The sequence below is a fragment of the Stegostoma tigrinum genome, chromosome 10, assembly GCF_030684315.1.
Source record: "Stegostoma tigrinum isolate sSteTig4 chromosome 10, sSteTig4.hap1, whole genome shotgun sequence".
In the NCBI taxonomy this organism is placed as follows: Eukaryota; Metazoa; Chordata; class Chondrichthyes; order Orectolobiformes; family Stegostomatidae; genus Stegostoma; species Stegostoma tigrinum.
In genome coordinates, this window is record NC_081363.1 from 52239619 (window position 1) to 52527976 (window position 288358).

Sequence of the window (288358 nt, forward strand, 5' to 3'; positions counted from 1 at the left end):
AAAAATTTTCAAAAGCTTGCAGTCGTACATGTAATTAAAGTAGCTAAGAATTGCAGAACAATTTGCACTTGCACTTTGGAAAAAAGAACACAGGCATGGACTATTTTCTAAACAGTGAGAAAATTCATAAAGCCGAAATACAATTTGGATCTGGAAGTGCTAGTCCAGGATTCTCTAAAGGTTAACTTGCAGGTTGAGTCCATGATTAAGAAAGTGAATGTAATGCTGTCATTCATCTCAAGAGGGTTGGAATATCAAAGCAGCAATGTGCTTCTGAGACTTTATAAAGCTCTAATTAGGCCCCATTTAGAATACTGTGTCCAATTTTGAGCCCCACCCCTCAGGAAGGACATATTGGCACTGGAGCGTCTCCAGCAGAGATTCACACAGATGATCCTTGGAATGGTCGGCCTAACATACGACGAATGGCTGAAGATCCTGGGGTTGTATTCATTAGAGTTTAGAAGGTTGAGGGGAGATCTAATAGAAACTTACAAGATAATGCATGGCTTAGAAAGGTTGGATGCTGGGAAGTTGTTTCAATTAGGCGGGGAGACTAGGACCCGTGGGCACAAACTTAGAATTAGAGGGGGTAACTTTAGAACAGAAATGAGGAGACATTTCTTCAGCCAGAGAGTAGTGGGCCTGTGGAATTCATTGCCACGGAGCGCAGTGGAGGCCGGGACATTAAATGTCTTCAAGGCAGAGATTGATAAATTCTTGATCTCACAAGGAGTTAAGGACTACGGGGAGAGTGCGGGTATGTGGAGTTGAAATGCCCATCAGCCATGATTAAATGGCGGAATGGACTCAATGGGCTGAATGGCCTTACTTCCACTCCTATGTCTTATGGTCTTATGGTCTAACAAGATTCCACAAAGAATGACCAGATAATTTGGCTTTTGGATGTTATTACCTGAAGCAAAATGTTAACCATTATAAAAATATTGACATCACCCTCCGAGTATAATGTCAGTTAGAAAGAAAGCTTATTTCAACTAATTTGTTCTTTTTTAAGCATCTCAGTTATTACTAATGCCATTTTCACTCCCATCCTGACTTTAACAGAGGACAAAAAAAAGTTAGCATATCAATATTTTCTCCTTTTCATAGTAATACATGAATGGGAATAGGCAATTCAGTCATCAGTCTGTGTAGGCTTTCAATAACATCATGGCTTATTGAACACTTCATTACCCTTTTGCCCACATTATCCTTGTAACTCTTATCACATTAGTAATCATATAGTTATCAACATCTACTTTAAATGTACTCAAAACCTACATTTCCACAGTCCTCTGGGGAAAGAATTCCAAAGTTTCACAACCCTCTAAATAAACAAAATATCTTTTTATCTTAGCCCTAAGGTGCATTACTCTTATTTATAGATTGTGTTTCCTTGGTATTAGAATCCCTAAGCAGAGGAACATTTTACCCACTTCTTCCCCACCTGTCCTTTAAGTATTTTGTAGGTTTCAATGAACTCCTAGAGGATACAAACCCAGGTTGTCCAGTCCCTTTTCATAAAATAATCCTGCCAGCCAGAAAAGAAGTCTGGTGAGCTTCCATTGCACAATGGCAATAAAAACCAAAAGAACTGCAGGTGCTGTAAATCAGGAACAATAACAGGGTCCTGAAATGTTAACTCTGATTTTCTCTTCACAGACGTTGCCAGACCCGCTAAGCTTTCCCTGCAACTTCTGTTTTTGTGTCTATGGCAATAATATCTGTGCCACTGAGATAAGGAGACACAATCTGAGAAATGTACTCCACGTGCAGTCTAAATCTGCTCTAATACAATTGAAGCAAGTCTTCCCTATATATGTACTCAAACGCACTTGTGATAAAGACATACATTCCATTAGCCTTCCTAGTAGCTTACTGCACTTTCATTAGCATTCCTTGACATATTTACAATGACAGCCAAGTCATTTTCCACATCCACACTTTCCAAATTCTCATCATTTGAAAAGTAATCCGCACATCTGTTCTTCCTATCAAAGTGGTTAAGTTCACGTTTTTCCACATTATAGTCTATCTGCCATGTTCTAGCTTATTTGCTAAGCCGTTCCTCCTGAAAAAATTGACATATTCATCACAATATACATCCCTGCTTAGCTTCAAATTTGGAAATATTGCATTTGCTCACCATGTTCAGATTATTATATGTCATGAACAGTTGAGGCTCAAGTGCTGATCGTTGTAGTATCCCACTGTCACAGTCTGGCAGTTTGAGAATGACGCATTTACTCCAACACTGTTTTCTGTCTCTTAGTGAATCCTTAATATATATTCTTACATTCTTTGCTATGTGGTTTAATAACTTGTAGCCCCATTAACTTCTCCATGAAGTTGCTAATGCTAATTTCCTTCAACTCATTCTTCCTAGTCACTTCTATCTCCAGTTCTGGGAGATTTCTAATACTTTCCTTGGTGAAAACAGGCACAATGTAATAATTTAGTTTTTCTTTTCCCTATTCATCATTATAAGTTGTCCTAACTCTGCTTTTAATGGACCGCACTATTCTTAGCTAATCATTTCTTTTTTAGTGTACCTATTGAATATTTGCAGTTCATTTTTATGCTTTTTGATTGATGGATTCACATTCTATTCCTCGTTTTCTTATTAGTTCCTAGGTCTTCCTTCATAGCATTATAAAATCTTCCCAATTTTCAGATTTGTTATTTCTGGTCACATTATAAACATTTTTCATCTAATTTTATACACTCCTTAACTTCCTTTGTCAGCCATAGTTGATTTAATCTTTTTGGAGTTTTTGAACATGAAAGAATGTACAGTTACTATCAGATGTCTAACAATTCATTAAAGACTGTCCATTGCCTGTGAAAAATCATTCCTTTTTAGCATATTCTCTCAATCCAGCCAGACCAATTTATGCCTCATGCTTTCATAATTTCCCTTATTCAATTTTTTTTTAGATTCACTACAGTGTGGAAACAGGCCCTTCGGCCCAACAAGTCCACACTGCCCCTTGCAGCATCCCACTCAGACCCATCCCCCTATACCACATACACTCCTGAACACTACTGGCAGTTTAGCATGGCTGATCCACCTAGCCTGCACATCTTTGGACTGTGGGAGGAAAGCGGACCACCCGGAGGAAACCCACGCAGACACGGGGAGAATGTGCAAACTACACACAGACAGTCACCCGAGGCTGGAATCGAACCCGGGTCCCTGGCGCTGTGAGGCTGCAGTGCTAACCACTGAGCCACCGTGCCGTCCATTTAACGGCTTTGTTTCACATTGAACTACTTCACTTGCAAAGATATCATAAAAATCTATCATAATGTGATCACTCATCCTGAAAAATTCATCTACATGGTGGCACAACAGCACGGTGGCTCAGTGGTTAGTACAGGCGCCTCACAGCACCAGGGACCCAGGTTTAATTCCACGTTCAGATGACTGTCTGTGTGGAGTTTGCATATTCTCTCTGTGTCTGCATGGGTTTGCTCCACAGTTCGAAGGTGTGCAAGTTAGGTGGATTGACCATGTTAAATTGCCCAGGGATGTGCAGGCTAGGTGGAGTAGTCATTAGAAATGCAAGGTTACAGGGATAGGGTACGGATGTGGGTCTGGGTGGAAAAGTATGGACTCAATAGGCTGAATGGCCTGCTTCCACGTTGTAGGGGTTCTATAATTCTATGATGTATAAGTATGTTAAATAGCCTTTTTTCATTATGTAATACTAAATCCAAATAACCTTCTCTTTAGATAGTTCAGCAACATGCTGCTCTTAAGAAATATCTAAAGACATTCTAGAAATTCATCCTCCATAGCTTTAGTACTCAACTAGTTTACAACTAGTCTATATGCAGTTCGAAGTCACCCATGATTACCCTGTTACACATCTCTCATGTCTTGATTTATACCATGTCTCATTTTCCTACTGTTGGTAACCTGTAAATAACTCCAAGTGCCCCTTTCTTAGAAATAATAGGAACTACAGATGCTGGAGCCTGAAATGTCCGTTTTCCCGCTCCTATGATGCTGTTTGGCCTGCTGTGTTCATCCAGCTCTACACCTTGCCCTTTCTTAGTTCCAGATTCCACGTATTGTTCTTCTGATCTGAGATTCTCCCTAATTGATTACTGATCCTGTCTCCCAGTTTCAGAGCAAATTCACTTCCTTTACCTTCATGTCTGTCTTTCTTAAATGTTGGCAATTGTACCATAAGCGTTTACCTTTATTTTTGTCTTTAGGTCATCAATCTTGCTATGAAGCTGTATGCATTCAGGTTGAGTGCCCCTAACTTTGTCTTTTTGACATCATTCTGCATTTGAGGCACACTCAATGCTTAGTTTTACTTCTCTCGTCTCCTTGTCTCACTTGCAGCTTTCTTAGAATCATAGAGGCATGCAGCTCGGAAATAGGCCCTTCGGCCCAACTCATCCATTCCTAAGCCGAACCAGCCACATTTACCTGTGTTTGGCCCATATCCCTCGAAATCTTTCTTATCTATGCACCTGCCCCAACATCTTTTAAATATTGTAATTGTACTCGCCTCTATATTTCCTTTGGCAGCTCAGAATCTCACCCTGTGGGTAAAAAATTTACCCCTTGCATCTCTTTTAATCTTTCCCCTCTCACCTTAAACCTATGCCCTCTAGTTTTGGACTCCCACGCCCTGGGGAAGTGACCTTGGCTATTCTCCTTACCTATGCTTCTCACGATTTTATGAACCTCTATGAAGTCGCTCCTCAGCCTCCTATGCTCCAAAAAAAAGTCCTAGCCTATTCAACCTCTCCTTATAACTCAAACCCTTTAGTCTAAGTAAACATACTTGCAAATCTTTTCTGCATTCTTTCCAGTTTAATAACATTCTTCCTATGGCTAGATGACCAAAATTGCATGCAGCTCTCCAAAAGTAGCCGAATCAATGTTTTGTATAGCTATAGCATGATGTCCCAATTACTGTGCTCAGTGTTCTGACCAATGAAGACAAGCATGCCAAATGCCTTCTTCACTACCTTGTCTACCTGTGATGCCTCTTTCAAGGAAATATGTACCTGAACGCTAGGTCTCTATGCTTGACAATATTCTCCAGGGCCCTACTATTAACTGTTTCAATCTAGCCTTGGTTTGTCTAACCAAAACGCAACACCTCACATTTATCTGCATTACACTTCATCTGCCATTCCTCGACCCACTGGCCCAGGTGATCAAGATCCCATTGTACTCTTAGATAAGCTTCTTTACTGTCCACTATACCACCAATTTTGGTGTCATCTCCAAAATTACTAACCACGTCTCGTATATCCTTATCCAAATCGTTTATATAAATAATGAACAACAGTGGACTCAACACTGAACCTTGTCGCACACTGCTGATCACAGGCCCCCTGAACAACACCCCACTAACACCACCCTCAGTCTACCAGCATCCAGAAAATTTTGTATCCATATTTCCTGTTACCAGCTTAACTCCAATCCAATTTGGATTACCTCTCAGGTTCCTATTCTCCTGACAAACTAGGTAAATCACTCTGCAACAGCATGAGCAAATCTCCCAGCAAGGATATAAGTTCCACTTGTGATATGATATACAGGCAGGATAGGTAACAGATCCCAGCTACCCCAGAACTGGACCCGTCCTAAAAAAAACCTGGTGTCCTCCCCCCATACCAGTTCTCAGCTACAGGTTCAACGAATGACTCTCCTGTTCTCATTGTCACCAGCAATTGGCATGAGGAGTAATCTTTTGATGCTGCTCTTGAGGTTCTGCTTTATAATTTCATTCCTAACTCATAAATTCTACTTATGGGATGGCATTTTGTCATACCTCCTGTTGAAAGTTAGCATGGAGTTCCTGCTGGCTTTCAAACAGTGGGAGACCCTGCTTCATTGTAACTAAATTCCACAGAATGTCTGAGAGAACAGAAAATCTAATTTCTAAGCTTGGAAATTTTGATTTTTCATTATGAAGTTTGCTGTGCCTGAAAACTGCTCTCGAGTAGACTTTTCGTATCTGTTTGTCCTGTGTACGTTTCTTAATTTGCTAATAACTTGCTTCACTTTCCAAGCCAGTCAACACTTATATTCTAAGATAGTAAAAACTGTTTGGTGCTGGAATTAGCGATAACATAGTGTGGAGCTGGAGGAACACAACAGGCCAGGCAGCATCAGGGGGGCAGGAAACGTGACGTCTCGGGTCGAGACCCAAATTTCTGAAGAAGGGTGCAGACTCAAAACGTCAACTTTCCTGTTCCTCTGATGTTGCCTGGCCTGCTGTGTTCCTCCAGCTCCACACTGTGTTCACATTTATATTCTTCTGCATTTTCCCTCATTTTCCTTGAAATCCTGCCTCTAAACAATGTCATTTACCAGTGATAATGGGAACTGCTGATGCTGGAGAATCCGAGAGAACAAAGTGTGGAGCTGGATGAACACAGCAGGCCAAGCAGCATCTTAGGAGCACAGAAGCTGACGTTTTGGGTCTGGACCCTGCATCAGAAAAGGATCTAGGACTGAAACGTCACTTTTGTGCTCCTAAGATGCTGCTTGCCCTGTTGTGTTCACCCAGCTCCACACTTTGTTCTCTCATTTACCAGTCCATTACCACTTAAAATATGGCCTACTCAGACTGTGCTTTTTCCAAATAATGTTTAAAAGAAATTCTTTACACATTCTCCATGGTATATCCTCTTTTTCATCATCTCAATGCCAGATTTTTTATGTCTTGAAGTAGACTGTATGACTGATTACCCATAACAAATCTGTACGTGGGCGAAAGAGCACTGTAAGAGCTGATATTTGGGTTTCAAACCTGTGTAATTCAAAGAGTCACCTTCTGAGGAAGAGTCCCTGGACCTGAAACATTAACTCTGATTTTATTTCTTCACAGATGCTGCCAGACCTGCTGACCTTTTCCAGCAACTGCTGTTTTTGTTCGTAATTCAAAGGGGATTTTGAGAAGTGTGCAATTTATCACCAGTCCTCTTTAATGTCAATGCAGAAGAAATGATTAAAGATGTGCTTAAAAGCCAACATTTGAGTTACTAAAAATAAGTTCATTGCTATTTTTATCACACTAAAATAATTTTAATATTGTTTGGAGAAAGTTGAGTTAATAGAACATTAAGTATTATATAAGAGGCAAATTGTGATAATTCTAACAAAGAACCCCTATTATCCCTATCATAGATTCAGCCACAAAATTATAAATATTTAAAAAAAAAGAGTTGATTTGAGTGCAGCACGGTGTCAAAATACCTTAACCAAAAAACAAAAAGCCGTCCGTCCTGAAAGTTATTGACATGATATTATCTTTTAGATTGTGTCAATAATACTTTTGAAGTATAAATATTATCAAGCCGAAATAACACAGGAATACTATTCTCTAAAAGCTGTCATTAATTGAATGTAAAAAAAAATCCAAAAAAACTGAATAATTTGCAAAATATTTGGGCACCAGTGCTTGTTGAATGAGAAACAAAATATTGAAACTGATGGACATCTGAAATAAAAGCAGAAAATGCTGGAGAAATTCAACTGGTTTGGGAACATCTACAGAGAGTGAAACTGAATTAATGTTTTGAGTCCAACATGCCTCTTCTTTTGAATGTTGCTAACTTGACCTAACATCTTCACAGAATTGAAGCAACAAATTAAAGTAAGTTAAGAAAGTCACCTCATTTATTTCTTTATGATCATTTAGTGTCAGACAAGCTTTGAGTCGCTTGAAACAGCAATAAATTCGCGTAAAGCTGGAGAAAAGTAACTGATGCCCAGTTGCCTTGTAAGATTATGGGACGATTTCAATGTCTTTGTAAACACGTTTACAAGTCAATTGTGGGTGATCTGGAGAGAGTGTAGTTTAAAATCACCAATGTGCTTTCAAGTCTGGAAGCCAACTCCAATGTGTTTCATTGAGATTGATCAACATGTTCCGCATAACCCCCTCTGGAGTGGATCGTTACCAACCCACATTTCAATTTACATTCAGATCCTTTAATTTTATGTTCACAGGTTTCTCAGACTTCTCAAAACTTGCCAATGATTATTGTTATTTCAAAAGTATATGTTATTTGTAAAAATATCTTTGTCTCCACGCAGCCACTGAAGCAGTTCAGTTCAGTACAGCAGCATATGGAGAAACAAAGAAAGCCTGGAGTCTATCGAAACAATCAAACCAAAGGCATTTCTTAATTATACAAGATTATATCTACCAATATGTAAGTCACTGTGAGGTGGGTGGGGCCAGACGGGTGGTGTTCTGATAACTTGTAATTGTTTACAATTTACATAGATGATTTGGAGTTGGAGACTAAGTGTGCTGTGTCAAAATTTGCCGTTGACATAAAGGTGAGTGGTAAAGCAAAGTGTGCAGAAGACACTGAAAGTCTGCAGAAGGATATAGACAGTCTAAGTGAGTGGGCAAAGGTCTGGCAGATGGAGAACAATGTTGATAAGCGTGAGGTCATCCATTTTGGTAGGAATAACAGCAAAATGGACTATGTTTTAAATAGTAAAAAATTGCAGCACGCTGCTGTGCAGAGGGACCTGGGTGTCCTTGTGCAGGAATCGCTGAAGGTGGGATTGCAGGTGCAGCAGGCAATTAAAGAGGCAAATGGAATTTTGTCTGCCATTGCGAGAGGGATGGAGTTTAAAAACAGGGAGGCAATGCTCCAGCTGTATAGGGTCCTGGTGAGGCCACACCTGGAGTACTGTGTGCAGTTTTGGTCTCCTTACTTGAGAAGAGATAGATATACTAGCACTGGAGGCGGTGCAGAGGAGATTCACTCGGTTAATTCCAGAGTTGAGAGGGTTGGATTATGAGGAGAGACTGAGTAGGCTGGGATTATACTCATGGGAATTCAGAAGAATGACGGGAGATGTTATAGAAACATATAAGATTATGAAGGGAATAGATAAAGCGGAGGCAGAGAGGTTGCTTCCACTAGCAGGTGAAACTAGGACTAGAGGGCATTGCCTCAAAATAAAGGGAAGGAGATGTAGGACTGAGGTCAGGAGGAACTTCTTCACCCAAAGGGTTTTGAATCTGTGGAATTCCCTGCCCAGTGAAATGGTTGAAGCTACCTTGCTGAATGTTTTTAAGGCAAGGCTACATAAAATTTTCACCAGCAATGGAATTAACGGTTATGATGAGTGGACGGGTAAGTGGAGCTGAGTCTCAAAGATCAGCCATGATCTTATTAAATGGTGGGGTAGGCTCGAGGGACTGGATGGCCTACTCCTGCTCCTAGTTCTTATGTTCTAACTGAATGGACCCTCTTTTAACTTTGGCAGAACAACCTCAGACAGTGATTTTTCCCCATTGTGCCTTGCTGGCAGCTTCCCCAAGCTTTAGTGTGTCCCTTAGCAGGTAGTTCTGGGCCTTGGAATGTGCCAGTCTGCAACCACCAATGATACCATGGCAAAACACAATGGCAATTTTAAAGGTAGACAAACACAGCAAGAAATATTCAGTGCTCATACCTCCTTTCATATCTATCAGGGTGATACTGTTTGTTCAGAATATGTGTGGTGAGAGGTAAGCTTCTATACCATGAAGATTTGATAATCACTTCAAGATGAGGTGCTCCCTGGCTGCTTGACATTACATTCCAGAGGAAACAAGATAACAAAGTGTGGAGCTGGATGAACACAGCAGGCCAAGCACCATCTCAGGAGCACAAAAGCTGACGTTTCGGGCCTAGACCCTTCATCATCCTCTCTGATGAAGGGTCTAGGCCTGAAACGTCAGCTTTTGTGCTCCTGAGATGCTGCTTGGCCTGCCGTGTTCATCCAGCTCCACACTTTGTTATCTTGGATTCTCCAGCATCTGCAGTTCCCATGATCACATTCCAGAGGAAGATCAATTTATTATTAAGAGCAGCAACAGCCTGCTCCAGGGGGGGCGTGCTGATGGTGAATAGAGAGGGGCTACAGTCGATGGAGGGGGGTTGGGGGGATAGTAGAGACGGGCAGCAGGGAATGAATTGAATAAATGATTGAAGATAGAGTGAAGAGGATTTTGTCACCAAAATCTGATGCCGTGTGGAGTTACAAAAAAAAGGAAATGATTTAAGTAAGAGTTCTTCTTCTGTTCGAGGCCAGCTTCAGGCCATCTGCAAGGTGTCTGCAAGGTGTTCTGGTCCTGAAGAAGCCCTGTTCCAGGAACAGCAAACTTAACACCGATACCCCAGGAGACCCTGGTTCCTCTGCTGTTCAACACTGTCAAGGCACCATGTTCTGGATCTACCATCACCACGGGTGCTCACCCAGGAAGTGCCACTGCCAAGAGTCCAGGCTCCGAGCCTACCACCTTCAGGAGTCTCCGTTCTGGGCACTGCCAGCACCAAGAGCCCAGGCTCCAGGCTGACTGCTATCAAGAGCACAGGATCCAGATACCGCCACCCTAACCAGGACCCTCCACTCTGGGCACCACCAAAAGTCTGGGCAATGCCACCACCACCAGGAGTTCTGATCCATGCTACTGATCCTGCAGCCACTGCCCAAGTAGGTGAGTAGGAAAGGGACAACAGAGTTGAGAAGCAAAAAGGAGGGCAGAAAAAGGGAAGGTGGAAATGAGAGGACAGGAGTGAGAACAAAATGAGGGTGGGCACTAGGACGGAGGACAGAGAATGTCAAAGTGTTGGGCACAACAGCATCAATAGAACATTTTACTATCATCTAGATTATATGGCGCAGAGTAAGAGTCAGCATAATCTATACATAAAACCAGACACTAGTGAAGATACATTTCACACACTGAAGTGCATATATCCACAGAAGTAGCAAGTGATGAATTTGCTAACCAACAATATTACCAAGTACGTAGAGGTAGAGCTGGATGAACACAGCAAGCCAAGCAGCATCAGAGAAGCAAGAAGGCTGTTTTTTCAGGCCTAGAAACTTCTTCAGAAATGGGGGAGGGAAAGAGCATTCTGAAATAAATTTGGAGAGGGGGGAGGCAGATAGAAGATGGATAGAGGAGAAGATAGGTGGAGAGGAGACACACAGGCCAGATCAGCGGGAACGGAGCCAGTAAAGGTGAGTGTAATCTCCCCTCCCCCTACCACATCCCAAAACCAGCCCAGCTCGTCACTGCCTCCTTAACCTATCCTTCCTCCCATCTATTCCCTCCTTCCACCTCAAGCCCCACCCACATCTCCTACCTACTAACCTCATCCCTCCCCCTTGACTTGTCCGACCTCCCTGGTCTGACCTATCTCCTTCGTAACGCCCCACCTACACTCGCCTTTACTGGCTCCATCCTCACCTCTTTGACTTGTCTGTCTCCTCTCCACCTATCTTCTCCTCTATCTTTCTTCTATCCACCTCCACCTCTCTCCCTATTAATTTCAGACCCCCCTTCCCCTCCCCCATTTCTGATGAAGGGTCTAAGCCCGAAACGTCAGCTTTCCTGCTCCTCGGCCTGCTGTGTTCACCCAGCTCTACACCTTGTTATTGGGGAGACAGTAGGAGTTTGGTATTGAAATAAAGGATCGGGTATGATCATATTGAATGTTGGAACAGACTCAATGGGCTGAATGATCTACTCCTGCTCCTATATTATACATTTCTTTGAGAGCACTGCACTCAGGTCTGTAACAAAACTGTAGCTGGACCAGTCCAAAGGCTGTTTTTCCTTAGTTCAGACTCTGGGTGGCACTCTGGAGCATTGATATAGATATTCAATGAGACAAAAAGTAACATAATCTTGTGTATCTAAAGTGAACATCACACAATCCCACTTGATCTTAGTTGTAGAACGCTCTTGGGATCCTAAATCACAAAGCAGATCAAATTACACTTTCCAGTTTCAAGTTCAAAAAGATAAAACAAAGATCCCTTGCAAAATTATTAAGCCTGTGATAAGGGTGGAACTGTTGTAGTCTGGCGTACTGACCTCTACATTGCAGACGCTGAGTGCCAGCTCTCAGAATATCTCCTCCTGTCTTTCCCATGACCCCACCACAACACATCAGACCATTGTATCAATTATGGTAATTGATCTCCTTTCATCTGATGACCTCCCGCTGCACAGCCTTCAAGCTGATAGGCCCCCAGCCCTGCACAACTTGCTTCTATCTCCTACCAAAAGTCCACAAACAGGGCTGTCTGGGCAGACCCAATGATTCAGCGTGCTCCTCCCTCACAGAACTCATCTCTTCCTACCTTGACTTAGTCTTCTCCTTTGGTGCAATCCCTGCCCATGTACATCTGTGATTCCTCTGTGCTTTAAGGCGGTTTTTAAATTTCCAGTTTGCTGGTTCCAGCCACGTCCTCCTTACCATGGATGTGTAATCCCTTTATACATCCATTCCCCACCACACAGGTCAAAGGGCTCTCCGCTTCCGCCTGGAGCAAAGACCTGAACCATCCCCATCCACCACCACCTTCCTCTGCTTGGCTGGGCTAGTCCTCAGCCTCAACAACTTCTCTTTCAAATCGTCTCAAATTCTTCAGGTCGGAGGGGTGACCATGGGTACCCACATGCACTTCAGTTATGCCTGTCTCTTCATGGGGTACATGGAACATTCCTTCTTCTAGTCCTATTCTAGCCCCCACCCCCAACTGTTTCTTTGATATGTCGATGACATCATTGGTGCTGCTCCCCTCACTTGTCCAGAATTGAAAATGTTCATTGATCTTGCTTCCAATTTTCACCCTGCTCTCACTTTCGCCTGGTCTATCTCTGTCTCCTCCCTTCCTTTCCTTGACATCTGTTTCCATTTCTGGGGATAGACCGGCCACTAATATCCATTAGGAGCACACTGACTCCTGCAGCTACATGGACTATGCACCCTGCTTCCTGTAAAGACTCCATCCCATTCTCTCAGTTCCTCTGTCTCCGTCGCATATGCTCAGATGAAACCATCTTCGACAAGAGAGCCTCTGAAATGTCCAACTTCTTTGTCAACCGAGGATTCCTCAGCAATGTTGTCGACAGGGCCCTCAACCAGGTCCGACCCATCTCCTGCACTTCTGCCCTCACCTCCTCTCTTCCCTATCGCTGTTGCTTCCCTTGTCCTACCTACCATCCCACAAGCACCCACATCCAGAAAATCATTGCCATTTCCTCCACCTCCAGACACATATTCCCCTTCCCTCCCTTGTCCACCTTCCACAGGTGTTCTGTGGACCCCTGTAACCAGTAAAGGTGCAGCACCTGCCCATTTACTCCTCCCTCCCCAGCATCCAAGGACCCAAACATACCTTCCAGGTGAAGCAACACTTCATCTGCACTTCCCAGAATCTAGTCTACTACATTCGCTGCACACAGCGTAGTCTTCTTTATATCAGAGAAACGAAGCTTAGACTGGGTGACTGCTTTGTGGAATATCTATGTTCTGCTCTCAAAAAAGACCCTAAGCTTCCAGTTGCCTGCCACTTTAATACACCTCCCTGTTCCCCGGCCAACATTTCAGTCTCTGGCTTGCTGCAATGCTCCAGAGAAGCTCAACACAAGCTGGAAGAACACCTCATTTTCCACTTGGGAACCCAACAGCCCTTCATACTGAATATCGACTTCAATAATTTTAGGACTTAAACTCTCCCATGTCCCAGCCCCCTAACCTATGCACCAGGCCTAGTTATCATATAGCCTCCCATTACACACTAGTAGTCACTAACAGTCCCCATTAACAGCTATTCACCTACTAACCAATTCGTTATCACCTCCTTTGTCTACCCAACAGATCTTCTCTCTCTTTGGGCTTTATCCTATCGCTTACTCTCTACTCCATTCCCCTCCCTATTTTCTGCATATAAACCAACGTTATCCCAGTTACCATCAGTTCTGAGGAAGGGTCACTGGACCCGAGACATTAACTCTGATTTTTTTCTTCACAGACGCTGCCAGACCTGCTGAGCTTTTCCAGCATCTTTCACTTTTGTCCCTTACACAGCTCTTACAATGTTTCTTTTTTCACTGGATGATCCAGCTGTGCTGTGGTACAATTAATTTGAGTATTCAAAATTTATGTGATCACGGCAGGGTTGTATATTGCAGATTTAGGTGCAATCTGAAAGATATTGTCTGGCTTAGAAAGGGTAGATGCTGGGAAGTTGTTTCCGTTAGGCGGGGAGACTAGGACCCGTGGGCACAGCCTTAAAATTAGAGGGGGTAAATTTAAAACGGAAATGAGGAGACATTTCTTCAGCCAGAGAGTGGTTGGCCTGTGGAATTCATTGCCACGGAGCGCAGTGGAGGTCGGGGCGTAAAATGACTTCAAGGCAGAGATCGATAAATTCTTGATCTCACAAGGAATCAAGGGCTACGGGGATTGTGCAGGGAAGTGGAGTTGAAATGCCCATCAGCCATGGAGTGGACCCGATGGGCTGAATGGTCTTACTTCCACTCCTATGTCTTATGGTCTTATGGTCTATATTTTAAGTCGCTCACTGCAGACACATTTATATTTGGTATTGTGACAAGCAGCCTCCAAAAAAATTTGCAGAAAATGAAGAAAAGTGTAATTATTGAATGAAAGACATTCTTCCTGAGATAGTGGGGAAATGGTGAGTCAGTAAAACATTTAAACTTGGCAGCTTTATGGAAATCATTTTTGACATGTCAGTTTGGCACACTAATCATCAATCTTGTTCACAACTAATTCATTGAGAACATTTTAATTTCAAAAATTAGGGAAAGTCATCTCATGGAGGATAAGTCAGATTGGAAAAAAAGATCAAGTTCAGTCCAATCAAAATTGGCAGTGTTTTATTCAAAGAAGTTACATAGAGGTGCACACTCAACTCAGGGTTCAAAGTACAGCTTGCTGGGTCAGCTCCCATTCGAGAGAAATGGGCAAAGAATTGTTGAAGTTTCATTAACACCAGCTAAGTCACAGACAAATACATAATAAACTATGCCAAAATTCATTCACAGGATGAGGGCATTGCTGGCTAGGCAGCAATTATTGTCCATCCCTAATTGCCCAGACAGCAGTTAAGTGTTTACCATTATTGCTGTGAATCTGGAGTCACATGTAGGCCAGACCAGATAAGGATGGCAGTTTCCTTCCCTGAAGATCATTCATGAACTACATGGCTTCTTCCAACAATCAGCAATGGATTCATGGCCATCGTTAAACTTTAAATTCCAGTTTTGTTTTAAATATTAGATTTAAATTCCACCATCTGCCATGGCAGAATTTGAATCTGGGTCCTCAGGACATTGCCTAGGTCTTTAGATTAACAGCCCAGTGATAATGCATTTAGGCCATCACCTCCCCTTTGAGTGGGGGCCTCTACAATTAGCATTTTTTGCAACTGTCTCTCACCCTAGCAACAGACCCTCATTAAGCTAGGGCTAGTTCATTTATCCTGGTTTTGAGAACAATCAGAGTTCTGATACATTAATAAAAGCATGACTCTTGACAGGTTCGTGTTATGCATAGTTAACGGTAGAAGCCTTAAGCTGGTGGGGTGGGGTGGGGGTCAACTTTTTCGAGAGGCTTCAATGCAAACTTGAAAACCCCACTGGAGCACACCTTTATATGATCAATGCGTCAGATTATACATAATTGTATCCCTCCCTAATTACAGGATCTGTAGAAATATAATGAAGGCTGTCATACTCTTTTTGTTAACACAGCAATTGCACCAATTACCCAAAATATTAGATGGTTGCCATTTGTCATTTGTGTTAAAGTGTTACAAGAGCTGAAATGATATCATTGAACAAACTGACTCATCACCATAGATATTAAAGCTAGTCACTGCATGACACAAAGAGGCAAATTTTAAGTATGCCTTGATCTTTAAGTGGCAATGAAGCTCTCATTCTTGAGAAGTATGCAATTCCACTAACTACCAGCATTATTTCCTTTTATAAAGCTTGACATACACGTTCCATGAACAGAAAAAAGTCAATACCTTTTGTAATTCATGAAGGTATACCAGGGCACATCTTCTTGGCTAAGTTCAGCACCCATCACATTGCAGAAGATCGTTTCGGCAGTTCTGAGATGTTGAAAGATATTGAATGGTAACAAGATGTTCAGATGTTGAAGAGACTTTCAACTTACTTGACAAAGTGTTGTCAACTGAAGAGACAAAGGAGAGTGCAATCAGTCATTATCCATGTGGTCACTTAACTCACACAACACAATTGATCTTCAAAAAGGGCGAATACATAACCAGTGCTAAAGGAAGGTCACTAGACTTGGAACATTGACACTGCTTTCTCTCCAGAGTTGCTACCAGACCTGCTGAGATTCTCCAGCAATTTCTGTTTTTGTTTCAGATTTCCAGCATCCGCAGTTTGTTTTATATTAAGGACAAATATGCATTTGCTGGGATTGACTTTCTAGGAAATACACTGACAAGCAACTGATACAAAGCCTCCACATAACAACAAAGTCCTTCATTAGTTTCTGACTTCATTTAATAAGAAAGCATCGGCATTGTTCCTTGCTTTTACCGAATTATATAACAAATGTGTTCCTTAGTACATAGAAATTGCAAAGCCTTTTCAAAAATTAATGTGAAAAGCTGCACAATGCAAATGTAGACATTACTGGTGGGCCACCATTTGTTGCCCATCCCTAATTGCCTTCGAGGAGATGGTATTGAGCTGCCTTTTTGAACAGCTGTAGCCTATTGGTTGAAGTTAGGATGATGAGTAACTTGGAAGAGAATTTGTGGGAGGTGGTGTTTCAATGTATCGGCTGCTTTTGTTCTTCCTCAAGATAGTAATCATTGGTTTGGAAGGGACCGTCAAAGGAAATTTGGTTAGTTTCTGCAGGGCATCTTGTAGATGGTATATACTGCTGCTCTATAGGTGATGGAGGGAGTAGGTGTTTGTGGATGTGGTGTTAATCAAACGGGCTTGATTGAGTGTTGTTGTAGCCGCAATCATCCAGGCAAATGGGGAATGTTCCATCATACTCCTGACATTTTTATATTTGGTCATGGTATGTTGGCATTGTTGGCTGAACCAACATTTATTGCACATCTCTAATTACTCAGGCAGAAGAGAGTCAGCCACATTGTTGTGGGTCTGGAGTCAAGTACAAGCCAGACCAGGTAAGGACAGCAGATTTCCTTCTCTAAAGAACTTTAGAGAATCTTGTAGATTTTTATGACAATCAATATTGCTTATTGCGTCACCATTATGTCAGTTTTATAATTTCCCATTTTTATTGAATTAAAGTTTTAACCATCTACTATGTTGGGATTTGAACCCATGCCATCAGAGGATTTGCCTGGCTTTTTGGATCACTAGCCTACTGACAACATCAGTTGACCACAATCTCCATAACTTGTGCCTTGTAAATGGTAGACAGGATGACAGGAGTCAAGTGGTGAGTTGTTTGCTGCAGAAATCCTAGTGTCTGACCTGCAGTTGCAGCCATAGTATTTATACGGCCAGCCCAGTTCTTTTTTGATTAATTTTAAACCCAGGTTGTTCATTGTATGGGATTCAGTGATGGTTTTGCCACTGTGTGCTAAGTGATAATACTTAAGTTCTCTTCTGCTGGAGATGATTATTGCCAGGCATTCATGTAGCATGCATTTACTTGCCACTTGTCAGCTGCCCATATGTCTTTGGGACAGACAAATAAGTGGATTCTAACCACAGGTAAACATCTATGAAGTATTTGTATATACACTGCTAGTTAAAATTCTGAATTCCTTCTAAAGCTCTCCAATACCCACAGACATAGACAGACGCAAAAAAGATGGTGTTATAGGCAGAGGGAAAACAATAGTCAGGAAACAGTTCAGTGGCACGAGTCTTGAATATTCAATGGAGTATTCTTTTTGTTTCCCAAAACCTTCACTTCTGTAATCCTTTGCTCAGATTCTCTCACTTCAAGAGAGGCACAGGGTAACTGCTTCATAATTATAATGCCTCTGATTGATTGCTTTTAGGAGAAGCTAAAACTAGATTTCTTCGCGCTTAAGGTACTTTACAAGAAAGACAGAAAGGGAGAGACAGGCATGCCATCTGCAGGGGTCTGAAGGCAACTTCCAGTATTATTCACATCTACAAGCTGTTCAACTGTCCAGAAGCAGATGCTGCTCGGCCTGCTGTGTTCATCCAGCTCCACATTTTGTTATCTCGGATTCTCCAGCATCTGCAGTTCCCATTATCACAGAAACAAACCAGATACTTGTTAGGTCTATGGCACTCACAACTCTACAAACCAATCAATAACCTTTCCTAGTGCTGACCTGTTGACAAACTTCTTCCCTCACTTCTTGAACAAGTTTGCAATATAAATGTTACTTGCAATGAGTTTCAGCACTTTGCTTTTTAAAAGTACAGCAAATCCTTCTACAATCCTTGGTTTTAAAATTACATTTTTCTCCTTTCGTGTCCACAATTAAAAATACACAAAAAAACACATTCTTTACACAGAGCAAACCTGAATATTGACTTTTGTTTTATTCAGTGATGGGATGAGGGCACTACTGGCCAGGCAGCATTTATTGCCCATCATTAATTACCCAGAGGACAGTTCAGAGTCAACCACATTGCTGTGGGTCTGGAGTAACATGTAGGCCAGATCAGATAAGGATGGCAGCTTTCCTACCTAAAGGACACTAGTGAACCAGATGGGCTTTATCAACAATCAGCAATGGATTCATCGTCATTCTTAGATTCTTAATTCCTGATATTTTATTGAATCCAAATTCCACCCATTTGCAGTGGTGGGGTCATGTTGTATTTGGTCATGAAAGTGGCGGGATTCAAACTCGGGTCCCTAGAACATTATCTGGGTCTCTGGATTAATGGTCCAGCGATAATACTACTAGGCCATCACCTCTCCAGAATGAATATGAAATATTTGAAGGAATATGGGTCAAGCACAGGCAGGTGGGGCTAGTTTAGTTTGGGATTGTGGCCAGCATGGGCTGATTGCACCTAAGGATGTTTCTGTGCTGCATAAGCCCATGACTCTGTGTTGGACATTAGTCATCTCAGCTCCATGACCTCTGTGGGGGAGTACCTCAGGGTAGCATCCTCATTCTACCACCTTCATTTTTTACTTCACTAATTACCTACCCTTCATCATAAAGTCAGAATTAGAGATATGAGTTGATGATTATACAATGTTCTGCACCATTTGTGCCTCCTCAGATATTGAAGTCTTTCATGTCCAAATACAACATGATCCTGCCACTGCAGATGATGGAATTTGAATTCAATAAAATGTCTAAAATTAAGAATCCAATGATGACCGTGAATCCATTGTCGATCGTTTGGAAAAATCAGTCTGGTTCACTAACATCCTTTAAGGAAGGAAACTGCCATCCTTATCTGGTCTGGCCTACATGTGACTTCAGACCCACAGCAATGTGGTTGACTCTTAACTGCCCTCTGGGCAACAAATGCTGCCTAGCCGGTGATGCTCTCATCTTGTGAATAAATAAAGAAAAAGAAAATCATGTACTTATCTAAATACTTGTTAAACATTGCTGTAAAAAACACACCATCCTGGGTTAATTAAAAATATTTATACAACACTGGACCAAAATTAATGTTTTATAATTAAGTTATTGTTCATGTGGTCTGCTATATCTCAACTCTCTGAATGTGAAGAGATAAGTAAGGAATATATAATGTGAAGAGCCTTTACATTGAATAAAGAGTTATTAACAAGAATAGCAAGAAAATTCCTTTCCTTCAAGGCTAAACATTGTTCTTAATGAATCTGAAGAGTTATATAATGCAATAAACCAAATTAATTACACAATGAAAACTTGTAATAATTTAATGACTTGCATTTATTTTCAAAGTGTTGTGGTGCTTTGGGAAGGAGGGGTGTAGGGAAGGACTAATGGAAGCACTTATAATGGAAACAGAAACAGTCCAGAGTGCTTTCTTTCTCTCTATTCCCAGCAAAGGAGGAAGCATCTAAAATAAAGCCTCTGGGTGAATACCTAAAGCAAACAAGATGCAATGAAGCAGTGAGCAAAGTGAGAGAAACACAAGTGAAGTGATGGTATTAATTGAGGGAAAAAAAATTGCTTGAGTGCATCACGTGAACGTACAACACAACATTTGTTCAAATGTACATTAGTAGAGATCCTTTAAATCTATAATTTCTTTCACAACACTACAAACTTAATTATTCAGAAATGTTCACAAACAACACTTTCTTTTGAGCTAGTAAGAACTGTTGATGCAGGAGTCTGGATAACACAGTGTGGAACTGGAGGAACACAGTAGGCCAGGTAGCACCAGAGGAGCAGGAAAACTGATGTTGCAGGCCTGGACCCTTTTCAGAAGAATTGTCCCAACCCGAAACATCAGCTTTCTTGCTGAGTATATTCACATATACTCCCAGGCCCATTATCACGTTATATGGATTGCTTTCAGTACAGCTCACCTATTTTCTCGTACTCTTGGCTCTTCTCATCACTTATTCATCTTTTCTTCTGTCCTAACCTGCTATTCTTAATCTCCCTGTTTACATATCCTTTTCGTACCTCTGTCTCTCTCTCTGGGCTCCATCTCAGCTATTCACTCCCAACAACAACAAAACAAAGTTGCTGGAAAAGCTCAGCAGGTCTGGCAGCATCTGTGAAGGAGAAAACCGAGGTAACGTTTCTGGTCTGGTGACCCTTCCTCAGAAGACCGACCCACCCATCTCTCTTCCTCCTTTTCCCCACCCCGAGACCAAAGCGCGACACACACACACACACACACACACACACACACACACACACACACACACACACACACACACACACACACACACACACACACACACAAAATGTCTTTAGCATATATACCACTTTTTCCTGTCTGCCACCAGATTTTGAAGTGATAACTCTCAGTTTCACAAGCAATTTCTGTTATTGTAGCCAGTTAGCAACAGTGAGAATGGGAAGAGCCAACAGCATTGAATATGATGATAACAAAGTCGTTATTCTACCAGTCCTCATGTACTTGCACTTACATACACTTACAGAATCAAAAAAATACAACAGAAGCATCAGGAATTTGCAATTAGAGTTGTACTATTACAATAAAACAAAAGGTGAATTAAGTTCCTCACGTGTCACAACCAGGAGCAGACATGTTTACCTGTATGACTATTGCAGACAGCAGTAACAAGAGCAAACAACAATCAAAGCCATGGTGGAATCTTCCCAACCCCTGACAGTTGTAGGCTCTTGTGAGAAATTTGGAATAATCGGATGAAATGTCAAAGTGACTGTTCTACACTTAGAAACAAAAAGTTGCATTTTCCACAGAAATCGTGGATGTTGAAATGTGATTGTCAGTCGAGGCTGGCAAGAGGCACATTAGCATGGATTATTGCTTATTATCATGCACATTAATCTCACCTCATTAACATGCACTCTCCTATTCTCCCAGCCACCCGAAAGAACCTAGATGAGAATTCTGAACATGAAAGCTCTTCTGTGTATGATTTATGTAAGTACATTTCATATTGTTGCTCATTGATCTTGATTGGTTCAAGTTGGTGCTTACTCAGGGAAAAGTAAACACAATATAGAAATCATTAGAAACCAGAGGAGAAATATGGAGTGGACAATTTAAAGCACTGTCAACAGCAACTGCTACAATGGAAAATACGTGACAGTTACCACTTGTGAGCCAAATGTCAGTCCAACACATAATCTTCACACAATCTTCCCCGCTAATATCATGGGATAACAAGAACAGGTTTTTGTGAATGACCAGGCATTCTGGATGAAGGCAACAGGAGTGTCAATGATTGTCTGGAGAGGCATTGGGATTCCAACCAGAGGAAATGCTTGAATTAACCTTGTCTCCAATGAAAGCTAAAATACACCACTTAGCAGAAATTGTTTATTTAGTTCAAAATTTCAAAATATTTCAATTTCCCAGAAAACAAATGATTGCTGTGAGTAGAAACTGACATGTATTTTAGCAAAGATTTATTTGATCACTTAATCATTCATTCCTTGATTCTTAAATTTAATCCTTCTTTCTTTCCTTGAGAGCTGCTCTCTAAACCCTGCAACAGATGGTTAACTTACAAGAAGTGCAAATATTTGCAAACGCTCCTTTAAGGTGGAAAATAAGCATTTTGTATCAGTTTTTTAAAGCTTTCTTTGAAGATAAAAGTGCAGAACGGATTTAGTTAATAACCAACCATGTACTCATATTACGTGAACCTTATTGAAAATAATTGTACACAGCAAAAAATGATCAATCTTAAATATGTTGCCTCTTCTATCCATTTTCCTTGAAAAAAAAATCAGCAATCTAACTGTTAAATATGTCAAAAGAATTATAGTTACCATAATTTTATTTTTTTTAGATTATAACGTGATAATGGAGATTCAGATTCAAATTTCTGTTTGAGCTTTTTTTGAAGGGCCAGCTGCTGATGATGCACGGAACAGGACGTTGTTGAAAGCACTGAGGTATAGATTGAAGCCAGCATTCATTCATTACAGTGATACCTTTCCGCTCCTCGGAGCAACAGACTCTGATTTTTTGCCATTGATCTCTCGTTAATGTTTTGTGAGATTTGCACCTGTTGTATGTTGAAATGCAAAGCCACAGGATTGCCGTATCACGGGCAGGTTTGTATGCACATTGCACTCTGGCATTTATTTCATTTTAATTGAGTTTTTAAAAAAATCTTATACACTTATTAATGTTAACATGGTGTCATACAGGGTTGGAGAATAGATTGTTTTCCTTGTTATGTTTCTCTCCAAATGTCATCTTTGCCTGCCAGTGATTTTGTTTAAGATCTGGATCAGCTTATGAACGTAGACATCTATATTTAGATTTCAGTTACTCTTCTTAAATATTGAAAACAGCCAGAAAATATTTATAAATCTACCACCATTTTACGTTAATTATTTATTTTCAATCAGTGGATTAACAATCCTCATTAGACTGATTTCTGCTGCACTCAGTGATTTCAAGTAAACTTCAACATGTTAAATACAGAAATGACAGCTGCACTGTAATGATTATTTTTAATATTGTAACACTATAAGTAAAGTTCTTCTCATTGGAGAAAGAAATACATGCAAACTTACCCAGTTAGCGTATTTCTCTGCCCTTTTATCAGGTGATTCATTACGTCCAAGAACAAGAGGAAAATCAGTCCTACTATGTTAATAAAGTTGCAAGACTGGATTTTCATTTTGGGTTGGACTCTCAACAGTGAAAGCATTTTGGGATTCTGAAACTGCATTGCATGAACACTTGATGTCTGAAGTGACTTTTCAAAGTGCAGACAAATTAGTAGCCAGATGGTGCTTTTGCTTTTAATTAGGGCCAGAAATGTTGGAGAAGTTGAGTGGAATAGGCTGGTAACAATTCAATGGGGGCCCAGCAAACATTGTTTTGTTTCACAGTCTATTATACAATGGAGGGAAGAGATGATTAGCAGCCCAGCAACCAGACAATCACCCGAGCAAGGGAGAACCATTATTCTTTGATACATTCTTTGAGGTTCTTAGTCTAGTTATCCAGACAAAGAAAGCATGGCTCAGAAAATCGATAACTGCAAAGTTTTCAACAGGATGTGTGCGCAGGCTCGGAAGTGCTTCAATGACTTTTTTAAGGCAATACTGCACCCACATGCCAGGTCTTCAGGTCTATAGTTATAACCCTAACAAAGAGGTGAGCAGCCTGGGGTGCATATTCCTCCTGAACACTAAAAATATGACTACCCCAACAGCTTTACAGAGTCATAGGCAAAGCTTAAAACACCAGCGATAATAGAGGACGCAACTGCAGCATCTCAATTGAATGCCCCAGAATGCAATAAAAGAATGTATGGGTAATGCTAACTAGAGCAATTTGGCTTGCAGGAGAAAAGAGCACACATTGCCAGAGGAAAGCCTTGTGCAGATAATGGAATCCTCCACCCAGTGACCCCTTAGTCTTCTAAGCTCCAATGATTTGGTATACTCAAGCTTTCTCCAAAGGATGATACTTTCAAAACCAGGAAGCAGTATAGCAAACCTACCTCTAGGGCAGGTAATTACTTCCTTTAGACCATATACAAAGGGAACAAGAGTAGGCTGTTTCTTCTCCTTGTGTCTTCTCGTTATGCAATAGGATCATAGCTGATCCAGTATTCCTCACATCCACTTCCATACCCTTTCTCCATAGTCCTTAATTCATTCTACTGATCGAGGGTCAATCTCATCCTTAAAAATGGACAAAGACTCTGCTCCCACAGCTCTGTGTGACAAAGAGTTCCAAAGACTCATAAGCCTCTGAGAGAAGTAAGGAGACCAAAATCATACAAAACAACCGGACTAAGAACTTCAAGGAAGATATATTCAAGGATGGTAGTTCTCCCTTGCTCAGGTGATGCCTGGCTGTTGGGCTGCTAATCATCTCATTCAGATATGTTTTCAACAATATCATATATCAAAACCATCATGCTCCAATATCTTTATATCTAAGTCTGACATATTATCTGCTTTCCTAGATTCTTGCCATACCTATGTTTTTTGTGAGTTGTGCGCAAGTACATTCAGGCCTTTCCAAAAGCCAAAATTCCCCACTCCTTCGCCATCATCATTTTTTAAAATTGTTGTTCCTATCTAAGTGCATAACTTTACACATCTCCACATTATTACCCAATTGCTTAGTTCTTGCCCAATCATTTATCCTGTCTGAAATAATGCAGCTTTCTTGAATCTTTCTTTTATCAACTACCTTTGATGCTTTAAGCGCAGTGATATCATCTGAGTAATTAATATAGACTGCAAATGTCTGAAAGCACAAGATTTAAATCTGTAAATCCAACTGCTGGTAGTATCGTACTAGTCACAGCCTGTCAACCTGAAATGGCCTTTTCACATCTACCCTCTGTTTTCTGTCCATTAATCAATCCTCATTCTACGTTGATGCATTATTGTCTATGCATTAGGCCTATTTTTCTGCAATAACTTCTTGTGTGACCCTTTGTCAAATGATCTTTGTAAATTCAAATAATTAACGCCCTCTGGTTCCCAGAATCCACCATGCTAAGTACATTCTCAAAACCTCTTCACAGCTTTGTCAAACACGAGTTCCCTTCCATGAATCTGTGTCAACTCTTTCCAGTCCTGGTACTTTCTGAGACAACTTCCTTGACACTTTTTCCTCCTATGGATGTCGAGTTAACTCACCTAAATGCAATCCCACACGGACATGGGTTTGTCTGGGAAATTGAAATCAATCTGCATGTGAAACTCTTGAAAATAAAACTTTAACATCAGAAAATTCAGAGGGTTCAGCTTCCACTAACTTAACAGATACCCAGTAAATATTAAACAATTAGCAACCTAATATATTTCTGGGTAATTGCTAAGCTGACCCTTAAATTTACCATGCATACCTCATGTCTGCCACACTACACCTCACTCATACCCTTAAAACCTCAAGGCCTGACAACCACAGCAGATTCCTGACCAAAATCCTCCCAATGCAACACATTCCACTCCTCTCAATATCTTATACACTCCATTAGTCCCAACAATTCCTTGATCCAATAGCCGCCAGTAACCAGTGGCACCAATCTTTATGTAATAATACAAAGCCCAGAATATACCACAATTTCCCATTTTATTTCCCAGCCTCCTGCATCCTGAATCTGAACTTCTTGAGAACTTATCTTTATCACATTGCTTTAACAACTGAACTACCAGGATCTGTTATTTTAACTTCTTTCACAACTGTGAAGGAGGGCCTACATCTGGTAATTGTAATGAGTAACCGTAGCCAGGAAGTCTTAATGAATATGAAGCATTTAATGATTGCTCAGTCAGGTAAATTAATGGATTATCATTTAGAGATTATTTGAGGAACATTAAAGCCTTCTTGATTATTGCCCTTCATCTCAAAACCATTTTATTAAGCTTGTTTGAATATAGGTAGCATTAAAGTATGTCCCTCAACAGAACATGTTATTCCCACTTTTCTTTTAAAAAAATTCTCAAAGGACAGAATGGCGAAGGCAGATCTGAAGTCTCCAAACCTGGAACATAGCTCAATGAATACCAGATTCCCGAGGTGCAATTATACTGCTTTTGCTTTTCCGCACACAATCTCTTTACAAATTCAATGCTGCTACTGGAATTCCTAGAGCATTATCTCCTGCAGCATTGTATGATTACTGTTAGCATTAGAACAGTGGAAAAAAGAAACTCAGGATGTAAAAATGCAGCACTAAACATCAGCAATAAGGTCTGCAGCAAAGATACTACAGTCACACCTTAAAACAAGCAATCTATAAATTAATTCTCAGCAATTTACAGTGCCCTGAAGATTTACTTTCCCAAATGTCAGAACATAAAATTAAAGGAACTATTTCAAACAAACAAGCAGCACTGAAAGTGTGAATTAGCCAAATGTTTGCTGCTTATGGTTGACTCTCATGTCCTTAACTGAAATACAGTCGGAGGCTGTGCACAAACCTCCAGAAATATGTAGCTCACTCAAATACTTATCATACTAATCGGATGGTATGGTCTCAATCAACACAACATGCTGCTGGAATGCAAAATCAAGTTCTGAAGCAACCCACTACTCACTCACCTCTATTTATTTCATATGGAATTTATTTAGGTTCTATTTCTTTTATCCTCCCTCCTGGTGTGTTTGGGCAACAAACAGACTTATAAATTAAAAACAAAAGCGGTTGATGCTAGAAATCTGAAGCACAAAGGTGTTGGAGGAACTTAGAATGAAAGAATTATTTATTTATCATCACTCGCATTTTACAGTGGATAATACAGTGGAAAGCTTCAACAGTCACCACAATCCAACACTATTTTGAATAGTTTAACAATAAAAAAAAACTGGAAGAGGATTGCTTAAGAACAAAATGATAAAAGATAAACATAGTCTGAGACTGCAATAGTGTTAAGGGCATGGATGGAGAGGAATTTGTTAAGTATGTAGAAAGTTTGTTAAGTGTATTAAGAAAATTTTCTGATTCAGTATGTGAATGTATCTACTCGAGAAGGCACTAAATTTGGCCTACTCTTGGGAAATAAAGCAGGGCAGGTATCTGAGGTGTCAGTGGAAGAGAACTTTGGGGCCAGCAACCACAATCCTATTTAATTTAAAACAGTGATGGAAAAGGAAAGACCAGATCTAAAAGTTAAAGTTCTAAAATGGAGGAAGGCCAATTTTGATGGTATTAGGAAAGAAGTTCCAAAAGTTGATGTTTGCAGGTAAAGGGATGACTGGAAAATGGTAAGCCTTCAGAAATGAGATAACAAGATCCCAGAGACAGTACGTTCCTGTCAGGGTGAAGGGCAAGGCTGGTAGGTGGAGGGAACGCCGGATGACTAGACAAGTTGAGGCTTTGGTCAAGAAAAAGAAGAAAGCATATGCCAGCTATCGACAACAGGGATTGAGTGAATCCTTAGAAGAGTATAAAGGCTGCAGCTATATACTTGAGAAGGAAATCAGGAGGGCAAAAAGGGTCTTGAGATAGCTTTAAATAGCGTTCAGGAGAATCCAAGGGGATTCTATGAATACATTAAGGACAAACAGGTAATTAGGGAGAGAACAGGACTTCTTAACAATCAGCAACAGCCGGCTATATTTGAAACCACAGGAGGTGGGGGAGATACTAAACAAGTATTTTGCATCAGTGTTTACTGAGAGAAGGAGATGGAGGATATGGAACGTAGCAAAATAAATAGCAACATTATGAAAAATGTCCATATTACAGACAGGAGGTGCTGGATGTCTGAAGATGTCTCAAAGTGGGTAAAGCCCTGGGACCTGATCAGGTGTGCCCTAGAAATCTGTGGGAAGCTATGGAAATGATTGCTGGGCCTTATGCTGAGATATTTGTATCATCGATAGCCACAGGTGAGGTGCCAGAAATTTGGGGCCAGCGACTATAAACCTAATAGATTTAAAACAGTGATGGAAAAGGATAGACTGGATCTAAATGCAATGCCACTATTTTAAAGGTGGTAAGGAAAAAGCAAGGAACTATAGACCAGTGAGCCTGGCATTGGCTGTGGCCATTGGCCAAGTTGTTGGAGGGAATCCTGAGGGATAGGATTAACATGTGTTTGCGGAGACAAGGAATGATTACGGGTAATCAACATGGCTTTGCGTGCGGGAAATCATGTCTCACTAAGCTGATTGAGTTTTTTGAAGAAATAATAAAAAGGACTGATGAGGGCAGAGCAGATGACATGACCTATATGGACTTGGGTATGGTGTTTGACCAGATTCCTCATGCTAGACAGGTTGGACTGGCTCAAATGTAGAGGACAATAGTGGTGGAGGGTTGCTTTGACCAGTGGCCAGCAGTGTGCCACAAGGATCAGTGCTGGGTCCACTGCTTTTTGTCAGTTACATAAATGTTTTGGATGTGAACATAAGAGGTATGGTTAGTAATTTTTCAGATGGCACCAAAATTGGTGGTGTAGTGGAAAGTGAAGAAAATTATTTCAGAGTACAATGTGACCTTGATCAAATGGGTAGATAGGGTGAGGAGTGCCAGATGGTGTTTAATTTAGACAAACATGAGGTGCTGCATTTTGGAAAGGCAAATCTGGCACCATTTTTGCACTTAACGTAAGGTCTTGGGGAGTGTTGCTGAACAAAGCGACCTTGGAATGCAGCTTCATAGTTCCTTGAAAGTAGAGTTGTAGGTAGAAAGGATAGTGAAGATGGGGGTTGGTATGCTTTCCTTTATTGCATCAAGTAAAGGAATTGGAATGACATGTTGCAGCTGCACAGAACATTGTTTAGGCCACTTTGGGAATACTATTGCAAATCTAGTCTCCCTGCCGTAAGAAAGATGTTGTGAAACTTGAAAGCATTCAGAAAAAAAAAGGCTGCTGCCAAGGTTAGAGAGCTTGAGCTATACGGAGAAACTGAGTAGACTGGGGGCTATTTTCCTTGGAGTGTCAGAGGCTGAGGGGTGACCTTATAGAGCCCTTACAAAATGTCCTTATAAGATGATGAGGGGCATGGATAGGATGAATATACAATGTCTTTTCCCTGGGGTGAGTGAGTCCAAAACTAGAGAGCATAGGTTTAAGTTGTGAGGGGAAAGATTTAAAAGGGACCTAACGGGGCAATGTTTTCTCACAGAGGGTGTTAGCTGTATGGAATGAGCTGCCAGAGGAATTGGTGGAGGAGGCTGGTACAAATACAATATTTAAAAAGCATTTGAGTAAGTATAAGAATAGTAAGGGTTTGGAGGGATATGGGCCAAATGCTGACAAATGGGACTAGATTCATTCAGGAATATCTGATGAATGTGGAAGATTTGGACCAAAGGGTCTGTTTCTGTTCTGTACATCTCAATGAGTCTGTGACTGTCTATAATTGAAAGAAAGTTCTGAGCTGGTTCACTAATGATAGCTGCACGACCACGCCTCCTCCACTGCCTTGCTGCTGCTCACTCCAGACTCACCATCTGTTCGCCACTGGGCTTACCTTGCCAATGCCAGGTCCTATACTCAACCCACACTTACCCTGTAACCAGGATTTCCCCAGCTCCACTGCTGCTTCGATGACTTCAGGAGTCCCAGCTCCGGGCATACCACACTGCCAATGTTGCAGCATCCATCTCAGCAACGACGGAAGTTCCCGCTGTGGCCCTTTTGCGACCAGGAGTCCATTGTCAGACCAGGCCGCCATCACCTCACCAAGAGTCCTGCTTCACAGGCTTCGTCCAAGATGTCATTTTGCTGGTGCTGCCATCTTGAAAGGTAGGTTGTCACCACCACCTCTGGTCGCTGGAGGAGCATTGCCACCAGTACCAGCCCCAAAAGCCGAGAGGACATCCTGCTGCTGCTGCTGCTGCTGCTCCAGCCGCCATGAGGAGACTCATGTGCCACCAGGAAGATTGACAATTCCATGCAAGCTCACCCCACACTCCAATTTTGACAACTCACATGTAGCTAAAGGCTTTGAAGAAAAGAAGAAGAGCTTGAAGTGAAAAGAAAGAAAAAGTAGAAAGAAAATGTATGGGAGTGGATGAGCCCTGGCATGAGCCCATATGCAGCCCTGCAACTCCATGATTTTGGATTGGAAGGCACGTTTAGGCATCATCTGTACAGAGACATGCAGAGAGAACCACTTCTGTGAAAGCATCATTGGATGGGAGGTTTTATAAATTCATGGGCTATCAGGTTTGCAAAGTTACATACAGATGTATTATGGTTCATCTAAATGCTGTCAATACAACTCAGCAGGTGAGATTATGTTTATTCGTGCTTTGTGATTACTCGTCTTTTCATGCACATTATTGAATGTCTATTCAGTAAAATAGCTCTATGCAAACTTCCGTGTTCAATCATGGAGTGGTTTCACTAATAGTAACGCAACAGCATTTGTTTTATTAGCCCAGAATCATATGATTAATATAACTGCCTGACAGGTCACTGGTTTCATAAATAAATTGTCAACTAATGTACTCACATTCATATTTAAATTATGTTTATTATTTTACAGTTGGAGCAGAATATCGATCCTGATACTTTTTTCCTAGATAATTCCAGAATCAACTAATCTCAGTATAACAAAGGAACTTAGAATTTTTTTTGAAGTTTCTGTGAGATCACCTCTCAGTGCTATAGGAAGGTCAATGAACTTTTCCAGGGTAAATGCGAAATTCTTCTCTTTGCAAACTCACACTGACTCTATCTCAGCCACCGCACCTACCTCCCACCCAAAGCTCTTGCTCTGCCATAGGTTTATTTTCCACTACTTGCCTTTTTTTTCTTAACACAGTGTTGAGAGGCTATGAAACTCATTACCAGAGATTGCATTTAATCAGAGCCCATGTCAGTATTTAGGAATGAGTGAGAGTTGTTTTTGAAAGAAAGGGAGCTGAAATTACATGAGTAATCTAGAGCAAAGATTTCTGGGTAAGGAGCCAAATATTTATGATGGTGATATAGCAATTGTTGCAACATCTTCCCTCAATTGCTCCCACAATCCCTGCTCCATGCTTCATTTTGAAAGAATAACAGATTTTAGAATATACAAGAATTATGTAAACCACACTGGTTTGAAGATACAGGCGTTGCAGCAATCCTAACCTGTTTGTACATGATGTTCATCTTGCCAGAGGGATACAACTATGAAAGCTGTTTTCTCCATTTAACAAATAGAAAAAATAAATAGAAAGAACTGTATTAATATATGAAAAAGATTCATTAGGCCAACCTGTACGGTTACTTGGCTTACCTTAATTAGAGAATCAGGTATGAAACCTAGACAGAGAAGTTTCAGGAAAACACTTTTGCACACCCTTTCTCTGCAATGTTTAGGTGGTGGTGGAGCAGGATGAAGTTTTGAAATCAATCTGGTTTCAGTGCAGCTCTAGACACAGAGCAAGGAGACAGGAGATTCATGGGCTAGAGGTTAGCTAAAATAGTGCCACTATTTAAGAAAGGTGGGTAGGAAAAACCAGCAAACTATGGACTGGTTAGCCTGACATCACTGGTGGGCAAGTTGTTGGAGGGAATCCTGAGGGAAAGAATTTACATGTATTTGGAAAGGCAAGGAGTGATTAGGGATTGTCACCATGGCTTTGTACATGGGAAATCATGTCTCATTAACTTAATTGAGTTTTTTGAAGAAATGGCAATGAGGATTGATGAGGTCAGAGTGGTGGACTGATCTGGATGGACTTCAGTAAGATGTTTGACAAGGTTCCTCATGGTAAACTGGTTAGCAAGGTTAGATCAGATGGAAAACAGGGATTCAGGACTGGCTTGAACATAGAAAACAGAGGGTAATGATGGAGGAACAGGAGGAACTGCCGATGCTGGAGAATCTAAGATAACACAGTGTGAAGCTGGATGAACACTGCAGGCCAAGCAGCATCAGAGGAGCAGGAAAGTTTTGCTTTGACCAGTGACCAGCTGTGTGCCACAACGATCGATACTGAGACCACTGCTTTTTGTCATTTACATAAAGTATTTGAATGTCAATATAAAAGGTATAGTTAGTAAGTCGGTAGGTCACACCAAAATTGGTGATGTTGTGGACAACAAAAAAGGTTACCTCAGAGTACAAAGGGATGTTCCAATGGGCTGAGGATTGGCAGATGGAGATTAATTTAGATAAATGTGAGGTTTTTCATTTTGGAAATGCAAATCAGGCAAAATCCATACTTCCTTGAAAGTAGGGTCACAGGTAGATAAAATAGTGAAGAAGGCATTTGATATGCTTGCCTTTATTGGTCAATGCATTGAGTTTAGGAGTTGGGGGGTCATGTTGCCGCAAAACAGGATATTGGATAAGGCCACTTTTAGAGTATTGTGTGCAATTCTAGTCTCCCTGTTACAGGAAGGATGTTGTGAAACTTGAAAAGATTCAGAAAAAAATTACAAGAATGTTGCCAGGGTTGGAAAGTTTGAGCTTTAAGGAGAGGCTGTAAAGGCTGGGTTATTTTCCTTGGAGCATCAGAGGCTGAGCAGTGACCTTATAGGGGTTTACAAAATCATGAGGGGCATGGGTAGAGTGAATAGACAAGGTCTTTCCCCTGGGGCGGGAAAGTGCAAAACTAGAGGGTATAGGTTTAAGGTGAGAGGGTAAAGATTTAAAAGCAACCTAAAGTGCAAATTTTTCACACAGAGTGTGTGTATGGAATGAAATGCCAGAGGAAGTGGTGGAGGCTGGTACAATTACAACATTATAAAAGGCATCGGGATGGGTACATTAATAGGAAGGATTTCGAGGGACATGGGCCAAATGTTGGGCAATGGGACTAGATTAACTTAGAATGCCTGGTTGGCATGGATGAGTTGGACTGAAGGGTCTGTTACCGTGCTATATAACTCTATGACTCTATAACTGTTGCAATGAGTAATTCTCTCTTAATAAAACTTGTAGCTATTACAAAGCAAATATGGTATGTTTTCTGCACTCATCATTATGTGACATGAAAAACAAACCAATTCGGCAACTCAAGTATATTTCTTTTATAATAAGAGAGAGAGTGAGACAAAGGATTGAGAAAATTGAAAACTTGTGTTTGGAATAAATTAAGGAAGAGAAGGGTTTGATTACTGCATATAGCAGAGAACACTCTTCAGACAAAATTGCAAATTATTCTTATTAATGTATTCGAATATTTAGTTTTTAGCTTATGCTGTAATTAGCAACAAGAAGTGATACTCACCTAGAATGTACTTCAGGAAACCATTGTGCACAGGTTTGATTTCTATCAATTACTCGAGTAATGTCCCATATCAAACTCCTTTCAGCTGCTTCCTAAGATCATGGAAGACTTCTGTGTCCATATGCATCAAGAGCTGGACAATATCCAGCTTTAGATAACATGTGACAAGTAGCATTCATACCACACAAATTCTAGAAAATGGCTATCTCCAACAAATGCCAGACAATTCTTCCAAGTCATAATGTTACATGGTTTGAAGGGGATTGTGCAAGTTGTGATAGTCCCATACATCATCTTCCATTGCCCTTCTTGGTGGTAGACATTGAGACTTTGGAAGGGGCTGGCTGTCATAGGAACATCAGTGAGTTGCTTGTATTATATATGATAAAGACCACTGGGATAGGAAGTATGAATGATTAAGGTGGTAGATGGGGTGCCAGTCAAGACAGTTCCATGTACTTCATAAGAACCAAAATAAATGTGGATGCTGTAAATCTGGCACCAAAACAAAGTTGCTGGAAAAGCTCAGTAGGTCTGGCAGCATCTGTGGAGGAGAAAACAGAGTTAACGTTTCGGGTCAGGTGACCCCTGCTCAGAACCCTTCCTGAAGAAGGGTCACCGGACCCGAAATGTAAATTGTGTTTTCTCCTCCACAGATGCTGCCAAACCTGCTGAGCTTTTCCAGCATAATAAAATGTGAGGCTGGATGAACACAGCAGGCCAAGCAGCATCTCAGGAGCACAAAAGCTGACGTTTCGGGCCTAGACCCTTCATCAGAGAGGGGGATGGGGGGAGGGAACTGGAATAAATAGGGAGAGAGGGGGAGGCGGACCGAAGATGGAGAGTAAAGAAGATAGGTGGAGAAGGTGTGGGTGGGGAGGTAGGGAGGGGATAGGTCAGTCCAGGGAAGACGGACAGGTCAAGGAGGTGGGATGAGGTTAGTAGGTAGCTGGGGGTGCGGCTTGGGGTGGGAGGAAGGGATGGGTGAGAGGAAGAACCGGTTAGGGAGGCAGAGACAGGTTGGACTGGTTTTGGGATGCAGTGGGTGGGGGGGAAGAGCTGGGCTGGTTGTGTGGTGCAGTGGGGGGAGGGGATGAACTGGGCTGGTTTAGGGATGCAGTGGGGGAAGGGGAGATTTTGAAACTGGTGAAGTCCACATTGATACCATATGGCTGCAGGGTTCCCAGGCGGAATGTGGAATTCCGCCTGGGAACCCTGCAGCCATATGGTATCAATGTGGAATTCCGCCTGGGAACCCTGCAGCCATATGGTATCAATGTGGAATTCCGCCTGGGAACCCTGCAGCCATATGGTATCAATGTGGACTTCACCAGTTTCAAAATCTCCCCTTCCCCCACTGCATCCCTAAACCAGCCCAGTTCATCCCCTCCCCCCACTGCACCACACAACCAGCCCAGCTCTTCCCCCCCACCCACTGCATCCCAAAACCAGTCCAACCTGTCTCTGCCTCCCTAACCGGTTCTTCCTCTCACCCATCCCTTCCTCCCACCCCAAGCCGCACCCCCAGCTACCTACTAACCTCATCCCACCTCCTTGACCTGTCCGTCTTCCCTGGACTGACCTATCCCCTCCCTACCTCCCCACCCACACCTTCTCCACCTATCTTCTTTACTCTCCATCTTCGGTCCGCCTCCCCCTCTCTCCCTATTTATTCCAGTTCCCTCCCCCCATCCCCCTCTCTGATGAAGGGTCTAGGCCCGAAACGTCAGCTTTTGTGCTCCTGAGATGCTGCTTGGCCTGCTGTGTTCATCCAGCCTCACATTTTATTATCTTGGAATCTCCAGCATCTGCAGTTCCCATTATCTCTGAGCTTTTCCAGCAACTTTGTTTTGGTCCATGTACTTCATGGTGTTGAGCTGCAGCCATCACTTAAGTGGAATGTGCTCCATCAGGTTCATGGCCTGTGCCTTTCCAATCCAATAAGGGAAAGGCACTGGGGAGTCAGGAGGTGAGCTAGTCTCCATAGAATTGGTGTTTGGCTTGTGTTGTGTTATGGTAATTATGTGGTTCCTCCAGTTCAGTGTGTGATCAATGGTAATGTCCAGAATGTTAATGGTGAAGGATTCAGTGATGATAATGCAATTGACTGTCTATTTTACATCTGGGATGGCGCAGATCTTAGGATGATGCTGTGACTGATCAATCATCCACTTGGCTGAGAAACCTGTGCCTTAACACTCATAGCAACATCTTATTCACTGAGGAAAATAAATCAGTCATTTCTAAAGTGATGAAAGACGAATGCACATTTTTTATCCGGCAGAGGGAGGAAGTACATATGTTCCATTGCAGAAAACTAAGGGAAGTAGCATGTATTTTACAAAATAATTATTTTTATAAAGATATTGAGGTTAAATCTGAATCCAAATATTCCCCAATAAACTCTTCAACATTTATCAGTAATTCAGTTGAATTTTTATTTAAGTAATGCTATTGTCTGGATGCCGAAGCATTTCAGGTTATAATCATTTCATCATTATTGGCTATGCTTTCAGCTGCCAAGGCCATAAACCCTGGAATCCTCTTCTCAACACTCTTATTGACTCTCTTTATCCAAAATTAGATGACTCTCAATTTTATGGAATTTCATGGAGAGTTTATCTCCTTAAGTTTTAGTGAGTGTTCTTGCAAAGTCTTACATCACTCACCTCATAAGGAATGCATGATGCCTCATGGCACCCCGTTCATGCTGTCTCTTGCTGAACAATGGCAGAAGTGATCAGTACTTCTGAGACCATCGTTAAATCCCAGCTACACACTAGTTTAAAGGCTTCAAAAGGAGATGGCCAACTGAATGAAAATGACTCCCTGCTTCACAAACAGTGACCTGGAAGTTGTGATAACAAGGTGTAGAGCTGGATGAACACAACAGGCCAAGCAACATCAGAGGAGCAGGAAGGTTGACTTTTCAGGCCTAGACCCTTCTTCAGAAATGAGGGAGGGGAAGGGTGTCCTGAAATAAATAGGGAAAGGTGGGGAGGCAGATAGAAGATGGCTAGAGGAGAAGATAGGTGGAGAGGAAGCAGGCAGGTCGAAGAGGCAGGGATGGAGCCAGCAAACGTGAGTGTAGGTGAGGAGTCAGGGAGGAGATAGGTCAGTCCAGGGAGGTCGGACAGGTCAAGGGGGCAGGATGAGGTTAGTAGGTAGGAGATGGGGGTGGGGCTTGAGGTGGGAGGAGGGGATAGGTGGGAGGAAGGACAGGTTAGGGAGATGGGGATGAGCTGGGCCTGTTTTGGGGTGTGGTAGGGGGAGGGGAGAGTTTGAAGCTTGCTAAGTCCACATTGATACCATTGGGCTGCAGGGTTCCCAAGCGGAATATGAGTTGCTGTTGCTGCAGATTTTGGGCACCATCGTTGTGGCACGGCAGGAGGCCCAGGATGGACATGTCATCTGAGGAATGGAAGTGGTAATTGATATGGTTCGCGACTGGGAGGTGCAGTTGTTTAGTGCAAACTGAGCGTAGGTGTTCTGCAAAGCAGCCCCCAAGGCTCCGCTTGGTTTCCCTGATGTAGAGGAAGCCACAACAGTAACAGCAGATGGAGTATACCACATTGTCAGATGTGCAGGTGAACGTCTGCTTGATGTGAAAAATGTGGATCCTGAAGCAAACCAGGTATACCTGCCTCTTTATAGGTTACGTAGAACAATCCCTCTTCCATAGCTACACCGCCCTAAACCCCACCTCTTCCTCCATTACATTTATGATTATACTGGCGCTGCCTCGTGCTCCCAAGAGGAGCTCGAACAGTTCATCCACTTCACCAACTCCTTCCACTTCAACCTTAAGTTCACCTGGACATCTGTCATACCTCTTTCTCCTTCCTGGACCTCTCTGTTTCCATCTCTGGCAACCACGTAGAAACCGATGCCCATTTCAAGCTCACCGACATTAGCTCCGAACCACATTACCACTTTTATTCAACTCTCCATCTTCCCATTTTAACACAGGCCAACAACTCAGTTACACTAAACAACATTAAGCACTGTTGCCCCATATCCACCAAAGGCAGTTGACCGTCAATAATCCCAAATTCCTCTGCACGCCATTCCTTCCCATGCTCCATCACTTCCCACCTTTAAAATGTTGAGTTGCCCACTCTCAGTATCTGCATCACGGCATGGTACCTTTAATCCCTAGGCCTGGCCTCCCTAAATTCCCCACCATAATGGTGCCTCCTCATTAACCCTCTTTACGTTCAGTGAACAGCCTCACTAAACTGACTGTGCCCAACCCTGGACAGACTTGTAACAACTAACGATTGATCAGATTCCTGACTGATCTCTGTTCAAGCCCCTAACTGACTTACCACTAATGTCCTGTGATAATGGGAACTGCTGATGCTGTAGAATCCAAGATAACAAAGTGTGAAGCTGGATGAACACAGCAGGCCAAGCAGCATCTTAGGAGCACAAAAGCTGATGTTTCGGGCCTAGACCCTTCATCAGAGAGCCCTAATGCCCTGACTGGTTGTACCAAACCTGCAATATTGACCATGGCCCACTCTTCAGACTGGAATGAAATAGATCCCTAGACCCTGATCGTACCAAGTCGTCAAATTACCCTAATCAAACCACTGAACTGAGGTTGGACAGTGCCTTCGCATGTAAGTAGAGCACCCTGTAACTGAAAATGTATCATTTTGTCAATACAGTAGTGCAGCTCGAAGAATACAGCAGGTCAGGCAGCATCAGCAGAGCAGGAAAGTCGATAGTTAGGGTTTACACTCTTTATCAGAACTAGTCAGGGGGAAGAGAGCTTGGAGACAAATAGAGGGAGGTGGGGTGGGGCTGGAAGAAGGTGGGTGTGGGATGGTGATGGGTGAGTGCAGGTAGGGGTAGTGGGGATTGGTCAGTGCGTTGGATGGGGCGGATAGATGGGAAAGAAGATGGATAGGGTATGTCAGGTGAAGGAGGTGTGGATGAGAGGGAGGGTTGGACATGGGATGAGGCCGGACCGGGGCGGGGAGACTTTGAAACTGGTGTTTAGGCCATTGGGCTGCAGATTCCCGGGTGAAATATGAAGTGTTGCTCCTCCAGTTTGCGGGTGGTGTCGTTGTGACACCGGAGGAGGCCCAGGATGGACATGTTGCCCAGAGAGTAGGAGGGTAGTTAAAATGGTTGGCGTCTGGAAGGTGTTATTGTTTATCGCGTACAGAGGGCAGATGCTTTGCGAATACATCACCGAATCTGCACTTCGTCTCACCGATATAGAGGAGGCCACATCAGGTACAATGGATTCTCCAGCTCCACACTGTATTGACTCTGACACCCACATCTGCAGTTCCTGCCATCTTTAGCAGTCCACTTTGATTGGACAATGGATTACCCTCCCTAGACATTTAGACATGGCATTAGGTTGAACCACAGTGAATGTGTTTCACACATAATCTGCAGTCACATGCTATAGGTGTGACATTGCCATAACACAGTGCCAGATTACAACATGTTCACCCCTTGACTGTTCATTGCTGTCAAACATAACAAGCTGCCTGGCTTTGTCTGCAAAAACGCAAGGTGGGTGCAAAGTGAGTGAATGCTGTGGAAGCCTACTGAGAGTCCTGTGATCTACACTGTTCTGATGCTTGAGATTTGTAGCTGCCTTCGCGTGTAAATCACCCGGACAGCAGCATGACAATGTAAGGTGCCAGCAAACTCCAAAGTCTAGAATTGAAATGCAGATCTGTGCTATAAGTGAGTTTGAGTTGTGCCAGAGTGATGTGGTGAGCCTGGTGCCTTACCAGTGCCAACCTCTGTGGGTGGAAGGTGCAGACAGCCAATGCCAATGGAGTGTGCCCTAGCATATCGGGCCATGCTGGCCAAGATAGATGTCTGGAGAATACAAAAGTGAACTGCAGCCAGTTCTCTGACATTTGTGTTGGGATATGGCACTATCTAGTTCCTCTTGGTTACATGTGCAAATAGCTACTTGCATATAAATGAGGTGAGAGTTGGTAATAATAAGATGTTAATAGAAAAAATAGGCCTGTCACCAACCATTAGCATGATCCTCAGATTTTTGTTTCCTTGACACTGAGGATCTCATTTCTCCATTTTTGCCTTACTTTTATCAGCAGTCGCGCTATTACCCACTTCACTCCAAAGCTGGGAAAAATCCACTCTCTGTTACTCTTTCTTCTGTTGATACATTTGTCAAAACGCATTGCACTGAGCAAGCTAACAAAGTGTGGAGCTGGATAAACACAGCAGGCCAAGCAGCATCTTAGGAGCACAGAAGCTGATGTTTTGGGCCTAGACCCTGCTCCTAAGATGCTGCTTGGCCTGCTGTGTTCATCCAGCTCCACACTCTGTTATCTCGGGTTCTCCAACATCTGCAGTTCCCATTATCTCTGATACAATATTAGCACTGAGCAAGCTTTTGGCCATTTTCCGTAACATCACGTGATGTGGTTGGATATTGAATTTCACGTTATAACATTCCAGTACAGCATTTTGGGCATTTCTTTAATAATACATAAGTTGGTTTCATGCACTTAGGAAAGAAAACTAACAAAATGCAAGATAAACATAATCATTCAGTATTCAAGGGTTTGCAGGAACAGAGAGATTATTTTAAAGTCTAGAAATCATTGAAAGTGATAAGATAAGTTGATAAAGCTGTTTAAGAAGCATGGGTGTCCTCAATTAGAATCAGCTTTTATCGTAGCATGTACTCACTCACATGAGCTCAATGGAAAGTTTACAAGCTGTCACTTACAGTACCATCTTGGGTACAAATGTACCTCGGCACAGAATCTTTGTACAAGCAGAAAAACAAAGAAAGCAAGCCAAGGAGTTAACCATAACAATCCTTCTCACTAAAGTGTAGGAAAAAAAGAAACACAGTTGATAGTTTAACATCACAGTCCCGGGCTTGCATTCCTCACAAGGCTTGGCTTCAACCTCAATGCCACAGGTTCCCGAGGTCACCTGCTCCCACTCTCACCGCCAACCCACCAAGATGCGCTGCCCAGGCGATGCTCCGGGGCTGCTTCCCCATGTGCTGCTGTGGATCTCTTTCCCTCACTACTCCTGAGCTCGCATTCCACATGCTGCTGCAGGGCTCGCTGCTCTGGGGACTTGTTGCTGGTCCCAGCCACTGCTGTATTCACCTCCATTGCTGAGGACAGAGAAGAAGAAAAAGAAGGAGAGAAACAAAAGGATAAAGGAGGGAAAAGACCAGGCAGAGCAGAGGAGCTCTGACAGCAGCGCCCTGCTCTGCCACCATCCTGTGATCTGGAGAACTGTTCCAAATGGAATTCCAGGACAAGGAAATTGTTCTCAATCTTATAATCAGTTTCCAGCTAGAGTATTGTATCTAATTCAGAGCTTTACACCTCAAAAGAATGTCAAGGAAAGAGTGGAAAGTAGAAAAAGAGGCTGAAGAAACTCAGTTGTCTTTAAAACAAAGAAGGTTAAGAGGAAGTTTGATGTTCAAGTTCATACACAGTTTTCATAAAGTAAAAAAAAGTAACTAATTTCAGTAACTTACAAATTGAAGCAGAGGACACAGATTCAAGATAATCGACAAAAGAGTCAGAAATGTGAGAACAAGAAATACTTGATGTAACCAGTTATGATGATCTGGAAAGTATTATCTGAAAGGGTAATTAAAATAGATTTAATTGGAAATTTCACAAGGCAGGTGAATAAATAATTGAGAAAAATTGCAGGGCTAGTTTTGCATGATGGGCCAAATGGCTTTGATCTGTGCTATAAGAGCCTATGTGTTATTACAAATATTAATCATAGAACATCGAACATTACAGCACAGTACAGGCCCTCGATGTTGTGCCGACCTGTCATACCGATCTCAAGCCCATCTAACCTACACTAATCGTATATATACATCAAACAATTTGTAACAGTTCACATTCAAGAATGGATATAACTGTGATTACCTTGTGTTGAACGTCAAATTTTAACTCAACCACAAAAAGTGCTGCGTTTTCTACTTTATATATGCTGTAAATATTCAAATTCTGTTATAAGAATACAACACTTATTTGTTTTTGCAGTATGACTCTACCACTGACATCAATGTTTCAGCTATTAACTTCAACTGTGCAGTGAATGTCAGATGCCAAATTATGATGTTTCTGAAGAAGGGATATTTTCCTATTCAGAGTGGCAGTCTCCCCACTGTGATTAATCATGTTTGAGACAAGATGAAAAATTCTCATGGAAAACAATTATTTCACCTCCAAAACAGACAACTGTTCTTCTTTCCAATGAATCTTTCATTGCAAGCATAGAATTTTATAAAGAGAGCTTTTTTAGCAGCGCAGTATGTCATCAGAAATATTCCAAATGCACATAAATGTTCTTTTTTTCTCTTCTGAGTAACAAATTTAAGCTTTAAATCTTTTACTGGAGGATCACTACAGTTAATGGAAAAGAACAAGGGATAACACTAAAGGATCAGTATGAGAATCAAGACAATCCCAAGTCAAAACTATTTCATGCATGTATCAGGGAAAAGAGTTATTCTGCATACTGTACCTTATGAAATCATAAACATATTCTTTTACAATATATTTACAATATTTCTGCATGTAGCAGCCAGAATAATTATTTACCTCATGTGCCCTTCTGTTTCATTAGTACAGAATTTCACTATGTAGTAGAAGGCTTTCAAAATCATTAGCCAATTAATTGAATGCAATCCAAATCACGAGACTAATAAAATGGGAATGTTGGAATGTGGATATGGTAAGACAGTTCATTTCATAAAATTATCAGCTTTGAATAAATGACAGGGGCTAAGTGAGTACATGCTAATAAAACAAGTGAGCATCCTTACAGTCTGGTACAATCTGTCAGTTGGGCACTTGTCCTTATGCTCAATGCGCCCCTGCTGACGCCTTTCAATGCTGGTTGCCAGTGCACTCTTCAATGCAAGTCTGTGATTCAAAAGTGCACTATAAGTGTAATTAAAGAGGGGTTGCTGGGTGCCACATGCCAATACCTGTAGAGGAAGTTGCATGCAGCTGGCTGCCCACAGTTCAAGCCCTGGGCTGTAGTTTGGTTGTAGACAACATGGAGATCATTAGAGGAAAGGGTGCGCTGAAACTGCCAGGTACCCTCTATGGTTTCCATTTCAAGTGTTCCTAGCTTTGAGCTTATTTGGTAAGTTGGTAAACTAGAAAGCTAAATATTAATGATGTGAGTTCTGTGGTCAACAAGGCATTTGACACACAATAATCTCCCTTAATTAGCAACTTGCTGCTACCTATTGAGGACTCATTATGCCACTTATGATAAACATTAAAGATGGTGTGAATTGCTCTCACATTGAGATGGGCGTCTCTGAACGTTTTGACCGATTCTGTTTTATATCTTGCCATAGCCCATGTCACCTGGAACCCTGTGAGATCTGCCCCTTCAATTCCAAATATCAGTCAGGCTAACATTAAAGAGTCATGGCAATGACTGATGACAACAAATTGTTCAAAGTGGATAATAGATAACCTTAGGTGAACAACAGGAAGCTCTGTTTAACTTATGCAGGATCAGTATATTCACCTAAGCTCTATTCACTGAATAAAACAGCTATGGTCAACAAAAGAGTTGAGGGATTACTTAATATTTAAAGAAGAGAATGAAGTGTGAAGAATTATGTAGACACAGAGTGAGGGTAGATTAAGTGACAAAGAAAGGAGGAAAAGGCACAAGAATTATATAGAAAGAAAGCTTTGAGCGATATGAATATTAACACAACACCATTTTTGCAGGTATTGCAACAGATGTACGGAGTCAAAATTAAAATGATTCTTTAAACAGTGGCATTGTGAATGAATTCAGAAGGCAGCAACTTCACAGTGACTACGGAGAGGAAACTGTATCAGAATTTCCCTGCTGCTAGCAGAGGGAGTATAGGAGGCCCAGAGTCTTTTATCTTCAATGCCAAGAGTGAGCAAAAGAAGTGCCAATTCCACTAAACGAGAGGGGCAATTTCTGCTGCAAACTGAGAATATCCCAGGACACCACCACAGAATTGTATCATCTGCAGCAGCAGTATTCCTGACCCAAAGGTAATGGTGGCTATCCTATCTTGAGCAAGGTGGCAGCTGCACTAAATATTTATGCCACTGGCTGCTTCTAATAAAACACTGGGAACCTGCATGAGATTTCTCAATCCTCGGAAGGCATGGTAGCTCAGTGATTAGCACTGCTGGCTCACAGTGCCAAGGACCTGAGTTCAATTCCACCCTTGGGTGACTGTGTAGAGTTTGCACATTTCCTCTGTCTTTGTGTGGATTTCCTCTGGTTTCCTCCCACAGTCCAAAGATGTGCAGGCAAGGTCGATTGATCATGCTAAATTGTCCATTGTGTTCAGGGAAGAGTAGATTTGGTGTATTAGCCATGGGAAATTCAGGGTTACAGGTAAAGGGTTGGGTGATGGGTCTGAGAGGTAGTGTGGACTTGTTGGGCTGAAGAGCCTGTTTCTACACAGTAGGGATTCAAATGTAACAAAGCTGTTAATAGTGTAGCTAATGTCAGATCACATCACTCCGTTTAATTTCCCTGTGGTCAGGTCAATGTTATCCAGGCTTTGTTAACATAGGTAACTTTCCATTGGTGCGGAGCACTATAAACAGTACACATAATACAGTAACAGCACCCTATCATAACACAGCAAACTTCATCAATAGGAACATATTTCATTCCATCAATGTACAAGTCTTCTGTGATCACTAGGATCTCATCTTAAAAGCCTGAAACCTGGGTGCTGAAATGATGTCTGTACTCCTGAGAACCCTTCATTTCCGCCTTTGTTTTACAAACTAAATGCCTCTACAACTATGACTGATCACTCTGCCATGAGACCTCTTGACTGAGGCAGAGAGTAAAAATTGTGCGGTGTGTTCTTCCAGCTGATCCAAGGTGAAGTAGACAACAGGCCTCCTGAGGATGAGGTTCTGATGCTAGGATCTGTTGAGGGGTTGGGATGGTGAGGTATCTTTCAGTACAGTCCAGACAAATTGTGCCCTCTGAGATGAGAAATTTCTTCACCCAGAGAGTGGTGAACCTGTGGAATTCTCTGTAACAGAAGCAATGATGTAGTGGTACTGTCTCTGGGCTGTTAATCCAGAGACCCAGATAATGTTCTGGAGACCTGGGTTCAAAGCTCACCACAGCAGATGGTGGAATTTTAATTCAACAAATATCAGGAATTAAGAGTCTGATGATAATCATGAATCCACTGTCGATTATCAGAAAAACCCATCTGCTTCATTAATGTTCTTTAGGGAAGGAAATTGTTACCTTTACCTGGTCTGGCCTCCATGTGACTCCAGACACCCAACAATGTGGTTGACTTTCAGCTGCCTTCTGGGTAATTAGGGATGGGCAATACATGCTGCTTAGCCAGTGACACCCTCATCCTGTGAATGAGTAAAAAAAAAGCATTTGAGGCCAAAACATTGAATGCTTTTAAGAAGGAGATAGATGTAGTTCTTAGCTGTAAGAAGAGATAACTATGGAGCTGACTTGACAAGGCTGTTAAAAATAATATATTTAACAGGGGAATAGAGAACAAAAACAAAGCTGTGTTAAATGTTTTAACATCTCACCTGGACTGTTGTGGTCAAACTGCAGACACCATCTTTTGAAAAGGTCATTCATAAGATTAACTAGAACGGAACTAGAAAATATATATTATGGTGTTGAAGTAGTATATTGAGTGGATACAGAACTGAGGCCTATGGGCAGTAAAGACCGAGTCAGAATAAGAGGTTCTTCCTCAGATTGCTGATCTGTGATCAGTGGGGTCCCACAGGGATTGTGCTGGGACTATACCTATTTATAGTATATAAGGAGGCAGGAAGTGAATGTACTGCAGCCTAATTTGTAGATGATACAAATATATGTGAAAAGGCAATTTGCGAGAAGGATGTAAACAGTCTAAAGAGAGATATTGTTAGGTTTAGCAAATAAGCAAAAGTTAACAAATGAAGTATAATGTGAGGAGATGTGACATTGTTCATTTTGGAAGGGAAAGGGATCACAGAATATTATTTAAATGGAGAGAAACTGCAGAAAGCTGTAACACAATGGGGCTTGGGAGTACTTGTGCGTGAAACGCAGATAGCCAGCACCCACGTGCAGCAGGTAATCAGGAAGACTAATGGAATGTTGGCCTCTATTTCAAGGGGATTGAAATTTAAGAGTAGAGAAATCTTACTGCAACTGTACAAGGTCCAAATGAGACCATATCTTGAGTGCTGTGAGCAGTTTTGGTCTCCATGTTCAAGGAAAGATATAACTTAGTTAGATGCAGTTCAGAAAAGGTTCACGAGGATGATCCCTGGTATGGAGGAATTGTCTCACGAGAATTTAAAAAATGATAGGTGACCTCATTAAAATATATAACATTCTTAAGAGGTTTGACCAGGTAAATGCTGTGAAGAAGTTAACCATCACAAGGGAATCTCGGACCACAGGGCATAGTCGCCGAATAAAGGGATGCCATTTTAAGACTGAGAGGAATTTCAGCTGTCAGACGGTTGTGAGTTTTTGGAACTCCTTGCCACAGACAGCTGTGGGAGCAGAGTCTTTATGTATTTTTAAGATTGAGATAGACAGATTCTTGATCGGTCAGGCAATCAAGAGTTATGGGAAAAACTCAGGGAAGTGGACACGAAGAATATTGGATCAACCATGATCCTATTAAATGAGTTCTGTTCCATGATCCCAGCTCAAGGGACTGAATGGCCTACTCCTGTTCCTATCTCTCATGGCCTTATGCTCTTATGAGATTGAGCAAACTGGGGTTGTCCCCCTTGCAACAGAGATGGTTAAGGGGAGATATGAAAGATAAAGAGGGAATATTAACTGACCTAACATAATAAATAAAGAAAGCTACTTCTGTTGACAGCAGTTTGGTGACAAGATTTGGTAAAAACAGATCCAAATCTGTTGAGGTTGAATTTAACAAAGGATTACATATATCACACTTCTACCCAACCCCGGTTACATGACATTCACAAGAAAAACTAAAGAACTATGGATGTTGCAAATCAAAAACAAAAGCAGAAGTTGCTGGAAAAACTCAGCAGGTCCAACTCAAAGGTCCTTGAAAAGAAGCAGAGTTAATGTTTTGATTCCAGTGTGTTCTGAAGCTAAAAACCTTAAATGTTAACTTTGCTTTTTCCCCACAGCTATTGGACTTGTTGAGTTTTTGCGCACAATGTTCAAGTCTGCTTATTGGTAACAGTATACCCATATTAGCATAATTCTGTAGACTGAGTTCCAAATATGCAGAATCCATTTCATTGTTCTAACTTCTCTGTGGCAGAGTTTAAAAGCATGTTCGAATTGTTTCTTATTTATTAAATGATGTGTGGTATTGGGATGAAATCCAGCAAGAGATTTACTGTGGTATTATGACCTCCTGAAAATTTGTGTGATTGTTGAATCTCTTGCAGGTTTTCCAATGCTCTAACAGACACTATCTGTTTTGAAGGTCTAAATGGATTTTATTTCAAAACTATCTTAAATGAAATCTATACCTTTTAACTAACTCCTTCCTTCTGAAAAGTTTGAAATAGTATTCTTTAAAGAAAAATCAATTTAGCTGTTGAAAATATCCACATACAAAAAAAAATGCAGTCAATTGCATTATTACTTCAGTAAGGTCACCTTCTTTGAATCAATTTAATGAAACCGTTTCAAAGTTTTTGTGATTTATAAAATCTGATGTTAGATGGATTAGTCATCCACACTAACAAAGGAATCAGTCTGATGCTCATTTCTTCAGTATCTTGCAGATGGAGGAGATGCTGAAAATGCATCCAGATGCCACGTGTTGTTCAATTAATTTTAGATAGGTTACTGCAAAAAAAGGGAGTATTTCACTATGTTAGCCATGTAGAAAAGTCTTTTTTAGAATGAAGGACAGAAAAGGATAGAAATCTGCAAAAATAAGGTTTTCAGATAAAGTAGAAAATAATCTATTTGTGACACTGTCACAAATAGGAACATGATTATTCTTACAAACAATTTGCTTATATATCTGTCACGATGTATCATATTAACATTCCATAATTTATGAAAATTGAGTTGTGAATATCTCTGGCTGAGAATGAATATCTCACATAAGACAATTGGATAAGTGCACTTGATAATGTGCTAGTGAAATGCCAGTGAGGAAATTGAATTTAAGTTTGCTTATAAGATTGATAGTTATATTTGTATGTGTGGCAATAATGGAAAGTTACCTATCCAGTTAAAAGGTCACTGGTGTCAATCATCTGATTTCCAGCAATTTGAGTAAGCAATCTGACATCTTTATTTTGAGAAAACTGCAATCAAACAAACCTTAAGAGCATAGCAATTTCGTCCTCAACTGTGCTTTTTCTTTTTTGCCTTCGTCTTGGTTAGTGCAATATAAAATATAATGATAACAGTTACTTCTTTCCCTGTATCGTTGGCAATGTAAGTATCAGGGCTAACATTGCGAGAGTTACTGACAGGTCATGTGACAGTTACATAGGCTGATTTTTAATAGGCTTGCATTTCACCATTAAAACTTTTGATATTTTCTTGTATGTTCAAGTGAACTATCCTTTTCCATAGTCCAAACACCATTGGCTTACCAGTCTCTGTATACAGTTTGAAGAAGGTCAGCTTCATCATTTGGCACTGTGCTGATGTCAACCAAAACCTTAACATTGTGTCTGCAGAGTGCCCCAAAAGAACTTTGGATAGTCTGGAATAACAAGGTGTAGAGCTGGATGAACACAGCAGGCCAAGTAGCATCAGAGGAGCAGGAACCTTCCTGCTCCTCTGATGCTGCTTGGCCTGCTGTGTTCGTCCAGCTCTGCACCTTGTTATATCAGATTCTCCAGCATCTGCAGTTCCTACTAGCTCTTGGATAGTCTGGATATTGTTTCAAGTTATTGTGACACTAGGCACTTGTAATGATTTCTCTAGTTAGCTGCTGGTGTGTAACAATGTTTTGGATAATATATTTTCCAAATTTTGTTTTCTTTTCATTGACCAGTGGAATTTGCAATTTATTATTATAGATTCTCCGACAAACAATTATCTCAATACTTGCACCTGTAAGGTCCTGGCTGCAGCCTTGCCTTTCTCTATGTGTATCTGTATATGTTTATATTTTTCATCTCTCCGAAGCTTTGTTCTTCCCTTCTACCTTTCTTTTGCCCCTATGCTGAGGTGGGATGGGATTGGATTCGTGTGAACCACAAATACCAACATAGAAAATTGCGCTCAACAGCCTGTTATTGTGTTGCAAGTGCTATGCTGTTCAAAGTGAGATAATTGGTCAAAATAAACTTTCCATAGTAGAATGAAACAAAGAACGTGAATGCTGAAGCTCCAAAACAAAAAAGAAATTGCTAGAAAAACTCAACAGATCTGGCAGCCTCTGCGGAGGGAAAACAGACTTAATGTTTCTGAGGAAGCATCACAGGATTTGAAACATTAACTCTGCTTTCTCTCCACAGATGCTGCCAGACCTGCTGAGTTTTTACAGCAATTTCTGCTTTTGTTTCCTCCTAGAGTGGACTTAGGCTGGAGATTTAAAAGGTAGGGTGTGATCTAGAATTAGACCCTCTCCACTATATTTTGGAGGGCAATAATATTCTTTATAGTGAGAGACATCATGCAGCTGATGGATTCAGCCAGAGGTCAAATGTTACAGGCCAAATAGGCAGCACAGTTGTTCAGTGGGTAGCACTGTTACTTCACAGCATGAGGTTTTGGGTTTTGATTCCAGCCTCAGGCGGAGTTTGCACGTTCTCCTGATGTCTGTGTAGGTTTCTGCCGGGCACTCCGGTTTCCTCCCGTAGTCCACGGATATGCAGATTAGGTGAATTGATGGTGCTAAATTGCCCTGTTGTGTCCAGAGATGTGCAGGCTCGGTGGATTAAATAAGGGGTTATGGAGATAAGGGAGGGGGTGTTACAAGGTGGATTACTCCTTGGAGGGTCAGTGCAGACTCGATAGGCAGAAAGGCCACTTTTCACACTGTAGAGATCCTTTAGTGGATATACTGGAAGGTTTTGGCAGGTAGTTATGAAAAGATTTCATTGCAACATGTTATTTTCAGAAAAAAAATTATCAATTTTTGATCCTAAAAGAGACATAGATTTCTAACAGCATCAATTAGAATTTGTTTCTAAAGATATGCCTCTCAATGGAGTTCTGGCAGTTTCCATCATCTTTTAAATTATTCATTGTATAGCACATTTTTTTGTCTCTTGTTTTTCAGCAAGTAGAGCTCATACCTTCATTTGAAAGGCATCTGTGCAGACACCCCCAAATAATCTTTCATTACTTTCATTGTGCAGTAAGTCAATTCTGTCTGATAAAGTGGTACTTAAAAACAATACAACTGCTTTACAATGTGGCTGAATAAACTCCGCAGAGTACAGTCAATTAATGAGAATCGAAACCAAGGGGAGTACAGGTTGAATGGTACCAAATGAAGGCAAACAACACCAGTTACTTACTTATTATTAACTATCTGTCTTTTCAGCAGATGAGACACAATTGATTTGAGAGCATAATGGGTATGAAAAGAATTTCAATGCAGTGTTCCGTGGGCTGAGCAATACTTAGCAAATAGAAAAAATGGCAAAGTAGCTAGAAAAGCTGAAAAGAAAGTTTATCTCATACTGTGCCTTCATAAATTGTTCAGTGACTCGAACAATCAGGCAGTACTCAGGTGTTTAGTGTCGATGGTTGCATTCTGGAACCAATACCTCTGCTAGATCAGGTCCTGTACAATTTTCTAATAAGGCCAGAATTGAACTGATGAAGAGAATTTGAGGAAGGTGAGTTTTAGCTGCTGGTTCAAAATACACCTGCTGAATGACATGCAGAGCATGTTATTTCCCACACCTCATCCAAATGCCACTAGGCAACTAATCAATGATTCAGCCAACAGCTCATCAAGGAAGTGACATAAATGTGTGCAGCTCAGAGATCCAGCACTCAGGAACAGACGGGATCAATTTCCAGAGAGTTCTGTAAGGATCTCCTGCTGCCAGGTAGGTGGTGACAGCACAATGGTGACAGTTGGGACTGGGAGGTTCTTTATTGCAAGGGACCCCCAGAAGGTCACTTCTGATTATTGTGATGCTCCAAAAGAATTTTGAGTTTGATTTTGATTTATTGTTGTCGTAAGTACCAAGATATAGTGAAAAATGTTGCTTTGAATGCTATACAGGCAGATCGTACCTTACAAAATGTATCAGGGTAGCAGAAAAGAGCACAGAATACAGAGTTACAGGCACAGAGAATGTGCAGAGAGAGAAATCAACATTAACATTTAAGGGGCCCATTCTAAAGTCTGATAACAGCAGGAAAGAATCTGTTTATGAGTCCATTTATACATGTATTCAAACTTCTATGTCTTCTGCCCAACAGAACAAGGTGGAAGAGGTGTCTTTGATTATTTTGTTTGCTTTTTTGAGACAGCAGGAAGTACGGCTAGAATCAATGGGTGGAAGGCCAGTTTGCATGATGGACTGGCTGTGTTCAGGACTCTCTGCAATTTCTTGTGGTATTGGAAAGATCAGTTTCCACACCACACTGTGAAGTATCAAGGCAGGATGCTTTCTATGGTGCATCTATAAAAGTTTCAAGGGCCCTTGTGAACCTGCCAAATTTCCTTACCCTCCTGAGGGGTTAGAGAAATTGTGATTTCTTGACTGTCATGTTGGTGTGTGCGGGCCAGGATAGACAGATGTTGGTGATCATCACTCCCAGGAACTTGTCACTCTCGACCATCTCCACATCAGCACCACTGAGGCAGACAGATGCAACCCCTCCATTCCACTTCCTGAAGTCAATGATCAGCTCCTTCATTTTGTTGATGTTGATGGAGAGATTGCTGTTACACTGTGCTGCTGAGCACACAATCTGTTTCCTTTGTCTCAGCGTTGTTTGGGATCTGATCCACACTAGTGTTGACATGAGCAAACTTGGAAATGGAGTTGGGGGTCTAGTTTGGCCACACAGTTTTGAATGCGCTAGCAGTATAGTAGGTGGCCAAGTATGCAGCCTTATGGGGTGCTGGTTCTGAGGATTATAGTGGAAGACGTATTATTCTTGCTGATTGTGGTCTATGGATCAGGAAGTTGACAATCCAATTACCAATGGGGTAACCAAATGAGACCTAGGACTTGGAGTTTACAGAAGAGTTTGCTTGGAATTATGGAGCCTGATGTAGTTATCCTTGTTATCCGGATATTCTAGGGATGAGAATTGGGCCAGGGAAATGGTTTCTGCTGTGGACCTGTTGCTCTGGTATGCAAATTACAATTGATCAAAGCAATTTGATCAGCTGGAGCTGGAGTAAGAAAAAACAAGGGACAATTTAAATAGAGTATTGATACCAGTGAATCAGATGGATTCATAATGTAGACATAACGTTTTATTAGAATTCAAGTTGTCAATGTTATCTATGACCAATATCTCTGTCTCAAGACTGTACGTGTCAGAAATGAAATGAATTCAGGAGACCTAAATTGTGTTTACATTTAATTGTGTAGCTACTACAACTTTATAATGACAGGTTTTTAACACTGCAAGAAGAGAATGTGAAACATTCCCTTGAGACAAATTGGACATGATTATTGAAGTGATGTTAATCCCATGTAGCACAGCACTGCCTCTAGCAGCTGGTGCAGTTAATAAAGGACTTCTGGGTCCTGTCATTTGATAATGGCAGTTGAATGTTCCATTTCTTAGAAGAAAGCCCAAAGGTATTGATGGTTACAGCACTGAATGAACTTCATTTTTGCTGTCAAATACTTTACGTAAGTCTGAACCATTTCATGCACACAATACTGTATCTCCAGCATTTTATCATCAGGAACGAGTAGCTTCAAAATTGCTAAATATAATTTCAGCCTTTGTGCTTGTAGATGTCACCATTTTGATTATTACTATTCAAGTATTTAATAGAAATTAAATCGGATATTTGCAGGAACGTATTCCACATGGTACATTACAATGTAGCTAGCTGGTAAAGACATTGTTTAGCAGGATGCTGGGATATAGTCTTGTCTTCAATAAGCCACTCATAAGGTCTCATAATTTAGCAGTTGTTTTGAAAAGGGACTCTGAGTTAAATCTGCTATTAAACATATGGCAAGTTGAATGAACCTTTCAATATTTGCATAGGTGTGAATGGGTGACAATGTATTGGTTGCTTCCTCCTGCGCAGGAATAGGCCAGTGGGCCCCAGGACCTGTTCCGCCATTCAACTGGATCATTGCTGATCTACTCTCTCCATGCCATTTCCCCACACTGTTCTCATTAGAATAATATTTAATACAATATAATAATAATAATTAATATTTAGAATACTTAAAAATCTTTGAAAAATGACACATTTAGTCAAGGCTTTTCATTTTGCAATCAGCAGGACAATAAACAAGATATACCAATGTAAAGGAAAAACAATGTTGACACGACATGAAAGAAGAATGCTGATTGGTTGAAGAGTACAGTCTGGTAAAGATGCTGCCATGGAAAATGCACAGGTTAGATGATGACTGTTCATTAACTGCTAAGCTTTGTTTAAATTTCAAACCCATCAGATTGACTCTGACTGGTCAAGCCGCTACAAAAACAGAAGTTGCTGGAGTTCCTCAGAAGGATCACAGGACGTAAAACATTAACTCTGACTTTCTTCTTCACAGATGTTGCCAGACCTGCTGAGCTTTTCCAGCAACTTCTGTTTTTGTTCCTGATTTCCAGCATCTGCAGTACTTTCGGTTTTTATTTGGTCAAGCTGCTACCTGGATAAATGAACCAAAAGTTGGCTGCCACCTATAGCGTTGAGTTGAAGCAGGCACAGTGTATATACATCAGAGATAGAAAGGACTGTCAATGCTGGAGTCAGAGATAACACAGTGTGAAGCTGGAGGAACACAGCAGGCTGGGCAGCATCAGAGGAGCAGGAAAGTTGACCCTTGAAACGTCAACTTTCCTGCTCCGCTGATGCTGCCTGGCCTGCGCTGTTCCTCCAGTTCAACACTGTGTTAACGGTGTATATACGCATTCTTTCCATCTGCAAAGAATCAGATCCAGTGTACTGATATATGTTGATTCCAGCAGCACACTGCAAAATGCTAAATTGGTGTCAGCATAATTCATCCTTCATTTCTCTATTTTGGAGATGCCAAGTGGATTGCAGACCAGGAAACCACTTTGCTGTTATAAGCATTCTGAAAACTTTGTTGTTTATTATTTAAATATCCATCACTGACCTCTTCTTGTTTCTCCTACTCCTTCAACTTCTGTGACAAAAGACTGCTTTCAATTTACCTTTTTAATGACTTAACTTACTATAAATCCTTAATAGAACTTATTATCCATTCCCACTCATAATAAATATGTTACATGTTTTGTTACTTTAAAACAACAATGAAAAAGCTTAGAATGCAGACTTAACAGTAGAGTGGACTGGCTGTGCCAAATGGCTGATTTTTGTTTTTGTTTTATACATTCTATGTAATATGAATGCAAGTTATTATAATTTTTAATTACTCCGCTGCTACAAGAACAGCATTGTTACTTTAATATTCCATTTATTCAAGCTTGACAGAGATTCATCAGGCAGACAGAAAACTGTTAGGTAAAAGCAGAAAGCTCTTGCAGTGCTATTTGAAGCATGTTGGAGCTACAACATAAATACATTATGGTGCACTGCATCATGAAGCTAAAAAGACAATTAGAGAAATGTGGATTAGGATCAATGGGATGCAATCATCCACAATTGTGGGCAATTATACAAGAATGATTCTGAATTGTTTCTCAGAAGGCCAATGACTGTTGTCAATCATGGTTGAAAAGACTCCTATCTGTGCCAATTACTGACAAACTGGTATTCCCCAACAAATCTGAGAAAAGTCCTCCGGGTCAGAAGACTGAACTGAATGGCATCTGACACAACAGTTTGCTATTAAGGATTTAACTGTACTGGGATTGGAAAAGCTGTGGAAATGCAATTTGCTGATAGAGTGCCTTAATGGAATTTGACACGTCAGTGGGCTACTTGCCTTGACAAACAAGGATAGAATTTCTGGTTAATTCCTGAAAGAACCTGTTTTTAGGGGAGTGGGCAAAGAACAATTGGTATCTGGGAAAGCCGCATCAGGAATCAAGCAATCAGTTCGGAGCTACTTTTTAGAAACTAAGAGAATCACTTTCAGTCCAGGCAAGTATAATTTTGATGTCCCAAAGCATAGTTGAGGTTTCTATGATGAAGAAATACAAAGTGTATATCATTACAATAGATCATTTTTAAAAAAAATTATGCCTGGGTAAACAAGCCATTTTGTACCCAAATCCTAAAAAAAATTACACACTTTTGAGCTCATAAGTGACAACAGATTCGAGCCAAAATAGCCATAGCACAGACTGCATTGATCAGGCACAAGAGGTGATATTTTTGTGTGTTGTGGAGCTGTTTGATTGATGAACCTCTGTCTTCAACAATTTTAAACGCAGCAAGTGTTTCAACAGAACATAGAAACAATTCAAGATAACAAATTGTGGAGCTGGATGAACACAGCAGGCCAAGAGCATCTCAGGAGCACAAAAGCTGACATTTCGGGCATAGACCCTTCAACAGAGAAGGGGATGGGGAGAGGAAACTGGAATAAACAGGGAGAAAGGGGAAGGCGGACCGAAGATGGAGAGAAAACAAGATGGGTAGAAAGGAGAGTATTGGTGAGGAGGTAGGGAGGGGATAAGTCAGTCCAGGGAAGATGGACAGGTCAAGGAGGCGGGATGAGGTGGTAAGGAGGAAATGGAGGTGTGGCTTGAGGTGGGACGAAGGGATGGGTGAGAGGAAGAACAGGTTAGGGAAGCAGAGACAGGCTGGGCTGGTTTTGGGATGCAGTGGGGGGAGGAGGGAAAGAACTGGGCTGGTTTTGGGATGCAGTGGGGGAAGGGGAGATTTTGAAGCTTGTGAAGTCCACATTGATACCATTGGGCTGCAGGGTTCCCAAGCGGAATATGAGTTGCTGTTCCTGCAACCTTCGGGTGGCATCATTGTGGCCCTGCAAGAGGCCCATGATGGACATGTCGTCTGAGGAATGGGAGGGGGAGTTGAAATGGTTCGCGACTGGGAGGTGAAGTTGTTTGTTGCGAACCGAGCGGAGGTGTTAACCCCACCACACCCAGCACCTTCCCCTACAACTGCAGGAAGTGCTACACTTGCCCCCACACCTCCTCCCTCACCCCTATCCTAGGCCCCAAGATGACCTTCCATATCAGGCAGATGTTCACCTGCACATCTGCCAATGTGGTATATTGTATCCATTGCACCCGGTGTGGCTTCCTCTACATTGGGGAAACCAAGTGGAGGCTTGGGGACCGCTTTGCAGAACACCTCCGCTCAGTTCGCAACAAACAACTTCACCTCCCAGTTGCGAACCATTTCAACTCCCCCTCCCATTCCTCAGACGACATGTCCGTCATGGGCCTCCTGCAGTGCCACAATGATGCCAACCGAAGGTTGCAGGAACAGCAACTCCTATTCCGCTTGGGAACCCTGCAGCCCAATGGTATCAATGTGGACTTCACAAGATTCAAAATCTCCCCTTTCCCCACTGCATCCCAAAACCAGCCCAGTTCTTCCCCTCCCCCCACTGCACCACACAAGCAGTCCAGCTCGTCCCCTCCCCCACTGCATCCCAAAACCAGCCCAGTTCTTTCCCTTCTCCCCCCACTGCATCACAAAACCAGCCCAGCCTGTCTCTGCTTCCCTAACCTGTTCTTCCTCTCACCCATCCCTTCCTCCCACCTCAAGCCGCACCTCCATTTCCTACCTACCACCTCATCCCGTCTCCTTGACCTGTCCATCTTCCCTGGACTGACCTATCCCCTCCCTACCTCCTCACCTATACTCTCCTCTCTACCTATCTTGTTTTCTCTCCATCTTCGGTCCGCCTCCCCCTCTCTCCCTATTTATTCCAGTTTCCTCTGCCCATCCCCCTCTCTGGTGAAGGGTCTATGCCCGAAACGTCAGCTTTTGTGCTCCTGAGATGCTGCTTGGCCTGCTGTGTTTATCCAGCTCCACACTTTGTTATCTTGGATTCTCCAGCATCTGTAGTTCCCATTATCACTGAGAGAAACAATTCACCCTGCCTGCCTTGACAACAGATAACCAAAACGGCAATCAGCCAGAAAAAAAGGGTGAAAGCCAGATGCATTGGCTGTCTGTCCTTTTGTACCCTCTCTCTGTGATGAATAGGAATTAGAAATATCACTGTTTACAGACAGAAATGGAGGACTGTCATGAATTGAAGAACATGATATTTTCAGGGGTGTGGAGTTCCTGCTGATCATCTTAAATTGTTGTGAGCAGAGGAAAGATTTGTAATAAATTCCCAATTTTTCATCCCTTGACTGAGCACAAGAAGATATATCCTAGAAGTGTGTTTTAACCCCTGGAGGGCTGTGACTTCTAAGAGCAGACACAAAAGAGGCTTTCTTGTAAACCCATAGAAAATATAACTTCTATTTCTCATAAAGTGCAAAACGTTTACAACTGCAACACACCACACATCAGGATACAAAACACAAGTAAATGTTATTTCTAAATCTGTAGCATGCACTTAGTTATCTCAAACAGCCAGTCTAAAACAAACGTCACTTCTAATCTATTCAGAAAATAATCATTGAAAAGCTGCAGGCTTGAATGCTTGATGTACACGTGAACGTTGTATGTGGGAGTTTCTGGAGATAAATTGCACCTCACATAACAGAAAGTTGTTGGCATTCCAGTAAAAGTTGGTTAAAGCCTGTGGTGAAGAATAATAATCTTTCTGACAGAACAGATTAGTCCCAAATCTCTGCCTAAGTTAAAACTTTTAAACAAGGATCTGCCTTGTGCAGCATGATATGGTAAAATGAAACTGTGGGTAAATGTACAATGACTAGACTTGACCAGTTTACAGTCAGCCATTTTAATGCAGATTTACACATGGAGATAGACAAAGGGGAACAAGACTTGGTGGCGGGTGTGGTGGTGGTGAGACGGGTAAGTACAACACAACTTTTGCATTTTCATGGAAAAACAAATATCAGATGCAACTATTGTCCTTGAATTAAGCTGTATCAATCGCTTCAAAGGATTCTTCTGTAAATGTTCTTATATATCTAAGTAAACAGTCCTAAATCTACACTAGCTAACTACTTCTGATGCACACTTCAGCCGATTTGCTACACCCTATCCACGGGTCTCCACCAAGCTTCAAGCTTCTGTTTGAAAGGACTGGTAAGACCCATTCTATAAGACTAGGACAGTCTGTTCCTTGGTCTCTGATGGTTGCTGATATTTCAGGATCTGCAGTTGTCAATTTGGGCTTCCCCTTTCATCTAGGACTGGTTCTGGTCTTTGGGTCACTTCACTGAAGTTGTCTTCTGAGTCCTGTTGGTCTAATGATGCTTGCCACAAGTAACAAAGAGCTGGAGATGCGATGCTCTTTTGCAATGCTGTTGAAGTAGGTGCACAAAACAGAGTGAGCTCAGGCTCCAGGTCACCTGCTATTCCCCTCTTTTTATCCTTCTTGATGATCCGCAGTGCCTGCGTTCAACACTAGCATTGGGTGGGGTAGGAAGATCCATTTACATGATTACTTGCCATATTTTGAGGTTGCAGTATATGGTTTTGAGCCTTCAACTGTCAAATGCTGTCCATGTCTTACTATGCCTCTGACCTCCTGCTGACTTGGGTCCACAAGTCTGCATAGCATTCTTCTAACAAAGCAGGTTCACTGAAGACATAAACACTGGGTTGATTTGAGACATGGCCATTAACACCGGCCCAAGCAGTTCCGGCTGTCTGGTTTAGATGGGATTTTGATTGTCCAAGGCTACATGAACACTTTCTGTTCCAGTTTGTAAATTGCAGAATCCAGCCAGATTTAAACTTGGCTTCCACATTTTGAGTTTTTACCCATGCTCATGAGGAAATGTCAATTTTTTCATCACAACCCTATAGGTCAAGGGTCACCTGACTACAATGGGCAAGAGATTGTTTTTCTCTGCTCTTCACATCCCAAATGGCCCCACCCAACATCCTCCTAGGCATTTCTTAACACAAGCTAATTTCTAATGTCATTTTTCCTCTTCTCCATTCTTCACACAATGATCTGGTGGCTTAGTGATTCACCAGACAATTGAGGATAGTTGTTAACCATCAAGATTCTAGACATGACTGTCTTCCAATTGTCTTTGTTTGTATTTCCATCATCATGTAGCCTGCAAGTCTAACAGATATTGTTACTTTCAGTCAGAAAAAAACACCTCCCATTCACCTTATCTATAACCCCTCAAGATTTCATAAACCTCTATAAGGTCACGCCTCAAGCTCCTAACCTCCAGTGAAAAATGTCCCAGACTCTCGTTTTAAATCAATAAAAACCAAAAGAACTGCTGATGCTGTAAATCGGGAACAAAAACAGAAGTTGCTGGAAAAACTCAGCAGGGTCACTGGTCCCGAAATGTTAATTCTGATATTTCTTCACAGGTGCTGCCAAAACTGCTGAGTTTTTCCAGCAACTTCTGAATTTGTTTCTCATTATAACTTAAACCCTCCATCCCTGGCAGCATCCTGGTAAACCTTCTCTAAACAATCTACGGTTTATTAATATTCTCCTAATACAGGGTAACCAGAACTGAACACAGTACTCCAGAAGATAATAAGAACTACTGATGCTGGAGTCAGAGATAACACAGTGTGGAGCTGGAGGAGCACAGCAGGCCAGGCAGCATCAGAGGAGCAGGCAAGTTGACATTTTGGGTCGGGATCCTTCCTTCAGAAAAACGTCTTCAGAAATAATTTTTATGAAGAAGGGTCCCAACCCAAACCGTCATCTTTTCATGCTTCATTGATGCTGCCTGGCCTGCTGTGCTCCTCCAGCTCCACACTTTTATCAAAGTGCTCCAGAAGATGCCTCACCAACATCCTGTACAACCTCAACATGACGTCCCAAATCTTATATTCAAAGGTCTGAGTAATAAAGGCAAACATGCTAAATGCCTTCTTAACTATCTTACCTACAAGTGATGCAAACTTCAAAGAATTATGTATCCGAACCCTTACGTCTCTCTCTTCTACAACACTACCCAACGCCCTACTTTTAATTGTATATGTCCTGCCCTTGTTTGTTTTACCAAAATGCTTTACCAAATTAAACTGCATCTGCTACTCCCCAGCCCATTGACCCAATTTATCGAGATAGCTTCATAATCTTAGATAACCATCTTCACTGTCCGCTATATGACAAATTTTATGTTATCCACAAACTCACTAACAGGTATTTTATTCTCATATAAATCATTTATAGAAATGACAAACTAAAGTGGATCCAGCACTGATCCCTGTGGATCACGACTGATAGAAGTCCTCCAGAATGAAAAACGGCACTCCACCATCATTCTCTGTCTCCTGATGTTAAACAAATTTTGTATCTAATTGGCAAGGTCACCTGAATCTCATCTGATCTACCTTTACTAGCTAGTCTACCACACAGAACCTTGTCAAATGCTTTACTAAAGTCCAAGTAAATAACATTCTCTGTGCTGCCCTCATTAGCCTTCTTGGTTACTTCTTCAAAAAACTTTATCAATTTTGTAAGACGTAATTCCCCTTACACAAAACCATGCTGGCTCTCCCTAATCATTCCTTGCCTCACCAAATGCATATAAACCCAACCCTTCAGGTTTACCTTCAACAACTTACCCACTACCAAAGTTAGACTCACAGTTCCCAGGCTTCTCCTTATGTTCCTTCTTAGATGAAAGCACAACATTAGCCACTTTTCAGTCATCCAATGCTTCACATGTAGTTGTAGATTATACAAGTATTTCCATAAGAGCCTTGTAGTTTTCTCCCTAACTTCACACAATGCCCTGGTATACACTAGGTCAGGTTCTGAAGATTTATCTACCTTTATATTTTCTAAGACCTCCAGCAATTCCTTTTCTATAATGTGCCCTGTTTCCAAAACATCAATATCTATTTCCCTATGTTCTCTAGCCCCCATTTGTTTCCTCACAGCAAAAGATGATGTAAATTGTTCATTTAATATCCCTCCCATCTCTTGAGGTTCAAAATGAAGACAACCTCCTTGATCTTTATTGCAGCCCTATCCTCTTCCTACTTGCTACGTTGCTCTTAACCTACCCTTTGGATCATCTTTAACTTTATCTGCCAAGGTTGTCTCATATTCCCTCTTTGCCCTCCTGATCTTCCTGTTAAAAATGATCCTACACTCTTTGTACTGTTCAAGAGATTCATTTGTACCCACTTCTCTACAACTAATACATGATTCTTTTTATTCTTGACCGCAATCTCAATATGTTTTGTTCCCAGGGTGGGAAATTTTAAGAGTAGAGGGCATATTTTTAAGATGAGAAGAGACAGATTTAGAGAAGACATGAGGGGCAGTTTTATTACACAGAGTGGTTCGTGAGTGGGAAGAGAATTCAGAAGATGTAATGGATGTGGGTACCGTTATAACTTTTAAAAGGCATTTTGATAAGTACTTGAATAAGACGTGTGGAGGGATGTGGGCAGGTAAGATTATGATCGTGTGGACTGGCTGGACCAAAGGGTCTGTTTCCGTGCTGTATGACTCTGACTCTTAAGTCCCTTCAGTGAGAGATCCCCCAAGGTCATTGACATTTTCATGCTCTTCTTGGGGCATGCTTAGATATGAAGTTAGTCCTTGTCTGTGCAGAAATCTCAAAATAAGTCAGCTGACCCTTGAGTATATTTTACTAAGGTCTTTATATTAAGATGTCTTTTGAAAGGTTGATGTTTTATGAGAATATGTTGTGGCCATGACAATGTACATTGATTCTGCAATTCTAGGAGCTGATAGTAAGGTATAAATTGTGGTGATGCCAGCACTTTTTGAGATAATGATCTGAGATTTGTGGGTAAATTATAGGGCTGTGAATGACGGGAGGGAAGAAGAGGCTGTAGCCTTGGTTTAATGCAGGACCAAGTCTTCTTTGCAAGGTCCAGGGAAACAACAGAATACACTTTTGACTTGGTAGTTTGTACCTCATAGTGAAACTGGCAATTCTAGTGGCTCAGACCTCTGGTCAAGGATGCAGATTGGATCCTGTAGCCATAATCAGGCCTGATTTATATATTTTAAACAGCCCCATACTTTTTCTCCATGGGTGTCCTGCCTGCCTGATGTGAAGGGAAACTTAATACATTGACATGCCAGGAAGAAAATCAAATCCACCCAAATGAGCCTCTGCCTAATTTTCATAAGGTGGGAACATTTACAATCAAGGGCAAAGATGATGAAAATTTAGCCTGAGGGAAGATTTTGCATGGTTTTCACATGAAGCAATGGTTAAATCTTTGTTCCTTTTCATTCTGAATTAGACATTTGCCAGTTTGTTAATAACACTAAAATAAGGAAGTTATAAAATTCTGGGGTGTTGTCTGCATTGCCATTTGTACCAAAATATGTTGCAAAAACATTCACTACAATTGTAAAAACGTTATCTTTTAATTTAAATTTGCCATGGTTCAGTCCATCTAATCTCTAACTTTGTTCAACCAATCGGTCCACGCTCAAACTCTGGCCTCTTATACGTAGACCCCATCATGTCCAATTTTTTTCCTGAACAATTCCTCAATTTTAGCACTCTTTAAAACCAAGCTCTTTATTTAAATTTTTGATCTGTCCTCCAAATATTTTTTTTTTTGGCTCAGGACTATTTCTGAGTATTCAGCACATTGGCTAATTAAGTCAGTAAAGATAAAAATATTGGCAATTACAGTAATAGAGTCAAAGAGATATACAGCATGGAAACAGATCCAACTCATCCAAGCGGACCAGCTACCCGATATAAACCTAGTCCCATTTTCCAGCATTTAGCTCATATCCCGATAAACCCTTCCTATTCATACACCCATCCAGATGCTTTTTAAGTGTTGTAATTGTATCAGCCTCCACCACTTTCTCTGGCAGTTCATTCCAACCACACACCACCCACTGTGTGAAAATGTAGCCCATTCGATCCCTTTTTTCATCTTCCCCTCTACACCTTAAACCTATGCCATCTAACTTTGGATTCCCCCACCACGGGGAAAAGGCTTTGGCTATTTACTCTATCCCCGGCTCCTCATGGTTTACCCACCAGGCGGTCACTGCCTTTTTCTCCCTTTCTCCAGTTTTAAAGTGCAATTGTTTTGACTTTCTTTTACCCCAAAGTTCCCAAACAATGCAGCAGTTTATAAAACAGTAGCTACTACTCCTAGAATTCAAGGAAATCCTGCAAATACCTCAACAAAGGAACAGCTGTTACAACCACAAGTTTTTCCCATCCTCCATCTGAGAATGCCCATTTGTTTACGGTTTATTAGGATGCAGAGGCAGAAACGTTAGGACATTAGGGAATGTATTTTGAAGGGATAATAATACTTCCTTGCTACTATTTTCAGTTCCTCATGTTTCAATTGATCTTATATTTCTTCAGACATTCATCCTAGTTTTCCTTCTTGGATTGGGTGTATAAAGATGGGAGAATTCCCAGCTTTGCGAATCTGCCAGTTAAATTTAGCCATGCACACCCTCTAACCCAGAGACGGGATTGCAGGCAATCCAGGGCAATTAAATCCAGGGAAACCCAAGAAGCTATCAGTTTCCAAGGTGGGTGGGCTGTGCAGCAAGTCTGTCTTGAGGCTCCAATACTGTGGCTAAAATTTGCTGGAGTAATTTGTTGATTTTCTTTGTGCAATCGGATTCTTTTTCTGAGATGGACGTTATCTAACACTCATGTGGTGCGGATGTTACTTGCCATTTGATAGCCGAAGTCTAGGTGTTGTTCAGGTCTTGCTGGATATGGATATTGGTTGCTTTGGTAGCTGACGAGTTGTGGATGGTGCTGAACATTGTGCAATCTTAAGCAAAGATCCCGACTTCTGACCGAAGGAAGGAAGTAATGTGATTGATGAAGATGATTAGGCCTAGGACACTACTCTGAGACACTATACCTCTGAGCCAGGAGGCCCTGGGTTCAGGTCCCATCTGCTTCAGAAATGTCATAATCTCCCTGACCAGATGCTTAGGAATTGCCTCTACCCCAAGGAAATCCTGCAGTAATGTCCCAGGGTTGAGATGATTAAGCTCCATCAAACAAAACTATCTTCGACTCTGCTTTGTCTGATTCCAACCAGTGGAGCATTATCCTCCTGATTCCCAGACCTCAACTGTGTTAAGGCTTTTTGAAGCCACACTCTGACCCTAATGCCTTGATGCCAAGAGCAGTCATTCTGACTTCATTTCTGAAGTTCAGCTTTTCAGCCCATGTTCGAACCAAACCAATAACGAGATCACAATCTGACATAACCCAAACTGAGTGTCAGGGAGCAGATAACTGCTGAACACTTGTTACTTGATAACAATATTTATTACATATCCCAAGTTGTCATATTAATTCAGTAAAAGGCTCAGACAGGTGTGAGAATATTGGATTTAGTAGCAAATTAAACATCTGTTGCTAGATCATATTAACCACCTCCAGCATTACACATGTAAGCCTTTAACATGCAAACTGCTAGTACAATTTAGCAATTAATCTCATTATGGGGTTCTTTGTTCCACTTTGGAAATGCTAATAGCTTATTGAAATCAAAGCAATGGAAAACAGGAAACAGGAAGAAAAGAGATAAAAAAGTGTGAGGCTGGATGAACACAGCAGGCCCAGCAGCATCTCAGGAGCACAAAAGCAGACGTTTCAGGACTAGACCCTTCATCAGACAGGGGGATGGGGTGAGGGTTCTAGAATAAATAGGGAGAGGGGGAGGCAGACCAAAGATGGAGAGAAAAGAAGATAGGTGGAGAGGAGAGTATAGGTAGGGAGGGGACAGGTCAGTCCAGGGAAGACGGACAGGTCAAGGAGGTGGGATGAGGTCGTGGGTAGGAAATGGAGGTGCAGCTTGGTGGGAGGAAGGGATGGGTGAGAGGAGGAACAGGTTAGGGAGGCAGAGACAGGCTGGACTGGTTTTGGGATGCAGTGGGGGGAGGGGACGAGCTGGGCAGGTTGTGTGGTGCAGTGGGGGGAGGGGACAAACTGGGCTGGTTTTGGGATGCAGTAGGAGAAGGGGAGATTTTGAAGCTGGTGAAGTCCACATTGATACCATTGGGCTGCAGGGTTCCCAAGCGGAATATGAGTTGCTGTTCCTGCAACCTTCGGTTGGCATCATTGTGGCACTGCAGATGGACATGTCATCTAAAGAATGGGAGGGGGAGTGGAAATGGTTTGCGACTGGGAGGTGAAGTTGTTTATTGCGAACGGAGCGGAGGTGTTCTGCAAAGTGGTCCCCAAGCCTCCACTCGGTTTCCACAATGTAGAGGAAGCCACACCGGGTACAATGGATACAGTATACCACATTGGCAGATGTGCAGGTGAACATCTGCTTGATGTGGGAGGTCATCTTGGGGCCTGGGATAGGGGTGAGGGAGGAGGTGTGGGGGCAAGTGTAGCATTTCCTGCGGTTGCAGGGGAAGGTGCCGGGTGTGGTAGGGTTGGAGGGCAGTGTGGAGCGAACAAGGGAGTCACGGAGAGAGTGGTCTCTCTTGAAAGCAGACAAAGGTGGGGATGGAAAAATGTCTTGGGTGGTGGGGTCGGATTGTAGATGGCGGAAGTGTCGAAGGACGATGCGTTGTATCCGGAGGTTGGTGGGTTGGGGTGGGAGAACGAGGGGGATCCTCTTTGAGCGGTTGTGGCGGGGGCGGGGTGTGAGGGATGTGTTGCGGAAAATGCAGGAGATGCGGTCATCCACTTCACCAACACCTTCCACCCCAACTTTCAGTTCACCTGGGCCATCTCCAGCACATCCCTCACCTTCCTGGACCTCTCAGTCTCCATCTCAGGCAACCAGCTTGTAACTGATATCCATTTCAAGCCCACCGACTCCCACAGCTACCTAGAATACACCTCCTCCCACCCACCCTCCTGCAAAAATTCCATCCCCTATTCCCAATTCCTCCGCCTCTGCCGCATCTGCTCCCATGATGAGGCATTCCACTCCCGCATATCCCAGATGTCCAAGTTCTGCAAGGACCGCAACGTTCCCCCCACAGTGGTGGAGAACGCCCTTGGCCATGTCTCCCGCATTTCCCGCAACACATCCCTCACACCCCGCCCCCGCCACAACCGCCCAAATGGGATCCCCCTCGTTCTCACACACCACCCCACCAACCTCCGGATACAACGCATCATCCTCCTACACTTCCGCCATCTACAATCCGACCCCACCACCCAAGACATTTTTCCATCCCCACCCTTGTCTGCTTTCCGGAGAGACCACTCTCTCCGTGACTCCCTTGTTTGCTCCACACTGCCCTCCAACCCCACCACACCCGGCACCTTCCCCTGCAACCGCAGGAAATGCTACGCTTGCCTCCACACCTCCTCTCTCAACCCTATCCCAGGCCCCAAGATGACTTTCCATATTAAGCAGTGGTTCACCTGCACATCTGCCAATGTGGTATACTGTATCCATTGTACCCGGTGTGGCTTCTTCTACATTAGGGAAACCAAGCGGAGGCTTGGGGACCACTTTGCAGAACACCTCCGCTCGCTTCACAATAAACAACTGCACCTCTCAGTCGCGAACCATTTCAACTCCCCCTCCCATTCTTTAGATGACACGTCCATCATAGGCCTCCTGCAGTGCCACAATGATGCCACCCTAAGGTTGTAGGAACAGCAACTCATATTCTGCTTGGGAACCCTGCAGCCCAATGGTATCAATGTGGACTTCACCAGCTTCAAAATCGCCCCTTCCCCTCCCGCATCCCAAAACCAGCCCAGTTTGACCCCTCCGGCCACTGCATCCCAAAACCAGCCCAGCCTGTCTCTGCCTCCCTATCCTGTTCTTCCTCTCACCCATCCCTTCCTCCCACCCCAAGCCGCACCTCCATTTCCTACCTACTACCTCATCCCACCTCCTTGACCTGTCCGTCTTCCCTGGACTGACCTATCCCCTCCCTACCTCCCCACCTATACTCTCCTCTCCACCTATCTTGTTTTCTCTCCATCTTCGGTCCGCCTCCCCCTCTCTCCCTATTTATTCCAGAACCCTCCCCCCCATCCCCCTCTCTGATGAAGGGCCTAGGCCCGAAACGTCAGCTTTTGTGCTCCTGAGATGCTGCTGGGCCTGCTGTGTTCATCCAGGTTCACACTTTATTATCTTGGAATCTCCAGCATCTGCAGTTCCCATTATCACTGACACAACAGGAAGAAAAGTATAGGTGGCACCTTCATGTGATGAAATGTTTATATCAGAATGACAGGAGCATTAGAAGCATCAAAGCTAGTGATAACAATGGATTATAATTAGCTTAATCTTAATAAGCACCTTGGATAGTTTTAATTTTCTTTGAAATGGTCCTGTGTAATGCTGAACAGGTAACTACAACAATAGCTAAAGAAATAGCAAAGCCATAATCAAAAGCCAATGCACTCGTCAGTATTAGAGATAATGGGAACTGCAGATGCTGGAGATTCCAAGATAAACTCGTCAGTATTAACCATTTTCAGATTGCCACAGGTGTGAACTACCTGTAGTCATGATGGTTCAGGAGATGAAATAGTTACAATTGATTCTCCATTTCTCAGTGAGATGAAAAATAGATGGCAGTTTCTTTGCCCCTTAGATTGAATGCAGTATGCTTTAAAATGCTTGGTCATAACTGTCCTCTTTCACATTAAAAATAATCCTTCTGCACTTACTGTTTCTTCTTGTAATACTGGGTAGATAAATCCACTCCATTTCTCCTAACCCTCTATGTACACAGGGAAACCTGCTTGAGTCCAATGTATGCATAGTAATTGTTGACTTGCAGGGCTTCCTCAGGACACATGAAAGACTGGTGTCACAATAAGGCTCGACTAAAAAATTTTCTGCTGATTCCCTTTTCTGAATGGCATGATGAACCATCTGAAGCTTGATGAATATCTGGCAGCATTTTCTCCCTGATTTCTCTGGGATCATCTTTACTGTTTGCCACTATGCAAAGGAGATTTGAACTCACACTTCGACTTTCTAACCTGGTATCATTGCCACAACGCTACTTATCCTGATGAAAACTTCTTTCATAAATATCCTCCAATATGTTACTGAAATTTCAGGCATTTTATGAGTCCGAATGGCTGGGCTGTCAACATTTACTTCCCCATAGCCAGAATTAAATAATAGTGCACCTAGTACTGTATGTATAAGAATAGGAATATCTGCTGCTTCGAAACTGTTTACGGAGGTGCTGATGTTGGACTGGGGTGGACTAGGGGCAGTATGGTGGCTCAATGGTTAGCGCTGCTGCCTTGCAACCCCAGGAGCTAGTGTTCAATTTCATTCTTGGACGGGCTGTCTGTGTGGACTTTACACATTCTCACCGTGTCTCAGCGTATTCAATAAGAACGGGTACCCAATGAACACAGTCCGCCAATTTCTCAGCAACAAACCCAAACAAGCAAACAAAACTTGCCCAGAAACCATAACCACTCTCCCCTACATCAAGGACATCTCGGAAATGACTGCCAGACTACTCGGACCTCTTGGTATCATGGTAGCCCACAAACCCAACAACACACTAAAACAGCAGTGAATGCACTTAAAAGACCCTATACAGACAACAAGCAAAACAACGGTCATTTACAAAATACCTTGCAAGAACTGTGACAAACACTACATTGGACAAACAGGCAGAAAGCTAGCCACCAGGATACATGAACATCAACTAGCCACAAAATGACATGACCCACTATCACTCGTATCCTTACATACAGATGAGGAAGGACACCACTTTGATTGGGACAACGCATCCATCCTAGGACAAGCCAAACAGAGACACGCACGAGAATTCCTAGAGGCAAGGGATTCCAACCGGAACTCCATCAACAAACACATTGATTTGGAGCCCATCTACAACCCTCTGAGAAAAAGAACAGGACATGACATTAACACAGGAAATGACATCATCAACCCAAGGAAACCTAAACACATAAATAGAAAGCGGGACATAACACCAGCGCTTCATCGGAGGCTCACTGATGATGTTACCTAGAATGGTGATGAAAAATCTGGGAACAAACCTTCCAGCTCAGTGATCCAGCTTACATCCGGAACAAAATAAAGACCCACTCTTTTGTGGACCGAGGAGAGGAGAGAACGACTGTGTTGGAGGTGGAAGAAAGACGTCGGGCGGGCTGTGCACCCTTGCAACCGGTGGATCTTAATGCTGGCTTCGGCCTAATGCTGGTTCAGGGGAGCAGCCAACCTGCAACGATGGCTGCTGCAAGCGCTCGTGCCCCAGGTCAGGGGGTCCGGAACACCATCCGTGTTTCCGTGAAGAAGGTGGGTGAAGGTGCACCTGTGGACCGCACCTTCTTTGTGAAGAGTGTCCTGTTGGGCTGTTGTGGGTTCACTGCTGTGGATATTTACTGCCTGCAGGATTTCCCCGGAGGAGGTTTTTACGACGTGACCTTCAGGAGTGCCAAACTTTGCGAGCGCTTCCTGGAGGTTTTCAAGGAGAAAGGAGGTGAGGACCCCCGCTCTGTATTGACCGCTGTCCCGCTGTTCGTGATGCCAGCACAGAGGAGCCGTATGGTGACTGTACACATGTACAACCCGCATGTGCCAGCAGTTGATGTCCTGACCTTCCTGGGAAGGTACGTGAAGGTGGAAGGGGACCTAACTGACATCATGGACCGCTTTGGCATCTGGAACAGTAAGAGGCAGGTCAATGTGATGCTGAGGATGGGTGTGGACAGGAACATTGTACGTGCACCGTCCAGCTTCACGATCGGCGGGAGCAAGGGCTACCTGACCTACGCAGGGCAACCTAAAGTCTGCCATGCCTGTGGTAGGTCAGGTCATGTGGTGGCCGACTGCAAAGCCACCATCTGCAGGGAGGAGGGACACCTTGCAAAGGATTGCCCACAAGAAAAAAGCTGCAACCTTTGCAGGGAAGTGCGCCACCTCTATAGGGCATGTCCACAGCGGGGGACCACCTATGCCCAGGTCGCCAGCAGGGGCAATGCGGGGTCAGCCCCCCCGGAGGAGAGGAAGGCACCAGGGCCCTGCAAGGACCCCACTAATGTGCAGGAGGGCCAGGTCGTGCAGGAGGGCCCAGCCCTGCAGGATGGGCCCGAGGCCAGCAAAGCGCCCCTCCAGGCTCCGCTCCCCCCCGACAACCCGGAATCGATGGAGGCGGGGACAGGCGACCCAAGGGAGTGGACAATGGTCCGGAAAGCGAGGAGGAAGGCACGTCGGCAGGCCCAGGAACCGCAACCATCAGGCGGGAAGAGGCAGCTATAGGGGTCTATAAGAGCTCCTCTGACGAGGGAGATTCGGAGGGGGCCCGCCCAAAGCAGAAGCTAAAGATCTCAAGGCAGAAGGAAAGCTGCGCCCCGCTTCCAAGTGATGGGAGGCGTCCTGAGGCTGACTGTCACTTACAGGACGACCAGCCGGCCGGCAAGGGGACGTGGAAGCTCAACACGACTCTGTTGACCCCAGAGAACATCGAGGAGCTTAAGAGGGAGTACGCTAGTTGGAGAACCGTGAAACCCCTCTTTGACTCTCCGGGCGACTGGTGGGAGATGGTGAAGGAGAACATCAAGAGGTTCTTTGTCCTGAAGGGTGTTTGGAAGGCGAGAGAGCGGTGAGGAAAGCTGTCGCGACTCCAGAAAAGGGTGCAGAGCCTGCTCCTTCTGCGGTTGATGGGGGTCGATGTCAATGAGGACCTCCGCGAGGTGAGGGGCCAGCAAGCCTTGCTCTTCGCCGCGGAGGCCTCCAGGATAATCTTCCGGTCCAGGGTCCGCTCTGTGGAGCAGGACGAGACGTGCTCGCGTTTCTTCTTTCAGAAGGTGCGCAAAGAGAGCTCTGTGCTTAGCCGGCTGAAGGAGGACGACGGCTCGGTGACGTCGTCTTGGCCCGACATTTTGAGGATCAGCAGATCCTTCTATGCCGGACTGTACGACACGAAGCCCATGGACAGCACGGCCTCCGAGTCATTCCTGTCGTCTAGCATGGAGGTCTTAGACGATGGCATGAGGGAGTGGCTGGACCAGCCGATATCCCTGGATGAGTTGACCAGAGCCCTCAAGTCCTTGGAGAGGAATAAGACTCCCAGGAGTGACGGCTTACCGGTCGAGCTGTATTCCACTCTGTGGGACCTGGTCGGCCAGAACCTGCTGGAGGTGTACGATAGTGCGCTTCCGGCGGTGGAAATGTGCAAGTCCATGAGGAAGGGCATCATCACCCTCATTTCCAAGAGGAAGGGGGAGAGGGAAGAAATTAAGAATTGGCGTCCCATTTCACTATTGAACGTAGACTACAAAATCCTGGCCAAGGTCATAGCCAACCGGGTCAGGTCTGTCCTGGAGTCGGTGATCCACCCTGACCAAACCTGTGCTGTGCTGGGCAGGAAGATCACTGAGAGCCTCGTGCTCATCAGGGATAAGATCGCCTACGTGCAGGACAGGTGGGTGGACTACTGCCTCGTCAGCCTGGACCAGGAGAAGGCCTTCGACAGGGTCTCTCATGCTTACATGAGGGACGTCCTCTCCAAATTGGGGTTCGGGGAGGGCATCCGCAATTGGATCCGGCTGCTCTACACCAACATCATTAGTGCAGTCTCGATCAACGGGTGGGAATCGGACAGTTTTCCCATCAGATCTGGAGTCAGGCAGGGCTGCCCGCGCTCTCCTACCTTGTTCGTGTGCTGTGTGGAGCCCTTCGCCGCATCCATCAGGAAGGACATGAGCCTGAAGGGCGTGACTATCCCAGGCAGCGGAGGACTTCAGGCCAAGACCTCCCTGTACATGGACGATGTCGCCATCTTCTGCACCGATCGTCGGTCGGTGAGTAGGCTGTTGGACATCTGCTGCCAGTTTGAACTGGCCTCGGGTACCAACGTCAATAGGGTTAAGAGCGAGGCCATGTTCTTCGGGAACTGGGACGACCGCTCCTTCATCCCCTTCACCGTCAGGACAGGCTACCTGAAGGTGCTGGGTGTTTGGTTCGGTGGAGGTGGTGCGTGCACTAAGATTTGGGAGGAGCGTATCACCAAACTGAAGCAGAAGCTGGGCAGGTGGACACTCCGGTCCCCTCCAACGCGGGTAAGAACCTGGTTGTCAGGCGCGAGGGGCTTTCGGTACTGTTGTATGTGGCGCAGGCCTGGCCTATTCCCTGGACCTGCGCCGCTGCAGTCACCCGGGCCGTGTTCCATTTCATTTGGGGGTCAATGATGGACCAGATCCGCAGGGACACCATGTACAAAGACTTGGAGAATGGGGGAAAGGGCGTACCGAAAGCCACCCTCGCCCTGAGGGTTACCTTTGTGTGCGGCTGCATCAAGCTGTACATAGATCCTCAGTACGCAAACACCAAGTGTCACTACTTACTGAGGTTCTACCTGTCCCCAGTGTTGCGAAGGATGGGCCTAGCCTCGTTGCCGCGGAGCGCTCCGAGTAGTTGGACCGACCCGTACCGCCTGTCCTTCGTGGACAAATTTTTGAAAGGAAACACCTTTGACCACAAGGCCGTCAGGCAGTGGTCAGCATGTAGTATCCTCGAGACCCTTCGGGAAAAGGAGAGGGTGGATCCCGTCGTGTGGTTCCCCACGCAGACTGCCAAAGTAATTTGGCAGAATGCCTCATCGCCAGAACTTTCAAACAAGCACAAGGACATTACTTGGCTGGCGGTGAGAGGGGCTCTGCCAGTGAGATCCTTTATGCATGCCCGGAATCTCTGCGCCACCGCACGCTGCCCTCGAGGCGGCTGCGGGGGGGACGAGACTGTCGATCACCTCCTTCTGGAGTGTGCCTATGCGCAGGAGGTCTGGAGTGGGATGCAGTGGTATTTGTCGATGTTCGTTCCGAGCAGCTCCATGACACGGGACTCTGTGCTCTACGGACTGTTTCCCGGGACGCACACCGAGACCAACATCAACTGCGCCTGGAGGACCATCAATGCGGTGAAAGACGCTCTTTGGTCTGCCCGCAACTTGCTGGTCTGCCAGCTGAAAGAACTGACCCCGACCGAGTGTTGCAGAGTGGCGCACTCCAAGGTCCAGGACTACGTGCTGAGGGACGCGCTAAAGCTTGGGCAGCCGCCGTCAAGGCGCGGTGGAGAAAGGCCACTGTATGAAACCCCTCGTCCAGAATAGAAAAAAGGGCCCTAACTGGTAACTGGGCCCAGCTGGCGCCTTCCCTTTCAGGGGGCCAACGGGGACTGCCGGGGTATTTTCTTTGCTTTGTTTTTCTCTTCTTTGTGTTTTTTTTCTTTAGTTGGTGTACGTACCCCCTGGGTAACCCAGAGCGGCTTGCATGACTGGGTAGGTGTATAAATATGTTTTATTTTTTGTACATCTTATGAATAAAGTATTATTTTTTCAAATAAAAAAAAGTGACAAAATGTCTGAAAACGAACCTTCCAGCTCAGCGAGCACTCACATCCAGAAACTCAACCTCAGCTACAAATCTTCTCAAAACTCGCTATTTTAAGATAAGGTCAGAAATCATACAACATTAGGTTATAGTCCAAGTTTATTCAACAACACAAGCTTTCGGAGCATCAGTCCTCCTCTAGGTGGTAGTGAGTGAGGTAGTATCAGACACAGAATTGATAAGTTAAAAGTTCACACCACTGATGAGAATGTATTAAACATTCTAACTAATTAAAGATTTAACAGTATCTTAGGTTTGTTTAAAACATCCTCATCAATGGTGTGACCCTTTGACCTTTTACTTATAAATTCTGTGTCTGATACTACCCTTCTCACTAACACCTGAAAGAGGATTGAGGCTCCGAAAGCTCGTGCTTTCAGATAAACCTATTGGACTATAACCTGGTGTTGCATGATTTATGATCGAAACTGTTTGTCCAAGGTGGCACTGGCAAACAATTTAATGCACAGCTATGTTGCTCTTCTTATGTTGGATTTTGGGGTCTGTACCTCAGATTGCCCATGTGTTAATTTGGCTCTGGTTCAGATCAATATTTACTTAAATTTAAAAGTAATCAGCCAACTAAAAGCTTTTTTCCAGAGCTACAGTTAACTTGACAGGAAATCTGAATTGATCATTTTTACTGCAGGCCATCCTCATGCAAAAAGTAAATAGGAAACTCCGCATACCATCGAACAGTCATTTCGTGACCAGAATGTAACATATTCTTTCAGCTGTAATGATTTTTAGATAGGGAATTTCTTCAATCTCCATAATACTCTTTGTAACATGTCTATTACTACAAGTACATTAAAATCTATAGAACACAACCAAAACAACTGAATGTAGTGATACGTTAACATGTTTTATTGTGCTATGAATCATTTATGAGTCTTTTGATGCACACAGTCAAAACATTAACAAAAATATCAATAATATGGAAATGTGAACTATTAAATCATTATCAATTGAAAACTTAAGAACTAGCAGCATGAGTAGACAATTCAGGCCCTCAAGTCTGCTCTGCCATTTAACAATATATCATCTCGGCCTGAATTCTGCTTTTCTGTCCACTCCCCATAACCCTTTACTAAATAAAAATCGCAGTGTTCTGGCATCCACACACTCTGGGGGTATTGAATTGAAATTATATTTAATATATATTATTCATTGTTGCATAAAACAAAATGTCATACACATTGTGTAATGCAATTGTAAAATTTCATAGATGTAAATTTTACAAAAACAATCATCGTTCATTTCAAGTAATATCAAATGTGCAATGATATCACGCCTTCAGGACTGTGGGCCATCCTAAAGTGTTTTGCAAATCATGAAGTACTTTTGAAGTGCTGCGATTGTTACTGCTCTAACGTAGATACGTGCTGAAGACTGAAAATGGCAAGACAATGCAAGATCTGTGACGGTGGATGTGAGAACTCCCCTGTCCTTCAATTTAAAAAAAATTCTTTTATGAGATGTAGGTGTTGCTGGCTGGCCAGCATTTATTGTCTGTCTCTAGTTGCTCTTGAGAAGGTAGTGGTGAGCTGCCTTCTTGAACTGCTGCAGTCCACTTGCTGTGGGTTGACCTACAATGCCATTCGGGAGAAAATTCCAGGATTTTGACCTAGTAACACTAAAAGAATAGTGATATATTCCTAAATTAGATGGTGAGTGGCTTGGAGGGGAACTTGAAGATGATAGTGTTCCCTGGTATCTGCTACCCTTGTCCTTCCAATATGAAAGTGTTCTTGGGTTTGGAAGGTGCTGACTGAGAATATTTGTTAAATTTCTGCAGTGCATCTTATACATACTACACACTGCTGCTACTGAGCATCCGTGATGGAGGGGGTGGATGCTTGTGGAAACAGTGCCAGTCAAGTGGGCTGCTTTGTCCTGGATGGTGTCAAGATTCTTGAGTGTTTTGTAGCTGTACCCATTTAGGCAAAAGGGGAGTTTTCCATCATGTTCCTGACATGGTCCTTCCAGATGATGGACAGGTTTTGGGAAGTCAGGAGATGAGTTACTCGCTGCCATATTCCTAACCCCTGACCTGCTCTTGTAGACACTGTGTTTATGTGGTGAGTTCCATTGTGTTACTGGTCAATGGTGGTTCCCAGGATGTTGTAAGTGGGGGATTCAGTGATGGTAACGCCACTGAATGTGAAGGGGTGGGATGGTTCGATTGTCTGTTATTGGTGGTGATCATAGCCTGGCATTTGTGCTATGAAATAAAGCTTTGAAGTCATTCATATCCACCAGATATGACAACTGTCTCCATTTAGTGTTGCATGCACCATAACAACAATGCCTATACATTGCATTGAAATGTTGTTCCAGATAATATGTTCAATTAAAACCCAAATATATTCATAACCTGTTGACTGAGTTGGCTGCTCCCATTGAGGCAAGATTAATGCAGTATTCAAGTACTGAGTAATCTTTCTTATAGTTGTATCAACAGGAACAAAATGAAAGGAAAGGGGTAGGCATCTTAACTTATAACATGAATTTCAAAATTTAAAAAAAAAGTTCGTAGAGAAGAACAGTAATGTAATGTTGTCATCATGGTAATAACACGGTGTGAAATTTTCTGGCCTGGTTGTACAGGAGCTTGGAGAAAGAAAGAGCATTTAATTAGGCAGTTGGTGTTGCACTCAAACTCTGTCACCTTCTCATTTCTATTTGGATAATTTGCTGGACAGAAGCATCAATGGATCACCGTCCTACCTTGCCTCTAATTGAGACCTTTGAGTGGCCATGCTCTGACAACTTAAAAACCTCCTTCAACTCCTGCTGGTATGAACCCAAATGCAGAATGACCTGTCACCAGAGATAATGGGAACTGCAAATGCTGGAGAATCTGAGATAACAAAGTGTGAAGCTGGATGAACACAGCAGGCTAAACAGCATCTTAGGAGCAGGAAGGCTGACATTTCTGAAGAAGGCTCTAGGGCGAAAATGTCAACCTTCCTGCTCCCTCTAATGTTGTTCTGATCTGTCACCAAGTGGCATGCACAGCATTAAAGTTGTGCAGCCACTGTGTTACCTCCAAAAAAGATCCTCCAATCAATGGTACTTAGTGCTCAATTGAGATACAAAATACAATGACCAGTAAGCTCGCAGACTGCCCCCCCTTCCCTTTCAACTCCCTTCATCGTACACTGCGGCCCATCTAATCCAGCCTCTCCGCATGTCACTACCCCTGTGACATGGGTTTCTCCATGATCCTAGGTCCCAATAAATGTTCTTTGAGTAGCAGCCATTGCCTCTTCTGTGAGATTTACTGAGCCTAAGAGATGCCTTTCTAAGATTGGCCAACAGCTCTCAGTAATGGAGACTTCTACCCCTGGGATTTTGATTTCAAGGGTTGACGCCTTGATGGCTTCATTGCTGCTTGAATGGTATTTGGTTTAGTATCAGTCTGGTAATTTGCAAATTAAAATTATCACTGATTCTAAGAAAATATTCCAGAAAGCTTCAGTTAGTTGCCCCAGGCTTAAAGGCAAAGAGTTAGCAAAATAGAAGGAGAATTGCATTGGAATGGTTTCCTTGACAATGTGTAACTATCATTAGACAGCATTTTCAGAGATGAGTGAACTACAATACAGAAACAGACAAATAATTTGTTTAGTTAAAGCCCCAATCAGGGTCATGCTGTGGGTTCACTGCATTTTGTAGACCTTTAACGTTTGCGGAGGGCATGTCTTGACTTCACCCTCAAAGAACAGGTCTTGGCCATGAAGATACATCCAATAATCCATCTGCGGAGTTTCATCCTCTGATCCTAGTCACTGGTCAGCTTGACCCCTCTCATTACTTATGTTCATATTGCACCTCTGAGAATACTTTTACTTTCGGGACTTTCTCAGGGAACATTGTGAGACCAATTGATATGTTAATGTGATAACATCCCATTGATTTCTATACTTCTATAAATTAAAGTCTTTTATCTGCATTTGATTCCTATACAGAGACTTTAATTTATAGAAGTAAACTCTTATCTACCTCAACATAGGTATGCAGGCACTGCCCTGAAGCTTCCTGCCCAGTAGGAATTCAGTGTAAAGCTTTTGTAACTCCTTATCTTCTCACACATCGGTATGCAGACACTGTCTTAAGCTTTCTGACTGAATTAAAATTAGAATCAAACTGTTTTGAATAGGGTTAGGTGGGGAAAATTTGTAAAGGTGTGAAACCTCTAAAGCATATTACTTCTGTCGTTGACAAAGGGGCCAGGGCACTGACTTTGTTCTAGCCAGACACAATGGCAACCTGAAATCACAATCTGTCCCGGACAACAACTCAAAATCGCCTCCTGCCATTAGCAGCCACTTCACTAGCAATCGATACTATATCCTGGTCTTTTATGTTGTTGATGTAATAATTGTTTAGTATCCTGTTTTTGTCTGTTGTAGTAATTGTTTTATGTATCATGCCATTGTAAATTGTGAAATCGTTTTATGTATCATGTCTTTTGTAAAGTATAAAAAGCGGGGACTGTCCGCTGCTCGGGGAGAATTACTCGCGAGACTCTGCACTCTGTGCCGGATTGAGTATAGTGATTCTCCACAGCTTGTACTTGCTTGGTAATAAAAGGATTTGTTTTTCTAAACAGGTCAGTGTCTTGTTATTGCAGCAAGTCCGTGAGGGTTTCCGAACACGAACTTGATAAAATCTCACAGCGGCAAGTGGAAATTGCTGATTAAAGTCTTTTTAAAACTCAAGTTCAAACTTAATTGGGGTGCTTTATAATTTTTTAATCTATCAATGTATTTTCAAAAAAAAAGTCTGAAGCAATCAGAACAAACTAAAAATTGTAAAATGTTACATAATATTTCAAATCAATGAAATTTAGTGACATTTCAAATTATTCCAATTATTTTCCTAAAACTTAGTATGGCAAGTTGATTTTCCTTACCTGCACATCTGCCAATGTGGTATACTGCATCCACTGTACCCGGTGCGGATTCCTCTACATTGGGGAAACCAAGCGGAGGCTTGGGGACCGCTTTGCAGAACACCTCCGCTCAGTTCGCAAAAAACAACTGCACCTCCCAGTCGCAAACCATTTCCACTCCCCCTCCCATTCTCTTGATGACATGTCCATCATGGGCCTCCTGCACTGCCACAATGATGCCACCCGAAGGTTGCAGGAACAGCAACTCATATTCCGCCTGGGAACCCTGCAGCCATATGGTATCAATGTGGACTTCACCAGTTTCAAAATCTCCCCTTCCCCTACTGCATCCCTCAACCAGCCCAGTTCGTCCCCTCCCCCCACTGCACCACACAACCAGCCCAGCTCTTCCCCCCCACCCACTGCATCCCAAAACCAGTCCAACCTGTCTCTGCCTCCCTAACCGGTTCTTCCTCTCACCCATCCCTTCCTCCCACCCCAAGCCGCACCCCCCGCTACCTACTAACCTCATCCCACCTCCTTGACCTGTCCGTCTTCCCTGGACTGACCTATCCCCTCCCTACCTCCCCACCTACACTCTCTCCACCTATCTTCTTTACTCTCCATCTTCGGTCCGCCTCCCCCTCTCTCCCTATTTATTCCAGTTCCCTCCCACCATCCCCCTCTCTGATGAAGGGTCTAGGCCCGAAACGTCAGCTTTTGTGCTCCTGAGATGCTGCTTGGCCTGCTGTGTTCGTCCAGCCTCACATTTTATTATCTTGGAATCTCCAGCATCTGCAGTTCCCATTATCTCATCACTAAATTGAATGGGTTTAACAGACTATTTTTTTTACTGAGCATGGAACTGCAAGTAAATAACACCTGCTATTATGTGCACAATTGTTGCCACTTTAAAGCATATTGTTGATCATGACATATTTCCTCAATTCCCTCTCCTGATTTTGTTCTGATGAATACCATTTGACAGATTCTGGGAGATCTCCAGTTCTTCTTCTTGACATTTCTGCATGGTCAAAGATTTTTTGAGAGTTTGTCGTCATTGGTTGCAGGTATGTTGTGGTTAGTCAGACTGTGACTGACAGCTTCTTCCACTAGTGTGGTAGCCACTGCTCAGAACAATTGGATCTGTCTTCCTGCTTCTTTTCTTTTTTGTGCTGTTTATCACAAAATCTGAAAGGTCTCTATAGCATTCCTGATGGAGTATCTCTCGGAATCACAATCTGTTGCCTATGTTTCCTGCTGGCAATGAATGATATGTCCACAAAGAGGGGCTTCTTCAGAGAGTCATAGAAATATTCGTATGGGACCCCTCTGTTCCATTTACTGCAGTCAGCACTGCATATGACATAATCTTGGGCAGGTAATTGTTATCTATCGGGCAATGTGACCCACCCGATGTAGTTAGTTTTGCAGGAATGTTAACATTTGTAATGCAGTCCATCCAGTGAATCTTGAGGATGCTGCAGCGATGGTGCAGATGGACGAAGGTGCTCTAGAAGGTATACCTGACGATGGTGCAAGACCAACAACTTGATGGAATAAAGATAGTAGTGTGGATAATGCCTTAGTATACTTTGAGTTTGATGTGTGCTCAAATGACCATGACTTTTTCACACTCATTTGTAGAGTTGGCCAAATTTGCTGTTTGTTATTGAAAGCCGATAATCCATTTCCTTGTCTTTGGTGGCATCAGTCAAGATGACGTGTAATAAGCTGGCAAATTGCTGGATGATATTCAGCTCAGTTCCATCAATGACCAGTCTTGGTGGATTACATTTTTCTTGGGTGTGCCAGCTGATGTAGTCATCTGTTTTTCTTTTGACACATTATTATTCCGAAAAGTTGTGCTCCCCTGGAAGAAAAAGACGGGTTGTTATATGTTCCAGGTTTGACCAACTGTGGGTCAGGACAGTGCATTCATCAGTGAAAAAAGTTCTGAGAGGCATTCTTGTGTCTTCATGTGAACCTGAAGATGCCAGAGAGTGAGAATACACCCAGAACAGATATAAACTCATATCTCGACATCTTCTGTTGCCTGCTGCAGTATTATGCTGAACAAGATGGTGAATAAGGTCAGGGCCAATTCAAATCATTTTTTATTTTGTCCCCTGGAGATACGGAAAGGCCTTTAGAGATTGCTTTTGTCCTTGGTCTATCCATATTGATTTTCATGAAAATGGCTTCATCATTGTCAAGAGTCTTGGTGGACAGCCAAATATTTCAAGAATTTTCCAAATTCAGTATGTGCTTGTGTTGTTGTATGCTTTGAGGTCAATGAAGGTAATGGGTAGGGTTTTGTTTTGCTCACAACACCTTTCCTGTATTTGAGAGCAAATGCCATGCCAGTGTTACCCCAGTTACTCTGAAATTACTCTAGCTGTCTGCGACGTCTTTTTCCAGTAAAGATCGATATAAACCCAATCAGAAATATGCCAGAGATAGTAGGAACTGCAGATGCTGGAGAATCTGAGATAACAAGGTGTAGAGCTGGATGAACACAACAGGTCAAGCAGCATCAGAAGAGCAGGAAGGCTAACGTTTTGGGTCTAGACCCTTCTTTAGATTTCTGAAGAAGGGTCTAGGCCTGAAACATCAACTTTCCTGCTCCTCTGATGCTGCTTGACCTGCTGCGTTCATCCAGCTCTACACCTTGTTATCTCAGAAATATTCCCGTCAGGGTCTTTTTGGAAATAGAGGGGTAGGAAGTTGTTGGATCAGTCTGATTTTTCTCCTTTGATTTTATATGAAGTGATGACAATGACATCACAAGTATCCAGTGGAATCCTACCCTGTCCCCAGCAGGCCATGGAAAATTGATGCTTGATTAACACAGCGACATTATGCTTTGGGTGGAATTCCGTTGACTTAAGGAGCTTTGTTACTCTTCATCTGACAGTCACAGTTTCTCCCAGTTTAAACTTTCGCCTATTTTGAAAGGCTGATGTTGGATTCACTTGATGGCAATGTGTTCTCAGTGTTCAAGTGTGTCTCAAAAGTGCTCTCGTCAGTGATCCAGATTGATTTCTTGTCAGTATTAATCTACTGGGAACAGTATGAGGGAACAAGTGGTGAATCTTACACATGAGTTAAAAATGATAAGAGGTTACAACTGTGCATAGACAGGTGGTAGATCAGAAAATTGGATGAATGCAAAGAATAACAAACAATAGCTATAAAAATTCATTGTGAGAAAAATATTAGAGTACAAGAGAAGGTTAGCTCAAAATATAAACATGGACAGGAAGGACTTCTATAAATATTCAAAACTATGCAAGTTAGCACAATGTATGTTAGCCCTGTAAAAAATGAGTCTGACAAATTAGTAACAAAAAATAAAGATGAGGAAATGACTTAAACAGGTGTTTTGCATTCATCTTCATTATAGAAAATACAAGTAATATCCAGGTAGCTGTAAGTCAGGAATTGGAAAGTAAGGAGGAAGTCATGAAAATTATAGTCACTAATGAAGTGGCACTGAGCAAATATTTGGAAATAAAAGCATAAAATGTAAGAACTAGGAGCAGGAGGTAGCAATTCAGCCCCTCAAGCCTGCTCCACCATTTAATATGATCCTGATTGATCTCATCTCAGCTTCAAATTCTCTTTCTGCCTGCTCTTCATAATCCTTCAACACATTACTTATTCAAAAACTTGTCTAGTTAAATTTACTAAATGACCCAGATCCACCACATGTGGGTGAAGTGGATTCTACAGGTTCACAACCCTTTGAGAGAATTAATTTCTCCTCATGGCCTTCTTAAATCTGCTACCCCTTAACCTAAAACTTTGACCTCTCATGTGTACTGAGAAGTCCTTGGCTCCTGATGGGCCTCATCCTGGATTCTGAAGACTAGTGAGATGATTGACGCATTGATTTCAATTTTCCGAACTTCCATAGATTCAGAGAAGATTCCATGAGAGTGAAATTAATAAATATAACTCCTTAGAATCCCTACCATGTGTAAATAAGCCATTCGGTCCAACAAATCCACAGCAACTCACTGAAAAGTATGTCACCCAGACCCATCCCCTTATCCTATCCCTGTAAACCTACATTTCCCATGGCCAATCCCCCCAAGCTACACATTTGTGAGCACTATGTGCAATTTAGCATGGCCAATCCTCCTAATTTGCGCAGCTTTGGACAATGGGAAGAAACCAGAGCATTCATCATGCTGACACTGGGAAAATGTGCAAAATTCACACAGTTGCCCAAGGGTAGAATCAAAGCCTGGTCCCTGCTGCTCAGTTAACAATTGAGCAACCATGCCACCCAACATTCCTTTATTTAACATGGTTTTGTGAGAAGGAAATCATGTTTAACAAATTTATTGGGTTTGTTTGAGGAAATAACATCTGTATGAATATAGGGGAAATGGTAGATAACTTCATTTAAATTTCTATAAAATATTTGATAAAGTGCCATATCAGAGGTTATTGCTCATTGAAGGCTAATGTGTAGTGGATAACATATTGACATGAATAAAAGGTTGGCTGGAATAATGATAAACAAATGGGATGTTTTCTCATGGGCATGATGTAATGTTTAAGGTATATACAGGTCATTGCAGGAGTATCAATCCTTCACAATTTATACAATTGACTTAAAAAAAAGTATCTAAAATATGGTTGTTAAACTGCATATGGCACACAGGTAGAACTGTTGTTTTTGAGGAGGACATAAGGAGTCTACAGTGGGATATAGATAAGTTAAGTGAATGGGAAAGTTCTGACAAATGGAGTATAGCATGGAAAAATGTGAAATTGCCACTTTTTTCAGGAATAATAAAAAAGAAGCATATTACCTAAATGGTGAAAAATTGCAGAGCTCAGAAATGGAAAAGGATCTGAGTGTCCTAGTACATCAATTGCAAATGGTTAGTATGCAGCAACAGCGAGTAATTAGGAGACCAAAAGAATCCTATTATTTATTGTGAGGGGAATTAAATACAACAATAAGGAGATTATGTTTCAGTTATATGTAACATTTATTAGACCATGTTTGGAGTACGGTGTACAGTGGTAGTCTTCTTATTTAAGGAAAGAAGACAGTGCATTAAAAGCAGCTCAGAGAAAATTCAAGAATTATACTTTGATTATTTTTATGGGTAAAATTTAGGATGATCAGGCTTGTACCTAATGAACCTTAGAAAAATAAGAAGTGACCTCATTGAAATACAGAATATTTATGGGGCTTGACAGTTTGGCTGCTGGATGTATCTCTTATAGGAAAACATAGAACTGGGCATCATAATTCAAAACTAAGAGGTCATTGACCTAAGATAGAGATGAAGCAAAATGTTTTCACTCTGAAGACCATGAGTCATTGGAGCTCTCTTCCTCAAAATGTGTTGGAAGCAGATTCTCTGAGTATTTATAAAGCAGAAATAGACAGACATTTTGTAAGCAAGGGGGTGAAAGGATATTGGGGGTAGGCAGAAATGTGCAGTTCAGGGCACAATCAATTAAGCCATATTCTTATTAAGTGGTGGAGCAACCTGAAAAGGCCAAATGGCCTACTCCTGCTTACAACTCATTTGTCTGTTTGTTCATAATGAAAGAAACTAGAAAAACAATGATAGTGTATGAGAAAATAATGCATGAAATATTCCTGAATATTTTATACCAGAAGGCTAGCCATCAAGGTTAAATAACATTTTTTAAAAATCATCAGCATTAGTTGATTTTTACTTTTCAACTGTATAACAATGATAAATGTTTAAACTCACAGTACATTTTATCATTTTATGATGAAGGGTCTAGGCCCAAAATGTCAGCTTTTGTGCTCCTGAGATGCTGCTTGGCCTGCTGTGTTCATCCAGCTTCACACTTTATTATCTTGGATTCTCCAGCATCTGCAGTTCCCATTATCTCTGGTCACATTTTATCAGGGTTTGCTTGCAGTTTGTATGCAGTGTATCACTGCTTATCTTCAGCTCGGCACATACAGATCATGCTTTGTTATTATCAATGGATACAGCTTGTCCTTTAGAGGAATGGGTGCGGTATTTTTCATGGACCTACTTTTTGCTGCTTAATATTTGGGATGCCTCAGAGTCTCACTTTGGTTATTATATTATTTTCTTTCTTAGCTTAATAAACCCTCATGTTTCCCCTATTGTTATACTTTACACTTTTCATTTAGACAGTGGAAAAAATTCTAACATTAAGTAGTTAACATTCACTAATAATCAAATTTTCATTATTTCAATTTTCTCTGATACTATTTACTGCATAAGTACTTAATCACAGCTGACATTTTTTTCAATTAGATGCTCACAAACTATCTTCTATTTGATCTTTTTGCGAATTAAATAAGTTCCTTTTCAAACTACATCAGATTTAGTGGCTAACTAAGGGAGAATTCTGTCACATGGATCCATTTCAATATATCACTTAGACAGGTACTTGTCAGAAATTGTTAGATATAGAATTGAGTTACCATGATAAAAAACAAACTTCTCATGAGGTATTCAAACTATATTAATCTCAGAATCTGAATCAAACCAAGAAAGCACCCTCTTGTGACGTCAGCAGTATGTAAGGAAACTTTTTGTCATTCATATCTAGTCATTTAATAGCATCCAATAACTATTTGTAAGGTTACAAAGTTGGCATGTCAATGTCAAGATGTAACATTTTCATGTCAGCAGCTTCATGTGATTGTTCTATTTGTTGTGTTGGCAATTCCATTGGCTTTTTTTTATTTCAATAAATGCCTTCTAGTATTCCCAGAATTCTGAATTTGACCCCCAACACAAATACACTGTGTGAGATTAAATGAAAAGATATGTAAAGAGTCATCCATAGATAGTGAGTTTGAAGCAATGATTAAAAGCATGATAAAATCTCATAATCAGAAGCAGATATTATTTAAAGGCATTTTATCTGCATTTATCATCGCTTGCTTCAGGGTTTGCCGGTTGTTTTAGCCTGAAATCCCTTCATTTTTTAACTTACCTTGTACACGTAAAAAAAAATTCAAACTTATGCTTTTGGTCATTTCTTTCAGCTCTCTTCATATCTTTCTTCCTAGTTTGTTTCACAATTTATATTTCTCTCTCTTTCTTCCTAGTTTGAGTTTTTCTCTGTCCCTCATTCCTGTCTCTTTCTTTCTTTCCTCTTCAACTTTGTTTCTCTCTCCATCACACTGGGAGATTAAATTTTTCTCTTAAGACTCACCATTTTATCCATCAAATAGATGGGAAGAAAATATGTCTTAAATAAGTGAATGGAAACCTCATCCGCTATCGGCATGCACATGCATCCAACTGATAGATCCTTCCCCCAGGCAGTAACTTGTCTGGGCACCCAATTTTGTAACTGTCCCCCTAAAGACTAATAACTTTTAAAAAGAAATTAAAACTTTCAGCTAACAGATGAGAAAATGATATATTAACATTTTGTTGTGGTTCAACATGATAAACATCCAAGAAATTCACTGTAGATTATAATTGTTTTTTTGAGTGAATGCAAAGTGTGTCAAACTTAGCAGCCGAGAGTTCAGTCATCATGTTCCTGTTAGAGTGAAAGGTAAGGCTGATACGATTCAGGAACAATGAAGGCATGAAAATGCTGGAATCCTGGTCAAAATAAAAAAAATGAATCATACATGAGGTATAGACAATTGGGATCAAAGGAATCTGTTAAACAATATAAAGAGTGAAGGGGCATTCTAAGATGGAGATCAGGAAGACAAAGGTGGAATATAAGATAGCCTTGACAAATAAGGTTATAGATAATCCAAAGAGAGTCTACAAGTACATTAAGAGCATGAAAGCAACTAGAGAGAGAGTAGAAGGGTCTTGATTAAGGGTCTAGGCCTGAAACATCAGCTTTTGTGCTCCTGAGATGCTGCTTGGTCTGCTGTGTTCATCCAGCTCCACACTTTGTTATCTCCAGAGAGAGAGAGAGAGTAGGCCCTCTTGAAGATCAAAGAGGTTGCCTTTGTGTTGAACCTCAGGAGATGGGAGAAATACTAAATGAATATTTTGTGTAAGTTTTTTACCGTGGAGAAAGAATTGGAGGCTAGAAATATTTTGCAAATAGTTCATATTACAAAAGAAGAATTGCTGGAGGTCTTAGAAAATATAAAGGGAGATAACTGACACTGTGGCAAAGAAGGGAAGGGGGCAGAATAGAAAAGTACTCGTGGTAGGGGACTCGATAATTAGGGGAATTGACAGGAGATTTTGTGGTCAGGATCGGGATTCCCAGAAGGTATGTTGCCTCCCTGGTGCCAGGGTCCGGGATGTCTCTGATCGGATGTATAAGGTTCTAAAAGGGGAGGGCGAACAGCCAGAAATCGTGTTACATATTGGCACTAATGATATAGCCAGAAATAGGACTGAGTATATTAAAAATTGATTTCAGGGAGTTAGGATGGAAGCTGCAGAGCAGGACGAACAGAGTAGTGTTCTCTGGTTTACTACCGGTGCCACGAGATAGAGAGGCAAGGAACAGGGAGCGGGCGCAGCTTAACACGTGGCTGCGCAGCTGGTGTAGGAGGGAGGGCTTCAGATATGTAGATAATTGGGATGCCTTCTGGGGAAGGTGGGACCTGTACAAGAAGGACGGGTTGCATCTGAACTGGAAGGGGACCAATGTCCTGGGTGGAAGGTTTGCTCGAGTAGTTCGAGAGGGTTTAAACTAGTATGGCAGAGGGGTGGGAACCTGAGCTGTATACCGGAGGTGAGAGTTGAGGCAGGTGAGGCAGTAGCAAGCAGTAGGCCAGCTAGTGGGAAGGATTTTCCTGGGAAGGAACCAAGGGATCGGTTAAAGTGTGTTTGCTTTAATGCAAGGAGTATCAGGAATAAAAGTGATGAACTTAGAGCATGGATCAGTACCTGGTGCTATGATGTTGTGGCCATAACAGAGACATGGGTTTCTCATGGGCAGGAATGGTTGCTGGATGTTCCAGGGTTTAGAACATTTAAAAAGAATAGGGAGGGGGGAAAAGGGGAGGGGGTGTAGCACTACTAATCAGAGAGGGTATCACAGCTACAGAAGCTTCCATTGTCGAGGAAGATCTGCCTACCGAGTCAGTATGGGTGGAAATTAGGAACAGCAAGGGAGTAGTCACCTCGTTAGGGGTTTACTACAGGCCCCCCAATAGCAGCAGGGAGATTGAAGAAAGCATAGGTCGACAGATTTTGGAAAAGTGTGGACGCAGTAGGGTTGTTGTAATGGGTGACTTTAACTTTCCCAATATTGATTGGAACTTCCTTCAAGCAGAAGATTTGAATGGAGCTGTTTTTGTAAGGTGTGTTCAGGAGGGTTTCCTAACTCAGTACGTTGACAGGCCGACGAGGGGAGAGGCCATTCTAGACTTGGTGCTCGGAAATGAGCCGGGGCAGGTATCAGATCTTGTGGTGGGAGAGCATTTTGGTGATAGTGACCATAACTGCCTCACATTCTACATAGCTATGGAGAAGGAGAGGATTAGGCAAAATGGGAGGATATTTAATTGGGGAAGAGGAAACTATGACGCGATTAGACATGAGTTAGGAAGCATGGACTGGGAGCAATTGTTCCATGGTAAGGGAACTATAGACATGTGGAGACTGTTTAAGGAACAGTTGTGGCGAACGATGAGTAAATATGTCCCTCTGAGACAGGCAAGAAGGGGTAAGATAAAGGAACCTTGGATGACAAGAGCGGTGGAGCTTCTTGTGAAAAGGAAGAAGGTAGCTTACATAAGGTGGAGGAAGCTAGGGTCAAGTTCAGCTGGAGAGGATTACACGCAGGCAAGGAAGGAGCTCAAAAATGGTCTGAGGAGAGCCAGGAGGGGGCACGAGAAAGGCTTGGCAGAACGAATTAGGGAAAACACAAAGGCATTTTACACTTATGTGAGGAATAAGAGAATGGTCAAAGAAAGAGTAGGGCTGATCAGGGATAGCATAGGGAACTTGTGTGTGGAGTCTGAGGAGGTAGGGGAAGCCCTAAATGAGTTTTTTGCTTCTGTCTTTACGAAAGAAATGAACTTTGTAGTGAATGAAACCTTTGAAGAGCAGGTGTGCATGCTGGAATGGATAGAGATAGAGGAAGCTGATGTGCTGAAAATTTTGTCAAACATTAAGATTGACAAGTTGCCAGGCCCGGATCAGATTTGTTCTCGGCTGCTTTGGGAAACGAGAAATGCAATTGCTTCGCCACTTGCGAAGATCTTTGCATCCTCGCTCTCCACTGGAGTCGTACCTGAGGACTGGAGAGAGGCAAATGTAACTCCTCTCTTCAAGAAAGGAAATAGGGAAATCCCCGGCAATTACAGACCAGTAAGTCTCACGTCTGTCATCTGCAAGGTGTTAGAAAGGATTAGGAGGGATAGGATTTATGACCATCTGGAAGACCATGGCTTGATCAAATGCAGTCAACACGGCTTTGTGAGGGGCAGGTCATGCCTCACAAACCTTATCGAGTTCTTTGAGGATGTGACTAGAAAAGTTGATGAGGGTCGAGCAGTGGATGTGGTGTATATGGACTTCAGTAAGGCATTTGATAAGGTTCCCCATGGTAGGCTCATTCAGAAGGTCAGGAGGAATGGGATACAGGGGAACTTAGATGCCTGGATACAGAATTGGCTGGCCAACAGAAGACAGCGAGTGGTAGTAGAAGGAAAATATTCTGCCTGGAAGTCAGTGGTGAGTGGGGTTCCACAGGGGTCTGTCCTTGGGCCTCTACTGTTTGTAATTTTTATTAATGACTTGGATGAGGGGATTGAAGGATGGGTCAGCAAGTTTGCAGACGGCACAAACGTCGGAGGTGTCGTTGACAGTATAGAGGGCTGTTGTAGGCTGCAGCGGGACATTGACAGGATGCAGAGATGGGCTGAGAGGTGGCAGATGGAGTTCAACCTGGATAAATGCGAGGTGATGCATTTTGGAAGGTCGAATTTGAAAGCTGAGTACAAGATTAAGGTAGGATTCTTGGCAGTGTGGAGGAACAGAGGGATCTTGGTGTGCAGATACATAGATCCCTTAAAATGGCCACCCAAGTGGACAGGGTTGTTAAGAAAGCATATGGTGTTTTGGCTTTCATTAACAGGGGGATTGAGTTTGAGAGTCGTGAGATCTTGTTGCAGCTCTATAAAACTTTGGTTAGACCACACTTGGAATACTGTGTCCAGTTCTGGTCGCCGTATTATAGGAAAGATGTGGATGCTTTGGAGAGGGTTCAGAGGAGGTTTATCAGGATGCTGCCTGGACTGGAGGGCGTATCTTATGAAGAGAGGTTGACTGAGCTCGGTCTCTTTTCATTGGAGAAAAGGAGGAAGAGAGGGGACCTAATTGAGGTAAACAAGATAATGAGAGGCATAGATAGAGTTGATAGCCAGAGGCTATTTCCCAGGGCAGAAATGGCTAGCACGAGGGGTCATAGTTTTAAGCTGGTTGGAGGAAAGTATAGAGGGGATGTCAGAGGCGGGTTCTTTACACAGAGAGTTGTGAGACCATGGAATGCATTGCCAGCAGCAGTTGTGGAAGCAAGGTCATTGGGGTCATTTAAGAGACTGCTGGACATGCATATGGTCACAGAAATTTGAGGGTGCATACATGAGGATCAATGGTCGGCACAACATTGTAGGCTGAAGGGCCTGTTCTGTGCTGTACTGTTCTATGTTCTATAAATCTCCGGGACCTGTTCTACTGCATCCCAGGACGTTGTGGGAAGTTGAGGAAATGACTCCTTGCAGAAATATTTGCGTCCTCTATAACACCAAGTCATCTAATAACTACAACTACTACTACTATAACCAGAGAATGGCGAGTGTTTTGGCTTTGTTTAAGAAGGGATATAAGGTGAAAGCTGGGAACTAGGGAGCTGTGAGTCTGACTTTGATGGTAAATGTTGTTGGGCGTGATTCTGAAGGATCGGATTCATATGCGTTTGGAGAGGCAAAGAATGAAATGGGGATTTTCAACATGGCTTGGTGCGAGGGAGATCATGTCTCACAAACTTGATTGAATTTTTCAAGAAAGTAAACACGAAGCTGGTGAGACTAGAGTGATGGATGCTGTTTAATTGGGGACTTTGATAAAATCTTTGACACGGTTCTGCATAATAGTCTAATTATTAAAGTTAGATCACATGGGATTCAGGGTGAATCTGCCAGGTGGATACAAAATTGGCTTAACAGCAGGAGATAGAAAATGATGGGAGAGGGTTGTTTTTCAGATTAGCAATATTTCACAGGGATCCGTACTGGATTTACTTTTGTTTGTCATTTATATAAATGAGTTAGATGGGAATGTAAAAGGCATGGCTAGTAAATTTGTTGACAACACTGAAATTGTGGCATAGTAGACAGTGAAGAAGGTTATCTAAGATTACAAAGAGATCTTGATCAATTGGATCAATGGGCTGAGGCGTGGTATATGGAGTTTAACTTGGATAAATGTGAAGTAATGCATTTGGTCAACAAACAAGGACAGGATTTATACAATTAAAAGTAGGGCCTTGGGTAGTGTTGTAGAACTGAGACACCTAGGCGTTCAGATACATAATTCGGAGAGTGTGTTTCGCCTGCTTGCCTTCATTGCTCAGACTTTTGAGTGTAAGAGTTGGATATTATGTTGAGTATGTATATGATGTTGGTGAGGCCTCTTCTGGAGTACTATGTCCAAATCTGGTTGCCCTGTTTTAGGAAGGATATTATTAAGCTGGAGAGCATTCAGAGAAGATTCACTTGGATGTTGGCATGAACAGAGAATTTGAGTCATAAGGAGAGGCTGGATGGGCTGGAACCTTTTTTGCACTGCAGCATAGGAGGTTGAGGGGTGACCTTATGGAGGTTTATGAAATCATCAGGGGTATAGATAAGGTGAATAGCTAGTGTATTTTTCATAGGGTGGAGGATTTTGAGCCTATTTTTAATGTAAGAGGAGAAAGATTTAACAAAGATATGAGGGGCAAGTTTTTATACAAGGAGGATTTGATTGTGGAATGAACTTCTGGAGGAACTGATGGATGCAGGTACAGTTACAACACTTAAAATCATTTGGATATGCTCATGAATAAGAAATGTTTGGAGGGATACGGGCCAAACACAGGTAGATGGGACTTGTTTAGTTTGGGATTACAGTCAGCAAGGAATGGTTGGAATGAATGTTCTGTTTCAATACTTTGACTATGACTAAATTCTAGGATTTAAGGTAAATGGCAGGAAGTTTATATGAGCAATTGAATAGTCTTTTTAGCCTTAGCAATATGAAAAAACAATGTTATGTGTTTGTGTCAGAATGATTCATGGCTTGAGGAGAAACCCGGAGGATGATGGTACTCTCATGACATAACTACTATTGCCCTTTTTGATGTTAAGAATTCTTGGGAATGGAGTGAAGCCTATGAAGGGAAATTTGTCAGTGAAATTTTGGTAACTCAGTGCAGAATTTGTGTTTTATCTTTAGTTAGTTTGCTGCAGGTAAAGAATTTGGAAGAAAGATTAGTGGACAGGGTTGTACACTGAGATAGCCTGCACTTTATAATAAGCTAGTAAGCAGTAAGTTAGTGTTATCCCAGGTACTTCTCGTTAGTTCAGATCAAAGCATGGGCTGTAGCATTCTTTACATATAGGGATTGATAAAACTGAATAATGGGAAGCTGTGATTAACTGAAATAATATCATTCATACACAAGTCTCTCCAGCCATGGATAGATATTGGTTCTGTTGCTGCCAATGATTGGCCATTCTGATTGAGTTGAATCAAGTCAGTTATATCAACTGCCCCATTCTTTCTGAATTTCAAGGGGAACTCACAAGCTCAGCCTCACAGCTCGAATGGTAGTGACTTTGATTGATGGTTATTTACAAATACTTTATTAAAGATTTGTCATCATGACAGGCTGCAGCTCTCAGAGATGACAGCTTAGTGGCTAGAGACATCCGCTCAATGACTGAAACTGGCAGCTTTCAGTCTGAGAGAGAGATTGAACAAAACGGCAGCCAGGAGATGAGCAACGTGCAGATAGCAATTGTGAGGCTGAGTTGCTTAAAGTTCAATACCAGTCTGACACCCCAAATCAGGTTAGTTTAAAAGTTGGATTGGTAAGTGTTTGGCTGAAGATTCAAGCTTTGCTGGATAATAAATTGCACCATTTTTACTTGATATGCTGAGAATTATAGGAAATGTAAATTCTTATGTCACAAACTGTACAAATTTGTCATCTAGTTTATATAAACTACATAAACCTACTGGTTGAAGTATGCATTTCAAATTGAGAGCACTGTTTATTGAGTATGTTGGCTGTAAAGAGAAAGGTTTCATGTTGTGATGATTTTTGCAAATGTTCTATGTTGCAACATCTCCTTGTCAAACATTTTTTGTAGAAATTCAAGGACATAAACAGAAAATGCAGCAAGTGTATGATGGACTTGACATAATCAATAGAGAGAGATGAATTGTGTATGCTTCAGATCAATGACTCATTATCAGAAAATTCTACATAAATGCAGGTGTTGCTTTCAATCATTGGGGAATCCAGAACCAGAGGCCACAGTCTAAGTACGTGGGATAGGCGATTTAGGACAGAGATAAAGAGAAATTTTATCCCTCAGAGAATGGTGGGGCTGTGGAATTCTGCCACAGAAAGCAGTCGAGGCCAAAATTTTAAATGTTTTCGAGAAAGAATTAGACGTAGCTCTTAGGGCTAAACGGATCAAACGGGTTGTGGGGAAAGCTGGAACAGGATACTAAGTTGAACAATCAATAGTGATAGTATTGAATGGTGAAACAGCTTGAAGGTCCAAATGACCTACTCCTGCTCCTATTTTCTATGTTTCCATATTGGCCTAGGTACAGATTTAAATTTGGAATTTTCATAAAGTACAATAGGCAGGGAAAAGGCATAAGGCCATAATACAATTGCGACTACAGAGAGGAGAGTCTCCAGTATTTGGTCAAGGGATATACATACTCTCCTCATTGAATATTCTCCTCTGTATGTTTTCTCCTCACCATCTTAAACAGAAGATAACTATCGATGATGTTACAATTCCAATTAGCTTAGAAGGAGCTTCCAATGTTGTAACCTCTTCATTACAAAGACTGCCCACTTTTACCCATTTAGCCCTGATTAAATTGATCTGAAATTGTGGATGGATATTGGAAGAAGGTTACATGTGAACAAAGCTGAAAATATCTGCCATGACCTTTCATGTCTGATCTTTTCAGATAAGACCAGAAGAGAACTGATCAATCTCCCAACTTATTGTGCACATTTCTGTTTTTCAGGCTAGGGCCCTAGCCTATTAATAAATCTATTTTACCATCAAGAAGAGGCAGCACTCAACAGTCACATCTCTACTTTGCCATATTTCACCCAGGATTACCTGAAAGCAGCCTTACAAAATGCTCTCTCAACTGTTCTGGCTCTGAAGATTACCCATCGTAACAAGCAATGAACTAATTGTCCAGATTATTGAAGGTTATAATGAAGAAGCATCACGATTGGAATCCAATGAATTCCAGTATTTTTAGGTCTTGGACCCAAAAGTTAACTCTTTTTTTTTACTCCACTGATGCTGCTCAGTTTCTCCAGCAATTTCTGCTTTTGTTTTTGATATTGAAGGTTATACTAAACAATTCCCCTTCTCCTGGAACCCTCCAAAGTTCGTCATTTAGCAAGGACAATTGGATGGGTTCCAATGAAATTATGTAAATAGTTACTCAAGAAGAGTTAGACTATCAAATACATTGTCTAAGTCCTGAGTAAGTTCTCAAGTGATGCCATACCTAAATCATTCACCTTCATTTTTTTAAAAAAGCAGGGGCAGAGTTTCTATTTGCATGAGATTGTTATTCCTCAGAAAATCTGCCCCCATCATGAATTCTCATCTATTCAGCCTTACAGGTTTACTACAGCTACACTGCCAACTTGTCACTTGAAGCCAACCTCAGTTTTTAAAAGCCGTATTTCACTTTTCTCCGCTCCACTTTCCCATCCACTCTGTAATCCCATTTTACTCTTGAGTTGCTTTCAGCCATTGCTAATGAGTCTGTAAGTCAACTGGCCGATTGATTTCTAGTAGGGTCAGTTGTGGAGTGGATCAGCAACAGAAACCAAAGTTCAGAATCTAACAGCCATTGGTTACTTGCTTTTTTGTATTTACCATTGCAAATGGGATAGATATACATTACTGGACCCCATAACAGGGAACATGGATGGTGTTTGTTTCTCTTGAGCTGATATTGTTAGTTTCCTTACTTACACATTACCTAAATAATGCACTTAAAACCTGAGTTGTGTGAAGCAACAAATTGAAGAAACATACAGGTCACGGCTGAGGCCCTTTATGGACATTTTAAAGCTGCTCTTTTTTTACACTGTGTGCTCATGAAATTTCTGAAAGTGAAAGGTTGCTTAATTTGTATGCATTTCCAAGTAGACAACATTTCTCTTATTTCAGATCTTTTGACACTGAAAATCAAGTAAAGGTCAATTCCCTGACTGAGGCATAAACAACCTGCGAAACTTGGGCAAACTTAGACTGATACAAAATTGACTTGATATTAGAATCTGTGGAAAATGCGAACTAAATAGCTTAAATGTGCTTCCACTGTGTTCTGCATTGATAACTTTTGTGCTTAAAATAGCAAACCAAATCTGTACTGGACTATTTTGTCTCAACAAGGTCCTGGGAAGGTGTAGGTATTTGCATGAGAACAGGTAGCTGCATCACATGTCACAAGCTTGGAAATGAGACCCCAGCCTGAAGAAGCCCAAAATTTACAAGGGTGCCACAGAAGTCACATTGTTGGTGGAAATCTTCTTGCTAAGTTGATAGAAAAAAGATATTTACCTTCAATTAATAGCTTTAACAGCTAGTAGCAGATGTGGCTCAATTGCTAACTTCCTTAACGCTGAGTTAGAAGCAAATTGGTGCCAAACACTGTTCAGAGACTTGAGAAAGCATGTCCATATCAGAGTTTTTATTCAGAGTCATAAAGTTATAGAGTTATACACCACAGAAACAGATTCTACTGTGCAAGTCATCCATGCTGACCAAATATTCCAAACTTCACTGTTCTGGATACATCTAGATTCTAACCATTGTGAGTAGTAAGTATTGTATTTCATCTTTGCATGTTTGTTAGCGACAGAAGGAGTCTGTGGTAGCAATCATTTCACTGATCATGCAGCTATGAGCAGAGTGCTGTCTTTCATGTATAGAACTATTTGGATAAAGATTTGAAGGGAAGAATATTGCTATGCTTTCAAGAAAAAACTAGGCAATAGGACTAAATAGTTAACTCTCTCAAAAAGCTGACTTTCATGCTGCAAGTTTCAATGATGATAAATCTTTTAAAAACAGACAGTCCACATGCTGTCATGACAAAATTTAAGATTTAGCACAGAATTGAGAAGATGTATTGTACCTATTCTGTGGATTATATGTATCTTTTATATGCTTGCAACACAACAAACTTTACAAATATTTTTCCCAATTTCACTTTTACCTTTTTCACAGAGAACATCACATCTCTCACTGCTGTTTTTCTACTTTACTAACCATGGCTGTGTGAAAATCCCAACCAATTTAAAAACTGTTGAATTCTTAACAAGCGAACCTAAATAATGTCTCCATTGTTAAAATGGTTTACACGCTGGAGAATGATAAAACATCAATTAACAGTAAGTTGATACATCAAGCTAAAGAAAGGATATTTGCTCATTAGCTAATTATTACCATTGAAATATGTCTTCTGAAACTCTTTTGGTTTATGCCATGTCTCTAGTAGATATGTAACGTTGAACAAACAGTCCAAAAGTTGTTCCCTCGTCTCCATATGAAGATCACTTCTCCCTACCATCTCAGGTTGAAACTTTTGGTGTCCTTCAACAATTGTTCCACTTTATCCAGATTTTCTTGGATACAGTTGTCACCAGCAAAGCACACCTCAACAATTCCCGTGTTCCTTCAATTTTTAAGAGCCAATTCTGTTCTGTTACTATTCTTTGGAACAGAAACTGAACTACTTAAAGTGCACTTAAAAGCTTGAGCGTTAACATAAAACAGTCCTCCCGCTTTCCAACAGATGGGTTGCTGTCCTTGCTTCTCAGTCACACATGTCCTTTTCTCTGTGATGGCTCCATTGATGTTTATCAGATCTAGTGGGTAATTCTAGCACTTTGTGTTCTTGCTTCAGATTAGAGAGGAATTTATTGATGGCAATATCTCTCTCATTGCGGAATAATGGGTGACAGGTTCACTCTGGCCCACCCCTTGTATCAAGTGGAATGGAGTCATTGTATACTGGGTGCAAAGACCACTCAACTTCCTCAAAGTATATCAAATGTTCCTCCATAAGTCTGCTGTCTAACCTTCAATGTAACTATTCCTGACAAGCATTTGACCATAATCCACAGACAGCATTATTTTCTAAGCCTGTTACTGGATTCCTTAAATGTAGATTGCCGCAGTCTGCTTTTTGGAATATGGTAGAAATTGCCAATGCCTGCCCTGCAACAAATGAATCTTCAACCCCACTATCTACCCAGGACTGTTTTGGAGATTTCTGCAGTTGAGAATTGGTATCCTAGGCACTGCAGCTGGCATCCTTGGAGCAAAGTATGTTGCATTTGTTGTTTGCTTTGGTGCCCTTTTGCATGGGTCAGGAGCAACTTTGAATTGCATGGCTTATTGACACTGATAACAGAGTTAATTTATTAAGGACTTATTAATCCTTACTTCAAGTCAAATTCTTTTCGGTCCTCGGGCACAGTGATACGAATTTTAGAGTAAATCCTTACGGAATAGCAGACTGACATATTTTATGCTTTTCTGAATTCAAAACCCATTCTGTTGGAAGTAAATAAGAGCAAGCTGACACAGTCCATATTAAAATATCCTGCTGAATATTACCTAATGTCATAGGAAGGAGGTTGCTTTTCAAGAAAAATAATCCCAAAATTGTAATGGAGCACTTAAAGCTGCTCTTAGAAAAAGAAGAAAATGTTTTCTTTGAGAGACCGTGAATGACGTCAAAGCACAAATTAGCAACAGATAGTTGTAGTCATTGTCACAATCTGAATAATGAAGCTATCTCTGACTCTTTCCTGAGCTATCTTCAGATATCACTGTACTTGGCTTTGTGTGATGGTCTTTAATCATTAAACCAACAGCCCAGAATGCCAATTATGCTCTGAATAACAGGAAATGATTCAAGCAAAGCATTCAGATTTCAAACCTAATAAGTGGGTAATGGCCTAGTTTTGGAGAAGACGTATTGTATTTGGCTTCTGGATCTGAAAATCGGAATTTAATATTGACAGGAGGGGCTTTGCCTGTTCACTAACCCATGTCAGCTTCTCTGTGCAAAGTCTGCCCAAAATAAATATACATCAGACTCTTAACTGGTGTTTGCTGTGATTTGGGACAATGGGTAGAAATCCCTATCCGTAAAAGTTGCCAAACAATAGGAGACCAGCAATTCCTCATAGCCCGTCTATGCCACCAGGAGCAGTGCCTGATGCCAGAAGCATACCCAGTAGACACCACAGATTGATGAGGAATGCAGTGCACAGGTAGGTGAGAATGTGATGAGGCTCACAGGAAAGAGAGGGCACTGGTGAAGTGATAGTACAGGAGCAAAGGGAAGGGTAGGAGAGGTGGGCCTAAGCTGTCATCCACCATTCCGTCTTCCTGATGCCATGTCCCTCAGTCAGGCAATGTTTGTCTTTAAACAAAGAACCATTCACAGCCCCCAGAAACCTAGAATATTCAGCAAATATTGAATTTTACCAGGCATGATACTTATTAACACAATAGAGAAGGAGAATACATTCAAATGTCCATAATTCCCTCAATAAAACAAGTTAATCTCAAAACTGTGACTTTTTGCAGTTGTCTAAATTGTAATATAAAAACAATTGTAAGCGCTTAAAAATGACATTTTAAAACCTATCTTGCCTCCCTATGCAGCTGGTATTGTACCTGTCAACTTGTAAATCTTATCTAACACAGATAACAAAGTGTGGAGCTGGATGAACACAGCAGGCCAAACAGAATCTTAGGAGCACAAAAGCTGACGTTTCGGGCCTAGACCCTTCATCAGAAATTTTTCTGATAAAGGGTCTAGGCCCAAAATATCAGCTTTTGTGCTCCTAAGATGCTGTTTGGCCTGCTGTGTTCATCCAGCTCCACACTTTGTTATCTTGGATTCTCCAGCATCTGCAGTTCCATTATCTCTGTAAATCTTAGCTGTTTTGTCAAAATCTAAAAAAATTCTGGAGACATGCTGTTAATGAATTTCTTTGTGGGAACAGGACTACTCAAAGCCTGCTCCTGCTCCCTGGCCTACTATCAGAAAATGGGGGAACGACAGAAACATAGGTGAATTTTTTGATTTGGAATGGGAAGATTCCGCTAAACATGTCACAATCAGTTACACAGGGCTCATAAGGAAAAGAAAAGTGTATTTCCTGTGTTTCAGTTTTGACCCTGAACAAATGTGTTATCTACCTGATGATTTGGGGAAGAGAAATTTCAACATCTTGGCCAATACTCACCAATTACAAGAATGTCGACCAAACCTGGAAAGAACAGATGCATGCTATGTGTCGTCTTTTTCTTTTACTGAAGATATTTTGTTTTATTCTCTTAAAGAGCTATTAATAATTTGAAGCCTTCAATGAAATGGAGGCAAAAAGTTACATCTTTCCAAAAGAAAAATAAGAAATGGAATAATAAAATGCCTGCAAAGATATAGTGAAACACATCACAAAAGGATTTTGAAAAGCTATGGTGGGACAGTTGCATTGTTATCCTATTATCAAACTTAGTAATAGAATTGTACATTTATACTAATGGAACAAGCATGTGTATCTCTATCACTAAGTAAAATGACCACTATCGAAATTCAATGTTGGATGTATCTTTGAAAAATAAACTGGCAACAAGATAGAAGTCAATCTATTTCAGAATATGGTTTCTATCTTTTGAGTCATTTTTCAGGGAAACAGCACCTCTATGGGGTCTTTAGAATTCAATTTGTCATTCTAAATCTTGGGGCCTAAGGTAGGATCAATATTGCATTCAGCATCGTGTCAGAATCTGGTGGCTTGTCATGACTGTGGGAATTATGAGTGATTCCACCAGAAGGAGATTTGCCAATCAAAAAAATGACATACTCTGCTATCAATAATTGGGCAATAATATCACTCCAGCCAGCTTATTCCAAGAGCATTTATTTATTTCGAAGCTCTTGTTGCAATTTCTGTGTTTGAGCCGTTAAAATCAGCTACAGTATTTAATTTCCCACTAAAACTAAATGGTCTTCAGTGAGTGTGAAAATTGTACTCAGTTGTTTCTACAAGTTGAGACTAATTACACAGTTATTGTGAATCAGTTGAAGCTTAGCCTGGTCTTTCATACAATGTATGTTGGGAAATATAATAATTTCTTCATGAGCAAACTTAGAAACCAACACTTCATTATTTTAAGGAAATAAATCGCATTAGCAAAAGTTCAGGGAAATGTCACATACATTTTGTTGTGCTAAGCACATGCTGGCATTTATTTTTATTTTGCTCCCATTGCCCCACCCTTTGCCTGTTACCCTGCAAATGTTCCCTGTTCAGGTGTTTATCCAATTTCCTTTGCAAAGGATAATTGCATTGAATTTAGATCAAGCTGATGAATGTTTCTTATTTACTGTGTTTTCTGGAGAGCTGCTTTGCTTTGTCAGCAGAAGTTTTTGTTATTGATGGGGATACATACATTGTTCAATTAGAATAAATGTACAATTCTTCAAAGACACTGATAGATAGTCCATTCCAAATTGTTTGTAACCACTATCTGCATTTTAAAAATAAATACTTCATCTTGCCGTTGGCTCTTTTGTCAATCATCTTAAGTCAAAATGCTTTGGTTCAAGACACGATTACTAATGCAGACCATTTTTCTCTATATACACTGTAGAGAGCCACTGTGATTTTAAATATCTCTCTCACATCTTTTTTTCATCCTCTCTCCTCTTAGGAAAACAATCTAGCCTCGCTAATCTATCGATGTAGTTAAAGTTCATCATTCTTATAAATCATTTCTGTACTTACTCTCGAGTCATTTTTCCCTTCCTAAAGTAATGCCCTCTGAATAAGATTCAATGAGGTGAATTCAACCAGGAATCGGCGAAGTGTCAACTTTAGTGAGTTTCATCGATAGAGTTCTCTCCATGAGGATTAGCAAGTAGCTCATGGTTTTTTTTGAAACTTGCCTTATTACCTGCATCACATATTATAGTGCTCCACTCACTGTATCTTCCCTCTTGCTGTGGGTGGAAGTATTCACTCCTGCCAGGATTTCCTGGGATTCCAGGTGCCAGCACCATATTTAAAAAATGGTTATGCACCGGGTCTAATGCTATCTGTCTATATCTGCCCTGTATAGTTCTTGTGAATTGGCAGCCTGCCTTGAGCGCAAAAACATGACGGCCCTATTGGATGGGGCAGTACAGAGGAGTGATGTCCTCTTACCCCATGACCAGCAGATGAGTCTACCTCACTGGATGTCATCATCCTGGTCATCCGGGTCAGTGTGATGTCCATGGCCTGGAGGAATGTCCAGCAATGTCACTGAAAATTCAGTGACATGACTGTCTCTCTCCTCTGTGTGGATAAGTGACACACATTTCTCTCTCTGCTGCCACACACTCTCTCTGTCACTGTTACTACATCCAACTCCCACTAAGTCTCATGGTCTATAACTCTTGCTCTACAATTGTCTACAAAGATTTCCCCTTCTCACTCTCACCCACCTGATCTTTTCATACTGCCAACCTCTGCATTGCACTGCTTACTCACTCACTAGGGCAACCTCACCATCTTTCTCCCACCTGCGACAGCACTAGTAGTGTGACAGCCAATTTCACCTCACTTATTCCCTCTCTTTGTCTCATTGCAGGTGAAAATGTCCCACGAAAGGACAGAAAGCAGTGGGGTGTCTGACATTTGGCTCCTCACCCCCAACAAGAAGAGGATCATGGCCTTGGTTGTTGAGGACTGCAATAATTCCAGTGAAAATGCCAAAAGGTCCTTGCCCCAGTAACCAAAGAAGAAACATTGTCTGCTATTGTGTTGCACTCCCCCTACCTTTGCTGTGAACATACTCTTGAAACGCTCAAACTCCTATCCCTCTCTCATGAAGCTTTCTCTCTTTTGTCTCCTGTAGGTACCTGCCAACATCAACTCTCAAACTGAGGCTTATGTCCCTACCTCTAGACAAGGCACGCAGCATGTCTGGGCCCTCTGGCCACAAATGCCCAAGGGTCTCCTGCACGAAGCTCCAAGGCCAACAGGTCCCCCTGGAGGGCAGGCTCCTTACTAGCTGTGAAGCCCAGGCCTACATAGGAACGTAGTTGGCAGAAGAAAACTTTTTTAACGGCACACAGCTGGCATAGGTGACATGTTACTGTAAATATGTTCTCGTATTTGTGAATGTATATTCTTTTTTAATCATCAGCTGTGTGAGCCAATGACATTCCAGCTGCAACCACAGCACTGAATTTACAAAGGCTAGCCATCCTTCATGCTAAGATAACAAAGTGTGAAGCTGGATGAACACAGCAGGCCAAGCAGAGCTCCTGAGATGCTGCTTGGCCTGCTGTGTTCATCCAGCTTCACCTTTGTTATCTTGGGTTCTCCAGCATCTGCAGTTCCCATTATCTCTGATCCTTCATGCTATGTAATGTTTTATGGTCCAACGTGTGATGTGAGCATTTCCAATGTTATGTGCAGGCTGTGGAACCTTGGCAGGTGATTGCTACTTTGGTAACTAGTGTGAGTCTTTTCAGATCACAATACAACATTTGTACATCATAGCCATTAATGGGATTGATTTGTGATGTTACATGATGCGGTCATGAGTGCTTGGGGCCAGGATTTGTTCTCCATACATTTGGTCAGTGATGTTCACTTGTGGCATTTTGTGATGGCAAGCATCTTTCAGTGACACTGTGCAGGGGTATGTTTAATGCTGTCGCACTTTGAAAGTTTTGCACTTGCACAAAATTTGAGTCCCCTCCTTGATCCTCCTCAATCCCAGTGCGGTGGCAGCCATTTTCATCTCCATAGTGTACTTTAAATTTGCATGACTTTGGAAGGAAGCAGCTCAGTGCCTCAGTCTTGGTGACTCTCCAAAGCTTCATATTGTCTTCTCGGTTGCTCTTCCTGTTAATTCCATTGGCTTTGCTCTTTCCCACATTCCCACCCAACCCATTTGTTTCTCCGATTTATCCCTTGAGCCCAAAAAGTACCAGCACGGTGGCTCAGTGCTTAGCTCTGCTGCCTCATAGTCAGGGACCCAGGTTCAATTCCAGCCTCGGGTAGCTCTCTGTGTGGACTTTGCACATTCTCCCTGTGCCTGTGAGGGTTTCCTCCGGGTGCTCCGGTTTCCTCCCACAGTCCAAAGATGTGCACGCTAGGTGGATTGGCCACGCTAAATCACCCATAGTGTTCAAGGGTGTGTAGATTAGGGGCGTGGGTATGGGTGAGATGCTCCGAGTGTTGGTGTGGACTTGTTGGGCTGAAGGGCCTGTTTCCATAATGTAAGGATTCTATGATTTATGATCTGTATTGCACAGTCTCTCCATTAAAAGCACAGTGTTGCTAACTGGTCCTCATTGACCACCTCCACTCCTCCAGCAAACATTATTTCTTCTCTTCCCATGTTTCATCATTAAACACCCCACCTACCACCACCAACGTATTGAGTTGCTCACTTCACGATTCTTGAACACCCCTGCAACACAACATAGTGTTTCCAATTTAATCCGGCAGCATCGTTATCACATCTGTGGACCCTGATAACCACCTACAATTTTCAGCAGATAAATTCAGGACTGACTTGTCTCATTCCCTTGACCGATTGGGCAGACAGCCCTAACCAATGACTGACCAGACTCTTGACTCAACAGTGTCCCTTATTGATTTACCATAACTCCCCAGAATGATTGCCCTGGACTCATAGGACTGACTTGGCTGAAGGCTATTCCCCTTCGACTTGAGACATGGCTATTCGGTTGAAGCACAGGCAGTTTGCTTGCCACATAGGCTGTCTATACATGATACAAGTGTAAGATTGACACAACTTGGTGCCATACATCAAAATGTTCAACCCGTTTTTCTGATGACAGCTAATTACTGTAACAGACTCCCTGGCTTTGTGCCCCTGCCAAGCCAACTCAACTCAGAAACTCTAACTGAGGGGGCTCATCTGTGGTTGATGTTAGCCTCAAGGAAACTTTTACATTTACAATTTGGTGATAGACACTGTGATTTTTAAATTGATCAAAACTGGTGGCATTTTGTGACAAAGTAATAAATGTTGTGTACAATAGCAAAAGTGGCTAATTTTAAAATTGAACTTCCCAAAACATGAGCTTCGAATGAAAACTGATGTTACCTTCAAATTCATCAGCTTCCCAATGTTCCATTATTGAACTAACTGAACTTTGAAGCTGTCCAAATTTGCTTTGACTGAATATTTCCAAATATGCTCGCTGTCAAGCTTTTAAAAGAACATACAAAAAGATACATAGTGTCAGCTCTATTTTCACATCTTAATGAAATGCCACATAGACAGATTAAGATTTGATATGTGGACAAGCGCAGACTGCAATGAAGCTTGAATGTGGTAATATGGGAAAGGAGCAGAACAGGTCAGCAAAATAGTTATAGCCTCAGAGGCTACAGCCTTAACTTAATGGCTGAGACCACCTTGAAGATATACATCAGGTGATAAGATGCTTCATGAGTTGAAGTTTAAGACGAAAGGAAAGAAGTTTGCAGAAGCATAAATTTAATTTTGTGCAATTGTTATTCAACAGCTATTTTTAAACACTTCCCCTTCTGAAGTTGCAATAAAAAGACCAGGTTACCAGCTGCTCACAATTTTTTAGCAATTGTCACCCTTGACCAATGGCACCTAGACCAGTGATTGTAAGCGGTAGGGAATTAAGTGTTCAGTAAGCTTTCAGCAGAAATTGAATAGTTATTAATTACAATTGCACAGTAAGAGTCTGAAAACATGGCCATGATAGCAAGGACATGTGTTGATTTTGGTGTTATATTTAATATTTAACTTTTAAAGACATCATCATTATTTTGTGGATAGTGTAAGAAATGCTTTTGAGGTAGAAGGTCAGCCACAATCTCATCAAATGGCAATGTAGGCTCAAAGGGCCAATTTGTCAACTCCAGCCCTGCTTCTTATGTTTACATGTTCTTATTTATTAACAGTGTAAACACAGTCTGGTATAAAGGTTTTTTTGCTGAAAAAGGAATATTAACATAGATTCCCACAATAGTGGTGATTTGCACAAATATGAACATCTTCAAATGTGGGAAGAACTATACGAGATTCCTAAATTCTTAATATTCATATATTTGCAACAACTATCTAAATCGTATATTCCAACACTCAGTATAAAATTCAATAGAATTATTTTGAACTATCCAGTAAAGTATAAGCTGGGTTGATTGTCAAAGTTCATTTTCAAATGCATTACTTGTTTACAATTGGGCGGGCTGTAAAATAAACAACCTCATCATGCTGCCCATGATTTTCCACTAAAGGCATTGTGTCTAATGAAAGGTAATTTTTAAGCTGCAAACTGAAGAACCAAGATAAATACTATGTGAAAAATAAATAAATAAATTCTACATTGGTCACAATTCATCAGAAAAAGATTTCTTTGCTGTGTTGCAATCATTGTGTATTTGATGGAGTTCTATGATTTCCTGCAGGAACAAGTTGATATGAAAATTCATCTGTCTTACCTGGCACTCTGAAAAGTTTAATTGCAGTGTCAGTGAAATAACGTGTGTGTATAAATGCAATCTGTACAAAATGTTTACAAATTCAGGCCTTGGTGATAGTAATCAAGAAGAAAGATTGTGTCCTTCGGACAGATACATTCATCTTCCTAATATCAATGTTGTTGATGTGGCCATTCCCTAATTCACGAATTGCTAACATTTCCAATGCCTTGAAGCTCCACATTAATTTTACCAACTGCAAAGCAGTTGCTGAAACACTTTTTTTTGTCTTTGAATAAATCAAAACAAATGCATCTCACACATCCATGAGCAGAATACTGAATTCCCAATGAGGTTGGGATCACACATTATTAATTTAATGGGCTTGTCAGATGTCACCTCATGTACAAGTTCTGAATCTATGTCTGTTTGCTGCAGAAACAGCACAACTGTCATTGCGTTCGAATGGGAAGTTGTTATGCATTCCAGTTTGCTGTTACCACTCCTTTGGAGATGTCACATACAGCTGGGAAATCATTCATTAATCAACAAATCAAGTTGCGTTAGCACCGCGTTTCGTTTGCAAATGTCTTATTTTCCATAATAACATTAGAATATGTTATATAATCTAATTCACATGATTTGAACTGGAACATGGAATAACCCTTGCAAGTGTACATTTTAAAAATCTCCCCTATTCTCAATAGGAGCTTATTCTCTGTAATAATCAGTGGACAGGGTTTCATCTCTCAATTAAGATAAAAGGGTAATTAATTACTTACCACTACTGCAAATTATTTAATAAAAGGGTGATAAATTTATTAACTAGAATACAGAAATAAAGATTTCGAGTAAATAAGAGTAAATAGAGAATGAGATCAGTCTCTTCTATTGTTGGTATCACTTGCTTGAAGATTCTCTTCCCTGAAAATTTAAATTCAGGATTTAACAGCTGTGATGGTTTATGTGGTCAAATAGTTAGAAGTTGCTTCCTGCAGTAGGCTGACCAGAAGAGGTCATGAGACTCTTTTGTTTCATTTTTATGACCTGGCAAGTTGTGCCTCTCAGTACAGCAGCCCTTTATGCCTTCCTTTGTGTGCCATTGAGCAGTAGTAACTGCTTCAAGATATTCAGATGAGTTCTCCTGAGATCTCTGCATGAATAGCTGCTCACAGAGAAACTCTTATACAGTTCAAAATTTTAAATAGCTCGCATCCTAGAATGGTTGAATCATGCTTATCTTAAGTGTTGGATTTGCTTAGATCTACGGAACAGACCCAACCATTATCTTTTATTCAAGCTACTTGATGTTTAACTCCTCCATCAACATGCTCAGGTGACTGTCATCCTCTCAGAGTTTTGATGACATTAAAAGATTTGTTCACACCTTCAGGGTCCAGAAGATTTTGCTTCCTTTGGAATTGTCTACTCAATTTCGAAAACTCTCCTGTAATTTTGTTTTCTTGAGACAAGTATTGCCTGGCACCAATACCAGCTGAATCCACAAGTAGAGTTAATTGATTTTTGGTAGCCATTTTGTAACATTTGTTATATCCATTCTACTGAATAGCAATTAAAATAAGAATACTGTTCTTTCCAAAATATATAAAATTGTAACAAAAGTAGAAATTATTGGAGAAACTCAGCAGGTCTTGCAGAATCTGTGGAGAGAAAGCAGACAATTTTGCATCTGGCCAATCTTTGTCAGGACGCTTGTAACAACATAGCAATAACCCTCAAGTCACTAGCATCAATCACAATTTTAAAAGGCTTCGTTAAATTAGAGTTCATTTACATTTGTTCATTTGTTAGGATTGCCAAGGACTGCTCGGCACTCTGCTGATGGTGCCACCCTTGCCTGCTCTCATATTGTGTTGAAGTTAAGCACTCATTTCTGATATAATCCACATATTCTCAAAAATCTCATGGGTTCACATTTAACTTCAGAAATGAGAAATTCTGTCAGAACCTTAAGTTATGCTGTTCTCCACAACACTTGACCGTGCCCTACAATATGCCCAAAGAGAGTTATCCTCACTTTTGAAAATTCGCACTTGACAGGATTTATTACCAAGCCTACTCCCTGTACCTATTTAGTCTTCTGGTTGCTTTACACATTGGCCTAAATAAATTACAGAGTTTGGCGCTCTAGTTTGGATTTTATTCATAAGTCTTTAGAATGTAGCTGGGACATTTGTAAGTCCAATGGTGACATTTGTAAATCCAATGGTGTCATATGATGCTGATGTAGCAAATTGGTGTAACAAAGGCTGAAATGTCCTTAACTTTTCACTACAGCCTGTTTTTCTTGACTTAACCAATAAGAAGATTGTTCTAATGTTATTAATTCCCTTACATGCTTATTATGTCTGGCTAACATAGTGCATCCACATGTGTCTCTACAAATCCACTTGAAGTTCTTAAATCACCTCATTAGGTTATCCCATTGTCATTCTTTTAAGGACAAATATATGTTGTCTAATTATACCAACATCTTTTATATTGTCTGGTCAAAGGATTTGTCCACTGCTCCTTCTACTTCCCTCTTACTGTCCCTGTTATCATCCACTACTCTTAATGCCTTACAGGCTTGCTCTTTCTCATCATCTTCTGTACAATAATATAGCTTTAACATAGTCAAGTGACATTACTTATTTGTCTACTTGTGAACAGAAATCCATTGGATAAATCACTACTAATCCTCCTAACTACCTTGAATGGGCAACTGAATCTGGCTTTCACAGGGTCACCTTGTAAATGTAATAATACTCATACTTCATCCCTTTTTTGAAATACTGTAGTTTCATTATGTCTGCCTGCCCATTCTTTTGTCTTTGCTGGGAATTCTTCAAATACTGCTGTGCTACTTCACACGTTTCTAAGAGTCTCTCAAAATTATGGACATGCACTCCAACCCTGACGGTTTGTCTTTTTATCTTAAAAATGTTTCCTTAATGAACTTAAGACCTCTTACTTCATGATCATGATTCTGGGTCGATGCAAATTGTTTACTTGATTGAATTTTTGAGATAGTGACAAGGAGGAATGATGAGGATAGTGCAGTGGATGTTATCAACACGGATGTTGGTCAGGCATTTGACGAGGCTCCGCTGACAGACCTACAAAAAAATTAAAAGCCCATGGGATATAAGGTAATATGTCAAATTGGATCCAAATTTGGCCTAATAACGGAAAAGCAAGAGTAATTTGTTAGATGTGGGGGGGCTCTTGCAAACAGAAAGCTATTTCATGTGACGTTCCACTGAACTTGGCGTTGGGGTCCTTCATGTTTGTTTTATGCATTAACAATTTGGACTTGAACATGAAGGACACAGTTGGGAAATTTACAGAAAACACAATAAACTGGTTACGTAATGGGTAGCGTAGAGGGCAGCTGTAAGCTTCAAAATGATATAGATGAGTAGGTGGAGTGGACAGGAAATTGGCAGATGACATTCAAATCCGCGAAGTGTGAGGTAATGCACTTAAGGAGGCCAAACAATAAAAGGGAATAAACATAAATATACTGAGAGGGTAGCTGAAGTGGCAGATCTTGTAGTATGTGTTGCATAAGGTTGTAAAGACGGCATACGGAATGCTCTTCTTCATTGCCAGAGGTACAGAATACAAAAGTGGGATCAAGTAATGAACTTGTGTTAGAAACTGCTGTATTGTGTGCAATTCTGGTCACTGCATTACGGGAAGGACATAACTGGTCCGGAAAGAGTGCAGAGATGATTTACCAGTATGTTTCCAGGGCTGGAAAATTGTAGTTACGAGAAGAGATTGGAAAGGGTAGGGTTGATTTCCTTGGAACGGAGAAGGCTGATAAATTACAGGATTAAGGTATACAAAATTGCGACGGCTCGAGATAGAGTAGAACCTGTCCCTCAAAAACCAGGGGTCATTGATTCAAGCTAAATGGCAGAAGGATTAAAGGGGATGTGAGGAAAAGTATTTTTATACAGAGGATGGTGAGTGCCTGGAATTTGTTGCCCGAGTTGGTGATGGAGGCAGAAACCCTAAACTCTTTTAAAAAGTATGTGGTTCTGCACCTTAAGTGCTGTAAACTGCACAGCGATGGGCCATGTGCAGTAAAATGAGATTAGAAAGGGAATCTGGGTTGTCTTTAGGTTGGCATGGACAACAAAGGTTGAATGTTCTCTCCGTGCTATATTATTACTATGGTTTTATCTGTTGATGGGATCTTGGGGCATTCCTGCTTCAGCCTGTCTACTTGCCCTCCTCTCATTCTCCTATCCTATATCCTCCCAGATAAAAATGTGCTGTTTTATGGATAATTACATTCACCATTACTGATGTCCAATTCCCTGGTCCCCAACACCTCTTTTTCACTATGGACATCCATTCCCTATACACCTACATTCCTCATGCAGATGGCCTAAAAGCTCTCTGCTTCTTCCTGTCCCGCAGGGTCTTCCTCCCCCTCCACTGACACTCTCATCTGCCTAGATGAACTCGTCCTCACCCTCAACAACTTCTCTTTCAATTCCTCCCCTTCCTACAGACAAAGGCGGTGGCCACGGGTATCCACATGGGCCTAAGTTGTGCCTGCCTCTTTGTAGGGTACGTGGAACAATCCCTCTTCCAAAGCTACACTGGCCCTATCCCCCATCTCTTCCTTCGTTACGTTGATGATTGTTTCGGTCCCGCCTCGTGCTCCCACAAGGAGATCGAACAGTTCATCCACTTCACTACCACCTTCCACCCGATCCTTAAGTTCACCTGGACCATCTCTAATACCTCACTCTCCTTCCTTGACCTCTCTGTCTCCATCTCTGACAACCAACTGGAAATCAATATCCATTTTAAGTTTACCGATTCCCACAACTACCTAGAATACTCCTCTCACCCACCTTCCTGTAAAAATTCCATCCCGTATTCGCAATTCCTTTGTCTTTGCTGCATCTGCTCCCAAGATGAGGCATTCCACTCCCAACCATCCCAGATGTTCTCATTTTGCAAGGACTGCAACTTCCCTTCCACAGTGATTGAGAATGCCCTCACTCGTGTCTCCCGCATTTCCCACAACTCATCCCTCGCATCCCCTACTCGCAATAATAACCAAAACAGAATCCCCCTCATCCTCATGTACCACCCCACCAACCTCCAAGTCCAACGCATCATCTTCCCATATTTCCGCCATCTGCAATCTGACCCAACTACCAAAGACATTTTTCCCTCCTCACCCTCATGTGTTTTCTGAAGAGAACACTCTCTCCATGACTCCCCTGTCTGCCCCACAATCCCCTCCAGCCCCACGACCCCTGGCATGTTTCCCTGCAATTGAAGTAAGTGTTACAGCTGCCCCATACCTCCCCCCTCACACCCATCCCAGGCCCTAAGAAGACCTTCCACAACAAACAGATGTTCACCTTCACATCTGTTAATGTGGTATACTGCATCCGCTGTACCCGTTGTGGCCTCCTCTACATCAGGGAAACCAAGCGGAGGCTTGGGGACCGCTTTGCAGAACACCTACGCTCAGTTCGCAACAAACAACTGCACCTCCCAGTTGCGAACCATTTCAACTGCCGCTCCCCTCCCCCTACTCCTTGGATGACCTGTCCATCCTGGGTCTCCTGCATTGCCACTATGACGCCACCCGAAAGATGTAGGAACAGCATCTCATATTCCACTTGGGAGCCCTACAGCCCAAGGGTATCAATGTGGACTTCACAAGCTTCAAAATCTCCCCTCCCCCAACCGCATCCCAAAACCAGTCCAGCTAGTCCCCGTCTCCCAAACCATTCCTCCCACCTCAAGCCCCACCCCCATCTCCTACCCAAGAACCTCATCCCACCTGCTTGACCTGTCCGATCTTCCTGGACTGGCCTATCCCCTCCCTAACTTCCCACCTACATTCACCTTCACAGGCTCTAACCCCGCTTTTTTGACCTGTCTGTCTCTTCTCACCCTATCTTCTTCTTTATCCATCTTTTATCCGCCTCCCCCTCTCTCCTTGTTTATTTCAGAATCCCTTCGCCCCCACCCCCATTTCTGAAGAAGGGTCTCCACCTGAAATGTCAGCTTTCCTGCTCCTGTAATGCTGCTTGGCCTGCTGTATTCATCCAGCTTCACACCATGTTATCTCAGATTCTCCAGCGTCGGCAGCTACTATCTCTGTAACAGTTTTTAAAATGAGTTTTAGAGAGTTTTAAGAGTTTTAAAATGCTTCCTATAAAATAATTTTCTGAGAGCTTGCCCCATAGTGTTTTCTCGTATTCTCACACCCATCTGTCAAAATTAAGTACCTTTTTTATTACATCATAATTCATGGAAGCCTTCTTTGATACTGATGTTTCAATCTTGTGATATCCACGAACCACACTTACTTTGTATAAATAGTTTCCCCTTTATCTTCAAGGAATTTATTTGTTTTGACATTTTCTGAAATGTCATAGCAAATGACACACATCTGTTTCCTCAATTATGGCAGGGTCTGTACAAATTTAAACATTTCCTTACTGCTCTTTAGATTGTCACTGAAAATTTCCCTATCAGGGACTGCCTCAACATCAGACATCTTGTTTTTAACTGCATCATTTTAAGCCTGTAATCTTTATCTCTCTCTTCTTTTGATGTTTGCAATTCTAATCCTACTTTCCTGAACAATTTTCTCCACCTTTCTCTTCTCTCTAAAATATTCCTTTTGCTTTCTGAAATTCAAGTCTTTTAAGGTATTTCAGCACCTCTATCTCAAATGTTAAAGCTGTTTTAACTGTAGTTGAATCTTTGCTAACTCTATTGACTCATCATCAATGTTCCCTCTAAGTTGTGATGCTGTGCAACTGCTGGGAAGCGTTGTGCACATTGATTGACGTGTTGATGCACAGCTTCCACTTCCAGAAGCTTCTGCATTACATAGGGTTTGCAGGTCTGCACAGCAGTGAGAAAAATAACAGGGAACATTGATCTTTATTCTGTGTACTTAATCCCTCTTGTATTTCAAACCGTGCCAGATGCTTTGCCTATATTTCAATTACCACTGCCTGTTTAGCTTTGGCTCTAATTATCTGCATCTCTAATTTGTTTGCCAATTCCACCAACGTAGCTTTTATCAGGTCTTGTAAATGTTTTATGGATAATTCTTCTAAGTGCAGGATAGATCCAATGCTGTGATATTTTAATATGAGAGATCTGGTGTTTTTTTTTATCCTTTTATCTTTCCACTAACTCCATGCCCACTCTTATGTTCAAAGGAATTTGGACCCATGAGCCCTGAACCTTTGTCACAATTTCACTGGCAAGTGTGCATTAATAATCATGCCCCACTATTTCGCAAGCTGTCAACAAATACAAAAATGTAATAAGTCCCAATGAAACCACCAAAATGACCCATTTACTGACTGCTGTTTGGGACCAAAGCACTTCCCATCGTGTTTCTTCAGAAATAGGCAAAAAAAACAATTATGTTAACACATTTAACTTTAACAAGAGCAGTGAAAAGAAATTATTTCTACTTTTTGTAACTTAAATTATGCCCCTACAATAGACACACAAACACACATTCGGTGATGATTAAGACAGACAAAAGTCAATGGTGTTGACACATATAAGATGATGAGGGTGGTGGGCGCCTGGAACGCGTTGCCAGCGGAGGTGGTAGACGTAGACACGTTAGCGTCTTTTAAGATATATTTGGACAGGTGCATGGATGGGCAGGGAGCAAATGGACACAGACCGTTAGAAAATAGATGACAGGTTAGACAGAGGATCTTGATCGGCGCAGGCTTGGAGGGCCGAAGGGCCTGTTCCTATGCTGTAGGTTTCTTTGTTTCTTTGTTTTGTTCATGATGCAAAAATACATACAGAGGGTAAATAAAATTCTAAAGATCAGACATCCAGAAAATAGCTGGAAAATTTATTTTTCAAAGTGCTTTTGATTTTTGTATGAATTCTTTATTTAAAGTTAGCTTCTTTTCCTGTCCATTTCCACCCAAAAGAAGAGAAAGGGGAGAGATGGGTGATTTCTGTCTTCAAGCTCTGGGTGTTTCATTGTTTTCTGTGTAGCTCTTGACATTTATTACTTTTTAAACACCATAGCTCAACCAATCAAAGGGCTGTTATCATTCAGAATTTCCTTAGTCCAAAAGATTCTTGGTGCTCCCCAGTCTCAAATTCTCCTTCTGACTTCTCATAAAAATCAACATTGTATCATACAGCTCAATAATATGTACTGCACTTGATTTTCCAGTTGCAAAACCCCCCTGGTATTCCAGTTATAGTAACCCAACTTCCATTTCTGTTTCTAGTTCTAAAAAGGAAAATAGGTGCTTTTTACAAATGTATATTTTTTTGTAAGATTGATTGTTCCATTAACACCTCTCTGTTGAAGAACTAGCTGAATAGGTTATGTCTGTGGCATTACCACCTATTAAGTTACTTGTCAATCTTCTAATTATACTATTAAGAAATTTGCAAATACTGTTCAATGTTGCAATGTGGTAGAAATATCATTCCATGTTTTTACTCCCATTAGATCTGGTGTTAGGAATTCCATGTATAATCATAGAAAAAAAATGAAGGTCAGGGTAAAAAAAAGTTAATAAATATCAGGACGTCCTCGAGGTGCAATCATAACTTTCAATTCGTCATTGATTTTCTTCAATACAAAATTATCAATAATACCAATACTTGAAGCTTTCAGTTGCGACAATCCAGAATTTTACTTTAATTTGCTTAATTTTAAGATATATAGTAGGGTGCAGGGGTTGCATCAGATTATACTTACTCTCTCCACCAGTAACAGGATTGGATTATGCATTGCCCATATCATTTTCATGACTGCAATGGGCAGACTCCATATATAGTATACTTTAAATGCTAAGTCTGGAGTGTTTCTAGATGCCCATTGATTTTAGGTAATAGCCTCTGCTATTGTTCACCCACTTTTGAAAAATCACCAAGAAACGTAATGCATCAAATCGCCGAACCAACTCACAATAGGGTGACTCAGTGATTTGCACAACTTCCTCAAAACGCTAGGGGCCCAGGTTTGATTTCAGCCTCGGGCAATTATCTTGTGGAGTGTGCACTTCCCCCAGTGTCTTTGTGGATTACCCCTGGGTGATTCTGTTTCCTGCCACAGTCCAAAGATGTGCAGGTTAGATGGATTGGCGGTGGTCTCATAGTGTTCAGGGACATATAGGCTAGGTGGTTTAGCTATGTTAAATATGGGGTTACAGAGGTTGGGTGGATGCAGAGTCTGGGTGAGATGCTCCTCAGAGTTTTACTGTGGACTTGATAGGCTGAATGGCCTCCTTCAACATTTTCAGGATTCCATGATTCAGGGCCAAGTTTTGCGCTTCATCCCGGCTTCAGATCCATCGCTGTTGCACCAGCAAAATTACATTCAAATAAACCTTGTCTTGACATATATGCCACTAGCTTTTTAAATATTAAGTGAAATCATAAATAAAATAAAATTTTATTCACATTTCAATCTTCCCTAACTAAGACACCAGTAACTTGAAGCATTTGTGTCCATTTCCTAGGTGCTGAATGTGCCCCCAGGGTTCCAACAAACATGTGTTGCACCATACAGCATTATAGTGACAGTATCAGTGTGCATGTTGGTGCAAGTTGATGAGGGCAACAATCTATTTGTTGGTTACAGAGTTTTCTTGGAGCTCAATACGCCTAATACCATCTTGTAAATTCACACAGCTGAGAATAGCCATTCAATAGGATGAAGAAATCGGCATCAGCAAGGCATAATTCCAGGAATCGTTAGTTTAGTTGCTGGCTCATTGAGCTTGTGGCTGTGAGCATTTAAGTGTTTAATGCCTTTCCATAGTTGCTTTAACATGCCTAATGCTTTGAGAAGTAGCATAGCAGCTGCTGGAGAACATGTTGCTGACTTCAAATCTTCCGCACAAGCCAGTTGTTGCCAGTCAATGGCGCAATAATCGGCTTTCCCCGGGAATGTAGTCTGTTTGGGAAACCATGGAGGACACATAGGACCACAAACGCTACCTGAAGAGATTGGATGATGTGGGGAGAAGGACTTTCAGCAAGAAACTATACCAGCTCATGATCCTCAATTTAAATCTTAATAAGGAACAATGGGCTGGATTTTATCAATCCCCTGGCAAGACCTGAGGCAAATGGGACAAAAGGACCCATAAAATGGTTGAAGAAGATAGCGGTGACATTCCCATTGTTTTCTTTCTTCCATGTCATCGTGTCAGTGACAATAGTGGATATCCTCTCACTCAGAATTCAATTGAAATAGTTATGTAGCCAAACAAGGATCTTTTTCTCTTCTACTAGCAACTGATGGAGGTGGAAGGGCCTCCACCTTATGTGGAGATCAATGCATAACCCCTGGTAGTTTCTGAGCAAACTGCAGGATGGGCTCTTTCTGGTATTGTTTGACTTGTGCAGGAAACCTCGGGAGCAATGTTTATCTACAGCGATGACCTGCTAACTGTCACGCCAGCTGCCTGCCCTGGGGCTTGCTTCTGATGCCAGGGGCCCCCAGACCCACATTACCTGGTTTTGATGATGTCACTGTTTGCTACTGCCTCCTCCTTCAGATTTGATCTGTCAATGGCTGCTGCTCCCATTGGAGTTACTGAGACTACCGTAAAGCAGAAGAGAGTGGAGGATGAAAGTGGAATGTGAAATGAAATATTGGATATTAATATCATCTTTGTGGTGCTTGTGGTAGAGGAATTTTGCCACCACTCCTCTTTCCTAGATGAGATCCAGGAACCAATTTGATTTACAGTATTAGAAAAGTGACTACTCATGAGATGATGCCCTTGTCTGAACGGTTTATTGCATGACAGCAATCAGATATGAGCTACACCAGTTACTTAGACATTATTACTGAGGCTATTGGAAGACATTGACAATACATCTGTCCTCTACAATATCCAGAGCAATCCTTCCATTTTTCCCACGTAATACAGCATGACATCATATGATTGAGTGGAGTTTATTACAATCTCCAACTCTAATCCTTTCAGAACCATTACCACATGCAACAATATTCAGAGGTGTCAAGCTAATCACTGGCCACAATGTCAATAAAGGGCATCTGAGTAATAAACAGCAACATCCATTCCAATTGAGTCAGGATGTACAATTGTGTCACTCCCATCTCTATTCAGTTCATCTGTCTCTATTTGTGCATCATCTTGATCAGCAGGCAAAAAAGAAAGTCTATGGTATGTGCTGTAATGATTGAATTGCTAAAGTTATGTGCACTTCTGCAAAGAGTAAATCACCTCCTAACTGCTCAAGACATGTCTACATGTGCCATCATGTCAAGAGTGTAATAGAACACTCTTCACCTGCCTGGAGAAGTACAACAACAATGACTTTCAACTTTTGTGGTCCACCCCTAATTACCCAAAAAAGATGCTGGTGAGTTGTCTATGTGGTATAGTTACAGTCAGAGGGTATTCCATACTGTACTGATTAGGGTTGGCATAGTGGCTCAGTGGTTAGCACTGCTGCCCCACAGCAACAAGGGCCTGGGTTCAATCCCACTCACGAGCGACTTCCTGTGTGGAGCTTGCATGTTCTCGCCATGGCTGCGTGGGCTTCCTTCAGATGCTCAGGTTTCCTCCCAAGATGTGCTGGCTAGGTCGGTTAGCCATGCTAAATAGCTTGTAGTATTCGGGGATGTGTAGATTAGGTGAGTTATAGGGGGATGCGTCTGGGTGGGATGCTGTAAGAGTTGGTATGGGCTTGTTGGGCCGAAGGGCCCGTTTCCACACGGTAGGGACTTTAAGTGTAAATCTACTTTGTAAATAGTACACAGGTTTTGGACGTCAGGAGGTGTGTTACTAGCTGCAGAGTTCCTAACCTCTGAACTTCTTTCCTAGCCAAGTATGTTATAATTGGTCCAATTCAGGTCTTGATTAATGGTAGGCCCCAAAATAGGGTGACAGTGGTGATTATGTTAATCCTTTTTTCTAGCTTTACAAACTAGCATGATCAGGTATCCATTTATTCAACATAAGAAAATAAGAAAACTTATAGATCATTAACGGAACTTAGTCTGCATTCCTAGCCACTGACTGGGCCCCATATGCAACTTCTTTCTTGTCAGACTAGCAAAACTATCTCAAGGTAGAGTATATCTTCAGTTCTAGTACAACAGAGAAGTATTGTCATAACAGAGAATTTTAAAAATTCTGTAATAAAGTTATCTGTGAATTCTTGAAGAATTAAGTATGAGAATATGACATTGTAATAGTTGCCTATGAATATTCATTATAATAATCATTTCTGGATGACATTATTGTCATTAATCCTATATCATATAATATATGGTAATAAAGGATTGTTATACAATGAGACTTCTAATTTACTTTCACACACATCTTTAAATCTACCTGAGAAACAATTGGATATTCAAGCAAAATTTCAAAAGGACTATCCTTGTCATCCAATATGATTGTTGAAGGAAACAAAGCGTCCTTGTCTTAACCTTTCTTTAGTAAGGAATTATGAGGGAGTCTGGAAGGATGTCTCCTCTCCAAGCAGGCAATAAACAATTGCCCTGCTCTGCTTTTGATTTTGTTTTAAATTTCATTTTACCTGTAAGAACTTTATCCTTGTAGGCAACCAGGCACATTTTGTCATTGTTTATTGTTATATCTTACAAAAAGAACTCTTGATGAATCATTATAACCCTGGTCATAATAAACCCCTTTTTCAAGAAGTTTATTTCAGTTAAAAATAACAAGCCAATAAATGTAATGTCATTCTATATCTCACTCTGTCTGCAATATGATCTGACAGCTTGCGCTGAGCAAACTTTTGAGTTCTAATACCGTCTTGGTTCTGCTGTAAACTTAACATTTTAACTGCTGGATTATTTTAATGATTTTTAAAAATAAGTTAGACTTTCTCTTTTTGGAGATATTTATCGTGCGACACTTTTGTGGTGCAAATATTACTGACCACTTAGCAGTACAAGCCTGGACATTAGCCAGGTCATTTTACAGGTCGGAGATTGGTAAGTATCTGAGCATTTGAGAACATTAATAAACATTGTGCAATAAATACCAAAGATTTCCACTTCTGACATTGTGATGGAGGGAAGCAGCTGAAGATGGTTGAGCCTAGGACATGATTATGAGAAAGTCCTATAATGAGAGCCTGGGACTGGACTGATTGACCTGCAACTATTACCCATTCAAACCTATCTCCCTCTGAAATGACTGCACTCTGTGCTCTCAGACCCAATGCTGACTTTGTAATCAAGTCTGCCAGCAGGATGGTGCTGATATTGCCTGGCACACTGACATTTGTGGAGACTGAGTTCCAGCTCTCCTATCTTCCCCGGGCCATGACCCTATCATCCAGCATCAGGCCATTGTGTCCACAGCCGTCACCAACATTATCTCATCTGGCGACATCTCCACCACCCACCCCCGACTGCCTCCCAGCCCATTGTGCAACCCCCCAACCCTGCACAGACTGCTTCTACCTTGCTTCAGTTTTCATTAAATTATCAGACTTAAAATGTTAATTCTGCTTTCTGACGCCAGACCTGCTAAGTGTCTCCAGCAATTTCTGCTTTTGATTCAGATCTCCAGCATCTGCAGTTCTTTGTTTTATTTAAATAATGGACTGTAATGGTTCAACAGAACAGTTAGTTGCCATTTTTCCAACACAATTCAGGCAAGTCAATGATGCCCACACTCTATGAATGAATAAAAAAAGTAACAGAATGCATGCATTCCTGTTAATTTTCTTTCCATTTGGTCCTTGGAGAGGCAACGTTTATGTGACTGGTCCAGTTCAGTTTCTGGTCAATGGTAACTCTAAGGTGGTGATTCAGGTGCACATTCATGGCTAACAGGTGTGACGTTGTTCCCTGTGGCCTTCTTTCAGTAAAAGCCCATATCCCTAGAAAACATTTAATTTCCATCTGGTTCTTGGAAATGAGAAAATTGAATAAGGCACTTAGCTTGTCCTTAGCAAACTCACTTTTTGACCATTTTCCCTTCTCAGACCCTGTAACATTGCTTCAAGATGGTCGCCTCAGTTCTACGAGATGACAAGTGCTGGTATTCTTTTCCTTCTGAGTGCCATCAGGAATTCTAGGATCTTCTTATAAGGTCAGTTTTGCTGAGGTAGGTGGCCTGTAATTCTCAGTGCCTCAGATTGTATAGATTTGGTTCTAATTGCTGCATCTAACTTGCGGCGGTTGGGCACACTGAGGAGCATACAGGGGGCAGTGAGTGTGGTAGACTCTAGTTACAGGGAGGTGGCCATGCTACAGTTTCTGACAGGTAGATGGGCGACCGCCGGGAGATGCAGGCAGTTGGTGCAGGAGTCTCTTGTGGCTATTCCCCTTTCTAACAGGTATATCATTTTGGATACTGTTGTGGGGGAATAGTCTCTCAGGGGAGTATAACAACAGCAGCCAGGTCTGTGGCAACCAGTTGTGCTGTAGCGCAGGATCAGGCATCATCTAAGTGAGCGATAGTGGTCGGAGGCTTGTTAGTTAGGGTCACGGACAGACGTTTCTGTGGCCGTATTTGAGGCTGCAGGGTGGTGTGTTGCCTCCCTGGTGCCAGGATCAAGGATGTCTCTGAGCAGTTGCACAAAATTCTTAAGGGGGAGGGTGAATAGCCAGAGGTCATGGTGCACCTTGGTACCAACAACATGGATAGAAAGAGGGATGATATCCTGTGAAGTGAGTACAGGGAGTTAGGAAAGAGACTGAAAAGCAGGAACTTGAGGGTAATAATCTCTGGGTTACTACCAATGCCACGTCCGAGTGAGCCAAGGTGTCGAAAGATAGGTCAAATTAATACATGGCTAAGGAGCTGGTGCAGGGTTTCAGGTTCTTGGATCACTGGGACCTCTTCTGGAGCAGGGCGACCTGTACAAAAGGGACGGGTTGCACCTAAATTGGAGGGGAACTAATATCCATGCTGAACACTACTCAGGAGGGTTTAAGTGGCAGAGGATTGGAACCAGAGCAACACATCAACAAGTAGAAGAGTTGATGGGAAGGTCGATGTTAGGTCCAGCAAATCAGAAAGATAGGACAGGCAGAAACAGGTAACGGAACACAATGGTACTGTGCTTACTTCAATGTAAGGAGAATTATAGATAAGGCAGGTGAGCTTAGGGCCTGGATCAGTACTTGGGGCTATGATATTGTGACCATTACAGACATGGTTGAGAGAGGGATGCTCGATATATCAAGGTTTTGTTGTTTTAGATGAGATAGAGAGGAAAGTAAAAGAGATGGAGGAGCTGTATTACCAATCAGGGAGAATATTATATCTGCACTCAGAGATAACATGCTGGAGGGCTCATCCACTGAGTCACAATGGGCAGAACTCAAAACTAAGATGGGTGCAGTCACTCTGATAGGTTTATATGACAGGCCTTCCAACAGCCACCGAGACATTGAGGAACAAATATGTAGGCAGGTTATGGAAAGATGGAATAAAAACCGAATTGCCAGAACGGGTGATTTTAACTTCCCCAGGATTAACTGGGACTCGTTGAGAGCAAGAAACTTAAATGGAGCAGAATTTGTTAAGTACATCCAAGAGGGTTTCTTGAAACAGTATGTGGACAGTCCAACGAGAGGAGGGGTCATTCTGGACCTAGTATTGGCTAATCAGCATGGCCAGGTGACTGACCTTTCAGTGTGAGGATATTTTAGAAACAGTGATCACAATTCCTTAAGTTTTAAAATAGTTATGAACAAGGACAGCTATGAGCAGGACCTTGCAGGTAGTTACTATATTGGGGGAAAGCAAATGAAGTCAGTATTAGGCAGGTGCTAGGGTGTGCTAATTGGTAAGAGCTAGTATTAGGCAAGTCCTCAATTGATGTGTGAGAATGATTTAAAGACCTGCTGATGTGAGTTCAGGACTGGCATGTTCCAGCAAGGAGGAAGGACAAGTTTGGCAAAGTCAGGGAAGTTGTGAGTTTTGTCTAATGGGAAAAAAAAGGAGAAGCATACATAAGGCTTAGGAAACTAAAATCAGGCAGGGCCCATGAGGAATATAAGAAAGCAGGGCAGTACTCAAGCAGAGAATGAAGAGGGAAAGAGGGCAAGTCAGGTTAAAGAGAATCCTGAAGCATTCTGTAGAGACATTAGAAACAAGAGGATAACTAGGGAGAGGTTAGGACCACTCAAGGATGAAGGAGGAAACTTGTGCTTGAATGTGGGTGAGATCTTAAATGAATAATTTGCATCAGTAGTTACCCAGGAGAAGGATCTAGTGGATAGTGAGATTTGTGTGGAACATACTAATATGCTACAGCATTTTGAGATCAAGAAAGAAGTAGTGTTGGATCTCTTGATGAACATTAAGGTGGATAAGTCCCCCAGGGCCCAATGGTATCTTCCTCAGGTGTTTGAGAGAGGCAAGAGAGGAGATTGCTGGTGCCTTGGCCAAGATCTTTGCATCCTCATTAGCCACTGGAGACGTCCCAGAGAACTAGCAAGTAGCTACTGTTGTTCCTCTGTTCAAGAAGGAAAATAGAGATAATCCAGTAAACTCCTGACCAGTGAGTCTCTCATTAGTGGTTGGGAAACTATTGGAGAGAGCGCTTAAGGGTAGGATTCACACACATTTGGAAAAGCATGGCCTAATTAGAGACAGTTAGCATGCCTTTGTGCACACAGCTCATGTCTTACTAACTTGATTAAATTTTCAAGGAGGTGACGAAGGTGATTGGTGATGGTAAAGCAGTGGATGTTGTTTACATGGATTTTAGTAACTCTTTCGGGAAAGTCACTCACGATAGGCTTATCCAGAAGGTTAAGATTATTGGGATCCATGAAGACTTGGATATGTGGATTCAAAATTGGCTTGGCATAGAATATAGAGGGTAGTTGTGGGTGGAAGGATGCTGTTCAGGTGGGAAGTCCATGACCAGTGGTGATCCGAAGCACGCAGAAAAGTTCTACCAGGATTTTGTCTGGATTAGAAGGTATGACCTATAAGGAGAGGCTAGAAAAACTCACATTGTTTTCTCTTGAGCAGCTAAGTGGAGACTTGATAGAAGCCTATAAAATTATGAGAAGCATAGATACAGTTGACAGTCAGAAGCATTTTCCCAAAGTTGAAATATCTAATACTAGGTGGCATGCATTTAAGGTGAAAGGGAGGAAGTTTAAAGGAGATGTGATGGGCAAATGTTTTACACAGACAGTTGTAGGAGTCTGGAACACACTGTTAGGGTGGTGGTAGATGCAGATATGATAAGGGTGTTTAAGCGACTTTTAGACAAGTACATGAATATGCAATGAATGAAGGGATATGGACCAAAGGCAAGCAGAAGGGATTAGCTTCATTTTGTGTCATGTTCAGCACGATATTGTTGGTCTAAGGGCCTGCTCCTGTGCTGTACTGTTCTAGGTTCTGTATTTTATTTATTTTCTAGTGGTAAGTACTGAGGTGTTTTGATCTATCCAGCTTCAGGACCAGTACAGTTCGGGAGAATTTCCTGCCATTCTTCTAAACTTGGAAAGAATATTTCAAATAGCCAGTCTACCTGCACATCCAGCCATGACGTGGGCTCCCTTCCTTTTAAAATGTTCAAAATGAGGAAATCTCTTGGGACTGTGTCATTCTAGCAGGACAGCAACTCCAGTGTAACAGTGGCAACCAATTTGAGCACAGGGTATTAGCACAAAAAGGATGACTCTCCGCTCAGACCAAGAAAGAATTCCCTGGCCATTATTTTTCATGAAGACCCACTTAGAAGAGACAAAGAGCCTACTGAATCTGACTATCTCAAAGGATTTTCTTCTAGTTTCTCTCTCTGTTCCCCAAAGCCTCTTAAAAAAATTGACACCATTTCCAGAGTTGCCATATGAATGAGCACACAAGCATGATAAGCAGCTGTATATTGCTGGCATGCTGCCATAAAGAAAATAGAGGATGATATGACAGAGTGTGAAATCTTTGAGATTCATTGAGAAGCAGCAACTTGTTATGTCTGAAAGTCATGAATGTAGCAGAAACATTGAATATAACAGATAAGTTCTTGCCTCAAATGATCAAATTGCCCATTATGCTGTATCTCTCCAATTATTGCAAAAAGCAATGCTGAAAGTTAGTTTGAAAACATCAACAACTCATTTGTTTAAATAAGAACAATTTGGGCATACAGACACAAATTGATGGCCCATGATGTTATACAGTACAAAGGAACTGGGGTCATTATTCTAAGGATTGGTGAGAAAAGTTGCTAAATTGCACCTATGCAAGCCACCAAGCAATTAAGTCACGTATAAAGGCAACAAGGGATGTTCTCTCATGGCCATTATGAATAAAAAAACTCAAGGACAACATCAGCCAGTGTAGTGCTTGTAATGAGTGCCAAGTAAAGAAAGTTAGAGAGCTGTTGATGACAAATGACATCCTACACAAACCATGGATAATACCAGGAGCACTCACAGGAAGTGATCTTCTTGTCACTGGAGACTACTATTTTGACTACTGTCAGGTTGGCCAGCTGATCTTAACAACCAATCTTCAGCCCAACAAGTCCACACTGAACATCAGAGCATCCCACCCAGAGCCATACCCTGTGATCCACCTAATCTATACATCCCTGAGCAGTATGGGTAAATTAGCATGTCCAATCCACCTATCCTGTGCATTTTTGGACTGTGGGAGGAAACCAGAGCATCCAAGGGAAACCCACACAGACATGGGGAATATGTGCAAACTCCACACAGATAGTTGCCTGAGGGTGGGATTGAACCCGGGTCCCTGGAGCTGTGAGACAGCAGTGCTAACCACTGAGCCACAGAGCTGCTCCATCTTTTGTTTGGCTTGGGCTACTATGGTTACCTTGCTCCAGTTAAACTGATGCTCTTCATTATCTGAGTGAGCCACTATCAAAGAGAGTTTGTCATGCCGTTTTGCTGCTATAGCCTATGCTACTATAGTACCCTATGTATTGAGTAACATGGGTAACTCAAAATGTACATGACATCCACGCATTTTCTTTGCAAAAGACGAGGGAGTATTTTGATTAAATTGCGATCATGTTCAATTGTCTGTCCTGATCTGTCATGGTTATATGATCTCTACCAGGAAGCACACATATTGCAAGCAGCTTTCATACTGATACTTAATAAAGAATTAATTGTGATCAGACTGTTGTCTGTTGTGCTCAGTGCCACTCTTTAGCTATGTCTCCTCAGCCTCTGCCACTGTCATTCCCATCAGTCACTTAAGAATCTTGATTGAATAAGGAAAGAGTATCTTTTAGAATCATGTACTAAAATTGCACCTTATTGGAATGCTGATACAATCATAGTTAAGTCTTAAGCTATGTTACTGTTCTCAGCAATTGATATTCTGTGAGAGATCTGCATGTACTGAAGCAACAAAGTAATGATGTTAATTTAAAATTCTGGATGAAAGAATGTGAAGGCACGCATCATAGGTTATCCACCAAATATTGATTTCCCTTTCCCTTGTGATATGTAACAATTCAGTCCTACAGGGCTGAGATGCAAAGCTGAGACATTTTGAAGGAAATCAAGCAAAGACCTTTTAACGCAAAATGGTGTTTATTTTCCAAGTTTGATTGAATAAACTACCACATTCCTAATGACATTTTAATAGATTGTTTAGAAAAAAAAATCCTCGTTAAAGAAATTGACTAATAGAACAGAGATACAATCATGGCATTTTACTGCTGAAATTTATTCCCCCTGGTAAGAGTGCCTATGCATATCAAAGTGAGAAAATCTAATTATACTGTACATTGTAAAGGCCAAATTTCTAAACAGCTGAACTTGAGATCAAAGCCCTTTAGTTAAATATATGAGTAAATATGTGTTCAAAGCTTAAACAGTGCTGTCAATTTAGCACAATGTAAGTTCCAAACACAAATAGAGGCTATTTCCACATTATTTTCATCATGCAAGTTTAAAATTACACTTGCAGCAATATAATCCGCAAATTGCTGTATTTATAATTTGTGCTAAAATCCATATTATACCTTAATGTGTTTTGTATAATGCCATGACTTGCATATTGCTGAATTGTGCACTCTGAAATGGAGTTACTCTGACATAGTCCCCACTGATGTTAATATTTTTTGAACTAATTTGGAAGAGATAATAAGCCATCTTCTGTACATTGACCTATGCCATAGCAACTGTATTAAGTAAGTTATTTACATGATTGTATCAAAAGTTCATGAAGGGTATAACCTTCAAAAAGGCAAATAGTTCCTGTCACATGAAATTAACACCCACAGGATCAGAAAATAAGGCACAAGTTTATCTGATTGTTCGTAAGCACTGCACACTCAATTTTATCTTATGGTGAAAGCCACCCACAAATATTTTGTTGGTGCTGAAAGTTATTTTAAATGCTGGGTTTCATTTGATTCATTTAGATCTGCCTCCCACCTAAAAGGGTGGGAGTAATGCTACTGCTAATGGGGATTGCTAGACCTTAACAGCAATCCAATATAATGACCCCTCACAGGCAGGGACTCAACTGATCAGAGCTGGTGGGGTGTAATAAAAGGGTCTCAACTAGGACAGATAAGGTATATGCCTTCATTATCAAGTTAGAAGATGTGATCTTCTTCCTCCTGGTTACATCAAGCATTTTGTGCAATAAATGCACCTTCACTTTGTGCTAGATATTCAAAGTACAATTAACAGATATAAGACAGAATGACATCCAACACTTTTCTGATATAATGTTATGTGATCTTTTTATCCTCTTGGCTCATGCTCCTTTATGTGTTTATGGCTGCCTTATTCCTTGCATTTTTCTCCTGATAGATTTAACTACGTGTCTCAGCCATTCAATTGCTAAATCCAAACTGTTATTTGTTGTTGAGTTATTAGGAAACTCCTTTTTGAACCTGTGTACATGGTAATGGTGCTGGACAGGCAGGTTGAATTGAAAGTTAATGACACATGCTTCTGTGTGTCACCAAGTAAATGTCCTGGCAGTGAGATAGAGTGCCTGGTACCTTCAGAGGACAATAGCTGCAAATGTCTTTATCCAGATCAGAATCTTCCAATCTCTAATTTCTTCATCGTTGTTTTCATAGGCTTTACCTTTAAAATCATGCATTATACTGAAAGGAAAACACATAACAGCAAAATAATACATCATCCAGGTTTCATACAAAGCATCAGAGATAATAGGAACGGCAGATGCTGGAGAATCCGAGGTAACAAAGTGCGGAGGTGGATGAACACAGCAGGCCAGGCAGCATCTTAGGAGCTTGCGTGGCCTGCTGTGTTCATCTCTTCGCACAAAGCATTGTGCTTTTGGATCCTTACTTCAGATTTGATTAAATCAACAATTGTTATGTGCATTTAAATATCAGTTAAACTGGATAACTGTGGATGGACAACTCTGCTGTGTCTTGACCCTTTGTAAAAACTCTTTAAAATCAGAAACTTCAGAGAGTTCAGGCACAGTGAAGCATAAGGGTTGCCTAAGAAATGTTAGAAAATAATAAAAATCTACCAATGGGAAACTAATAAACTGTCTCTCCCCAACTCAACACTGACCCCTACACCTTACCACTATCCCCTAACTCCTCACAACTTCTTGACCTCTGACCATCACAGCGCAACCAGAAAACCCCAAGTCTAACCTGAATCCACCCCCTGTCCTGATCACTCTATACCTCACCACACCCCAATGACCTGACAACCTCCAACAGAGGCTCCCAACCTGAAACCCTCAAATTTCTAGTCTAAACTGACATTTCCCCAGCACTGTGCCAAAACCAACCCCCTCCCCACCTGAAACATGGACCAACAATCCTTATTCTATTCTCCACACAACCCCTCCCGCACTCTCTGGGGTTGGGGTGGGGAGCCTGAAACCCTGGCCTAAACTGAACCCCTCCACCATTACCCTTCTTCCCCTGCTCCCCCCACCCAACATTGGCTTCCTCCAGACCTAACAACAACCCTCGCCCCTACCACCCAACGCCTGTCAGATCTAGCTCCCCTTAACCGTGACCAGGCAATGGTCTGACTCAACATTTCTACTCTTCCATCACACCTTCCATCCCACCCAACTATGCAGACCAAGCAATATCCAATGGCAAACTTCACTTTGCTCCTACTGCCAACCTGGCTCCCTCCACTTACTGGACTGACCACCCTCACCTCAACGTTCATTTGCCACCTACCAGACCTGACGTGTCTCCCCACTCAGTTGCCACCTATCTCCCCTCAACTCCTGACAACCCAAAGCATTCATTCACTTAATTGGCATTATATTATCCTAGCACCTTACTGAACTCCCTGTGACAGTATCCACCCAACCCCCTTGCATACTCTCCTCCCCACCCATCGACACACTAACTCCCTCTGCCAGGGATAACACAGTGTAGAACTGGAGGAATACAGCAGGCCAGGCAGCATCAGAGGAGCTGGAAAGTTGACGTTTCGGCTCTGCTGATCAGCTGCCACCCTAACTCCACATTAACCTTAATCACCTACTGTTACACAGGAGCTGACCAAATCGTCGGCTGGGCTGCTGGACATATAAGTCACCAAACATGGCACTTTGACTGTCCTATCTACAATGACTTCCTTGATTGGTGGAATTATGGATTCCTGAACTGATTCTTAACAGGACATCATTGTACACAACTGTGCAAGCACTTAAAGGTAAGTAGGAAATTTTAATCTGATCATGGTTGGAAATAGTTTTTCAAATCCTATTCACAATAATTGGGTCATTACTTGAAAGAACGGGCATTGCATTACTTCCTCAAATTACATAGAGTCATACAGCTGTACAGCATGGAAGCAGATCCTTCGCTCCAACAAGGTCTATATCGACCAGATGTCCTAAATTAATTTATTCCCATTTGCCAACATTTGGCCCATATTCCTTTAAACCCATCCTATTTGCATACCCATCCAGACCAGATGCCTTGTACATGTTATACTTGTACCAGCCACCACCACCTCTGCCAGCAGATCATTTCATGCATGCACCACTATTTGTGTGAAAAAGTTACCCCTTAGGTCCCTTTTAAATCTTTCCCCTTTCACTATAAACCTATGCCCTCTGGCTTTGGGCTACCCCACCCCAGGGAAAGGATCTTGTCTGTTCACCTTAACCATGCTCCCCTTGACTTTATAAACTTCTTACGGTCACCCCTCAACCTCCACTGCTCCAGGGAAAATAGCTTCAGCCTATTCAGCCTCTCCCTATAGCTCAAACCCTCAGATCCTAGCAAATCCTTGTAAATCTTTTCTGAACACTTCCAAGTTTCACATTACCCTTCCTATAGCAGGGAGACCAGAATTGCACACAGTTTTCGAAAAGTGGTGTGACAAGTGTCCTGTACAGTCACAACATGACCTCCCAACTCTTATGTATGTATTCCAATTCTTGCTAAGAAAATAATATTTTCCAAGGAATACAAACCATTCAGAATATTATCACAACATCCCCTTTCCCTTAGATAAAAGATTCATATAATTGAACACATCTATGAACAATGATGTGTATCCTTCATGGAACAGACAAAGAAGAAATGACAACTATAACACTATTTACCATCAGATTTCCACCTTGTAACAATGATACTTAGCATAATGTTTTGCAGGTTTGCCTGCATTTAAAGAATCATAGGTCATAGAATCACATAGCACAGAAGCAGACCTTCAGACCAACTCTTGCAAGTCAGCCAGGTTTCCCAAACTATATAAGTCCTTTTTGCCTGCATTTGACCCATATCCCTCTAAAAATTTCCTATTCATGTATCTGTCTAAATATCTTTTAAATGTTGTAACTGCCCTGCATTGACCACTTCCTTGGGCAGTTAATTTCACATACAAACCAGCCTCTGTGTGAAAAGTTTTCCCTTAGTTTCCTTTTAAATCTTCCTCCTCACATCTTAAAATCATGCTCTCTAGCCTTGAACTCCCCTACCCTAAGGGAAAGAACGTTTCCATTCACCTCATCTATGTTCCTCATGATTTTATAAACTGCTCTGCTCCAATGAAGATAGTCCCAGCCTATTCAACGTCTCCCTGTTACTCAAAGCCTTCAGTCCCAGTAACACACTTGTAAATCTTTTCTGCACCCTTTTCAGTTGAATAATATTCTTCCTATAGCAGGTTGACCAGTCTGGGGATGATTATTTTTGTTCAATTGCTGGAAGTGGAGTAAAACAACAACAGAAATCCAAGTAAAATATTGAAAAATTCAGCACATCTCCAATGTCAAATCTTTGTATCCATGGATATAAATTTCAGATGAGTTGAACATGAATTGAAGGTCTGAGGCAGGCATCAGCTGAGATTATTGTCAATTTCCTAACCACGCTGAAGCAGAAAAGGTAAATTCAAGAGCAGAGATGGAAGTGTGCTAGACCACCTCATGTGTCACTCCAGACAGTGAAGTATAATGAAGATATTTTACCATATGGTATGATACAACAAAATGAGTTTGGGTTCTTTATAGACTGGCTAAGGAGGTCTGCCTGCAGTTTTAGAGGTAAAGATAACACTTTTTCTTATACATTAACGCAAACTGTTGTGATAAAATTTAAGTGCAGATGTATCAGGCCTTGATTTATAGCTTCACTAGATAATAGCTAATCCACCATCCCCATATGTTCAAGTCAATGCATTCTCTGTGTATCTTCATGAAAGCAGAGTGTTCTGATATAATCTGTTGTAGTTCCTTCAGAGCATTCTATCTCTACTCATTCTGTGGTATTTAAACTCAGTGATATGCAGCTCTGTGTCATCATCACAAGATAACTACAAAATATTAATTCCCTTGGACAACAAAGAAGAACAAATCACAATATCAAGTGCCATAGACTCAGCCAGAGCATATGTAGCCAGTATAAACCAAGCAAAGATGCTGAATACACAAATGGCTAGCATTCATTTGAGAAAAATCAGCAGAGTTGATGCAGTGAAGTAGGGCGGTATGGTGGCTCAGTGGTTAGTGCTGCTGCCTCACGGTGCCAGGGACAGGGGTTCGATTCCACCCTTGGGCAACTGTCTGTATGGAATTCGCATGGGTTGCTGCCGGGTGCTCCGGTTTCCTCCCACAGTCCAAAGACGTGCAGGCGAGGCGGATTGGCCGTGCTGAGTTGCCTGTAGTGTCCAGAGATGTGTAAATTAGGTCAATTAGCTACTGGAAATGCAGTGTTACAGGGATAGGGTAGGGGGATGGATCTTGGTGAGATGCTCTTCAGAGGGGTAGTGTGGACTTGTTGGGCTGAGTGACCTATTTCTGCACCATTGGGATTCAATGACTAACTTCCTAAGATTCTATTCTATAAGTAGTGACAACTGAAAAAAAAGCAGACCAGAAGTAAAGAGCAAACTGCAGAGATTGTGGAAAGGCTAATCAATACGTAGCATTGAAAAAGTCAGCACATGTCTCCATGTTACATCATTCTATCCATGGATATAAGTTTCAGATGAACTGAAACTAGCAAAACTGGAATCAATGGGTATCGGGGCAAACGCTCCAGTGTTTGGAATCATACCTGACACATAGGAAGATGGCCGTGGTTGTGGGAGGTCAATCATCTCAGCTCCAGGACATCTCTGCAGGAGTTCCTCAGGGTAGAGTCCACCCAACCACCTTCAACTGCTTCATCAATGACCTTCCCTCCATCATAATGTCAGAAGTGGGGAGGTTCGCTGATGATTGTGCAATGTTCAGCATCGTTCATGACTTCTCAGACACTGAAGCGGTCCATGTTCACATGCAAAAAGATCTGGACAACATCCAGGCTTGGGCTGACAAGTGGAAAGTGACATCGCACCACACAAATGCCAGTCTATGATCATCACTAATAAGAAACAATCTAACCACCGTCCCTTGACATTCAATGATATCATCACTGAATCCCCCACTATCAAAATCCTGGGGTTTACTATTGACCAGAAACTCACCTGGACTGACCACATTAACACAATGGCTACAAATTGCAGGTCAGAAACTGGGAATACTGCAGTGAGTAACTCATCTCCTGACTCCTCAAAGCCTGTCCACCATCGACAAGGCACAAGTCAGGAGTGTGATGGAATACTCTCCACTTGTCTGGGTGAGTGCAGCCCCAACAACACTCAAGGAGCTTTGCACAATCCAGGACAAAGCAGCCCACTTGATTGTCACTACATCCACAAACATTCACTGCCTCCACTATTGACACTCAGTAGCAGCAGTGTGTACTGTCTACAAGATGCACTGCAGAAATTTACCAAAGTTCCTCAGACAGCACCTTCCAAACCCACAACTACTTCGATCTAGAAGGACAAGGGCAGCAGATATATGGGAACACCGTCACTTCCAAGATCCCCTCCAAGTCACTCACCATTCTGACTTGGAAATATATCACCATTCCTTCACTGTCGCTGGGTCAAAATTCTGGAATTCCCTCTCTAATACCATTGTGGGTCAAATCACAGCAGGAGGAATACAATGGTTCAAGAAGGCAGCTCACCACCACCTTCTCAAGGGCAACTAGGGATGGGCAAGAAATTCTGACCAGCCAGCGACACCCATATCCCACAAAATGAATAGAAAAAAAAAATGTACAGGATAAAAATACAAGAAAATGGTAGACTATAATCGGAAGTGAAAAAAAAATTGTAGAGATGCTGGTGTTGGACTGAGGTCACATGATGCCAGGTTATAGTCCAACAGATTTATTTAAAATCATAAACTTTCGCAGCACAGCTCCTTTATTGGACTATAACTTGGTGTCAAAAAAAAGAATGTTGAGAGTGAAGTACAGTCTTCCCAGCAGCAAAGTTCTACCATGGAAGAATAATATGTGACCATCGAAGGCAATTTAACTGCAGAGAACTTAAGAATTCGCTGAATAGTATGAACTCAATATCATCATCTCATTGATGCATCACTCAAAGGAGTAACTGTGTTAAAATAGGTATTAATTGCTTTAACTTTGGAAGTATGTGCATGAGCTAATCGTGAACTTTAGCAGGGTGAATATTTATGGGACTTACTTATCTGGTTGCATTGGGAAGTAATCCAACCTTTCATCTGCATCTTCACAAGTGATGCTGTGAGGTTTCTGTGGTGCATCTTAATCCATTACGGCAAATTCTATCTCTACGTTTCAAGAGCAGGCAGCAATTATTTGATAAGAATGAACTGAAAATAATCACTTGAATTTCACAGAGAAAAACATTTGATGATTGTATCATGCAGTTGTCGTAAAAAAAAATCAAGCACACCTGTTATATTACTGCAATGCTTACCACAGAATCAACTTTCTGTAATTCTCCCATGACCCAGGTAAAACAAGGCACCTTGGATATATACGCTGTGAAAGAAAAGGTGTAATAAATGTATCAATTTACCAACACTCGAAATTTTGATAATAGCTATTGGCAAATTGCTAATTTCCCAACTTTCCTTCCTCTTTCCCAGACTAATACGTGTTTGCTGATATCTAAACTGTCATTTCACAACAAAAAATGTTATTCCTTCAGAAATATGTTTCAACATATGTGTCTATTGTCACAATAAACTTTATCAATTTTAAATTATTTATAAATTTTGATGAATTACTAAAGTAAATCAGAACAAAATAGCTTTGAACCAAGCTAATGTACAACAGATTTGCTTATCTTATCAAGTTTAAATGGTCATTTTCCAATTAAAGATCACAACAAAGTCATTTTAATAGGGATGGAATGCACAATCCTTTTCTTCTCCCTGCCTGATTTTGGGGTTTTGGGGTTTGGATTTCTTCATTTCTCTTCCTCAAAATATTGATTTGGCAACATGTACAACCAGGAAGAGTTTCAGGCAAAAACAGTATTGTGGATGCTGGAAATCTGAAAAAAAACTCAAAATACCGGGAACAGTTGGCAGGTTTGGCAGCATCCATGGATAGGATATTTATGATTAAAGGTCTTTCATCAAATCTAATATTTCTTTTTTTTTGAGTTCAGTTTTAATTGCTGTGCTGGGAATGTAACAGAGGTTGATCATGGAGTAATCAGCCAGTTTTTAAAAAAATCTTTCTTAGTAGATGTTGTTTCTGTTTACATCAAAGAAACTAAAATAAAATGTACTATGGCACAATTCAAAACATTAATCACTTGGTTGTTGTTCTGGCAATGGATCAGGATTCTTTTCAGTGCACATCTCTGTTCTATCATTGCAGTTAAAGTTCACCAAGAGACAAAGATAATTTATTCATTCAAATTTTTGTTCCTTTCAGAAGCTATTTTCCTTAACATTCAATGCTTAATGGACTGAATATATGTTCTACTTTTTAAATATTTTTGGTATTTCTCAATCTTACTGACCGTTAGATTTATCCTGTATATTACTTTTCAACTTTTTTGCAAGGACAGGGGAAGATGAAGTCTTGCCATAGATCTTTAACGACTGATGTATTTTGTTTAGGGCATATTCAATGATATATGAGCTAGTCAATTTTTCTTGATTGGAATTCAGTCAGCTTTATGGAAACTACTTCCACCAATGAACACAAGACAAATGATATATGGGAAAGACCACAAACAGCAAAACAATAACTGCGGTCATGAAGTACATGGAAGATAGTTTCAGTTCATGACTGACCAATCAATCCTGAAAGGTAGTGATGAGAAGAAAATTCAAAAGTATTCAGGACAGTGAACATTGCAGAAATAATCGACACAAAACATGACATCAAATTAAATTGCGATAGTGAAGTAATACGCAGGTTTAAACTGACGTAGCAAAGCGATTTTGTTGTTGGCAGCAACTCCTAATTCTCATAAGGGTGCTCAACACTTGCACTAAATGTTTTGAGTAGGTCAAACCTTGGAAGGATCTTTTACATAATTCTTGCCAAGACATAAAACCAATGAGAATCACTGTCAACAAAATATGGTTGAATATTCTTAAACTTTTTCTGTGCCTGGTCAGCACTATCATCAAGGATCGTACAGTTGGAGTTCGACAAATCAAAGGCAATGGCAGTGGAGAGATGAAGAGAAGTGGTGGTGGGTAAGTTGATTAACTGTTTAAAATTAGTATCAATTACATTTTTAATGAAATTAACAAACTAAATAAGCAACTATTGTTCTATTAAAAGCCAGAAGTAAGCATGATTTATTATTTTGTTCATTCTGCTTGATGCTTGTTTAAAACAGTATATATTTTTAAAGATAATAAAATGTGAGGCTGGATGAACACAGCAGGCCAAGCAGCATCTCAGGAGCACAAAAGCTGACGTTTCGGGCCTAGACCCTCTCTGATGAAGGGTCTAGGCCCGAAACGTCAGCTTTTGTGCTCCTGAGATGCTGCTTGGCCTGCTGTGTTCATCCAGCCTCACATTTTATTATCTTGGAATCTCCAGCATCTGCAGTTCCCATTATCTCTGATATATTTTTAAAGATATTTAGAGGTCAGGTGTTTGAGGGCTCTTTCAAGCAAAATTCAACACACTAACAGATTTTCATCAGAATATGCACAGCCTTCACATCATAGCATGGGATCTTCATTCAGGATCTAGAAATGTGAACCTGCATCCATCAAGTCCTTCTATTTGCACTTTATTTTCAGGTATGGATGATATTCACAGGCTGAGCTCATGTTTCATGTTTCTGGATTAGAGAAGGGTCTAGGCCCAAAACATCAGCCTTCCTGCTCCTCTGATGCTGCTTGGCCTGCAGTGTTCATCCAGCTCTACACCTTGTAATCTCAGATTCTACAGCATCTACAGTTCCTACTATCTTTGTCAGTTTGGGATCAGTGTTTGGGCCTGCAGCAGCTGATAATTGCCTTCTATCTGAGTTCCCTGACATATTGAAGGTTCATGTTCAATGGAGGCATTTGTGGAGGTCTGAGCTTTGAACTGTGCTGTCAAACACATGAGCTCCAGTCACGAGAGAGTGGGTTACCTCCTGATGAGCTGTATGCAGCAGTATCTGGAGTATGTGCAAGACCAGTGAAATGTTCTGCTGAGCTTGTGTAGATCTTTGGCAGGAGCGGGGAAGGAGCTAAGTATCATGAATAGAGCCATGTCACAGCTGGTTGATTGATGGCAGAAGGAGAGACTCGAGAAGAATGAGATCAGGCAAATGATGATGATCACATGACTTTGGCATCAGTAAGATCAGTAGGATCTAGAAGGAGCATGTGAAGAGAGTAGTATGAAAAGCAATTAACTTGCATTGAGAACGTACAATTTATGGATATAAATAAAAGGATGTTCGAGATCACAAGGAGACAAAGAGCCTAAATTAATTATGAAGAGCAAGCAGGCTTAAGGTTGGTATGTGTGTGGCCACCAGAGATACTCCATCAGTGTTAGTTTAAAGTACAACATATAGCAGTGACCAGCTAAATTCCAGCAGCGGAACATTTCCAGCTCCAGGAAGATGATTGCAAGGGCTGAGGAATCTCCCAAATAGAGTGAAGATTTCTTGCAAACTGAATCCCACCATCCTTGGTTTCCTCAGCCTCTCAGACTTATACCCCCATTTGTTGGGTAGGACCATGTGAAGATGACTTCCAATCTGGAAATGTAGGCACAGCAATCTCAAAATAGGCCTCCATATGGTTTCTCACAAGCATCACCACATAGGAACTAGCCAAAACTACCAAGCCCCATCACCTCCAAAGCAACAAAATTTACTGTAGTTAGGAGGATTTGGGACATCACATTAGTTATGTCATTAAGCAGATTGCAGTAGAAGTTATATATTATTAGTGTAAAATAATGGAGTAAACAGCTATGTTGTGATGATAAAAAAAGTTACATGGAAAATGCATAGTAGTTGCACAATAAATATAGTAATTACAAGGCAGTGTATAAGTCAGAAGTCATCATTTTCTCACTTGGTCAACTGTACATAGCATTCAATAAACCTTCATCATGTACCATGTGTGTTTGAAGGCATAATGCCTCAAACTTCACCTGGTCTCTTTGGTTGAGGCAGCCATGACAATATCACAGGGATAGTAATCTATCGGCATAAATTAAAGATTTGGGATTCAAGTTAAAATCCAATGCATAAATCAGGAGCTTACAGCTTGTCTCAGAAATGAAATTGTGGCATGATACTACTGTTGATTGTTGTAAAAATCCATCTTGTTTGCTAATGGTTTTTAGATAAATAAACCTGCCTTCCTTACCTGGTCTGGTCCATATACATTAACAGAACTACAACAATGTTATTGTCTCTTGACTGCCTTCTGAAATGGCTTGGTAAGACATACAGTTCAAAAGCAGTTATTAATGGGTAAAAAAAGGCTGGCTTTGTCCATTTAACCTGCAATCTATGAATGAATAAGGAAAAAAAAGTATTGAGCCTACATGAGATAAGCAAGTCTCTTGGCTATGTTGGTAGGCTAAATGGATTTCTGTGTTCTCTGCAGGCTTGATGTATACTTCCTTTTTGTAAAGCTTCCAATGGTCCTTCCTCCTCTGTCTCTACTCATGCTTCTTCCTCATTCTCCTTCTCCTTCAAACTGTTTTGCTCTGCATCCAACATCTCTTCTTTCTCCTTGATGCAGGTCAATCTGCTCAATTCCCAACTGGCTTCTTTAGAAACAATGGTCACATTAGTGATAGCATTTCCTACTTTTTCCTGATTCATTCTTTGATATGCTAATTACTTTATAAAATGATCCTTTTTTGTGGGAGCTTACCAATTCCACTGACAATTACCAAGAACAGACGGCATCAATGAGCAGTTTATGCATCTGCCTAGGATATGTGGTGTCAACTTCTAATGATTAATTATCATCTCAAATGTCCCTTTTCATACGTCCATGTATTTTTCATATACATATCCCCATGTATATCATTATTCTTGAATTACAAGAATCATATCGACTCCACAACGACTGATGCCTAAGATAAATCAAAACTCACAATGATTATACAATATCAATATGCATAGGCCTGTTACATATTTTAGGTTATAAATCTAAGCTATGTTAAAACTTAGTTGTGCCTTAGAACCTAAGGTTTTTAATACAAAGAATTTCACATGAGTTAACTGACATTTACTTTATCCTAAGCATTAAAAAGTGCTATCAAAGGGAATCTAATCTAATATAATCTAATCTAAGACAATGACCTCTACTTTGACTCAGACCCTATAGCTTCCTTCATTGTAGAAATTACTTCATAATGGACCTTAGTTAAACAGAATAGCATTTAGTTTCTCACTCACTTAGTCAAATCAACATGACTGAAAAATTATTCAATGCCACAGTAGTTTCCTGTTGTGTGACTACAACTGTTGGAATTTTGCATGGAATCCTTATTGTAACATGCAATTGATTGCGCCCTGCACAGTGGGGGCTCAGTTATGAAGACAAATCTTGTGACTCATGAGATTGAGACTTTGCCTTACTGTTGTAGAAAATAAATTTGTCATGCTGCAGAAAAGTACATCGGTGATAGTATATTTGGCAACAGTAGACTGGAAGGTGTCACACAAGAAGGTTGCAAAGCCTTGGAAAGAGTTAGTATTGATGAAGTTAACAGCCGTGATAGACTTCAATGCGAGGCTTATTTTATAGCTTGCTACCTCTATTTGCACATTTTGCATGAGATGAACATTTAGTCCATGTTATTTTTTTCTTGGCTGCTCGGCAATGCTTGTGCTTCGTTATAAATTGTGTTGTTCAGCAAGATGGACACTGAAAATGTCCTTGCATACTTTTATTATTGCATGGGATGCCTTTGGCCTTCAGAGATAACTGACATGAAGGATCGTCTAAATCAATTTGAAATATTAGGATCACTTCAGGTAAAAAGCAACTTCTTCCAGTGAGAGGCCACGGTTAGTGCATGATAACAAAGTGTGGAGCTGGATGAACACAGCAGGCCAAGCAGCATCTCAAGAGCATAAAAGCTGACGTTTCGGGTTAGTGCATGTCTGTTTTGGACATTATGAACTGAGCCAGCACGGTGTGGTGGTTTGATCGGCCTCCTTCTGTGCTGAAAATGCTGTGAATCATGTACATTGGTAAAAATTTATCCACAACCTGAAGGCTTTCAGCCTACTATGTATCTTCTACATGGAACCGTTTACTAATGGCCTGCTGGCCTGTTGAGACCACATGGAGTGATCGATACAGAATTTTGATTTCTTCACAGCAGTATTAAAGAGCTTGGAGGGGATTCAGGACAATCTCTTTCAGAGGTTTAAGAATTACAACTGGTATATCCACGCTGTAAGCACACATATAAGGTCATTATTTTTCCTTTCCAATCTCCAACAAATAGCTAACAGTTGGCTGTCTGTCTGTAGAACTGTGGAGTAGCAGTCATCAGGTGCACATGACTCAGTCATGGCCTTAGATCAAAAATTCTACATGCACAGTAAACCAAGGATATTAATACAGTTCAATACCCATAATTGCAGAGTATGAAATTTGGAAAGGAACTATAATTAATATATCACAATGATACATGTTTAATCGTTTGTAAAACCTATAAAAATTGCAGTGAATTTCCAATCCCAACTGAAAAAAAAAGTAACATTCACTTCAATTGGGTTTCTAATAAAGATTAGCACAATTATGACTAATGGTGAATTAGTCATCAAGTAGTACAAAAGCTTGAGTATTCCTGAGAAAAGAAAAATTGTGTTGTAAATTTTCATAGTGCAGTCATCAAGGAGCGCATATACCGTTGAGTGCAAGGTAAAAAAGTGAACAGTTTGTGAGCTTCAGCCCATGAGGCACAATAGCTGTCAATTCTATTGCCATTTTCATCTAACTATTAAACAATTTGTGTTAGCTAGAAAGTATTGCAATGAATGCAGATCAACGATTGGTCTTCTGAAGTTTGGAAATTATAACCTGAAACTATTCATAAATAATTCATGCCAGTTCCCAAACTAGACTACCATAAAGACAACAAGATAGCACTGCAGTGAGATGATTTCATCCTGTCAGATTGTATCAATTTATTAGCTATATTCTAACTTGTTGCTAGGCAATGCACTTTTTAAAATGTGTTGACAAATCTCATGAGCACAGTTACTGGGAGATCTCCTCACTGTCTGGTGGCAAGACTTGTAGCTGATATCTCAAAGTAGGGCTGACCTGGTTTCTGAACTTAATAGATTCATTGCAATATTTTCCTTGCTCAAATGTCATTATTTTGGTTCGTTGTTGAAGGTAAATTCAAAAACACTTTGTTATGTATACTATAACTAAGGCAAAAAAAAATAGAGGGCTAGCTTAGATACTGATGCAGACAAGCCAGTGGGTATTGGTGCCAGTTCCCACAAATGGAGACAGTTTGTGGCAGAAAGGGCATCCTTTTGTAAAACCACTCATCAAATTAAAAAGAAATGTTTGTTGATATGGTAGGGTAATCAACTAACATTATGACGACCCATGTAACGTGGGAAAATTTGAAAGTTAAGGAGATCAGGATGGCGAAACGGGTGGGATATGTATGTTCTGCTGTTACTGAATTTGCTCCAGGCATTCAGGTTCTTTCTTTCTATTCAACTATAACCTATTTGAAACAGGAAAGTCAATATGTCATACATTGGCACAAAGCTACACCCATATTAGTAATATGTTAATATGCTGCACTATTGAGCTGCTTTCTTCTTCTTATTTCCAACATTCAAAAGCTGCTACCATCAGCTGGAAGTGTCAGTAACCTTTGCAAAGTTCAGGCAATATCAGAAGTATGGGGTTAGATAATACAGGCTAGATGGTACAAGAAGCGAATACCTGGGTGCATTTTTAGCGCAATCATTGAAGGTGACAGGCAGGGTTAGTAATGATTCTAGGCTTTACAAATAAAGGCGTATGCTCTAAATCCAAGAGGTTATGGTATATTCATAAAACAAAACACTAGTTGCCATTGTTGCATTGAATTGTGGGCACCATCCTTTCGGAAAAACATAGAGGCTTTGGAGAGGGCACAGACGAGATTGAGTAAAATTGGTCTCAACCAAGGGAATATAGTTCCGTGTGTAGATTGAGGAAGCTGAAGTTGTTCCTCTCAGAGCAGAAAAGGCCAAAGTTTGATAAAGATGTTTAATATCAAGAAGGATTTGCGTAAAGTAAAACCTTTCCAGAAACTGAAGGGCTGATAACCAAAGGGCAGTGTTTTAGGGTGATTAACACAAGAAATAGACAGAAAGTCAGAAATCGTGAGAACTGCCGATGCTGGAGAATCTGAAATAACCAGACCCGAAACATTAGATTTCCTGCTCCTCGGACGCTGCTGGGCCTGCTGTGTTCATCCAGCTCCGCACCCTTGTTATCTTAGACATAAAGGCAATCATTTTTATGTAACAAGTGATCAAGGCTTGGTATACATTGCCTGATAGGGTGATGGATCTAGAGTCTATAGTAGCCTGCTAAAGGGATTTAGAATTTTAAATAAACTTGAAGGAGAAATAATTGCACCGATGTAGAAAAATAGTAGGGGAGTGGGGCTGACTGGATTATAATTCGGAATAGTAAACCTTCTGTCCTCCCATTTAACAAATTATTGAATAGTTCCTATGTATTGTCTTTAATTATCCTTCCTGTAAAATTTTCTGTAGCCCTCAATCACCCTCAATAGAAGAGTGTAGCTTGCTCTCTGTGCTACCAATTTACCTCACAATCCCGAAATTGTGTTCTGTAACCTCCTTTGGAATCCCCAGGTACAACACAATTTCTCCTCAATGTAAAACATGCGTGGGTGCTGATTAATCAAAACCTTTTAAAGGATTTTGTGGTCACTGCCCTGGATTTTTGTTTGCGTTAAGATTATGCAGAATTGAAAGAATTTCTGGATCTCTGAACAATACTTCTAAAAATGAAAGCCTGAGAATCAGATGACGTGTTTGGGTTGGGTTACAGGCTATGAGGTAAATGCCCTAAGAAATAGTGAGAAAGGTGCTGGCTGCACACACTGGCAGGGCTTCACACTGTGCCCAAAATTTGAAAAGGAAGAACAAAACGTCCCTCTAGCTCTCATACTCCCTTATGCTCACGTGCTTCTAAGTCCTATTCAGACCCTCCACACAATTTTTTTCCTCACCCACTCCCATGGCTGTTCATACTCCCCATGCCAACCTCCCTTAAAAGATCCATGATAAAATATTTCCATCTGCCAAAACCCAAGACCTCTTATTCTCTGCATGCCAATCATTGTCCTCTACCCAAATCCAAAGGCCTTTTATAGCAAACAACAACAACTCATGATAACAGAGCTCCTATTATAGACCAACTTGGATTCATTATTTTGTCAATGTTTGTTTATGCATCTGCTATGCAATAGGCTGATATAAATATCTGCTGGGGTACACTCTGAAGTCTTCTGTCACAAAACTGCTTCTCTTAATAAACTTGACATGCCGACATCCAGGACCAGTTTTGAAACCGGCAAAGTGCAAATTTTTGTGTATTGTTGGAAGTAGCTTTGTTTAGATCTTCAAGGAACTGTTTATTCTTTTTGGTGATTTAGATTGGCATAATTTGAAACTTCATTTTCTAACTCTGGTTATATGCTAGTTTTTCCAAATTTTTGTGCACTTATTCTGAGGGAAATCCCTAAACTGTGCAGAGAACATCCTCCAAACTCTAATATTCTTTCTGATGCAATGAATTCTTCAGATTCTGCACAATCATTTGGCTGCTGTGCAATCTCATTGACTTCAGGTTTGAGGCAAAAAAACTGCAGAGACTTCAGTTTTAAATTGAACTGTGTATCCATTGTTTCTCCTGATACCATGTTGCCATAATAAAGAGTGGATTTGCAGAAATGCAACAGCCACCAGTGAAGTTGTAGACTTGACAGATTGTGTCAAGCTGTCTATCAGGGTGAATTTTATTTTCTGAGGTGAGTGGTAGTAGATAGAAATAATTTGGAATATTTGTTCAGAAGTCTGATGTTGACTTATGCATAAGATATATGAATGATGAGGGATATTTTCACTGGATACTAGATAACAATTTTTAAATGTTTTAATTCTAATATTTCAGCACATGTGAGAATGCTTGCTTTTAAACAGGTAGAAATTCTTAGGGAAAGTGTTGTAAACTACTTTTGTAACTACCTAGTTCTTATTTCTATATGTGATATTTCATTTTTGATATTATTAACATAAATATCAAAAATGTATTTCATAAATGCTTTCAGTGAGGTGTTAGTCTCTTGCTGCTTCTAAAGCTTGAAAAATATGAAACTACATTCAAAAGTACTGCAATAACGCAATAATACAATCAAATATATTCAGAAAGTGAGCCAATATACAAAAGCTGACATAGCCCATGATAAACAAGCAATTCCAAATTGGCTTTGATTATGAGGCTGGAACATACAATTGCACAAGCAATAAAACTGATGCTGCAAGGGCATTTGGGCACTCATTTGAGTTAGTTTGCAGCTATAACTAACCTTCCTTTACTTCTTTACAAACTTGAACATACATACGTTGAAGGGACAGCATTTACTTTTTTGAGGAAAAATCTGGAGTTACTTTAGAGAATTTTGCCTTGCATTGCAAAACACCAGAAATGTAGCAAATAAAGTCTACCATGACTCAGCTAATTTATTACCATCACCAATACATGTACTCACCCCAAATCAGGAAGGTACCTTTCATAATTCTTCAAAGTTAGCAAAACACTTCTATGTTTAATTAATTCGAGGAAAACCTTGCTGGACTTGAGATCTTCATTCCAAATGACCTTGATCTAAATCAATCTTTGCTGCTTGTGTCTTAACTTAGACTTTCTCCTTTTCATCTCATCATTGATGAATCTCATTGCTTCTCTGTAGAGTGCTACCCAAGATAAATAAGTCTGCTTGGTCAGTATCCCACTTACCACCTTAACAATTCACTCCCTCCAAAACCAATTACACACTGGGAGCAGTGTGTATCATAATAATGCACTGTAATATCTCATCAAAGATCCTTTAAAGTCACCTTCCAAAATGCATGAGATAACAAGACGTACAGCTGGTTGAACACAGGAGGCTGGGCAGCATCAGAGCAGCAGGAAGGCTGACGTTTCGAGTCTGGACCCTTCTTCAGAAATAGAGGAGGGAAGGAGGACTCTGAAATAAATAGAGAGGGGGGAGAGGCGACAATGGAAGGTGGATAACGGAGCAGATAAGTGGAGAGAGGATAGACAGGTCAAGGAGGCGGGGATGAGGTTGGGGATGGGGAGATTTTGAAGCTTGTGAAGTCCACATTGAGACCATTGGGCTGCAGGCTTCCCAAGCAAAATATGAGGTGTTGTTCATGCAACCTTTGGGTGGCATCATTGTGGCACTGGGGGAGGCCCAGAATGGACATGTCATTGAAGGAATAGCAGGGGGAGGTGTTGTAGCAGTCTCCAACTTCCGCTTGGTTTCCCTGATGTAGAGAAGGCCACATCGGGAACAGCGGATACAGTATACCACATTAGCAAATATGTAGCTGAACATCTGTTTGATGTGGAAGATTTTCTTGGGGCCTGGGATGAGGGTGGGGGCGGGTGAGGTGTAGGGACAGGTATAGAACTTCCTGAGGTTGTAGGGAAAAGTGTCAGGGGAGGTGTGGCTGGTGGGAAATGTGGGGCAGACGAGGGAATCGTGGAGAGAGTGGTCCCTCCAGAAGGCAGATAAGGGTGGGGAAGGAAAAATGTCTTTGGTGGTGGGGTCAGATTGCAAGTGGTGAAAGTAGTGGAGGATGATGCTTTGAATCCAGAGGTTGGTGGGTGGTACTTGAGGCTGAGGAAGGACTCTGTCTTTGTTATTGCAGGGTGGAGGTGTGAGGAATGAGTTGCGGGAAATGCGAGAGATGTGGTCGAGGGCATTTTCGAACACTGTGGAAGAGAGCAGATGTGGCAGAGGTGAAGAAATTGGGATTTGGGGATGGCATTCTTGCAGAAAAGTGAGAGAGAGGAGGTTTATTCTAGGTAGCAGTGAGAGTCGGTAGATAGAATAAGATATTAGTTACCGGGTGGTTGCCGGAGATGGAAACAGAGAGGCCTCGGAAGAGGAGATAGAGGTATCAAAGATGGTCCAAGTGAACTTAAGGTTGGGGTGGAAGGTGTTAGTAAAGTGGATGAACTGTTTGAGCTCCTCATGGGAGCATGAAGTGGTGCCAATACAGTCATCGATATAACGGAGGAAGACGTGAGGATTGGGACCAGTGTAGCTGCGGAAGGGGATTGTTCCATGTATCCGACAAACAGGCAGGAATAGCTTGGGCCCATGTGGGTACCCATGGCCACCGCCTTTGTCTGCAGGAAGTGGGAGTTCCTTGAAAAACAAGGACGTCTGGGATGTCCCGGGAGTGGAATGCCTCATCTCGGGAGCAGATATGGCGGAGGCGAAAGAATTGGGAACAGGGGATGGCATTCTTGCAGGAAGGTGGGTGAGCAGAGATGTATTCTATTCCTTCCAAAATGTATGATCTCTACCACCAAAGAGGACAAAGACAGTCGTCAAATGTCTATAGCATCACTTGCAAGACCCAATCCAAGGCATATTTGTTAGCTTCAGGCTTGATCACACTTCCTTCACCAAATTTATCCTGTCAGTATGATTTCATATCCCTGATACTTCCAGTTAATCTTGCAGTCTGGGTATGACAAAATACTATAATAGTTATTTGGAGTGCATCAGCACTTACAGCATGCTCCTGAATTCTTCAATATCTCGCTAAGAGAACCCAATAACAATGCAACAGCCTCTATAACATATCTTCAAAATTTAAATTTTTGACAATTCTTTAAGTGAAGCTTAATAGCCAATCAAATGAATAACACAAAATTCATGATGGTTTCCGAAGTGGAAATAATTCAGTCTTGAAAAAGTTTGAAAAAGCACACAGGAAAAAAATACAAAATTTGAACTAATCTTCTGCACTTTTTGTGAGTCATTGCACAAATTAACTTTCACACTCCATTTCCTCGATACTTCATACTATTTGCCTAAGATCGATTTGGATGACTTTACATTGGCTTTAAACTGTGAAACTGAAATTTCTTTGAAGTGAAGTGTATGGAATAACTGATCTTGTGAATTAGAAAGCTTGCTTCACTGAAGATGTCAGACCAGCTCCATCTTGCCTATTCCGCAATTCTTTAAAAGACTGTACAGTTTATTCCACTTAAATAATTATCTGATACCTTATTATATTCCAGCAAAGAAACTGAAACATTTTATGACAATGCTCATTCATGTTCATGTGGCATTTTTAAACCTGCAATCGTTTTCAATTAACATTGTTACTCATATTGCCTCATCTACGTAGTATTCAAACACAAACCTTTTCTTTCCACCATTGCTAGCATGGTTCATTGGGCACATTGAATTCTATAAATTAGTTACATTTAAATTTCTGCAAGCATGCTGTTTAAAAGTAGGAACAATTTATTTTCAAAGAAGGCAGTATAGAAGAATGCCATTTAACCCAATGTGCCAGTGCTGGTTTTCAGGTAGAGCCATCTAGTTAGTCCTTGATTTTCTGGAAAGCTCTGCCACTTTCTCCCTTCAATTTTTTATCTGGACAGCGTATATTAATAAGAGAGCACATTGCCACTAGATGACATGAGTGCAATTAATGACATCTCATATCATTGTTAAAAATGATGGTTGGCATACTGTCTAATTTTGGTATTTTGACAAGCAAATGGGTTCTAATTATTTTGGAGGAGCTGATGGCATAGTGGTAATGTCAGGGGCTATTCATCTGGAAGTGTAGGTTAATGTTTTAGGGACATAGATTTGAATCCCAGCATGGCAGATGTTGAAATTTGAATTCAACAACGTCTAATAGTGACCATGTAGCCATTGTCATAAAACCCAATTGGCTCACTAAGGGAAGAAACTCTGGCACCAAGTCTAGACTATATGTGACTTCAGACCCACGGCAATGCAGTTGAATAAAAAATAATCACTCCTAAGTGATCTAGCAAGCCACTCAGTTGCATCAAATCACTGTAAAATCTAAACAAAAAAATGAAACCACCTGCTATTAACCTAAGCACCAGAACTGACAATGGTGAACTCAGCCATGTTGACCCTGCGAAGTCTTAATCATCACAACATGCTGACATAACCATTCTCATAGATCATCTCTTTCAGGCAATTAACCCATCCTCTATCATTATCATTATCCTTGTGAATGTCCTATTCTAGTCTCATTCATCTACTCTACATTTATAGCTCCTTATCAATTGTTTGTTTCTATTGTCCATGTGAGCAATGACATTCAAGTCATTACCTTCACAACGTAAAAGATTTCTCTTCAATCTCTTGTCCAAAATCCTCGAATCTGTGTTGTTGTGTGACAAGGTATATGGTATATATTTTCCTTGTCTTCCTTATCTAAATTTATCATAGTCTTGTACATCTCTATTAAATCACCGATTTAATTCTGTATCTGAATTCTCCCATCCAGGAACTATTCTGCCATCTTAAAGGATCCACGCACAGAGACTCCCAAATCTCTCTGGGCCTAAACAAAGTTTAGAATTGACCCATGAAGGATATATTACTTTTTCTTGTCTTTTCTGCCAAAATGCATCACCTTACATTTCTCTGCATCATATTTTTTCTGTCATTTAGCTATTAATTCTGTTAGCCTGCTAATAGTCAAGATGTATTCTCCTCTCTGTTTACCACAACTCCTTGTTTGGCACATTTTGAAATTTTACCAAAAAAATCACCTTTTTCCGTAATGAATGATTCATTATCTAAAAATGTATAAATTGATTTTATTTAACTAATTAGGCTTCTGCATAAAAACTAACTTCGGGCAATATACTATTTCAGTGAATACTCTTTTGCAAACATCTCTTCTTAGATCCCTGAAGTATTCTGATGGTTCTCACTGTTATCATCTTTCTGTTTTCCATAATAGACACTCAGCTGTACAGAAACAGGAGATAAGTGAGGATTGAAAAAAACTGGAAGAATAGGCATTTTTGCAAAACACCATCATAACATATTATAAGTTACTTGAAATGTCTGGCTACAACAAAGAACTGCATCCATCAGATTTTCTGACTTCTTAATACTAAATTTTCATGGGGCTGCTGGACTTCCCCAGGGAGATGAGCTAAAAAGAAATATGCGGCCATTGGTAGAAGGTGTAGTCATAGAGACATGCCACATTGTTGTATGTTGATGTCCTAAGTGATGTCAGTTAAAGATAAATTGCTGAAATCTCTGCCAAACTGTGGATTGAAAACTGTAAGAATTTTTCACACTGGGGGTGAGGAGTTGTTGCTAAATCCAGTAAGTAGTGGTGAAGTAATGAGAAACATCTTTGTCTCATTTGAATATTTTCCTAGAAACCACAATGGACATGCAGATGGTAGGTGACACATCACAGGTATTGTGGAATCAAAATAAATTAAACATGGGCAAGGGTATAATAATGTACATCCTTGATTCATTTTCTAGCTACACTTCTGCAGGTGTAGTTCTGCTCCATTTCTGCTGATTTATTTCCAGAATACAAACAGAGGGTAAAAGTTGGGTGTTCAGGTAGCCAATGTGGAAAATTCGTACCTTTACCTGCCTCCCATGTTCGTCCTCCATCTGGACCCTTACCTCTGGCCTCTTAATCTCTCTGGATCTTTTCATTGCAAATATTAGTGTAACATTGTGCCATTGATTTTCCCTGATTCTCCCTTTCATTTCATCCGCTGTGCCACCGATTTGATCCACTTCACACTCCCAGGTCCAACCTTAATATTGTTATCAAACCTGCTGTCAAGAGTGGCATTGATATTATCTGGAACACTGCATACCCTTCAGAGACTGAGCACTAACTTTCTGATGCATTCTTTGATGTTCCTGTGGACTATGACCTACTAGCAAGCATCAAACCATTACATCTGGAACTGTCAAAATCTCTTCTCCTGTGGAGATCTTCCATTCACATTATTTTGCAATCATTTGCAATATAGATGCCTCTCTATCAATTTTGCTTCAAATCAGGATCTGTTACCATTTGAGAAGATAAAGCAGTGGTATCTCTTTTAAATTCGCTCATGGGGTGCAAGTTTTGGTGGCTAAGCCTGCACTTGCTGCCCTGCAGAAAGTGCTGGTGAGCTGCCATCTTGACTGCAGCAGTCATTGATTGGAATGTTAGAGCAGTTACAGCGCTATTAGTAAGGGAGTTTCAGGATTTTGACCCAATGAAAGAACGGTGATATAATTTCAAGTCAGAAAGATGTGTGATTTGGAGGGGAAATTGTAGGTAGTGATGTTCCTGTACATTGACCATTCTTGTCTTTTTAACTGGTAGAGGTTTTGTCGAAGGAGTGTTCGAGAGTTAACAGCAGTATATCTCATGGATTGTGCACGCTGCTGTCCAGTGACTGAAAGATGAAAGTTGTGGTTGGGGTACCAACTAAGTAGCCGGTTTGTCCGAGAAGATGTTGAGCTTCTCAAGTCTTGCTGGAGTTCACAGAATCATAGAATTGTAGTGGTGCAGAAGGAGGCCATTCGGCCCTTAAACCCTGCACCAGTTCAATTAAGTCTCACCAGTCTCCTGACTTTTCTCCATATCACTGCACACCACTTCAATACAAATAATCATCCACTGCCCCTTTGAATGCCTCAATTGAACCTACTTCCACCACAATTCCAATCAGGACATTCCTGCCCTCACTACTCACCGCATGAAAAATGTTTTTTTTATCATACATCACAGTCGCTTCTTTTGAACATTACTTTAATCCATGCCCTCACGCTCTTTCTTTTGAGTGAGAACAACTTCTGCTTATCTACCTCATCCAGGCACTTATGATTTTGCAAACCTCTATCAAATCTCCGCTTAGCCTTCTTCTCTCCAAAGAGGAATCCCATCTATTTTTCAATCGATCCTAAAATTTATGGGTTGCACATTTCAAGTGAGTGAAGAATATTCCATCACATTTCTAACTTGTGTATTGTAGAGGAAAGTACATTTCGAAATTGTAGTTTTCTTTGGTTTCCGATATTCGTTGAGCTCTTATTGCTGGTATTTGCATTTTAGTCTAAAAAATAGCTATACTTCATTCTAATTAGAGAAGTTGGGCCTTATTCTACGTGAAGGACTGAGCCTTTGCTCTCTCTTGATGCACTACTTGCTTTGGGAGTTCTAAATTAGGGATTTAAATTATTTGTAAAACCTCATGTTTTAAGCACAATGGGGCATACATTTTAAAGGATGAAAATGATAACATAGACAATTCTCCACTTCCTATGTTTCTTCATTAAAATACATGATAAATTAACAGTCTAGCATTTGAAAATTGATTATTTTGTCTGTATTGACATAAAAAAGGAACCAAATGTTGTGAGATTAGAAGTGCTTTACAAAAATTACCTTGCGCATTTGAAAAATAAATGCTTTTTTCACATTATGGATGTGACGATTATAACAAGGTCAGCCAGGTAGAGCTCATAGCATATGAACTCTCTGATTGTAACTGTTAATCTGGTCCAGTCAGGGAGTCCTGGCTGTCAGATATAAACAGGAGTGTTGGGGGTTCTGTTAACTCTAGGAGCTGGTTTCAAGGAAGTCGGATCAGTGCTAAGGACTCTAACATGTAAATAAAGGGTGATTGGTGATGGTATATTGGCTTCAGTGGAGTTATCTCATTGTATGTGCTAGAATTTTCACAATGAGCATTCCACACACTTGTTGAATTGAAACACATATGCGGATAAAATAACTTCAGGACCACCCACCTCAGTGCATTATACAAAAGAGATAGTAGGAACTGCAGATGCTGAAGAATCTGAGATAACAAGGTGTAGAGCTGGATGAACACAGCAGGCCAAGCAGCATCCTAGGAGCAGGAAACCTGATGTTTCAGGTCTAGGCTCGAAACGTCAGCTTTCCTGCTCCTACGATGCTGCTTGGCCTGCTGTGTTCATCCAGCTCTACACCTTGTTTACTCATATTACACAAAAGTGTTGGTTTAGATTGAGGATTACATTGCCACATTTAGATATAGATGGGCTTAGATTGTTTGAAAGCTAATCATGCTCCCTGGCTCATGGTTATTAGCATTGGGATAGTAGTTCTTTACTACTCTTATTAAATACTTGCATAGAAGTAGTGCCCATTTCTGGTTGCCTCATTACAGGAAAGATGTGGAAGCATTGGAAAAGGTGCAGAGGAGATTGTTGTCTGGAATGGAGGCAAGGTCTTGCAAGAAAAGGTTGAGAGAGCCAGGGCATTTCTCTTTATAATGACAAAGGATAAGAGGTGACTTGATAAAGGTGTACAAAAAGATCAGAGGTATAGATAGACTGGGCAGCCAGAGACTTTTTCCTCGGATGGAGGTAGCTATTATGAGGAGACATAGTTGAAAAGTGAGTGGAGGTAGATGTAGGGGAGACATCAGAGGTAGGTTCTTTACTCAGAGAGTGGTTGGGGCATGGAATGCATTGCCAGAGAGGGTGGTGGAGTCAGCCTCACTAGGAGCATTTAAGTGACTATTAGATAGGCATAAAGATGATAATATAAGGTAGGGGTGAAGGTTAGATAGATCTTAGGTTTGGGGTAAAAGTTTGGCACAACTTCGTGGGCCGAAAGGCCTGTATTGTGCTGCACTGCTCAATGTTCTACGTTCTAAGTTGTGGGTACAATCTGCAAACTTGTAATTAAAAGATCTTTGTGAGTGGTAGAAGTATAAACAAAGCTTGTCTCTTTCAGGACAAAAAGCAATGAGTTAGGACATTGGGCTTGCATGCGATGTAAAGCTTTGAAAATTACTTTGCTGGATATGTGGATAGGGACAATACTCAACAATTAGCATCTTCTAGTGAAAAGCATTTTAAAAAGTAGACAAATAAAAATGTTTGAAGCAGTCTTGTTCATTATCTCAAAGATTAAAAGTGTACAATTTGATACTTAATTATTTTGCCTGTAACAACAACGCACATAGGGAAATGAATGTTTTTCTATTCATTTTGTGGGGTGTGGGTGTTGCTGGCTGGCCAGTATTTTTTGCCCATCCCTAGTTGCCCTTGAGAAGGTGGTGGTGAGCTGCCTTCTTGAAACTCTGCATTCCTCCTGCTCTGGGTTGATTAAGAGTTCATTAAGAATGCTGTGATGATTAAGAGTTCATTACAAAAATTGGCTGAGGCGTTTTGAAATCACTATTGTGTCTTTAATTAAATCACATTATGTTTATCCTAGAATTTCCATAATGAGTGTTCAATTTTTTTTTGTGAGAAATGTAAGCAGTACTGCAAAACGATATTTAAAACAAATAGCATGTTGACATTCGTAGGACAATTTGAGAACAAAGCAAGGCAACTATTTTATTATTATACAAGACCTTGTCCAGGTCTCACTTGGAGATTTATGTCCAATTTCTGTCGGCCATGCTGGTACTTTGGAAAGTGTGCTGAGGAGGGACATTCGGCTAATACATTGTGACAGCCATCTTTATCATCACGATAGCCTAAAAAAGTTGAAAACCTAATCTTCAGCTAAGCATAGACCTAGGGTCATGTGGTTGAAGTTTAAAAAATACTAATGAAGAGGACAAAAAATGTGCTGTAGTTGACAATTTGTTCAGTTACGTGTTTTATCAAGGCCACTTATAAATTGTATCAGTGCAGATCTAGAATAGACTTACGGAGGTGGCTCATTTCTACAGCTTTAAACCTGTGATCCCGACACTGACTCATTGATATCCTTCAAGCAGAAGCTGAATAAGTTTGTGTTTGGCTCAGTCATGACCTCAGGGAGAAATTGATCTCCTGGACAAATCTCAGTAGCCTGCGTGATGGGAGAGGAACTTCCCAGATTTTTGCTTCCCTTAATTGACCTTGCCTTTTAGTTGTGTTTTTTAATGCCTGTCCCAAGGAATGCCTGGTTTTTTATGATAAGGAATGTATATATTTTGGCAGCTAAGATATTGCAATTGTGTGAAGCAGGAGGGACTTTATCTTTCTGGTATTGTTCATACATTCAGACTTTTTTTTCTGAATAAAATAATAAAACCATTGTGTTCAAACTGTTTCTTAATGTTCCATTCATTTTGTACAAAGGTTATTTTTTTTTTTGCAAATGATACTCAGCTTTGATATGCTTTTAACCGGAAGATTGAAGTTACATGGATGGATGTTTATCACCAATGTCAAACAGTTATGGAATATCATAACATGAATCTTACTCTAGGTCATTGCTTGTTATGCCTCTACACAACAGATGCTATCTCTAAATTAATCAGAGCTTGCTAGCCTATTGACTGAAAAATGTAAAAGATCAAAGCCTGCATGGACAAATGGCAGGAATATTTCTCAGGCAGTTGATTGAGTCCTTTCTCAAATGTCCAGCTTGATTCCTGGACAGTTTACATTAATTTCATCAAATGTCCTAATCAAAATAACCTCCTTAGCTTCCTTATTCCTTCATTCCTAACTCTAAATCATGAGGGACATAGATAAGATGAATAAGCAAGGTCTTTTCCCAGGATAGGGGAGTTCAAAACTAGAGAACATAGGCTTAAGGTGAGGGGGGAAAGGTGCAAAAGGGATCTGAGGAGCAGCATTTTCATGCAGAGTGTGGTGCAGAAACGGAATGAGCTACCAGAGGGAATAGTAGAGACGGCTACAATTACAACATTTACGACACATTTAGGCAGGTACATGGATAGGAAAGGCTTAAAGGGATATGGACCAAACCCGATTTAGCTCAGTTTAGGAAACCTGGTTGGCATGGATGAGTTGGGCTGAAAGTCTTGTTTCCATGCTGTATGTCTCTATGGCTCTATGACTCACCACTTTTTTAGCAGTATTCCCAGACAGCTTGATGGTGTCAGCTTTGACTCAGTAGTAACAATTGTTTCACTGAGTCCCTTTTCACAACATATGATCTGTTGTGATCAAGCCATTTTTCTGTCTGTTAGTTGATGAAAGGATGATGAAAATGGCTTCATACAGAGACTTGGTGATTAGTCAAGCATTTGGTTTTCAGTGTAGGAATTAGATTTTCAGGTTCGGCTTCTCCTGTGCCTGCATTTTAGATTTCCAAATCCAAATTTTCAGAAATTCAATTTTCTCACTTTAAATGATTGTGACAACAATTATATTTTAAAGTTAATATCCCTATTCTTTGATGATATGCTAGTTTCTATAGGTTTAGTTATTTTCTGTTCAGAACAATGACTCATCTTTTGCTATTCTTGCTTTCAAAAATAAGATGACTTCAGATGCAAGATTTTGTTTTTTGCAAACATTCAGAGGATTAGGACATCACTGGCTAGACACGCATTAATTGCCATCCCTACTTGTTTTGGGTGTGGAATCAAACATTGAACAAACTAGGTAAGGATGACAGATTTTCTACTCCAAAAGGACTTCAGTGAGCAAGTGTTTTTTTTACAACAATCAATGATATTTACCTGGTCACCATGAGTCTAGATTCTTATTCCAATTGTGTATTGAATTCAAATTTCACCATCTGCCAAACTGGGACTTTAATCCCATCCCCAGCAAATTAGCATGGACTCTGTATTACTATTATAGTGACATCACCACTATGCCGCTACCTCCGCAAACATTTGATTTATTTGGCATAAAATTTTACCTTGTTTCTTTCTGGTTCTGGAGTTGCCCTATGGTACTGACTATAAGCAATTTATGGTAAATGCATCAGGTTGAATTTATTCATTTATCTGTATTTGTGGATTCCCATTCTTCGTTTAAGAAGTTCGGTTGTCTTAGGTTGAATCTGCTATCCTTCCGCTACAGCAGGACTTCCATTCAGAGGCTTTTTTTTTTCTTTAGCAGCTTAAGCTTTGTTTAAATTATTTGAGCAGCTACGTGTCAGGAGTTTGAAAAAGTAGACATGCACAGAAATATTTGTTTTTGGCTAACTATAATTGGGTTGGTACCTTTGTATGTTGCTACAGAAAAGATTAAGAATATTTTGCTTGTGTGGGAACACATTCGTAATGATGCACGAAGATGGCCTGTGTTGAGTTTGTGACACTCTAGAGTAAATAAAATTGGAAATTTTGACTCCATTAAACGCATTGATATAGCTGACTCTTTCACCCCAAATAGCATAATAACCAATAGTTAACATCCTGATCCTACACTCTAAACAATCTACCTGAAATACAATTTCTACTAATAGTTATTTTGTTTCTATTCCTTTAGTTCTTGCATTGTTAACAGTAATGTACAATTTCTTTTGATTCTAATGGTGTGACGACAGTTCAGCTTCTTGCTGAGTTGCTCCAACATTAGATAGATCTTTCTCTATCAAAAGGCACTGAGAAATACAAGGGATTTAAACGAGCTATTTAACAAACAACAATTACTGATCCAGTTAATTACAAGAGCTCATTTTCCAAGTGGCATGTTCCTGAATTGGCCAATCCTTAACGTTTTTGTTCTCATGCTAACATTTCCATCTTAGGCCTGTCACATTGTTTCAGTAAAGCTCATTGTAAACTAAAAGAACAACACCACATTTTTTGGCTAAGTACCTTACAGGATTCAGGACTAGAGAAATCCAGGACAGTTCACTGATTTCGTCCTCAAGCTTTTAGTTGAGGATGGTCCTACTGAGAATCAAAACTACTGCACTGAATGGAATGTTTTGCCCTGCTTTCTCCAAATCCTCTATTAGATGTGAGTTTGTATGGGATGCAGGATGCCACTTAATTGGGTGAGAGGATGTTGAGTGGAGATTTTGCTGACTTCCTATTTCTTCTCATCATGCCCTATGTTGGCGAGATCTAGCATGGCCTTCCCATTTCATGCCCTTAAGGAACCACTTCATAGCCTTATTCTGCCAGCAGACACTGGAGCATCCACCAAACAAACCAATCACATTGCAAAGCCTGTTGCCTATTGAGACTGAGGTTCCCTCTGTTACAGGCAATCTGTGACAAGTTGAGGGATTTGATATTGAAAAGGGGAACATGTGGAAAGGCCTCTTTCTTTGCCCAGAAACACCTCCCAAGAGACCTTCAACCTTCATGCTTTAGTAATCCAAGACAGGATCTTTACACTTGCAAACACAAAAAGTGAAACATGAACATTAGTGCATCAGTGATGATGTTTCATGTGAAGGTGGTATTTTGCTAGCCCATTCAGAATTATACCCAAAATGATGCAGAATAACTTGTCCAGAAGATGCATGGAGACCACATGGAAATGTAGCAGTGTGAGCTCAGAACCAGAACAGCACAGTCATCTACAAAGATATAATTCCAAGTCAAAAGAATGTTGTTCATATGTAGTATATGCCAGAAATTCTAAAATATACATCAGAAAGTGGAGTTGATGGCTATTGAAATATTGCAGACCATGGCACTCTGTGTGATCCAATTTATTCACATAAAATCATGAATGCTATCTCACAGTTTCAGAATATTACACTGACTGCAACAGTCCAGGTTTTTGTTTGCTGAACAAGAAATTCCTAAAAGGGTTATGCAGGATAATGGAACCCAATACATTTCTAGAGAGTTCAAGGAAATCATTGAAGAATATGGGTTCAATATTATCATCTGATTAGCAAATTAATTAAATTAGCTGGGATGAATTTTCACAACATGAGCACCATGGTTCATGAACACCAACTGGCTACAAAAAGACATGACCAATACTCACTTATCTCAATCCACATGGATAAGGAGAACCACAACTTCAGCTGGGACAACACCAAGATCCTGGGACAGGCTAGGCAGAGACAAGCATGAGAATTCCTGGAAGCATGGCACTCTACGAAGCAGGCTATTAATAAACACATTAAAATCGACCCCATATATATTCCACTATGAAGGAGAACCAGAAGTGAAGCAATCCATCTCAGCAGACCCCAGAGTTTAAAAACCAGGCGGGAAAACACACTGACCCTTCATCGGAGGCTGCATTGAGGATGTTACCAAGCACAGTAACAAAACATCTGCAAAACAACAAATCAGCTCGGTGAGCCAACCAACATCAGCACCTACAACCCGAGCTACAGATCTACTCCGAAACCTTAGTGAGTAATATATTGCAGATCAATCAGTAATTGTAAAATATAGATAAATCAAGTATTGAATGATTGTCCTTTGCCTGAGGTGAAAGGCGAAAAAAAGCTATCTCTTTCTTTTAAACTTCTTCCATCTTTCTTTGTAGATTGTCGCTTTTACATTTTCAATTACTCTTGTCATTCTTCTTCCCATACTATCTCACTTAGGAATATTTCTTTTGTGATATGAAGATAGAATTGGATCACTACTTCAGGTAGTTTCTAACCAATTCAGCACAAAACCTCAATATAACCTCTTGTACATTGTAAATTACTGTACTGGCTCTATACGCTGGCGTTTCATTAATTCTTTGTTCCTCTCTCATTCCACCTAGTGGTGCACTTTGCTGTTTCAGAATGAAGGATCAATATCTGAGTGGAAGACAGTAAGCCTGTAAGCTGGAAATGTCATCTCACTTCTTATATTGTGGGAAATCCGCCAGGGCTTGAAGGGTAATAGATCAGAAAATAGCTGATACTTAAGTGCCCACCACCTGTTTTTGAGGAACATACGGTGATGGCAACAAATCTATTCACAATATTTTTGCAATGATACATGAAGGATAAAAACACTCAAGTATGTTATCAATCTTTTGTATGCACGTTCCAAGCTGACAATCTGGAACTGTCCAGATGCTAGATCTGTTTGACGTAGCAGAGGGCTTTGATATGTCAGGGACAATTTCTCAGAATCCTTATAGCCTACAAGATGGGGTCATTTAAGTTTTTCATTCAGCAGTTTCGAAACTCCAGCAGGTATGAGTGCAGATCCCTGAATTTACTACCTCTTTTTGGCAATATCAGTGCCTGTGCTGTCTTACCAAATGTGACAATTTGTAAAGTTTTGGAAAACAGAATCATTCAGAATGGTCGCACCCAAAAGCATGGAGTTCACTGCCAACTCAGATTAGAAGTTACTTGCTCCAGTCCACAGCACTGGCCAAAACTTTCACTGGCAATTCCTCTCCTACCTGCCACATGAATGGAAGTGCTAGCAGGAGTTGGACCTGAGTTCCCAGGTCAATTTCATTCATATTTGGGCTATTTGTAATACGTTTCCATCCATTAGGAAAGTAATGGCAGTAGCTCAGGGGAGCAATGGGAATGGATGCAAATGTTCCGAATGATAGTTTAGTGCAGGTGCTACTCTTTCATGGGATGTAGGCATTATTGGTGAGGTCAGCATTTATTGTGCATCTCCAATTCTCCTTGAGAAGGTAATGGCGAACTGATTTCTTAAACTGTTGCAGTACATGATGTCCAGGATGCTTACAGCACTATAGGGAAGAGATTTCCAGAATTCTAACTTAATGATAGTCAAGGGATATAAAAGTAGGGTCAGTTAGGTCAATTAGCTGGAAAGCTGTGTTATGAAGTAGAGCAAGGCAAACAGAGTGGGTTCAAATCTGGCTGAAGTTACTATGAAGAACTCTCCACCTTAACTTTTCTCTTTCCTCTGGCATGGTGACTCTCAGGTGAAATCACCATCAGTTGTTTCTTCCTAATAAGAGAGCAGTCCTATGTTTCTGGTAATGCTATGACAACTTTGTCTTTTTTCAGACAAGGAATATTGATATAATTCCAAGTCAAGGTGGTATGTATCTTCAAGCAGAACTTATAGCTGGGTGGTGTCTTCATACCTCTGCTACACACTTACCCTTCCAGGCAGTAGAGGTTGAAAGTTTGGAAGGTACTGTTAAAGAAAGTTTGGTGAGTTGCTGCAGTGCATATTGTAGACATACTTCTGCTGCTATTGTACATTGGCAGTGGAAATACTTAGCGTTGGGGTGATAGGCTGTCATTGAAATGGCTTGCTTTATTCTGGTTGATCTTGAGCTTCATTAGTATTATTAGAACTATACTCATCCAGCAAATGAAAGGTCATCTATAAAACTTCTCATTTGCACCTTCTCAGAAGTTGGCAGGATTTCAGCTAGTTAGCACAGAATTCACAGCCTCCAGTTTGCTTTTGTATCAACAGTGGTGTGTACAGTTAGTTTTCCAGTAATTGGAAAGTTTCTATGATGTTTATGGTGAGGATTCAGTGATGATAAACTATGAAATGTCGAGACAAGGTGGTTAGATTCTGTTGTTCGTGATTGATGTTTCCCTGACACTTTTCTGATCAGCACAACCCTGAATATTGTCCTAGCTTCGGTCATACTTTCAATATTAATACTGCTCAATCATCAACATCAGCAAACCTTGCATGAATTGGATGGGCTGCTGATGAGCTCCTCTGAGCTGGCAGGAACCTCACTGCTAATGCAACTTGAAAAGGCCAATGTTATAGTGGTACGAAGATAGTTGACAGTAGGACGACTCTGACAAAACAGCACAGATTCCCAGAAATCCACTTCTTAATATCTGGAGTGGAACAATAGTTTTCCTGAAGTGATTTAAACAGATGAACTGTAAGTAATAAATATCTGTTCCAAATTACCTCCCTGTGTGCTGCATTTCTCGAATATTATTACAGATCTTGTTCAAATATTATATTGTATTCAAATTTCTACTGTAAAATTGTCACCACACTGCATGTTTTGCAAACTAGATTGAAAGAATATTATAAAAATATCTCACACCTCAGGGCCATGAGAAGAAATGGTAGAACTTATTGCTCCCAAAGCAAAAAGGTTTCTCTTTTGTTCTCAATGTTTTGATTGATGAAAACTTCAGATTCAGCAATTCATGCAATATGAGAAATGACCCTTACTGCACATGCTTTATTTTTAAAAATCCAGTCATATATGGTCAGACTATTTTAAAATTGTGATGTGAAATGTCAAAGTGGAGCTGTCAATAATTTCATTCATGACAGGTTCACCCACAAGCAACATCAATCATAATAGACAGCTCACAGTCCAGGATTTCATCAGGGAACTGGCAGAAGCTTTATTTAGAGTTGCAGTGCCTAAAATAACTGCCCTGAAGAGCAGCAGCAGCAAGACAGCAAAAGAGGCTTCTTCCTTTTTTCTAGGTGCAAGAAATTGTCTTTTTTTTCTCTTTGACAGTAAGTATTCTGTGCCCTTTTTCGATTCTCGCTGGTGAAATCCGAATAAGATGTCCAACAAAGAACCACAAATACAGAAGAAATAAGGAATCAGGATCAATGCATCTTGAGTTTGCTATGTACTGCTCTATCTAACCATTTTCTCCATGGGTGCTCAGGATTATTTGCCAGGCCAGAGATGATGTGCTTTCACAATATTATACTATGTTAAAAATAAATGCTTCAAATGAATATTTGCTACTTTCTCCAGTCCACTTGTTTTACTTGATCATTTTATTTCTGATGCAATATGACCAGGTGGACATACCCAGGACAACGTTTGCTGTGCATCACTGCAATATAAAGGATACACTGGAAAAAAAGTTGCGAATTATTATGAATTACAGATTACCTTTTGTTTTTAGAATTAAAACAAATAAGTGAAGGATCTAAGATAACAAGGTATGGAGCTGGATGAACAAGCGGGCCAAGCAGCATCGTACAAGCAGGAAAGCTGACATTTTAGGCCTAGATTCTTCATAGTTCTGCACCACTCTACATGAGGGAAGTAACTGTGAGTAAAAGACCCAATCTTCAGCCCTGGACCTGATGAAATTGGGGTATGGAACTGTTAAAATAGAGTCAATTTTTTTTTCTTTTTGCCCCCTCAAGGCAAGGTGATAGTGCAGTGATATTGTCTCTGGACAAGTAATTCAGACCTGGACCCAGCTCTCAGTTTATGGGTTTAAATCTTACCAAGGCAGATGAAATGTAATTACAATAAATATGTGGAATTAAAAGTCTCATGATAATCATTAACCTATTGTTGTAAAAGCCCAGCTGGTTCACTAATGCCCGTCAGGGGAATGAAACAGCTGAATTTGCTTGGGGTCGTCCACAGCAATGCAACTGATTCTTAACTGCTGCTCTGAAATGGCTGAGTAAACCATTCAGATATAGCATCCACTAGAAACGGCCAACAAACAGTGCAGACTATCTAGCCTTGACTACAGCACCAGCAATGGCAGTGCTAAACACTGCCATGTCAACCCTGTAAAATCATCTTTTGCTAACATCTGGAGGCTGTTGCTGAGAGAGTTGGGAGATCTGTTTCACAGTCTAGTCAATCAAGAGCCTGACACAGTCACATCCATGAGATGTTACCTGATAGAAAAATATACTAAATATCTCATCAGCGGAACAGATCCAGCAGGGGTTGCAACACAGTAGTATACCAATGGGAAGGAGTTGCCCTGGGAGTCCTCAAAACTGACTCTGAACCCTATGGAGTGTCATGTTGTCAGATCACACATCGGCAAGAAAACACAATCTCAGCTGATGAATAGATTCTCCTCCATTTTGAGGACAATTCGGAGGAAGGACTGAGGATAGCAAGAGTATAAAATGTTCTCTGTGTGGGGGACTTCATTGTCTATCACCAAAAGTGGCTTAGCAGTAGCTCAAATGATGGAGCTAGTCAGCTTCTAAAGGTCAGAGCTGCCAGACTGCATTCTGGGTTTGCAGCAGGTAGGGAGGAAACCAAAAGAAATGAAAATGCATTTGACCTCATTTTCATCAATTTGCCTTCCACAGATACGTTTATTCATGACCTTATTGGTAAGTCCTTGTGCAGCAGAATTCCTGCCTTCACAATGAGAGTTTGTAGCATCATGCCATCTCTTAACAATAATTGCAATAGGCCTCATTAAGGGCATTAATGGCCTCATTAGGGGCATTTAAGCAGCTATTAGATAAGCATATAGATGATTGTATAAGGTAGGGGTGGATGTTAGATAGATTTTAGGATTAGGGTAAACGTTCGGCACAACAATGTGGGCTGAAGGGCCTGTATTGTACTGTGCTGTACTGTTCTATGTTCTAAATGGGTTAAATCTTGAATGAATCTTGAAGCTCAAGACTGGGCATCCATAAGACACTGTGGACCATCAATAGCTGCAAAATCATAGTCCAACAAAAATATGCCACTTTATGGCCTGGCATTTCCCTGCTTTATTATTAATACCAAGCCAGGGAATCAACGGATGTTCAATGAAGAATGCAGGAAGGCATACCAGGAGTAGAACATGATCTGTATCTCTCTATTCTGTATGTATCTCTCTGTCTGTTCATGTGTTTGTGTAAATGCCTCTTAAATGTTGCTGTCATGTCTGATTCTACCACCTCCCTTAGCAACAGATTCCAGGCAACTGTCACCCTATGCATTAAAAACTTGGCATATCACTTTTAAACATCTCCCCCCTCACTTTAAACCTATTTCTCTAGTATTTGGCACCCTAACCTTTCCTCTCATAATGTTGTATACTTCTTTCAGGTCACCCCCTCAGCCTCTGATGATCTAGCAAGAACAATCAAGTTTATCCAGTTGTGTGATATTGTATTATGATTTTCTTCACTAACTCACTCATAAGCACTCTATGTTTACTATACTGCATTTCCATTCACTCATTCATAAAACTGTGTTTTTGTAGTACATTTTATAAACTAAATTAAACATCCCTTCTAACCCATTACTTTTTTTTATTGCTTTCAGTTCTTATTGGCCCATGCTGCAAGCAGTATTTTGACCTGTTTCTGCATCAAAGGCTACTCAGGAATAAGTGCTAATACCGTAACCTACTCAGAACAATGCAATCCCCGCCATAGTGTCTCCATAACGCACAAGAAACGGTGAAAAGATTATAATATTAATTAGCCCTGGCAACCATTTCTCATGACCTGTTGCAGAGATCAAACAGTTTCCTCCACTTGCATGTACTTTTTAGATGCTTATTAAATAAGGCTGTTACCCCACCCCGTAAGAAACATTATCAAAACAGCGCTTCTGTGAAACTCCATGTATGAATGTGGAAGGACCAAAAACAGAAGTTTCTGGAAAAGCTCAGCAGGTTTGGCAGCATCTGCGAAGAAAAGAATCAGAATTCATGTTCCAGGTCGCCAAAACGTTAACTCTGAGCTTTTCTTCACAGGTGCTGCCAGACCTGCTGAGCTTTTCCAGAAACTTCTGTTTTTGTTTACAGCATCTGCAGTTCTTTCAGTTTTAATAAATGTGCAAGAACTGTCAAAGCTGGCAATAGTAAATGAAATCTCTCAACCCAGCTGTGGGAGATCAGTTTAATATCCGCTATATTTTTGTTTAGTACATGCATAATTCCTCAGTTATTTAGGTCATAAAGGTCTAGCATTTTTACTACTTTCCTAACTGTAAAGACAAAAGGACTGACAACTCTTGATTATGCAAGCTCAGACTGGACAGGCATTCTAGTCGCACCAGGGGTAACTGTCAGCACTTAGCAAGAATTTAAACCATCTCCTGCTACCCCAGAACAGATGTCACACAAACATTTGAGTATAATAGATACAACTATGGAACACCATAGTGCTAAAATTTTCTTTTATTCATTCATGGAATGAGGGTGTCACTGGCCAGGCAGCTTTTGTTGCCTATCCCTAATTGCCCAGAGGGCAGTTAAGTGTCAACTACATTGCTGTGGATCTGGAGTCACAGGTAGGCCAGATCAGGTAAGGTTGGCAGTTTCCTTCCCTAAAGGACGTTAGTGAACCAGATGTTTTTTTTCCAACAATTGACAATACATTCACAGTTATTGTTAGATTCTTAATTCCAGATATTTATCGAATTCAAATTCCACCGTCTGCCATTGGTGGGATTTGAATCCAGGTCTCCAGAACATTATCTGGGTGTCTGGATTAATAGTCCAGTGATAATACCACTAGGCCATTACCTCCCTTATTTTATATATAAACTGTGTATAAAGAGGCTACTGTAAGAACTGTACTTTGGGATTCCATAGCCGCCTTGAACTGTAGTATTGCTGATGCTGATTAAAGAGGCCATTTTTGCTACTCACTGATTTCGGTCATTATTTTAACACAATCCCATACAACCTCTCCTTTTTGATAATACAGTCTAATTCAGGCAGCATCCGAGTAAACCTCTTTTGCATCCTCTCCAAATCTTCCACATCCTTCCTATCATGTTGCAACCCAAACTGCGGCCCAAAATGTGGCCCAATTAAAGTTTTATAAAGCTGCAACATGACTGACCAACTTTAATATTCAGTTCCCTAACCAGTGAAGGTGTTCATGCTGTATGCCTTCTTTAATACCTCATCCACTTACATTGGTACTTTCAGGGAACCATTGACTTGGAGTCCCAGATTCCTCTGTATATCAATGCTGTCAAAGGCATTGACATTTACTGAATATGTTCCCCTTATATTTGACCTCACAAAATGGAACATTTTACGCCCTACTGGATTAAACTCCATCTGCCTTTTCTTCACCCAACTTTCCAACTGATCTATATTAAGCTGTATCCTTTGACAACATTACTCACTACCCACAATTCCACTATTTTTCATGTGATCTGAAAATTTGCCAATCAGACCACCTACACTTTCATCCATCCACTGTGTGTGTGTGTGTGTGTGTGTGTGTGTGTGTGTGTGTGTGTGTGTGTGTGTGTGTGTAGGAGGTCCCAGTGCTGATCTTAGTGAAAAAACTATTGATCACAGACCTTCTTCTATGAACAAGCCAATTTTATACCCAAATAACCCTCTGTCTTTTATGGAAGCTAATTTTGTAACCTGTATTTTTACAGTATGCTGCCAGCGTACAACATTATAATTGTGACAGATTATGACATACAGTTTTGTACTAGGCTGTGCACCGACCAATTGCTTCATTATTATTCTGAAAAAAACATGTGCTAACTTGCTTCAAATTGTCTTCCAAGTCAAGTCTAGGACGCACCTTGTTGCAGTAATCCTGTTATATAAATTGTTGGAATGGTACCTAGGATAGCTTTGTGAAGTAGTTTTTCCCAAAAATATTTCTCAATGCAAAGCCACATCTGTTAGGAAATTGCACCAATAACATAGGATGGAAAATTGTGCTGATTTCACAATATGCATCCATAATGACTGAAACCCCATGCTGTGAAACTGCATAAAAATCAGATGTATTTATAATCAAAGTCAGTCAGTCTCGTGCTAAAACTGATCACACAGGGGAAATTAGGAAGCAAAATTAATTAGAAACACGTATTATTAAGAAATATCAAGCCACTAATGCTGTTCAGTAGCACCTAGCAGCCAAATTTGACAACTGTGAAAGGAATAACCCGACTGAAAAGTGAGATTTCTTTAAACATCTTTGCTTCAGCCTGTTTGTCAAGTATTCTTACATGCTTTACTGAATAAGAATGAACAAATCAAACATTTCCAAACAAGACTCTCTAAATACATCCAAAACAAACATGTAAGTCTTAATTAAATTTTTGAATGAGACCAGCATTAATTTTAGGTGTCCACCAGAAACTCACAATGAATGCATTCACTAACATTGTGGCAAGCACATTTGTAAGCAAGTTTAACATTGTGGCAAGTGGACTAGTGAGCAAGTTTAATATGGGACATCATGCAGCAACATTTGTAAACAGAAAACAAATTCTGCATCAAAATTTTATCAAAACACAACAGAAGTTCTGCCTCACATTTGCGTAGTTTCTTTTTGCTTTATTCTATATTTTTAACATTTAAAACACGCCCACTTGGAGAGGTTGACTCGAGGATGGCATTTTGGCTGCATGTTCACTATTTCATAAATGAAAGGTCCCAGAGAAATTTGGAATTTCTATGTTATTTGTGATTTTTTTCGAGGTGGCTAATATAGACATTTTATGCTCTTAAAACACTGATCTAACTACTATTTTCAGAAGAACAAGTACATGGTTACTTATAGTTAAAACATCAAAGTAAATTCAGCTCGCGCCTGGTTAATTGTTCCAACTAGTTTCACATTGCTCGGAAAGATAAGTATCAATGTAACATAAATTTTCATGTACCAATTTCTATTGCATCTCTTCATATTATTCTGGTCAAGTTCATTTCTGAACTGCCTTGATGAATAAGTTATGCATCAATATAATAGACTGTTATAATTAATGTAAATGACTGCCATCTGGACTGCTTTGTTCTTAGAAGTGCCCAGGCTAAAAAGAGATTAGTAATATCTGTTATGGCATAGGATGCCCTTGACATTTAAGGTTAGTACCTGGTAAAGAAATGGCCAGAATATTACTAGGGTAGACTTTAGAACTGATTGACAGTTTAATTCAATTTTGCTGCCACTTAATTGTGTGGCCCACAACTTAACGTATCCTTTATACTGAAAACCGATTAGCCACTTGGGAAGATCTTTGCATCCTCGCTCTCCACTAGAGTCGTGCCTGAGGACTGGAGAGGGGCAAATGTAATTCCTCTCTTCAAGAAAGGAAATAGGGAAATCCCCAGCAATTACAGACCAGTAAGTCTCACGTCTGTCGTCTGCAAGGTGTTAGAAAGGATTCTGAGGGATAGGATTTATGACCATCTGGAAGAGCATGGCTTGATTAAATGCAGTCAACACGGCTTTGTGAGGGGCAGGTCATGCCTCACAAACCTTATCGAGTTCTTTGAGGATGTGACTAGAAAAGTTGATGAGTCGAGCTGTGGATGTGGTATATATGGACTTCAGTAAGGCATTTGATAAGGTTCCCCATGGTAGGCTCATTCAGAAGGTCAGGAGGAATGGGATACAGGGGAACTTAGCTGTCTGGATACAGAATTGGCTGGCCAACAGAAGACAGCGAGTGGTAGTAGAAGGAAAATATTCTGCCTGGAAGTCAGTGGTGAGTGGTGTTCCACAGGGCTCTGTCCTTGGGCCTCTACTGTTTGTAATTTTTATTAATGACTTGGATGAGGGGATTGAAGGATTGGTCAGCAAGTTTGCAGACGACACAAAGGTCGGAGGTGTCGTTGACAGTATAGAGTGCTGTTGTAGGCTGCAGCGGGGCTGAGAGGTGGCAGATGGAGTTCAACCTGGATAAATGCGAGGTGATGCATTTTGGAAGGTCGAATTTGAAAGCTGAGTACAGGATTAAGGATAGGATTCTTGGCAGTGTGGAGGAACAGAGGGATCTTTGTGTGCAGATACATAGATCCCTTAAAATGGCCACCCAAGTGGACAGGGTTGTTAAGAAAGCATATGGTGTTTTGGCTTTCATTAGCAGGGGGATTGAGTTTAAGAGTCATGAGATCTTGTTGCAGCTCTATAAAACTTTGGTTTGACCGCACTTGGAATACTGCGTCCAGTTCTGGTTGCCCTATTATAGGAAAGATGTGGATGCTTTGGAGAGGGTTCAGAGGAGGTTTACCAGGATGCTGCCTGGACTGGAGGGCTTATCTTATGAAGAGAGGTTGCCTGAGCTCGGACTTTTTTCATTGGAGAAAAGGAGGAGGAGAGGGGACCTAAGTGAGGTACACAAGATAATGAGAGGCATAGATAGAGTTGATAGCCAGAGACTATTTCCCAGGGCAGAAATGGCTAACACGAGGGGTCATAGTTTTAAGCTGATTGGAGGAAAGTATACAGGGGATGTCAGAGGCAGGTTCTTTACACAGAGAGTTGTGAGAGCATGGAATGCGTTGCCAGCAGCAGTTGTGGAAGCAAGGTCATTGGGGACATTTAAGAGATTGCTGGACATGCATATGGTCACAGAAATTTGAGGGTGCATACATGAGGATCAATGGTCGGCACAACATCGTGGGCTGAAGGGCCTGTTCTGTGCTGTACTATTCTATGTTCTATGTTCTCTATGTTCTATGTATGTTCCACTCCATACACCTGCTTCTGTTCAATTGGAAATGTCAAGGTACTGGTGATGAAGTTAAAGGAAAAGCCGTTACTATATTCTGTTTAATTTATACTTACATTTCATGCATTCATATTTGAATCGTTTATAAACACATATCAACCTCAGTCTTGACAGTTAAATTAACTCACAAATTGATAAAGATGTTGAATACAAATTAAAAATTTCTGAACATTTGTTGCTAAAACCTGTTGGCATCTTTTCAAAACCTCCATATTTGTTTCCTCCAAGTTCTACTTCAGTGCCTCATTTGCATCTTTCTACAGGCTGCCGTTTGTTCAAAACTTTCACACTTAGTTGGAAGCTCCCAGTGCCCACAAGCAGAGAAACGAAGGGGTAAAGCCAATGTATTTAGAAGAAAACATTCACTTGAATGGTAAAACCAAAGTGTGCTGGTTGGGCCAGTTAGCCTGTTAGATTTTGATGTAAATAGCTCATACTTTCATTGTCTTTTTTTTAAGATAGTTTATCAATCTCATTGTGGAGTTTTCAAAATACTTGCTCTGATCTTCAAATGCTGTAGCTTGAATTCAGTGATCTCCTACTGCTTTATGATCCAGTTTATCTGATAATAGACCTTTCCTCTCCCCTCATTCCCTTAAGTCCAAAATTGACAGTGGCTTACTAACCTCATGCCCTGTGGGATTTTCTACCAAGTTTTAGCTTCTTACCAGTTATATTTTTGCTTATAAAGCCTCACATTCCATCCAGGTCTCATGTTTCCAAACTAGGCTTTCCATGAATTTCCCTTTGCCCCATAAGCACTTTATTTTGTATCATTTATTGCAAAGGAGTCAGAGGCATCTTCTGCATAGCAGAACCACTACATAAATACAAATTATGGTTATTAGATTCAGAGTATTGATGACTGGTGAGTGTAATTTGAGCATATTCCTGCTTTGACCTTTGCAGTGTTGTATTAACAAAGGAAAAGTATAATTTATTGGGTTCTTCGTTGGCTCCTTCCATCAAGTGACTCTATTGAAGTTAATGATCAATTACATACCACTGGAGACCAGAGAGAATGAAACACTTTGAGCTTTGGACAAACAGGTTGAATGATTAATTTATAATAAACGTGACCATGTCATCCATTTTCTCTCTTTATGATGATCAGAAATACAATGAATGAATTCTGAACAGCATCGAGCTAGATATCTGAAATATTGCCATCTTCTTCTGATCAATAATTAAATTTAAGTAGAACCCACTCCAGTCATATTTGCGTTTATATGGGCAACAATTGGCAGCGTAACAATGCAGAAAATTGTACAACTAATAAAACCAAAATATGCATGTACAGATTTTACACCTTTAATCCAAAAGGATCATTATCTGCATTTCCTAGTAGTTAGATTTAAAGGAAGTTCACGAAGATTTGAAGAAGGGCCACTCAACTTGGAACGTTAACTCTGATTCACCTCTGTAGATGCTGCCAGACTAGCTGAGTTTTTACAGTAATTTATATTTCTTTTTCACATTTTCAGCATCCGCAATTCTTTGTGTTATTTCTATTCTTTTGTGTACGTATCCACAATTTCCATCAGGAATAATAAGGCAAAGAGAGATTCATTTACAGTGTTGGATACTTTAAAAAAAAACGCATCATTTTTATTATTATTATTATTATTATTTACTCGTAGGTCATGACCCACAGGTCATGTCATCAGTATTCTTATTCATTGTCAGCCTGCTCAAATTTTACACTTTTGTATCTACACAATATCTGCAATAAAACTAGGCAACAGTTTTACACCATGCTACCTACAACCTAACATCTTGCACAATTGAAAGGTCATTAGCTGAATTTATCACCTTATATCCACTGAAATCCAAATTTTGAAAGAAATTATTTACTTTGTTCGCCTGGTAAGTAATAAACAGAGCACAGAAAATATGTTTCATTCATTGCGCTCATAAAAGGTACAGATTAAATGTATTATTCATTAGCCAATGTCCAGTTTAGTTGAAAATACAACCTCAAGTTAACACATATTTTTCTAAAGGTTTCACATAGATTGATACAAAACCCTTAATCAAAGAGCAACAATCTATGTATCACGCTTGGAATAATCGGTAAGTATTTCACCATGTCTTAGTTAAAATAAGCTGCCATGTTTCAAAATTAAAATCTAATTCAGCTCTTTACTTTCTATAAATTTTCAATACCTTGGCAAGAAATCTCCTGGGAGTGCTGCTTGTTATTTTTTTCTTTAGGAATTAAAATAGCACCAACTATGAAGGCCATGTCTATACAATGGTGTGGTAGTAATGATGTGGTGGGGAGAATGCATCAAGCATCTGTAAGTGGCTTTATGTCAAATCTTGCAAAGGTTTATCCATGTTTGATGCACTTAAAAGAAACGACAACTGCCAAAATAAGAGCTGGACATCCAGCTTGGAAGGCCAAGAGATTTCTATTCGCTTTTCCCAGTAATCATGATCATTTAATTTGTGTTATCTTTCCCTTCAAATGTGAACAAAAAATGGAATATTAAGGAAATAAATTTAAAACATATTCAGAAGAGAATATTAGTGAGGGCCAATAAATTATCATGCCATGAATATGCGCTGCTATTGCTTGTGAATCCAGCTGACACTTTTTAAAAAAGAACAAAGAGAGCTTGATATCTACATATATCTATATCAAGAAAAAGAACAAATTGCTAAAATATCTATTTTATAGGCTTAGTTATAAGTAATGTGGGCAAAACCTGTTTGAAGATCGCTTTGGAGACCTACCTTGAATTAATGATATGGACAAAGAGTAACATGTAGGTTGTGGAGGTAATGGCCTACAGCACTTTCTAGCTTGGTGAATCGATATAAGTCTGCATGACATTTCTCCTCCAATTTCGTAGACTAAATAAAGCAGCTGGCATCAGCTGTCAAACTTTCAGAAATCCATTTAAGACAGAGTGAGGTCATCCATGACAGCAAATGTGTCACATCTTTTCTTAAGAGTGATACTCCACTAAAATACAGAAAATCCTATAATTTCATTTACACCTTACTTTGCCTCAATAGTAAAAGAAAAAGGATAAGCTGATAAGACTGCACAAAAAGAAACATCCTCACCGTTCAACAGAGTACAAAAGCCTAAAGCTAACACTAAACCTATTGAAAGCAAAGGTCAGGCTGCAGTGAAAATATTGGGCTGAATTTTCTCAGCCATTGATGTGGGTAATGGCCAATCAGTTGTAAAAATATGACAAAAATGGAAAAATAAGATTCTCACTGTAACAAAGAAAAGTCTCGGTTTATAACCGAGGTTTGAACAGCCAAGTGAGAATCTCAATACTGAGGTAAGAAGTCTATTTGCAACCAATAGCATATAATGACATGTTATTAGTGATGAATTGTGCCTGATTTGTACGCTGTTTCTGACAATACCAAGCATCAGAGGGAAATTCGATGGCAAGAGTACCTGATAAGAAATTTAGAGCAGACACCTGGTGGTTGCAGTTCACCGATTGCTCCGCCTGGTCCTCCATCTTGACTTGAACTCACCAATATATCAGGTTACGCTCTGTTGAACATGAATGCTCTTAGTATGTAAAGGTTGGCATCAGGTGTTCACCAGTCTCACCACATCCAATTGACTCACTTAGAATAGAATACTTCATTTTAGAACAGTACTTTGGAGTACATCAGCACCTTCCATGACAATGCAGTTGCCAGGCTACTTTGCAGAAAGGGAAGAGTGCCCATCTCATGGATTGGAGCAGACTGCATCTCAGGGCTTCTTGCTTACTTTCTTAATACTCAAAAGTTTGTGCTTAAATGCTCCCAGTACTTCTTCCTTGCCTTTCTTTTTTGCATGTTGCTGATTTAGTCAGAACTTAAAGTCTCACACTATTTATGTCTTGTTATGCTGCTTTGCACAAACACAAAGTCAGGAAGTTTGTCATGTTTGGCATTAATGATCAGTCAAGGAGGTGGATATGTTGCTGTACATTGTGCTATGTCAATATCACACCCACAGCATATGTTTTCAGTGAATGCAGCAAACAGACTGCATGGGCTATGATCAAATGGCCATGTTTCCAAGTCTAAGAGGATTTGTCCTCAATGAAGTTAACATATTTGTCATGAGTCAGGAGCCCCATCACAATCAGGCAAGAACAGCACACAATCAGGGGCTTATATCAAATAGTTGGCTGCTTGGAGTAGTCAGGGTCAGGGGTTCCATATCTGTACAGTCTGGGGGAGTTGGCCATGGGTCAGACATGCACATTCAGTGCAACCAATCCAGGGATTTTCAGTGAGTCATCAGGTCTGTCCATCCAGGTCCATCAGGGGACAAAGTGGGTCATGGTCAGACCTGCAGCATCTGCTTGCACAATGTCAAGGGTATGTGTGGAATCAGTGGCTACTGCTGTGGCTATGAGCTGATGAAGTCAGTCATGAGGATTGGTGGCAGCATGCAGGGATGTAGGGGTGCTAAAAAGTGAAGGGTGACAGCATGGAATATTCTGAGAAAGGGGATCATTGACAATTCCAACCACTTTGGCTTTGACGGGAGAGACACATGGCTAATCTGTAGGCTGGGGCTCAGATGTTGGGGGATGAAGGTTCAGGTGAAGGACGTGGTTGGGAATGTGTGGAAGCTCAGAAAGAGAGAGCAAGGGGAGAAAATAGGGGTCCAGGGCTTCACTTGATTACTAGCCTGAGCTTGCAACTCAATCTGGCATACAAGACCTCTGTTGCCTGACATCCTCATCCAAATCACAAATGCGCTATGGAAATTGAGAATGGCTGGCACCACAGCTGCAGTGGGTAGAGCAAGTGAACTCTACTTGTGAAATGCATGCGACCTTTCAATGGGTAATTACATTAATCAAGCACAAACACAGTGTGTGTCAAAGATAAGCTACATTTGTATAAATACATTCAATTAAAATTGCAAGTGATTTGGCTAAATTAAAGTGGAATAAAAATATTCCAGTAATAAGTTAGCAAACAATTGATATAACATTGTCAACATTAAGATAAGAGTCAAGACAAAATTCTCAAGGCATTAAATAAGCAAAATTCTATCAACCTTCAGGAACACCATATATTCTAATCTCCTCCATACGGTGTCCACGTAATACAATGCCGACCCTAACTTACACAATAGTACTACTTTTCAAAGTAGGAATAGGGAAATAGAATGAAAAGCTATTTACACGAAGCTGAACTTATCGTCATCAGGACTTAACAGGGACTGCCATATTTTTGGGGAGTCTAACATTTAGAAATAAATTTAATATGGTAAGATTCAAAGTACTGTATTTCCTAAATCCACTGTATATCATCACGTAATTCAAAATAGCCTACAGTCCTATTTTCAGAGACAGACCTCTTAAAATGTAACCGGGAAATCACTTTAAAGCTTGCCATAAATTCACAGCACAATCATAACAAGTAACATTTGTGGCAGAAAAATGAGATGCAAGCCACTAACACCAGTTTATTGCCTTAACGTAAATCTTACTGAATTACTTTACTTTCTGGCACTTCTCATGATAAGCATGTTGTTTCTCCTCTGTGAAGGTTTGCCCGCGTTATGATTAAGCGCAGCACACTGCAGTTCTGATTTCCTAACTTTAAAACATGCAAAGTATCTGATATGCACTATATTGACAAGAGCATAGCAACTGCCAGGAATAGCTGGGAGAGGCTCGAGTGAAGTGTTTCTGGAAATATTTGGGAATTAGTAGCGTTGTATTCAACTGGGAATAAGGTTTTTCTGCAATTCCTTTTTATTTCTGCATGTTGGAATACTCATTCACTCGAGGATATGCAAATTATGAAGCCAAATAGAGGTCATCCTGGTTTTGCAGTACAGATGACAATGAGCATTGAGCTAACATCTCCCTGTTTCTGAGGTTTCTGGGAGATTTCCTTTGGTGGATTTTTGAACCTTAGTTCATTAATAAAATGGTAGGTTTTAAAACTAAAATTAGAGGAGTGCATTGCTGCGCTATTCTCACTACTTTACAGGTCCCACCATAAAATGAAGTATTCTACCCAGTTTCCAAAATGGGTAATTTCCTTACTTGGATGAAACTTCATAGGAGCCTAATCAATGTGGGCTATAGTGAGAAATCTCAGAAAATCACTAAGACAGGAAGGCCTATCTCAACATTGAGAGCGATTAGCTTTAATCCCAAACTAAGTCTTTCAGGCCTTGAGATAGGATTCTTGCTTGCCAGGGAGAAGATGCCTATTAACAGGGATTATTGCTTGTTAAAAATATAGAATCTTATTTCATTAAAATGCAGCTTCCTTTCCTACCACAGGCCACAAGGGAAATAGATGTTGCACAGCTCCCAATGTGACAGGCAGAGCAAGCACCTAGTGACCCCAGCCAAATGCACCCCCCCCCCCCCACCATCCATGGATGGCTGCTAGCCTGTTAGATCCATTCTACTCTAATCCAATTGCACTGCATTTCTGCACTTTAACGTTGCACTTTGGAGTACACCAGGACCTGGTGAGCAGTCAATTCTGGGGTCTGTAGACTAAGCAGGGGAGAGGGAGACACGGGAACTATGGAGGAAAGGAGTGCTCTGTGGCAATACTGGGTGGGATGAAAGCAGAAATATGTGTTGAAATGAGGACAAGGGCATTGATGGGGAAAAGTCATGAAAAAGCATCTCACTGCTTGCTCTTCCTGGTTGCCAATTTGGAAACCCAGCAACAACACCTCAGGGAACAGCCCAGCCAAATGCACCCCCCCCCCCCCGCCATCCATGGATGGCTGCTAGCCTCTTAGATCCATTCTACTCTAATCCAATTGCACTGCATTTCTGCACTTTAACGTTGCACTTTGGAGTACACTAGCATTGAAATGTTGCTGCAAGGACCCTTTGTGCGCAAGGATACATGCCAAGATCAGACTGGACCTGGTTGCATGCCAGGCCTTTTTAATGCACTCTCACTTAGCAAACACCTCAATGGTCATGGCATGACTGCTTTGGCTTGCTTAGTTGTTTATCATGTCTTGCCTTGGAAATCCATGCCTCTTGGTGCATTGGCACTTCAGCAGAAGCCCAAAGACTTACACTACTGCCACATTGAATTTGTGTTTTAGCACAGGCACAAAACCAAGGGGCTCACCTTGTTTGCCAGTTGAGATCAGTTTAAGGGGTGGATAACTTGCTGCAAAGTGCTGTGCGATATCAGTATTCCATCCGCAACACCTGCCAGTTGTCTGCAGACAAGTAAACAGCAATTTTTCAATGGCCATGTCTGAAAGTATACGGAGGTGTGTCGTCCTCTATCAAATCAAGGCAGTCTGCTGTCAGCTAGGGTGGTCTTAGTTTGCAGTCCGGGCTCAGCAACAGTCAGTCAACCTCTTGGGGAAGAAACAGTCAGGACACATAGGTAGTAAGCCTACAATTAATCTTGCAGGGTAATAATGAGCAATCAGGGGAATCAAGTATTGTTAATCTGGAGCTGCAAGGAGACAGGTGAGGAGTCTAATCAGTTCTTCCTGAAGATGTTCACCAAAGTTGGTCAGGACCTGGTGAGCAGTCAATTCTGGGGTCTGTAGATTAAGCAGGGGAGAGGGAGACACGGGAACTATGTAGGAAAGGAGTGCTCTGTGGCAATAGTGGGTGGGATGAAAGCAGAAATATGTGTTGAAATGAGGACAAGGGCATTGATGGGGAAAAGTCATGAAATAAGGAGTTATGTGGTACAGAAAGAGATGACATGGATAGCTACAGGTAGGGAGTTTATTCATGATAAGGTTAGTTTTTGGCATCATATAGTTCCAAGATTGGTAGCATTAATGTATAATGTCAGGGCTTAAGGAGCAAGGAGAAAAGTTGGAGATCAGTGTCCACTTATGGGAGTCATTGGAAATAGACTGTCAGGATGTAAGAAGGTAGAAGGGTACATGGAGACTCTGGAATGCTTTCTGGCAACCAATACCAGAAAAAATGTATATATCTTCTGTTGCATTCCTTGCCATTACTTGCAGTTTTCTTGAAGTTATCTGTAACTAGAAAATGCCTGGGTGGAGTCAGTGCTAGTTTGATGGGTGAAAGCATGAGCTTCATTTCTACTGAACAGCAGGACAATGAAGGGGTGAAGGTATCAAACAGGCACGTGCAAATTGTAGCTAAACATCATTTGCAGTCATACCATCATACATTTGAAATGAATTCAGTGTGCAAGTAAATGGAGTTCAAATGCTGGTCACAGACAAATTCCACCATCTTATTGGCCTTTGCGAATTTGCACATAGAATCTGCTTCATTGCAATCTCTATTGCCACCAACTTTAAAAGAGGTGAGCACTAGTCATAATCAACATAAAACATGTGAGGCTTCCAAGGGTGCTATGCGGCACAGATCTGATCTTCTCTACACCTGTACTCTGAGTATAACAATGACAGAGCTTGTGGTTGATGTGAGACTGGAATTGGAACTGTGCATGGAACAAACTAATTTACTCCTACATGTTGTTCCCTCAGCCACTTCAGCACTTCTATAAAATAAGTGACTATCCAAAAGACTCATGAGAATCCCACACATGGTCTCCATTGTCTGGACACTGCATGCCTCATTATTTGGAGCAGGATATTCCAGCACTGATTCTTCTGTGAGTTAAGGTCCTGTTCTGCCTCTTTTGTTCCCAGTGTAGGTCACTGCCAGTGAGGCTCATGGATTCAGCTGGGAAGTTGTTTGCAGTGTCTGCCTTGCTAACAGAACAAAAGCAGATGCAAGAGGAGCAGGTACAACAACAAGCCCACGAGGTGGAAGAGCACTATGCTCAGGCAGAGGTCACAGCTTCAGGGTCAATCAGAATGCACTGGACTCTCAAGAGGGCCAGTGTCTCTCACCATCAAATTCATTACCTCAGGATGAGTGAGGTACACTATCAATGCAGGTCCATATGTCCTGGGACATGGATGAATCTATACCAGCTTCTGGATTGGAATCTGATACCTGCAGTAGGGTGCTATCCTCTCTTGGTGGCTATGAAGGTGAAAGATGCCTTTAATTCCCATGCTGCTTGCTGTTTCTGGCACAGGTTACCTTTGTGGGATTGCTCAGTGGTCCATCCACAAGTACACCAGGACAGTGACTGATGCCAATCGCACACAATCAATCCAGTTCTTTTCATTCCCCAATAACAGAGTCAGTGCTGCAGTTCAGCAGGAGGACTTGAGAACATAGCTGTGTCTCCCAATAATGGGCTTCCATCGAATGCATGCACTTGGCACTGAGACAGTCTTATCACAACACTACAGAATTCATCAACAGGACGGGATTCCAGTCCATCAACATTCAAGTGATCTGTGGTCACTGTTACCACTTCCTGGAGATGTGAGCCCACTATTCTGGCAACTGTCTTGACTCCTACATCCTGGAGCCCTACTGCATATCTGCTTGTTTGGGGGTCTTTGAATTACTGGTTATTAGGGGCAAGGGTTACCCATGGCTGATGATATCATTGCAGAAGCTCCTGGGTGATGTGGAACACAGATGCAATATCACCCATGCTGTAACTCGGTGGAGCAGATGATAGGGCAGCTGGAGATGTGGTTTGACAGTTTTTATCAGAATGGGAAGGCCTCCAGTATTATCCAGACAGTCTGTGCCACATCATCTTGGCATGCTGTACTCTGCACAGTTGGCATAGGCAATGAGGCAATGTGCTGGATGCTGAGGAACTGGGGAAATGGGAGCAGTCTTTTGAGGAGGATGATGAGGACAAGGGCACTGGGAAGGAGGAAGTTGTCCTTGTGGGCAACAGAGTTCAGCTATATCAGGAGCTACAGGCCATACAGAACCTCATTGACACATGCTCCCAATAGGTGAGAGCTGGGTACAACAGACAATCATGAGTGTAAAATTATCATTGAACATCGTGCCAGCATTTAATTTGCACTGTGGGGATAAACAACACCTGCTGTTAGCTTTATTTATGTTTGCTTTTGATGAATGTTAATAAAAGCTCATCTTTGGAAGTGTCAAAATTCTTCTCAACTGTAACAGAGTCCACTGGACGACTATCAGATGTTGGTTTGTATGGACTTTAGGGGCAGAGAGGGCTGTTGAATGAGAGGTAAGCTGTGTGGCCTCGTGGCTATCCTAAAAGTAGTTGTGTGAGCCACACCAGCTATAAGCCATTAGCAACATGAGTTTGTGACTGTTGAACGAATGCATTGTTAGTGATTGGCAACTCTGAGAGCCAATGCTGGACCAGGTTATTGGCCAGAGTTTAAAGATGGCACAGGCACCAGGTGTTTCTGTTCATTCTGGGACATCTGCGAGTGGCAAGTTCTTCTGGCTATGGCAAGTAAGAAAATTGGGCTAGTTTGAACGATAGAGGCACCATAGCTACATGGTAGCTAGTTAATGAGGTGAGTTTGGGGCAAATGGTGAAAAATCTCATCACGCCTCACAGGGAGAAATCCTAGTGAAACTAAATGAAATTGAGCCAAAATAAAATAAGATTCAGCCCCTTGTTTAAATCAAGTTTTAGGTATTAAAATCTATTAATCAGTCTTCCTAATAAACACAGCTCTTGATTTATTATGAAAACCAAACTTAAAACAATGAAGATCCAACAAGTGATTAACCTACTTAGCCAGTAACAAAGAAGTGCAAATTCTATCCTCTAAATATCACCAAAACATAGACACAAACATTCATATGAACTTCAGGGTAAGAAAGAAAAACAAATTTCTATGGAGTAAACAGATTTTCTAAAAACAATCAGACTTTAATTAATATATTATTCAAAAAGACCGAAACGTAGAATGTTCTGAAAACCCTAAGTTACTGATCGTGTAGATTTTCTGGAATCCTTCAGAGCCAACTCGCTTAAGAAATACTGAGAAGTTTTCTTTCAATCACTTCTTTCAGGAGAACAAATAAGTTTTACGCTGAACTCATTAAGAGGATTATTTCCAGCAATCACGAAGATCTTCTTTTCTGGATTCATAGTCCAACTGAAGACCAGATACCAAAGCACTCTCCATTCAGTCACTGTCCAAACAGCTCAGCAGGGTTCAACAGCAAAACAATTATCAACAAGCAATGTCCACAGTGGCCTTTTAATGACTTATTTTAAAGAAACCTGCCCAGGTTGACAAAACCTAAAATAAATTCCCTTTCCCACGTTCCAAGAAGCCAATTCCTCCAAGAAATTTTACATATAAATGCACACTGCCCAGGCTTTCTTTTTTTAAAAATATCCTTCTCGAGGAATATCTGTCTCAGCAACACTCCAATACGTTTCAGTGAATAGATTTAATTTTACTTTCAGCAGGCTTTCATCAGTTTGCAATACTTCTGATGGTGTAAAATGTCTTCCTCACATTGAAGTTCCTGCGGTGAAGTAGGAACATAACTAATTTTAGTTCTGCCAGAAAATGTTCAAATTGCCCAACTGACAACTAGTTTCCTTTTATTTTGCATCTGTCAAAAATGATTTCCAGTTCCCTACGATGGTCCTTATAGGTCAGCAGGTTAGGAGATTGGGTAATGATAGAGAAATTGCTTCTTTATTATTATATTCACAATTCATCCTTCAAGTAATACTTGGCAGCTGTTGCAGCTTAGTGCTGCTTTAGAGCAATGTTTATGGATGGCAATGAAAGCATACATCCTGTGAACCTCCTATCATGTCAACAGCTTGCATTTTTAAATTCTCCAACATTGTTCCTCCCATTTTTACCAGGATCCTAGGGATTATTCTAGGCGCACCCTGTCTTAATCGTAGAATCATATAATCTCTACAGCTTGGAAGCAGGCCATTCAGCCCACTGAGTTGACACCAACATTCCAAAGAGCATCCCACCCAGAACTACCCTACTACTCTATCCCTTTAACATTGCATTTCACATGGCTAATCCACCTAGTCTGCACATCCCTGGATGCTAATTACCATGACCAATCCATAAATAAATCACTCTTTATTTACTTTTGTAAAAATCTTATTGGTTTTCAAGAATGCTGAAGACTTTGGGCAGCAGTGCTGAAGCAGTTACACTCAGTTCCGTGTCTTTGTTTTTGCATTTTGCAATGCTGCATCTGTTTACTCCATGGCACGTTAGGCTGCTGCCTTTCATAGATGCTTAATTTATATTTTCTTCATGACACTGCCTTCTGTCCTACCCCACCAATCTAAATTTAAAAAAAAAACAATCAGTCCCAACCATATTTGTAAAGATCAAGTCAAAATAAACTTACTAGCACATGGTAGTGCAATTCTGATCCACAATAAAACATGTGTTACTCTGCAGGTTGTCTAATTAATAGTCTTACTTCACAGTTTAATTGGATATTAAAACATATTTTGAGTCTCACAACCTGGCATCTCTTCACTAAATTTGCATTTGAATGACATTCTCGCAAGCGAAAAGCAGCAGAGGTAAAAAGGAGCAGGTACAAAAACAGAAATCACTGGAAAAGCTCAGCAGATTTGGCAGCATTGGTGAAGAGAAATCAGAGTTAACGGTTCAGGTCCACTGACCCTTCATCAGAATGAGGAAATTCTAAAAACCATCCAAAATATCATTGATGCTTAGATGTTTGAATCTACTTTATCTAAAGTACCATTTCTAAAAAAAAATTGAACATCCAGCTGAACACAGACAAACAGTGCAAAATATGATGCATATGTTTGCTACATTTTCTTTGAATATGGTTACAACCAGATGAGAAGGAGTGATCAGCCCCCTCCTTTTTAAATTCCCTCTCAGTTATTTGCAAAAAAAGCTTTTATTTCTTCTTGAACACTAGCAGTCGCATTTCAATTAAACTTAATTAACCAGATCAAAAATGAAGCACAGCCAATTCCAAGGTTTTCTCAAAGTGTATAACTGACTCACAATTGACATTTCTGCAGCAAAGCACATTGCAAACTGTGGCTGTGATGAAAATGAGCTTATGAGCAGCAATCAGCCGCAGGGGAATTTGTTTCCTGCGTTGCACTGATGTATAGCTCCTAGGAGGACCAGAAGGCTGGCTTGTGCTGCTAGCCTGAGGGATGGCTGTGTCATGGCAGGTAGACTATTTTGGATCCATGCCCTCACTTACCAACAAGACAGCTAGTCTAATGGTAGTTATCAGACCCTGAAAGCCTTGAGGGACAGCAGCTCCATTGGTGCTTGCAATGAAACAAAAGCTTTTCTGACGTTGCTGTGAATGAGATCTGGAGGCCGACGACTCATGTCTTTATTGTGTGTCCTCAGAGACTGAACTCAGAGACTGCTCACTCCTTGATTTACCTTCTTTACATGTCAGTGCCAGTGAGCCTTACATTCCATAACTACGAAGCTACATGTAATTTTCTTCCTTGAACAAGTAAGACTTCCTCCCCTGCTGACATTTTTTTAATGACAAATGAGTAATTGGGTCCATTTTTGTGTTTAATGCAGACAGGGCTGGGGAAAGGAACATAGAGCAGATCCTTTTTCAAGTATTTCTGTATTTTGGTCTCCTTCTTGTATGACATGCTCACCACCAATGATGATGAAACTTGTTCTCTGCCACTCCTATTTATCATCATTCTCTCCTTGAGACCAATGTTCCTGAATCTGCGTAAAAGGAGTGTGCAGTATAAAAATGGGTGAGCATGACTTCATGGGATCAAGGAGAAAGAGAAGGTGGAAGCTTGTGGCTGTATAATGCTTCAAAGAGTTGGACAGGAAACATCCATTCCTCTACATTGGGGAAACCAAGCGGAGGCTTGGGGACTGCTTTGTAGAACACCTCCGCTTGGTTCGCAATAAACAACTGCACCTCCCAGTCGCAAACCATTTTAACTCCCCTTCCCATTCTTTAGATGACATGTCCATCATGGGCCTCCTGCAGTGCCACAATGATGTCACCCGAAGGTTGCAGGAACAGCAACTCATAATCCGCTTGGGAGCCCTGCAGCCCAATGGTATCAATGTGGACTTCACCAGCTTCAAAATCTCCCCTTCCCCCACCGCATCCCAAAACCAGCCCAGTTTTTCCCCTCCCCCCACTGCATCCCAAAACCAGCCCAGCCTTTCTCCGCCTCCCTAACCTGTTCTTCCTCTCACCCATCTCTTCCTCCCACCTCAAGCCGCACCTCCATTTCCTACCTACTAACCTCATCCCACTTCCTTGACCTGCCCGTCTTCCCTGGACTGACCTATCCCTTCCCTACCTCCCACCTATACTCTCCTCTCCATCTATCTTCTTTTCTCACCATCTTCGGTCCGCCTCCCCTTCTCTCCCTATTTATTCCAGAACCCTCTCCCCATCCCCCTCTCTGATGAAGGGTCAAGGCCCGAAGCGTCAGCTTTTATGCTCCTGAGATGCTGCTTGGCCAGCTGTTTTCATCCAGCTTCACACTTTATTATCTTAGTACTAGACCTGCTGAGATTTTCCAGCACCTGTGGAAGAAAAATCAACGTTAACGTTTCAGGTCCAATGTTTTGTGAGGCAGGCTTATTTTCAAAATGACTTTTCTTTTACTGTGAGTACAAGGATCATGGAACATCAATTAGTGTTGAAATTAATTAAATCTAAAATCTGGTAGTCTTTTGTGGAACTATTGGAGAAATAGTTCTAAATTCATGGTATAATTGAATGTGTTTATTTGTTTTTAAATTACACACAATAAGTAAACCTCGGATGTAACTGATTTACATTTTTCAATAGCTATGTTGAGTAATGGAAATTTGTGAAGGTGTTCATTAGGCCCTTAGAGGATACATTGCTAAAATGGAATTGTGTAAAATTGATGAGGCTCACAGAATCATTTGTTCATAAAGCAGTCTTAAAGCCATCTAACTATTCCTACTTCTTTGATTCTTTCTGAAATAACTCCACAGAGGCTGGTATCCCATCACCAAGTCACCCTTTATGTACACATGGAGAGTCTTTGACACTGGTCCAGCTCCCTCAGAGCCAGCTCTCAGAGTAAACGCTACCTCTGACACCTCTGGTCATGTCTGTCAACTAAGGCTGCCTGATTGCACCAGATTAACAGCCCCAATCAGGGAAGTCGTATTCTAGGAGACTGACCTTATAACAATCACTATGTCTCTCCCCTTCTGTGTTCGAGGACATGGACCAATTTTTTTGTTTTTTCCTGTAGCTTCTCCTGTGGTGTTTTATCAGGTTCCTCCAACTCTACATCTGATGCAGCCACTCTGTGTTGCATTGTAGCTCATTTTTGGTGCCTGGAGCACTTCGGAAGAAATTTATTCCCCTTTTCAGGAGGCAAAGACGTTGAGGCAGCAACATCCACTGTGTCCATCTCAGATTCCAAGGTACCTTCAATGCCTGATGTAAGGGAGAACCCATGGGTTCTGGAGCAGTTGGAAAGGCAGTCGAAGAGCTGGGTACATTTTACTTCTGCACTATTTGAATGTTTGCAGCTTTCATATGGTTCACAGGCTTGTTCAGGACCATCACACCTACCTGAACTTTATGTGTCACTTGACCTGACCTAGCGTCAACCATGCCTCGTACCCATGCAGGGACATTCCTGTGGTTCCTACACCAAGCTTTTCCCCCTTGAAGTAAACTGTCTCTCATGTGTGTCTCAGGAACTCATTGGAGCTCCTGATGCCATTTCAACCTATCCCCACCAGATCCGGGAACATTTAACCTGGAATGGACTCTTCTCCCCATTAGCAACTCTACTGGAGCTATTCCTACAGTTGCATGAGGAGTCATCTGATAATCAAAAAGGAACTGAGACAGGTTGATAGATATCTAGTGAAGCTGAAGGGTATTTTATTAAGCCTACCTTCAAAGTTTGGACTGCTCTTTCTGTCAGACCATTGGGTGGTGGCTGGTATGGAGCTGTCCTTATGTGGCAAACATGATTCAATTTTTGGAAATATTCAAATTCCCTGCTGGTAAATGATAGCCCGTTATTGTGATCAATTCCGGGAATTCAAGTATTTCAAAAGGTGGGCACATTTTTTCAGTCTATTCTGCCATCCCTGTGATTGACAAATGAACTCTATGCAAGTCCAGTCATTTTGTGTGGACCTCCACAATGACGAAGAACATTGAGCCCATGAAAGGACCTTTTACCCAGTCATTCCCATGAATGTGATAATTTTTGTCCATGTTGGCACTCTGGGTACTACCCCATCAACACAGCTATGTCTGCAACCAATCCTAGCCACTAGACAGAACTTCTCACCAATGTCTTCATTTTGGGACCCCTGGGTGACCCTGGTTGAATTCAGCCTGTATCTGATAGTAACCTTTGCTTGGGACAACCTCTACAACAATGTGCCATCCTTTACTGCGATCTGCTCTCTCCAGGTACAAAAAGGTTTCCAATCTGGTTATGATGGTCCATTGGTTTCCAACAGTTTCAGTTTTGCCAGGACTGGATATTTCTGCATCCAAAGTCTCAAATTGTCAGCTGTGATTGGAAGTGTGTCCAGAAATTTTAGAATTCTTATGGACACTTCCAGTAGTGGTACCACCAGTGATGTATCTGCCAGCAGGAGGCGGTTCAGTGCATCCGCATTCGCTACTTGGCCTCCCGGACGGTGTTCCAGCTTCTAATTGTATGCACTTAGGGCAAGAGACCACAGCTGTATTCAGCCTGAAGTATGGGTGGCACTGCCTTGTCCTCATTAAGTAGACCTAGCAGGATTTTATGGCCTGTTATTATTACAAATTTACATCTATATAAGTATTGGTAGAACATCCTAACGCCAAGTATGACTGCAAAACCTTCATTTTCTGTTTGGGTATATTTTGGTTTTGCAATAGCCGAAGTCCTGGATGCATACATTATTGGACATTCCACTCCATTGGGCCACCTATGACCTATTATTACCCAAATGCCATACGGAGGCGTCAAATGAAAATACCAGATATTGCTTGGTATCATAGTGTGCCAATACCTTAGAGGCTGATAACTGTTTCATCACTACCCTGAAGGTATAGTTTGGCTACGTGACCATTTCCAAGCTGACCCTTTTTCAAGAATTATTGCATAGGTGCCAGGATGTAGGCTAAGTTCTGATTAAACTTTCTGTAATAATTCACCACTCCAAAGAAAAACTTCAGCTATGGTGGGGATGAGAGAGCTGGGCACCTTTGAAAGCCTTCGCTTTGTCTTCCAGCAGGTGTAACCTGGTCTTGTCAACTCTGTACTGCAAGTAGGTCACTTGGGGTTCCGGGAAGAAACATTTTTTTTCCTTCTAAGGCATATGTCCATCTTGGAGAAGTACCTAAAGATTATGTTCAAGTTCTCTAAATGTTCCTTATTGTTCTTCCCTGTTATTAGCACATCAGCTTGATACATGGTGACTTCATGTAGATTTTGTAAAATGTTCTGCATCATCCAGAGAAAAATTGCACAGGCTGATGATATCCCCAAACGGCAGTGTGATATGTTGGTACAAACAATTATGTGTATTAACTGCAGCATTCTTCTGGGAACCCTCATCTAGCTATAACTGCAAGTACGCAGGGTTCTTGTTCATCTTCGCGAAGGACAGCACTCTTGTCAACTTTAAATATAATTTCTCTATGCAAGAGATTGAGTATTTGCTCAGCTGTATAAAGTAGTTTACTATCTATTTTAAAATGTCCACAATGGAGACCTGATCCATTGGTCTTCACAATCGGTATGGCTGATGCTGCCTATACTGCAAATTGGACTGTATTGATGATTCCACCTTCACTTTCCAGCCTTCTTACTTGTGCTTCTACTTTTGCCTGTAAGGCAAATGGCACTGGGCAAGCCTTGCAGAATTGTAAAATTGCTTCCTAGTCAACATGCAAGATGACCTTGACACCTTTGGTAGTCCCTAGACTTTCCCGAAAAGCTTTCAGGTATTTAATTAGGATTTCACTCAGGCAGCCAGTACCTATTTGAAAAATGTTTTTCAATCTACCTGAATCTTTCTCAACTAACTTCACCACTTCAAAATTGGGCCTGATCCTCTTAGTACAATCAGTGGTAACTAAACCATAAGAGGCCTGAACCAAAGTTGTACCCTAAATCTGTAAAAGTTTCCTGATATAGATTCTCAGTCTAGCTGAGGTCTTGCACAAACTTATGGATTGGAGTCCGGAGTGAATTTTGTTAAGAACTGGTTCGGTAATCACTGAAACAGCTGCACAAGTATCAACCTTCATTAAAAGCAGGTGACCATTTCACCAGACATTTATTTTGTTTGGTTCTGATTTGGCAATTTAACTGTTCCAAACCAAATGCAGCCCCTCCGTTCAGGATATGTCCTGAGTGTGGCTGTGCAACTGATTCACTCAAGTGGTGTTCCACACGCTTAGTTGGACAGGTCAGGGTGTCTACTTTCATCGGAATACCCGGCAACTCATATGCTCGACTTGCCTCATTTTCCAATGATAAAGCCTGTTGTAATACCTGTTTGAAGTCTAGTTGGGCTTCAGCTAATAGGCACTTTCTCTTAATTATATCATTAATCCCACACTCATCATTAGGGAAGGAAAGGCACCGAGGCTGGTATTCCATCACCATGTCACCCTTTATTGATACATGGAGAGTCTTTGACATTGATCCAGCTCTCAGAGTGATCAGAACCTCTGACACTCCTGTTTGTAACAGGGCTCCCTGATTGGACTAGATTAACAGCCCCAGTCAGGGAACTCATTTTCTATGCGGCACCCTTGGTGACCTTTTTAAAATTGCTACACTTTCCACTTAGACTTCACATTTCCACCCTTGAAATAACCACATATCTGCTACTTTGAGTATAATTTGGCTGGTTTACCAGTTTGTGTGAAGATATAGACCCATCATAGTTTCCCCTCACTGTCTGTTTATATTTACAAGTCTTTAAGCCACCTATTGTGCCCATCTGGTAGCCAGCTAATAGTCAGTGTTGTGTTTTGGGTGTGTTGAAATATTAACCCATCGCCCCCTGAACCCGTATATGAGTAGAGCTCATAATGAGACCATTTGGCCCGCTATGTCCATGCACTATGCAAAGCGAAAGCATCTAACCCCACTCCTCTGTCATTTCCCTATAACCCTGCATTCTTTCTTACTTCAGATCAATTTCAAACACATTATTAAGAAGCATATTTGAATCTGACTCCATAACCCCCCTGACAACGTGCATTCTACATCGTTACCATCCACTGTGTAAACAAATATTTTACCCATCATCATTTATTCTTCAGTGTCTTCTGCTTCTCAACTCTTCTGTTTTCCCTTACACTCTTTAGCCCGACCCATCATAATTTTGAATGTTTCTATTCAAATTCCTCTCAATCTTTTTTGCTATAAGGAAATTAACATGACTTAATTGATATCTGCAAACCTTGGAACTGTTGTCATAAATCTTTTCTGCTCCCTGACTAATGACGTTATATCATAAGCAGCTGTTGTTGATTTCCACAGGCTATTTAGGCCATATCAAATTTAATTTTAGCAAAACAAAATAATAATAATAAATAGTAAATATAAAATAGATCACTGACCATAGATTAAATATCATCACTGAGAAATGTGGGCAACCTCACTTTGGAACAATTTAACATCTCACTTGTTTCCTTGTGACATATCCTCTATGGGATCAATGGCCAATAATTTCTTCTGAATTGCACTCACATTGTAATTCAGACTGAAATGCAGTAGAAACCCCATGTATCCGCGTAAAATATGAGGCACAATTTTGTAGAGGTGTAAGAATTGGAGCTATTGTGAAAAGTGGATCAGAATTAAGTGAGGAATTTTGCAAAGCCTGTCTCAAAATCGGGAACAGCTCGCTACATCTTTTTCTTCACTGCCAGGTGGGGATTTAGGTACATCAGGGCAGTGATCAATGCCATTTGTACAAGGTCACACTTGTTCATTTAGTTTCTCCATGAGAAGGTCAGTGCTGCAGCCTGGGCAATAGGAGTCAAGGAAATAGTTGAATTTCCACTGGAGCCAATGCCATCAACTGCACACATGATACCTAGTGGGCTGTATCATGATGCTGTGGAATTCATCAATAGAACAGGGTTTAAGACAATAATGTTCAGCTGATATATAATCATCATTGCTACCTTCTGGAGATATGTGCCCGCTATTCAGGCAGCTGCCATGACATGCTATATCCTAAATACCTCATCTACCTGCAGCATTTTAAGGTCCAAGTAAGTTACAAGGCTAGATACTGGGGCACAACGCATACCCACTGCAGCAATGGCTTTTGGCATGACTGTGCAATCCCCTAACTGATGTGGAGCACAGATATAATACCACTCATGCATGGACACAGGCCATGATGAATCAGATGATAGGGCTGATGAAAATTTGGTTCCTTGTTTGTACTAGTGGAGGGCCTCTCCTGTACAGACCACAGAGATTGTGCTGCATCATTATAAAGTACTACATTTACTAGACAATTGGAGCAGCCACTGAGGGGATATGATAGCCACTGAGGAACTGGGGCTACAAGAGTAGTCTTCTGAGGAGGAGGACAGGGATACTGTGGAGAAAGAAGCTCACCCTGCACAAGGCAAAGCCCAGGCATGTCAGGTACTACAAACCAAACAGGAACTAATTGACACCAGTTCCAACAGATGAGAGCAGATATCATGGACTATAAAATAGTCATTGAGCAACACTGCAGTGTTTTGTTTGCATTGTCAGCGAAATTCACCTTCTAATTATTTTGTTCATAGAAATATAGATCACAGCAATTACCATGCGAGACCCGAAACGTCAGCTTTTGTGCTCCTGAGATGCTGCTTGGCCTGCTGTGTTCATCCAGCCTCACATTTTATTATCTTGGAATCTCCAGCATCTGCAGTTCCCATTATCTCTGATACCATGCGAGAGACATACCTTGGGACAGGGTCAGATAATGAGGTGAGTTTGGCAAAATATGGCAACAAAACTCACTCAGCCTCACAGAGTGAAACACTCCATGAAAATCACTGAAGCTGACAGTTAGCCAGAAAATAAAATAAGATTCAGCCCCTGGTTTTCCAGTCATAATGGCTAAGCAGGAGTGGTTCCAAGTGTATTCATTAAAGATGCATTCAGGTAAAACAATAGAAAGGAATATGAAAAAAAAATGAAAAGTCCACTGAATAAAAATCAATTTAGCTTCTCACCATTGTCCATGAGAATTACAAAACAAAATGAAAAATAATTTGAAAATAATCATAACTACCTCCCTGGCCCATTTCTCCAATTATTGTAGCTCTGGATGTGTTTGCTCGCTGAGCTGGAAGGTTACTTTTAGACATTTCATCACCTTTTTTTATTTGAAAAAATATACTTTATTCAGAAGATGTACAAAAAATAAAACATTTATACACCAACCCAGTCATGCAAACCGCTCCGGGTTACCCAGGGGGTACGTACACCAACTAAAGGAAAAAAAACAAACAAAGAAGAAAAAAAAAGCAAAGAAAATACCCCGGCAGTTGTCACCCCGCACAGTCCCCGTTGGCCCCCTGACCAGTTGGGGAAGGCGCCAGCTGGGCCCAGTTACCAGATAGGGCCCTTTTTTCTATTCTGGACAAGGAGTTTCATACGGTGGCCTTTCTCCACCGCGCCTTGGCGGCGGCTGCCCCAAGTTTTAGCGCATCCCTCAGCACGTAGTCCTGGACCTTGGAGTGCGCCAGTCTGCAACATTTGGTCGGGGTCAGTTCTTTCAGCTGGCAGACCAGCAAGTTGCGGGCAGACCAAAGAGCGTCTTTCACCGCACTGATGGTCCTCCAGGCGCAGTTGATGTTGGTCTCGGTGTACGTCCCAGAAAACAGCCTGTAGAGCACGGAGTCCCGCGTCACGGAGCTGCTCGGGACAAACATCGACAAATACCACTGCATCCCCCTCCAGACCTCCTGTGCATAGGCGTACTCCACAAGGAGGTGATCGACAGCCTCGTCCCCCCCGCACCCGCCTCGAGGGTAGCGTGGGGTGGCGCAGAGATTCCGGGCATGCATAAAGGATCTCACTGGCAGAGCCCCTCTCACCGCCAGCCAAGTAATGTCCTTGTGCTTGTTTGAAAGTTCTGGCGATGAGGCATTCTGCCAAACGACTTTGGCAGTCTGCGTGGGGAACCACACGACGGGATCCAGCCTTTCCTCTTCCCAAAGGGTCTCGAGGATACGATGTGCTGACCACAGCCTGACGGCCTTGTGGTCAAAGGTGTTTCCTTTCAAAAATTTCTCCATGAAGGACAGGTGGTACGGGACGGTCCAACTACTTGGAGCGTTCCGCGGCAACGAGGCCAGGCCCATCCTTCGCAACACCGGGGCCAGTTCAAAGTGGCTGCAGATGTCCAACAGCCTACTCACCGACCGACGTTCGGTGCAGAAGATGGTGACGTCATCCATGTACAGGGAGGTCTTGACCTGCAGGCCTCCGCTGCATGGGATAGTCACACCCTTCAGGCTCACGTCATTCCTGATGGATGCGGCGAAGGGCTCCACACAGCACACGAACAAGGCAGGAAAGAGTGGGCAGCCCTGCCTGGCTCCAGATCTGATGGGAAAACTGTCCGATTCCCACCCATTGATCGAGACTGCGCTAACGATGTTGGTGTAGAGCAGCTGGATCCAATTGCGGATGCCCTCCCCGAACCCCAATTTGGAGAGGACGTCCCTCATGTAAGCATGAGAGACCCTGTTGAAGGCCTTCTCCTGGTCCAGGCTGAGGAGGCAGGTGTCCACCCCCCTGTCCTGCACGTAGGCGATTGTATCCCTGATGAGCTCGAGGCTCTCAGTGATCTTCCTGCCCGGCACAGCACAGGTTTGGTCAGGGTGAATCACTGAATCCAGGACAGACCTGGCCTGGTTGGCTATGACCTTGGCCAGGATTTTGTAGTCCACGTTCAATAGTGAAATGGGACGCCAATTCTTAATTTCTTCCCTCTCCCCCTTCCTGTTGTAAATGAGGGTGATGATGCCCTTCGTCATGGACTTGTACATTTCCCCTGCCCGAAGCACACTATCGTACACCTCCAGCAGGTCCTGGCCGACCAGGTCCCACAGAGTGGAATACAGCTCGACCGGGTAAGCCGTCGCTCCCGGGAGTCTTATTCCTCTCCAAGGACTAGAGGGCTCTGGTCAGCTCATCCAGGGATATCGGCTGGTCTAGCCACTCCCTCGTGCTGTGCGTCTAAGACCTCCGTGATAGATGACAGGAACGACTCGGAGGCCGTGCTGTCTGTGGGCTTCGTGCCATACAGTCCGGCATAGAAGGATCTGCTGATCCTCAAAATGTCGGGCCGAGATGACGTCACCGAGCCATCATCCTCCTTCAGCCGGCTAAGCACAGAGGTCTCTTTGTGCACCTTCTGTAAGAAGAAACGCGAGCACGTCTCGTCCTGCTCCACGGAGTGGACCCTGGGCCGGAAGATTATCCTGGAGGGCTCCGCGGCGAAGAGCGAGGCTTGCTGGCCCCTCACCTCGCGGAGGTCCTCCGTTACATCGACCCCCATCAACTGCAGAAGGAGCAGGTTCTGCACCCTTTTCTGGAGTCGCGACAGCTTTCCCCGCCTCTCTCTCGCCTTCCGAACACCCTTGAGGACACAGAACCTCTTGATGTTCTCCTTCACTGTCTCCCACCAGTCGCCCGGAGACTCAAAGTGGGGTTTCACGGTTCTCCAACCGGCGTACTCCCTCTTAAGCTCCTCGATGTTCTCTGCGGTCAACAGAGTCGTGTTGAGCTTCCACGTCCCCTTGCCGGCCGGCTGGTCGTCCTGTAAGTGACAGTCAGCCAGTAGGCGCCAGTGGCCAGAGAAGAACACCGCTCGACGCCGGTGGACCTGACCGAGAAAGCCCATGACACAAACAGGAAGTCTATTCTTGAGCGAATAGACCCGTCTGGCCGCGACCAGGTGTACCTCCGCTGCGCTCCATCTGCAGGGGTGCTGAAGACGTCGAGCAGCTTGGCGTCCTTCACCGTGCCCATCAGGAATCTGGATGTGACGTCCAGTTTACTCCCCCCACCTGCTGTCCCCACGCCAGATCTTCCATCTGCATCGATGATGCAGTTGAAGACTCAGCCTAGGATGACCGGCGTGGACGTAGCCAGCAGGGTTGGAAGCCGCTGCAGGATGGCCAACCGCTCATTCCGTACCGCTGGGGCGTACACGTTGATCAGCCTCAGGGGAACTTTCCTTTAGGTGACATCAGCCACTAGGAGGTGCCTCCCCTCCACCTCCTGAACTTGAGAGATGGTGAAGTTGCGCCCTCGCAGCAGAATAGCCAGGCCCGAGGAGCGACAGTCATTACCCTCCGACCGGATCGAAGGCCCACAGGTCCAGGCGCCGGACCATTTCCCGTACGTGCTGAGGTGCGGTATCCCGCACTCCTGCAGAAACAGGAGGTCTGCCTTGACGGTGGTCAGGAAGGCCAACGTGGACACACATCTTGCGGTGGACTAGACGCTGCGCACATTAATGTTCGCAACCCGTACCCCCATTGTGGGCAGTGATGGCAGTACCCTCCCCAAGTCCAAGGTCCAGCCCCTCCATCTGTCCCTTCATGCCCATTGCCCGGGCTAACTGCTGGATGCTGTCCGGGCTCAGGAAACCGTCCGTGCTGCCTTCCAGGTGGCATCCCCCTGTCAGGGGTACAGAGGCAGGAGAGTCCGGCTCTGGGTCAGGCTGGGGACGCGCTGTTTCCTCCATCCCGCCTGGAAGTTCCGAGGGGCCCTCCAGGGCCCCAGAGGCAGGTGACTGGGTGTCGGAGGGAGCCTCAGGACGCCTCCCGTCACCTAGAAGTGGGGTGCTGCTTTCCTTCTCCCTTGAGATCTTTAGCTTCTGCTTTGGGCGGGCCCTCTCTGAATCTCCCTCGTCAGAGGAGCTCTTATAGCCCCCCTGTAGCTGCCTCTTCCCACCTGATGGTTGCGGTTCCTGGGCCCGCCGACGCGCCTTCCTCCTCGCTTTCCGGACCGTCGTCCACTCCCCTGGGTCGCCTGTCGCCGCCTCCATCGACTCTGGGTTGTCGGGGGAGGAGCGGAGCCTGCAGGGGCGCTTTGCTGGCCTCGGGCCCACCCTGCGGGGCTGGGCCCTCCTGCACGACCTGGCCCTCCTGCACATTAGTGAGGTCTTTGCAGGGCCCTGGTGCCTTCCTCTCCTCCGGGGGGGTGTGGGGTGGGGCTGGCCCCACATTGCCCCTGCCGGCGACCTGGGTGTAGGTGGCCCCTGGCCACGGGCATGCCCTATAGAGGTGGCGCACTTCCCTGCAAAGGTTGCAGCTTTTTTCTTGAGGGCAATCCTTTGCAAGGTGTCCCTCCTCCCTGTAGATGGTGGCTTTGCAGTCGGCCGCCACGTGACCTGACCTACCACAGGCATGGCAGACTTTAGGTTGCCCTGCGTAGGTCAGGTAGCCCTTGCTCCCGCCGATCGCGAAGCTGGACGGTGGGTGTACAATGTTCCTGTCCACGCCCATCCTCAGCACCACCTTGACCTGCCTCTTATTGGTCCAGATGCCAAAGGGGTCCATGATGTCAGTTAGGTCCCCTTCCACCTTCACGTACCTTCCAAGGAAGGTCAGGCCATCAACTGCTGGCACATGCGGTTTGTACACGTGTACAGTCACCATACGGCTCCTCTGTGCTGGCATCACGAACAGCGAGACAGCGGTCAATACAGAGAGGGGGCCCTCCACTCCTTTCTCCTTGAAAACCTCCAGGAAGTACTCGCAAAGCTTGGCACTCCTGAAGGTTACATCGTAAAAACCTCCTCCTGGGAAATCCTGCAGGCAGTAAATGTCCGCAGCAGCGAACCCACAACAGTCCAACAGGACCCTCTTCACAAAGAAGGTGCGGTCCACAGGTGCACCTTCATCCACCTTCTTCACAGAAAGTGTTCTGGACCCCCTGACCTTGCCGCAGCCATCGTTGCAGGTTGGCTGCTCCCCTGAACCAGCGTTAGGCCGAAGCCAGCATTAAGATCCACCGGTTGCAAGGGTGCACAGCCAGCCCGACGTCTTCCTTCCACCTCCAACACAGCACTCTCCTCCTCTCGGTCCACAGAGGAGTGGGTCTTTATTTTGTTCCCGATGTAAGCTAATTCACTGATCTGGAAGGTTTGTTCCCAGATGTTTTGTCACCATTCTAGGTAACATCAACAATAGCCTCTGACAAAGCGCCGGTGTTATGTCCTGCTTTCTATTTATATGTTTAGGTTTCCTTGGGTTGGTGATGTCATTTCCTGCTCTTTTTCTCAGAGGATGGTCGATTGGCTCCAAATCAATGTGTTTGTTGATGGAGTTCCGGTTGGAATGCCATGCTTCTAGGAATTCTCGTGCGTGTCTCTGTTTGGCTTGTCCTAGAATGGATGTGTTGTTCCAATCAAAGTGGTGTCATTCCTCATCTGTCTGTCGGTGGACTGGCCATGCTAAATTACCCATAGTGTTTAGGGAGGTGTGGATTCAGTGTGTTATGGGGGATGGGTCTGGGTGGGATGCGCTGAGTTTCGGTATGGACTTGTTGGGCCAAAGGACCTGTTTGCATACTGTAGGGATTCTATGATTCTAACCATCTATATCATCTTGTAGTCTAAGACAATGCTCCTCACTATTTACCACCTCACTAATTTTTAAATCACTTGTGAACATATTGATCAACGCTCCCACAGTCAAGTCTGAATCATTTTCATAAACCACAAACAGCAAGGGCCTGAACACTGACTCCTGTGGAATACAGACTTCATTTGGAAAAACACCCATCAGCCTATTGTGGATCCAATTTGTTAAATTTCCTTGTATCCCATGGGCTTTGCTATCAATCCCCCATCAGGACCTTATCCAAATTCTTGCCAGAGCCCAAGTGAACTCCATCAAATTCATTACCCTCACTACACACCTGGTCACCTCTTCAAAAATGCAATCAAGTTGATCAGACATGACCCGCCTTTAACAAAACAATACTAACAGTCCTCAATTAATCCTTATCTCTCCAACTGCAAATTAATTCTGTCCCAAAGGATTGCCTCCAATAGTTTCCCCACCACTGATATTAGACTAATTGCTCTATAGTTTCCTGGTTTATCCCTTTTTCCCTTCTTGACTAATGATACAATGTTGGCTCGAATGCAATACTCTGACACCTTTCCTGTGGGCAGAAAGGAAGTGAAAATTTTTGCAAGCCCCCCTACCCCCTGATTTTTCCTTCCTTACCACATTTGAAAATTTCATATATGTTTAATCTGGACCTGGAAAATTTTCTATTTATTTATTTTTACACTTGCCAGACCCCATAGAACCTGCTGTATGCAAATGTTAATTTCTTTAATTGTATCATAAACTATCTCCCTGATTTTTACACTCTCTCCTCCTTCTCATTACCCAACACCGACCGAAAGTGATAGGTTCACTGGCAGACTGTATTGATCATATTTAACTGATGGTATCATTAACATGGATCCAAAATGTTAGCTCTGCTTTCTCTACACAGATACTGCCAGGCCTGCTGAGCTTGTTCAGCATTTTCAGCTTTTGTTTCCGATTTGCAGCATCCACAGTTCTTTCAGTTTTTAATTGATATAGTAAACATGTTCTTTCAGCTGCATTTATAGTTTTGTAAACTATTACCATCAGAGCAATTTAATACTACACATAATGTTACAGCCAGGTTTTCTCCTTTTAAATCTGAAAATGAAGACATGATTTACGCTTACTGCTGTCTGTTCCTGCTTCAATTCTATTAAAGTTTCAACTAATATGCAACATTCAAAATGAAAAATGCATTAATTTTTATCCAGTTAAATATAACAATAACCTGTCAATGGTCCTATCACTTTGGGCTTCTGCCTCTCTGTTGCTCATCTTTAGATTGCTTTCACTCATTAAGCCTCAGTTATTTAACAGAGTCAACATTAAAGCCTCTGTAATGGACCGACAAATGTCAATGCATTTGAATTATCAAATTTGTACAACTGACCACAGCCAAATGCGTACATGTCTTTCTCACTTTAATTGCAGAAGACCTCAGGGAGTCTGAATAATCTGCTCTGGAGAGACAGTTTCAATGTTAGATTTCATAGAATCATTGATTTTTACAGACCAGAAGAAAACCATTCAGCACATCATGTTTGTACACATTCCTGAAAGAAATACCCAGCTAGTCCCATTCTCCAGCTCTATCTCCATGGCACTCTAAATTCATCACTTGCAGCTCTCTTCTGAAACTTCCTTTGGAACTCATCTCCACCATTCTCCCAGGCAGCACATTCCGAATTCTAACAACTCTCGTGTAAAGAAGTTTCTCGTCATTAGTTATTGACATACCAACTCATGAAAACAAAATATCCTTCTTTATCCTGTCAAAATTTCTCATCATTTTGAGCACTGCAATAAGGTTACCTCTTAATCTTCTCTGCTCCAAGGACAATAAGTCTAATTTCTATAATCTTCCTTGTGTTTAAAATTTCTCATTCCTGGTATCTTCTAGAAAATTTCCGTTGAACTCTCTCCAGAGTTTTAATATCCTTCCTTAACTAAGATGCACAGACTGAGCACAAGACTCCAAATGTGGTCTGACAATTGATTGTTGGAGGCATAAAATCACTTCCCTGGCTCTTTTATACTATGTGCTCTATTTATAAACGCAAGGATCCTACAAGCATCTTAACAACTGTTTCAACTTGTCTGGCCACCTTCAGACAACTATGCACACATGTACCCCAAGGTCCCTCTGCTCCTGTACTCCCCTTAAATTTTTTCCAGTGAGCCTGTATTGTCTCTCCGTGTTTCTTCTTCCTCTGAAGATTTCTCTGTATTGAAATTCATTTGCCAATTATCTGCCTATTTGGCCAACTTGTCAATGTCCCTCTGAAGTTGCTGAACATCATCTTCACAATTCACTATTTTTCCTAGCCTGGTATCATCTGAGATTTTGCCCTATTTCCAAATTATTTCAATAAATCAGTAAGTATCCCAACACTAATCCCTGGGGAATACCACTTGCAACATCTTCTTGCATCTGAACTGGAAGGGGACCAATGTCCTGGGTGGAAGGTTTGCTCGAGTAGTTCGAGAGGGTTTAAACTAGTATGGCAGGGGGGTGGGAACCTGAGCTGTATACCAGAGGTGAGCGTTGATGCAGGTGAGGCAGTAGCAAGAGGTAGACCAGCTAGTGGGAAGGATTTTCCTGGGAAGGAACCAAGGGATCGGTTAAAGTGTGTTTGCTTTAATGCAAGGAGTATCAGGAATAAAAGTGATGAACTTAGAGCATGGATCAGTACCTGCTGCTATGATGTTGTGGCCATAACAGAGACATGGGTTTCTCATGGGCAGGAATGGTTGCTGGATGTTCCAGGGTTTAGAACATTTAAAAAGAATAGGGAGGGGGGAAAAAGAGGAGGGGGTGTAGCACTACTAATCAGAGAGGGTATCACAGCTACAGAAGCTTCCATTGTCGAGGAAGATCTGCCTACTGTGTCAGTATGGGTGGAAATTAGGAACAGCAAGGGAGTAGTCACCTCGTTAGGGGTTTACTACAGGCCCCCCAATAGCAGCAGGGAGATTGAAGAAAGCATAGGTCGACAGATTTTGGAGAAGTGTGCACGCAGTAGGGTTGTTGTAATGGGTGATTTTAACTTTCCTAATATTGATTGGAACCTCCTTCGAGCAGAAGATTTGAATGGAGCTGTTTTTGTAAGGTGTGTTCAGGAGGGTTTCCTAACGCAGTACGTTGACAGGCCGACGAGGGGAGAGGCCATTCTAGACTTGGTGCTCGGAAATGAGCCGGGGCAGGTATCAGATCTTGTGGTGGGAGAGCATTTTGGTGATAATGACCATAACTGCCTCACATTCTACATAGCTGTGGAGAAGGAGAGGATTAGGCAGAATGGGAGGATATTTAATTGGGGAAGAGGAAACTATGATGCGATTAGACATGAGTTAGGAAGCATGGACTGGGAGCAGTTGTTCCATGGTAAGGGAACTATAGACATGTGGAGACGGTTTAAGGAACAGTTGTTGGGAGTGATGAGTAAATATGTCCCTCTGAGACAGGCAAGAAGGGGTAAGATTAAGGAACCTTGGATGACGAGAGCGGTGGAGCTTCTAGTGAAAAGGAAGAAGGTAGCATACATAAGGTGGAGGAAGCTAGGGTCAAGTTCAGCGAGAGAGGATTACATGCAGGCAAGGAAGGAGCTCAAAAATGGTCTGAGGAGAGCCAGGAGGGGGCACGAGAAAGGCTTGGCAGAAGGAATCCGGGAAAACACAAAGGCATTTTACACTTACGTGAGGAATAAGAGAATGGTCAAAGAAAGAGTAGGGCCGATCAGGGATAGCATAGGGAACTTGTGTATGGAACCTGAGGAGGTAGGGGAAGCCCTAAATGAATTTTTTGCTTCTGTCTTTACGAAAGAAACCAACTTTGTAGTGAATGAAACCTTTGAAGAGCAGGTGTGCATGCTGGAATGGATAGAGATAGACGAAGCTGATGTGCTGAAAATTTTGTCAAACATTAAGATTGACAAGTCGCCAGGCCCGGATCAGATTTGTCCTCGGCTGCTTTGGGAAGCGAGAAATGCAATTGCTTCGCCACTTGCGAAGATCTTTGCATCCTCGCTCTCCACTGGAGTCGTACCTGAGGACAGGAGAGAGGCAAATGTAATTCCTCTCTTCAAGAAAGGAAATAGGGAAATCCCCGGCAATTATCGACCGGTAAGTCTCACGTCTGTCGTCTGCAAGGTGTTAGAAAGGATTCTGAGGGATAAGATTTATGACCATCTGGAAGAGCATGGCTTGATCAAATACAGTCAACACGGCTTTGTGAGGGGTAGGTCATGCCTTACAAACCTTATCGAGTTTTTTGAGGATGTGACTAGAAAGGTTGATGAGGGTCGAGCTGTGTATGTGGTGTATATGGACTTCAGTAAGGCATTTGATAAGGTTCCCCATGGTAGGCTCATTCAGAAGGTCAGGAGGAATGGGATACAGGGGAACTTAGCTGCTTGGATACAGAATTGGCTGGCCAACAGAAGACAGCGAGTGGTAGTAGAAGGAAAATATTCTGCTTGGAAGTCGGTGGTGAGTGGAGTTCCACAGGGCTCTGTCCTTGGGCCTCTACTGTTTGTAATTTTTATTAATGACTTGGACGAGGGAATTGAAGGATGGGTCAGCAAGTTTGCAGACGACACAAAGGTCGGAGGTGTCGTTGACAGTGTAGAGGGCTGTTGTAGGCTGCAGCGGGACATTGACAGGATGCAGAGATGGGCTGAGAGGTGGCAGATGGAGTTCAACCTGGATAAATGCGAGGTGATGCATTTTGAAAGGTCGAATTTGAAAGCTGAGTACATGATTAAGGATAGGATTCTTGGCAGCGTGGAGGAACAGAGGGATCTTGGTGTGCAGATACATAGATCCCTTAAAATGGCCACCCAAGTGGACAGGGTTGTTAAGAAAGCATATGGTGTTTTGGCTTTCATTAACAGGGGGATTGAGTTTAAGAGTCGTGAGATCTTGTTGCAGCTCTATAAAACTTTGGTTAGACCGCACTTGGAATACTGCGTCCAGTTCTGGGCGCCCTATTATAGGAAAGATGTGGATGCTTTGGAGAGGGTTCAGAGGAGGTTTACCAGGATGCTGCCTGGACTGGAGGGCTTATCTTATGAAGAGAGGTTGACTGAGCTCGGTCTCTTTTCATTGGAGAAAAGGAGGAAGAGAGGGGACCTAATTGAGGTATACAAGATAATGAGAGGCATAGATAGAGTTGATAGCCAGAGACTATTTCCCAGGGCAGAAATGGCTAGCACGAGGGGTCATAGTTTTAAGCTGGTTGGTGGAAAGTATAGAGGGGATGTCAGAGGCAGGTTCTTTACGCAGAGAGTTGTGAGAGCATGGAATGCGTTGCCAGCAGCAGTTGTGGAAGCAAGGTCATTGGGGTCATTTAAGAGACTGCTGGACATGTATATGGTCACAGAAATTTGAGGGTGCATACATGAGGATCAATGGTCAGCACAACATTGTGGGCTGAAGGGCCTGTTCTGTGCTGTACTGTTCTATGTTCTATGTCCTATGTTCTAATCAGTTGCTCAACACCCGAACTTTCAACTAGGCCATTGTTACCACAGAGTCAAAAGTCATACCACACAGAAACAGACCCTTTGGTCCAACCAGTCCACTCCGAACATAGTCGCATTAAACTAGTCCCATCTGCCTCCTCCCAGCCCATATCCCCCCCAAACCTTTCTTACACATGTATCTATCCAAATGTCTTTTAAATTTGCATCCACAATTTACCCAGGAAAGTCATTCCACATGCAAACCACCCTCTATATAAAATATTTGCCTATTATATCTATTTTAAAACTCTCTCCGCTCACCTTATAAACATACCCCCTAGACTTGAAATGTCCCCTGCCAGGGAAAGGACAATCACCGTTAACTCTATCTATACCTCATCTTCTAATTTGATAAAGACAAAAGCAAAATATTCTTTTAATACTTCTGACATATCCTTTAATTCAGTGAGAAGTTTACCTTCCTTGCTCCTTATGGGTCCCACTCTATCCTTCACTAATTTTCTTTACTATTAATTTATTTGAAGAAGATTTTACTGTTTCTTTTGGCATAGCTTGTCATCCTTTCCTAGTGCTTCCTTTTAACCGTCATTAATCCAGCCTTAGCCTCTCACCTGTATTTAATGTACTCTTCCTGATCTCTATTGCTGTTATGTACCTTATCGCTCCTTTATGTTCCTTATTTTCTCATCAATATCCTTAGTCAATCAGGGTTCCCTAGTTTTGGCCATGATGTATTTGTTTCTCATGGGCACATACTTTGTTGCACCATGCTCATCTCTCTATTGTAGTTCTTTCATTTCTTAACTATTGCTTTATCCAGCAAAATGTGGTCCCAATAACATACTCCAGATCAATTTTTAGGCTCCCTAAAATCTGCTCTTTTCCAGTCTGGGATCTCAATCATTGATTGATTTTTATCCTTTTTCAATTGAACATTGAATCTTATTAAGTAATGATTGTTATTTCCCAAATGCTCTCCCACTCTGATATTCTCCACTCTACTCCTCAGACCAGATCCCACATAGCTCCCGTCTGGGTAGAATTGGAAACATACTATTCCAGAATGAGGATCCTTTCACACAAAGCCTTAAACCTGCTCAAATTTTAGTCCATTTTGAAAAGTGTACAAAATGCTTTCATTACTTCATTGTCCTAAAAATTATATAAAACCAATGTTATGAAATTCACAAGTGATGAGTCTGGGATTAGGTTCAATGGTAATTATAAATTGAATCCAGTTGGAGTTTGTGAGCTGAATGGGATGATTTTTGTAGGTACATCTAATGGTGCCTGTCCATCACATTCTGGTGAAGAATATGCTGGACAGTTGCACAGAAGGATTGGAGCTTGAGAGAACTGGTCATTTTCCCCTCCTCATCTGCCAATCCCTCCAAATCTTACTTTGAGAAGCCCTTGTGTGAAGAGTTGATCTTGGATTCAAGGAAAATGAAAGAAGTTTTTTACCTTTCCTCAAGTTGTAGGTTTGAACAATGCTAGGCTGGTACATTCAGGAAAAAAAATACGATAGCAAGGGCTATTTGGACGTGTGCTCAGCAGAAGTCCTCCCGATATTTATCAAAACACTTCATTACAATCAGACAGCAGGCACAAAATAATAACCATTTCCTGCTACACAGCAACAACAGATTCTGTGTCTAGACTGCTGTGTGTCTGATGCTTTTCAGAGATGATTGTGGAATCTGACCCTACTTATCTTGGGCATTATTCAATTTATCATGACATTTAATTACACTAGTATTTCAAGCTTTATACATCTGCATAACATTTATAATCATTATTACACTTTTAAAACAGAACTTTGTAATTATAAATCATGCCATCTTACAAAGAGAAAAATCTTTCAAACACATATTGTTCTTTAGATATTGTTGAACTTAGTGACAACCTACTGATGAACTTAGAGAGGACTGACTGCAGTACAACCTGACATAGACAAAGATCATGAATGGGTAGATGGGAAGGAATTGGCGCCCACTTTCATTCAACGAAGCATGCTATGTGATACCCACGTTCAGTCATGGTGAGGCAGGCAGCATGCAAAATTTTGATTGGCTGTTCATCTCAATAATTGCAGCTCATACCTGAGTGATGAGTGCCACTGACTGCCTATAGGGCCAACAGGGTGCAGTTAATGTAATACAGAGCTACCATGAAGCTCTTAAAGTCAGTACACTTGATAAACAACAAGCTTCACTCATGAAGTGGCCCAGCTTGAATTAGTGATTGAGGTGGAAGTGGGGAGAAATGATATATTTCTACAAGAGGCCCAGAGAGCCTTACGTACAGGTTGTGAAGGTAATTAAAACAGAAGGCTCTAGATATTAAATTCCAGGAATCTGCCCTCAAGGGCTAGATTGTAGCTCTGGAAAAATTCCTTGGCTTCACAGACAGTCAAGGTCAGTGAATGAAGCTTATCATAACATTTCTTACTCATTGCACCAGCAGCTGATCATACTGTTGAATGCACGACACACCCAGTATTTTTTTTATTTACTGAGTTAAGTGATTCCCCCCTCATTTACTGAGTTTAAGGTGTTTAAATCTCCAGTTAGTCAGCAGATGTGAATCTCCTCAGTAAGGCGGAACATCATTTATTTCTCTTCTTGAGTGCATCCGAAGTTTGCACTGAGGCTCTGGCAGTGGAGATTATCTGCACAGGGTATGCTTTGTCCTGAACCGTTTAGTAAAGATCACACTCATGGGCAACTTAAAACCTGCCATTCGACAGATGGCGTTTCTCAAAAGGTGGATGTTAATGGCTTCCTGTGTTTATTATTCCTTGATCCAAAGGATATCCAATGATAGATCTTGCTCAGGAATTTTACTCTATATGGGCCACCAAGATGGAAATCGGGCAGTAGGTTTCTTGAATATGCTATTATATATTTACAAGTGAGGTCCGGCATGGATGGTTTCAATCAGCTTATAGGTTTCTGTTAGGTTGTGGATTCATGTTGGGGAGTGAAGACAGGAAACCTGGGAAGGAATATGGAGCAAAAGGTTCCAGTTATGATGCACATTGTTCCATTCAATGGAGTGTCAACAAGATATGTGTTTGATGACCTTTGCTGGACAAGTGCTTAGTGCTTAGTTACAGAGAATGATAAGGGAAGTGCTGAGGCCTAGACTGTTGTGACAACAGAGCTCTGCTTGAATCCAGCGACTATGGTTTATAAAAGATCATGAAGAAATGTCATACTGGGTTCAAAAAATTATCTCTGCTTCCCCCTTGACAGGTGCTGACTGATCTATTAAGTTTCTTCAGCACTTCCAGTTTTAACTATTTTAATTTATGTGTTGTTTCTGATTTTGACCTTTCTGTTGTTTTCTTCAGTGGTTATCAAGGAGAAAGTTTTATTTTTAAGTCACTCCAAAAATCGTTTGAGTTGAGATCATACATTTGCCTCTGTCCGTTTATGTAAATATGCAGTTTTCTTTTTCGCACAATATTGAGGATTTGGAAGGCATTGGATATCATTTCAGAGAGATTCACCCTCACCACCACAGTCTCAGCAACCATGACCCAGGTTAAGCATTCCGATTATTTACCTTACACTCCCACATATACCAATTCTGACTGCCTCTGATGGAGCTTTAATGAATCCAATACTAACCTGCCATACCACTTTACATAGATCTGGCGCCTATCTTTTCCAAACTGAAAATGTCAACCAAATCCATGACAGTACTTGCAGGCCAAACCTGCATCTGATATCAAATGTCTCGGATTTCATTCCAGCGCAGGGAGAAACGAGTGTAAAACTGAGATATTGAAAACCATGATAATAAAATGTGAGGCTGGATGAACACAGCAGGCCCAGCAGCATCTCAGGAGCACAAAAGCTGATGTTTCGGGCCTAGAACCTTCATCAGAGAGCTCTGGTGAAGGGTCTAGGCCCGAAACATCAGCTTTTGTGCTCCTGAGATGCTGCTGGGCCTGCTGTGTTCATCCAACCTCACATTTTATTATCTTGGATTCTCCAGCATCTGCTGTTCCCATTATCACATCATTATTATTGAAAACCATAATTGTTTGTCATACAAGCCCAGACAGGGTCTTCCTATGGTTGCCATGGCTGCAGACACCAGTGAACAAAGGACAATGCAACAGTCTAGCAATACATCCTCAATTAGATGGGGAAGATTGCTGGAGTGGTGTGCCAAATAAGCATTCACCAGGATGATTTTTAGATCATGATAGCACCAAATGGATGTTATTGGAGTAGTTAAGGGACATCCACCCATGAACATGTGAATCCCACAGTGTTACTTGTGCTATCAATTGAAACCTGCACTGTTGGATATCTCTTCTAACCTGGCAAATTCATGTTCTCACAGATTCTGCTTCTCTATGCTCATGAAGCAATTAAGTCCTGCCTTCTAAACAGGATCTCTGTAAATCTTACAGGTGCAGAAATGGGCAGGAAACTCTGAATTATAGTTAGTTCCTCAGCTCTTATCTGGAGAATCCATCGGTGAGGCAGTTTATGGCAACACTGACATGGATGATTACTGGCAGTTCTGTGAACTCACTGCTGTGTGGCTGAAGTAGAGTTTGGAGGAGGAAACATGTTGTCTCATTGATGAAACACCAGTGCCACAAAGAATGTTTCTGACAGAGACAAAGTTACAAATAATGGTCCTGAAGGACTCTTTGTTGAAAATGACAAACTAAGAACCCTCTTTCTCCTCCTTTCTTTGTGCACAGTGCCCCCTTTCTCTGCTACCTGCGTACCATCTCCAACTCAGATAAATGAACAGCTTTCTGCCATGTGATAATGGGAACTGCAGATGCTGGAGAATCCAAGATAATAAAATGTGAGGCTGGATGAACACAGCCGAAATGTCAGCTTTTGTGCTCCTGAGATGCTGCTGGGCCTGCTGTCTTCATCCAGCCTCACATTTTATTATCTTAGCTTTCTGCCATTCTTGTTGAGGTCTAGCACTACTGCCCCATGAATCCAAAAGGTTTGCAAAATCCATGCCGCGTTACAAAACAAAACTTTTCTCAGCTGAGCTTTCCTCAGCTCTGTAGCAGCATAAATGTGACAAAAAAAACACCTTCCACGAAAGCTGGATAGTTGTCCTTTTAAACAGCAATAACTGGATGTAACCCACTCATCTCAAAGCTTGTTCAACTGGAAGTGTTTAAGAAAGGGAACTAATTGTCCAAAATGCTAAAGTGTATCATAAGGTGCATCAGGGATATTTGACACCATGATCTGTCTATTCTGTTGGCTGGATTTAACACAGACGATGGGGATCTCACCAATCAGCCAGAAAGCTAACAGGAGAGCTGGCAAGAGACTTCTGTCTCCTGTTTTAGGGAAGGCTTGCTGAATTGAGTGCCACTCACTGAACAGTAGGCCTTGCCAATGATCAAAGAAATCAGGTCCTGTCAGTGGAGTGTTGCTATCCAGTCAATCCAATTGCCAAAGGGAAAGTCATTCAATTCACTCTGTGAATTTCATGTATACATGATTCATCTATACTAGTATCTATTATTCAAGGCACACCATCCAGGCTGTACCAGGGATGCCCTGGTTCTGGTCAACATTTTGCAGCTCAGATCTACAGTGCAAGTGTCATGGAGTCAAATTTCGCAGCCAATAAGATGACATGCATTCAACAATTTTAGTACCAACTGAACAAATTCTAATTAATAGGCAAAAATTTTACATGCGTATAATGAGTGCAGACTTAATTTTGAATTCAGCCATTATAGAACAGTAACAATTTAATCCCCAGTGAGAGCAGCCAGGGAAAAGAAGGTGACTTTTACCAAAAATGAAAAAAACTCGATTGTCTGCCTTGATATAGCATTAAAAGGCTTTGACGACTTTATCTCAGTTCAGTCATTTTATTTTATACCATTACATTTTTTGACTTTTAGATTGCACCTTATAAATTAACGCACCAACTGAAACGTGATGGGCTGAACTTTTCCAGCCAAAATGATATTATACATTTTTTTTAAGTTTGATGTGACAAGGAATTCAGCTGCCTAGTCACATAAAACTAACAATCTGTAATGGGCCACTTGACCTTTATAAATGAGTTTTATATTTTCACTGGAAAATAGCAGAGTTGAAATAATCTAAGGAACTATTCTGTGGTTGAAGGTGCAGTGTTTCCATCACTAAAGAAGTAACTTAAAGCAAATCCATTCTTTCCTCAAAAAACATATATTGGATAATTGCATATGTCATGGTCATTGAATTTTAAAAAAAGTATGAAGGCATACAAATTGTGTGATTGACATGAGGCATATATAGCCAAGGACAAATGTGAAAGGGAGGACACAAGGGGGGACATATTTGCAAAGAAAAAGTGGAGAATAAGTATGTGGACTCAGAGAACAACAAATTCAAACAAAACACAGATGGAAACAACAAAATGGAAATGTATCTCATAACTACACAGAAGAACAGTCAAAGGCTTTGATTTTAACCCAAATTACTTGACAGGAATGTGGCAGGAGTTAAAATCAGGAGAATTGACTACGTTAACTGCTGGAAAAACGCATGAATAAGTTTAAATAAAGTTCCAAGAGCATGATATAGAGCCTGATTTGATTTTAAGAGGACATATACTCTCAGGAGGAACTGCTGCCTGTTAAAATCTGGAGGGCCTTGTGAGTGACCCTTAAAAATTACACCAGCCCTTCAATATAGATTATTGACTTAGCTTTATTGTCACATATACTCACATGAATACAGTGAAAAGTTTATACTTTGTCACTTATGATGCTGTCTTATGTATGAAGGAACCTGAGTAGATTCTTAAGTAAGAATGCATAAGGCAGGTGGGATTTACTTTCTGCCCATTTCTTGACGTAACTGAAACTATAACAAGAAGGCCTTGAGGCAGTCAGCTCTCTTCTACAACACCCACACAGATCTCGATTTTCTCTGACAGATGCTCACTTTTACAGTGTTTTAGCTTTTATTAATAGAGGGATCGAGTTCAGGAAGCAAGAGGTTATGGTGAAGCTGTACAAAACTGTGGTGTGGCCGCACTTGGAGTATTGTGTACAGCTCTGTCACCGCATTATAAGAAGGATGTGGAAGCTTTGGAAAGGGTGCAGAGGAGATTTACTAGGATGTTGCCTGGTATGGAGGGAAGGTCTTACGAGGAAAGGCTGAGGGACTTGAGGCTGTTTTCATTAGCGAGAAGAAGGTTGAGCAGTGACTTAATTGAGACATATAAAATAATCGGAGGGCTAGATAGGGTGGATAGGGAGAGCCTTTTTCCTAGGACGGTGACGGCGAGCACGAGGGGGCATAGCTTTAAATTGAGGGGTGAAAGATATAGGACAGATGTCAGAGGTAGTTTCTTTACTCAGGGAGTAGTAAGGGAATGGAACACTTTGCCTGCAACAGTAGTAGATTCGCCAACTTTAGGGACATTTAAGGTGTCATTGGATAAGCATATGGACGTACGTGGAATAGTGTAGGTTAGATGGGCTTGAGATCGGTATGACAGGTTGGCACAACATCGAGGGCCGAAGGGCCTGTACTGCGCTGTAATGTTCTATGTTCTAATGTGAGCAGACTTATTGTGTTGATTCTCAGTCTCTGAAGCCTGGAAATGGGCAGAGAGTAAAGCTCACCTGGTCTATGCATAAGGTTATTCAATTCCACAAAAGTACTGCAGCAGACTGCTGGCCCCTCCCAGATCAGTGACCCCTGTCCCAGTGGGCCTAACTTGCTATCTGACTGTGTCTAGGAAATTCGGGATTTGCCAGACTCCTAGGATTGTTGAACTTGGTGCCCACTACTCACCAGAGGCGCAAAAGCAAATGAATATCTGAAAATGGTTCATACCAATTGAGCTAATTTTTAGTGACTGGAATAGGAGGATGTGTTGACACAATAGTAATGACAAGCTCCTAGAAATCCAGTAGGCCAAGCTTAATATTCTGGGTACGCAGGTTCAAACCTCACCACTGAATATAAAGTTACTGCCAGCAATGGCGACTGTAACAACCATTATTCACGGTTGTTAAAAATCCATCTGGTTCACTAATATCCTCTGGGGGAAGGTAGACTGCCATCCCTACCTAGCCTTGTTTACAAGTAACAGTGAACAACAGTGTGTTGTTGACTCTTAACTGCCTCTCTTAAATCTTGCATGAAGATGCCTTGGGCGTAAACCAATTATTGTACTCAATATTTTTTGTTGCCCTTCTTCTTTACTTCATAAATGCTTCACCTATTTTAGGAACATCACCTGTCTCAGAGCAGGAGCACCCAGGTCGATAAAGTTGTAGGATTATCTAAATATCTCGTTGTAGTTCTCTAATCCCGTGGGAGACAAAATCACATTGCTTGGTAGAACACAAGCCAATTATTTCTTCATTTTCTTTGCTCTAATGGCTCAAATCTCAAATGGACATTGAGTTGATGGCAACCAGATATATATCTGAAGATGTAAGCTTCAGCACTCAGTGGGAGTTCTGATGGGCAGTTCCAAATAAGAATTGTTGGAAAACTCTGGACTCCTGCCCTGCTTGACTCACTTAACCCCCACCAACCCCTACTACTCACCTGAACTGATCACACTCTTAAACTGCATTTACAGAACAAATGCCCTTCCAACCCGGCTGCCCACTGGCCTAATCCAACTACTCCCTCTGACCTGTCATGACTATCAAGTACCATCTGAGGGGCACAAGTGCCAGGTAATGATCAGCTAGAGAAAAAGGGAATCTAATCATCAGGCCTTGACGTTCAATAACATTACCGTTGCTTAAATCCTTACTATCAACATCCTGGGGTTACCATTGACCAGAGAACAAACTGGACTATTCACATAAATACTATGGCTGCAAGAGCAGTTCAAAGGCTAGGAATATTGTAATGCCCAACTCACCTCCTGACTCACCAAAGGTATCTTCTTTCTGAGACACAAGTCAAGTGTGTGATGGAATATTCCTAATTGCCTGGATGGATGCAGCTTCAAAAACACTCAAAAAACTTGATACCATCCAGAACAAAGCAGCCCATTTGACTGACACCATGTATGCAAACATCCAGTCCCTTCAACATTGATATTCAGATGTACTATCTACAAGATGCACAGAATAAATTCATCAAGGTTCCTCAGACAGCTCCTTCCAAACCCACAACCACTCCCATCCTGAAGGGTGTGGAGAGCAGATGCATGGAAATGTCACCATCTGCAATTTCTCCTCCAAGCCACACAGCAACATGACTTGGAAATACATTGCTGTTCATTTAGTGTCACTGAGTCAAAATCCTGAAACGTCTTCCCTAATGTCCGTCTACTTACAGCATATGGACTTCATCAGTTCAAGAAGGCAGCTCGCTAGCACCTACTTAAGGGCAATTAGGGATAGGTGGTTAGTGCTGGCCTAGCCTGAGATACCTACATCTCATGGAATAAAACAACACTGACTCATCTACCTCCCGATCTAAATCAACTACCTACTGACCCATCCCCAACTAACCACCCCACTGATCCAACCACAGCCTACTACTTTCTTCAATTGGAGTATTACTTACTCCTGGATTGGCTTTATCCCATTCGCAGACCTGAAACCTCCAACCATTTTCCTAATCCAAGCTGACTACCCACAAACCACCTGATTACATCCCCATCTGAGCATCCAGCCAGTCTGCCTACTAAGCTCACTTAGCTCCTCATCTCACCCACTCACGTGCTCACATCCTTACACAGTCCCCAAATTCATCTAACTATCCACCTCACCCACCCTCATACAACAAACACCCACTTAATGTCTACCCATTTCTTTCTCTTAGCCAGTTAATCAACACAATCACTTACATAGTAACTTAACCACTTTCCTACATTAACCCACCTTCCCACTCTCCTTTGGCTCTACCTGACCTACTACCTGTACGTGCACATCCATCCACCTGTTGACTCCTCCACTTCATTCACACACCCATTCACTAATCACACTCAAAAATTAAACCTTTAAGCTAAGCAGGCAGAAGGAGGCAGTCAATGCCACAAAGTCATGCGTGCCCTGTCTTCCCAACACTGCTCTAATAGGTAACACCATGCTGTGCTTTTCTTTAATGGCCGGAATTAGAGAATTGTGGTGTGGTCTTATGTGGTCAAGTGACATTTTAACTTGACACATCACCAGAAAAATTGGGCCTGACAGAAAAACGACAAAATTTAACAGCAGCCAGTAAAGCTTGTGGGAACTACAGAAATGCTCACATGGTGCTTTTAATAAGGACATCATGTTAATAAAATTGGGTCTAACTGCAAATCAAATTCTGTGTCACTTTGTCCACCTCACCTGCTTGGGTAAAGTGTTTTCTTTGAATTCCTACAGGGTGGAAACAGGGTCTTCAGCCCAACAAGTCCACACTGACCCTCAGAGCAACCCACCCAGACCAATCCCCTTATAACCCATCTAATCTACACATCCCTGAATACTGTGGGGTAATTTAGCATGGTCAATCCACCTAGCCTGCATATCTTTGGACTGTGGGAGGAAACTGTAACAAACTCATGCAGACATGGGGAGAATATGCAAACTCCACACAGACAGTCACCTGAGGATGGAATTGAACCTAGGCCCCTGGCGCTGTGAGGCAGCAGTGCTAACCATTGTGCCACCCTCTTTAAGTACACAATTTAGCGGAAGTGTCCAAAGCACTGAGGTTGACTCTTAACTGTCCTCTGAAATGGTTGTCATTAAGCATTCAGTTCAAGGGTAACTCAGAATGGGCAACAAATGTTGACCTCGAGAGCTATGCTCACATTCCATAAAGTAATAAAACAACTGCAGGTGAATTGCTGCATATTGCTGCTGCTCAGAAAATTCAGGACAATGTCCATAACATATCTTCAGCATTACTAAAAATAACCGAGCCACTGGTGCAGGCAAGCCAGTGTGAATCAGTGGCAGTCCCTATTCCAGATAATTTGGAAGGGTTAGTGAGAGGAAGGTATCCGACTCTGGAACCATCCACCAAGTCTGAAAATGATTGTCAGTATGAAAGTATGAACAACCAGTAGCGTGGCAATTCCATGTGGTGTGGGAAAATCAATTCACAAAACAGAGGAGAGGAATTTTAAAAATAATAATACTTTCATACTTTGGTTTACATTGATTTTAAATATCACAAGTGATCCTTATGAAGATATTATTCGTTATCAAGGCTGACAGGTTCCCTATAAAGATGCAGGAGGATGCTTATTTTCTTCAATTAATTTACTTTAACAAACTATCCTCCCACCAATCAAAAATGGGTCAGTTAGGGTTGAGTAAGAAACAGATATTTTGAGAATTTCAAACCTAGACTCAGTCCGCAAACATGTCTACTTCCAGGCTTAATGCATAACAAATGTGGGTTGGAGATTTAAATACATGATTGCATCATACTGTGTACTGCTTCGAGAACAGTCTGCCACTGAGCAGACATCCACTGAAACTCTGCCGTCACTCATGCTTGTGCCATCTTTAAAAGGCTGCTGTGCACTGTTTCGTCAAAGACAGATTGTGAATAGGTCTGAGGAAGGGAAGGTAGCATCACAGTTTGCCATCAGACTTGACATTCCTGGTGAAGGGGGTTAGTGCAGATAAAGTATGTCCCATTCCAGGAAAATTAGCAGAGGAAACCGTGCCACTAGACCCTAGCAGCCTGGTCTGAGGTCGCCAGGTGACTCATTACTGTCTCCGTAGTCCAGAATAAAGCATGAGGATGCCAGGAGAATGTCAACAATTTTCTGTGCTCCACCAGGACAAGTTCTGCACTTAGAGGAGCTATTGGCATAGTGGTATCGTTGGGACTGGCAATCCAGGTCCCTGCATTAATATTCTGGTGACATGGCTTCGGATCTTACCGCTACAGATTATGAAATGAACCCAATAAAAATATAGAATTAAAAGCTAGCCTAATGGCAACCTGGTAAATGGTGTCAATTATCAATAAAATCCCATCTGGTTCACTAATGTCATTTAAGAATTGAAATTTCCCACTCTAACCTGGTCCAGCCGACAAGTGACTCTAGACTCACAGTAATGTGGTTTCCACAAACTGGGCCTTTGGTTAATTAAGGATGAAGAATAAATGCTGCCCCAGCCAGTAACTGCCACAACCTGTGAAGAAATCAAAAAGAACTCTTCTCTGTCATCTGCCTTCTCTGTCATTTGTCACTCATGACCACCTCTCTGCTACTTCACCAATCTCCCAAGTAGGCCAACACTCTGCCACTCTCAGTTCATGAAATATCTTCCCTCATTTGTTTTCACTACTCACCCCACACCAATCTTCCACACTACAAACCCTGCAGGCTCTCTGTGCTGACTCCTCACTCCCTTGGACCATCTCACCAACTTTTTCTGCCCTGCCCCAGCAGTAACAGCCATGCCCCCACTTTCATCTCATTCATTTCATCCGTTTCTCTCATTAAAGGAGAAGACAGTCCAAAACATCACAGAGAAAGCCCATACAGGTGGAGGGTGCCTGACATTATGCTCTTTATCCCCTATGAGGTCTGAAACCTGTGGCAATGCTGAGATAATTACACTCTGTCAACTGAGTTAGTTACATTTTTCATTCCACTGCAAATTTCACATTAACCTCAAAGTCAGTTTTACTTGTTTCACATCACTTATAACCACTGGCTGCAATATTTTTTTTCTTTTATGTCTTGCAGGTACAGCCAGCATCTACACTGGCCCCTCCTCCAAGAAGCCAGCCCTTCGACTTATGAGGACAGTAGTGCCATCAAAAAGGCTGCCTTCTGTACCCCTGCCAGGCCAGATGGTGATAGCTCGGTGAGGATTAGAGAGCGTGGGAGCACAATCTGGTGAGCACCTCACTGTGAAAGCTCTGCAGCTGGCCAAGGAAGAAACTCCCCGGGCCGCAGGCACTTGCATGACAGTCAGAGTCGTAGGCTGCTGTTTCTCGTTGTACACGTGGCACTGGCAATCAGGACCTTTGTCCACATTTACAGAGAGAAAACAGGAGCAGGAGAAGGCACAATTTAGATTCATATTTTATTGTCACAAGTCCTCAAGTACAAAAGTACAAGAGTGCAATAAAAGTATCTAATGACACCAGACATGGCGATAAATTAAGAACAAAAAATGGTACAAAAAACTCAGCTACAAAGTAATAAAAGAAACAAAGTTAATAAGTAAAGGATTACAGACCTTCATAGAATAAGTAGAAAAATAAGGTGATGGTTAACATTAAAGTCCTTCTTAATATAAACTAGAAAAATAAAGGAATAAAGGTAGAACTTTGATAAAGTAAAGGAATAAAGTTAAAAGTTGAATGCTTGGTGGGGGCCCAATTTCCTCTGCTTAATTCGCTTTCCTGGAGATCTCAGCTGCCTATTCTCCCTGCCACTGGATATACAGAGGGGTGTCCCTCACCACTCACCTTGATGCCATCATCGCTGCCACTGAACTTGCCAAGTCCAATTTCCTCCTACTGTGTCCAGAACGTATTTGGACAGGGTCCTCTCAGAGGTTCTGATCACCTGATACATGCTGATCCTTGCCCTGACTGCCAGATGCTTCGGATGGCTGGTCGAGAGACCAGCAAAAGACTCTCAATCGGTGCCAGGACTCTCATGCTGAGGCCGGGAGAGAAAAGAAGTATAGAAACACAAAGGGACAAAGAAACAAAGAGAAAAAAAGGAAAGAAATGGACTGAATGGGTGAACTCCAGCTGAAGCATCCTATTCTGCTGCCATCTTGATTGAAGCATGTGGGACAAAATGGCTTTCATTGCCCAGAATCTGCAACAGTGTAGTGAATCATGTAGCCATCTGGCTGCTTCCATGGGTAAGTTAGCAGTTGCTGTGGAGAGCCTTGCTCAGCTCCTTCAGGGTTGACTGGACAGGTGCATATATCTGCACACCATAGCTACAGCCACTTGTCCTCAGGACTGAAGGCGTGACAATGAGTGGATGGGAATTTGGCATGGACTCCACATACTCCTTCCGCCAAAGGAGGCTGGGCTCTGTCACAATGCACCCAAATGGAGGGGAAGACTCACACAGAGACTCTTCAGAAATCACCACTCAGGCAACTCCCCGGGTGGCTACAATGGAGATTCTGCAGGAACCCTGTGTGCAACTCTCGTTAGAGCTGGAACGACAACAACATTAGCATAAACTCTAGACTGTATTGTTGTTTAGAATCACAGAATTCCTACAGTGCAGAAAGAGACCATTCGGTCCAATGTGTCTGTACTGGCCCTCCAAACAGCATCCCATCCAGACACACCCATGCACCGTAACCCTACATTTACCATGGCTAATCTGCCTAGCCTACATGTCCTGGACACAGCTGGGATATTTAGTATTACTCAAGAGACTTTTCTATTTCGACTGAAAGTTGGTTATTCTCATCCACACTAAAGCACATGAGCTCTAGAGAAATATATTGGTGGCAGCACACACAATACTGCACTGCATTTAGCCTCACTGCACAATGTTTTCCTTCTGTGAACAACACTGTTGAAACTGAGTACCTATTTAAAATATTCAGGCATTTTGGTTCTTCTTCAATACAGATGAATCTGCTATCGAATAAAAGTTGACACAAAGTCTTGGGACTTAATTGCTTATCTTGTTGTATATTTGGGATCTTTTACCATTGTTATTTACAACTTAGAGGTGTCCCCATCTGCCATCTGTCTGCATGAGCAATGGAGAAAGTAATTGCCTACAGAGAACCCTGGAATAGCACAGCATTTCGCTGCAAGTATGTTATTCTGCCTCAAACAAAATGAGCTGTCACACCATATTAATGTACGGTTTCAGTCATTTTTTTTGTACATTGACGTATGTGGTAAAGATGTCTTTAGTGAGAATGCACATTTATTCATCTCATACATGTAGAAAAAGTATCCCAACATCTTCTTAGTAGCATAATCAATATGTTCCTTCGCTGGTACCTCTGTTTGTGATTGTTCAGTGTGTGCTTTACTGATGAATGGTATATTCCATTTAAAGGAATGGAGAAGTGAATAAGATACAAAGCTGCTATGTGAACATAACATAAATTTGAAGCAATAGTAGATCACATTGCCTCCTGAATCTGCTCCCTCATTCAAAATGGTCATGGCTGATTTGCTGGTGGAGGAGAAGTCAATGATGTAGCAGCTGAAAATGGCTGGGTCTCCCCTGCGGAAACTCTGCAGAGATGTCCTGGAGCTGAGGAGACTGACCTCCAACAGCCACAACCATCTTCCTAAGTGCGAGATATGACTCCAACATGTGGAGAGTTTCCCCCCGATTGCCATTGACCTTAGTTTTTCCAGTGGTTCTTGATGTCACACTCAGTTAAATTTGGCCCTGATGTCATGGGCAGGCACTTATGCTTCACCTCTGGAATTTAACTGTTTTGTTCATGTTTGAATCAAGTACAGTATGTTTTGCTTTATCCTGCGCCTTAATCAACCAGCAATGGCCTAGTGGTAATATAGCTGAACTTTTAATCCAGAGACCAGACAATATTCTGGGAACCCAGGTTTGAATCCCACCATGGCAGATGGTGGAATTTGAATTCAATAAATATCTGGAAATAAGAATCTAATGATGACCGTGAATCAGTTGCCGATTGTCAGAAAAACACATCTGGTGCACTAATGTCCTTTAGGGAAGGAAACTGCCATCCTCACCTTGACTGGCTTACATGTGACTCTAGATCTACAGCAATGTGGTTGACTCTCAACTGCCCCCTGAGCAATTAGGGATGGGCAATATGTGCTGCCTAGCCAGAGATGCCCTCATTCCATGAATGAATAAAGAAACCAGCAATTTGATAAACTTGCAAAATCTATAACACTCAAATACCGCACTCTACCACAATGCCTGAATATTTATACTGTAAATAAAGTCTAACAGTGATGTGTATACCCCCTTCATTACATCTCTATTACTTGCTGTGTATTTATGCATTGATTTTAGGAGGCATGCTGATGTTTTCACAGACACATTTGAGGGATGTTGATGTCTCAAAGCTTTGTTTAGGGTTTACAAAGTGTGGAAGTGGAGGAATGCTGCAGGCCAGGCACTATCAGGGGAACAGGAAAGCTGATGTTTCGGGTTGGGGAGATGTCGTGCCAATCAAGCTTTATTGTTAAACTGTTAGACTTTATCTGAGAATTCATGAGATAACAATGTCTGCATGTTTTGATTTTTCATAGCTTCGTATCCTGAGATGACAGTTCTGGATGAAATCTAGTTAAATGTGTGTGTTACCACATTTAGAGTGATGCCTCTTTAATGAGCTAAGTACTTGGATTTTGTCACATGATCACAGGCTATTGTCTCTTTGTTCCACAGCTCACTGGAAACACAGACTGTGCCCAGAGCTAACTGTACTGTAATTATTAGTTTAACTGTATTATATGTATGAGAGACGTAGAAATATACGGTATACAAAATCCACAAACATCATTTGAGTCATATTTAGACAAGTTCACTACAGAAAGCTTACTTATAAATAGACTCCCTTTTTCAAGTGATATGTTTATGAAAATGGCTGGATCCCTAGCATACATTAAGGAATGATATCAAGTCACAGAATATGTAGGTCTGCTCATTTGTTATTTTGATATTTTTAAGACTGAAAAGATGCAACTTGGATGTGTTCACCCTAGAATATTGGGCTACAAAAGTTTAAATACAAATTTCTTCACAGTATATCATCAGACTTACAACTGTTATAAAGCCATCCTTCCATAAATAGCAGCCTTGGAATAAAAGAGCTTGTGATGTAACAAATAACAATCTGAAATGTCTGAACTGTACCTAATGTCATTTGGAAATGTGGTACAATATACTCTGAGTAATCAATTTATCTCATATGTGATGCCATGTCCTATTTAGTGAAAATTGGCATTTTTCACACTATGAAAAATAGCCAGAAAGCAATTTTTCTCTTTCTCGAACCTTAATCAGGGCAAAGAAATACAGCACTCACATTGATTTCGAAACATTAGCTATTAGAGAGTATTTTATGACTGCATCTGTTGGTGAACTTTGTCCATGATCACATATTTGAAATTCATAACTATGCTACATACAATTTTCTTATATGTGTTCCTAGCACGTAAGGCTGCCTGACAATAGGATGCAGTTAGAAAATTACGCCTGCCCTGTTTTCTTTCATTAAAGGAGAATTTCCTTGATACTGTGATTGAAGAGCAGTAGTTCAAAAAGCTTATGAAGCAGCCTCAGGGCACTTTGGCACTGAATCTCCAACAAGGCTGAGGCTAAAGCATTTTTAGTATTGGAGATCATGGGCTGGCATGAGAAATATATCAATATGATATCATAGATCCCAGAATTAAATTTCTACTCATTTGCAGGCAGCTCCAAAGTTCTACAAGCTGTTCAAGTCCAATTCCAGCATTTAACTTTAAGTTGGTTAATTATGACATTTTCACATCTTTGACATCTGGCTAGTGCATTTTGTTCTGTTGTTTACAGCTATCTTTTGGCAATTCAATGCTCTTTGGATATTCCTATAAAAGAATTCTAGATAATATCAATTTTCACACTCAGCTGCTCAGCAGCAATGTTTCATTTAGCTGGCAGGCACTCCACCTAAATTAAGAAGACTTTCATTGCAATAGATTTAAGGTCTAACTGAGTCAGTTGCACAGGTTTTAAGCTCAGCGGTTATCAAAGATTGTCAAAGATTGGATATTTCATAATGCTCAATGAATTCTCATTTGATTCGATGGTGCTGGCTGTGCAGCAACAAGAGAGGAATTGAAAACTATTCAGAGTTCTATAATTTCTGTGCGATTATGGCAGGATGCTGCATGACCTATCGGGTACATACCTAAAAATGTTCATTTGTATTTGTTCGTTAACATGCTGTGGCCCATGAGGAGTCCGACTATTCCTCTGCAATTATTTTACCAACAAAGGTCATAGAGTCATATAACATGGAAACAGGCCCAACTCGTGTAGGTTTCCCAAACTGAATTAGTCCCACTTCCCTGCGTTTGGCCCATATGTATATTCCCAATCCATGTACCTGTCCAAATAACTTTGAAATGTTTAATCGCATCCACCTCTAACACCTTCTTTTGCAGCTGATTTGATGCATGCACCCTCTCTTTGTGAAAAAGTTGACCCTCGGGTCCAACATAAATCATTCCCCTAATCACCTTAAACCGACAACCTTCAGTATGGACACCCATACCCATTGGAAAAGACCTTGGTTATTCGCCCTATCCATGCTCCTCATAATGTTATAAACTTCTTGAAGGTCATCCCACTTCTTCCTATGCTGCAGGGAGAAAAAGTCCCAGTTTAACCAGCCTCTTCTTATAACTCAAACCTTACAGTCTCGATAACATTCTTGTAAATCTTTTTTGCACCCTTTCGATTTCATAATATCCTTCCTTTAGCAGGGCAACCAGAACTGACCTTATCAATGTCTTGCACAGCTTTAACGTGACATTTCAACTCCAGTACGCAGTGCTGTAACCAATGAAGGCAAGGGTGCCAAACAATTTCTTCACTACTGTGCCTGCTTGTGATGCCACCTTCAAGGAAATATGTTCCTGAGCTTCAAGGTCTCTCTGTAGGACAACATTCGCCAAGGCCCTACTATTATCTTGGTAAGTCCTGCACTGGTTTGTCTTACCAAGATGGAACAGCTTGTGTTTTTCTGAGTTAAATTCCATCTGCCATTCATCAGCTCACTGTCCCAGGTGATTAAGATCCCATTGTACTCTTAGATACCCTTCTTCACTCAGCATCATAATCACCAATTCTGGTGTCATCCACAAATGCACTAACCATATCTCCTATATTTGTTTTTGTTTGAAGTCATTGCAATAGAAATCATTATTTAAACCTTTCTTCTTCCTCTTCCCACCACCACAGCTTTAAGTACTGATGCATCCTATATGCCCGAGTGGCCATGCATGTGTATGTTAAATATGTCTTGTTCCTGTGATGTGAATAGATGTCTGATATGTGGTGGAAAGTACCTGAGCAGCATGTCATACCCTAATAATTTAGTACACACATATATGTGTGTCAAAATGATTCTTCTGTATATATACATGTATAAACATATCTTTGCTTGACCTAAAGAAAGAATTAGCAAAAACCTTTAATTTTCCATATACAGTTAAACCTATTTTTAGAGATTATTGCACAAAGAGCAAACACTATTTCAAAAAACAACATCTTGGACTAGATTTACATTAGATTACAACTTTCTTATTTAGATACTGCCATAAATAACAATTTAAGTAAATGCATAGCTATCAGACAATTCTAGAACCATATTTATTAATTCAGATATTTTTTCAAGTTTTTATGTTAGTTGTTTATATTTTACAGGAGGAACAGGTTTTATAGACAAGATTAGATTGTTTCTTTTGATATTGAAACTGTATTAACTGTCATATTGTTGCTGAAATCTGTTAGTTCCACGTCAACATTATTAAGTTTCCAAATTATTATAAAAAATTTAAAAGTTACTTATGAGTGATAGATAGTTGTTTAATAGTACTGTCAAAATTCAAGAAAAACTGTTCCCGAAATGTATGGATGATATATAACATGTAACATTGGTCCCACAGTTGCTTCATTTGTAGTTCTGTGGTTGCTTCCAGCTTGACCATGACAATGGGCTTGCATCTGTGTTCATAATGCCAATGCATAACTTGAAACCCTAACCAGACATTATTCCACTTAGGCACACAGCATAGTAAGATTTTTCATCATGAACATTGCTAGAACCTTTTAAGCATGCTTCAAAGATTTAAATAGATCAGGAAGTGAACTTTTATAACATGCAATTTCGTCTCTACCATGACTTTTCTTTTGATATTCATGATAAACTTTACTGTTTTATTCAGAGCTCTGTGAGCTTTTCATTTGGACGCAGGAGAAGATTGCAGACTTATTTGTATAAAGCCCTCCAACTGTGAGCTGATTAAACATCTAAACATTACTCTTGACTGAGCTTTATTGTAATAATGTGATTTACCATTTAGAGCTCCACCGACCTCACAGCTATCAGCTGTGTGAGGTAAATACTGAACAATTACAGCAATTAAAGAATAAAACAACAATCTCAAGCTGCTCATAGCATTTCAGAGTCCAAATCTGAAACAACACGATAATAAGAACATTAAATATAATCACTAATAGAGAAAATAATTCATGTATAGCTTACTCTTAATTGAAATGATCTGCAAATTTAACAATGCTAACATTACTTTTCTACTTTATTGCTATTTATATTCCTTGTTCAGAATATTTGGATAATTAACATATTCATTTGTATTAAAAAGGTTGGGATTGTCAGAAACTGGTGGTAAGTCAGCATTAGGATAAGTATTACTATTTGGGCTTATTAAACCATAGATTTTAAAAATGGAAAGAGACTAAAACTGAAAATAAAAGAGTTGGCGTTGAGTATTTAGAATATAAACAGTTTTGTTTGGACCTGTTGGAACTTGTATTTGCAAGTCAAGAATATAAGTTCTCTTCAAGGATAACCTCCATTAAAATTCTGTGGTGGTTCTCCCATTCTTGACATTACCTAATGGAAACTAATATTACCCAGCTTTTGAGTAAAATTGTTTTTTGACTGAAACTGAGATTGTATCAAAAAGAATGTAAACCTTTGGACAAATTTTGTACCCTGGACATTGTTTGGTTACCTCAGGGGTTGGTGAGAGTCAGCATAATTTTAATGACCAAAATTGGGAGCAATCTGCTGCAGGCAGGGTTTTAAAGCACAGAAAAGTGCCAGCTGTCAGGAAAACAATATATCCAACAATACTTCCAAGTTTAACCAGAGCATATTTGGAGGTGAGCAGGAAATCCATGTCTAGCACTTTTTTCCTTTATTTATTAATGATTTGAGGACACCACTGGTTAGACAGAAGTTATTGTCCATCCCTAATTGCCCAGAGAGCAGTTCAGAGTAAATCACATTGCTGTGGATCTGGAGTCTCATGTAAGCCAGGCCAGGTAATGATGGCAGTCTCCTTCCCTAAAGAACGTTAGTGAACCAGATGGGGTTTTCCCGCCAATTGACAAAGGATTCATGATCAGTGTTAGATCCTTAATTCCAAATATTTTACCAAATTCAAATTCCACTATCTGCCATGACGGGATTCAAACCCGGGTCCCCAGAATGTTAATTTTTGTATTGACAATCCAGTGATAATACCACTAGGCCATTGCCTTCCCTGTATACAGATTAAAGTAATAGCTGTGAGCAAGTAACTTAATATTTGAACAGTCAATTTAATGGGAATTTAATACAGGGTTTAACAGGTAACAAAGAAAATTCCTGAATTGTATGATATTCACCATGATCAACAAAGCAAAAACGCAGAAGGGAGGCATTGTTCAATGAAATTGACAGGCTTAAAAACCTATAAAATTGTACTGCTGCTGCCTGCTCAGTGAGAAACACTTGTGCTCATAGCCATTGTTCTGAAAAGTTAAATTCACTGCTTCAACGATGATTTGTAACTTTTTGGAAGTCACTTCACCTACCTTGTACATTAGGTCTTCACTCCAATATGGGAGCATCTTATGCAGTTGGATTCTGAACTTCTGATGAGGAACACAAGAAGTAACAGCAAAGTCAACTTTATTTGGAACAATGCTCACAGTGACGGCAAGATTATTGGAACCATACCTGAACTTATGTTCACCATTGTCATAAATCACGCAATGGGAAAATGAATATGGGCACACAGGTTCGGCTCAAATGAATCTGTAGACAGAGGATCATCTTTCCTTGTGGGAACTGCAGATGCTGGAGAATCCAAGATAATGAAATGTGAGGCTGGATGAACACAGCAGGCCCAGCAGCATCTCAGGAGCACAAAAGCTGACGTTTCGGGCATCCAGCCTCACATTTCATTATCTTGGATTCTCCAGCATCTGCAGTTCCCATTATCACTGATACAATTTAACCTCACTGCGAAGCATCTTCCAGGGATGCCTAACCTGAAGAAGTTACCCTCCTCCCTCCGGACCAACCTCAGGGAGTGAATCTCTCTTCCATTGCAACTCTCCACCTATCTTCTTTTCTCTCCATCTTCGGTCCGCCTCCCCCTCTCTCCCTATTTATTCCAGAACCCTCACCCCATCCCCCTCTCTGATGAAGGGTCTAGGCCCGAAACATCAGCTTTTGTGCTCCTAAGATGCTGCTGGGCCTGCTGTGTTCATCCAGCCTCACATTTCATTATCCTGGATCATCATTCCTGATGGGTCTGAACATCATTTCTCGCGAGGTTTATAATTTCAACCCAAGTCATTGTTGACATCTATGCCCAACCTGTAGGAGGGCTCCTGCACTGTGCAGCATCTGGGCAAGTGCTGTCAATAGCTATTAGAACCGAAGGGTGACCCAAGAGCTACAAAATGGGATTAGTGCATTCAGCTCTTTGTTAAAAGGAGCAGGCACAATGAGCTGATTGACTTCCTTCTGTACTGTAAACAAATATGAATCTGTGAAATGATTATGTGGAGAGGAAAGAGTGACACTTAATGTGGAGAATAACTGTAAACCAAATATGTAAGATTCTAATACGATGTGTGTGAGTAGAGTCTGTTCTGATGAGGATGTGGAGAGATGCCTGGAAGCAGGGGAATAATTAAAGTTGAGAGGTATGTTCTTCTGAGAAGCGATACCACAGTGTGGAGCTGGAGGAATACAGCAAGTCAGGCAGCATCAGGGGAGCAGGAAATTTGACATTTTGAGTCGGGACCCTTCTTCAATGTCAACTTTCCGGCTTCTCTGATGCTGCCTAGCCTGCTGTGTTCCTCAGGCTCTGTGCGGCGTTATCTCTGACTCCAACATTGGCAGTTCTTACTTCTTCAGAGAAGAGTTGTGCATGGAATGCTTGAGAAGATGGAATGCAAAGATTGACACTTGGTGGTATTATCTCTTTACATGTCTATACTCAGGTGATCATTGAATCCCTTGCTACACTATATCTAGGTTTGAGAGATCAAACTCCTACTGTTCACTTCTTCAGTCACCTCCATCAATACCTGTTTGGTTTAAGAAGCTGGCCTCTTTCTCCCAGCGGCAGGAAACAGTTATTGCTGTCTCTCTAATCCTGCACCAGGACATCTAGGGAATAGTCAGAAATCTGGGAGGCAGCTTTTGATGGCTGTGGTTGTTAAAGGTTCAAGATTCTAGGTAGAATTCTGGGTTGACATCTGTCAAAGTCCCTTTAAATAGACATCCTTCCATTATTAAGGTGCGTATCATCAATATTGTGATTGGTCAGGAAACATAGAAGCAGGATGACATACCCGTCGCTGAGTTAAAAACTCAGTCACTCTTATCCTAGCCTACCATGAGCAGGTCTATTTCTTTACCTTTGTTCCTTCCTAGCACTGATATGACAATAGCGGAAGTTGTGGAAATGATGGTCCAACTGGTCATTGCTACTGTACAATTTTGTAAGTTCATTAAATGTCACAAACAAATGAAAGGGAGGATAAAGGAGGGGTTGTGGAGACCCAGATAACACTGATAAATGCCAAGGCTAATCTTACTTTTCGATTCTTCTCAGTTGTCAGCTTCATTTATTTCGTAATAATCTTATTTCAGTGTCAAAAGTTTGAGAGTTAAAATTCCAGACGGGAGCACATAATCGACTACAGTACTGACGGATTGAGTTATTACTTCAAAGCTCTGTCTACTTGCTCAGTTTGACAGAAAAAAAAATCAACTGTACTTATTTAAAGAAGATCAGGTAGTTTCCTGGCCAATATTCTTTCCTCAGCAACACCACTGCGAGCAAATCACCAGGTAATTTGTTTTCTGGTCAGGCCTTGTAGGGTTGCGCAAAAATTCCCATCAGTTTATGGATACACTCTGGACTAAAACCTTCTGAAGAAAGAAGTTTGTGGAAATTACATTGGATTAAAATTCACTGGGCTTGTGGGCTTGGGGCAGACTGGGTGATATGCAAACCCAGGAACAGGGGTTAGCTTGTAGAAACTAAAGGAAATCTATTCATGCCCCAGCTTAAGCAATGGAAGCCAGTCTGGCAGAAACAAACAACTACAATAACTTCAGACCTTGCAGAGGTGCAAAGCCATTCAATTTCCAAACTATGCTCAGGCACAGAAATACCAAACATTCCCACCATTGTGCGACATGTAAACCTGTTTTATCTTTAGATGTAACATCTTTCACACTGCTATTCAAACTTAACAAACACCCATCCATGGGAAATAGTGGACATTCCAAACCATCAAAACTATTCACCTTACCCGAAAAGCCTCCTCCTGTCATCAGGAAGCTCATTCAGCCCCAGGAGGAGGACCAATAGGTCGGCAGCCGAAACCACATTTAGCAGGAGATAAGGGGGCTGCAGCTGGGTACAACTGGAGACCCCTGAGCTCAGTACTGTGCACTGCGATAGCAGCAGTACACCCCAATTCCAACCAGGCGTGTGTTCCGAGGTCGGCTCCGTGCGTGCCTGGTGTAAGCTATTTGCGAGAGGGATTTGAGAGTCCGAGTAAGAAGCAGGCCCCGCACACAAAGGAGTCCTTGAGCCACAGCCGTGAGGAAGGGAAAGGAGATCGGTCAGAATTACTGTCCCAGAGAAACGTTCCCGCAGATACCTCTGAGCTGAAGACTCGCCAAACCCTCCACACAAGAGAGTAGCCCTCATGACCAATGAACGCCATCAACCAACCACTGGACATCTAGAGGTGACCGACAGCATCCAGAGACACAAGACACCAACTGGGACAACACCAGCAACATCCACCATCAACAACAACCCGTTCTCAAGCACCACCAAAAAAGAAAACCCAAGGTACTCACTGGCCAGGTCCAACCCACCGAGCAGCATTAGCAGACACCGTGAGACTGACTGTTAACAGCCTTTCGGGGAGTCCCAGTTCGGGCAAGACACTATGGACGAGAGCCAGTTGAAATTGCATTCCACTCCAGCGGTGAGCCTAAGGTAATTGACCCCCTCTAACCCAGCTTGACTAGTCCTAGATAGGGGAAGGTGGGGTGTAGGTCACCCCTAAGGAAGGGAAGCAAGATAGGACTTCAGGTTAGCAGGTAGTCGCTCTGTCAGTCTCTCTCTCTCTCTATCTCTCTACCTCTTCTCCCTGTTAGCATAAATTACAGCCACCCACTGTATTTATTTACTCACTGTATCAAGGCTTGGCTGTAAGGCTTAATTGGGGGTCAAGTTAACTGAGACTGGACTTGGTCAGTAATAGTCGGTTTTGATATTCGCTTTCTTGTTTTCCTGTAAATGTATTCAATTTGCTCGTCTTTCAATAAAATCAAAGTTTTCTTTGCCCCTGAAGCATTTGCATCCTGTGTTGTCCTCCACACCACATTCCACTCCATACACCCAGAGTCAGAACCAGGGAGCTGGCAAACAATGAACCAGGCAGCACTCCCTGTAGGCCTTTGGCTGCAGAATTTGGTTACATAAAAATATATGTGTTTCAAAAATAAACAGTTGGTTGTAAAGTATTTTGGGATGGATTCATGATGTGAAGAAGCACTAATAATGCTGAATCACATTAAATTATAGCACAGGTACAGGAAACTGAAAAGCAACTCATTGCTGGTGTTTATTTATAATACAAACATCTTGCACATCTTTTTTTATCTCACTCTATAAACAAATTTTCCATTTCTTCTTCATTACTTAATTATCTAGCTTCTCCAAAAATACGTAGATGCTATTTACTTCAACCATTCCTCATGGCAGCTCATTGCACATTCTTAATATTCTTGGAATGAAGATGTACCTTCTGAATTCTATACTGACTTACTGATGTATGTTCCCCTTTGGTTTGCGAATCCCTTATATTGAGAATGCATACATTTATGCATCGTGACAATTGGAAAATAGACATTGGGATAATATTGGATTTGATAATGTTGTGTTGCAAAGGAATGTTTGTGTAATTTCTCAGAACTACAATGTCAAAAATTTGCAGGAGACAATAGTCTATTTACTGCTTGTAAAGAAGCAAGTGGAGAGAGAAAGAAGTTTCCATCAAAGTTTTAGAAATAGATAAAGGTGGATTTTTGCAACCTTAATTACCGAGTAAAGAGAATTGAAAACACCAGTGAATATATTTTTGCCATGACCTAACAATAGTTTCAGGACTTAAAAGCTGTGGGCTTAAAAGCTTCTGGAGATGTTTGCATGAATGCAATATTGTCACTCAGTCTGTAAGAGTCAAAGCCAAGGGATGAAAGCAGCTCTCTGTCTCTTTCTTAGTGATGCAGTCTGGATAAATCTGGCAAAGTGTCAACTTTTATGGCTCCTGCAAGTTTTCTACCTCAGATTTGGTCTGAAGATTTTTCATCATTCTGAGATAGAAAGCGACATGAGCTCATCAACAAGAACCTGGAGGAACTGTAAGAAATTCACATAACTCTATAGCTTGGTCCACAAGGCTTTCCTTTCTTTTACTAATAATTGCTCTGCAGAGCTGTAGTCTGTAAATCTCTGTTCTGTCCGCCTTTGAATGTGTCAATATTTTTAGAATTCAGTGAAAATAGTCTAAATAAAAACCAAAAGAACTGCAAATGTTGTAAATCAGGAACAAAAACAAGGTTGCTGGAAAATTTCAGCAGGCCTGGCAGCATCTGTGAAGGAGAAAACAGGGTTTACGTTTTGGGTCCAGTGACCGTTCCTCAGAACTGATGATGGTGGGGTAAATGTCTGAAAATAGTCTAAATTGCACAGTCATTTAGTTTAATTACCAGTTTGCTACTTACTTGAATAACAGGTTTGTTTGTAATAAATGTATTATATTTGAGTTAATTGAAAAACCTAATAAAAGGCTCAATTGATCTTATTGCCAGTAATTAACATAAACAAATAGGTTTTTTTGATGACAGATAAAAAAAAATACACTTTTGACACTGCTCATTGAATAGGGTCTTGATTTCAAGAAAACCCTCTGCCTGCAGAGTCTTAATGCTAACAATTAAAAGCATCTTCTCCGTGCTTGCCCAATGAAACCCTTCATCATTTTGTAGATCCTACCAGAAAATCTCACACTTTCATCTGTCCTAGGGAAAACAGCTCAACCAACTCAATCTTTCCTGTTAGACATAACATCTCAGTTTTGGTGATAAGAGGAACTGCAGATGCTGGGGAATCTGAGATAACAAGGTGTGGAGCTGGATGAACACAGCAGGCCAAGCAGCATCTTAGGAGCAGGAAAGCTGACGATTTGGGCCTCGTCCCTTTATCAGAAAAAGATGCTGCTTGGCCTGCTGTGTTCATCCAGCCCCACACTTTGTTATCTTGGATTCTCCAGCATCTGCAGTTCCCATTATCTCTGACCACACCTTGTTATCTCAGTTTTGGTATCATCCTTGCAATTCTTATTTGGTCTTTCTCCAAACACTGTATATCCATGTTACAATATGCAGATCAGCAGCGCTCACAGTGTTCCAAGTGTGAAATGAGTAAGCTACTATTTAGAGTTAACATGACTAATTAACTCATTTTTTTAACTTCTACTGATTTGTCCGTTTGTATTCGAAGCTCCCTTGATCCTTGACTTAAAGTAAGGTCTAATTTTCCAAGAAGTTTGCAACCTTCTTGTTCTTCACACTTGTTTATATTGAAATAAATTTGGCATTTAAATGCCCATTCTTCAATTTTAATAATGTCATATTATATTGTCACAATCTTTCCTCATATGAAACTTATGGACAAATTCAGTATTATCTCAAATATTCAAGCTGCATGATTGAAGGCCGATCTCTGTAGAATACCAACTTTGACGAAGTCATAGAATCATACAGCTTACTTTGGCCGGACTCATCCATTCCAACCAGGCAAAGTAAACTAGTCCCATTTGAGTGAATTTGGTCCATATTCCTCTAAACTCTTCCAATCTACATACCTCTCCAAATGTCTTTTAAATGTTGTAACTGTAGTTGCATCTACCACTTCCTCTGTCAATTCATTCCATAAACAAAGCACCCTGCATGAAAACATTGCCCCTCAGGTCCCTTTTAAATCCTTCTCTCCTCACCTTAAAATTATAGCCGCTAGTTGTGGATTCCACTAGCCTGGGGAAAAGACGTTTGCTATTCACATTATTTGTGCCCCTCATGATTTTATAAACCTCCATAAAGTCACCTCTTAATCTCCTACACTCTAATGAAAGAAGTCCCACCTATCCAGCCTCTCCTTATAACTCAAATCTTTTCAGTCTTGGTGCCATCTTTGTATCTTTTTTGCACATTTTCCAATTTAGTGACATCCTTCAATAGCAAGGCAACCAGAATTGTACACTACTCCGAAAGGGGCTTAGCCAGTGTCCTGTGCAACCACAACCTGAAGTTCCAATTCTTATACTGAATGACCTGTGCAATGAAGGTATGCTTGCTAAATGCCTTCTTAGCCATCCTATCTACGTGTGAAACAACTTTCAAGGAACTATGCCCCTGAACCCTCAGGTGATTCTGACAACGCTCGCCAGGGCTCTACCACTAACTGTACAAGTCTTGTCCTGATTTTCCATACCAAATTGCAAAACTTCACTCTTACCTAAATTAAACCTCGTCTGTCGCTCCTCACCCCTGCAATCATGCCCTTAACCCCTACTTGTCTTATTTTGCCTTTTTTTTTGCTCCAGCTTCCTATCAAAGGTGCTCTTCTAATTCTACATACCATAGTCATGAGATTTTGTTGAAGATCTTTTGAAAACACAATTATAATGAAGTAATTTTTTCTCTCTGAGTGTAATTTGTGATTCTGGTGCAAATTATATTCAATTTGAAAAATGCTTGGTTCACTTTGTTCAAGCCTATTTGCAAATCACAGAACTGAAAATCTCCAAGAAGCCAGCACAACTCAGCTAAATTTTAAGGTACAATATTAAAAAAGACAACTTTCTTTTGCTAGATGTGAGTTTGCTCGCTGAGCTGGAAGGTTAGTTTTCAGATGTTTCGGCACCTTTTTTTTAATTTGAAAAAATATACTTTATACATAGAATGTACAAAAAATAAAACATTTATACACCTAACCAGTCATGCAAGCCGCTCCAGGTTACCCAGGGGGTACATACACCAACTACAGGAAAAAACAAAACAAAGAAAAAAAAACAAGGCAAAGAAAATACCCCGGCAGTCGTCTCCCTGCACAGTCCACGTTGGCCCCCTGACCAGTTGGGGAAGGCGCCAGCTGGACCCAGTTACCAGATAGGGCCCTTTTTTCTATTCTGGATGAGGGGTTTCATACGTTGGTCTTTCCCCACCGCGCCTTGGTGGCGGCTGCCCCAAGCTTTTGCGCGTCCCTCAGCACGTAGTCCTGGACCTTGGAGTGCGCCAGCCTGCAACACTCGGTCAGGGTTAGTTCTTTCAGCTGGCAGACCAGCAAGTTGCGGGCAGACCAAAGATCGTCTTTCACCGTGTTGATGGTCCTCTAGGCGGCGGTTGAATTTGGTCTCGGTGTGCGTCCTGGGAAACAGTCCGTAGAGCACGGAGTCCCGTGTCACGGAGCTGCTCGGGACAAACCTCGACAAACACCACTGCATCCCGCTCCAGACCTCCTGTGCATAGACACACTCCAGAAGGAGGTGACAGACAGTCTCGTCCCCCCCGCACCCGCCTAGAGGGCAGCGTGTGGTGGCGCAGAGATTCCGGGCATGCATAAAGGATCTCATTGGCAGAGCCCCTCTCAGCGCCAACCAAGCAATGTCCTTGTGCTTGTTTGAAAGATCTGGCGATGAGGCATCCTTCCAAATGACTTTGGCAGTCTGCACGGGGAAGCACAGGACGGGATCCACCCTCTCCTTTACCTGAAGGGTCTCGAGAATACTATGTGCTGACCACTGCCTGATGGCCTTGTGGTCAAAGGTGTTCCCTTTCAAAAATTTCTCCACGAAGGACAGGTGGTACGGGACGGTCCAACTACTCGGAGCGTTCCACGGCAACGAGGCCAGGCCCATCCTTCGCAACACCGGGGACAGGTAGAACCTCAGTAAGTAGTGACACTTGGTGTTTGCATACTGAGGATCTACACACAGCCTGATGCAGCCGCACACAAAGGTAGCCATCAGGGCGAGGGTGGCGTTCAGTACGTCCTTTCCCCCATTTTCCAGGTCTTTGTACATGGTGTCCCTGTGGACCCGCTCCATCCTCAACCCCCAAATGAAGTGGAAGATGGCCTGGGTGACCACAGCGGCGCAGGTCCAGGGAATAGGCCAGGCCTGCGCCACATACAACAGTACTGAAAGCCCCTTGCAACTGACAACCAGGTTCTCACCCGCGATGGAGAGGGACCGGAGCGTCCACCTGCCCAGCTTCTGCTTCAGTTTGGTGATACGCTCCTCCCATGTCTTAGTGCACGCCCCAGCTCCACTGAACCAAACACCCAGCATCTTCAGGTAGTCTGTCCTGACAGTGAAGGGGATGAAGGAGCGGTCGTCCCAGTTCCCGAAGAACATGGCCTCGCTCTTAACCCTATTGACTTTGGCACCCGAGGCCAGTTCAAAGTGGCTGCAGATGTCCAACAGCCTACCCACCGACCGATGATCGGTGCAAAAGACGGCGACATCATCCATGTACAGGGAGGTCTTGACCTGCAGGCCTCCGCTGCATGGGATAGTCACACCCTTCAGGCTCACGTCATTCCTGATGGATGCGGCGAAGGGCTCCACACAGCACACGAACAAGGCAGGAAAGAGCGGGCAGCCCTGCCTGACTCCAGATCTGATGGGAAAACTGTCCGATTCCCACCGATTGATCGAGACTGCGCTCACGATGTTGGTATAGAGCAGCCAGATCCAATTGCGGATGCCCTCCCCGAACCCCAATTTGGAGAGGATGTCCCTCATGTAAGCATGAGAGACCCTCTCGAAGGCCTTCTCCTGGTCCAGGCTAACGAGGCAGGTGTCCACCCGCCTGTCCTGTACATAGGCGATCGTATCCCTGATGAGCGCGAGGCTCTCAGTGATCTTCCTGCCCGGCACAGCACAGGTTTGGTCAGGGTGAATCACTGAATCCAGGACAGACCTGACCCGGTTGGCTATGACCTTGGCCAGGATTTTGTAGTCCACGTTCAATAGTGAAATGGGACGCCAATTCTTAATTTCTTCCCTCTCCCCCTTCCTCTTGTAAACGAGGGTGATGATGCCCTTCCTCATGGACTTGCACATTTCCCCTGCTGGAAGCGCACTATCGTACACCTCCAGCAGGTCCTAGCCAACCAGGTCCCACAGAGTGGAATACAGCTCGACCGGGTAAGCCGTCGCTCCCGGGAGTCTTATTCCTCTCCAAGGACTTGAGGGCTCCGGTCAGCTCATCCAGGGATATCTGCCGGTCCAGCCACTCCCTCGTGCCGCCATCTAAGACCTCTGAGATAGACGACAGGAACAACTCGGAGGCTGTGCTGTCCGTGGGCTTCTTGTCGTAAAGTCCGGCATAGAAGGATCTGCTGATCCGCAAAATGCTGGGCCGAGATGACGTCACTGAGCCGTCGTCCTCCTTCAGCCGGTTAAGCACAGAGGTCTCTTTGTGCACCTTCTGAAAGAAGAAACGCGAGCACGTCTCGTCCTGCTCCACGGAGCGGACCCTGGGCCGGAAGATTATCCTGGAGGGCTCCGCGGCGAAGAGCGAGGCTTGCTGGCCCCTCAATTCGCAGAGGTCTTCCGTGACATCGACCCCCATTGACTGCAGAAGGAGCAGTTTCTGCACCCTTTTCTGGAGTTGCAAATGCTTTCCCCGCCTCTCTCTCGCCTTCCGAACACCCTTGAGGACAGAGAACCTCTTGATGTTCTCCTTCACCGTCTCCCACCAGTCGCCCGGAGACGCAAAGAGGGGTTTCACGGTTCTCCAACCGGCGTACTCCCTCTTAAGCTCCTCGACGTTCTCTGGGGCCAACAGAGTCGTGTTGAGCTTCCACATCCCCTTGCCGGCTGGCTGGTCATCCTGTAAGTGACAGTCGGCCAGCAGGAGGCAGAGGTCAGAGAAGAACATCGGCTCGTTGCCAGTGGACCTGACCGAGAACGCCCGTGAGACAAACAGGAAGTCTATCCTTGAGCGGATAGACCCGTCTGGCCGCGACCAGGTGTATCTCCGCTGCGCTCCGTCTGCAGGGATGCTGAAGACGTTGAGCAGCTTGGCATCCATCACCGTGCCGATCAGGAATCTGGACGTGATGTCCAGTTGACTCCCCCCACCCGCTGTCCCCACGCCGGATCTTCCATCTGCATCGATGATGCAGTTGAAGTCTCTGCCTAGGATGACCGGCCTGGACGTAGCCAGCAGGGGTGGAAGCTGCAGCAGGACGGCCAACCGCTCACTCCGTACCGCTGGGGCGTACACGTTGTTCAGCCTCAGGGGAGCGTTCCTGTAGGTGACATCAGCCACTAGGAGGCGCTCCCCCCCCACCTCCTGATCTTGAGAGATGGTGAAGTTGCGCCCCGCAGCAGAATAGCCAGGCCCGAGGGGCGACAGTCGTTACCCCCCGACCAGATTGAAGGCCCACAGGTCCAGGCGCCGGACCATTTCCCGTACCTGCTGAGGTGCGGTATCCCGCACTCCTGCAGAAACAGGAGGTCCGCCTTGATGGTGGTCAGGTAGGCCAACGTGGACACACATCTTGCGGTGGACTTGACGCTGCGCACATTAACGATCGCAACTTGTACCCCCATTGTGGGCAGTGACCGCAGTACCCTTCCCAAGTCCAAGGCCCAGCCCGTTCATCTGTCCCTTCATGCCCATTGCTTGGGCGAACCGCTGGACGCTCTCCGGGCTCAGGAAACCGTCCGTGCTGCCTTCCGGGTGGCATCCCCCCGTCGGGGGTACGGAGGCAGGAGAGTCCGCCTCTGGGTCAGGTTGGGGGCACGTTGTTTCCTGCTTCCCGCCTGCAGGTTCCCGGGGGCCGTCCAGGGCCCCAGCGGCGCATGGCTGGGTGTCGGAGGGAATCTCAGGACACCTCCCATCCCCTGGAAGCGGAGTGCTGCTTTCCTTCTCAGTGGAAGTCTTCAGTTTCTGCTTTGGGCAGGCCTCCTCTGAATCCCCCTCATCAGAGGAGCGCTTATAGCCCCCCTGTAGCCGCCTCTTCCCGCCCGATGGTTGCGGAACTGGGGCCCTCCGGCGCGCCTTCCTCCTCGCCTTCTGGACCGTCGTCCACTCCCCTGGGTCACCTGTCGCCTCCATCGACTCCGGGTTGTCGGGGGGGGGGAGCGGAGCCTGCAGAGGCAATTTGCTGGCCTCGGGTCTGTCCTGCGGGGCTGGGCCCTCCTGCACGACCTGGCCCTCCTGCACACTAGGGAGGTCCTTGTGGGGGCCTGGTGCCTTCCTCTCCTCCGGGGGGGCTTGCCCTGCATTGTCCCTGGTGGCGACCTGGGCATAGGTGGTCCCCCGCCGCGGGCATGCCCTGTAGATGTGGCCCGCTTCCGCGCAAAGATTGCAGCTTTTTTCTTTTGGGCAATCCTTTGCAAGGTGTCCCTCCTCCCCGCAGTTCCTGCAGATGGTGGCTTTGCAGTCAGCCGCCACGTGACCTGACCTACCACAAGCATGGCAGACTTTAGGTTGCCCTGCAAAGGTCAGGTAGCCCTTGCTCCCGCCGATTGCGAAGCTGGAAGGTGGGTGTATGATGTTCGCATCCGCGCCCATCCTCAGCGTCACCCTGACCTGCCTCTTACTGGTCCAGATCCCGAAGGGGTCCATTATGTTGGTTAGGTCCCCTTCCACCTTCACGTACCTTCCAAGTATCACTATACCCACTATCACTAGTATCCTTACATACAGATGAGAAGGACACCACTTTGATTGGGACAACACATCCATCCTAGGATAAGCCAAACAGAGACACGCACGAGAGTTCCTTGAAGCATGGCATTCCAACCGGAACTCCATCAACAAACACATTGATTTGGAGCCAATCTACCATCCTCTGAGGAAAAGAACAGGAAATGACATCACCAATGCAGGAAATGGCATCACCAACCCAAGGAAACCTAAACAGTTAAATAGAAAGCGCGACATAACACCAGCGCTTCACCGGAGGCTCACCGATGATGTTACCTAGAATGGTGACGAAACGTCTGAAAACTAACCTTCCAGCTCAGTGAGCAAACTCACATCCAGAACCTCAACCTGAGCTACAAATCTTCTCAAAACTCGATACTTTCTTTTGCTATTTTAGAATGATTGCTATGTAAAATTTAACTTAACACACTTTAAAATGGGCTTTGTAGATATTTGAAGTTGATGTAAATGTACTACTTTGAATTTTAAATTGTTGAAAAAGACTTTTAAATGTACAAAACCATATTCTAGCTAGTTTGGTATTGTCAAGTCAAATCATACCTTAAAAATAATTGAGAATTTAACAAAGATTGCCCTTACATCGAAAAAGAAACCTTAATCTTTGCACCCCAATCAAAAGACTGAAAAATGTGTTACTGGGTGAGCTCTGAGCAGTCACTAATTCATCCTGGCTGCATCACTAGATTTGTGGGCAGTCATTGCTGCTAGTGCGATGCCTTTAAATCAAGCACAGTGGATCATTTTGTGCTGAATGCAATTTGCACTTACATTTTACAATCTTTTGTGCCATCTAGACTGATATCAGGAAAAATGCTCCCCAAAATTTGAAATTGAGCAGAAACCATTCCACACTTGCAATTTATCGTCTTTGCTTTCAGTTACTTTGTCAAATAATTCAAGAATATTAGCCAGGTATGACCTTCCCTTTCAAAATTGGTGCTAACCACACTTCTACTTTTCTGGTTTCTAAATGCTTTGCGATGATATCTTTGGGAGAAAGCAACCCCAATAGCTTTTCAGATTCTGACATTAAACTAGCTAGTCTGTAGTTCCTTCGACTTAGTTTATCTACTTTGAAGGATTTGGGAATCACTTTAGCTGTTGGTAAGTCCTCTGGCACTGTTCTCTTTTCGAATGAATATGGGCATGATACCATAGCGTCTTTTCATTTTGTTTTTATTTTCATTCAAGAGGTGTGGACAGCTCTATTTATTGCCTCTCCTTAGTTGCCCTTGAGAAGGTGGTGGTGAGCCGCCTTGTTAACCAGCTGCTGTCCATGTGCTGTAGGTGGACCCACTATGGTGTTAGGGAGGGTGTTTCAGGACTTTGACACAATGACTTATTTCCTAATCAGGATAGTGTGGGTAGTTGTGGCTCATTTGGAACTACTGTCTCTTTTGAGTCATGTCCTGCTCATGAGCTTGAGTGGAAAACAAAATCAAGGCTGAAAGTCTAGTCCTTCAGGGGGTTTGAGCGTATTGGGGTGGGTGTTGGAGGCATTGTGATACCTTTTGATTGAGATATGAAAATAAGGTCCATCTGCCCGCTTCAGCAGATGCAAAGTATCCCATGACACTATTTTGGAAAAGCACATGAGAGTTATTTCTTGCTGTCTTGATGATAAGTATTTATCCCGCAATCAATATCACAAAAGACTGATTATCTGGTCATGAGCATATTTTGTGATTATGGAAATTTGCTGTTTATACATGGCTGCTACAACAGTGATTAAACCTCAAATAATACCTATTCGACAGTAAAACATTTTGACACGGAATCAAAGAGTTGCGTAGCAGGAAAAGAAATCCTTCAGTCCAATTTGTCCATGCCAACCAGATATCTTAAACAGACCTCATCTCATTTGCCAGCATTTGACTCATAGCCCTCTAAACCCTTCCTATTATTATCCATCCAGATACCTGTCTCCACTACTTCCTCTGGTAGCTCATTCCATACATGCACCAACCTCTGCAACAAAAACTTGACTGTAAGGCTCCTTTCAAATCTTTTCCCTCTCACCTTAAGTCTATGCCCTCTAGTATTGGACTCTGGATAAAGGGCCATGGCTATTTGCCCTACCTGTGCCTCTCATGACCTGATAAGCGTCTCTGAGGTCACCCTCCCCAACCTCCGACGCTCCAAGGAAAAAAGCTGCAGCCTGTTCAGCTTCTCCCTATAGCTCAAACCCTCCAACCCCCAGCAAAATTTTGTAAATCTTTTCTTAACCCTTTCAAATTTAACCATATTTTTCCGATAGCAGGGAGACCAGAATTGATCCCAACAATCTAAAAGTGGCCTGATCAATGTCCTGTACAGCCGCAATATGATATCCGAACTCCTGTACTCAATGCACTGACCAATGAAGACAAAAGTGCCAAACACTTTTCTCATCACCCTGTCTATCTGTGATTCCACTTTCTATTCAGTGATTGTGAAAAGCACTGTATGAATTCAAGTATTCCTCATGTGAAATTTTTCTAGAGATATTTTAATGATTAACTAGCAAATATTATGTTGGGGAACTCAGTGCCTGGGTGATGTTAGCATTAGGCTAGCAATCCCAAGGCCCAACAAATGCTTCAGAGATAGTAAGAACTGCCGATGCTGGAGTCTGATATACCATAGTGTGGAGCTGGAGGAAACACAGCAGGTCAGGTAGCATCAGAGGAGCAGGAAAGATAACGTTTTGGGTTGGGACCCTTCTTCATTTTCTGAAGAAGAGCCCCAACTCGAAACGTCAACTTTCCTGCTCCTCTGATGCTGCCTGACTTGAAATGCTTTGGAGATTGGGTTTAAAATCCTACCACAGCAGCAAGTTGAATTTAAATGTAGTTTGATTAATACAATTTAAAATTGAAAGCTAATGGTGACCAGAAAATTATCATCAATTTTCTTAATGGCTTACTGATTCACTGAAGCACTTTAAAGAAGGAACTATGCCATCTTTATCTCTTGTGAGTTCCAGATTCTACAGCAATTTGGTTAACTCTTAACTGCACCCTGGAAATGGCTGAGATATGCACACTGTTCAAAGGAAATTATTGGTGGGCAGCAAATGCTGGCATCACCAGTGATGACTACGAATTACCATGAAATAATAAATAAAAATTTCTTATAATGTTTGCAGTCACAAGTTATCTGAAACAATGTTTCTCTCCTAAGTTTGATTAGTTTATTGATTAATTCCTGCTTTCATACCTTAAATCTCTTTTTTTTAATCTCTTCATCTAGTATCATGTCAGCCTCCTTAGTTAATGACAACATAAAATAACTATTCATTTTCTCTGACGCTGTGCTCTTGTTACTGGTAAGTTTTTGCTATGCATTCTTTATTTGTTGTATTCTTATCCTGATTTGTCTCTCATAATTTGCTTTAATAATTTTCATATTGCATTACATATTTCTTCTTTTGAGTTTTCCTAGTGTTTTCATCTTTCCTTTTATCATTCTGTCCTTCCTTGCTTATATACTTAATGTTTGCTTTCCTCTTTTGTCTCAGTTGTACCCTTAACTCTTAACAATCTATGATGTTTAATTATTTTGGCTATGTTGCCAATTTTCGATGAATGCCTTCCTCCAGAATGTTCAATGTTATCATTTGAAATATTTTGCGCTGTTGTTCTGTCTCTTCATTTGACAACACCGTTTTTATTCCAATTTATCTACCTCAGATCTGTTGTCAAGCTGATAAAAATAGTTTTCCAATCTGTTACTTTGGCTCAGTTTTAATGATGCTGTTCACAGTGCAGCTTTGTCCTGCTCCAGTATCCCTGTGGAATTACACCCTCTCGAATGTCAACTTATGTGGCCTCTCCCATTTCCTGAACCACAATCTTGCGATTCTTGCGATCCTTGCAAGTCAAAGCTGTTCCTTCTCTTTCTGCTCCCCACTAGTGCCCTTGTTCACAGTAATGGTTTAGGAAGTTGGAAGTCATTGAGGCCAACGATGGTGAGTGAATGGGTTAGGGAGAGAAGTGGTCTGTAACTTAACAGTTGGTAGGAAGACGGTGAGTTTGGAAGCTGGAGAAGCCAAAAGCTGGAGGGTCAGCAATAAAAGTACATGCCAGGAAATAATAGCAGTTTCTCCAAAATGGTACCAACCAGGTTAGGTTTAGGTTAAGTGTTACAGTTGACTGGTGTGGAATAACTTGAAAACAAAACTACAGGTATTAAACAAGCTTCAATAACTTATCAATTACAAAGCAAAGCAACCTAAGTTAGGCAAATGTTAATCAGTGGCACACCGCAGAGAAACAGAGGGATTGAGAACTCAGAGGACAGGGATTTAAAGTAGTTGGCAAAAGAACAAAGGTAACATAAGAAAATTTCTTCTGTGCGAAAAGTTGTTAGGATTTTGTAATATGCAGCTAAAGACAGTGGTGGCAGTAGATCTGTACTATAAAATATTAACCATATCTTTTCTTCCATTATTGGTACTGAGTATGTGTGTAAGGGGCAATGTCATGATGATATGGGATCACACAGAGTTTGGACCTGCGTTTGTGGGATTGAAGAGATATCCTCTTTTACCATCTCCTACATTAATGCGTCATTGAGAAATGCTGTTATTCATGATGTGGGCATAGATTGCCTTCCATCAACAACTCAATCCTAATCTTTGATATAATGGGAAGTGGAAACCAGAGCTATGAATGCAGAAAGGGAACGCTTGCACAGAAAAACAATGACAGGATACTAAGGTGAATGAAGGGCAAAACCAGCCCAGAATATCTGACTACAAGAGAGGGGACACAATGGGTGGAGTCCAGGAAGACTCACCTAGACATCTATCAATGAAGGCAGAACATCTACACATTGTTGCAAAGTGAGGAAAAAGCCTCCAACAGGAAACATGGCAAGCTGAAACCTTGTGAGTAAGAGGACACTGCTGATGTGAGGTCTTTCCAGCTCCCTGGAATACGTAGCCTCTCAAGATGAATTCTGATGTACAAATATTGCGATTGATGGCAAGAAAGCAAATCTTATAATTGAATAGAGGGGCAAGAGTGCCCGTGTTTTGTTTTAAGATTAATGCATGGGATACGAGTGGGATTTGCGAGGATAATATTTATTGTCAATCCCTAATTATCCTTGTGGAGGTGCCTTCTTGAACTGCTGGAGTCCTTGGTGGGTGGAGGCATCCACAATACTGTCAGGAAGGGGGGTTAAGCATTTTGACCCAGCAACAGTGAATGAACAGCAATATAGTTCCACGTCAGGTGAGTGACTTAGAACAGAACTTGCATGGTATTCCATGCATCTGCTTCATTTGTCCTTTTTGATAGTAGCTGCACTTCCACACCATAGGAGATGAATGGGGCGACGGAAAAATTGCAGGCAATTCAGTTGAAGCTAAAGGAGATGGCAGTGTTGATAGATCTATAAATGATGGATGTTCTAACATTTAAAGGGCCAGCTGCTGAAAAAGAGTGCAATACTTCATTGCAAATAAAGGGTAACTTAGGAATTTTCTACTGGCAGTGATAGAGCCATAACATCTGCAAAGTCTTGCCATCATTGAGTTCAAAAGGATCTTCACTCATACATACCAGAGAGCTTCAACACTGATTTAGGAATTTGAAGCTGTAGGCAGATGTATAGAACACCACTTTTTTTTAGTTGATGTAACGTTAACGTCACATATCCTTACAACAATGTGCAAAGACCGATACCGTCAGAAAAAAAGACTTTCAATCTTGGAAACATTCTGCTAAAAGGTGGTTTAACAACTGCAAAGGGATAGCCACAAGCTATCCAGAGTATAAGAAATCCTTTAGCCCAAAATGAATTAAATCAGTATTAAATATTCTGAAATTAATAATCTGCATAACTGGCAGCTGCAGTATGCAAACTAAATCTCATCAGCAAACTGTAAAGGTACTGAAAGTTCTTTCAGTAAAGCAACAAAGGCGCACAAAACAAAATATCTCCAGATTAGGAGCATCTTGGAAAAGCTTATAATTGAGCATCAAATGGAGTTTAAACATAAAAAAGATTTGACAGAGTCTAACGATCAAAAAGAAACTGCTGAAGCGAATGTCAACAACCAGCAGTCACACAGCACTATCAAGGCTTCAAACTGAGAAGGATAAGATTTCAAAAAATTTCCTTAAGTCCTCAGTCATTGCTCTTGAGAACTGGACGCAGAGGAAAATGCCCTTTTGATGAAAATAATTCTCTTTTCTGAAAATATGCAGAATGTAAAGCTCGCTGTGAACTGTTGGATGAAGAAGATATTAATAAGTACTGATGTTATATTTGAAAAAATAAGCTCTCTCTTGAGAGTAAACACTGATGTTAGTTTGTTTGCAGGAGGTGTTCTGAGAAAAAAAAATACAAGACTTAATTAATCAGAGACATTTGTCTCATAATAGTAACAAACTGACAAAAAAATCCGACACACAATGCAGAGCTCAAACCCGCAACACTCAGCCAGTTCAGATATTGGGTTCAGATTAAACCTAGTAAACAGTTGATAGGTTTTGCACATCTTGTTATTACATAACTTTCCATTAAATAAATTGAATAGAGTGCTATGAGGAACTTCCTATAGATCCTGGTTCAGAAGTTAATTACATTGTTGATGATGGCCTGCTCATGATGGAAAGTTCTTGAGTTATTGTTAGCTGCAGCATTGTTAGATGATATGGTTATGAAGTTTTTCGCTGGAGATGAAAGTGATTCATTTTTTCTAGCTTGGGTTTTGACCTTCCCTTGGTCTGCATCATAGAAGAAAGGGAAAATTTGCATTTTATTTCATCACCTTCCTCTTCAGGGCATTGATGGTTCTAGTCCTGGAGGACTGCCACTTTTGAATTAGTTTCCTCTTGACTAGTCTTCATTCCCAATACACTTTGGTCATTGTAAGATCCACAACCCATGAAACAGCTGTCAGCAGTAGCTGCCATCCGTCTTCTTCAATGTGTTCAAAGGAAATACTTCCTATACACCCCTTAAGAGAGCCGATCATGCTGTTGGACTAATTTGTGTGGTTTTGGAACACTCTGCCTCATACGCTGGTGGTGGTGAATTTATTGAATGTTATTGAAGTAGAGGTGATAGATTCTTGTTAGACAAGGAAATCAAAGGTTATTGACTGTACATGGAAATGTTGAATTCAAAACACAAATAAATCAGGCATCGTCTTATTTAATGGTGTAATAGGCGAGACAGGCCAGAGGACCCACTTTCTTTTCCTGATTAGTTAGCTCACATGTTCTTTCAAATATTTGCTCCTTCCATATCAAGGCCACATTTAAGTGGATCTTGGTGCTCTAATTTCCAATTGGATGGGTTATGGTTTTTGCATGCTTTCTCTTTTGTAGTCTCTGAGTAGATTCATCTCACTTGATATTTGCCAGTTTCCCCTAGAATGAACACTATTCTATTTCTGAGTTATGTTTATTATTGATTTCTCCCACTTTGTCTTATGTTAGCTTTTCTCTGGATTGTAAAAGTTCTGTTGAAGCCTCATCTGCAACTTTGACAACAATCCAGTTGCAAATCAATTTTGACTCCAAACCTTCATCGGCAACTCTCTACCAGCCTATAAAAAGTATGAGTGAGCAAAGCTATTTTTTCCTCTGGCCTGTTACTTCCATTAATCCCTAACCATTTAATACTTAAATTTGCAACAAACACTGAAGTTTTGAGCACTCATAGCACCTTTTCCTACAATAATGTGTTCTCCAATACGCTGTATTGCTAATACTACTCTGGTTTCCACATCATAATTTAGTGTACTGACTTTGTTTTTCTGGTCTTTCTTATCTAATTCTGAGGCAGTTCTGTATCTAGTGAACCATTTCTTCCAGTTCTCCCACTTCTGGGTATGTTTGTTCTCTCATTTGTTTGGAATGATTTTGGAAGTGATGAGTTGGCTTCCATGTTTCTCCTGAATTTAAGGGTCTTCCTGTATCAGCTAGTGTGTCTGTCCCACTACTTATTCCTTTAAGTTGTTGTGCATGCTTTATGTTTTCCAGCCTTCTGTTGCTCCTGCAATGACCACAACGTGCTTCTCTGATTTAAGAAAAAAATCCAATTCTCCTTGACCACACGGTTCTCTTCAGTCAATGACTTCAATGTCTCATTTTTGCCTTTTCTGTTGCCATCATGTTTTGTTGTGTGTTAGGGTCTAATGTATTTAGCCTTCCAAAGCAGTGCAGCTAGGCTCCATGGACTTTTCTGCAAAAACTCTTAATTTAGAGTTTGATGCGTATCGATTAGCCTAGATTTTCGGAGAGCTAAATAGCTACTTATGAAGTGTAGATGGAAGTTGGATATCCTTTGACATTCTCAATGTAATTGACTCCAAAGGATTTGCCTGGAAAATTGAAGATTTTGTTGGCTATTCCCTATGCTTGGAGCCTTCCAAAATTGTCCATTTGAATTAGAGAATTTGCTGTTACTCAGAAACAATTAGCCAAATAAATACCCAGTATAATTCCTGAGTAAGTATTAACCTGACTGCCAATTTACCTCACGTCACCCCAACTACACCATATCAAAATCTTTTACAACCTCAGACCCTGACCCTCAATGTGGAATCAGACCGCCAACCTTCCCAACCACTGGAGCCGAAAACCCCTTGCCTCCTTCCCTCTATATCTGCCACTTGACAACCCCTCGTGAGGCCTAATCATCAGACCCCCACAAATCACTAACCCTACTCTATTTGGCTACTGGGCTCAACTAGACCCAACACACTCTTTTCTGTTCTCCAGACCTGACCCTCTCCACCTTCCCCTGCACTGGATTGCACAATGTGGAGGTGCTGGTGTTGGACTGGGGTAGACAAAGTCAAAAGTCACTCAATACCAGGTTATAGTCCAACAAGTTTATTTGAAATTATAAACTTTCGGAGTACTGCTTCTTCATTAGGTGAAATACACTGGACTCAACATCTCCTTCCCCTCCGCCTGGAACAAATCCCTCCCTTTCCCCATTCGGGACCTGATGCCCCTGCCCACTGTCAGATGCAATCCACCCCAATTTCCCCTACTCCAGACCCAACGCTCCCTTCCCTCAGTCCATATTAAACACCCCACCTTCCCACTTCAGATCCAACCTCTCCCCCTGCATTTCCAGATTCCAATATCCCTTCCCTCTCTAGGACTTGACACACTTCATTCTCCACCCATCACTGGATTTATTAATTCCCACTAACTCCAACCTACGTTAAAAACTCCGTCAATTATCTGGCACCTATGCACCCTGGAACTCTATGCACTTCTCATCCTGTCTACCTGCCACCTTAATCTCTATCAATCTGACACCCTACCCTCTACATATCTCGTACCCTACCCTCTACTCATCTGGCAGCCTACAATCTACACATTTGGCACCCAACCCACCTAGAGCCCTAACACATACACACTTGACACCCTAGCCAGCTGGTACCCTACTACTGGTCCCAGTCTCTCTATCCGCCTGACGCCTTACCCTTCTGACATCATCACTTCACACTTACCTATGTACTTATAGTTAGACACCAGTTGTTTTAAATGAAAATGAAAGGGAACCTGTGAAAGATTGCTTTAATCAGAAAACCCGGTCCATCATTTTCAAACTAGGTTTGAACTTCTGTTCTCTTCCAGCTCCTCCATGTGACTGACTGGATAATCAGTGTAACTTTATGTTTTTGATGCTATTCCCATTATCTTCATATTGTTTGATTTGAATCCTGTTACCTCTTAAACTCTTTTGTGGATGGATTTTATAACTGACTTTTACAGAGATCTACCTAATTGTCACAGAACTTAATAGTGGGCTTGTTTTGCTAAGGTGTGAAGAATCCAAAGACACTTGATATGAATTATCACAAGCAAGTTAATGTCCTCAAAGCCAGAATAACAGATCACATAAACTAAAAGAAAGAAAGGCCCATAATTGAAGATAACAAAGTGTGGAGCTGGATGAACACAGTAGGTCAGGCTGCATCTTAGGAGCACAAAAGCTGATGTTTCGGGCCTGGACCCTTCATCAGGAAAAGGCCCATAATTGAATCATAAATTTTGCAGAGACAATAGGAACTGCCAATGCTGGAGAATCTGAGATAACACGGCGTAAAACTGGATGAACACAGCAGGTCAAGCAACATCAGAGGAGCAGGAAAGTTTGACATTTTGGGTGAAGAAGGGTCTCGACCCGAAATGTCAAACTTTCCTGGTCCTGTGATGCTGCTTGGCCTGCTGTGTTCATCCAGCATCAAACCATGTTTCTCAGATTCTCCAGCATCGGCAGTTCCTAATATCTCTGTGAATAATATATGTCCACTTTCTGATACTATAAGAATGATGATATTAGATGAAATATCCTGGGAAGTTATATGGTAATTACCATATGGTAATGGACATTATGGAAAATGTCAATTCAGAGATAATAGGAAGTGGTGATGCTGGAGAATCTGAGATAACAAGGTATAAAGCTGGATGGACACAGCAGGCCAAGCAGCATCAGAGGAGCAGGAAAGCTGACACTTCGAGTCTGGACCCTATTTCAGAGATGGGGAAGGAGAAGGGGTTTCTGAAATAAATAGAGGAGGGGTGGTAGGCAGATGGAAGATGGATAAAGGAGCAGATATGTGGAGAGGGTCAGACAGTTCAAGGAAGTGGGGATGGAACCAGTAAAGCTGAGTGTAGGTGGGGAGTTAGGGTCGATACTGGTCAGTCCAGGGAGGTCAGACAGGTCAAGGAGGCAGGGATGAGGCTGGTAGGTAGGAGGTGGCGTGGGGGTTAAAGTGGGAGGAGGGGATAGGTGGGAGAAAGGACGGACAGGTTAAGGAGGCGGGGACGAGCTGGGCTGGTTTTGGGATGTGGTAAGGGGAAGGGAGATTTTGAAGCTTGTGAAGTCTACATTGATGACATTCCACTCCAGGGTTCCCAAGTGAAATACAAGGTGCTGTTCCTGCAACCTTCAGGTGGCATCGTTGTGGCACTGCAGGAGACCCAGATGGACATGTCGTCTGAGGAATGGGAGGGGGAGTTAAAATGGTTCGCAACTGGGAGGTGCAGTTGTTTACTGCGAACTGAGTGAAGGTGCTCCACAAAGTAGTCCCCAAGCCTCCACTTGGTTTCCCTGATGTAGAGGAGGCCACATCGGGAACAGCGGACACAGTATACCACATTAGCAGATGTGCAGGTGAACATCTGTTTGATGTGGAAGGTTTTCTTGGGGCCTGGGATGAGGGTAAGGGAGAAGGTGTCAGGGCAGGTGTATCACTTCCTGCAGTTGGAGGGAAAAGTGCCGGGTGTGGTGGTGCTGGAGAGGAGTGTGGAGCGGACAAGGGAGTCATGGAGAGAGTGGTCGCTCCGGAAGGAGACAAGGATGGGGAGGGAAAAATGTCTTCAGTAGTGGGGTCGGATTTCAGGTGGAAGAAGTGTTGGAGGATGACGCGTTGGATCTGGAGGTTAGTGGGGTGGTATGCGAGGACGAGGGGGATTCTGTTTTGGTTGTTATTACGGGGAAGGGGTGTGAGGGATGAGTTGAGGGAAACACAAGAGACGTGGTCGAGGGTGTTTTCAACCACTCAACCCTCACCTCACCTCCTACCTACCAGCTTCATCGCCGCCTCCTTGACTTGTCCGTCTTCACTGGACTGAGCAATACCCACCCTAATTCCCTACGTACACTCATCTTTACTGGCTCCATTCTCACCTCCTTGACCTGTCTGTCTCCTCTCCACCTATTCTCATCCGCCTCCCTCTCCCTCTATTTAGTTCAGAATCCCCTTCCCCTCCCCCATTTCTGTAGAAGGGCCCAGACCTGACACGCCAGCTTTCCTGCTCCTCTGATGCTGCTTGGCCTGCTGTGTTCATCCAGCTCCACACCTTGTTATCTCATATATGACAAATGTCATGCTTTTATGGAAATAGAGATTTTAGGAACTTTTCCAAATGCTTATTCCCCTGAGAAGATTTTGCTTTGCTTTTGAAATATTTGTTTACAGAAATTGATTCAGCTTTGCCAATGGACCATGGAAATGCAGCTCATTAAATTTCCTGGGAAAGCCTAAATGATACATATGTGTTTTGATTAAGAAATTCACAGCCTTTCAGACTCAGCTTTGAGTTCACCAACTTTCGATCACACTCCTTGCACTGCATTATTTCATTTCCCTTTGCTAGTTTTGGTCTTATCTCTTTGTGTCTCTCATTTTTGCATTTGAATTCCAGTTGCTCATGATTCTGCCATTCACATTTCATCTAAACACACTGACTTTCTTTCTTTCCCAGTCCATTTCTGCTGCAGTTGCACTTGTTGTATGAACTTGTTTGTAATTTTATCTCTCTGGCCTTCTACCTAATGTTCCAACTTTCCTTTTGTTCTTTCACTTCCCTCCCCTTTCAAATAGTTGAATCCAATTCTCTCTAACTTTTCCTTGTTCTGATGAACAGCCATCAGCTGGAAGTTTTAACTCTATTTCTTACTTCACAGATGTTATTAAGTCTACTGAATATTTCCAGAAATTGTTCAGTCTCAGTTTGGAGAGTTTGAAGGGCAGATTTCCACCACACTAATATGAAAATAAATGAGTCCTTGCTGATCGGGTCAGCCTTTGTTTAGGCTAGCACAGTGGCTCAGTGGCTAGCACTCTACCAGGGACCTGGGTTTGATACCACCCTCGGGCACTGTCTGTGTGGAGTTTGTACATTCTCCATGTGCCTGTATGGATTTCCTCTGGGTGTTCCGGTTTCCTCCCACAGTCCAAAGATGCTCAAGTTAGGTGGATTAACCACAATAAAAATATGGGTTTATGGGAATAGGGTGGGGCATTGGGTCTAGGTTGGATGCTGTTCAGAGGGTCAGTGCAAAATTGATGGATCAAATAGCCTCTTTCTGCAATGTAAGGATTCTATGACAGTAAGAAATCAATTTTGAATTTTTTTTTACAGTAATACATTGCTTAATATTGATTCATTCAGTTTTTCTCATTGTCATGTCAACAATCTACAGGGAGATATATCCTTTTTAACATTTTGAAAATCAGGACTGCATCAGACCTAACTCCCACATCAACCAACACCCTGCTCTGGCCACTACCTTGCTCTTGACGTACGAGGAGAAACAGAACACGTTAGGATTATGTCACTGGAGTTCAGACAATTATGGGGTTTGGGTGGGAGGATGTGGCATGGAATCTCATAGAAATCAATAAAATTCTAACACGATCAGATGGGTTAGATGCAGGAAGGATGTTCCTGACAACATCTGAGTCCAGACCAGGCGTCAAAGTCTAAGGATGTGGAGAAAACCATTTAGGAGTGAGATGAGGAGAAATTTACTCACCCAGAATGTGGTGAGCCTGTGATTTGTTACCACAGAAAGCAGTCAAGGCCAAAACATTGTATAATTTCAAGGGGCTTTGGAGGGAGATTGACTGAGGACTAGGGAGATGCTCACTGGAGATCAAAGAGAAACTGAGTGCAGAAACCATGTATTAATTCTAATGGGAAAACCCAACTTGTTTGACTTAGTTTCCACAAACGTTGCACTTGTAAAGATCACTGCTTGGGTGTTAAGTGAGGAATTATTGCATTAAAAACATTTTTACTTATTCTTTAGCCTCTGTAATTTTGTACAATAATTGGTTGGGATGGGATTTTACAGAATTATCAGGTGGAATCTACCTAGCCCCTGAACTATGTGGGCAATGGAGAGTCGATTGATAATATCTGTACAAATGGAATACTGAGATTCTCACAGGTAAGAAAAAAATCCACATTTCCACTCAAGATTTTAATTGTGACACAGGATTTCCATCTAGTAGGTGGTGAGAGGCCTATTTACATGCATGAAAATCTCATTATTATCTACCTTGCTTTATTTGTGTACAGTTTGCTATTCTACCAGGTCATGGAAAATAACTGGACAGAAACAATTACCAGGATGAAAGCCAACATTTTTCAACATCTCAGGCATGATTGATGAGAAGAGATTGCATCCTTTATCCGTGGAGTTTGGCATTGGACACTGTCCAACCTCACAACATCATGGCACATCCCTTGTTTATTTATGATATGTTTCTTCACTTCAATATAGTTCTTTGAAGATCACTGACATTGTAATGCTGCTGCGAGGCTACTCAGTTGACCTGGAAAAGCACCAATCTCATGCATCAGAGCAGGATGCATCTCAGGGCTCCTAGCCTGCTCTCTGAAATCTCACTAACTTTGCACTTACTTGGACGTTAATAGCATATCTGCCTTGCTTTGCCTTGTTTCCTGTGCACTGCTGCCTCAGGTGATGTCTTACTAATGCCCTCTATAACTGAAGCATGACCTCCCAACTCTTGCATTCAATTCCCTTCACAATAAACCACAACATTCTGTTAGCTTTCCTGATTATTTTCTGTACCTGCATACATGCACTAGGGCATCCAACTCCCTTTGCCTCTCAGAACACTAAAACCTCTTGTCATTTAGATTTTTTTTAGACAAAATGGACAATTTCACACTTTCCAACATTATACTTCATTTGTCACTTTATATTCCTTTGTCAGTCCTTATGTCATCTTCACAACTCACTTTTCTACCAATCTTTGTGTCATAAGTAATTTTAGCTAACATATCTTTAGTCCCTCATCCAGATAATTTACATAATTTGTAAAGCATTGTGGTCCCTGCACTGACACCTGTGTCCCACATCTTTCTAGACTGAAAAGACCCATTTGTTCTTACACAATACTTCCTGTTAATCAGTCAATCTTCTACCCATGCAAAGATGTTACCCCCTACACCATGAGCTTTTATTTTCCAAAATAACCTTTGATGTTGCAACTTATCAAATATCTTCTGTAAATCTAAGTACAATACATCCACATGTTTGTCTTTAACGACAGCACAAGTTACTTCCTGAAAGAGCACCAATAAATTATTTTAACACGTTTTCTTTTTGTCAAAACTATGTTGGCCCTATCCCATTGCCTTGAACATATCCAAATGTCCTGTTAAAACATCTTTAATAATAGTTTCTAATATTTTCCTTATGATATATGTTAAGCTAACTGGCTTGTAGTTTCCTGCTTTCTGCCTTCTTCCCTTATTGAATAAAAGGGTTACAGTCGCACTTTTCCAATCTAAAGGAACCTTCCCTGACTTTGATGAATTTCAAAAAAATTAAAACCAACCCATCACTATCTCACTAGCTACTTCTTTTAAGATCTTTGGAAGAAACTCCGTAGGAACTGGTCCTTGTCAATTTGCGGTTTCAACAATTTACATGGTACTCCTTCCCTGGTAATTGTAATTTTCTTGAATTCCTCCCTTTCATTGAATTCTAGATTTTATAGCTATTTCTGGAATGCTATTTGTATCCTCTCAAGTGAAGGCTAACAGAAAATATCTGTTCAATTCATCTGGAATAGCAGGAAATACCGATGCTGGATAATCTGAGATAACAAAGTGTGGAGCTAGATGAATACAGCAGGCCAAGCAGCATCAGAGGATCAGGACAGCTAACGTTTCAGGTCTGGACCCTTCTTCAGAAATGCTTCTCCAGAAAATGTTCAATTCATCTGCCATTTTGTTATCCTCCATTCCTCATTCCTCAGTCTCATTTACTATAGGATCTTTACAAAGAGCTTGTTCACTCTTTGTAAATCTCAGAAAAATCTTTCCCTACCTGTTTTTATATTTTTGGCTAACTTTCCCTCATCCACTCATTCTTTTCCTCTTTATTAATCTTTGCTTTTTTTGTATATTCTGACCAATTTTCTGTGCCATCTACCTTTACACAAGTCTTTCTTTTGAGTTGCTACAACCTTTGATTTTTTTTTTTGTTAACCATGGATGGATTTTCTGACCTTTAGAGCTTTTCTCATTTGTTAGACTAGATTAGATTAGATTAGCTTCCCTATGGTGCGGAAACAGGCCCTTTGGCCCAACACGTCCACACCGCCCCTTGGAGCATCCCACCCAGACCCATGCCTCTATAACCCACACACCCCTGAACACTACGGGCAATTTAACATGGCCAATCCACCTAGTCTGCACATCTTTGGACTGTGGGAGGAAACCGGAGCACCTGGAGGAAACCCATGCAGACACGGGGAGAATGTGCAAACTCCACACAGACAGTTACCCGAGGCTGGAATCGAACCCAGGTCCCTGGCTCTTTGAGGCTACCATGCTAACCACTGAGTCACCGTGCCATCCAAATTTATCTATCTATCTATCTAGAATCTATCTATTCTGTGCTTATTGGAATATCCCCTTAAATGTTTGCAACCGCGTCTCCAATGACCTGCCCCAAAAATTACTGGTTTATTTTTATTAACTCTGCAGTCATACCATCATAATTACCCTTGTTTAAATTTAAAACTTTGACCCACCCTTCTTTCTTTCAAATTATATGTAAAATTCCGTGTAGTCACTGCTACCCAGTGGTGCTTTCACTATGAGATCAGCAATTAAGAATATCTTGTTGGTTAAAACTATGCCTAGTAAAGCCTGCTGTACGGTTGCTGCTCTAAGAAATTGCCCTAAAAACATTCAATGAACTCCTAACTAGATGACTCTTCCAATCTACACATAGGTTAAAATCTCTCGTGATAACTGCGGTGTCGTTTTGTCAAGATCCTTCTCTCCTCATCTAAGTCGCAAATGTGATGAGAAATGGCTGCCCGCACAACCACATTGGAGACAGTAAGTTTATCTCTGAGGAATCAGGCTATCCTTATGAGCAATGTGTGGCCCTTCAAGGGGAAATGACCATGAATGCACCTACACATTACAGGTTGAAGGTATCTGTAATTATAAACCTCTACACATGAAACACATGCAGTAACCAATTGAGCCATATCCAAATCTGGCCACTTGCAATCTTGACCATGTCATTGGTCATTACAGATTGATTATAGCTATCACAGTGAGGCAGAAATAATCACAGGCAAAGCTAAAAGTGTCTTTTGCCAGCCATAGTTCATAAAGACATTCCAAGGTCTCAGGCTGCTCAAATACACGGAGCTGATTTACGCTCACCTTGAGCTACAAGCATTTGACACATTCTTATATGAAATGCTGCCTTTCTTGAGTGATATTGGAGAGGGACAATGTTTCATTATTCCCACTGCAGTGACGATCTACTAGGAAATTTGCATGACATGACTGTGCTGCATATATTGGAATAAGGTCCACTGCATCACAAGTCCATGAGAATCATCCCGTGGCCCCACCGCCCCTTCCCCTTGTCCAATTGTTCTATGTCCCACTGTGTGGCAGACTATACTAAACTGTTACTTGTATGTGATGTGAATGCTGACTATTCACATTACAAGGGACTTGTTCTATTCTGATATTCCCTGCAAAGGTTATTGGAATTGTAGCCATTAGATCAGGGCACAGGCAGGGCTATTTCACTGTGACATGGTGGAATGAAAGCACTAATAAATTAAGGACAATCAGACACACAAGCAAACTTCTGGCCAGCACGAGGTGAATAACTTGGTGCTGAATATCTCTCAGGATGTGGAGCATGTACAGAAGGCCCAGAGCCAATTGTTCTTCACACTACTTTTTCTGACTGAGCACTGTAACAGAACTGTGTCTCCTGCTTTAACAGGATTTGCAAGCTTAAGATGTGAGTAGCCATCAGATCCCAATGGCAACCAAGGTGGCAGCTTTTCAAAACCTCTATGCAACTTGCTAGCTCCAAGGACCACAGGGGACTTGTGTGAGATCTCTCGAATCTCAAACCACAAATATACTGACAGTGTTGTTGATGTCCAATGCACCATTCCGTCTCATTTCCTTGCGATGTGGTCAAAGCTGCACTCAGACAGAAGGCATTGTCAATATAACTGACTTTGCCCTGGTGCAGGGGCATGATAGTCTTCACCCAAACTTCTTTGACAGCGCCTTAGTGTAATGCAGCAGATTTCATCAATCGGAAAATTCTGCATTCCATCAATGTACAATCGTTTGAAATTATTAATACCACATCCCTGAAGTCTGGCCAGATAACCTATGAACTCCCATGTTCCTGCTTCATCTCAAGGGCTTGATGCTTTACAAAGATTTTTAGTGGGAGTCGAGAGCTATCCTATGTAATCTGACTCTGCTACATAACCCCAGGCTGAGGCTGAGTGTAGATATAATGCAGCCTACCTTCCACTAGGGCCAAGTAGGCCTCCTGAAATGACATTATGTATGGATCAGTCTGGATAAGAGCCGTGTTGTATACTACAGACCGAATTACAGACTCCATGCAGCACTCTGTGCAACAGGAGTGGGCAAAAGGTGGATTTGATGGATGGTGAAGAACTGGGAGAGCAGTAGCAGTCTTCTGAGGAGTAAGATGAGGATATTGAGAAGGAGGAACATCACCTTCACTGTGATAGAGTGAAACACTGTTAGCTATAAGATACACAGTACTTCACAGATGCATGCATCCAAAAGGTCTGATTAGGGCGAGGTCACCAGTCATTGACTATAAATTTGTGTTGTTCAAAGGGAAGCAACACCTATTTATTTCCCCAAAAAACATATGTAGCATTTTTTGTTTGACTTTTCTTTGTTTTATCTATTCAATAAAAAAAAAATGTTTTCAACTGCTTGGAGGCTTTACAATATCTGAAGCTTCCCACATTGAACAATGTTTTGGTATGCTTGCCTTTATTAGTCATTGCTTTGAGTATAGGAGTTGGGAGGTCATGCTGTGGATTTACAGGATATTGGTTAGTCTACTATTAGAATACTGTGTTCAATTCTGGTCCATGCTATAGGAAGGATGCTTTAAAACTCGAAAGGGTCCAGAAAAGATATACAAAGATGTTGCCAGGGTTGAAGAGTTTGAGCTATAGGGAAAGGCTGAATAGGCTGGGGCTATTTTTCCTGGAGGCTTCAAGGTAACCTCATAGAAGGCTATATAGTCATGAGGGGCATGGGTTGGCTGAATAACCAAAGTTCTTTCCCCAGGGTGGTGGAGTACAAAGCTAGAGGGTATAGGTTTAAGGTGAGAGGGGAAATATTTAAAAGGGACCTAAGGGACAACTTTTTCACACAGCGGTTGGTACCGATATGGAATGAGCTGCCGAGTGGTGGGGGCCAGTAAAGTTACAACATTTAAAAGCCATCAGATATGCACATGAAGAGGAAGAGTTGAGAGGGATATGAGCCAAATGCTGCCAGATGGGCCTAGATTAATTCAGGATATGTGGTCAGCATGGATGAGTTGGATGGAAGAGTCTGTATACATGCTGCACAGCTCTATTACTGTATGAGCTGTTATTGCAATGCCAGATGTTGGTATATGGAGGGTAGTTGCAAGTTCCCCACCAGTGCCCACACCATCTTGACTATCAGCTGCACAGCTTAAAGGGAGCATTACACAAAGGCTGTAGAAGTTCAGGAAGATTGCTTACTATCACTCCTCAAAGTAAGTAGGAATGGCAAATAAATATTACCCTTGTCGGTGATGCTGATACAAACAACGAATAAAGGAAATACTGGACAAGTAAGAATCTTAGTAAATGACAGCAGGGTAGCAGCAGTCATTAAAAGAAGTTTCAAGAGTATCATTAATTATATGGAAGCAAATGAAAAGCTAAAATCCATTAGATCCTAAATGAACCATAAAATCAAAATAAATTAATAAAAACTTCCTATTTTTGCATTCGAAAGCTGATTACTGGATCTCTTGCTGGCTTAAGACTTCAGTGGAGGGATTTCCAAGGAGATGGCTTTGTATGATCATGATGTCGGTGTTAATTTTGATATCATGTTTTGCAAGGATTTACAGCACAAGATTGGAAGGTACGGGAGGGGAGATAGCTTCTGGACTGAAAATTGGCTAAACTGAAGAAAACCAATATGGAAATGAATGGAATTGCATTGACACAACCAAGGATCATTAGAGCAGTGCTACTGGAATTCATATCCTTAACATTTAAAATGATCTAAAAGGGGAAAATAAGCAAAGTTAGTTATGCTTGCAGTTGCCACCAAACTGGGAGGAACAGGGGGAAGAAAAAATCTACATCCAAAAGTAGATGGATTGATGATAAGTAAACGACATGCAAAATAAATGGACTACGGAAGGAAAATAAACAGTGTGAATCAACTAAATAACATAGCATTACACAGAAATAAATGTGGGAAAATTAGCAGATAATTTATCAAAATTAACCATAGCATCTGACAGCAGAAGAAAAGATAAGCAGACATTATATACCCAGAAGGATTTTCAACGCAAGTGGTGGTAAGATGTCTGCATGAGGTACTAGTGGAGCCCCACTGGAAGTATTACATATAATTCCGTTCACAATGTGACACCAAGGGCATCTAGACATAGGAAGTAGCACAACAAACACAATGAAACATTGTTTAAGGTATCCGAACCAAAGACGAGACTGGGGGGCTTTGTGATTTGTTATGACAGACATAATGTTCAAGGTTCTTAATATAGCCTCAGGGTTAGAAAAGACGAGGTACGCCATCAATTCAGATGGCAGTAAATATGTAGAATGGACAACAGAGAAAGCAGTAAATAAGAACATATACAACTCAAATGGAGAGAGATAATGGGAACTGCAGATGCTGGAGAATCCAAGATAACAAAGTGTAGAGCTGAATGAACACAGCAGGCCAAGCAGCATCTTAGGAGCACAAAAGCTGACGTTTCGGGCCTGGATCCAAATTGAGCATCAGTAGATATTTGGAGAAATGACTGGCTGAGATGTACTTTTTTGAAAAAATTTGGAAGAAATCATAGAATCCTTAGGCCCATTGAGTTGTCACTGACCCTCTGAAGAGCATCCCACCCAGATCCACCCAATCCCTGTAACCCTGCATTTCCCATGGCTAATCCTCCTAAACTGCACATCTTCAGATGCCATGGACAATTTAACATAGCCAATCCACCTAAACTGCACATTTTTAGGCTGTGGGAGGAAACCAGATCTACTGAAGGTAACCCGTGCAGACATGGAGAAGAGTGTGCAAATTCTACACAGACAGCTCCCTGAGGGGGGAATTGAATCCAGGTCCCTAGTGTTATGAGATTGCAATGGTAACTGCTGAGCCACTGTGCCACCCTAAATATATCAGTCTATTCTGGGCATGTATATATTTTTCTCCTTTTAACTGTGGACTCAATGTCTTCTCAAGATTATTTCTTCTTTGGACTTAAAATGACCGATTAATCACTTTAATATACAATTTTCTTTGCAACTACAACTATGTTATTATAGTAAGGCTATGTGATTTACTATCAGACTTATGTTTTCACCACCTAAGCCTTATTAATAAACTCTGCAGCATCCCACAAGAATTTCAATCAATTTATTCTGGATGCTGATTGCATTTTTGCCAGTTGTTTTTTTCCATTCAAAGCTCAGACCTTGATTTCCAATCAAGCAATCAAAATGATATTTGATCTCAAAATCAATATGCTTTATATTATCAATCAATTGGGCAGCTAATGAGAATCTATTGTGGCATTTATCTAATCAATCTGCTAGTCTGGAGCATGTGACAGAGTTGTCAGACAGATATGTGCATTACTGTTTAAATAATGTAAAATTGTGCTGTAATACACAGAGGGGAACTTAAGTGCTTCAAAAAAAGTTGTTGCTTGAAAATACTGCAAATAACAACTTCAAGCAAAGCTGCTTTGCAATGTTATTGAACCTGGCAGCTGAATTCGTAATAAAGCAAAGATGCCAGATTAAGTCAGATTGCTTCAGGGATTGTGTATTTTGGCAGTTTATAACTTCTGTTGTAGCATTGGTATTGAAATCTTCCCGTGATCTTCTGATGTCGCCAGCAACACCCATTTTAAAACAAAAATATTTATTGTTCCCGTGAAAGGCATCACAACATTTTATTCTCAATTGGTTTTTAAGAGGCAAAACGCACTCTTAGAATTTCTTGTATGATGGATAAATCAATATTATGTCTGACTTCAAAACAAGAAGTTTGGCAGTAAACACCCTCAAAACATAATTCAGCAGATCTGTCAACATCTGTGGAGAGAAAGGAAAGTTAATGTTTCAGGTCCAGTAACCCTTCTTCAGAAATGATATTAGCTAGGAAAAGGTAGTATATATATGTTGAAGATAGGGTTTGCGGGAAGGAATACATGATAAGTGCAGATGGAGCCCAGAGTGACAAAGAGAATAGCAGTTAAGTAGACAAGGGGATAGATAACAGGTGAGAACCAGGGAGAAAGAAAAGCTAAAAGTAGAGACTGCTCTTTGGTGAAAATGGTTTGGCTATGATGAAAACAACCCACTTCATAATAGGGCCAGAGATGTGAGAGTGGGTAAAGGACGTGGAAAATGGGGTTCAGGCCCTAAAATTGTTGAACTTGATATGGGACCCAGAAGGTTGCATGCACTCCAAGTGGAAAATGAGATGGTGTTCTTTCAACTTGTGCTGAGCTTTGCTGCACCACAGCAGCAGGCTCGAGTCAGAGGGGTTGATCAGGGAACAACGGGTGGTGTGTTGAAGTGGCAGGTAATTGGAAACACAGGAGTCATTTTTACAGGCAGAACATAGGTGTTCATTTGGAGGTCTTGCGGGTGGAGCACTGACCTTCTCTGTGAACCTTGCTCTCCTGTTCTTTGTCATAAATCTTCCTTCAACCACTAGAAGAAGCCTAGCATAGAAATTACAATATCCTAGTGAGCAAATCAAAATTGGGCATTATTAAATTAGTCAAAGAAACAGTTGGCGGCTTTATGTTTGCAATCATTTTGATGGTGAATTGCATATCCAAGCTGATTAACCGGAAATGCCTAGGCTGCATGTTAGGCAGCACGGTGGCTCAGTGGTTAGCAATGCAGCCTCACAGCACCAGGGACCTGGGTTCAATTCCAGCCTCAGGCAACTGTCTGTGTGGAGTTTGCACATTCTCCCTGTGTCTGTGTGGGTTTCCTCCAGGTACTCCGGTTTCCTCCCACAGTCCAAAGATGTGTAGGCTAAGTGGATTGGCCATGCTAAATTGCCCATAGTGTTCAGGGGTGTGTGGGTTATAGGGGGAAGGGTCTGGGTGGGATGCTTCAAGGGGTGGTGTGGTCTTGTTGAGCCGAAGGGCCTGTTTCCACACTGTAGGGAATCTAGACGGAAGGGCATGTATGGTGTCATATTTCTGATAACTTGCTTCATCATTTGGGTTAGATTGAAATAAAATTTCGCCTCATATCAAATTCTACTCTAGAATAAAACATTTTCTCTTTAGTAATTTTATTTTAAGTTAAAATAAATCTGAAAAAAAATTGAATAAACAGTGAAGAGTAATACTGGATTTAGCTTAACTTTATCTTTAAGCTAAAAGATCGCTAGTTTGACTCAATAGAAAGACTTAAATAAAGGAACCAATTTTTGGTACAGTGCATCAATTGTAATTGTATTCTCATTAAAACTGTTTTTTTGGAAGGAAAATAGATTTGCCAGCAAGCCTCCCAACTAAATTCAAAATTAGATCGAATTGTATATATGCTGCATTATTCCCTGCATAATTATTTAATATTAGGAGTCTAAACTAATTTAGTTTCCAGCTTTAATGCACATTTTAAATACTAAAGTGGATGTTTGTGCTGTTGTCTTTGATTAAAGTGACATATGATGCAATTAGTGTTGTAAATTCTGCATTCATAATCAAGTTGATGTTTAAAACTTTTTGTGCAATATCACTGAAACCATGTCTGACTGAAAGCAAATACGGTTTAAAAAAAAGTTGTTTCAAGCTACTGCTGATGATTAACCAGACAGGATGTGACATTTATATATCTTAGCCAGCTCGATCTGTCCTGGAGGCTGGCATTTGTTCCATTCTTTTGCTTCTGTAGGTAAGATAGATACACTAACTGACATCTGTTGGGGCTTATAGTCATAGAGATGTGCAGCATGAAAACAAACCCTTAAGTCCAACTCATCCATGCTGACCAGATATCCTAAATGAACTTACTCTTAGGAGTCTGGATAGTCATTGAAACCTTTAGAGGATGACGTGTGCTTTATATTTTAAAAAGGTTCTCAGGAAATGTTGCTGGTAAGAGTATGTGAAATAAGTTAGATCTAACAGATAAGCAGGTAAATACTTTTCATTTAACTACACATAGGGCAAGAGGAATAGGAATCTTTCATCTGAACCCAAAATGTTGACCCTTTAAATGAAGCTGTCAAGATCCAGCTCACCTATGATCTTCTGTGATCTGCAACACTTTTCTACTGTGATTGCCAACTCATCAAGCATTATGCATCAGTAAGCCCAAAATTACCCCCTCACAAACCATGCTCTTGTCATTCCCTCCCCTGAATTACAATCCAGGAGGGAAACTCAAAAGGTTCCAGCCTAAGACCATAAGATATAACACCAGAAGTAGGCCACTCAGCCTGTTTTTTTTTAATTCATTCATGGGGTGTGAGAATCAATGGCTGGACATCATTTGTTGCCTATCTCTAACTTAGGAGTAAACCATGTTGCTGTGGGCCCAGAGTCACAAGTAGGCCAGGCCAGGTAAGGATGGCAGATTTCCTTCCCTAAAGGACATTAGTGAACAAGATGGTTTTTTTTTCCTGACAATCGGCAATGGTTTCATGGTCATCACTAGACTTTTAATTCTGAAATATTATTGAATTTAAGATTCCACCCTATGCCATGGCAAGATTTGAAGCCAGGTTCGCAGAACATTACCTGGGTCACTGGATTAATAGTCTAGCAATATTAGCACTAGGCTATGACCTACCCAATATTGAGTTATTTCTGTCATTCAATAAAGTCTTGTCTAATCTGATCCTTGTCAACTGTACTTTCCTGTCTTTTCCTGTAATCTTTGATTCCTTACTGAATGACAATCTGTCTATCTCAGCATTGAATATACTTAATAACTGAGCCTCAACAGTCTTCTGAGGTAAAGAATTCCACAGAACCACAGCTTTGTGAGAGAAGAAGTTCCTCTACATTGCTATCTTAAATAAGTCACTCCTTTTTCTGAGATAATGCGGATACCTCCCGCCCACCTCAAGCCGTACCTCCATTTCCTACCTACTGACCTCATCCCGCCCCCTTGACTTGTCTGTCCTCCCCAGACTGGCCTATCCCCTCCTTACCTCCCCACCTACACTCACCTCTACAGGCTCCATCCCTGCCCCTTTAACTTGTCTGCCTCCTCTCCACCTATCTTCCCCTCTATCCATCTTCAATCCACCTCCCCCTCTCTCCCTATTTATTTCAGAACCCTCTCCCTATCCCCCTTTTCTGATGAAGGGTCTAGGCACGAAACGTCAGCTTTTGTTCTCCTAAGATGCTGCTCGGCCTGCTGTGTTCATCCAGCTCCACACTTTGTTATCTCCAATGTTAATACTTCCTTCTTTAGATAAAGAGCCCACATCTGTTCACTGTATTCCAGCTGTGGTCTGACTAGTGCCTTCTATAGCCTTAGTATGACATTTGTGCTTACAATTTTATTAACTACAAGAAGATTAATGAAATACCTGAGAAAGATTACGATTCAGTATAATATGGTGAAATGTAATGAATAATTCAAACTGAACAAGAACATGGTGAATGAGAGGACACAAACATCAGATAATCCTTGAAATTATTAAAAAGAAGTTGCAAAGATGATTTTTACAGCAAGGTTAGCTAATTATAATGTAAAAGTTTGTTCAAATACAATTAGACATTTTCCTGAAAAATATAAATATTAGGCACAGCAAGAAATGAGCAAGGATAATGAGACTGAACTTCTATTTCATGAAAAGAAAACCCAGAATAGATACATTAGACCATCATCTCCAACACCATTCATGACCTCATCACCTCAGGGGACCTCCCACCCACAGCTTCCAACCTCATTGTTCCCCAACCCCGCACGGCCTGTTTCTATCTCCTTCCCAAAATCCACAAACCTGCCTGCCCTGGTCGACCCATCCTCTCAGCCTGCTCCTGCCCCACCGAACTCATCTCCACCTATCTGGACTCCATTTACTCCCCTTTGGTCCAGGAACTCCCTACCTACGTCCGTGACACCACCCACGCCCTCCGCCTCCTCCAGGTGTCCAATTCCCTGGCCCCCAACACCTCATTTTCACCATGGACGTCCAGTCCCTATACACCTGTATTCCGCATGCAGATGGCCTCAAGGCCCTCTGCTTCTTCCTGTCCCGCAGGCCCGACCAGTCCCCCTCTACCGATACCCTTATCCGCCTAGCCGAACTCGTCCTCACCCTCAACAACTTCTCTTTTGATTCCTCCCACTTCCTACAGACGAAGGGGGTGGCCATGGGCACCCGCATGGGCCCCAGCTATGCCTGCCTCTTTGTAGGTTACGTGGAACAGTCCCTCTTCCGCACCGACACAGGCTCCAAAACCCACATCTTCCTCCGTTACATTGATGACTGTATCGGCGCCACCTTTTGCTCCCCAGAGGAGCTCGAACAGTTCATCCACTTCACCAACACCTTCCGCCCCAACCTTCAGTTCACCTGGGCCATCTCCAGCACATCCCTCACCTTCCTGGATCTCTCAGTCTCCATCTCAGGCAACCAGCTTGTAACTGATGTCCATTTCAAGCCCACCGACTCCCACAGCTACCTAGAATACACCTCCTCCCACCCACCCTCCTGCAAAAATTCCATCCCCAATTCCAAATTCCTCCGCCTCCACCACATCTGCTCCCACGATGAGGCATTCCACTCCCGCACATCCCAGATGTCCAAGTTCTTCAAGGACCGCAAATTTCCCCCCACAGTGGTCGAGAACGCCCTTGACCGCGTCTCCCGCGTTTCCCGTAACACATCCCTCACACCCCGCCCCCGCCACAACCGCCCAAAGAGGATCCCCCTCGTTCTCACACTCCACCCCACCAGCCTCCGGATACAACGCATCATCCTCCAACACTTCCGCCATCTACAATCCGACCCCACCACCCAAGACATTTTTCCATCCCCATCCCTGTCTGCTTTCCGGAGAGACCACTCTCTCTGTGACTCCCTTGTTCGCTCCACACTGCCCTCCAACCCCACCACACCCGGCACCTTCCCCTGCAACCGCAGGAAATGCTACACTTGCCCCCACACCTCCTCCCTCACCCCTATCCCAGGCCCCAAGATGACTTTCCATATTAAGCAGAGGTTCACCTGCACATCTGCCAATATGGTATACTGCATCCACTGTACCCGGTGTGGCTTCCTCTACATTGGGGAAACCAAGCGGAGGCTTGGGGACCGCTTTGCAGAACACCTCCGCTTGGTTCGCAATAAACAACTGCACCTCCCAGTCGCAAACCATTTCCACTCCCCCTCCCATTCTTTAGATGACATGTCCATCATGGGCCTCCTGCAGTGCCACAATGATGCCACCTGAAGGTTGCAGGAACAGCAACTCATATTCCGCTTGGGAACCCTGCAGCCCAATGGTATCAATGTGGACTTCACCAGCTTCAAAATCTCCCCTTCCCCCACCACATCCCAAAACCAGCCCAGTTCATTCCCCTCTCCCCACTGCACCACACAACCAGCCCATCTCTTCCCCTCCACCCACTGCATCCCAAAACCAGTCCAACCTGTCTCTGCCTCCCTAACCTGTTCTTCCTCTCACCCATCCCTTCCTCCCACCCCAAGCCGCACCTTCATCTCCTACCTACTAACCTCATCCCACCTCCTTGACCTGTCCGTCTTCCCTGGACTGACCTATCCCTTCCCTACCTCCCCACCTATACTCTCCTCTCCAACTATCTTCTTTTCTCTCCATCTTCGGTCCGCCTCCCCCTCTCTCCCTATTTATTCCAGAACCCTCTCCCCATCCCCCTCTCTGATGAAGGGTCTAGGCCCGAAACGTCAGCTTTTGTGCTCCTGAGATGCTGCTTCGCCTGCTGTGTTCATCCAGCCTCACATTTCATTATCTTGGATTCTCCAACATCTGCAGTTCCCGTTATCACATTAGACCAAGTGGCCTGCTTCTGTGCTGATTTGATGATTACAACTGCACTTTACAGTGGATGTGTGCCTTTCACATAATTTTATACAATTAACATTCATACAGCTTCTAAAATTATGACTGACAATGAATTAGCATTTCAGTATAATGAGCATGCACAATTTATTTCTTCTGCAGGAATTTTTTTTATTATTGACTTTGATGTATAAGAAGGTAGATTAAACATCGTTTTGTCTAAAATCCAATTCAATAAAAGGTCAGGCCATTAACACCCACTGTGACGCTTTCTATAGGGTTCGGTTGAGAATGCAGCCTGACATTAGATGAAGTCTGACCTACTACAATGTTGAAAAGTGGGAAATGTCAGCCAATACGAAGAAACAGCAGGAGATGGCAAGCTATCATTGTGAAGTGGTTTAGTGATATAATTGAGCTCTCAAACAGAGGTGGTTTGACTTCCTTCATGCGTATGACACCATTGATTTACACACACAGTTTAATGGCTTAGAATTTTAGTTGGAGTATTAGTTTTGTATATATTTGCAGAGTCCTGCTGCCACAAGCTTGACATGTTTTCTTATTTTTTAGGAACAACTGAATTTTCAAAATGACTGCCTTAATGTCAACTATTGTATGGCATTTTTCTATTCCCTAAGGCTGCTGGACACCTTTATTCAGGCTCATAAAAAAAGAATATTTCAACAGGATGTTCTTCCAGGTGCTACAACTCAAATATATAAAATATTGACCCTAATTTTCCTGAAAACTTTGAAGTGTAATTGCCTGTTGTGTATTATTATTATTAACAATTCTACCTTCACTCACCCTCACAAAATTAATAGAGGTTGTAAGTTTACTGTATTAACATCTGTTTGATCCCAGACCTGGGAAAGAGGGTAAATCAGCTAAAAAGAAAAACAGGGCCTGTGCCCTGAGAGAAACCAGTCTCACATTTTCCTTAAAATGTTGAGCAAAGGGCAGAAGTCTCAGTCCAGGGGGTAGTGTTTTCCAAACGCTTGTAGATATCTCAAAGATGATTTGATTGATCTTAGCGCTGCGTCCAGTGCATGTCAGCACAGGGCTGATGCTTAAAGGCTGCATGCCTGTCAATCATCAAGAACAGGCTCTCCCAGAGATAGTAGGAACTGCTGATGCTGGAGTCTGAGATAACACAGTATGGAGATGGAGGAACACAGTAGGCCAGGCAGCATCAGAGGAGCAGGAAAGTTGGTGTTTTGGGTCACAACCTGAAACATCAGCTTTCCTGCTCCTCTGATGCTGCCTGGTCTACCGTGTTGCCCCAGCTCCACACCTTGTTATATCAGGCTTTCCCACAAGCTCTACATGCATGATGATCGATGTAGGCTTGTGTTTGAGCTCCGTCACCAAAGCTCTGTGTCTGACAGAGAATTGTGACTGTTGGAGCTGCATGTGCAGAACAGATCCAGTGACAACAGGCCAGAAATTCTGATCAGGATTGCAAACCTTAGCCTCAGTTTTACCAGAAATTGGCTATGTATCAATTTGAGGCAGTTGCATGGAGGGCCTTTCTTTGTGTGCTTTAGCAGGTTATATAATGTAATTCTCTGCAGCTTGGCTCATTAGCTATGCACCATGTTTCCATAACTCCTGCTTATTCAATCCTACGCTCAGCAATAGTAGAAGTAGTCATCACTTCCAGAACCTCCTGGCAGTCATGGCACTGGCATCATTTTTAAAGCATAGCTTCACATCAGGTCAGGCTTTGCCCGCCATGTGTTGCTCTTCACAGTTTATTTTGTGCAAAGGGAACAAAATATCCTCTTCTGAGGGCCCATAGGTTGAATAGGGACACTTCGTTGCAAATACAAGTTCACATTCATTAATGCATTGCTATTTTGTGTCATTACCTGTCTGACCGACAGTCATTGTAAATTCATCTAAAAGAATCAAGCCACCCTTCCTCAGTGCATTGCCTTTTACAACTCTTCTAAGGGAGTCACGATGTTAAGAATCAGTACTGTCAGTGCAAGTGGGACAGTGTACCACAGAGTGAGGGACCAGGGATATCAGTGTGTCACATTATAAGGAACTGGTGCATCAGCGTGAGTGGTTGATTTGAGCAGTATGCGTGATTGAGGTAGCAGATTAAAAGGTGAGGGGAGAGGGGGAATAAACAGCCCAAATTGAAGAAGCACTAAGGTAATGATTTCTCTTCCTTGCCATACTTTGATGCACCACTGACAGACTGTTATTGAATAACACGGTTGGATCACGGCCTGGAATGACTAACACAGAATCAGTAACATTATGCCTCAATGAGGTCTTATATCTGATGCAACTCTAATAAAGTTTAATCTTGTTTTTGTCCTTGAGGAATTATTGAGAGTACCATTTTTACTGCCATGATCTAGGAACATCACTGAAATCTTAGCCCTTAATTAAAATAATAAACTAAATGCTTTGACAGCTGGACATGCCCCAGCCATTTGAAAAAAAATTGTTTAAACACAATCAAATTAACTGTCATGGCCTTTTTAAACTGAATGTTGTAATAAACCCGTATAAGATTAATAGACAGAATAATTTATTTGTAAATTGAGTGCTCGGACGGAAATGTAGGCACCTTCTTTCTCTACTCGTAGAAAGGAAAGTTGAATTTGGAGAAGCAACTTACTGCACACAGAAAGTTGATGTTTTTGAGTCTGTAGCAGCTTATGTTAAAACTGAGCTTCCTAAACAATTGGTTGCTCTCATGGAACATGGTTTTGGGCTAGCAAGTTGAGAAACAGCAGAAAGGATGTTTTTTACAATGTCAGTTATCTTAAACAGGGGAGCTTTTAGAAACAACAAGGTGCAGAGCTGGATGAACACAGCAGGCCAAGCAGGATCAGAGGAGCAGGAAGGCTGACATTTCGGGCCAAGACCCTTCTTCAGAAATTTCTGAAGAAGGGTGTAGGCCTGAAACGCCAGCCTTCCTGCCCCTCTGATGCTGCTTGGCCTGCTGTGTTCATCCAGCTCTGCACTTTCTTAGCTCAGATTCTCCAGCATCTGCAGTTCCTGCTATCTCTGAGCTTTTAGAGGCCACAAGTCTTGAAATGAATGAGTAAATAATGAGTACGTGAGTAACTAGACGATGATTGGCTGGGTGTGTCAGTATTTGGATAGGTCAGCAGGTAAATAGATAAGCGGGTGGATGAATGGGTGCATGAATGCGTATGTATATAACTGAGAAGGATGGACAAATAATTGAGTAAGATGATGGATGGGTGATTGTGTGGGTTTTGTGAGAGATGTTCCAGTAGCATGAAGATAGTGTTGACTAACATCAAAAAGCATTACAAATGTAAGGGTATCTGAAATCTCTTTAAGGCAGCAATCCTGTTGGTATCCATTATCTGCATGGCCACGGTTGTGGGCTGCATTACCTCCTTTGAGAACCATGCTTGAAGCTTCATAGAGATAACCACTCTCTCCAACACAGACACACTTACAATTCCCTGCTCCAGCAATGCCCTAAATGTTAGGTTAGATACCTCCATGCTCTTCTACATTGTTGAGAAAGCGTATGGCTAGGCTGTCAGTACCTGATCTGCTGGCTTCTTCACCTTTATTACTATCCTTCTCAATGACAGCCTTTACATTTGAGAAACTGGCCAGTTGAATGAACCTTAGAAAATATTACACCCAAGAAGCACTCTTTCAACAACTGTTTCTACAATGTCTACTTACAGGAGCATAGGAAAAAAAATCAGAGCTAGGCCTTTCAGTCCAATGAGACTGCTTTGCTATCGTACCGGATCATTTTTGATCTTCTCGCTCAAGCTGGAGGGGTGGGTAGTTAAGTCGGGCTGTGAAAGTAGCCTGGCCAAGTTGGCAGATAGTTAGAAGTTGGGTGAAGTCAGGTAAGGAATGCTGATTAGGGGATAGTCAGATCGGATCAGTGAGATAGTATGGCTGTGCAGGGGCTTTGTCAGATCAGCACAGGGGAGATTGGTGATTATGGTGTAGTCTGGTCTGAAGCATGGTCAGATCAGGTTAGGGACAAGTCAGGCCAGGGCATGTTGAGTAATCTGTGGTTGGAAATAGTTGGGTCAAAGGGCTATATGGATCAGATTGGTGGGTATTCTGTGCTGGGGGAGTGATAGTATGTGTTGGGGGTTCAGATAGTAGGTGAGTCAAGAGTGTGACTGTTGAGGGTGGAAGGAGGTCAATTGTGGAGTGTTAAACCAGGTACTAGTTTGTCTAACACTTCCTGGGTAACTATTCAAGCCAGTATTTTGGAACTGTTCAAGGTCTCCACCTCGACGGCTGTCAGAGACGGTTGCAGAGGGTGCCAGAGGGAAAGGGATTTGCTGATCAGAAGTTTAAATTTCCTGGGTAAATCCCACAGAGCTTTGCACACCAAGGTTTCTTCAGGGCTTTGACACATAAATTCAGTTATGCTTTTGGAAAACGTGATCCCAGATGAAAATGCACCTAACTAACCTCAGTGCAAGTATTTTGTACGGTCATTTGCAGGTTATAGTACACCCTCAAGTAAGATGATTTCCACTGAGTAGATATCGTCTTGCCGGATTTGGGAAGTTTATTCTATGCTGGAAAACAAAAGAAAGAGGTGTGAATTAGTTGTGGTAAAGATACAGTTTCATGACCTCTGTACCCAATCTGTTCATTTTACAGAGGCTGATGGTGAAACAGTATACATATGTCAGATACATTTGCAATTGTCAGCAGCTGTAAACTCGTTATCTCTACATCTCCAGTTATGAAAGGCACAGCTATGCTTCTAACCACAAGAACATCTGCCAGTTCATCATTGAGATGGGTATATGTCCTCCTCCAGTTTTTTTTCCATTGTACTGGAGTTTTTTCACTTGCTTCACTTGTAATGCAAAAGAAAACTGATCTGTTACTTCTTGAGCTCAGACATTCACCCGATTGATGCAGACCATTCAATGAAGATGTCAGACAGATGCAGCGCATTCTATAAACATTGGGATGAGTGGAAACAGCAAAGAGATATTTTATTTTTAAATGACAAATGAAGCAAAAGTACAATTTGAGTGTTGATAAAAATTGAATTGTTTTGAAGAGTCATGTTAGAGCAGAAACTTGGCAAAATTGAATGTGTATGTATGGGTTTACACTACAGACCAGAGGTGGAAGAGTAAATGCACTCTCTTCCTGACACAGTTTGGATAGTAAACCATAATTTACTTTGCATTCAAGACAGAAGTACAGTCTCCCATTGGTCATTCCTTCAGCTGTCTCTACAACCACAGTGTTCTTGATAGGAACTGAAAATTACTTCCAGCGCAAAATCCAATTCATTAGCTTTGAATGTAGATGCTGCTCTTGTTTATGCACCATCCTAGACACAGCAAGGTTCCTAGAATTTACATTTCTATATTGATCCAATAAACAGAGTTGAAACTGGACACACATCATTACTGCAGTATCGCTAGGTGACATAAAATCTAGAAGTCAAGGTTTATTGCTTCAATTCAGTTGTTATCACCAATTGGTTTCCAGGATTTCCCCGCAAAATTCCACAGCATAACTTAGAGGTTATCTTCAAATTAAAATTAGAGCCATGATATTGTCTCACACTTTCTGGTTTTTGCAAGCATATTTAACATTTCAATTAATTTCAACTTGCCACATTTGAAATAATAACCAATCCTGTGCCATTATTTCAAACTGTTAATATTTAGTTCAGGCTAGAGAACCATTATTTCAAATATGTTCCTTGGCCCTCTCAAGGACCCAAAACATTCTTATGATGAAAGAAAAGCTTCTTTATTCAAGAACACTTCTGTGAACAGTTTAAAAACCAAAAGAACTGCGGATGCTGTAAATCAGGAACAAAAACAAAGCTGTTGGAAAAGCTCAGCAGGTCTGGCAGCATCTGTGGAGGAGAAAGAAAGAGTTAACGTTTCGGGTCCGGTGACCCGGTTCTGAGGAAGGGTCACTGGACCCGAAACGTTAACTCTGTTTTCTCCTCCTCAAATGCTGCCGGACCCTGTGAACAGCTTGTTTGTAATGTATCTGAACAGAAAGTACTGGTCAGGTCATAGACTTCATATTATTTGACAATAATATTCAGTTGTAAACCTGAATTTTAGATTGAAAATACAGAAATGAAAGATATTTCAAATGAAGAAGGATTTGGTAAAAGGCCTGAAGAAGGGTCTCGGCACAAAACGTCAGCCTCCCTGCTCCTCTGATGCTGCTTGGCCTGCTGTGTTCGTCCAGCTCTACACCTTGTTATCTCGGAATTGCTAAACATCTCTTTTCTTTCTCTGTGGAGTCATTTGAGATTATATTGTTTCTACTATCTCCCTTTCATCCAGATGCCAAAATTCATTGGGGATCTGTCAAATGGAAACTGAGCAAGTTTTTTAATGTTCTCTTACAATTTGCTTGGCAGTATCTTACTATTTCCATAGCAGCACATTTATTACAGGTGTTTCATGCAAGGATTAAGGTTTTAGTATTTGGACCAAATAGCTGTAAAATTTTGTAATTGCCTTTGTTTATTTTTACAAACTTGTCTCTGGGGTGAATACTAATCAAGATTATTTTTGAAAATTATGGAAAGAACTATGCTGCTTTTCGACAGAAGACAGTTAATTAATGTCCATTGTTCATTTGAGTTAGGGATTAATTGCAAGTTATTTTAAGCATACTTTTTCTCACAGCAAATAGATCAATATTTTTGGGATTGTTTTGTCACAACAAATTATTCATTCAAAATAACCATGGACAGACTATTACATTTCTCATAGAAAATGAATTCTTTATTAAATATGTGATACCTAATAGCATAAAAGGCTCATACATTTGATAAGTTGTGCTTCTCATTTTCTCAATTTTCTTTTTAGTTCTTTGGAATTTTGTAAACTCTTAACAGGCTGTTATATTATTATTCTTATTTTCATTTCCACTTGCAAGTTAAAATACCAGAGAGATGTATAATGGACAGTTGAATCAATATCACTAGCTTTACGTTATCAGCCAAAGTCTAAATTACCCCAATAGGTTTTCATCCACTGCAATTTTTGTTCCATACCATCCTCTAGTCACTACAGCACAGTAAGAAATGTTACTGACATAAACTGGGAATTAGCTCATCAGATTTACTGTCACGGTAATGTACGGCAGGGTGTTCCTCTTCAGATGCAAGAAGAAATAGACTTGATATCATTTCTGTCAAAGTTCAAATAGAGAGAAGCATTTTCAAAATAATTAGCCATTAGCATAAACAGGTAATACAAAAGGTATCAATGGTTACAGTATGGTTCCCATCATAAAAATATAAATTTTACTACATTTGACTGATAAGTGAATGCAATAGTAGATCACCTGAGGCCTTAGAAGCTTAACGTACTTTGAAGAAACTGCAATTTATTCAGGTGGATTGAACAATGGCATGTTAAAAGATCATATATTGGTGATAAAGGGAAATTAGTGTGCCCATTTGGAGAAACATGATGAGTGACATTTTTTCAAAGTTTGTTCAAAGATATTTGCATTTGTATTATTCATGAATCACTATCTGAATTGTTATGGTAAGATTAAAGAAATACAATTTTATTACAGCTGTGCAACAGTCAGTGTGTTATGCTGCAATTAACTTTGATGCAGAACATAGAACATAGAGCATTACAGCGCAGGACGGGCCCTTTGGCCCTCGATGTTGCACCGACCTGTGATGCGAATCTGAAGCCCATCTAACCTACACTATTCTATGATCATCTATATTTTTATCCAATGACCATTTAAACGCCCTTAAATTTGGCAAGTCTACTACTGTTGTAGGCAGGGTATCCATGCCCTTACTACTCTCTGAATAAAGAACCTACCTCTGACTTCTGTCCTGTATCTTTCACCCCTGAATTTAAAGATATGTTCCATCTTGTTAGCCATCTCCATCCAAGGGAAAAGGCTCCCACTGTACACCCTCTCCAATCCTCTGATCATCTTGTATGTCTCTATTAAGTCACCTCTTAACCTCTACTCCCCAGTGAAAACAGACTCAAGTCCCTCAGCCTTTCCTCATAAGATCTTCCCTCTATACCAGGCAACATACTGGTAAATTTCCTTTACACCCTTTCCAATGCTTAATGTCATCTGCAAATTTACTAACCCATCCTTCTATGTCCTCATCCAGGTCATTTATAAAAATGACAAACAGCAGTGGCCCCAATAGTGTGTATCATCAAATTATTGATTGCAGTGTCCTTTGGGGCCAACCTGTAAATGTATCCCATTCCTGATGTACAGTCAGGGCTGTAATGGAACCAACAAATCGTACCACCTGACAGAGGCGACCAGACTATCGTCTCCATTCTTTTTTCAGTCAATCTGTTTAAATAATTTGCTCCAAAATTCAGTATATTCCAGATTCAGGTCCCTTAATTTGTGTTTTTTTTTTAATTTCCCAGTTTCCAATCCACAGATCACTTCATCCAATAGCAGTAGAAGAACATCATACACAGACTCAAAATTTCTCCAGTTCTCTTCTGCATCTGTCTTGAGGATAGTTATTCAATATGCTTCCCACTTTGTCAATTTTATGAATGACTTTGTAATTGAGTGGTTAGTATCTCCATATGCAGATACTTGCTTTGAGCTACAATATACATGGGATCAAACAATATAGTTCGAATGTTCATCAGGCTTTACCTTCAACTTATGCTTTACCCCTTTTATTTTTCCCAGGGTTCCCTTACCACAGACTCTTATACCAACTGAGTTTCAGCTCAGCCTTCTTTCATAAACAGAGTGTCCTAACCTATTATGATTTCACCTACTGGTTTAAACGCTGGAGTACATGCATCATACAAACACTTACGATGGCGTATCTGTGTGTCATTTGATGGGCCCTTTCACTCAGTCCATCATTACTGCTTCCAGAATCCATATTCCCTTATTTCTGTAACATTTTCACATAATAGCCCACCACAACTTTTTATTTTGTTTGTAATTTTTTTTACATCCCTTTCACTAATACTACTTTCATTCTTATAAAATCAGTTTCTCTGGATTTTGTGTCAGTGTATTATCGTTTCAACTGTGTTTAGATGTACATGTCTGAGATCTGTTCTTCAGTGCATGTTTTTTACCATCTTATGTTTACCTCTGAGTTACCATTCACCTTTGCATACTTACATTAGTATGCATTCTTGATTCAAACATGATCTTACCAAATGATCTATGAGATTTTACTTAACTCTCCATGTTTGGTCCCGGTGCCTCGGGGAGTGGCTTGAACACAAATTTGATCTTTCGTAAAAAGAAAGACAAGGACACAAGCATCACCAAGAGAAAGCTATCAGTTCGGTACTCTCATGTAAATTTCCATAGACTTTCTCAGTACAAGGAACATGTTATTTGGCTTTGATTGTTCTCATTACTAGTCTGCAAATGATGTTCCAGCAGTTGAATTTTGTATCAAATGCTTTTCCTGGCAATTTTAATAACGCGATAATGTTTTGTATTTTAAATTAGTTAATTCCGCTGTCAAATCTGATAATAGTTGTAACAATGTGATATCTACAGTCTTCAGATTGAACAACATATTTAATGAACATAAGTATTTACACCAGATGGGAAAAGAGGACACTTTATCTGATTCCACACAGATCTAGATTCCAGTTCCATTTGATCTGAAGTCTTGACTTTATTTCTGTCACAAATGCTTAGTAGATATACTCAGCATGATAGTACAATTCCCTTTACTTTATGTTGGCCCAAAATTTACGTGGTTACAAAATTAATTAAGTTTGAAGAAGGCTTCAAATGAGAATACATTTTTCCCCAACACAGCCGTGAAAATAGGAAATAGATTTCTTGCAAAATCAATAGACATATGGCAACCCATTACTGAGTAAATGAAATAAGAATGTTCAGTGTTACACAAGTCATTTCCCTTTGTGTGTAGCATTAAATATCAGAAGTATTTTCCATGGATCGTAAATTCCATCCATCTATCACAGTGAAACTGCTATGTCTAGAATTCCATCATATATTGCTTGGGGAAAGAACTTCAGCCTTTCTTTCTTCACAATTTTTTCATCTAATACTCATTTTAATGTTTGGATGTGCAGTAATTCATCTTACATTATAATCATGACCAGGGTCTCGGTGCTTTTGTTGGAAGAGAATTTGAAACCGTGTTGGTGCAAGCAAGTCAGCATTTATTGGCTATTTACATTATTTACTGAGACAGACTTTAGCATCGTGTGACATAATTGATGTCAGTGGCAATGCACCTAACAGTTAGTAAAGTCATTATTAACACCTTATATTGCTGATTGCTTGACTGTTTTCTGAAGAACCCTTGTAGTTCATTAACTCCACCATGATCAGAAGTCCCACCTGACCTATTCTAAATTCCACCACAAGGTTTCTTTCCCACCTCCTCAGTTGATCCCTCTAATGTCCTGTGACCCAGCTTCAAACCTGCCTTTGACGTCTGATCTCCTTTCGTCCCAGATTTGCATCTTGTCTCCAAGCTCCCTGCCTCCAGCCTCCCTTAAAATGCTTTTGGATTTCAGTTAATACTTTGCACTCATCTTTCTGATCTTCCCTAGTTCTGGAATTTCATCTCCTTTCCCTTGACATTGGTCTCTTGATCTTCCAATGCTCCTATGTTCCCAATCCCAATCTTGCTAATTTTTGTTGGTTCCAGACTTTTGATCTTCTCTGTCCTTGCCAATACTAAACACTCCCATTTCTTCCACCTGCAGATTCTGATATTCATTTCCCCACCCTAAATTTCAGAATCTTCCTTGACTCCTCTCCACTTCTAAGCTATGGCTTGGTGCCTCTTAATTTAGTTGGACTGTCATCAGGAAACAGCAAAAACTAATATTCAGGTCCTGCCATTAAATTTGGCAGGATCAGTGGGAAAATCATTCTTCTATGTTTTCTAAGCTCAACCTCTTCCCTGTCTCCAAAGTTAATATCCAGGATTATGAATCCTTAAATTATTCAGCAAGGATCTGACAAAACTTAGTTATGTGGCATGATAGGAGACAAAACTTAGCAAATATATTCCATTTTATTATCTTATATCTTGGCATAATAACAAATCATTTTCAACCATAATTTTGACTTCATTTTGTTACACTAAACGCATATGTTGCTAATGAAGAGACAAAAATGCTTTCAGGTTTTATGAAATTTCTGAACTGATTCAAAGACAGCTGTTTAGCAAAAATGGTATCATAATTGTCTGCAAATAATTTACAGTGTCTGGTTTAAAAATACTGATTACTTAAAATCAAAGAAGACAAATTCAATGTGTTGAAATCACATGTGGTCAAACAAAGGTGGCCTGCACAATTTTGAGTCTGAACTGCTTGGGCTTTTTTGACACACTGTGAACATCAAAGTGAAAACAATTTCATCAAATGAAGAGTGTTATTGTTACTTGCAATAAGCAAGAAGTGGCCAACGAGCCAATAATGCTGAAGGAGACAAGTAATTTAATAAAATGCGAGATGTAAGACAGTGGAATAGGGAGTCATACCTTCTTTTCTGGTCACTAATTCCAATATAAAGGGAGTGCTGTGTAATTTTCCTTGTATATTAATTGTTCCTGTATATTATTGCTGGTGTAAATAAAAAAAAACAAATGTTCTGCTTATTAAGGCTATGTAAATGAACAAAAATGAATGACTCATGAAAAATTATGGGCCAGTTAGTTTAATACCTGTGGGGAGGGGGAAATTTTAAATTGTAATTCAAAACAATATTGCCAGATAGCCACATAAGGAGGAAATAATTAGACACAGTCAATCTGCATTTCAAAAAGGAAGTTTGAGCTTGACAAACTAGCAAAGGATCAAGCTGTGGTAAATGAAGGAAATGAAGTGCAAGTAATGAAATGAACATGCAATTTTAGAAGGATGCTGATGAGGATATTGACTATTTTGCAGTAAACTGAGGGCATTTAATTAAGGCAGGGGTATCAAACTAGTTCAAGTAGGGGGAAGCAGATTGTAAGAGTTAAGAACAATTCCTCACAATGGCTGGAAAATGTACCAATGCCCTGTAGAGGTCTACTTTTGAATCATGGGTTCAATTTATATATTCATGATTTTGATAAAGGATTCAAAAAAGTTTTGACATCAATAAAGTCAAAATGAGTAAATTAAGGATGGGAAAGGAGATGATTTTTGAACAATGATAAAGAATTATAATATATTAATAGGATAATGTACATTAGTGTAATGTATGTGAAATGGTATATTTGGATTAAGATATAATGTTTGATTGAGGGAAGAATTGTTGATCTGAAAGAGCGATTAGGAAATTCAGATTTAGAAAATTTAAAAGCAATATTTCATGTGGCACAATGGAACCTGGTTAGAATCAAAGCAATCACTTTCTACTGCAGAAGTAAAAATCAAGAGAGATTATTACAATTGCCAAACCAATAATGTCCCATTTACAGAATGGACAATCAGATCGAATCACCTCAGAGTTGACCAGCACAAAGAAACAAAGAACAAACAACAAAGAAAATTATAGCACAGGAACTGGCCCTTTGGACCGCCCCCCCCCCCCAAACCTGTATCAACATGCTGCCCATCACAACTAAAACCCCCTGCCCTTCCGGGGACTGTATCCCTCTATTCCCATCCTATTCATGTATATGTCAAGACGCCCTTTAAAAGTCACTATCGTATCTGCTTCCACTACCTCCCCTGGCAGTGAGCTCCACGACCTCCCTCTGTGTAAAAAACATGCCTCACACATCACATTTAAACCTGGCCCCTCACACCTTAAACCCATGGTCCCAAGTTACTGACTCTTCCATCCCGGGAAATAGCTTCTGACCGTCCGCTCTGTCCATGCCTTAATCTGTAGGCCTCTATCAGCTCACCCCTCAACGTCCTTCATTCCGATGAGAACAATCAAAGTTTCTCCAACCTCTCCTCGTAGCTAATGCTCTCCATACCAGGCAACATCCTGGTAAATCTTTCCTGTACTCTCTCCAAAGCCACCACATCCTTCTGGTAGTGTAGCAACCAGAATTGAACACAATATTCCAAATGTAGTCTAACCAAGGTTCTATAAAGATGCAACATTTCCTGCCAATTTTTAAACTCAATGCCCCGGCCAATGAAAGCAAGCATGCCGTATGCTTTGTTGACTACCTTCTCCTCCTGAGTTGCCACTTTCAGTGACCTATGTACCTGTACACCCAAATCCCTCTGCTGATCAGTACTCTTAAGGGTTCTGCCATTTATTGTATATATTCCATCTGGATTAGACCTTCTGAAATCCATTACCTCACATCTTTCTGGATTAAACTCCATCTGCCATCTCTCAGCCCGAGTCATCAACCAATCTATATCCAGCTATATCCTTTGACGGTCCTTATCGCTGTCCGCTATTCTACCAGCCTTTGTGTCATTGGCAAACTTACTAATCAGACCAGTTACATTTTCCTCCAAATCATTTGCATATATTACAAACAACAAAGGTCCCAACACTGATCCCTGAGGAATGCCACTAGTCACAGCTCTCCATTCAGAAACACACCCTTCCACTGCTACTCTCTGTCTTCTATGATCGAGCTAGTTCATTATCCATCTTGCAAGCTCACCTCCGATCCCGTGCGACTTTACCTTCTGTATCAGCTTGCCATGAGGGACCTTGTCAATGGCCTCACTGAAGTCCATGTACACAACATCACTGCCCTACCCTCATCGATCAGCTTCATCACTTCCTCAAAAAACTCAGCCAAGCTAGTGAGACATGGCTTCCTCTTCGCTAATATGGCCATTTTTATGAAGTGGGAGTAAATCCTGTCTTGAAGAATCCTCTGCAATAATTTTCCTACCACTGTCATAAGGCTCATGGGCCTATAATTAGCCAAGGATTAATGTTGCCACCCTTCTTAAACAAAGGAACAACATTGGCTATTGTCCAATTCTCTGGGACCTCCCCTGTAGCCAGTGAGGATACAAAGATTTCCCTCAAGGCCTCAGCAATTCCCTTCCTTACCTCTTTCAGTATTCTGGGGTATATCCCATTAGACCCTGAGACCTGTCTACCTTAATGTTTTTCAAGACCCTCAATACCTCCTCCCTTTTGATCTCAACATGACCCAAACTATCTACATACCCTTCCCCGGGCTCATCATCCACCAAGTCCTTCTCAATGGTGAATACTGACACAAAGTGCTTATTTAATACCTCGCCCATTTCCTCTGGTTCCACACATAAATTCCCTTCCCTGTCCTTGAGTTGGCTAATGCTTTCTCTGGCTACCCTCTTGTTCTTTATATATGTATAAGAAGCCTTGGTATTTTCCTTAGTCCTATTGGACAATGACTTTTCATGACCACTTTTCACCCTCCTGACTCCTTGCTTAAGCTTCCTTTGACTTTCCTTGTATAGTAAGAGATAACAATATGAAAAAGAGATGCAAACGTGGTAAATCTACCTAACCTTTTATATAGATCACTTTGCTTGTTAACCTTGTGTACCTTATGGACTCCAGGATGTTGAGGCAATAGGACAGGGACATAACAGATTTAACTAGATGCTGTTGTGAGGAAGTACAAATGTCAAAGACAGAATTAACATAATTGTCTGTTTTTATTAGAACAGAGGTTACAGGAATATTTGTTGGAAGAAGATGAAATGTGTACATTTGCCATTCTTCATGGTTAAATTGACTCAAATTGCGATTCTCAAACATTTTGATCCATGGATCACTTAGACCCTGTAGATCATATACAGGTTCGATTCCACCTGGTTTTACTTGCCATTGCAAAATTAGTAGAAGGAATTGTGCTGCTTGTAATGAAAGATAAGGTGAGGTCTAATCCCAAGCAGGTGATATTCAATCTTTTCTTGGGACCCAGATTCAATGTGGTTCTCTTTTTTTTATCTCCACAAAAATCCGATCTTTCAGTTGTATCAATCATATAAATCTTTTCCATGAAAATGCATTGTTTTTGCTCGGCATGATGATTCATGCTATGCATTCAGGAGCCCAGATGATCAAACATTATATCTTAATCAAAATATACCACTTCATGTTTGTCACACTAACTTGTGTCATTCTATCAATATATTATAATTCTTTATCATTCTTGAGAAAACACCTCCTTTTTCATCCTCAAATTGCTCATTTTGACTTTACTTAGGTCAAACATCTTTTAACCCTTTATCTAAGTCATGGATATACAAAGTGAACCCAAGTATTCCCAAAATAGATAATTGCGGGGCATTGGTCCAGCAAAACCAGATGGAATCAAAACTGTATGTGATCTACAGGCTCATTGCTGACTGTGACATTGCATATATGATAGCGTTGAGGCTTTCCTTTCATACGGCCTCAGTCACTGACTTACATTTTGTATCAATGATCAGACCAACCAGAGAATATTTGCAGAAACGCTTAGTCTAGAACAAGGGAATGTAATATCATATCCAGAAAAGTTAAGTTAAAATGCCAAAAAAAAACACATTTCTTCAATAAAAAGTTGCATGCGGTTTTCAAATGCATTGCTAATGTGTCTGATTGAAATAGAAACCACATCAAAACTCAAGAATGCTTTCTGTATGTTTTTGAAGAAAGGGGGTAAATGAAATAACGGAACAAGGTAAGTATGAGAACTGCTTGTTGTTCCCATACACCAGAGCTGACATGTGTTCTATTTAACAGTGATATGGAGGTAGGAGGAATGAAATTGAGTTCTATGTCGGGTCAGCATTAAATGTTTAACGAACAAGAAAATTTGAAATTGCCAAACACAAATATAAACATTTTCAATTGCCTGTAACTTGTCCTACAGTCTCTTCCGACCCTACAGACTGTAAGGCATGCTGTAGGTAAAGTTTTCAGTTTTCCACAAAAGAAAGACATCTCTATCCATGATCAATGAGAACAGGGTACAGACAAATTGTCAGAAGGAAGCACCATTAAGCAAAAACTGATTTTAAAAACACCGCTTTGTTTTCATCTGAGGTGCTATATCACAGCCTCAAGCCTCAGCATAAAGGTCGACAGATTTGCTGTGAGAATTTGGAACATGGAGATGTTTGAAAGGAAAAGTGAAGGCTTGGAGCATGGAGGTAAATATAACTCTTAGGACTACTTCTGTGAACTCTCCACAGTGACAAGTTACACAATCAGGAAGTCAAACAACCTGAGAAGGTGACACAATTAGATTGTGAATGTTAAACTGGGCTGCGTATGACACATTTTGCAAGTGATACATGATCTCCCAAGAAATCTGTATGGCAGACAGGTAGTGAGCACATTGGCAATTTTGAACTGGAACAAAACCAAGCCCAATCAGAAATTTAAAAAAAAGATGCAACACAGATCACAGGCCTCTGACAACCAACTCCCATCCCCATCTTATTTTTTCACCCCCAGCCGCAATCTCCAGAACTATGAGCCTTGCTTTTGCTGCAATAACATTGGCTCAAAATTGGACCATTTACCTGATGCCACCTTGACCTACCAAAGTCACCTGCATTATACTGGGCATCTGGAACGCCTCTGACCATACAATTTCGATGTGTGACAACAACAAAATAAAGTGGGCCCTGAGACAATAAGGGAGACAAGACCTCCTGTTCCATCTTGAGGGGAAAGAACTTCCCTTTTCTCATGGACTGCCTTCAGGAGAACCTTGAGGGAGACATTGCTGAAGTGTGGCACTGATTGTTGCATGGTCTTTGACAGAAGAATGCATTTAAAACATGTTGCCTGCATGCTGGCTGGCAGTAGATCCCCGCAAAGTACGAAAGTTCCTCGCCACTCGTTCATAAAATTTGGTGCTTCGCCCATGCATGAATATGTTCTGAGCAAAAAAGAACATAATTGTTTGGGAAAACCCAGCTTGCCCCTAAGCAGCAGAAGCTCAGCCTACAGCTATACTAAGCATCAGAAGAGATAATTCAGTCCCATGTGTTAATTGTTGATATACATGATAAGTGGCCTGTTTGCCATTTCAGATTGTAAGGTAAAGCTCATAACTGACTATCAAGGCTGTCCCTTGGACTTGCCCTTCCAGTAGACTTCCGCTACTTCCTCATGATGAGACACGTCTGCTAACCTTAATTCACTCTGAGCTTCTATGACAATTGTTAACCTGCCCAGACTTCTAGCTGTGAGGATTGTTCTAATCTGTGGTCATGCTTCATTGTTCCAGCTATATTCTGATATTGCATAAGCGGAGCATTATCTGCCAGTTAATTGCCCTTTGAATTGAGTTTTTAACGTTTCAATCCTACCTTAATGCTGAGCTAGGGACAGGGAATTTGTAGAAGGCAGGTTTTGCTTATGATTTATTTTCTTTGTGTCCTCTGGATTTTGTAGACAACCGTCACAATCAAAAACATCTGCTATCAATTTAGGGGGATACAAGTCCCATGCCTGCACTGATCCATGAAAAGCAACCCCCACTCCCAAACACCACCAACACCCTCCCACCTGAGGCCATCATGTGTAAGGTTATTTCAGAAGACTGCTTGTCGTATCCTCTAACTGTTTCTGTCAGCACTTCACATTAGCCACAAAACCTGATAGCCTGATGCATTGGTTCATGTTTGCTGAACATGCTGCACATAAAGTGCATTTAAGTAGGAGTTAGTGCAGAGCTGCTCCCACTTTTACAACCTGGATCTCAACCATAATATTGGAAACACACGCGTTTAATTTTGCATTTGTCCTCCTAAATGAGCTGCTAACCAAGCTGGGAAGCTTTATTTGTCCTTTCTACATTGTCATCGAATCTATTGCATAACATGTATCCTTCTGCACCTGTCAATCACTAGCCCTTATCGCTAAGGTTTTAAAGTAAGAGTTTTTGCTTTGCTTGGATAGGCTGTTAATCAAGGGTCAGCAGGAACATCAGACACTTGTTCTGAGGAAGGGTCACCGGACCTGAAACATTAACTCTGATTTTTTCTTCACAGATGCTGGCCTGTTAAGCTTTTCCAGCAACTTATGTTTTTTGTTCCTGTTTTACAGCATCTTCAGTTCTTTTGGTTTTTATTTGCTAACCAAGGGTGGTGAGTCTCAAATATCTGGAACAATCTGTTTTTGAGGTGCCACATAGGAATCTGCACACCTTTCCCCTCAGTTCTAAGCAAGGCTATAAAACATAGCACACAAAATTTGAATTGTCAACCTCATGCACACATACTCCAGATACTCAGAAAAATGCTGCTGGACAAACACAATAAAATGCTTAGATAATAAAGTGTGAAGCTGGATGAACACAACAGGCCAAGCAGCATCTCAGGAGCACAAAAGCTGACGTTTCGGGCCTAGACCCTTCATCAGAGAGGGGGATGGGGGGAGGGAACTGGAATAAATAGGGAGAGAGGGGGAGGCGGACCGAAGATGGAGAGAAAAGAAGATAGGTGGAGAGAGTGTAGGTGGGGAGGTAGGGAGGGGATAGGTCAGTCCAGGGAAGACGGACAGGTCAAGGAGGTGGGATGAGGTTAGTAGGTAGCTGGGGGTGCAGCTTGGGGTGGGAGGAAGGGATGGGTGAGAGGAAGAACCGGTTAGGGAGGCAGAGACAGGTAGGACTGGTTTTGGGATGCAATGGGTGGGGGGGAAGAGCTGGGCTGGTTGTGTGGTGCAGTGGGGGGAGGGGATGAACTGGGCTGGTTTAGGGATGCAGTGGGGGAAGGGGAGATTTTGAAACTGGTGAAGTCCACATTGATACCATATGGCTGCAGGGTTCCCAGGCGGAATATGAGTTGCTGTTCCTGCAACCTTCGGGTGGCATCATGGTGACTTCACCAGTTTCAAAATCTCCCCTTCCCCTACTGCATCCCTAAACCAGCCCAGTTCATCCCCTCCACCCACTGCACCACACAACCAGCCCAGCTCTTCCCCTCCACCCACTGCATCCCAAAACCAGTCCAACCTGTCTCTGCCTCCCTAACCGGTTCTTCCTCTCACCCATCCCTTCCTCCCACCCCAAGCCGCACCTTCACCTCCTACCTACTAACCTCATCCCACCTCCTTGACCTGTCCGTCTTCCCTGGACTGACCTATCCCCTCCCTACCTCCCCACCTATACTCTCCTCTCCAACTATCTTCTTTTCTCTCCATCTTCGGTCCGCCTCCCCCTCTCTCCCTATTTATTCCAGAACCCTCTCCCCATCCCCCTCTCTGATGAAGGGTCTAGGCCCGAAATGTCAGCTTTTGTGTTCCTGAGATGCTGCTTGGCCTGCTGTGTTCATCCAGCCTCACATTTTATTATCTTGGAATCTCCAGCATCTGCAGTTCCCATTATCTCCTCTACAATAAAATGCTTGATGCATTCACAACACTACCAGAAGGCCTGCAGCTGCTGATACTCCTTGAGTACTAGGCCATCAGAAAAGGGTTAACTGGGCACAAAATATTAACTCTACGTTTACTCCACAGATACTGCTAGACCTGAGTTTTCCCAGCAATTCTGTGTTTCAGAATTCCAGCATCTGCAGGTTTTTGAGTTTTTTTTCATATGGCCAGAAATGACACGGGTTGGTTGTATACTCAGTTCCTTATTTTCTTGAACCTACAAATGCAAATTTAAAATGTTCAGGGCTCCCATAGGGTTTCCATCCTTCTCAGTACAACCATAGGGATCCTATCTAAGTAATAAGACTATAATTAACATGTTATTGAGACTCATCAAGTCAAGCAGGAATAAATCAACTCTGTGAAAGGGGCATTAAATTAGGTCAATATTTTTAACTCCTGTTGTATCTAGCTCACTCAAGGTGGAAGGAGGTAACATTTCCCTTTCTACTTAATGTGATATATTGCAGTTGGAGTAGTACGTGCGACCTCAGCGCTGTTAATTAGAGGAGTGGGAAATTACTTGAGAAAGTGTGAAGCTGGATGAACACAGCAGGCTAAGCAGCATCTCAGGAGCACAAAAGCTGACGTTTCAGGCCTAGACCCTTCATCAGAGGTTCGGTCAATACGTCAGTATTTGTGCTCCTGAGATGCTGCTTGGCCTGCTGTGTTCTTCCAGCTTCACGTTTTGTTTTCTTGGATTCTCCAGCATCTTCAGTTCCCATTATCACTGACATTTATATGGTACTGGATTTGTCAGTACTGAACACTGGAATGCATTTTATAGATTTATTTATTCAACTTCCTCCAATTTCAAAAGTTTTTCAAAATTGTTTTGATACCAAATACTAGTGGAACGTGCTTGCATTGTTTTAATCTACCAGAAATTTGGCTCACATAAGCAAAAGAGACTCTGCATCTTTAAAATGTCATTGATGTTTTTCTTCCTCTTTTCAATATATGGCATCAGAATTTTTATTCAGTCAGAATTTGTATTGTATTCATCAAAGGATGGGTTGCTATTGCACGTAAGTAAAAGCACAGTATTGTTGGTCATCATTAGTATAATACTGGAATGTGGTCTCCATGGCTTTCTCCTTTCAGAGCCACTTTTCTTAGCAGGTTATCATGTATGTCAAAATATGTGACACCATTCCGAATCAAGTGTCCCAGTGCATGAAAGAAGGCTTCACTTATTAGAATACAAAAGGTTCAGGGCAGTCTTTTCTTCCAGTTAAGGATTTTTTCTTTGTTTCATTCCCCATTGTTGTGACATGATTCTCTTCTGTTCTTCACTGCCCTCCATAAAGTATCCGGTTGTAGCAAAGATTTAAATGAATTCCACCATGGTTTCTGCATAGTAATCAGTAACAGGATTCTAAAGTAATCTGAGATAATGGGAACTGCAGATGCTGGAGAATCCAAGATAACAAAGTGTGAGGCTGGATGAACACAGCAGGCCAAGCAGCATCTCAGGAGCACAAAAGCTGATGTTTCAGGCCTAGACCCTTCATCAGAGGCTCTTGTGCTCCTGAGATGTTGCTTGGCCTGTTGTATTCATCCAGCTCCACATTTTGTTATCTTACCATATAAATGTCACATCTTTTTTTTAAATGGGAACTTATTGACCTCTATGCATTCTAATATCCCAACTTCTAAGCTCTTCATTCCTTAAAGATGATTGTTTTGATCTTCCACCTGGTTCACCACAGTAATTGATTAATGCTGTACAATGGCTCTGTATTAATTAGAAAACATTCTGATTTTTTTCTATAATATCAATGGTGATGATACAGGATTGTTTTTAGACAGAAACATAAAAGTAATCTATGATTCATTTGCAATCTATTGTTTTAGTTTTGTGTTCTGGGGGCAATCACTTGGGTGTTACACTACTGCAAACCATTTAGGCATCATCCGTCACATGTAAATAAATTTGTTTCTTCCCTCAAGGGGAATAATCTTGTTTAGAGGATGCCTTTGAAATATGAACATAAGGAACTATTGATTGATCTTTTGAAATTTAACAAGGGGCTATTGACATACATATAGGAACTCATTGCTACATCTGCCCTGCTGTGCCAGCCAAGAGAGGAAAACTCGATAAAAACCATTAATTTAAAAATATTCGGTGCCAGTGCTGGCATACTCAGCAATCACATTCACAAAGTGAAATCCCTTCTCCTTTGTATCTTATGCTTGAGTTATGGATGTTGCATGATCCTGTTTTCTTTGACAGTTTTTGGACCATCTTGTCACATGCAAAACTTCATCATTATATGTGATGTGGGTGTTCCAGTGTTGGACTGGAGTGGACAAGCTCAGAAAGGTGAAAAAAAACACAACACCAGGTATTAGTCCAACAGATTTACTTGAAAACACCAGCTTTCGGAACCTCACTTCTTCTTCAGATGTTAGTAAGAGAGGTAGTATCAGACACAGAATTCAAAGAGTCCCATCACTGATGAGAATGCACTAAACACACCTAAGATGCTGTGAAATCTTTAATCAGTTAGAAGCTTTTAATTGATTAATATGTATGCGTAAATCCCAAAATTCCTTTGGAGTCACTGTCCTGACAGAAACATGTTTTATTAATGTAACGAAGAGGGGACATTTTATGTCAGACGATGCATGTTAGGTGTAAGGCCTTGTTTAGAATCTGTTTGTCGTTTGGTTTCCCCAGGTACTACAGTTGAAAGCCGTACCACCACAGGAAGATCCATTGTCAAAATATCTGACCACACCCCTCAACTGGACGAGAACAAAATTCTCAGCTGAGGACTTAATTTCTGTCGCCCCACCACTAAAATGGACCCCACTGGTCTCGCCACAGACATAGAGAAGTTCATAAGATGAATGAGACCCTAAGAATTCTTCCAAGATGTCAGCAATGAGCCCAACGTGATAACCAACAAATCAGTTCAGTCGACATAGAGATCCATGGCAGAGGGAGCAAAGGAGTCTTCGAATTGGACCCCTTTAGAGGGCCACTGCCTGTGGCTTGACACAAATGCTCAATCCATCAGAGAATGAGTGAATGCCAGACTCATCAGCCGCAATCACAAGGTAGTGAAAAATGTCACCCAGGTCATCTGTGCTCTCAAGACCAATCGCAACATTGTCATCAAATCAACCGATAAAGGAGGAGCCATTGTCATGCAGAATATAACAGACTACTGTGAGAAAATGTAGCAACAGCTGAACAACCAGGAACACAGTAGACAACTACCTGTCGATCCTATCAAAGAGCACACCAGTCAACTGAACAGAATGGTCATTTGATCCAGTCCTTCAGAGTACCCTAACCAGAGTATCCTTTGTACTTCTCACATAGGGGGCTTTACTACCTTCCAAAGATGCACAAAGCCAACACACCTGGATGTCCCATTGTACCAGGCTGTGCGAGAACCCCTCTGGCTATGATGAAGGAATCTTGAAAACCATTGTACAGGAAGCTCCCAGCTTCTGTTGCAACACTACAGATTTCTTACAGAGACTCCGCACCATGTACCAGTTAAACTAGGAACACTCCTCGTCACAATGGACGTTTTGGCACTGTACACCAGCATGCCCCACAGTGACAGTATCGCTGCAACAGCCTCAGTACACCATACCACCAACTGCCAACTTCCAGACGCAGTCCTACAACTCGCCTGTTTCATCCTCGACCACAATGTCTTCACCTTTGACAACCAGTTCTTCATCCAGAGCCATGGGGACCAGATTTGCTCCCCAATACACCAACATTTTCATGCAAGACTTCTGTACTGCACAGAATCTCCAACAAAAGCTATACACCAGATGCACTGATGACAGTTTCTTCCTTTGAACTCATGGCGAGGAATCACTGAAACAACTATATTGTGATATCAACAAGTTTCATCCGACTGTCAGACTTACCATGGACTACTCTTTAGAAGCAGTCTCATTCATGGACACATGCATCTCAATCAAGAACCAACACCTCTGTACGTCACTCGACTGCAAACTTACGGGTAACCTCATGATGCTGCATTTCTTTAGCTTTCACCCTAAACATATTGAAAAATCTGTTCAGATGAGGAGGAATGAAACGGACACCTGATGGTGTTGAAGGACACCCTCATAGAAACAGGATACGATGCTCAACTCATTGATCGCTAGTTCTGAAGTGCCACGGCGACCGTAATGACCTCCTGAGGAAACGGACGCAGGATATGACCGACAGGGTGTCCTCTGTCACCCAGTACTTCCTGGGAGCAGAGAAACTACACCATGTTCTTTGCAGCCTTCAACATATTATCGAAGGTGATGAGCATCTCGCCAAGGTCATCCCCCCACCTCTACATCTTACCTTCAAACAACCACCAAACCTTAAACAGACCACTGTTTGTAGCAAACTACCCAGCCTTCAGGACAACATCAACCACAATACTACAAACCTGTCATGGCAACTTCTGCAAGACATGTCAGATCTGCAACATGGACATGATCATCATACGTGGAAACACCACCTACCACATGTATAGCAGATACTGATGTGACTCAGCCAACGTTCTCTCTCATACCCTGCAGGCAAGGGTGCCCAAGTGCATGTTATATTGGCAAAAGAATGCAGATGCTACACCAACAGATGAATAGACCCTGTGCAACAATTGCCAAACAGGATTGTTCCCTCCCTGTGGGAGGTGATGGCCTAGTGGTATTATTTCTGAACTGGGAATCCAGAGACTCACATAATGTTCTGGGGACCCAGGTTCAAATCCTGCCATGGAAGGTGGTGGAATTTGAATTCAATAAATATCTGGAATTAGGAATCTAATAATGACCATGAATCCATTCTCAATTGTGGGAAAAACCCATCTGGTTCACTAATGTCCTTTAGGGAAGGAAACTGCCATCCTTACCTGGTCTGGCCTACATATGGCTCCAAACCCACAGCAAGGTGTTTGGCTCAGCTGCCCTTTGAGCAATTAGGGATGGGCAATGAATGCTGCCTAGCCAGCGACACCCTCATCCTGTGAATGAATAAGGGAAAAAAAAAACACTTCAGCGATCAAGGGCATTTGGTCTCGGATCTTCTGGTAAACATCCTCTAAGGTGGGCTTCGGGATACACAACAACGCAGAGTCACTGAGCAGACGCTGATAGCCAGGTTTGGAATCCATGAGGATGGCCTCAACTGGGATCTCGGGTTCATGTTATGTTAGAGGTGACCCCTCAACAAGTCTCTCTCTCTTCCTACACACACGCGCACATCCATTCCCCTCCATACAAACACACACACTCTCTCACACATACGCACGCGTGTACACAAACTTACTCCCCCTCTCTCTCTCACACACACACACACACACACACACACACACTTCCCTTTGCACACACAGTCACCCTCACCCTCCCCCCAACACGCGTACACTTTCTCTCCCCACATACACAAATACATACACATGCACACAGGCTCCCTCTCTCCCTCCCCCCATGCTCCCCCATACACACACACACTTGCACTCTCCCATACACACACGCACTCTCCCACACACACATGCATGCTCCCACACACATACACACACACACACAAACACACACACACACACACACACACACAAACACACACACACACACACACACACACACACACACATAAATCTACAGGGTGAATTTGTACTAACGGATACATTCAATTTTGTTCAAAAAGCACACAATTTATAGACAGTCAGTCAATGTGGTGTTTGATAAATTCCTACTTTAGAAATAAAACCTGTCTGACTCCAAACCAAAACACAAACAGATTCTAAATAAGACCTCAGACCTAACATGCATTGTCTGACCTAAAATGCCACCTCTTCTTTACACTGATAAAACTTTTAGTTCTCTCAGGACAGTGGCTTCAAAGGAATTTGCTGATTTACATGTACATTTTAGAGCAAAGAGCAAAGAAAATTACAGCACAGGAACAGTCCATTTGGCCCTCCAAGCCAGCACCAATCCAGATCTTCTATCTAAACCTGTCACCTGTTTTCCAAGGATCTGTAACCCTCTGCTCCCTGCCCATTCATGTATCTGTCTAGATACATCTTAAATGATGCTATTGTGCCCATCTCTACCACCTCTCCTGGCAATGTGTTCCAGGCACCCACCACCCTCTGCATAAAGAACTTTCCACACATATCTCCTTTAAACTTTTCCCCTCTCAACTTGAAATCATGATCGCTAGTAAATGAGTCTCCCACTCTGGGAAAAAGCTTCTGGCTATCCACCCTGTTTATACCTCTCATGGTTTTGTAGACCTCAATCAGGTCCCCGCTAAACCTCTGTCTTTCTAATGTAAATAATCCTAATCTACTCAACCTCTCTTCACAGCTAGCGCCCTCCATACCAGGCAACATCCTGGTGAACCTCTTTTGCACCCTCTCTAAAGCATCTACATCCTATTGGTAATGTGGTGATCAGAACTGTACGCAGTATTCCAAATGTGGTCCAACCAAAGTCTTATACAACTGCAACATGTCCTGCCAACTCTTGTACTCAATAACCTGTCCGATGAATGAAAGCATGCCGTATGCGTTCCTGACCACTCTATCGACCTGCGTTGCCACCTTCAGGGTACAATGGACCTGAACACCCAAATGTCTCTGTGTATCAATTTTCCCTAGGGTTTTTCTATTTACTGTATAGTTCGCTCTTGAATTGGGTCTCGCATTTGCCTAGATGGAACTCCATCTGCCATTTCTCCGCCCAACTCTCCAATCTATCGATTTTCTGCTGTATTCTCCAACAGTCCCCTTCACTACCTGCTACTTCACCAATCTTAGTATCATCTGCAAACTTGCTAATCAGACCGTCTATACCTTCCTCCAGATCATTTTATGTATATTACAAACAACAGTGTTCCAATATGGATCCCTGTGGAACAGCGCTGGTTACAGTTCTCCATTTTTAGAAACTCCCTTCCACTACAACTCTCTGTCTCCTGTTGCCCAGCCAGTTATCTATCCATCTAGTGCACCCTGGACCCCATGCGACTTCACTTGCTCAATCAGCCTACCATGGGGAACCTTATCAAAAGCTTTACTGAAGTCCAAGTATATGACATCCACAGCCTTTCCCTCATTTATCAACTTTGTCACTTCCTCAAAGAATTCTATCAAGTTGGTAAGACATGACCTTCCCTGCACAAAGCCATGCTGCCTATCACTAATAAGCCCATTTTCTTCTAAATGTAAATAGATCCTATCCCTCAGTATCTTCTCCAGCAGCTTCCCCACCACTGACATCAGGCTCACCAGTCTATAATTACCTGGATTATCCTTGCTACCCTTCTTAAACAAGGGGAAAACGTTAGCAATTCTGCAGTCCTCCAGGACCACACCCATGCTCAAGGGTACTGCAAAGATACCCGTTAAGGCCCCAGCTATTTCCTCTCTCGCTTCCCTCAATAACCTGCGATAGATCCTATCTGGACCTGGGGACTTGTCCATCCTAATGCCTTTTAGTATACCCAACACTTCACCCCTCCTTATGCCGACATGACCGAGAGTAATCAAACATCTATCCCTAACCTCAACATCCATCATGTCCCTCTCCTCGGTGAATACCGACGCAAAGTGCCCATTAAGAATCTCACTCATTTTTCTCTCATTCCTCGTATAACTTCCCTACTTTGTTCTTGAGTGGACCAACCCTTTCTCTAGTTACCCTCTTGCTCCTTATGTACGAATAAAAGGCTTTGAGATTTTCATTAACCCTGTTTACTAAAGATATTTCATGACCCCTTTTAGCCCTCTTAATTCCTCATTTCAGATTGGCCCTACTTTCCCAATATTCTTCCAAAGCTTCATCTGTTTTCAGTCACCTAGACCTTATGTATGCTTCCTTTTCCCTCTTTGCTAGTGTCACAACTTCACCTGTCATCCATGGTTCCCTAGTCTTGCCCTTTCTATCCCTCATTTTCACAGGGACATGTCTGTCCTGCACCCTAATCAACCTCTCTTTAAAAGCCTCCCACATATCAAATGTGGATTTACCATCAAATGGCTGCTCCCAATCCGTATTCCCCAGCTCCTGCTGAATTTTGCTATAGTTGGCCTTCCCCCAATTCAGCACTCTTCCTTTAGGACCATTCTCACCTTTGTCCATCAGTATTCTACAACTTACGGGATTGTGATCACTATAATCAACTAAAACCTTCTGATTAAAGTTTTAACACCATCTCAGGTTTGTTCAGTGCATCCCCATCAGTGGTACGATCCTTTGATCTTTTACTTATAAATTCTGTGTCTGATACTACCTCTCTCACTAACACCTGAAGGAGGACAAATGTTCCGAAAGCTTCTGTTTTCACTTAAACCTGTTGGACTATAATCTGGTGTCGTGTGATTTTTGACCATTCTGACCTCGGCAACATCGGCCATTTGATGAGGACACCATTTGGATGTTGTGTTCCAAGTTAGGCCTGATCAAGTCCTTGTGTAAATATAAAATAGTTAAAGCTCCTTTCACACAATTGAGTTATGAAAATACTCAAAATGACTTTGTTCTAGGTATCTCTTGTGGCATTGCTTACGTATATGTTACTTGCTGTACATAGCAGGGAGATCTTTGTCTGTCTATCTTCTTTACTACTTTCCCTTGACAGGTGTATGAATGTGGAACAGTCAGCCGAACAGCTGCATAACATTTTACTTATCTCAGTTAAACACCATTTTGCAATACTCTGAACGCTACCCACAGGAATATTTAGTGCAAATCAACAAGAAAATAGAACAATTCTATCTTTTCACAGTTAAGATTGAAGATTTTACTGTGATAGTGCACACAAGGATGACTTGTTATATTGGCTTTGTCACATATCTATAAAGTAGGTGTGAATGATTACATATATAGTGTTAGAGTATTGTAAAAGGTTTGCGAGTCCAATTGAATTAAATTTTATTCCTATATTTTTCATGTGAAAATACAAGTATTGCAAAGTCATTTCTAATAGGCATAAGAAAAAAAATCAACATCTTCTTAAAATATTCCCTTAAAATGGCCAGTTTTCAAGGCAGCCTACAATCTTACAGATCTGATCATTCACTACCCTTCGCCAACACCAGCAGATGTACCTTTGTATTCAGCAAGCGGCAGGAGAACTGTGCCAGAAATTGCCATGTTAGCATAAGTCATTCTCATTCATTCATGAGATGCTGGTTCAAAACGGCAACATTAATTGTTTGTCCCTAATTGATTTTGAGGAGGTGATGGACAATGTGCCTCCTGAGCCACTGCAGTTCAGGTGGTGAAAGTATTGGAGCAGTTTGATCGGAAGATGCAAAATTTGATTTATCAACAAAAAAGGACTGTTGGTACGTTTCTAACCCAGAATTGAATGTGACTTGGAAAGGAACCTGGAGGCAATGATATGCCTGCTGCCCCCATGATAGTGGTGGTGGGTTAGGCAGGTGATATTAAAAGGAGCCTTTGTGGATTGCTGACATTCATCTGACAGATGGTATATAGT